The sequence below is a fragment of the Misgurnus anguillicaudatus genome, chromosome 6, assembly GCF_027580225.2.
Source record: "Misgurnus anguillicaudatus chromosome 6, ASM2758022v2, whole genome shotgun sequence".
Taxonomy (NCBI): Eukaryota; Metazoa; Chordata; class Actinopteri; order Cypriniformes; family Cobitidae; genus Misgurnus; species Misgurnus anguillicaudatus.
The window spans coordinates 32961038-33249395 of NC_073342.2; the positions used below are offsets into that span (position 1 = coordinate 32961038).

At 38.5% G+C, this 288358-nt stretch overlaps 12 protein-coding genes, 1 long non-coding RNA gene and 2 other non-coding genes across 38 annotated transcripts; 9 read left to right on the plus strand and 6 right to left on the minus strand.

Moving 5' to 3' along the window:
* Window positions 1-20881: 20881 nt before the first annotated feature.
* Window positions 20882-49293, minus strand: cntn1a (contactin 1a). Of its 3 annotated transcripts, none has more exons than XM_055192144.2 (24): window positions 49139-49293; window positions 36234-36345; window positions 35464-35502; window positions 33540-33666; window positions 33139-33320; window positions 32946-33041; window positions 32622-32825; window positions 32323-32422; window positions 31557-31741; window positions 31242-31366; window positions 29750-29870; window positions 29508-29658; window positions 29294-29421; window positions 28936-29108; window positions 28615-28747; window positions 28266-28427; window positions 25894-26043; window positions 25732-25802; window positions 25378-25612; window positions 25168-25271; window positions 24829-25018; window positions 24253-24371; window positions 22924-23077; window positions 20882-22381 (listed from the first exon to the last, which is right to left on the minus strand). In XM_055192144.2, exons 2-24 carry the CDS (start codon window positions 36286-36288, stop codon window positions 22308-22310), a joined length of 3078 nt encoding a protein of 1025 aa, XP_055048119.2. In that variant the 5' UTR covers window positions 36289-36345; window positions 49139-49293; the 3' UTR covers window positions 20882-22307. The 3 variants fall into 3 exon arrangements, with proteins under 3 accessions (XP_055048119.2, XP_055048117.2, XP_055048118.2); XM_055192142.2 differs by having other exon boundaries at window positions 32622-32828; XM_055192143.2 differs by lacking the exon at window positions 49139-49293 and adding an exon at window positions 37573-37660 and having other exon boundaries at window positions 32622-32828.
* Window positions 49294-52871: 3578 nt separating this feature from the next.
* On the minus strand, window positions 52872-94834 carry nrcamb (neuronal cell adhesion molecule b). 14 transcript variants are annotated; one of them, XM_073869045.1, is made up of 30 exons: window positions 94677-94834; window positions 68384-68547; window positions 67983-68000; window positions 67527-67632; window positions 67223-67416; window positions 66631-66753; window positions 66301-66471; window positions 65934-65990; window positions 63962-64073; window positions 63702-63886; window positions 63419-63550; window positions 63127-63270; window positions 62902-63013; window positions 62650-62816; window positions 61391-61538; window positions 61016-61140; window positions 60615-60644; window positions 60116-60217; window positions 59721-59918; window positions 59568-59638; window positions 58931-59156; window positions 58727-58842; window positions 58253-58457; window positions 57945-58070; window positions 57677-57850; window positions 56592-56714; window positions 56165-56320; window positions 55572-55703; window positions 55372-55450; window positions 52872-54159 (listed from the first exon to the last, which is right to left on the minus strand). In XM_073869045.1, exons 2-30 carry the CDS (start codon window positions 68469-68471, stop codon window positions 53946-53948), a joined length of 3834 nt encoding a protein of 1277 aa, XP_073725146.1. In that variant the 5' UTR covers window positions 68472-68547; window positions 94677-94834; the 3' UTR covers window positions 52872-53945. The 14 variants fall into 14 exon arrangements, with proteins under 14 accessions (XP_073725146.1, XP_073725147.1, XP_073725149.1 ...); XM_073869046.1 differs by having other exon boundaries at window positions 94681-94830; XM_073869048.1 differs by lacking the exon at window positions 94677-94834 and adding an exon at window positions 94488-94604.
* A 1359-nt stretch (window positions 94835-96193) lies between these two features.
* Window positions 96194-106550, minus strand: LOC129433201 (calcium-independent phospholipase A2-gamma). The gene is made up of 10 exons (XM_055191717.2): window positions 106395-106550; window positions 104793-105918; window positions 102917-103066; window positions 102688-102839; window positions 102508-102602; window positions 102245-102416; window positions 102114-102171; window positions 101817-102011; window positions 98690-98885; window positions 96194-98435 (listed from the first exon to the last, which is right to left on the minus strand). Exons 2-10 carry the CDS (start codon window positions 105858-105860, stop codon window positions 98170-98172), a joined length of 2352 nt encoding a protein of 783 aa, XP_055047692.2. The 5' UTR covers window positions 105861-105918; window positions 106395-106550; the 3' UTR covers window positions 96194-98169.
* Window positions 106551-108937: 2387 nt separating this feature from the next.
* LOC129434287 (disintegrin and metalloproteinase domain-containing protein 10) lies at window positions 108938-123290 on the plus strand. Its single transcript, XM_055193209.2, has 16 exons — window positions 108938-109096; window positions 113795-113945; window positions 114733-114851; window positions 115104-115262; window positions 115623-115723; window positions 116151-116303; window positions 116378-116470; window positions 116680-116863; window positions 117405-117568; window positions 117810-117993; window positions 118581-118731; window positions 118804-118987; window positions 119079-119187; window positions 119747-119967; window positions 120056-120182; window positions 120461-123290. The coding sequence occupies exons 1-16, from the start codon at window positions 109027-109029 to the stop codon at window positions 120649-120651; spliced, it is 2361 nt and encodes a 786-aa protein (XP_055049184.1). The 5' UTR covers window positions 108938-109026; the 3' UTR covers window positions 120652-123290.
* A 46-nt stretch (window positions 123291-123336) lies between these two features.
* Window positions 123337-130025, minus strand: lipcb (lipase, hepatic b). The gene is made up of 9 exons (XM_055193210.2): window positions 129801-130025; window positions 129346-129545; window positions 127892-128071; window positions 127673-127787; window positions 127203-127436; window positions 126138-126383; window positions 125605-125719; window positions 124021-124239; window positions 123337-123507 (listed from the first exon to the last, which is right to left on the minus strand). The coding sequence occupies exons 1-9, from the start codon at window positions 129877-129879 to the stop codon at window positions 123363-123365; spliced, it is 1533 nt and encodes a 510-aa protein (XP_055049185.2). The 5' UTR covers window positions 129880-130025; the 3' UTR covers window positions 123337-123362.
* Window positions 130026-134906: 4881 nt separating this feature from the next.
* On the minus strand, window positions 134907-138281 carry aqp9a (aquaporin 9a). The gene is made up of 5 exons (XM_055193239.2): window positions 137961-138281; window positions 137732-137858; window positions 136251-136388; window positions 136009-136127; window positions 134907-135566 (listed from the first exon to the last, which is right to left on the minus strand). The coding sequence occupies exons 1-5, from the start codon at window positions 138039-138041 to the stop codon at window positions 135306-135308; spliced, it is 726 nt and encodes a 241-aa protein (XP_055049214.2). The 5' UTR covers window positions 138042-138281; the 3' UTR covers window positions 134907-135305.
* A 359-nt stretch (window positions 138282-138640) lies between these two features.
* Window positions 138641-147289, minus strand: LOC129434289 (cingulin-like protein 1). The gene is made up of 18 exons (XM_055193211.2): window positions 146420-147289; window positions 145828-145922; window positions 145359-145452; window positions 145147-145257; window positions 144947-145065; window positions 144587-144722; window positions 144242-144454; window positions 143406-143612; window positions 141501-141605; window positions 141250-141402; window positions 140899-141069; window positions 140496-140639; window positions 140141-140230; window positions 139726-139809; window positions 139390-139514; window positions 139188-139296; window positions 138916-139079; window positions 138641-138716 (listed from the first exon to the last, which is right to left on the minus strand). The coding sequence occupies exons 1-18, from the start codon at window positions 147203-147205 to the stop codon at window positions 138641-138643; spliced, it is 2982 nt and encodes a 993-aa protein (XP_055049186.2). The 5' UTR covers window positions 147206-147289.
* Window positions 147290-149528: 2239 nt separating this feature from the next.
* Window positions 149529-150524, plus strand: LOC129434307 (uncharacterized). The gene is made up of 3 exons (XR_008640701.2): window positions 149529-149710; window positions 149854-149955; window positions 150088-150524. It is a non-coding gene; the product is annotated as an uncharacterized lncRNA (long non-coding RNA).
* Window positions 150525-156141: 5617 nt separating this feature from the next.
* pclaf (PCNA clamp associated factor) lies at window positions 156142-157725 on the plus strand. The gene is made up of 4 exons (XM_055193238.2): window positions 156142-156344; window positions 157040-157126; window positions 157242-157422; window positions 157555-157725. Exons 1-4 carry the CDS (start codon window positions 156299-156301, stop codon window positions 157595-157597), a joined length of 357 nt encoding a protein of 118 aa, XP_055049213.1. The 5' UTR covers window positions 156142-156298; the 3' UTR covers window positions 157598-157725.
* Window positions 157726-158955: 1230 nt separating this feature from the next.
* On the plus strand, window positions 158956-164142 carry LOC129434297 (small ribosomal subunit protein eS17). The gene is made up of 5 exons (XM_055193237.2): window positions 158956-159099; window positions 159646-159797; window positions 159994-160099; window positions 163608-163673; window positions 164020-164142. The coding sequence occupies exons 1-5, from the start codon at window positions 158971-158973 to the stop codon at window positions 164095-164097; spliced, it is 531 nt and encodes a 176-aa protein (XP_055049212.2). The 5' UTR covers window positions 158956-158970; the 3' UTR covers window positions 164098-164142.
* LOC129434670 (small nucleolar RNA SNORA71) lies at window positions 163114-163241 on the plus strand. Its single transcript, XR_008640941.1, has one exon. It is a non-coding gene; the product is annotated as a small nucleolar RNA SNORA71 (small nucleolar RNA).
* Window positions 163707-163834, plus strand: LOC129434669 (small nucleolar RNA SNORA71). Its single transcript, XR_008640940.1, has one exon. It is a non-coding gene; the product is annotated as a small nucleolar RNA SNORA71 (small nucleolar RNA).
* A 10138-nt stretch (window positions 164143-174280) lies between the features above and the next one.
* On the plus strand, window positions 174281-187730 carry srpk2 (SRSF protein kinase 2). 7 transcript variants are annotated; one of them, XM_073869059.1, is made up of 16 exons: window positions 174281-174926; window positions 179753-179889; window positions 180185-180293; window positions 180685-180772; window positions 180875-180962; window positions 181044-181150; window positions 181482-181647; window positions 181853-181900; window positions 182269-182294; window positions 182671-182935; window positions 183173-183976; window positions 184069-184169; window positions 184255-184362; window positions 184603-184672; window positions 185140-185232; window positions 186479-187730. In XM_073869059.1, exons 1-16 carry the CDS (start codon window positions 174871-174873, stop codon window positions 186661-186663), a joined length of 2451 nt encoding a protein of 816 aa, XP_073725160.1. In that variant the 5' UTR covers window positions 174281-174870; the 3' UTR covers window positions 186664-187730. The 7 variants fall into 7 exon arrangements, with proteins under 7 accessions (XP_073725160.1, XP_073725161.1, XP_073725163.1 ...); XM_073869060.1 differs by lacking the exon at window positions 185140-185232 and adding an exon at window positions 185512-185604; XM_073869061.1 differs by having other exon boundaries at window positions 174287-174908.
* A 2567-nt stretch (window positions 187731-190297) lies between these two features.
* On the plus strand, window positions 190298-201286 carry pus7 (pseudouridine synthase 7). 2 transcript variants are annotated; one of them, XM_055193228.2, is made up of 18 exons: window positions 190298-190435; window positions 190538-190608; window positions 190721-191044; window positions 191131-191215; window positions 191566-191679; window positions 195232-195376; window positions 197506-197523; window positions 197904-198015; window positions 198517-198594; window positions 198684-198812; window positions 199128-199253; window positions 199344-199405; window positions 199668-199828; window positions 199940-200066; window positions 200165-200266; window positions 200347-200476; window positions 200608-200699; window positions 200852-201286. In XM_055193228.2, exons 3-18 carry the CDS (start codon window positions 190731-190733, stop codon window positions 200986-200988), a joined length of 1932 nt encoding a protein of 643 aa, XP_055049203.1. In that variant the 5' UTR covers window positions 190298-190435; window positions 190538-190608; window positions 190721-190730; the 3' UTR covers window positions 200989-201286. The 2 variants fall into 2 exon arrangements, with proteins under 2 accessions (XP_055049203.1, XP_073725167.1); XM_073869066.1 differs by lacking the exons at window positions 190298-190435; window positions 190538-190608; window positions 197506-197523 and having other exon boundaries at window positions 190731-191044.
* Window positions 201287-202548: 1262 nt separating this feature from the next.
* LOC129434292 (von Willebrand factor A domain-containing protein 5A) lies at window positions 202549-221104 on the plus strand. Of its 2 annotated transcripts, none has more exons than XM_055193224.2 (20): window positions 202549-202739; window positions 202957-203020; window positions 204658-204860; window positions 205212-205434; window positions 206334-206500; window positions 206677-206791; window positions 207624-207799; window positions 207891-207979; window positions 208075-208219; window positions 208344-208423; window positions 208805-208919; window positions 209806-209964; window positions 210718-210821; window positions 212314-212531; window positions 215364-215504; window positions 215594-215632; window positions 215714-215770; window positions 215890-216029; window positions 216133-216256; window positions 220823-221104. In XM_055193224.2, the coding sequence occupies exons 2-20, from the start codon at window positions 202978-202980 to the stop codon at window positions 220900-220902; spliced, it is 2418 nt and encodes an 805-aa protein (XP_055049199.2). In that variant the 5' UTR covers window positions 202549-202739; window positions 202957-202977; the 3' UTR covers window positions 220903-221104. The 2 variants fall into 2 exon arrangements, with proteins under 2 accessions (XP_055049199.2, XP_055049200.2); XM_055193225.2 differs by having other exon boundaries at window positions 215893-216029.
* The last annotated feature ends 67254 nt before the right edge of the window (window positions 221105-288358 follow it).

The following is a 288358-nucleotide window of genomic DNA, read 5'->3' on the forward strand; positions in this document are numbered from 1 at the left end:
AATTAAAAGGGTAATGGAAACACAGCGACTAAGAACTAAAAACAAATATGAGTAGTGTTTGTTAAGTCAATCATTTATTTCTGTAGTGTTTGTGCTACACATATAAATGATCTTCACATAATCTGATTTCACTCTCTGATCTAGTTTATCTTAACCTGTTAATAATTATAATTACATCTATTTATCCAGATAGACATCTTTTAGTTCTTCAAGACGCCAGATGTGCTTATAACACAGATGACATGGTCAGATGACAAATACTGCAGGAGTCATTCAGCTTTCTGGAGTCTTTTAGCTCCGCGGTGTTGAACACGACAGATGGGTGTCCGTCCAGATCACCTGAAGCTCATATGTGCTTCATACACCAGCAGATGTCCACGCTCCGTCGGTCGACGACATCCATAACCAAACCGACTCTATGAGTTTAATTGTGTTTGTGGGGTCATGCAGCGGTTGCCAGCATCATTTCTCACTCCACGTCCAGACTCCCACACTTCAATCCCAGACTCCATTGCACCTGTCAATCACTGAATTCAGCTTCATCTACAGCACAAGAGGAAAAAAACTAAAACTAATGACAGTTTTTATAATGATATCATGAAAGACAAACAACTTGACATCCTGGACATCCGGGTCATCTCACACACATCTCTCCTAAAACTCACATTATCCTATAATCACACTCATGGTGGTAATGCGGCACGAGTTACACTGTGTGTATGCATTCTTTTCAAATAGTTCAAAGGACCGAACTCAATTATTCCTTACACATTTGACATTTCAGGTGTGTTTTTTACAACAACAAAAAAATCAACACCCGTGGAACATTTCTCAACCAATCAGAATAAAGCATTCAACAGATCCGTGGTATAACGCAGAATAATGTTAGTCTTGGGTTTTGGATTGTTAACAATAACTTTTATCAAGTCAACATTATATTTTATTCTTTATAATCTATTACTGATAATAATGCAGTTATGATCAAGTCACCATGGATGTTAGTGTCTGGAGTATTGTACAGAAGGTTTGTTAATGCTTTTTATTTGTAGGAGTGTTTCAGAAACCTCTTTGATATTTAAGTGGAAGTAAGTGTTGGGTACCAGTCTCAAGGTCGGGAAGAAAAGAAACAAATACATCACAAATGGCACATGCAACATTAATGAAGAGCACACAGCACACCAGCGAGATTTTACTCTAAAACACCTCAATCCTGTGTTAGATCTGAGAGAGAGACCTTCACATTCAACACAGCGTGTCTTATGGCCTGTAGGTAATTTGCCTTTAATTGCAAAGTTTACCTCATTAAACATCTTAAGTCGTGTCACAAAGCAATACATCACTATTGGATTTACATCAATCTCTTACTACAACCTTTCCAGGAGTTTATTGCTGGTCAATGGATTGTTTGTGGTCAGTTAATTCCATCTGAAACATTGGACAAAAGAAACAGCCTTTAAATGTCAGACCATCTTCAATGAAGATGATTTACTGAGCAAATGACTGAAGAATAAACTCTGTATGGAGAACCTTACATTGATCAGTCAATGAGAACACCCCAATGAAATACATCACACGCACACACACACACACACACGCACACATACACAAGCACACGTGCACGCACACACAGAGATGAGAATTATAGTTTATAACTACAGTGCTTATGTATTTAAAGACTCTGTGTTGTGTGTTTTAGATCATCAAGAGTTGAAGATCCACAACCACCACGATTATCAAGAGTAAAACATGAATTTATCAGTTCAGTCTGCAAAATATCATATATCCAGTGTGCAATGCAGTGTAAAGCACAACGCAAGTGTTTTTGTTATCATTTTCACGTCCAGCGTCACGTTGTTTAAATAGCAAGTGTATTTGTGCACCCCTGGTCATGTTGGTCTGAAAACGAGATGTGTTCAGGCGCATTAGTTGACGTGTTGCTATGAGGCAACTAAAATAAACTACGCCATTGATCAACTAAAACCTGCACTAAAGTCTAAAGTCAATGGTGCAATATTGTTTTTGTTATTTAAAGAGCGTATTAGTAATATGTGCCTATAAACAAGATGACAACACATGTTTGCTTATTAAACACACATGGATGTGCAGAAGCACATAAAAGTTTTAAGGATTAAAGTGTATAAGATTATTATTGAGTCTTAATGAGGACAGATTACAGGACGTTAGAATGTGTAAAGACCTGCTTCACCTGTAGCCTGGTAAGTAAATAAATGTTGTGCTTTAAACAAATGCAAATATTGATTCATTGAAAATTAAATGCTACCCCACAGATTTATTGTGACTTTGTACCCGTGAATAAGATGAGATGAGAACTGCTTATAAGTAAAGCCTGCTAATTTTACTTCCATGACTAAAAGAACCAAAGGTTTTAATAAAATAAAAAAAAATCAATATAAATAAAAACACATCAATTTTAAACTAGTGGTCTTCTTCATCCACTTAGTTTTTCAGTTTACAAATCTTGCCATTTAGATATTGGCAAGGAGAGTCTCATTGGTTTATTGTGTTACAACTAAAACACACCCATAACTCATTATGAGAATAGGAACAACCATTTTAGGCTGTGCGCCTGGTGCATAAACCAGTTTTCCTGTGGTTAGTTAGGAAAAGTAGATTGGAACATGCATTTTTAAACAGTGTGCTTTAGACAATGCGGTTATATAATTAAAATAGGACCCCAAGAGATTCTCTAAAGTTAAAATGACTTTAATACAACTAATCACCCCAATACTATAAACTAACAAATCAAATCCATATAGTCAGAAAACTGAACTTGAGAGTATCAGACAGCACATCTGATTCATTTAAATAACAATTACAGGAAAATATCTTCTTATTCTTTAAGTTCATTAAATAAAGCAAAAAATAAATCATGTGACAGTGTCACTGCTACATGACTGGAAAGTGAAGACAAATATCAAATCCCACTGCTGATCCTGGGTCACTACATGAGGGTCAAAGGTCAAACTCTTAATAGGCAACAATGGATTTTTAAAACAGATTCACTGATAACAAAGGCACAAAAAGGTGAAGTGTTATTATAATGTTATAATCACTGTACATTTAATGAGAGAGTTCTTATATTATTCTTATCAAACTTTTAATGATTTTTAAAAGCTTACTTTTTGGGGTGAGACTTGACCTGAACATATTTTTCTAAGACTCACTCTCATCTCAACACATTTAGATACTGAAAGATTCACTGACCCGCTGCTACATTAACTAGTATTAAACCTCAGTCATCTTCACGTGTGTTTGTCATTCAGATCAATGACAGGTTGTTTAATAGCCATGTCAACTACTAGTCTATGAAACATTATAATCTGACCCATGACCACCAGCAATGATCTTCTGATAGAAATCTGACTGACTGCAGCATTAGACAACCTTACATTTACTGAAACCTGTGTGAGAAACAGAGACAAATTCATATAACATTATCTGATGATCATCTTCACATGACTCTTTTATTTCTGTTGCTCAATTGGTATAGTACTGCGCTAGCAACACAGAGACAACATATAGTCAACATATATACATTGATATAAATGTACAGATTAAATGCATTGTAAGTGGATTCACTTTGAATAAAAGTGTCCATCAAATGCATAAATGTAAATGTTAAAAACATGTCAAAGATACGTTTTTTGGCCACTGTGATTCGCACATTGTTGGATTGGTTAATATTCTTTCTAAATCTTTTCTAGAACAACTGGTTTATTAAATAATAAACATACAATGATTTAATTAATATGAATATATATATCTAGGGGGAACAATTTATTCAGTTTCAACAGCACAGAATGATAAATACATACACTGAACATCTGACATCTTATATTTTTGAATCATAAGGTGTATCATTTTCTCCATTATTTGTGTTGTCTAAAGATGAAAAGACTTTATTCATTATTCTTTTACATTTGGAGTGATTGATAAACATCTGCTGTAAACAAATACAACATTACAAGGGCTGCATATCATCCAAACAAAATAAAGTGTGTGTGTCGTCCATTCACAGGCTGATATACAGACAGACAGCTGAAGCTTTATTAGTTTATCAGTGAAATGAAGGGTTTAGGGAGGGTGAATACAGCGAGATGAGGGCTGTTAAACAGTCATTTATCACAATGAAGGATGTATTCCTGGACTCTTCTGAATGCACACTCGGTGATTTTGATTCTCTCTGGGTGTGACGTCTCTCTCGAAGCGTAAACTATGCAAATGAGAGCCGTTAGCCGGATTAACCATGACATGAAAACCTGCTATACATGGACAAAGGGGTGAGATATTTGCACTTGGCTAATTTGTGAAATGCACATTGAGAAAAGAACTGAAAATGAATCCGTCATCCATCACGGAGCAAACAGCCTTCAGCGGCTCACAGGACATTTCTAAATCCAGATCAGCTGTGAGTCCAAACAATCTGTCAGAGAAATCATGTGTACTAATAAAACACACAGATCATCAGACTTCTTTAGATTGTAAAAGAATAAAATGTTTAGTTTTGTGGATTTACATGCTAACTTGCAGTTATCTACATTTCAATTAAGATGGTAAGACTAAACATCTCTCAGCTTACTGAACTCTACATTCACACTTAATATTCAAGGAAAAAAGGATGACAGGCTGTTGAGTTAAAGATTTTTTTTTAAAATACACACTTAAGGTGTGCCGGAGTGCCGTTACAATGCAGGTGTGCATTATTTTCAAATAATTCAAAGGACCAGAGTCAATTATTCCTCTTATACCACACTTACCACAAACATTACTCTGGTGGTTATTTTTAAGACATTTGACAGATCAGGGGTGCGTTTATCATAACAAATGTTGCACAGGTGCATTATTTTAACACATTGATCGATCAATCAATCTACTATTTATCTACCTAGGAAATTTACATATTTAAAAATAAACCAATTAATATTAAAGACCAAACTAAATGAAAAACCCAGAAAAAATGTAAATCTCCTAAGCTATGAATGATCAGTCGCTAAACAATAAACTTTGAATAATGTTTTAAAATATGTAACAAGCTTTCACTGAAGTCACATCAATGACTAAATCCTGAAATATTGCTGGAACAAATAAACAGACCTGATGAAGAACAGAAGTGAATCATTTACTGAAGTCTTAAATATTCATTCAGTCCATGAGCTCTTTATATTATAACAAGATCCAGACACAAAGACACAGATCAGTAAATGAAGACTAATGTTCCTCATCATTCAGACAGAAGATCACAGCTCTCAGTATTCTGTTAAACAAACATTTAATGTTTCTGTAGCTCATTGTGTTTGCAGTACTGAGGGTTTGAGTCGCTGAAAACACAAACTGATATAATAATGCACATACTAAGATCTTCAAGCATCACATTTATCTGCTGATGTAATAATAACATTCATCACAGAAGCTGCTGTCACATGACTCAACACAACCTCAGAGATGTGATGGTGCACACTTAGTAAATGTGAAACAATGTCATGTCTGCAACGCTGCTTTTAACTCCCATATTTAATAAAAGGAACCATTTTGACCCTGCTGGATCTTCTTTAGTGAACACATTTGATGAAGGGATATATAGTCCTTACAATCAACTGACCCATCCTGGGATTTCAATTAGCTTGATTGGGTCTAAACAAGCCTAATAACCCCACCCATTACTCATCAGATCTATATACAAGCCAACCCCAAGGGGATCATTAACCCACATATGCATAAAAACTAAAGAAATAATCAGCATAGAAACAGACCATTTCCTACAAAATATATATAAATATACATCCATGCATACATATCCATACTCTCTATAAGAATGGCTTTATTTCAAATTCTTCATTAAGGCCAATGAGTGGGGTTATTAGGCTTGTTTAGACCCAATCAAGTTAATTGAAAACACAGAGTGGGTCAGTTGATTGGAAGGACTATATATCCCTTCAACAAATGTGTTCACCATTTGCCTAAATAAGACCAAGCAGGGTTAAAATGTTGCCTTTTATTAAATATAAGAGTTAAAAGCATTAATAGCATAGGATGTTACGTTTTTCACTTGTTCTGCACCTGCCAGAATGTGCACACATTTATTTAATAAATTTTGTACACTTGGCATATAAATAAATAATGACTACATAAGTTCCAGGGTGGCACTGGCCCACTCAGATTGACAGCTGACCCATCCAGTTAGAAAAGACAGAAAATATTCTTGTGGAAAAACAGAAGAAATCACGCAAAAATGATGATAATATCTTTAATAATCATCACTCAAATACACATCACTCAGAAATAAATTACTATTAATATAGAAAGTTTATTATTGGCATGTGTTTTCAAACCTTGCAAATGTTAACATTCAAGCTATATTAAACTATTTAAGTGCAAAAAAAGTTGTAAAAGTGAGCTGTTTTCTGTGCGCACACAAATACTAAAAAGTACACAAACACACTCATTAGCGCCTGCACGGAGACACACATTTCAACAAGCACACAAACACAGAATCTCTGAGCTTGACAGGACACATACATGCAAAATTATCTGTAAATACCACAGTCTTGGCAAACATTCCCATAAAAACAGTCAGTCATGTCTTAAAGTGAAAGAAAACAGTTCAGAAAGAAATCAGATGTGTGTCAGTATATGGTTCTGTACTTATCCGGTCTTAAAGTGACAGTACACTCAATAAATCTGCTTATATTTTTGTAATTGTTAATCAAACAACAGAAGACAAAATCACTTCTGTAGCTTTAAAAAGATGAATTATATTTCATTTATACAATGAAGAAACCATTGTTATTATTTATTTGATTCTATCTGTACCTAAATAATACTGTTAGACTTTACTTTATTTGATCTTTTTTATTTTCATATGCTTATAATTTCTAGATTTTTCTTATTTCCTGTTTTTGCTGATCTGAAAATGATCTAAAAAACATCATGTAATCCGTTTAACCTCTACTATGTTGTAAAATATATCATTTGAGAGTAGGCATTGAGATCCAAACTATTTCACCAAGAGCCACTCAATTTAACTCTTTCCCGGCCATTGACAATTTTTCTTGTCAATTAAGAGAAAACATTTGCATAAAATCGTGTTCCTGATAAATGTTTATTTTAATCTGCAATACCACGATTATCCACTAGAATTACCCAATTTATGAAAAAACTGAAGCAACAAATGATTTACTCATTTCAAACTCTGTGTATGTTTTGATAATTGTTCTGAATCTGATCTCTAAAATAATTCCTTCACAAAAATGCTATTATTTCAGCTTTTTGCAAAACAATTTGTATTTTTAAAGAAAAATACCCATATTTAAGAGTTTATAAGCAGAGAAAAATAATATAGATAGGATAAAACGTTTTTGTCCTGTTTTATTTGTTTGTTAATTGTTTGTTTGAAAGCAGACAGTTTGTTCTTTATTTTTATATATTTGTATGTTTATATATTTTTAGAAGAACAATTTCACTGGAAGGCATTTTGTGAAACTTTTGTGAAAATCACAAAAAATGCTGGCAGGCAACTTTTTAAAAAATGGCTGACGGGGAATGAGTTAAAATGTCTGCCATTGCCACTGATACACACTACTGAACTACTTTAACCCTGTTAACCAATAACCCCTGAAGCAAAGCCAATGACTAGTGAACAATAAATCATTACATGAGCCAAACAGATTATCAGATTAGTTATCACCTAACCCTATACACATTAAATATTCACTAACAGGTTATGATTTAATGTTCAGGTGAATTCTGTATCTGTATTCTGTAATTAATTTTGTGTGAGATTAAAACAGATTTGAATGTTTAAAGATGTCAGTGTCTGTGTCTCTGCTCAGTCTGATATAATGACACTGAAGAAAATATTAATAACTTCATCTCTTCAATGTTAAGATCAATACTTAATCCATTCTGCATTTCTGGACAAGAAGCCAAACTGTTGGGTTATCAACAAGAAACAAGGCCAGAATCATTTATCAGTCCAGCAGCACATCAACTCATTTTCTCTCTCTCTCTCCCTCTCTCGGGTGAGTGACATTAGTCTGATGGACTGATAAGAGTGCAGGTTTAAAGCACACAACAGAGGTCAGGCAGACTTCAGGCTGTTTTATTGGTTAATGAATCAATATGAGTTTCATTGAAGAGAAAGCCACACACGAGGTGAAGCAGGTGGATATCTGTCATTCCCAACCACCCATCAACACAGCAAGGTCGACACTGATATCCGTACCAGAGATTCGGCGGTGAAGCGTCGAGCTGACAGCCATGTGTTACTCTATAATTCACCAACACAAAAGATACAACAATAGCACTGATTTACAACACAACTCCAGACAACACACAACTTCAGCTCTGTTTCTATTTGAAAACAATCAGGTGAAGATTAACTTCAATAAACCATAAAGATGACAAAACACATTATTAAACTAAATGAACAGCAAAAGTTTTACCCTTTAAAAAGATTAAAGAAACATCTGTCATGAAGATTCACAGGTGTATATATCACATGCAGCAGACTTTTATTCTCAGGGTTTGAGGTTTATTCACATCACATAAGCTACAGTAACACACGACACATCATTAATGTCAAATGAGATTACATTGAAGAGGGATTATGGTGTTTAGTATCTAATAACTCATTAGGAATTGCGGAGGTGTTTTAAATGCTGATGTAGTCGTCACATCCTCTCATTAACTTCAATTAACTGAAGAATATGAGATTCTCACTGATGCCATCAACAGCGTCTCCTGTCCGCACACAATCTTATCTCATAATGATACGCAATTACGTGTCTGTCAGAGAAGTGAACGACAGCAATATCCTTCATTTCCTCATTCAACAGGAAAATGAGATCTCATACGTCAGACACAGATTTATTCATTGCTCAATGAAAACAAATGTCAGTCAGACGGCCCAGCCGGGTCTAATAAACAAAGAAATATTGTAATGGTAAGACAGTAAATCAACCACACATTTCATGATCTACAAACAATTCTAGATGAGCATTACACACAAGATCAGATGTACAACAAAACAATCAGTAAATCTTCATCAACAAAATGTCAAGATTCACGAAACCTTTAGAGGAAAATAAGAAAGCATATTATCACGTGAGCATTTTAAACCTGTGCTTTTATCTCATCTGAATTTATCCACCACAGAATTATTACACAGAAATCTCAGATTATACTTCAAAGTCAAATTATATCCATTTAGAAATAAGAGTAAACATTTACCACAGCGTGAGGTGAAGGGTACGCTCTGTTTTACTGCCTTCAGAGTGAGATGCTCTTACAGAGATAAACCTTACAGATAAAGATATAGATACACAAACAGTGAGGAAAATAAGTATTTTAACACCCTGCTACTTTGCAAGTTCTCCCACTTAGAAATCATGGAGGGGTCTGAAATTGTCATCGTATGTGCATGTCCACTGTGAGAGACATAATCTTAAAAAAATCCAGAAATCACATTGTATGATTTTTTATAAACTATTTATTTGTATAATAAAGCTGCAAATAAGTATTTGAACACCTGTCTATCAGCTAGAATTCTGACCCTCAAAGACCTGTTAGTCTGCCTTTAAAATGTCCACCTCCACTCCATTTTATTATCCTAAATTAGATGGACCTGTTTGAGGTTGTTAGCTGCATAAAGACACCTGTCCACCCCACACAATTAGTAAGAATCCAACTACTAACATGGCCAAGACCAAAGAGCTGTCCAAAAACACTAGAAACAAAATTGTACACCTCCACAAGGCTGAAAAGGGCTACGGGGAAATTGCCAAGCAGCTTCGTGAAAAAAGGTCCACTGTTGAAGCAATCATTAGAAAATGGAAGAAGCTTAACTCCCTCGGACTGGGGCTCCATGCAAGATCTCACCTCGTGGGGTCTCAATGATCCTAAGAAAGGTCAGAATTCAGCCCAGAACTACACGGGAGGAGCTGGGACCACTGTTTCCAAGCTTACTGTTGGTAATACAAGACGTCATGGTTTGAAATCATGCATGGCACAGAAGGTTCCCCTGCTTAAACCAGCATATGTCCAGGCCCGTCTTAAGTTTGCCAATGACCATGTGGATGATCCAGAGAAAGTCATGTGGCTTTGTAAGAAGCATATCAAGGTTCTGGCGTGGCCTTGCCAGTCTCGAGAATTTTTGGAGGGAAACATTTTTTTGTGGTGTGTGCAAACCTGGTGAAAAACTACAGGAAACGTTTGACTTCTGTAATTGCAAACAAAGGCTACTGTACCAAATATTAACATTGGCTTTCTCAGGTGTTCAAATACTTATTAGCAGCAGTATCATACAAATAAATAGTTAAAAAATCATACATTGTGATTTCTGGTATGTAAATGTAACAAAAACAAATATTTTCTTTTATTAAAAAAATGTTTGAACACAAACAGAAATGTTGACATTTGTTCAATTTGGTGAAGATTTGACACCACAGAAATCCAAAGTTGATCAAACATAAACCCATTGCACTTGACTCTCGAATAGTTTGGGTCAGTTTCTACACACGACACAAGGAAATAACATTGAGATCATCCTATCTGACCTTCAGTCTATCTACATTACACTTCAACTCAACGCTGGAGATTTATCTCTGGAAACAGAAGAATAAACCTCATCACTTATGAATATGGTCTGATATATTTTACACTGAGGATTTAAGATTTCATATTTCCCACTGTGACCAAAACAAGAAGCAGAAATTGAAAACTAGATTTATACATGAGAGTGGTTGCCAGGGTGCGACTGTATGGTTGCTAGGGTGTTTTGGGGGGCAGCAAGCATAGATATGAAAATACAATTATTTGAAGGGCAGTGACACAAACACACAACACAACCCAACACAACCTGTGTGCTCCATGAACACAGAAAGAGTCTGAGATCCTTCACTAATGATGCCGCTGAGCTGTGAGGTCAAAGACAGCAGAGAGAGAAAAACATCATTTCATGCTTTCAAGAGACCCCGAAAAACAACACACAGGAGAAACATCTGATGAAATCTGATCTTCACCAACACAGACGTGACATTCTTTGAACTTTTAAAGGTCAAACCTGGCAAAACTTCATCCACAAGAGATTCGGCGTTCAGTCCCGTCTGGATCTTCAGTCTCTGTAATAACCACAAACAGCAGGAGTCTCTGTGTGTCATCTATAACTATGATGAAGAGATCCTGACATTTACAGACACTAACACTTATTTCCCCAAAGACAACAGCAACAAAAATAAAACCGGAATCTGTGTGACCCTTCACCCCCCCCCCCCCACACACACACACACACAAACACAAACATGAACACAACCAATACTAATATTGACTCTTCATTATAAACACACATGAACACATTCTTCTGTATCACAACATTCTGATGTGACATCATTTATACAATATCACAGATTTAATACTTTTATTAAACACACACTGTACTCTAGATAGAAATATCATACTGACCTCAGGCTGTACTGTATGATCTCATCTAATACAAAACACCGTCAAGTAAATATTCAGGATTGATTGATGATAATATCTGAGGATTATAAAACCTTATACCACGGGTCTGTTAAATGCTTTATTCTGATTGGTTGAGAAATGTTGCATGTGTGTTGATTATTTTTGTGTAAACAGCACATCTAACCTGTAAAATGTCTTAAAAATAGACACCATAGCAACATTTGTGGTAACCGTGGTATAAAAGGAATAATTGACTCCGGTCCTTTGAATTATTTGAAAATAATGCACACACGCAGTTTAACAGCGCTTCGTGTCGTGCCGCATTAACCACCTTTGCTGTTCATTACTTTCAAATAATTCAACGACCCGTCGTCAATTATTCCTTACGTAACAGAGTCTAAAGTGAGAGTCAATGTGAGACGTCTTGTCATACTGAAGTGTTTCTGATATTAAACGGCACTGAGACCTAGACTCACATAGACAGACTTTCATACTGAAGCTCTGGGAATCAAGGACACTTTGAATGGTCAAGGACTACCCAATGATTGACAGATAAAGCAACCAATCGAGTGTCATGTTTAAAGCAACACTATGTAGTTTCCATGTGAAAATGACTTACAGCTCCCCCATGTGGTTGAAAAGCGCAACAGTTCCTGCTATCAGACACTCTTCTGCAGGCAGGGGAAGGGGCGGGGCTGTGTGCTCTACCCTCCACCGCCACTTTCAGAGTGTGCTTGTAACAGCTAGGAGGCTGCTCAGGTTGCAGCAAAAGTACAATTTGTCCAGTTAAAAGTTGTTCTATCACTAAAATAATTTTAGAGACATTATTTAAAGGTAAAAAAACTACATAGTGTTGCTTTAATGTCTAGACTGGTGTGTAACCAGTAAATCATTCATGATTGACTCTCTAAAGTTTATAACAACAATAGCAAACATGTTAAAATATCTCTTTTAGATTCTTCAAGCAAAACTCTTCTTTTAAAGGCTTTATGCTGTAAACCTCACATACTTTAAAAAAAACAGTGTTTATTCAATCTTGATGACCAAACTGTCACTGCTGTAAACATGATAGCTTTCTTTTTCGATCAGATGGCTTTGTGTTGCTTACAGGTTAAAGATCATGACACGCATCTACCAGTAATCCTGTATAAATCAACCAATCAGAGGACGACTTTCAATCTGCTGAAGTGTTTCCAGTTAAGTGTGTCGTACGGTCTGTGAAGTCTGAGACTGAACTGAGATGTCTTGTGTTTCTCGAGTGTTTCTTATTTTAACTGTACATCAAACAGAAGCTGAGATCTCATCAGGACACTGATTGAACGAGACCTCTTCACATCTGATTCAAGTCAAATCTCTCAGTCTGAGATCAAACATCACATACAGCGCATCTGAAATCAGACATACAACATTTAACAAGAGCCAATAAAGTCAACATGAAATCTAAACTGACTTACAGAATCACCTGATCCTGATCTTATTGTGCACCTTTTAAAATTCATCTTCAGCTGTTGTGTTTAAACAGCACATTTATATCAAATACAGTGAGGTGTCAGTGTCTGATCTCATGTCATATAATAAGTGATCAGACACATTAGATCTGACATAACATTATAACCTGGCTTCATTTCACACTGCTTGCGTTTGGCACCACAATGCAGGATTAACCCCACAAAATCAGGACTGGCAGGGTTTCATAACTCTGGCTTAATTACAGGGATAACTACACTTTAAAAGTGTGAAATGAAAATGGTTTTTACATCTTTTTGTAGCAAATTCCCAACTCTACAAGATCAAGTACTTTTTTGTTTGTTAACATATGTTTACTATGTGTTTCTTGGCCTTATTTCTGCAAATTTTCATTTTATTTTTTCACTAACCACGCGTACTAAACATAATTTCCTTAAAAATACAAACATGTACACACATTACTCACATATTATTTTAGCACAGTGATATGTGCAGCCCAGTCTCGCGAAGTTTCGTTATATGGTCACGTGTTTTTTTTGTTCTTTTTTCGTGCTATTGTCGCGAAATTTCGTGTTTTTTCGTGGTCGTGTGGCGAGTTCCTGTTTTCGTGTGGTTGTCACGTGTTGGTTGCTCGACTGTTTTGTCCTATTTTCTTACCATTGTCGCTTCGGTTTAGGGTTAGATTTACATAAAATGACATCCCTAACCAAACCCAACTCTAACCCTATTGCCAGGCGACATATAAAAAAATAAATCAGGAAAAATAGTATAGATCAATATATTAAGTGACATTCTAATGCAAGCACCAAATCTAACCCTAAACCGAAGCGACAATGGTTTAAAAATAGGAAAAAACAGTCGAGCAACCAACACGTGACAACCACACGAAAACAGGAATTCGTTATACGACTACGAAAAAACACGAAATTTCGTGATAATAGCACGAAAAAAGAATAAAAAAAATACGTGACTATATCACGAAACTTTGTGAGACTGGGTAGCAGCAGCCGTGATATTAGCCATTAATATGTTTAAAGCAACTGACCATAAGAGAGACGTTTGATGTAACTTTGTACAAATCACTTCAATGTTTATTGATTTCCCTTTGGATTAAAACATCATCAATTACATTGAGATTCACACACACAGATCTTCTCAATGAGATAATACTGTATAAGATACAGAAAGTATTTAAATCTAGTAATCATTTAGCAGAAATTTTGTTTTATAATTTTTTTTATTATTACAGCTAACAGCTTGTTTATTTTTTTAACAGCTTTGCTGAACTTGTAATAATACACGGAAAGTAATTCAATTGTCCAAACTTCACCCTGTGCGACATTGATCTTCACATTTTGACATCTCCACCACCTGATCTTTTCACTGTCAGGTTTTTTTTTATATAAATATTAATGTATGAAGATTTGCTGTGTTATATCACAATCTTTTATGATAAGTGGATCTCATATTGTTAAAACATCTCATTATAATGCTGCTGATGGTGTTGTAGTTTTATTTAACTAGAGAGGCAGGTTTGTAATGACCTACAGACTGAACTGATCTCAGATCAGATGGCAGGACAACAGAAGATGAACCTAAGGGAGTAATAAGTGCAGATCTTCTATAGGCTCGTTCTGTATCTTAATAAAAGCCTAAGCGAGCACAACGTCTTCATAAAAACGCCTCAATGTCTCAACGGTTTAATTTTCATTGCTCTGGTAAATGTTAGCGCGGGGACTTTAGCTATGACTCTATCAAACACACACACACACAAGCGTGTAAAATGCACTATAAACTCTTACTTTGACCATGAAATCATGTCGTAATGGCCGTGTATTTCATCTGATACAGAGGAGGTTTACAGCACACCTTAAATGTAATGACTGAGCTTTAAATAACAGCTTTATATGAGAGAGACAAACAAAATCAGCAGTGACTTTATGACTATAAAACTAGCTTGGACCAGCATGTAAACCAGAAAACTCAACAACAACTAAACTAACTAATGAAGTATGGTGGACCCATATGGGTCTGATATAACACAAATGTAATTACAGTAAATAAAGATTTATTGTGTGATATATTTATGAATATTTAAATGAGTGCATAATGTATGGGAGCTCAAAGATGATTTGTGTTTGTTTGTTTGTTTGTTTGTTTGTTTGTTTGTAAGATGATATGAAATGTTTGTGTTTATATCACTGACACGTCACTATGACTGTTGTGTCTAACATTAAAAAGTGAATGATGGTCATTTTACTGTCTGACAAATGCTGGCTTTATTGTCTTATCTCAATGTATTTTTATGAGGCTAATTTAAGAAACAGAAAGATTGATGAAATCATTAAAAAACTAAATCCTAATATGAAAGCAAAGAAGTGTTTGTGCTGAAAACTTCCATCATCTTCAGCCCCACCCTTGTGTTTTATCATCGGTCATATTGCAGATGTTAAAGCACTGAGTGCAGCGCTCTTTAAATGACCGTAAAGCTGCATCTCCGATCTCGCATGCACATAAAAATGCAGCCAAGCGCAACCCTGTGAGTAAATCATAAGAGCTATCAATAAATAATTACCTTTAAATGTCTCTTAATGACCAAACTTTGCTGACACGACTGTAGATGATGGGTTCAGCGCTGGACGGGTCGTAAAGTAAAGCCATGGAGCGTCTGCCTAATGACACCTCGACTTAAACATAAAAGCATTTCTCAACAAAAACACAATAACAGCAGAAGAGAAACATCACTGACTCACTGATACAATCCTACACAAAACCTGACATTAAAACACACACACAATAAAACACAGATGATTTAAAAGACCAAACTGTGAATCCAGACCGCACTAAACTCAAACCACACAAATGACACACTTATATTTTATTAAGACATGAATTATTTATCAGAGACTCAGATTGTCAGTGTGTGACACAGTAATAAACACAATTAAACACAACACACACACACACACAATAATATACATCTAGAGAAGAAACTTGTTGTCATGTGTAAAACACTTTATGAAACTCAAAACTATCAGTAAATAAAAGTATTTATTTACTCATTGTTTTTTGTTTGTTTCTTATTGTTATAATCTGAGCTCACACTGATGATTTTTTGTGAAGATCTGAGCTGTCGTCCAATCACACGCCAGTGATGCTCACATAATGATGTATGCATAGAGAGACATCAGTCATCTAGTTACAGTCAATTTAAACTCCAATCTGAATTAAATGCATTGATGTAATGATTCAACTTCCACAACTTACAGCAGAAAGAGTTTTTCAAGATTTCAGGTTTTTAGGTTTTGAAGTATATTAAGCAGGAGAGAGAGAGAGAAACTTGTTGACATTTTAACACGCTTTATTGAACCATCTGAAAAACACTGCATTATATATCAGAACAAATCACATTTCAATATATACATAAATATAAAGAAAAAATATAAGACAGAGAGAGAGAGAGAGAGAGAGAGAGTATTGTCATGAGTGTCACACACTTTACTATCATCATCATCATCACTCCAGAGATCTGACCGATGATGTGCCAATCAATACTGACATCTGCTCACAGGATCATTTAATGACCAATCAGAGACTAACGTCATGATGATGATGATGAAATATTTACATTATTCATAAGATCTGTGATACACTACACACTGACAATCACTGAAATGTTTTTATGTGTATGTATTTGTGTTTATTGTTTTTTATTATGTCATGTTTGTGTATTATGTACTATGTATTGTGCACCCCCCCCCCCCATTCCATCTCAAGGGTTTAATACTTAAGCAAAGAAAGAAAGAAAGAAAAATGAGCTTTTTACTATTTCTACTACACTTGATCTGTGTAGTAACTGACTCTTGTAGTGATACTTTTTTTTTACTCTTGCAGTGATACATTTTAATCTTTTCTGACAGTAAAAACTCACTACCCTGAGACAACACCACAAACACAATCACAATCCTCACAACACAATAATCACCACAACAACATAATCCTCACAATCTGCACAACATAATAATCACATTAAGAGCACAACTTTGTCAATTGTAGTCTCAGACATGAATGACAGGACACTGAGATCAGACTCATAACTGAGATGATTTGTTTATTGTCTTTATTCTTAAGTCTGTCTAATATTAAATGTGTGTTGTGAAATATACTTGAACTTTTATTTGAGTGTTTTGTGCTGAAACTGTGTGGTTTTATTCAGTGATGATATCAGTGCAGAGGAAACACAAAGATGAACACTGACATCTGCTGGTCTGATAGAAACACTGCAGACATCACATATGTTCTTATATCATTATTATTATTGATGATAAACTACAGTACATTACACAGATCATCATCATGTGTACATTAAACACTTTACTACATAACAGTTCATTTATTAAAGCTTTAGACAGAATGAAGAACCAGCTGTACTGTAGGATCACATCAGCATGATTTTAAACACACAAAATTAATGTTCAAGACATGCTGATGTGATATATAAACGTTTAATAAAGACAGAATGGGATGAATCAGAAGTAAAAGTTGTTGACTGACTATATGGCCTGTGTGAGATTTGAGATGAGCTAATAAAACACAACAGACACACAGCGACATCTACTGGAGAACCTTCATCATATCAAACAACAATAATATAATTTGTGTTTCCTTCACCAAGATCTCATATTGTCATATCTGTATTTTGAATGAATCTCAATCATTTTTAATCAAACGTTTTTTTGCTGTAAAGGCACACATGGCTCATTCACAAGCACAGGCTGTCTACAGTAAATGCACGAGCTGCTTCAGTAAACCATGAAGAACATCTTAATAATATAGGCTATAGGTTTTAGATGATTTTTATGGATAGACTAAAGTGTGATTCAGCTTGACTACATTGATCATTTCCATAAGACGCTCGGGGAAGAAGAGAATAGACACAAAACCCTGCTGAAGAAACAGCATACCAGCAAGACCAGCTTATGAACACCAGCTAAACCAGTACCAAAACATGCATGGGAATTATGCTTTTTTTTCAGCAGGAAAGTTGTAGATTACTAATATATTACAATCTTCTGCTAAAGACAATACATTTATCACTCATTAGTTAAGCCAAGAAGTTGGATACAAGTTGATAGGCTTTATGTGCACATTTATGTGTTTGTGTGGATTTATGAGAGTGTGAAGTTGGATGTATGTGTGCAAGAAAGAAAATAACTTTTGGCAATAGCAAACCAGGTCTCTCACCTGACCTGACTGACAAAAAGATATCTTGTGATTGTTTTGTAACCCATAACCTTTGAGAGAATATATTCGGATGCAGAAAAACGAGAATGAAAATTTGGTCAAGGAACAAAAGAATGTTGACATTTTCTCTAAGCAGAAAGAGTGAATAGTTTGAATAGTTTGAATAGTTTGAATAGTTTGAATAGTTTGAATAGTTTGAATAGTTTGAATGGTTTGTGGAAAAATAAGACTAATAACCAAGAACACTACAATGTATATTTTTAAAGTTTTATTTAATTCAAATGTTGTTTTAGCATGTTTTATGTCATCACTTTTCTTTGGGGGGCCACATGTCGAAAAAGTTTAAGAACTGCTGCAGTATATTGATGACATTTATATCTTGAATGTACTGTAAGTTGATTTAAATTAAACAAATCCATACATGTAATTGTAGTAACTTGCTTTAGAAATGTTGAATGTTGTTTACAATAAAAGAAATACAAATTATAAAGTTATGCTATAAGTAGTCGAGATGTGACTAGTAAACATTTTAGACAAGGCAAGTATATTTAAACAGCACATTTCATACACAACACATACTTTACTATTATTGTGAATAATTGATCAAGTTTGCCTTTTATACAGGAATATAAATCACATCTCATCTTACAGCTGTTTGAATGTTTTTCTAATATAACATGACGTCCCAGCACTACAGATCACTGTTGGGGAAAGTTACTTTTAAAAGTAATGCATTACACTATTAAGTTACTCACAAAAATTGCGTTACTTAGTTACTTTTCATGGAAAGTAATGCTTATGTTACTTTTTAGGCAAGGCAAGTTTATTTGTATGGCACATTTCATACACAGAGGTCATTCAAAGTGCTTTACATAGAAATGAGAAAACAATATATAAAAGAGAAAAAAGAAAATGTAAAAATAAAAGATACACGAAAAAATCACAATAAAAAGTAAGATACATGAGAATTTAAAATAACAATTAAAGAAAATAAATGTGATTTTAATAAAAACACTTTAAAATGTTAAAAAGAAGTAAAAGTGACTTGAGTTAAAAGTGCAGTCAGTGTGAAGCAGCACAGTGCTCATTCAGTAAATGCAAAGTTAAACAGATGTGTTTTTAATCTAGATTTAAAAGTGTTTACTGTTGAAGCACATCTGATCTCTTCTGGAAGCTGATTCCAGCTAGAGGTGGCATAATAACTAAATGCTGACGCACCTTGTTTTGAGTGAACCCTTGGTATTTCTAACTGACCGGATCCTAATGATCTGAGTAATCTTTTAGGTTTATATACAGTTAGCATATCTGTCATGTATTTGGGTCCTAAGCCATGAAGTGATTTATAAACGAGTAACAATACTTTAAAATCTATTCTAAATGTAACAGGTAGCCAGTGTAAGGACCTGAGGACTGGAGTAATGTGCTCAGATTTTTTGGTTCTGGTCAGAATTCTGGCAGCAGAGTTTTGTATGAGCTGCAGCTGTCTAATGGTCTTTTTGGGGATCCCCGTAAGAAGTCCATTGCAGTAATCCACCCTGCTGGTGATGAAAGCATGAACAAGTTTTTCTAAGTCCTGTCTTGAGACAAAACATCTAATTCGGGCAATATTTCTGAGATGGTAGTAAGCTGATTTGCTTATTGCTTTCACATGACTACTGAAATTAAGGTCAGACTCTAAAATTACACCAAGATTTCTGACTTTATTTTGTGTCTTTAGACCCCTAGAGTCAAGGTATGTGTTAACTTTGAGAGTTTCATCTTTATTTCCAAATACAATGACTTCAGTTTTGTCTTTGTTTAACTGGAGGAAGTTTTGACGCATCCAACAGTTAATTTCATCAATGCATTTACATAGAGAGTCAATGGGGCTGTAGTCATTGGGTGACAGGGCTAAGTATATCTGGGTGTCATCTGCATAGCTGTGGTAAGCAATTTGGTTCTTTTTCATTATTTGACCAAGTGGTTAGACAAATTAAACAGAAGCGGTGCAAGAATTGAACCCTGTGGGACTCCACATGTCATGGATGTCCACTCAGATTTATGGTTACCTATGTTCACATACGGTAGTAACCTCTTCCTTGTAGGTATGATTTAAACCATTTGAGGACCATCCCAGAGAGCCCTACCCAGTTTTCCAGTCTATGTAAGAGTATGGTGTGATTTACTGTGTCAAAGGCAGCACTAAGATCTAGTAGCACCAGCACTGAATCAGAGTTTAAGCGAATATCATTTATTATCTTTATGAGCACTGTCTCTGTGCTGTGATGCTGACAGAAACCAGATTGAAAATTGTCCAGATAGCCATTTGAGTTTAAGAATTTGTTCAGCTGCCTATAATTGAAGATTTGAGATTGGTCTGTAGTTGCGAAGTATGGTTTTGTCTAGGTTTAGTTAGGTTATGTGTTACTTTACTCGTTACTTAAGAAAAGTAATATTATTACATAATGCATGTTACTTGTAATGCGTTTCCCCCAACAGATGTTGTGTTAAAATCATCAGATCACTGTCTATTACTGTCTATAAGCTCTTATTTGTTTATCATGTCTATTCATCTTCATAAAAATTGAGTCAAATCTAGACAGAAAAAGACACAAAACAGAGATGTGAATAGTGTTTGGTTGAATAATGTTCAGGCAGGTTAATGTTTGTGCATCACATATTGAGGTAAGAATAAAAGACACAGACGATGTGCTGGTTTGGTCTTTATCATCTTTAATGAAATGAAGCAGATCCTCACTGACAGTGAGAAACCCATCAGCTTACAGACTAACACACAGTCAATGAGTATGAAGATCAGACCGTTCATTACCCATCATGCATCTGATCTCTGAATAACTGCAGCCGCTAAAGCATTCATGCATTAAAACTCTCACGCAGATCAGGAGCAAAAGCACTTTGTGGTGTAAATGTTGAAGAAACGACCGACGCTGACACACGACTTCATCTTAAAACACAAAATACTGAAGTTTAGATCCAGATGAAATGAGTTTACTGATCTGGTACATTATGAGATTAAAACAGGACGACTAAATGATTCAATCACAGCATAAACCAAAATATATATATATGGCTGTCAATAAACTATTATCTGTTAAAAGCAAATCAAATAAGCTCACTGTACAGAACATACAGTTTTCTCATAACAGACAGTCCAGTATAAAAACACACAGAGAAAGAGAGGAACAGATTGATGATTATTCTGTAAATGTTATTGGCTGTTAAAATTCACTTCTGCATCAACGCTGAAATAGACACGAGTTAAAATATTCACATTCATCACAAATCATCTGCAACGAGAGGATTTAAAGATACACGCAAAACAACAGCACTTTAGATTTGTGCTCGCAACCAACCAATAAAACTGATCCAGAATCAGAGCTCTTCAGTGACGTCTTTCTCTTCCTCAGAAGCTCAATGATCAAAACAACTTGTTTCTTTTTATAATATTTTAGCAAACATCACAAACACAATAAAAATATCACTGAAAATCTGAAAGATGTCATGCACCTGATACACTCTCTCTCCTCACACAGATAAACTCTCTCTCAATGTCTCTCTATCATTCACTCACTCACTCACTCGCACACTCACTCACTCACTCACTCACTTTCTCTCTCTCTCTCAATGATCTCTATGTTAGATAAGCTACAATGAAAAACAAGATTTTCTGTTAAATGAAAAGATCAATAGCTTATAAATTATTGCATATATATATATGTGTGTGTGTGTATTATATAATCCTCTATTATGATGAACATGCTGTGTTTGTTGTTCAGAGTTTAAATCAGATTGATCATATTCAATAACAGCTGTGCTTCAGTACTGAAAACAAGAATTAAGATAAAGTAACTGATATTCAAACAACATCAAGACAAACATCAGACGCATCCGATCTATCACCAAAACACACACAAGTCACAGAGTTCACTTCCTGTGTCACAAAGTCCTCGACCAATCGGTGCTCACGCTTTAACACAAGCAGACCGTGAGATGTTATAAGGCATATTGAAGAGTTCAGAGACATTAAATCTGTCCTTGATGTCCCGGCTGAACATTTGTGGGTTTGTGTGAGATTCATCTTGTAAGAGTTCAGATTCACCGCCGGTGAAGATTTACATTCAGAGGAATAAACTCAAGAGTGTCATGAAGATCAGAGAGATACTGAGAGATTGAGCCTTCACAAGTCCTCCACCTGCACACAGATCAGTGATTAAACACACAAACACTATTTAACACTTCAAGATGATCAAACCCGACACACATCTGACTGAAAAGCATCTGTTCACTGGCATACATTTACATAAAACCTTGCTGCTCTCGGTTCAGCTTTAGGGTTTAATTTGACTGCTGTGTGAAACTCATTTCTGAACTTCATAGTGTGTTAAAAAAATCCTTCATTGAATCCAAAACAATATCTGTCATTTCTTCTGTGACCTGCTCTGATAGACTCAGTTTGTCACACAGGTGGCACTTTCATATAATAACTTTGATCTGGACATAATGTTTATTAATATTACTTTAACTATGATGACAGGCTTTACCAAGTGACAACATGTTAATAAGTGTTTGTTTTGCATGATTATATGGTTGTTTGTTTTCATTTATTTGTTTGTCAAATCATTCAGAATAAACCTGTCATAATGTTTCTGTGTTGTGATATTTTAGATGATTTTGTGATTTATTTCCTGATGTGTGTGCGTGACGGATGAATATTAAAGACAGGTGAGTGTTTACCTGAGACGCGCACTTGTGCGACCGCTCCGTCTCCTCCCTCGCTGTGAGCTCTCACCTCCACCAGATATTCACCTTTCTTCATGGGCAGATCTATGGAGTGTTTACCTGTTGTGTACAGATCACCGTTCACTTGATCTTCTGGTCTGTACAACACCTGAGAGAAGACATTAACACACAAGACATGAGAACACAATGCTGAAAATAAAATCAACTACTTTCATTCAATACGTGACAGGAATGAATACACAGACAGATTATTGCACTGCAAAAAAATGACTTTCTCACTTAGTCTTGTTGTCAGTGTAAATATCTCAAATTCTTAAATCAAGATGTCAGATTTTTTTGCTTGTTTAATGCACAAGTTTACTTAAATTTGATATTTTGGTATAAAAACTAGACTTATTTTCTTGGGTCGTTTTGCTCATCAAGAAAAAGCATCTTAATTTAAGAATTTTTAGATATTTTTACTGAATATGTTTTTTCTTAAAATTTTTTGCAGTGTTTGTTATAGTTATGTTGATAATAATAAATCATTGGGTCAGCAAAGTTAAAGTACAGGTCATCTGTCTGGGTTCACAGTCATGGTAAATAAAAACTTTTACTTCAACCACATCAATGAGTTTCCTGAATATTCCCGAAGAAATCACTGGTTGACACGTCTATTATAGATGTTTAAACAATCATCATGTAGGTAAAACATCTCATCAACATCACATATTTGTAAATGATGCACATATGACACACATGCCTGTAGATTCTCAGAATGACCAGCAGAGGGAGACACGCGCACGCACGCAAAACACACACAACTGTTTTGCATTGTTGGTTATTATTTTAGTGTGTTCTATTGTATGTTCTTTCTGTATGTTGTAGCGCTTTGAGTTTAAGAAAAGCGCGTTAGAAATAAAATGTATTATCATTATTATTATTATTATTATTAACACACATGCCCAACAACATTCAGTAACTTTGACATTAAAGGCGGGGTGCTCAATGTTTGATAGCCAATGTTGATATTTGAAATCACCTAAACAAACACGCCGCTACCCCAATAGAATCTGGACCTTCTTTTAAAAGACCCGCCGCACACATACGCAACCCGGCAAGGATGTCGGTTAGTAGACACGCCCCTTACTGCCGATTGGCTACAAGTGTGTTTTGGTAGTCGGCCCGTCTCCTTTTCCAAAGCGTTTTTCAAACATTGTGCACTCCGCCTTTAACAGAGTGATGAGAGAGCTGAGACACAGAAACTTTGAATGTGACGAAGGTGAAAATGTGATGTGCATGAGATAAATGTACTGTGTGATCTGATGAGATTGTTGTTCTGACCTTATAACCCTCCACCGTAGATTCATTGGCCAGCGGCTGCACCTGCTCCCAGGCGATGTTAAACATCTTACCGGTGGAATGAAACTTTGGACCGATTATTTTCGGCGGCCGACTGGGAGCTGAAAAACAAGTGTGACTTTATTGCCAGTGATGTAAGGACTGAAGTCTCTGTAAGTGAGACCCTCTGATTTCAAAACAGACAAAAAAACAAAACGGGACAAAAACTTTTCATCGTATCTTCATTTGCTCTCTTTTCATCACCTCTCCAATATGGCTAGGTTTCTCTAAAAATACAAAATGTTGAGAAAAAAAGCTAAGATAACTGCATTTTTGTAAAGGACTTTTGTTAGAGATTAGATTCAGAACAATAATCAAAACATACACAGAGTTTTTAATTAATTAAATTCGTTTTTGCATCAGTTTTTTATAAATTGGTTATTTACCATCTAGTGGATAATAGCGGAAATACAGATTACTGTAAAAACTCGTCAGGAAAGCGTTGTTGGCAGGGAAACTCGTCAATGGCGTTAAAGGAGTTAAATAAAGACATCCAGAAGTGCTATGTGTCCAACTCACGTGCTTTCTTTGTATGGATCTCGTATCGGGCACTGGAAGGTCCGTAACCCGCGCCATTGTACGCTCGCACCTCGATGAGGTAATGAGAATTGGGTTTCAGGTGGTCCAGTCTGGTGTGGTTCTCTTGACTGGAAACCAGCACACGCTGGGCAGACGCCTCGTTCTCTACAGTCTGTCTCCAGTACCGAACCTGACCGACAGACAGATGTTTAAAAACTACATGAGGGAAATGAATGACATTACTGCTCTATGAATAACTGCGCTACTGAGAAATCAGTTAATGTAGTAGAAGACTAGTTTATGATCATCACAGCTCCAGTAGTGTTGAGTATCAGTAACCTGGTATCGTTCTACTGTCTGTAATTGCACAGGCATCCAGCAGACGATGGCTTCAGTGGCCGACAGCGCTCTCGCCTCAACGATAGTAGGAGCTTCTGAGGGAACTGAATACAGAAACACATCATGAATGAAGAACAGAACCAGCGGTAAACTCATAACCTCTGAATAAACTCCTTCAACATACAGAAAGGTTAGTATACAGATACTGACCATCCTGAGCGGAGTAAATAAAGGAGCTGACGCTGTACGGTCCTTCACCCTGACTGTTAAACGCCTTCATCTTCACTTCAAACTTGGTGGATGGTTGAATATCTGAGTCTTTGTGAATGTATTTGTGAGCTTGAGGATCTGAGACGGTGACTTTCAGCCATTCGCGCTTGTCGTGTGGTCTAAAGGCGATGATGTAACCAAAGTTACTGCCGTAGTGATACTGCAACTGCACAGGCTAAAGACAAACCCATATCAAACACATTTAAAACACATTTAAAACATGTGTTTGATTAGCAAAGCTTCACTAATGTAACTAAGTTACTAGAAGAAGTATGATCTTGTCTGAGAAAATACCGTCCACGTGATGGTGAGTTCTCTGCTGGCTCCTCCTCCACCTCCAACATCTGATGGTGCAACCACAGGTTCTACAGAGAGAAAGAAAGAGAGAGTACACGATAACACTGAAACTATATGACAAAAGAAATGAGTAATGAACCACTACAAAATCAGACTGACTGGCTTCCTTTGTGGTGATTTTAGGTGAGGGGTCACTAGGCGTTCCTGTACCCAATGTGTTGATGGCAATGACCCTGAATTCATAATCTGTCCATGGTGTCAGATTTACCACTGTGACACTTTCTGCATTACCTTCCACAGTCACTGGAGCTGAAAAACAAAGAAAAACACAACAGCTGTCAGTCAATTCTCAACTTGAGATTTTTCTTCTGAGTTCGCATAATCACTATTGTGACATAATCACAGGCAAATCACTTAGATGACATATTCGCAGGTCATCCACTCACAAGCACATCACTACAGTGTCAATCACAGGTGATCTACTCACAGGCACATTACAACTGTGTCAATCACAGGCAATCTACTCACAGCCAGATCACCATGGTGACACAATTTACAGGTGATCTACTCACAGACACATTACTACTGTGTTAATCACAGGTGATCTACTCACAGGCACATTACAACTGTGTCAATCACAGGCAATCTACTCACAGCCAGATCACCATGGTGACATAATCACAGGTGATCTACTCACAGGCACATTACTACAGTGTCAATCACAGGCGATCTACTCACGCCCAGATCACCATGGTGACATAATCACAGGTGATCCACTCACAAGCACATCACTACAGTGTCAATCACAGGTGATCTACTCACAGGCACATTACAACTGTGTCAATCACAGGCAATCTACTCACAGCCAGATCACCATGGTGACACAATTTACAGGTGATCTACTCACAGACACATTACTACTGTGTTAATCACAGGCAATCTACTCACAGGCACATTACAACTGTGTCAATCACAGGCAATCTACTCACAGACAGATCACCTTGGTGACATAATCACAGGTGATCTACTCACAGGCACATTACAACTGTGTCAATCACAGGCAATCTACTCACAGCCAGATCACCATGGTGACATAATCACAGGTGATCTACTCACAGACACATCACTACTGTGTCAATCACAGGCGATCTACTCACAGGCACATTACAACTGTGTCAATCACAGCCGATCTACTCACAGCCAGATCACCATGGTGACACAATTTACAGGTGATCTACTCACAGACACATTACAACTGTGTCAATCACAGGCAATCTACTCACAGCCAGATCACCATGGTGACATAATCACAGGTGATCTACTCACAGCCAGATCGCCATGGTGACATAATCACAGGTGATCTACTCACAGGCACATTACTACAGTGTCAATCACAGGCAATCTACTCACAGCCAGATCACCATGGTGACATAATCACAGGTGATCTACTCACAGACACATCACTACTGTGTCAATCACAGGCGATCTACTCACAGGCACATTACAACTGTGTCAATCACAGGTGATCTACTCACAGCCAGATCGCCATGGTGACATAATCACAGGTGATCTACTCACAGACACATTACTACTGTGTCAATCACAGGTGATCTACTCCTAGCCAGATCACCATGGTGACATAATCACAGGTGATCTACTCACAGACAGATCACCTTGGTGACATAATCACAGGTGATCTACTCACAGACAGATCACCATGGTGACAAAATCACAGGCAAATCACTACACTGATATAATCACAGGTGATCTACTCACAGGCACATTACAACTGTGTCAATCACAGGCAATCTACTCACAGGCACATTACTACTGTGTCAATCACAGGTGATCTACTCACAGGCACATTACTACTGTGTCAATCACAGGCGATCTACTCACAGCCAGATCACCATGGTGACATAATCACACATGATCTACTCACAGGCAGATCACCACGGTTACATAATCACAGGTGATCTACTCACAGACAGATCACCTTGGTGACATAATCACAGGTGATCTCCCTACTGAAAAATCCAGCTAAGACCAGCATAAGCTGGTGAGCTGGTTTTAACTGGTCTCCAGCTTGGTTTTAGCTGGTTTTGCTGGTGTAGGAAGCTGTTTTTGCTGGTGTAGCAAGCTGGTCTAGCTGTGTTTTGGTCACTTTTTAGGCTGGTCTAGCTGGACTTAGCTGGTCATGCTGGAAGACCGGCTGGCCCACCAGCATGACCAGCTTTTTCATGCTCGGAGGACCAGCTTAGACCAGCTACTGCCACCTTATACCAGCTAAAACCAGCAACCAGCTTATGCTATCATAGGTGATCTACTCACAGCCAGATCACCATGGTGACATAATCACAGGTGATCTACTCACAAGCACATTACTACAGTGACAATCACAGGTGATCTACTCACAGAAAGATCAGTATGGTAATGTTATCCCAGGTGGATTACTATCATGAAATAATCACAGGTGATCTACTTAAAGACTTGGATTGTTACAGTGGCATAATCACAGGTGATCTACTTACAGGTAGAGGCCTCTTTCCAGTCCTGCTGTGCTTTATTGTCTCTTAACTGAATGATGTATTTGGAGATGGGACTCAGATTATCTGTCCCATGACTCCAGGTCACCCTCACGCTGCTGTTTGTCACCTCATCCACACGCACACCACCAGGAGGACCTGGAGGACCTAACAGAAATGAAAGAAAAACACAGATAAGATCTTTCTCTGTTTCAATAGAGATCTTAATATCGTCTGTGCTCAGAATTGCCCAATGCATCAGTACTGATTAACATAAACAATACTTTATTCAGTAGTAACATATGACACTCCCCCAACCCCCAAGAGAAAGTAATGTTTGTCATTCGTGTTTTACCTCGAACCTTCAGCTCTGCAGAAGTACTGATGTTGTCTACAGGTGTTTGAGCTGTACAGGTGTAACGTCCAGCGTGTCTCAGCTGTGTCTTTCTGATCAACAGTTCAGAGCTGGACGTCCCTGCGTCACCGATCTGATTCAAATTCACATGAATCATTGTTATTTATACATAATACTGAAGCTGTTAAAAGTTTACTGTTAAAATCTTTTGTCTCAAGCTCACACCATTGGTTGAATATCATTACAGAGCCTCAGTACTCTTCATCAAGAATCATTGTAATGTTATTCTACAGTAGATAAGAAGAATACAGATTATCGCACCATTTTGTGATGATAATGATCTCTGTCCTGGTCAAAGTCGATCACGTGATCATTGTGAGACCAGATAAAGGCGATGTCAAGGGTCAGGTCATGGGACGCATTGCACTCCATCCTGGTGCTCTCTCCCACGCTGACATTAGCATCAGTTAGAGCAAGAGTGATTTTAGTGGCGTCTGACCGAGAGAGAGAGAGAGAGAGAGAGAGAGAGAGATTACTTTATCAGTCCATCAACATCAGTCTGATCTTAGCTTTAAAAGTGAATCTGACAATCTTTCTTAACATAGTAAACAGACGCTAACAGGCTAAAAAACTGTCTCTGGTCAAATACCTGCTCTGAGATCAGTTTTTATTCTAGTACCTGTGACGGATAGAGATCCCGTGCTGTTGCTTTGACCTCTGTCGTTCACTGCGAAACACGTATATCTGCCCTCGTCTGATTTACTGATGTTTACAATCTCTAAACTTCCATCCTGCCAAATGAAAATCCTGCAATTATAAAAGACTTTTATTTTGTAACAGGAAGTAAACTGATGAAACTGATGGACAGATGAGCGGCTGATGTGACCTCTGACCTGCTGGAGTTGTGTAGGAGTTCGGTTTCTTTACTCCAGGAGATCTTCGGCCGTGGTGCCGCTCTCGGTTTACACTCGATCACCACGCGCCCGTTTTTAGCCGCTAAGATTTTAATCTTCACAGGGTTCTGCTCGAACGATGGACCGCCAGCTTGAAACAGATCAGAAGATGTCAATCTAGAACAATTAGATTAAGATCTGACACACTTTTATATTAAATGACCAATCAGAGCTGAGCTCACCGAAGACCTTGAGTTCAGCGTTGGCGTAGATTGTGCCGTGACGGTTCTCTGCGATACACTGATACATCCCTGAATCATTAAACTTTAGATCGATGAAATGTAACTCATGATTCCTGAGTAACTGATGAGAACAATGAGACACAATAATAATCCATAAAATATCATCCACTATACATTCATACTGTATTATTACAGTCTGTCAATCAGAAAGAATTTATTGAACTGAAAAATAAATGCAAATATTATCAATAACAACAAAAAATAAAATAAACTGCACAGCAAAAAAAATGATTTTTAAGAAAAAAATTATTTGTATTTTTCTTAAATTAAGATGCTCTTCTTGATGTGAAAAACGACTCCAAAAAATAAGTCTAGATTTTAGACCAAAAATATAATTTTGTGCACAAAACAAGCAAAAAAACAAGCAAAAAATGTGCCAATGGTGTAAGCAAATTTTTCTTGAATTTTTCTTGAATTTAGTGTTTAAGAAAAATGTGCACTTTTTTTTGCTTACCCCATTGGCAGATTTTTTTTGTATGCCTAATGGTGGGTTCACACCAGTTGCGAATGAAGCATTAAATGTGAGTGATTTACACGTTGAGTCAATTCAAAGACGTGATAGACATCCTGCCGCACGATTCGCACAAATAAGGTAGCGCAAATGAAGCAATTTGCGAAAATTGAGCAAATTGAGCGTTTGACGCCCGTAACGCGTGAGTTAAAAAATCGGAACTTTGGTGGATATTTGTGTTAGCCAATCAGGAGCTTGCTTTAGTAGTGAAGTGATAAGAACTTAGCGAGCCGAGGCAGAAATACAAAACAGCAACGAGGACAAAATGATCACAACACATCTTCATAGTTTTATAGAAACAGAAATGAAAAGGATCTTGAATGAGTGAGGAGGTCAGACAATCTGAGAAATTGTAAAAAATGCTCTTTACTCAATTTGAGCTAAATATATAAGTTTTATACTTCACATCTGAATTTCACACGCAATAAAGTGAGTTAAATCAAAATGTTCAAGCATCCAACTAAGCACGAATAGCGTGATTTATTCCCTTCATTCACGTTTGGTGTGAACACATGGTAAGTGATTTTATGTTGTCAACACTTCTTGGTATCGAGCTGTGATGTTTTGCTCTTGAACTGACTTTAGGTCCAGGTGTTTTCTTTTTTATAAAGAAATATTATAATAGTCTTTAATAACCCTTGAGTATTGTTTCTGTTACGTATCAGTAGTTTATGTATTGGATCAGAAGCGGCTTGTGTTATATAACTGAAATGAGTCCAGATCACAGCTCAATATCCACTCTCATTTATTGACCTGATCTGAGAGTTTAGTGTTGAGTAAAGCAGAATTATTTATTACTCTTGAGGAAAAACTCAAAACCTGATTTCCCACAGGAAGACCGCAGGCTCCATTCGTCTCTGGACCGGTTCAGAAATGACTAACAGAAGCCGTATGGTTTTAATATAGACGTGATGGCCGTACCTTCTGTCCGTTCTTCAGAAAGTGCACGTGAGGTTTGGGTTTGCCTTTGGCCACGCACGACATGATGTAGTTCCCTCCGATATCTCTCTCTGAACTTTCAATCTTCTCAACCCACTCAGGAGCCCCTGACAAACACAATAATCACGTTAACTAGTTATTCTAACTAGTACTGCTGCTCAAACATAAACATTAATGTGAGTCAGTGTGTGCCGACACAGAGAAAACTCTCTTAGATATTTCTGATATAAAACAGACAGACATGAACTCCTGAGCTAAAAGCTAAAGTGCCCTTCATCTGATAATAATACGACTCACCCTCAACAAACAGATGTGTTTTGTGCCAATCTTTGCCTTTAGAGTTCTCTGCTTCACATTCATACAAGCCCTCGTCTTCATACTGAAGGTCATAGAGATGAAGAAGACTACCAGCCATACTGACGTCATGACGGCGAAGAGGAAGATCACCGTCCACCTTCTTCCAGTGGATCTGAGGGATGGGACTGAACGCACAAACACGCTTATACTGAGTTCAGGGTTTAGTCTTCGGGGTTAGGGTTGATATTTTGTTTAACAATTTTTATTGATTTTTCATTAAACCATGTAACATTTTTACAACACATTTTGGACCAGATGTATACAGGCAAATTATGACTGTGTTATACAAATAATGATATCGATGAAGATACCCCCCATCCAACCCATTATCCCAGATTATCCCTTTAAGTCCAGATCTGTCCAGGAATGATTGTCCATTGATGTGCTAATCCAACTAAAGATTGTTAGCGCATATATAAGACAGAATAAGGTTTAAAATACAAATACAGTAAAGGAATAAGAAAAAATTAAATAAATAAATAAAATAATAGTAATAATAAGGAGATATTTAGATTAGTCCCGTCAAATACGTAAAAAAAAAGGGAAAGGGGGGTAGTGCCGATTTACTCAAAGGGTTGATATTTTAACATCACGTCTGTGGTGTGTATCTATCTACTGTACTTTTATAATCATCATAAGAGCAATAACAGACAGAAACCATCGATTGATAACCACAAAATCCATTACCAAAACTTTCTGAACTTACTTTCCCAACGCAAAACACTCCAGCGTGACGTTCTGCCCCATAAGTGCATATGTGTCTGGAGATTTCACTTTAATATCAGCTGGATATTTCCTCAGCGAACCTGACAAAGAGCAAACATGACATGAAAAGATCTCTCTATCTGCTACCTGATGATGTTGCATCTCACCACAGATGTTAATATGCGTATGAGTATGATGTAGTAAAGCCTCACATCAGCAGAAATCTTAATGCCTGAGCATCACTATCTGATCTTTGAGAACAACACACCGATGGACGGGTGGTCATGTGATGTGACTCACGTTCGGGGATGGGCACCAGAGGGATGAATTTGCTGAAAACGCTCTTCGCGATGGACGGGCTGGACACAAAGCAGGAGTAATTCCCACTGTCTGCCGATCGCACTGTGGAGATGTAGAGATTCCCGGTGCTCTGAGACACAAAGCGACGTTTATCCAGAGGAATGAAGTCTGGAAACTCATTCAGCATCCAGCGGTACGACAGATCTTCTGTAGTGAACAGAGAATTCACTTTCATCACCTTATTACTACAATCCATATCGATTTAGTAATATTCACAATCTGATATCATGTCTGGTAAGGTCAAGATCAGGTGTTTAAGGTCACCTGGGAAGTGTGGGGGCGGAGCACACAGTAGCACCGCCCCCTGCCCCTCCTTCACAAAGACCGCCCCTCGTTCATCTGTGGAAAACATGTCCAAGTCTAAAAACAAACAGAGAAATAAAACATTTCTTTATAAACATGGTTACCGTTGCTTTTTATAGCCTCACTGCACATTTTTATATATAAACCGACTCACATCCAAACTGGATAAAAGCCGTGCGACTGACCACCGTCCCAAACTCATTGGTTGCCACACATGAATAATTCCCAGTATCCCTGCTCCTATCTGGGAATCTGATGATGAGATCTCCTCCTGTCAGACTGTAATGATCATCTATTCCCTCCATAATATCAACATCTGTGTTGTTTAATCTCCATCTGTAAACACAACAAACTAATAATTGACTTCCATTGTGATAATTAATAATTTGGATGTATTTAGCTGCTTTTAAATTCATGCTTAAATCCGACTGTCAATGGTTCAATAAGTTGTGGATTTGGGTTTTGTGATTTTCCGTTTGTGATTGTTTTAAAATAATGCTCACTAGTGAGGGATTATGAAGAAGTGCTCACTAGTAAGGGCTCTGTATGGGTTACCTGTATGACGCAGGTGGGTGAGCTCGCGCTCGGCACGTCAGGATAATTTTGTCCTCTGGAGATTCTTCAGGGTAAATGGTGTCGACGGGCTGCTCTTCAAACACAGGTCCATATCCGGACGAATCATCTGAGACACGAATGAGACCACAGTGAGAATAGAGTCAGTAAGAGACGTCTCGTATCTCACAATCACACAATTCTAATGACATGAAACACAATCAATCAGACATGCACAGAGATGAACGTTTCTAATGGAAGATTATGAAGATAAATGTTTGTCTATAATGTGCACAGATTAATCATTCAGAGACAACTAATATTTAATGTTAACAGTGAAACATGATGGTCAATCTGTTCAGGTCATTTCCAGTAAGCACCACGTAGGGTTCTGTAGGAATTACAGCTTCCATTAGTGAGACATGATGAGATATCAGTAACCATCCCACCACTATACACAATGATGAATAACTCATGAACATAAGCATTTCATCTCACCTTCAGACACTTTCATTCATAAAGACTATGGGCCAGATCAAAAAATCTTGTACCACACGCTCTCTGATCTCTGCGATGCCTCCTCATATCAGCAACAATTGCAGCCATTTCAAGCGCAAAGTCATTTAAGAAATTATTTTTTTCAGTGTTAAATAATGGTGCAAATACAGTAATATCACACATGCCGTAAATTAGTAAATCGTGTTGTGTGAATCTTTTAAATTATATCCTCCTATAAGTTTGCATCTGAAAGGGAAACTCCTAAAAATATATTTGTGCTGCCCACTGCTGTGACGACATACAAAAAGTGAGAGCGAGCATCATTAGACTGCAGTGTTTCCCATACATTCATTTATTTCTCAGTTCAATCGATGGAAGAGCTCTGCAAAGTTGCAAAAATGTAGTGGATATGTGAAAGAAAAAAACACTGGACTGGTGTTTCTGATTCTCATCATGTGGACGTTTCTCAACACTTAAAGGGGTTTTGGGAACTTAAAACAAAGCACAGATGACAACAGGTTTGCTTGAGACAGCGCACCCACGAAAGTAAAATTAATCTTGCTTTTAGCAATGCGGCTGGTAGTGAGGATTCTCTCAGACCAATCAGTGATCTTCAGTGTTTTTTACCTCATGTTTTAGTATCAGCTCAGCTCACTTGAAACCTCAACCGAGGTGGTACTAAAAAAGTATTGGGTACTACATTAATGTACCCAGTGGAAAAGCCCCCAAAACTAAGCTGACCTGACCCGTGGGGTAATATGCAATGGAAAAGCGCCAAAAGACTCTCCTCCTGGTTTCCCTGGATCCCTGAACATCTCATCATTATACTGTACAGTGTTAGGAGTTATTATGAGTTTAGTTTAAACCTTCATCAGTACTGAAGACACTACAGTGATGTATCAGTAAGGATAGATGAGTTCTCTAGGTTTAGTAAATTGGATGTAGTCGCGACATCAAAGCCCCTTCAGGAAACACTAAATACATTTGTCTGCCAGAGACCACGCAGCGGGATCTCAAGGCTTTGATGGTAAACGGGTGGGGGATCCAAAGCTGAAAATGGAGCCCGCATAGATGTGAGACGAGAGCAAATCACTAGGGAAACGTGATGCTATCCCTTTAATCTTCTGATCCCCAAAAACGCTCTCCTTCCATCCCTCACTAAACACACAGACCTCCCCGAAACAGAGCTGAACTAAAACCTCCCATACAACTCAGTTTAATGTTAGTCAGATATTACCAACACAAAATAATCTTATGCTTCATTAGATACAGTACAGTTTCTTGCTGTAGTAAAAAGTATTCATCTGAATCTAATGATGGACAGGAACATTCTGATAGTCAACATGATCTAACAGAAATATGTAAGGATATTACAGTAACTAACCATCTCGAACCTTAACAAAAACTAAATGTAGATGTCAAAACTCACCAGCAAAAGCTCCTGGAGATTCACACCGGACGATCCAGACTGAAAGAGAAAAACATCAGCACAGATCTTCATCACCAGTAGAGACTTTCAACTGGTTAAACTGGTTTAATGATTCAGTAGTGGGACTGTGAGTTATTAAGATGAAGATTTTTACATCACTGGACTTCGTCAAAACTGGAGATCAGGTGAATCTTTGACTAATATTTGATGAACCAACCCATTCTCATGAAATGCATATTTAACATGCAGTGTGAAAAGTCCTGCAATACTGTGCATATGATACACCAGTCTTCCCATTCACCTAGTACACTCTTTTATGCATTGGTTTCTCAATTTATTAATGTTGTGTAAACTATAGTCGCTTGGAGTTGGGGTTAGATGTTGGGTTAGGATGTCAATTTAGGTAACATGAAGTTGTTTTAACCCAAAACCCAAACTACAATGGTAAAAAAACATGAGAAAACAATAAATAAAAAGACACAAAACGGTAAAAAATTTACTTGTATTCCTATCTTCCTACACACAACACAAACACAACGCACACAAACACACACAACACACACATAATAGCTAAAAATATTTCAAACTAACTTCTATTTAACCAATCACATCTTGTTATATCTTTATTTCTTGTTTATCATTCAAAACTCTTGTGTAACCGTTCCTTCAAGACATTAAGACATGTTTAAGAGACGGACAGACAGACAGACGGACGGACGGACGGACGGACGGACGGACGGACAGACAGACAGACAGGTGTATATACTTACAGTTGTATGTGAGAGTGAGTGAGACGGTGATCAGGAGGTTAGAGATTCGTCTCATGGCTCTGAGCTGGAGGATCTACAGCAGATCTTCATTTATGAGGAGATGTTTGATTCCCTGAACAACACAAACACACGCACACACGCACGCACGCACACACACACGCACACAAACACACACATCATGAAGACAAAACACATTCATGTGTGTATAACAGCACAGATCAAATACTGCACACATCTGTCTAAACACTTCAGTACAAGGTCCACCAGATTCATTTCAATCTTCAGGTCATATGTGTCCGTGAAAAACTGAATTTTTGAGTATAGAGAGATATGATATAAAGCTATTAAACACAAAATCACTCTCATCATCATCATCTTCATCATATAAACTGCTTTAATGTGTCACAGACGCTCTCTGACAGGTTTCTGTCATCTCATTATGGGCACAAATAGTCGCCTGGAGCTCAAACTCACAGTGACCCTCGACCCTTACACACAACACAACACACAAACCTCACTGAATAAACAGCACTGATAACTCAATGATTAAAAGTGGTTTGCACATTAATATTAACTTTAATCTGTCAGTACTCTTATATAAACATGTAGATAAATATATTAAGTTACATCAGATGTGCTTCTGGAGTCAAGTGTAATGTGTGTTGATGTGTGAGCCCAGACTAATGATCTGATGCTATGATGATACAATGAGAAGAACAAACACAAATTATTCATCAGACGCCAAATTGATTCACTAATAAATATTTAATCATCAGAAAGAGTTTTAACTTGATTTCATACACAGACAGATCATCTCTACTGTGTGTTTGTCCAGCTGTTGTGGTATTGTGAAGATATTCTTATTTATTAGCACCAAATCCACCGCAGAGCATTATGTGATTATAAACACACAACTCCTGGGTGTTATTAAGACACACAGCTTCTGTCTACAAACAAACAAACACAATACACGCACACACACAGAACATGTATAAGAATATTTTCTTCTGTATTTGTAATAATGACATCATCTACAATACATGACATGTGATTGTTTCCAGAAGCTACTGAGGTCATGTGATCATTACATCAGTTAATAAGATACTGCACTAAAGAGTGCCCTTAATAGACAACATACTGCAGTGACACCTCATGACCTCTTTACTAATCATTTTCTGTATTAATAACTTTAACTATTTTAATAATAACACGATTCATACCTATTACACATCTGAACATAAATATAACAACACTAAGAACAGAATAAAAAACCGCAAATGGGGTTAAAAGAAGATTAGGAAGTTTACAAAAGTGAAAAGAGTAAAAACCCTTGACTGACCTTCTGCAGAATTGCATGCTGACTCAGCAGGTTAGTGCTGAATAACTAACCAATTACAGCTGAGATAATAACAACAAGCATCACAGGTCTATAGGAAACAACACATGAATGAGAAATGCTTACATTACATTTACTTGATTCATGTGTGAGAACTTATTCCTCATATAACAAAAGCACAAATAAATCACAACTGACCTCATCCATCCATCCATTCATTCATTCATTCATTTATTTATATATTCAGATGATGAATTGAATTGTAAAATAACCCACACTTGGGTGTGACCTCTGTATTTAACCCATTCAATAAGTAGTGAACACACACACACACACACACACACACACACACACACACACACACACACACACACACACACACACACACACACACACACACACAGAAGAGCTTTACTTCTCTAACCTTTCAGTCAAAGTCACAATGACACTACAGACATTAAACCATCAAGCAGATCATTCAGAAGATTAAACCCCTGAAACACTTCAGACTGATGATGATGATGATGATGAAGATTCTGTCTTCTGAACTGTAAAGATAACACAAGTCCCTGAATGATAAGATGCTCTTTATGTTCATCATATTAATATAGTGAAGTCTTTATACAGTGTGATAATGATGATCATTACCATATGTAAAGAATGATGATGATCTGAACTGTCCTAAATCTACAGTCTCCAAATGAATGAGCGGTGTGGACCGAAGCGATATCTGAGTCATGGAGAGATCAGATTAATTCCCAGGACGGTATGACAGACACGCTAATGCAGGCTATCTATTGAAGAAGCAATCCTGCTGGGAACGCCGGGATAGACGCGTATCAGAGGATTAAAATCTCCCAAACTCAATGGCCGTCTTCTGTCCTCCTCCAGCACTCACATTAATGAGATCAACATCATCACTCATCCACAGATCACGTCAGAGGACATTCATCTCACTCTTCTTCACTTAAAAACATCTCGTCTCAATGACAGATGAAACCGTATGAACATTTCACATCACGGTTATCAATATTATCATGGCTTTGTAAACAATTTCTTGAAATGTAAAAAAGTACAGATTGAATTTAAAATTGATTTACATGTAAGTGCACTTTTGTTTGCATAAAACGTCAAAGAAATAACATTAATCATGACACATTTGGGGATAAATGTTCATCTATAAAACACAAGTGACTAAATCAGATTTTCATATAAACACAAATCATGGAGTCATCTGTCTGTGTATGTTGTGAGAAATCAGGTGAACTTTATGACCCAGGAGAAAAACTGCACGACACCGGAGCTCACAGAAGAAACAAACAGAGCTTTAAACTCATCACATCAAATCATTTCATGGAAAATTAAGAGAAAAGATGAATCTGAAGAAACATGTGTCAGTACTACTAGATCTCACTTAATGTGAAGATTTTTAGGGTTTAAATTCAGTCAGTGAATGAAGCACTGGCATCACAAACACATGAGAGCAGATGTGAATGAATGTGTTTGTCTCATGTCATTGCTATTGGTTGATGCTGGACGGGGATTTGAGAGCCGTGACACTGGCAGTAATTAAAAAATGATGCAGTTATACACTAACTGTTAATAAAACACAACACCTAATCACAAACCAAGCAATAAAGAAAAAGATGATTCAAATATTTTAATTCTCAATGTATGTGTCAATTTCTCATATCTGAGTTTAAAGCGAAGCTGATTTCTGCTTGACTAACCTCATCTTTAAGACAAATTAAACCAAACAAAAACCTCTGTGTCACACACACACACACACACCACATGTTGTGCTCTACTTCTTTCTTTAATGGAGTGGTTAGTTTGAGTCTTTTGTGTTGTCATATTTAGATTCAGGTCACAGATCTCCAGTCGCTGTGCAAACTCCTACACACAAACAATGACTTGAATTCACAGCTGTCATGTCTGAATAAAGACAAGCAGTGTTTTACAATCATTTCAGAAGTGTTAAGAGCTGTTGTAGACATCACGAGTCTCTGTCCTTTATTAGATCATACATCAGGACAATAACTTTATATTCTAATATTGAGATCTGACGTTTTTCCATCTACCCGTATCTGTATTTTTAATTTCAACACTTCAACATAAAGGTCATAAATGTAGCGTACGTTATCGGTTTAATTATACTTGTTCATCTAACTAAAAAACTAAATACTGAAATGAATTTAGTGAAATATCTGTGGGACAGTCAAGACTTAAAGATTCATCATTTATTCACTTGTGCACTTATCTAATCTGAAATACATTAAAAACAGTGTAATCTTCTAGAATCACACTGTTGACTTCATGTGAAACTCTGATCCTCAGAAAACAGTAAGATACTGTATAAGAGCGGTGTGTGAATCATATACAGTACATTATTGTGTACAGACAAAAAACTACATTTAAATCCTGCTGGAGCCCTAAAACACCAGCGTGATAACATTATGAAATGGTTGCTAGGGTGTTGGGTGTAGTTGCTAGGGCATCCCTACTGTAAGTTCATCCACAAATCTGTCTGATATGATTTATAGATACGACTCGGTCTGATATTAGATGCTTTATCAGACGAACACATGTATATCTGACAGTGATTCGCAGATGCAGCAAACTCATGCCAACACATCTGTCACCAGCACGTATCCCACAATGCACTGCTTGTGTCTTCATCTTAGTGCTGATTGTAAAGTGTGTATTGAGTGTCTGTCCCGTCACCCTCTTCAGCAAACCCTTACAGACAAATCACAGATATATACTGTCTGTCTGAAACTAAACCCTTTAACAATGAGGCGTTTCTCATCGGCTGGTAACTGTCACGACCTTCTCAAACACAAACAGAGGATCTGACTGTCATCTTGTACTGTACTGTAAGGTCAGATAAATATTTGTTGAATAGTGTACTTATAAAAACTATTTATGTGCAGATCGCTGACATTAATGTAGATGTGTCCTCATCAGAGAGGATGAAATGAATCTGTGTCTGTATGTTCATCCATCTGTCATCTGATCTTACAGGACGCTCACACCAGATGTGGACCAGAACCTCTCAGAGGTGTAACAGCATGGAAAAAACATAAACACATAAACACTAAAGTCTGTGAAATAATGTGATTTCAGCTCAACATAAGAGAAAATCTATATGAGAGCAGACTGCAGAAAAACAGGCGGCCATTAGTCGGTGATGTGTTTAACCTGTTGGATTTGTTATGATGTGACACTCAGATGCATTCTGGGTAATTAACTGTTTATTAAATCTGTTTTACTGATAACTTTGTCTAGCACGTTACGAATAATCTTAAGTAAGACCTTAACTACAGGTATAGTTTTAGCGACTTTCTTAATAAATACTTTCTTGCGTACGCCGTTACCTGGTACTGTCCATGCCAATGGTGCTGAATTGGTTGAAATTGATCGCTTGATAATCAATTGTTCACTCTATGTAATGGGTACTTCACTGCGTTATGAGATAGCGCCGTTCTTTATAAAAGAAGCATTTGAGAAATAGTTCATTTTAAATTTATTAGGACTATACTGTAAAAATATTTCAAAAACTAAATCCAACCTTGGAAATTTTATTTTATATCAAACCCATGCAAAACCTGCAACTTCATGTCCAAACGTATCATGCATAACCTGCACCAAATCATCCGCTCATTGAAAGGATGATTTATATCAGGGGTTCACAATAAGTGCATCACGCAGGGAAATAAGTCGAGCAAGTCACCTGGTTTCTACATACTGGCTACATGTAATGTGTTTACTTGTTTTTATGCTTTATTTGAACCAATTATTATTGCATCATTTTTATTATGTCATTTTAAAGGTTATTGCTCACTTCGGTTTATTTTATTATCAAAAAATATAAAATTACTTCATTATCAATTGGCAAAATAATAGGGACAGTTAGTTATTTCTTCAAAAGAAAATCTCATCTCGTTCTCGTAAACCAAATCTTGTGTTTCGTCTTGTCTCGTCACACCCCTACAATGTACACAAGCTTTTATCACAGTGATGGTCCGTGGTGAGGGATAAAGTATAGCTCCTGACCAACCTTCCCAACTTATGACATACAGATGGTATACTTAACTAAGAAGGTTTCGGGAAACAATTATTAATGATAAGGTACAACTTAAGAACAACGTAGAGCTAAGGTTTCAGGAAATGAGGCCCAGATCTTTTTGTTTAACATCATTGAATAAACAACAGCTACAGCTTTAGTTAAATAACACAAGATTCTCACACAGAAAGAGAAAATAAACATGGGAAAACCTGTCCAGATCCCTGTGTTTATGCTCTTTTAAATGAACACACACAAAAGTAATCATAGATAATAAGATCAGTAAAACTTTTTCTGATAATAATCTTGTAGAAATGCAGTCAGGTTAATGGATGAAGCGGAAGATCTTTAACTGATGGGAACTGAATTCTTCCTCAAGCGATCCGGTGACCTTGCTGATATCTCAGACATTTAGACATTAAAGTTAAACAGGACTCTTGATAAGACCAATGAGAGCAGAAGATAACACAATCATTTAGAAACTGACCTCAGAACAGCATTTAAAAACACATCTCCTCTCGCAGACGCCAGCAACACAGACAAGCCAACAAAAAACATAGCAGACAAATAAAAGCCAACAGCTTCAGCTTTAAATCCTGCCAACACAAAGATCACACAACACACAGACACATCACCTACACAAAAACTATAACTGATTTCTATACAGAATAAATAAAACTCACATCAGAAAAGCTTTCAAATCTATTATAACAAACATCAACAAGGATCCATAATACAAGTAGCCTATATATTACTCAATGACAGCATGTTAACAACAGATGAGATGAGATGACTCTGTACAGAAAGACACGGATTGATCAGTATTGATTTTTTAAATGCAGAGGAAGAAGTTTAGTGTCTCTTCTGTTAAGTGCAGAGCCACAATCATTAACATTCAGTCACATCTCCTGAAGAGACTTTAGATAACAAACATACATCTATATAGCTCCTACTCTTTTAATACAGTAAAAATACCACAATATAGTAAAGAGAAAACCTCCAGCATCATGATCCTGATGGTTCAGCAACAAAATCATTCTGTTTCATTCAGAAACCCTTCATCATATAAAAGTAAAACTACTTTAAACTCCACAAGACTACAATCTTACTTCAGTGTCTAAAAGATAAACAAAATAAAACATTAAAAATTTGATTTCTGCAAAACTTTTGCTCTTGTTTTAATCTCAGTAAGTTTCTGTATGTGGTTTGGTTTCTGTGTAGGTTAAGAGGAGTTTGATGTGATGTTGTGTTGTTGTGTTATGTGTGTGTTCGGCGGTGATCATCAGTGATTCTGAACCGATCCAGAGACGAACAACAACCTGTTTCTTCACCCAACACGAATACTAATGTTCTTACATCAATGTCCTCTTCAAAAGCTGCTTGACCCGGCCAAAAACACAGAGACCTGCCCGGCCCGCTGACAGAAACACACACACACACACTAAACACACACATGCACTACAATACACACACACCCGCACTACAATACCCACACCAATATACAATATATGCTTTTGATAATCCATAAAATTTGTTTACAAGTGAAAGATACTTCATCTCATTTACTGGCATCTCACCTGTTCAAAAGTGTGTGTGTGTGTGTGTGTGTGTGTGTGTGTGTGTGTGTGTGTGTGTGTGTGTGTGTGTTTGTAGATGTATTAGCACAATGTTTCCTGTTCTTTCATCAGTAATGGAATTGTGTACTTGAATGCATTTGCACTCAGCGCTGGAGCCAATGGTGTGGTGGAGCATCGATCTGAAAACTATTTAGCCACCCGAGGCCAAATAACGGCCCTAAATCTCCAATGAGGTCTTGGTAAGAGCACAACACTGTTTATGCTTCACGTCATACTCAGAGACCTTCAGAAATCACTCTTGACTTATTACCATCTTTACCACATTTATACCTTTTACTGTGATTCATTATTCTGATCCAGACACGACAGAAGCACAGCTGACCAATCAAATGATGATCTAATATCATTATAAACAATAATCTCACTAAATAAACAAGTTATATTAACATTACATGACATTAGTTAACATGAACAATATCATCTAAAGCATTTATGAATCTTCAGAAGAGTTTCTGTCATCATTTACTCGTCCTCCTCATGTTGTTCTTAACACAATCATAATAAGCACACATAGTACTCATAGACTTTCATAGTAGGAGAAACAAATACAATCAACTGTGCATTTATCATCGTTTATCAAAAGATCTTTATTTGTGTTCAAGAGAATAAAGAAACTCATACAGGTTTAAGAACATGAGGGTGAAGAAATGATGACATTTTTCATTATTGTAGGCTACATCAAGGCTTTAAACTTTAGTTCCTTTCACGTCGTTTTAATCATTGAATTCAATCGTGTTTACTTTCATTCAATAACACACATGTTCTTCTGTAACATTTACATGTGCGTTAAACACCGCAAAACAAATTTTTGAGTTTCCTGAACCTATGGACACATATTTGCATTGGAATAATCCTACATTTTAAAATATCAAAATAGGCCAACAAATTCTGTTTAAAATATATTTTAAAACCTTGTTAAATGATTTTAGAGTAGTAGGTCTTCTCTATTGGCCATCCACACACAGTTCATTCTTGTTCATTTCTGTGTGCATCATTGTTTCATGCATGCACGTGTTATTTTTACGTTTCCATTCTGAATAAACAAACAGCACAGTTTACATGCTTCTTCATTGTTGCATTAGTTCATTAAGATAATTCTGAACAGATTTCTGAAGTTCAAACAACTCTAAATTGTAGTTGAAAACATCACGGCGCATTATTAAAACATTGCCGGGTTTAATTTGGGCTCGGGCTCATAATTACAGTTAATGTGTCGTAGAGGGGCAGACTCTGACAGAACGTGCACGTGCTTCTGTACGGACTTGGGTTTTTTGGGCCCAATCTAAGCTCTAATACAGATGATGACGTGGAAACGGTTGGCGCTACCTGTAATATTGCCACAAGGAAACGTGCGTACATTAAGTCGGAACGTGACGTGGAGGTAAGTACTTCTTTTCCACATCAAAGACAAGTTTTATAAATCTGAGCGTTTGCGTGGATTTGAGCGTACGCACTGTCTAAGATCAAATCTGTGCATTAAAACCCTTTATAAACAGGTATGTCTGCGAGCTGTCATTGTGCTAATATAATGCACAGCGCGGCTGACTACGGCAGCTGGTTTAGTCCAAAAATGTGCAGTACTTTTGCAGTAAGGTCTGTTCAATCTCAAATTGCATTCTCACCACAAAGGAACCGCTCCAGAGTTCATTTGAAAGTTTCAGCCTGCTTGTTTGGTCCACTTTTGGTGCGCACCCACCCGAGTTCAACTGCTGCAATCTGCCCAAATGAAGCGCACCTAATGAGCTATCAAACTCTAGTATGATTCCACCAAACTAAATAAGGCAGGTGTGAAAGCACCCTTAGACTCGTTTATACCCCCTACACACTACTGTGACTGTAGTGAGAGAGTAGATCACAGAAGATCTCCTGACAAATCACTGACTTCAGGTCAGTTTATTCAGACACACGTCAGACTAATGTTTATAAGAGTTTAAAACATGATGATGTGTTTGAATGATCAATCACTGCTGTTCCTTTATCAGAAGAAATCTGATCATCATCATCATCATGTTAGGAATAATTGATGATGAGCTGTTTAATTATTAGAAATTAATTAAGGTGGTAATACACAACGCAAAGCAGTTATTACCAAATAATTAAAGGGACCGGAGTCAATTATTCCTCTTATACCACGTTTAGCACAAACATTACTCTGGTGCTTATTTTTAAGACATTTGACAAGTGTGCGGTTATCGAAAAATAATGCATACTCAACCAATCAGAATACAGCATTCAACAGACCCGTGGTATAGCCTAACTATAAATAATAAAAACATCATATTACTGTTACAGTATCTCTCCTAAAGTACACTTCTATCTGATAATGAATTGAAAGTGATAGATCAGACTGTATTCAGTGTTACTGTACATCACACACACACACACACACACACACACACACACACACACACACACACACACACACACACACACACACACAGAGAGGTGTAAGACAGATCAAATCTTTTATAATTGACTTCTAAATGAGTCTCACACGTCTCCCTTCAGGCTTTCATTATATTACACACAGAGACTATAAATATCACTGAGAAATTAACCTAGAAATCATCCGATCTGTGTCAGGACTGCAGTCTCATTCAACCTCACCTAAACTTATCATCTTCTCTGTGTGTGTGTGTGTGTGTGCGTGTGTGTGCGTGTGTGAGTCGCCTGCTGCTCCTGAAATGCCAGAGCTGTCAATCAAACACAAGTATCTGTATTATAATGTGATTTATTTTGTCCTGTGATTGTCCAGCAGCACGCTGAGAGTCTCAATGAGAGTTCACACAATAAAACCTAAAATTACTGAAGCTCATTTCTCAACCAGCAACCAGTCCTTCACAGCAACACAAACTCAAGCAATCATGTGAACCCATGTTCAATAAACCTGTTTAATACAGTCTTTACTTTTACAAATCTAAGTCTTATTCTACATAAAAACACATTTCAGTTTTGTGAAGTTATCTGACTTGGGTTAGACAATAATTGAACTGTGTTTAAATACTGAAATCTCACGACATTAAAATGACAATCCAGACCTGAGGTTTAAAATCATGTTTCAGCCTTAAAATCAATCATATCTGATGTTTGTTTATCTGTAATCTTCAGGTAAATATTATCTGCGACACTAAAACCTCATTCACACAGCACTTTCATCCCAAAACATTTCTGTAAAATTGACAGAGAGCCTTGAACACAAACATGTCCTGTAAATGTTCTGGGATCGCTTTCGTAAAGAGGACCTACAGTAATAACATTGCCATAACATTCACAGAAAGCATTCTGTGTGAACAAGAGACAGAAACAATGCTGTAAGGGGTTTGCCATAGTTAGGACGCACGTGTCATCGCAATAAGAAGTTATGGTCCAGCTCTTTGACACAAACACAGATCAACATTCATCATGAGAAATGTTGGTAAACTGGACAGAAGCAGAGATCAGGGAGCTCATCACTAGATCTAGTTCTAAACTTAAGTTCAGGAAGAGCCTCCATGCCTGTCAATCATTATAAGAGCATATATACAGTCTCCAGGTCTCCACATCCAGCTGCATCCCTCCTCCTCCCCATCTCCACCTTCACTGCTCTCTTTCTTTCTCTGTGTAGTTCTGATTCGTGGAGGTGTTGAACTAACTTGAGGTTTGAGTCTTGGCCTCATGTTCCTCCTCTCTCTGAAGGTTCAGAGCTCCCTTTGACGACAACAAGCCAAGTTAATTTACCATTAATCATTAAGACTAAAAGCACAAGGTGAACTAGTGAACCGCACTGAAGCTGAGATCATTCACCAGCATCATGACAGAACATCACATCACGCAATGCGAGAGAGAGAAATCACGTATAATAAGCAAACTTCAAACGCAGTGGATAAAACCAACCTGCAGGTGCAGGACTTTAAATACGTCACGTGTCTTTACGAGATCTTTACGGTATGTGTGTGAATGCACGCAGATTCTAGAAAATCATTGGCAATGTGAATGAACCAAAATGCTCCTTCACCTTTTCATTTGTAGTTTGTTCTTACAATTACAAGGAGATTTTGGCTTTCTGATCTTAAGGACCTGGACAGATATATCCCGACAACATCTCATAAAGGTATGGAGGTACCAAGTTGTGTAGTGCTTTAAAAACCAGCAACCATAATCTTGTAAGTTACTCTATACTGGACTGGCAGCCAATTTAAGGACCTCAATAAAGGTGTGACTTGATCAAATCCTCTGACCATAACTATTTTGTATGTTTTACACGCGTGCCAACGCTTTGTTATCAATTCCAATGTAGAATGAATTACAATAGTCAATTCTTGAGAAAACGACAGCGGAGATTGCTTTCTCAAAATCTCAAAGAGATAAATTGGTTTCATTTTCGCTAAAAGGCGTAAACAGAAAAATCTGTATTTAACCACACATCTATTCATACTGTCAACTTTAACTCTTCTGTCAATAAAACAATTTTAAATGATTTAAAGATACACAGAAGTCCCAGCAGATGCCTCCAGAGATTCATATGTGTCTGATGACTGATAGAGATTTCATTAGTAAGCACGTAACCCTAAACACCCAGAAGATGAAGATGATCTACACATGACTGCTGATGATTCTGCTGTGATCTTTAATAATGATGTGCAGTCATCATCATCATCATCATCATCAGTCATGTCTGACTGTATCTGCCCCGGGCCAGCTGGGTAAAAGGGTATAACCCACATTCTACACAGAGGTATAGACGGGGGGGGGGGGGGGTAAATGACAGTCTGAGAGGAGTTTTAAGTATCACATCCAGACACTGGACACATCACAAGCACAAGTCCTGTTCATGCCGTGATTGGACAGAACATCAAGATCCCTCAAGTGGAAAAATAAGGCCAGACAACCACACAGCGTCCATTCATCTGTTTAATGAAATATAACCAACCAACTACTACTGGATCAACATCTTACAGTCCTGTAAAACCAACATAACCCAAAACAATTATATCCAAAACCATATAATCTGATTGGCTGAATCTCTCTTTCACTTCAGAAAAATTGTAGACACAAATTTCTATAAGAAATCATCTTCTGTATGAAATTCAATAAACTGAGAGCGTTTTAAAATTACATTAATCCAAAATACGAGAAACATCTCATCCTCATCACATACCTGTATATCAGGAAACACCTCATAAACATCACATCTACATGCATACATACAATCATCACATATATCACATCTACATACAGGAATCACCTCATACATACATACATGCATAAATATAGACGGGAAACACCTCATCACATCTACATGCATACATACAATCATCACATATATCACATCTACATACAGGAATCACCTCATACATACATACATGCATAAATATAGACGGGAAACACCTCATCACATCTACATGCATACATACAATCATCACATATATCACATCTACATACAGGAATCACCTCATACATACATATAGACGGGAAACACCTCATCACATCTATTACATCACAGAATCCGATCACAACACTTAAATCCCGTTCAGTGATGTCTGATTCTGTATATAAATCTGATCTAAAGATCCGCCCTTCAAACATTCATCGTTCTCTGATCATCATCACCATCATCACTGTAGATCTGATATTAATATTTCTGTAACGCGCACAGGTGCGTGCAAGAAAAACATCGCGCGTGCGTCTAAATGACACGCAGCGCGATCAGAGAGGCGTCTGACATCACACACATACATCAGAATGAAATCAATCAATCTGATTCTTATTGAAATGAGCAGAAAAACATCAGAGGCGCGCACTCGTCTGCATTGCGGTACGCGCGCGTGTCATTCTCATCCTTGCAGAACGCGCGTGTATTCACACAACATCACACGCAAACACTTACCTGCAGACGCGACTACCAGCGCGTTAACCTTCAGCAGACGCTCCCTCATCCGCAGCGCGTCGCGAGCGAACTGAGCAACAGCGCGGCTCTCGAGGGCAGCGGGACGCTTTTCACTGGAGCGCAGGTGATTGGACGCGACGCGGCAGCAGAGACGCACTGATTGGCTGACCGATCTGTCAGTCACACGCACTGGCTGTCATGCTGATACATGAATATAATGTAACTGTGTGTGTGTGCGTCTTTATCATTACTGCAGATTAAGACAGACAGCATCAGGTCAAAGGTCAGAGTCAAATAAGAGCAAGTCATTATTATCTATTAGAATCTCCAGATTCATCTACACAAACACCAGACGTAGACCAACACATGAGCTGAATCTGTTATCAGGGAAAGATCTCAGATTTTTTATTTCTTTCATTATAAAAAAATAAAAACATTGATCATAATCAGAATAAATATAAGATGTTAGTGAATCACACACAGATCCTTCATGAAGAGCATGAGCATCAGTCAGAATGACTCTTTGAATCTTTTTATTCTGATGATGATGCTTCTGTAAGGATGGATGGGTTTACATGAGCACTACAATATTTCTCATAAACTATTTATCCAAAGCGCTGACACACAGACTAATACCTGCCGTCTCCACATTAACATCACTTATATTTCTGTCCCAAAAGACAGTTTGTTGTAGCATAAGCAGAGATTTTAAAGCACACGTTCAGCTAAACACACAGATTTATTGCTATCAGGACAAACTTGAGTAATAATGTGTAGTCAGTGTTTGTGTTATGATTTCAGTTTTAGGGTCCCCTGAGTTTAAACGACCCCTCATTCACCAGATCCTCTGATCCTTCAGGGATGTCATGTTTAAACTTTAATCTTATTCACTGTGATGGGAGATCACTCGTGTCAGATCAGTGTAACAAACTAAAACCAGACAGACTTTAACATAAGATCAGACTTTATCTTCATCACAAACACAAACACAAGCTTTTCTGTTTCACTATATCAGCATTACATTCCAAAATATATTCATCTTACATTACATACATTATTGTGTTTTACATGAACTCTTCTTTATTTTACACAACAACTAAATGAATGAATGAATGATGATGATGATGTCTAACACAATGTGATGCTGGTGTGAGGTTCAGTGAACTAACAGGACAGCAGATGAATCACAGCATGAAACAGAAGGAGATGAGCAACATAACACACTGATTTTATTCTCTACACACAAACACACACACACACACACACACACACAATCTCTTGAGTCCTTGAAGGGGCAGAAAGGGGATGAGGGGGGCAACTGAGCAGTGGGGGGTGGGGCTGTCACTTGGGAGGAGGAGGGGCAGATGATGTTGTCATGGCAACAATCAACAGAGCTATAATGTGATTCTGACTGTGTTCATTCATTACAGACAAACATTCACAAAAGCCTCTGAAGGCTCTGATTGGACGACACTGAGAGGTCACTTCTGATTTGATGTTGCTAAGATTCAGAGAGAGAGCAGAAACAGTGATGGAAGATTTATTCAGCGCTGGTTAAACTCAACCATTGATGACGTTGACTAATGAAAATGTGTGTTTATAGTTTTTTTTTTTCAGTTGCTAATAAGAATTGTTTAATACTGAACACACAAAACTCTTCACACAGTCTGCATTACCAGATTTAATCAGTTCTTCATATAGACTCTAACACTGTTTCATTTTATTCAAAGCATTTGTAACAGGAATGATTTAGAAATTAATCACAATTTCATTTTCTTTATATGAATATAGTTCTTGGAAATGACAGCCAAAAGGTGAAAAAGAGGGAAAAATGATAATGATAATAAAAAAGAATAAATAAAATCCATTCTCCACATTACTGTAAGAACATGTAGTTGATGGTAAATCTCTCTCTCTCTCTCTCTCTCTCTCTCTCTTGCATTTGGCTTCAAATTCTCATCAGCATCACATCTGATGTCGTCTCTGTCAATACATCTTCTCTGAATCGCTCTTCTTTCATCCATATTTGCTATCAAATTCAGTTTCAAACTATCTTTTACTAAATCATGTTAATGAGACTAAAGGCAGAACACCTGGGGGAATTTCAGCTAAAATGAAGCAAGCTTGTAATCATTATTGTTTTAATTTTCAGCTATAAAATTGAGAATATTTTAAAATAATTATTGCATAAATGCTTGGAATTTGCTCTGATTCTGTTTTGAATGTGTTTTTAATCATTGTGAATTGAAGTGTGTTAGCATTAGAAAAATCTGCTGAAAATACATACTGTGGTTGCATGTTGTAAACAAATGGGAAAAGAGTTCCTGAATTTTTAAAAGTGTGGTCACTGAATGCATTTTATCTGAAATCAATGAAAAATGCAATACTTCAGTAATAGTAATAGTCAGTTTTAAATATTACTGTAAGCAGCACTTGTATTTTGTAAAAAGTCAGCCATACATCTGCAAATTTTGCCAATTGTTTCGTCTCTGGTGTCCTTTTCTTCCTCATAATCTTCATCTGCCTCTCCGATTGTTTCCAATCCACACAATTGGTAAAAAAAACATTAGAAAAAAGTGGGTACAATTTTTAATTGTTGTGTTTGCTTGATGACAACTGTGTGCAGGGGCGTTGCATAAGATTTCGGGCCCTATGCATAGGCAGTCCTGATGGGCCCCCATGCCCCACCCCCATAATATATTCCAGACTTTCAAGGGCCCTCTCTTACTTTGGGGCCCTGGTAATCAGTGCTGGTTTTACCCCCAGTCCGACTGTGTGCGTTGCAGTGTAAAATGTGTGTTTTTAAGTTTGTTTAGAGTTTTGCAAAAAGAGTTCATGATTTGACAAACGAGTTTAGGCCACTATGAATTTGGTTCAGAGATTGGCGTTAGATTAAATTTGACAACACACCACTAGATGGAGACAGAGGAAAGAAATTCATGAAACAACATCACAGTCAAATAAAACTTCAGCATCTAATGAATGAATGAAATATCAGCAGATGCACGAGTCTCTCAACTACTGACACACACATAAATAAACTGACTAGACTCAATACTCACTCAAAAAACAAAAAGGGCCTTTCCCTTTACTGACCTTAGGTCAATATAACTAAATAAAACCTTTATGAATGAATAAGGTGCAGCTGTTTTATTGTAATTGTTTTGTGTAATAGCATATCAATAAGTCACATAACATAAGTGATATATTCACATATTAAGAGTGACTTATCTGTGTATTTTTTAAAAATCCATGTGCCCTCATAATCTTTTATCAAAAACGCAAATCTCCCCCCCCCCCTCCTCGAAATGATCTCTCTTTACTTCCATTTCATGGCGACTTAAATTTGACACTTTGTAGGCATGAGTAAAAATGTGGCGTTTTTGCGTGTGTCCTTTAAAATGTAAATGAGCTGACTTGGGAGCGGCATTATTATAATAAGATCCCCTTCTGACATCACAAGGGGAGACAAATTTCAATGACTTATTTTTTCACATGCTTGCATAAAATGGTTTAACAAAACTAAGTTTATATCTATTTCTAGGTTGATAGAAGCACTGGAGACCCAATTATAGCACTTATCATGAAAATCTGACTTCATGTTTATGTCTTTAACACACAGCCTCTGTCATAGATCTATTAGAAGAAACCTCATGAAGGACTCATTGTTTTGACATTCAGAAGTCTATACATAACACAGATTGTTAAAAAGAGAAGAGAGCAAACATGAATGTATATAATAATGACATTTATTGATTGATGATTATATTTAGATTGGCTGAAATATAACCTCCAACTCTCCAGTAAAGCCACTTTAATACAATGAAAAATGTAGTTAGTCAATCCAGTTCAGCAGTTAATAAGAGTTTAAAATCCCTTTACAATAATCATTTATACTCATTATAGTCTGTGTGTTTCATAATGTAATTATTATAAATATCAGAGATATACAGTCTTCTTATAACATAGCATATTATCCTGCAGACTCAATGTCATATCAATAAAACATCTCAGTGTGTATATATGAAAATAAAACGACTGTCAGAATAATACAGCAAAATCAAAGTGAGCAAACACAATCACAGGTTTACTTTCAATGACACAAACAGCCTAAAGCCAAACAAACTCTTATTTTATTTACAAAGATAACAAAATCTTTATACAAAAACCTTACATTTAAAAATCAAACTTGATGCAAGTTATGAAAAAAATCATAATCTCTCTCTCTCACACACACACAAATGCATTAAAAAGTTTGGATTGACATGACAATTACAATTCTGATCTTTCACGTTTTGAAGTTCCTCACAGACACAGCAGAGGTCATAGTTTGGGTTGCTATGGAAACTGTTGACGTTCACATGCAGGTCAGATGATGATGATGATGATGATGCTGTGTGAAGTTCATGCATGTGAGGAAGAATCTAAAGGTGACAGGGCATTAAAACCTGTCCACATTTATCTAAAGTCACTGCAGTCAGAGTCTTGTGAATAAACTTTATAATACTAGCTCTTATAATCACACCATAAAAAAATGCAAAAGTGTCCTGAAAGTTCCCATAGAGCCGTTTGTCCGTACAGTAAAACCCAGATAATACTAGAAAATCATTTCTGAAGAGCGTCTCTGTCATCTTATTTCTCTCTGCAATAATAGATTCACGTCTTCATGCACGGATATATAAGTTAGTGTTTGCTGAAACTGATTTTAGCTGTGTCATGGTTTGGCTTATATGAAAGTCATCCGCAAGTCGAGTCCATTTATTTGACGGTTCATATATATCTATATAACATAACAGAGTCCAGACGCTCACACAAATGAGTTCATGGCATTAACAGGAGACGGCGGCTCTGAGCTCTCATGTGTACCTCGCTCAGATCTCCCGCTATACTGTCCAATAAATGAGCCGTCCTCATTGAACTGCGTGTCTCCTGAGTCAACTAAACTCTCATCGCTTTCATCTCGCTTTACCGTGCCGGTGGAGGGCGTTCGGCTTCCTTTTAAGGGTTTATGGTCCTCATCACTGGGAGAAAAATCACATGCAGGACATGAAGTTATGATGGACATTAAACTCATTTCATAACAACAGATGAGAATAACATGCACGGCTCCACGTAAAGAGCGTGATGAAATAAAACAATGCTGTGATTTCATAAAAGTAGTGACCATACCAACAGAAAAGAAAAGCATTGAGGAAATGAACTTCAAATAAAGTGTGAAGTGTGAAGATGAAACTCTTGTTGTGATGCAATGCTGTCATTGATGATGGATAAACCAGTATGAGGTTTTTAATGGTTAAAATAAATCCACTAATATGTTTGCAAATCTTCTATTATTACTGTTACTGTTTGAAAACATTTACTGATATGTCCTGATATGTATGATGATAGATGAAAGTGTTTGATTCAGACTTTCACATGCGACGTCCCGCTTACCGAACCGCACAGCCGAGTGACACAAACATCACCAGACAAAAACAAACAGCAGAGATCAAACTGAGAAACTATATTTGAGGATCATCAGTGTTAAATCCGTTCTGAGTGACACTCGTGAAAGTGTTTAAGAGAGAAATCATTTAGCACTGCAGGCTTTTACATTATAATCTAGTTTAGTGAATGAAGTGATGCATATATCAGTGAAGAACATACAGATCTTATTCATCAACATCATTAAGAGCTTATTTATATGACAACAGTACAAAGATAAAAATCTCTATTGTGCATTCATGTATAAAGTATAATGTAAAAATCTGTTTAATAACCTGGGGAAAGATATAAAAGTCTCTTCAAGATTACTGTACAGACGTAAAGTGCATTAATGTCCGGTGTTGTGCGTGCAGAATATAAGCAGCGCAAAACAGGAAGAAAAGATTTCAATACAAAAGCATCAGAATTCAGCAGCATCGCAAAATCTGTCAGAATAATTGATGATGGGCCATTAAATTATTTAAAAATAATGCACACCTGAGACGATCGTGTGGCATGATGTGAAGCAGAGTAACATTGCAGGTGTGCATTATTTTCTAATAATTGAATGGCCTGTCGTGAGTTATTCATTGCTCTGCTGGTTATTTTAAAACATTTGACGGATCAGGTGTGCGTCTGTATCAAACCATCAGCAGCAGCAACACATGAAGAAGAGAGTAAAGTCCACAGCAGCAAGTTTAGGTTTGGGTTGATTGATCCTGAGGACACTGTGTGCTGGGGTCAGAGGTCAAGGGTCAATGTTCTCTCACCTGTACTCGCCAAACGTTAAATCATCTTCCTTCATGGGCTGAATCTCAGGATCTCCATGAGCGTCTTCTTTCTCTTTCACTGAAATGAACAAACATCAGACATCACCTCATTCACAACACTAAACACTGAGTGTCGATTTATATGATTTTCTTGTTTGAGTTTTATGGGAAGATGAGGAAGAGTTGAAATCGTCTCTCACCTGGATATTTGCCGCCTTTGTTTCTCTTGATGAAGCAGACGATGAGGAGAATGAGAATCAGTAAAGCGATAGCAGACATCAGACCGATGAACCAACCCTGAGTGGCGATGTCCACCTGAGGACTCACCATCGCTGAGGACCAGAAAGACAAAAAACAGTGAGAGACAACAAAGATCTAATATAAGATGATGAGTCGAGGATGAAGGGAGAGAAAACGACTCTTAATGAATCATTCAGTCTTTGTTTCTGACATAACATGCTGTAACATCACACATAACATATTCAGATAACAGAATATCACGAGCTCATTCACGACTCAGTGATCATGTGAAACTTCACAGCAGCTGGAAATCGTGTAGTTTTCTCTCATGACTTGATTATAATAAACCACACAACATCTAAACAACACGAAAGACGAAGCCAAACTCATCTCATACAGGCTGTAGGATTCAGTCATGCTGTAAAACCAAACAATAATAATATCAAAGAAATTCATGCAAGACATGCGAATGCTTCTGACATCAACATGGATGAGATCAACATCACAACAGTCACAAATCCCACAAGACCTTGAGGCTGATGTGATGCCTCACCTGGGACCTTAACCAACATCTCTTCAGAATGATGAAGCGTTTGATTGTCATGACCTCTGGCAACCATTCGTACTTTGTAGGTCAAACCTTCTTTCAAACCCTTAAGAACATGAAAGTGAGATCCATTGACTTTCTCTTTCTGCCAGTCGTCTTCACCTGAAGGGGTTTCCATCAGTAGAGGAAAGAGTTGAACATCCGGCAGCGTGTGGAGATCAACTACAGAACGTCATGCGTGTGTTTAAGTTAGATGATAAACCCTAAACAACAGCTCCTGACTGAATCTACTCACACATGTCTATATGATCTCTATCTCTATGATGACTTTATATCAGGCCTGTAGTTGTTCAATACTGTCTGTCCTTTATTCTGAGTTTAAATGTGTGTCTCTTTCAATAACATACTGTAACAAACATGCAGAAAGTCTTACTGTTGTCTACAATATATTCAACATAAAGATGATTTTCTGCGCCCCAGTATTCCCAACTGATTAAAGTTCCATCCTCGCACGGAGATGAGCTCATATTCCCAAACGCAGGACCGTCAGGCAGTGCTGAGCACATACAGGAGAAAGAGAGAAAGCCAGATCACCTCTGACCTCAGAAAAGACAACCTTAATCAAGTACAACTATACTTATATAACTATAAACTTCAATGTTTAAAATGCATTGACACTTAATAGGACAAAACGGGTCAAAGGTCATGCACGCGTTTACATTTAATCTGTTGGACCCTGAGAACACAATGAAGGTTTAAACACATGTGAAGACATAACATGAGCGATCAGATGAACACAGTTAACTCTTTCCCTGCCAATGATGAGTTTTTACAGCAATCTATATTTCTGCTATTATCCACTAGGTGTCGCTCTTACACAACTCATAAAACACCAAAGCATTCACTGATCCAAAAACAGTAAAAACTCTCTGTTTGTTTGATCCTCGTTCTGAATCTGATCTCTAACAAAACCCCTTCACATAAATGCAATTATCTCAGCTTTTTGCTCAAAATTGTGTCTTTTTGAAGAATAAAAGAAAACATAAAAAGGTGATAAAATTTTTTTTTTTAAAAGCAGAGGGTCTGTTCTTTCATTTAATATATTTGATATGTTTATATATTTATATATGGTTGGCAATGCTGGCAGGGAAAGAGCTAAAGTGTCTCTACAGCATCTCTAGACTTGTGTTGGAGAACTCGGAGGGAAAACTGTGATGAAGATCCTGAAATAATACACACATATACACAAATGCATGCAGGAGACAGCAGGTCAGAGCAGATGAAAACCAAAAATATATTCCTGAAAATTAACATTAAATGAAACCGATCACATCCAAAAGCACACATGGTCTGTTTTGTCACAGCTTCTAGAGATGAACGTCAACCTGTAATAAACATCTGATTAATCACAACAACTGAGTCATACAACAACACAAACAAGAGTAAAACAAAAGAGTAGCAGACATTCATTTGAGTAAGACACTTGTGTTCCCTTATCATTAGTAAACAAACACAAACCTTTCTGAATGATGGTGAGCGCCTCCTCTGTGAGGGCCGGACCGAAGCCTTTCTGGGTTTTGGCACTGATGTAAAACTTGTATCGTGTGCTGTGTTTGAGGTTATGTAGTGTTACGCTGCTGTGATTGGACGAGAGCTCCAGCTCCTCTAACACACCCACATCAGCACTGCTGTTCACTGTAATATGGGCGGAGTCACGTTACATTAACCAATCATATCAGCAGAATCACACTGTGTATGTGTATGTGAGTTGTTGAAAGGCTCGGTCTCACTGTCTGATATTTGAGCGAGTATCCAGTGAGACGTCCGTTCGTGTGGTGCGGTGGACCCCACTCCAACGTCAAAGAGTCAAAATCTGAACCCACGACCCGGAAGAACGACGGAAAACCAGGAACTTGAGCAGAAACACACAAGGACTCAATCAATAATCAACTGTAAATCACATCTCTCTTTAGATCAGGATTTATTTTTTACTAATATTAATGACCGTGTGTTGTGTCACAGTGTTATTATCAGGATGTGATGTTAGTGAAAGAATAAAATCCATCCCATGTGTCTAAAGATCAGAAGACTAACCTCCCTCAGGGGTTTCAAAGTGATGGGCTGAGCTGACAGGACCTTCTCCTTTCCCATTAAACGCCGTCACATAAAGACTGTAGGCGCTGTACGGATGCAGGTTAGGTAGTTTTCCTCTGGTTTTGTTTGGATTGAAGATCTCAGTCATCTGGTCACAATGATGGGAGTGGTGTCTTTGTGGACTCCTCTCACACCGATAATGAATCTAAAGACATCCCATAACAATTACATTACAAACACCCGCATATCATATATCCCAGCATGCACCTGGGTGAATATAATGTGTCAGTTTTTCATTTACTCCAGTACAGCATCTATGTCTATAATCATGGGAGAACTAGTTAAGTCTACACACAAGTTGGGGCAGGATCTTCACTTCACGTAACCTTCGACTGTAAATCCACAAAATATTTATAAATAACAAACACTGTTTATTTTTGGCTAGCTCAGGTGTTACAGTCATGATATATGTACCTTGTAGCCCCGAAGTCGACCTCGCACAGATTTGGGGGGGACCGGCGTCCATTGGACCTCTGCCAGCGTGCTGTTCAACACCTGAACCTGGACATTATCTGGTGCGGCTGAAGGAACTGTGCAAATGTATTCCAGAAATCAGCTAAACATCAGTCAATCATTTCTAAAGCTTTAAAACACATAAAACAGTCATGAGTCACTTACAGTCCTCGCCTGAATATCCAATAATCACTGCAGGTTTGGGTCCGTCACCGTAATCGTTCACTGCTTGAACCATCACCTCGTAGGGAACAAAAGTGGGCGTCCCCGACACCAAAAATTTTGCAACGTTGGCAACAGTGACCGATGTCCATTCTGTCTCCACGTCCTGCTGACGCCACATGACTTTATACTGAAGTCCAGGACCGTTCGACTGCAGATGTGTCAGGGGCTGAGAAACACATCCAGTATGATTTCAACATTAATTAAACATCTGATCAGGGTTATTAATCACGTTACAGCACTGATGGCCGATGACTTCTCTTCAGAGGGGCGCAAATTCAACATGTGTGTCATGTGTCGCTCTTCATGTCAAAATATGTGTTCGGTGCATCATGTCAACCTATGTGCATTATGTGTCATGTCAAAATGCGTGCCAAAGAAAAAAAATCACCGGCCACCACTGCTTTACAATCACAGTCAATAAATGCTGTTTTCTTTAGTGTTTGTTCCTGTTAGCTAATGCATTAACTAATGTTAACAACCTTACTGTAAAGCGTTACCAAATAAACTGTAGAGTCACTCTAGTAAAACACTAACATGTTGTCCAGTGTATTGAAATAAAATAAAGTCTCTGTCTTACCTTCCATGATATGAGCAGATTGTTGTGTTCTGTGCCCATGGCTTTCACATCAGCGGGGTTCTCATCAGGAGCTAACAAACAAGAGAGAGATCGAGTGAATTAAACCCCATTAAACACCAGAGACTCAATGTGTGTTTGTGTGCTGGTCTGAACCTGCAGGACTGGTTTTGTACTGGCGAGAGGAGACGCTGGGCCGACTGAAACCCACATCATTGAGTGCCAATACTCTGAAACTATAGTGGATATACGGAGAGAGTTTCAGATGAGCGGTGGTCTTCGTTCCAGGAACCTCTGTGAGATTGTGCCAAACTCCACCCTGATGAAGACCATCTTCATACTGAATCAGAAACTCTTAAAGACACAAACAGACACAGTTGATTGATTCATGAAGATCAACTGAAACAAAGCAACACCAAACTGTTATCTATAATGAACTGTAAAGCTACGATGGATCAAATGATTGTCTGTATATTATCTGCATGTTTTATTTAACCTGTACACTGCAGTATACCGACTGATAAACCCGACATGAGAGAGGGTTGACGTACTCTTGATGGGACTGCTGTGTTCATCTCCGGGTGTCCAGGTCAGCTGAACGCTCCTGGCGTCATGATCAGTCAGTTCAAGATCTGTGGGTGCGTCCGGCTTCTCTGAGGAGTCAGAAACGATCGTTCAATCTCATACCACCAATAAAAGATCAAGACATGCTGCGTGCATTATACTGAGAAAAAGATATGATTCATCTGCTGAACTCAAATAGATTCACATGATGATTCATGCACTTCAAATGAGACGACATCCCACGACAAAATAACACATCTGAGCATTCCTGAGAACAACCACACATATGAGACTGAAAGAAAAACACATTCCTGCATATCCAACATCAATCTTTATCTGTAAATAAATAAATAAACAAAATTCTCATAAAAAAGATTAAAAACTGCGTCGGTCCAATAAAAATCATAAATGTTGCAGCATGCTTGACTCGGGCGATTATAAAGACCAGGGCATTATGGGATGTACAGTAATGGGTTTTGTGTTTACCGTAGATCACAGAAGGAGTGGGTGTGGCCTCTGAGTGGGCGGAGTCAGAGGGAGTGAGGAGGAAGTGTTAGTTTACAGATGACACTTACAGTTACTCACTCGTCATGATTTCTAACCTTATGTAGATAGTGACAACAAATGAATTTCTTTTCTGTGCATTTATTAACTCCCTGAAGTCGACACAATATTGTTTTTCAAGCATCAAATATTTCTGTCCTGATGTAAACTATAATGCTGCATGATGAAATCATCACAATCACAGCCAATCAGAACACATTTAATACAGGTGTGTGTGTGTGAAGCAGTATTCTGGACCAATGAGATTTGACTGTTAGCAGGGCTATCCATGTGAAAAATAAAACTCAAGGTGTTGTTTAGCTGATAATCTGTCAAACACTCACCAACTACAGTAAGGAAAGCGCTGGCTGAGTCCTCGTCTAGTGTGGTGTTTATGATACACGTGTACAAACCAGCATCATCCTCCGTCACGTCTGTGATGGTCAGACGGTCTGAATCCACCCTGAATCTGATATCAGACACACAAAACTCCTCTAAACATCACAACACATTATATCACTGATGATGTCCACTGAGAATAAATGTTGGTTCATTTAATGTTAAACAATCTGTAAATCTATTATTTCCTTTATCATATATTCAAGTGTAATTATTGTGTATCATTGTGTTAACCTCTGTCCCTGTTATATGTAAAGTGAGGGAACATCACTGCACAACATTATATATTACCATTAAAAGATGTTGATCCATCATCTCACCTGTCATCATCAGGAAGCTCTCCGTTGTCCTTCATCCAGATGGTAACGGGTACGAGAGACGGATCGTGCTTCACTTTACACTCAAACACAACATTTCTGTTCCTCTGGATCACTCTGTACTCGGGCGGTCTTAAGATTCGTGTGGGCTCTGATTGATGACAACAGACAAAACTTTAGAGAATGAAACATTTATCAATGTATGACAGGCATATAATTATCCATAAGAACTTCATCTGGGGAATTATAGAAATGTTTCAAATTGGAAATTTAACAGGAATTTATTGGAATTATTTGAATATTTCTATAAACTCATATACAAACATTAATAAACATTTTGTTTAGTCATAAGCAGACATGCAGACAAGGTCATAAAATTTTAAAGAATCCTGATACTTCCTGAAAATGTATGATGCTAGTTGTCATGTAGCTCAATCTGTGATGCTCTTTCTTCTACATTCTGCTTGACAGTTTTCTGTTATTACTATTATTTACCGTTTTAATGTAAAGAAGTCTCTTATGCTCATAAAACCTGCATTTATTTCAGTAAAAATACTTCAGAAATGAGGAATGTGTCAAATCTTGATGAAAATATGCTGCAAGATTTTTTAACTAGTTTTAAGTTCTCTGTTTTAAGCTTTTTTTCAAACTTCCAGTTTATTCCCAATTACTCCCATTAATTCCCATATATTCCCATATATTACCATTAATTCCCATACATTCCCATTAATTCCCATACATTCCCGTTAATTCAATTCCCATACATTCCTGTTAATTCCCATATATTCCTGTTAATCTCTATATATTTCCATTAATTCTCATGAAAATTCTTGGAATTTTGCAACCCTAATCAGTATTAAGACAAAGTAATTCATTAAAGTACAAATATTCATAATGTCATATAAGCTTGTCATGAAGGTGTTGTTGGACGTTCACACATTCATGCCAGTAAAAGGCAGAAAAAGAGTCTGTTTTTAGTGCAAAAGAGTTAAGTGGTGGTAATGGTAATGAGTGTCTCCTGTTAATGGTCTTAATACAGGATGTTGTGCTTCTTACAGACACACTTAACTGCAGGAGACTTCCTTTAAAACATGAAAAACATGCAAGCTAAGAGCTAAAGCCTTTTAACCTGATGCATGATGGGATATTTACAGACACATATCCAATGCTTTCTGAAATACTGTCAACACAGCAGCAGCAGCACATAATCTTCCTGAAACATCTACAGTCATTAATAATGTTAGAGGAACATAACCTCTCACCTTTGACCTCCAGGTACACATGATTCTCAGAGATGCCCAGTGAGTTGCGGGCGACGCAGGTGTATTTACCACTGTTCTGTGTCTGAGACGCGTGGATCTCCAGCGTACCGTTCAGGTGAAACACATACGGGTCTCCTTCTAAAGTGCTGGAGCGGCTCTCTTTAAACCTGACACACACATCAAACACTTATTCTCATTATATGTGTTCACACACACACACACACACACACACACACACACACACAGTCTCACCATGTGATGGTTGGTATGGGGGAACCGAAGCTGACACACTCCAGCAGTGCAGGTCTGTTCATAATGACCTGATACACTTTATTAGGAGGGGTCAGAACTCTGGGGGGCTCGGCTGAAACACAAACACACTGACGTCAATCATAAGAAATAAAATCATGTCATCTGACGGTTTCTTTAATTCTTGTGTTGAATGAGTCAGAAGTGATTCAGAGATGTTTTGCTTACCCAGTACATTAATGAAAGCGTTGGCCAGTAAATATCCATAATCATTAGAAGCATTACACTGATAAACTGCACTGGAATCAGTCTGAACCTCTGAAAACATGATGGTGTCATCTTCCACCATCCTGCTGAGATCTTGAGGAGCATCTATCATGAGAAACAACAATCCACCAAACAAGTAGTTATCATCTAGTAGTTGTGCTGTATGTAGTTTAGTAAAGTAAAGACACAACTAATGGATTTGTCCTAGAATGAAGCAGATTGATTAAATTTAACTGTGATATTTTATTCTCACTCTCTATTGGGACTCCATTCATAGACCAGCTGATGGTGGGTTTTGGGTGACCTCCCGCCCGGCAGGTAATCACACCACTATCCTGTGGAGCCAGAACCAGATTCCTGGGAGCACTGATCCAGTACGGAGCAGCTGGGATCAAAACAAGATCACATATAAATAATCATTATAATACTCAGAGATCTGTGATCCCATCACTGCTTATTTCATCATCAGGATATTTCATTTACACAGAGGAAATAAACACTGTATCAAACAGATCAGACTGTAAGATGTTGTTCACCTTTAACGGTGACTCTGATGTTGTGATGTACGGTGCCGTGACGATTTCTGGCCGTACAGCGATATTCCCCAGCATCCGCTTCTGAAACGTCTTTTATCCTCAGAGTCTTATGGAAGTTCAGGAAAGACGAGCGGACGTTGGAAATCTCACCGCTGAGTTTATTCCACGAGATCTCAGGAGTGGGGCTGAATAAGAGACACATATGAGACATCAATCACACAACACATAAACATCATTCATGATGTGATGATGACACTCACAGGCCGTCTGCGATACACTCCATCTCTAACGTCTGTCCTCTCAGAACCAGTTTAGTGCTGTCAGAGTCGGTCGGAACCATGAATGTGGGCGCTCTCTCCTCATCCGGTTTATCTGAAATGAAAAGCTTCGTATGAGATCCTGCTTGTCTTTAATCAATCACACAGACACACACACACACACACTCATGCTGGTTAAATACACAACTAAACAAATATCTTTTATGTTATTTTCAAGTAAACCAATCAGTGTTCAGAACAACCTCAATTCAGTATGAGAGAGAGGTCGATGTCATTTAACAACAGACAATACGTTTACATATTCTGTATCTGGTCAATCATTTACATCCAAAACATCCAAGAAATGAAAGATGAAGTAAGACCAAATGATGAAGAGATGAACTGAGATGAGTTTAGGCAGAAAGAGATGAAAACAGATGATGAAGATCTTCCCTGTCAATGTTATTACAGTTTTCTACAGACGCCAGGACACATTTCTCAATACCTAGGTCACTTCCGCAAAACCCCTCACACAGTGAACAGAACAGAAGTCTTGTGAACTAAACTGAGGATCAATTATCATTGCTTTGGCACAAAATGCATTCAATGACTACATCTCTCAAATTTCATGAATTCTTTTCTCACTGCCAAAACTCTTTATACATACAGGACAATTTGCACATGCTTACATACTGTTTTCAAAACTGTTAAACACGTGTTCAAAACAATAACATAATGCACAACTGAATAAGACAGCAATTTGCTACATTTCTTCAGTAATATTTTAATGAAATATATTTTAAATCCTAAAAATAAATGCTATAAAAACAATTGGACAATTGGACCAGCCACAGGTGTCCACAGCCGAGTAGATTAGCATTACTATTGTATCTGTATCAGTGGATGATGTGTATACAAATTATGGTATTTTGGAATTACGTAATGTAAAAAAGTAAAAATAAATAAACAACATAAAATATTGAAGAATTCTGCATCATGTTTGATTCATTCCAGTAACATATATTGCAGTGAATTATAAACAGAGAAAACATTATATAATGCTACATGTTGTTAGTGTTTTTTAGGTCATTGTTTTGTGGGTGACAAAGTGTGTTTGTCGGCTGTCAACCTTTGCTAGTGTTCTGGAAGAATGAGTTAATTTGAGACCTGAATAAAGTGTTTCAGTCGTTGAAGTGCATTTTGAATGTGAAATGAACTGCGTTGCCAAGCTGAAAGTTTGTAAGGAGAACTGTGTGAAGAGATTTGCAAAAGTGACCCAAATACCGAGAAACGCGTCCCAGCGTCTGTAAAAAACTGTTTGACTTTATAACACAACATTGAATGTCTAATTGTGTTTATGATTATTATTAAAAAGACATCAACATTTATTAAATCATGAAGTAAATCCAGCAGTAGATCTTGTTTGAGTAAACTGAGGATCACTATAATACACATCAGCTGGTAAACACATTACACATGTGTATACATTTACCAGATGCTGCTATCGTAAGTGACTTATTGTGCATTACAAGCTATACATTTTTCATCAGTATGTGTGTTGTTCTCTAGGGAAGAAATTAATGACATTTGTGTCGCTAACAGAAACACTAAACAGCTCATCATACCTGTGACTATATTGTGTAAGATTATATTGACCACAGCTATTTACAAAATATAGTTTATAAATCTATACTCAATCATTTTCAGCTTTAAAATTTTATTCTTGACAGAAATCTAAATAATTTCACCTGACGACAAATCTATGACAGAAGAAACAGAGATTTAATGTTCCCAAAAGTCAATAAAAACAGTTTAAAGAAAGAAGAAACTCAGATATCGTTATGCGTCCATTATTTATGTGTGTGTAGAGTAACAGAAGAGGTAAAGTTAAGGGTAAAGTTAACTGGGTGTTGGTTAAACGGGTTGGTTTAATAAGAGATGCGAGGATCAGTCACTAGGGGGCGACATCACTCACCACCAAACAAATCAGTTTCATTGAAAAAAGCATCCATTGTGTCATTGATTGAATCCACTGAAACACAACAAAACACCAAATCAAATACAAATCAAATACAAATCAAATGTAAAATAACAGCTGACTGAGGAAATGAATGTGATTGGCTAAAGAGGAAAGGCGTCTGAGAATACAGACAATTTCACACAACTGCAGGCATTTCTGAGAAGATGATGTGCGAATGAAGAGCTTTCATTGTCTGTTCAGACATTAAAATGATGAATGGACATAGGAATCATCTTTACACAATAGCGTTCATTCAGTTAGAGATCTGTCATATGTCATATAAGTGCAGGACGTCCCACAGATGTGCGTCAGAGATACTCACTGTTCAACACACGGACGCTGATGGGCTGCTTCTGCTGGATGGTCTGCGTGTGTGGGAATCGAGCGTAACAGATGTAGTCGTTTCGGGAATCTTCTCTCTGGACGTTAGAGAAGTACAGATCGCCATTGAGACCCTGAGAAACTCTCCGACTCTGAGGAAGACGCTGAAAATCTACAGAGACAGAGATGGACGTCTTTCATTTACAAACTCATTGTGTCCTACTTACAATACAACACAATACAATCAACGAATGTCAAAATACACACTTTATAGTGGAGCTGGGTCATGTTGGTCCAGTTGTGTGTGCGTGTGTGTGTGTGTGTCTCTTACTGTTGTCCATCCAGAATATAATGGGTGGGGGGAGTCCAGCGGGTGGACGGCACTGAAGAATTAATGATTGTCCTTCCTGCGCCATGATTGGATGAATTTTCTCTTTAGACCACAGCGGTGATCCTACAGGAAACAACACAGCATCATTACAGTTAATCACATCTGCTGAGACGACACAACCATTAAAACTTAGTTAACCGTCTACTTAGACAAGGTTTTTGAGCATCAGAGGTGTAGAAATGTTTCATTGACACCAGTGAGTCTCAATAACTCTGTGATGATCAGGTGTTATTTCTGTAACCGTGTAATCATTATAAACAGACAGAGGCGTTAATGCAGGAAAATAAAGTGGAGAATGAAATCTACGACACCGAGTGATTCTGAGGGTCGGTCTGCTGAAGGGTCCGATGAGCCGTCGCATGCATTACAAACAAAATACCATTTACCTTTCATTATTAGATCCATGATCATGCTGAATGTGTCTTATTAACATAAAAACAATCATAGTTATAATGGTGAAATATAAACTATCACACATGTGATGTGATGGTTTTGGGAATCTGATGGGATGACGTGTTAGATGCTCACGTACTGGACTGACGGATGATAATGTTGTTGGAGACGGCGGTGCCGAGCTCATTGCGGGCGGTACACTGATAAACTCCCTCGTACGCATCGGCTTTCTCTCCGCTGATGTCAATCACCAGCGTTCCTGAATGAGGCTTCATTGTGACCTTGGGGTCTTTATCGATGTCGAAATGCGTCCCGTTTCGAGTCCATGAGAATCTGTGAATGAAATAAATAATTCAGTCTGTATCAAAACCTCATCTCATTATGAGATCTTTAAAACAATAAAGATGTGTTTGTGTGTTTTATGAGGATCTACTCGGTCTCACCTGGGGTGAGGTTTGCCTTTAGCCTCACAGTGGATGACGACGTTGTCCCGCGGGTCAATGATGAAATCTTTTGGAGATTGATGAATGATGGTGGGAGGCTGCGGTACTGCGGGTCACATGACACAGTTTAATTACACTGACATCAATCAGAGAGAACATACCTGCAGAAATGAACCTACGGTACAACATCACAGGGGCATCTCTGCATGCACATTAATACTGCTTAACATCTGAGGATCCCATGCAACAAATGTGCTTCTTTTAAAATCTCTGGATATAATTGATATCACACAGTGCTGTGTTTAAATTACACAACATAACATAAAATAAACAAAACAAAAACTCTGTATAAACATCATGCAAATGCAAGCACTGCAGAAGAGCGATGATAAAGGAACAGCAAAACATAAATCACAGCAAACCTCATAAATCACTACAATTACAGCAGAAACTTACATTCTTCCAGAAGTTTAGCTTTAATTCCCATCAGAATAAAGACACAGACATACGCAAGAGAATAACATTATTATATTACATCAGACCTGAGATCTGTGCTTCTCTTTATTAAAATCACAACACAGATCATCATTCATAATCAATCTAACATAAGAGCATCTATCTACTGTACTGTATATACTTCTGCCTAGTGCCTACACTTTTGTGTAACTAGAGTTTAATCATTTATTCAGCAAAAACTTAAGTGAATGTTATAAATATGAGGAATAAGTCAGTGTTACATGAGAAGTTTATATTGAGTAATTCACATAATAAACAGAGATGTTTTGTCGTTATTTATCTGTAGATCAAATACAGTGAAATGAATAAAATGAGTAAAAGAGTGATTTAAAGAGACATACGATCGAGTGGGACTTCCAGTGCTGTGATTATGGGACCCAAGAACATCAACAGCAACGTGAAACGGCCATCACACGGCCTGTCCATCATGGGTGTGGGGCCAATAAGCCGCCTCGCCTCGAGTTAAGTCTCGCCTTAAACAATCTTCACAAAAACACACCCAACCCTGAGAGAAAGAGAAAATCTGTGTTAATGACTCATTTTTTTTTTATTTAATGATATTGATTGACTGTAGTAAATGATCCCTGTCTAACATCATGAACAATTCGACACATTTTAAACATTAATCACCCAATTTACAAACCACCACAAAGACTTTAATCACATTTAATCAAAGGACAAACTACCATAGATACTGAGAGAAAACTCAAATCTGTCTGTGATCTACATCAAGTCCTGCCATGAGACAACAACAACAACAGGACTCTGTTCTTTATTATTTGTCCTCTTATTTTACAGTTTAATATGTGTGTATATGACAATAAAGCTCAAACTGAGAGACTTTTATTATGTAGCAGAGCTCAGAGATCACATGTATTAAAGCAAAGAGAAGAGAATGATACAGTGACTGTTTCTCAATGTCAAGGAAGAATCCTTAGAAGCCAAAATTTCGAAGATGCTACATCATCATCATCCGTCAAAGGACTGTCCCAATGTTGAAGATCAAAGACCAAGAACTGAGTCCTTCGTTCATAAAATATCCCATATACAGGAAAGGATGCATATATGTATCCTTTGCGCTCTTCGCGCTCTCAAATCACCCACAATCCTATGCACACAGCGCCGAAAGCACACCTTTTTATTGACGTAATGACGTGCACTTGCTAGCCTGTTCCATTTACATGTTCTCCGAATGCTAAAAAGGAGTCTCGCCTAGCCTATAAAGGAAGTGACTTGAAAAGACCAGTCCTTTATCCTTGACATTGAGAAACAGCCAGCGACTCAAGGCCCTCAATATCAGGAAGCATTATGATGATGATGATGATGATGATGATCTGGTTAATTAAACTGCACTATAATCTCATTTGAATTCAAATGCATTCAGACTCTATACGCCATCAGCTTATTACATCTCACAGCATGCGGATGATCTGTTCTCACTCATCTATGGCCTAAAAACTTCAGAAATCACATTTATTATAAGAGGGAGATCTGACACAGAATAATAATTCATATTTATGGCTCTATATCATACACCCAGAGCAATGTGGCACAAGTGTTTTTGCTAGTTTCAGCCTGACCCAGTTATCACTTTCACGTCCAGCGTCAGGTTGTTTAAATAGCAAATGCATTTGTGCCCATTTGTGGACCCGTGTGTTGGTCTGAAAACAAGGTGTTCAGACGCATTCTTGGCGCGTTGCTATTTTTAGGCAACTAAATGAGACTACGCCATGTGTGATATAGTTTTTGTTATTTAAAGTGGACGTTAGTAAACGGGACAACACTGTGCATTTGCTTATTAAACACACATGGATGCGCAGCAGCACAAAAACATATTTAAATATGAAAAATGAAAGGATTAAAATGTAAAAGATTATTATAGAGTCTCTTTGACATAAATGAGGACAGATTACAGGACTTAAAAGTAAGATGTTTTTTCTTTTAAAAAGTGCTAATATTGCATTTATTAATGCTACCACACAGATTTATTGTATGTGATGACTTTGTACCTGTGGATATGGTGGGATGAGAAACATTTCTAAGTAATAATTATCAAAACACAGCGCTCTTAAAGGCGGAGTGCACAATGTTTGAAAGCCAATGTTGATATTTGAGATCACCTAAACAAACGCGCCGCTACCTCAATACAATCTGGACCTTCTTTTAAAAGACCCGCCCCACACATACGCAACCCGGCAAGGATGTCGATTAGTAGACACGCCCCTTACTGCTGATTGGCTACAAGTGTGTTTTGGTAGTCGGCCCGTCTCTTTTTCCAAAGCGTTTTTCAAACATTGTGCACTCCGCCTTTAAAGGTGCCTTAGCGTTGCGAGACATTTGTAAATTCTTTATCTCCTGTTTGTTACAAATAAAGTAGAGTGACAAAGTTTTTGTAATTTATTGTATTAATCTTGTAAAATACTTTTTCAGATTACAGTGATCAAAAACAATTAAAACAATGATCAAAAACAATTTTCAGCACATAAAACCCTGTTGATTTTACTACATGAAAACATTTTTTAAAGAGAATCCGCCAGGGCGCGAGCACAACTAGCTTTTAAAGGGGATGAGAGATGAGACTCTCATTGCACATTACGCTCAAAACACACCCATTAATCATTATGAGAACCCTTTTAGACAGTGTGCCATGCACATAGACCATTTTTCCTGTTGTTAAACTAGCAAAAGTGGATTGGGACACACCCTAATTGAACTTGCACCGTGCACTTTAGACCATGCGCTTACTTAGATGGTTAAAATAAGGCCTTTAATGTTATACTGCGTACAGTATGTGTCCATTAATGCAAAGATCAAAATATCTCACAGATTCAGTCTTTCACCTGAAAGCTCATGAAAACACATCACACACATTTCATGGTAAAGATCTTTAAAGCTACTCTTTATTTTTCATCTATTCACTCACAGACGCTGTATCTCGAGGGCTCTTCTGCTTCTCTTTGTTTTTATAGATAATGGAAAGCAAATGTTTACTCGACGTGTATTTGAATGATTCAGTCCAGACTCAATCCATTAACAATCTCCTCTTATCTCACATGTATAATAACACACAACATCCACATAGATTCCAGCTTTCAAGACTCCTATCCACTGAAATGCTAATGTCTGGAACGTCTTAAAGAGAGACGGCTTGTTAATATGCAGGACAAACTCAACACATCGCTACATCACAACTTAATGACGTCACTTTAACACTGAAACTACATAATCTATAAACACAAATACTTTAAATCTAAATAGATTAGATGTCATTCAGTTTTTTGCTTTCTGTGCACTATCCAAGTAAAAACCAGAACAAAGTATTAGTAGTAGTAGTAGAAGGGTGTGTGTGTGTGTGTGTGTGTGTGTGTGTGTGTGTGTGTGTGTGTCTTTCATATGCTGATGATGCTGATGATGATGGGGGGGCTTCATCTGCATATGTACATAACCAGAGCCAAACTCAGCAATGCTGTTATTGTTTTGTGAGCTATAGAGAAGTGTGAACCCAAATATTCAAATCCACTTTTAATCTATGAGTCCGTTTGTCACACATTTCTCCATCACGCTGCTGTATCCATGGCAATGAACCTCTTTCACAAATCTATTTCCTTCATTGTGTTGACCTTTTCAATAAGCAAAAAAAAAAAAAACAGACCAAACCACACGTATCCGTCTTCATTTAACCTCCATCATCAGCTAACAGTTAGTATTTACATGCTTATTTCCTCATTTCAGAGTTTTTAATTAAATATTTGCATAAAAGTTTAGTACTAATTGAATCAGCAGAAACTATTAAATATTAACTACAAATATGAACTGATTGATAACCCCAAAAAATGGAAATGAGTCATAGACATGATGTCCTGTGGTAACACGCTTACATGTACTTCTGTTTCTCAAAACATGATTGTATTCATTTAGAAATATTATAAACACAGATTTCATGACTATATTAACTCATTCCCTGCCAGGCTTTTTAAAAATGTTGCCCACCAGCATTTTTTGTGATTTTCACAAAAGTTTCACAAAATGCCTTCCTCTTATTCTATAAATATATAAACATATAAAATGAAAGAACAGACCATCTGCTTTCAAACAAATAAACAAAATGGGACAAAAACATTTAATCCTATGATCATTTGTTCTCTTTTTATCATCTCTCAAATATGGGTAGGGTTCTTCAAAAAATACAAAATTTCAACAAAAAGTTGAAATAATTGCATTTTTGTAAAGGACTTTTGTTCAGATTCAGAGCGATGATCAAAACATATATGGAGTTTTAAATTAACTAAATTAGTTTTTGCTTCAGTTTTTTATAAACTGGGTAAGATAATAAATTAGATAACTGTAAAAACTCTCCAGGAAAGCGTCATTGGCAGTGAAATGTTTTGCTCTTAATTGATGAGATAACTCATCAATGGTGGGGAAAAGTTAACTGAGACACAACATGAAAAAGTGTACCTTAAAATTAGATTTAATTGAAACTATTGAGGACAAAAGCAGTTAAGAAATCTAAAAGATCACAGCTGAAGCGATCTACACATTCACTTATTTATGCTCAGATAATAAAGTGAAAAACTCAAGACATAAACAACACAAACACAGATGATTGTGTGAGTGACTGAAACAGGACATCATGACAAATACACAAAACTAATTCACAATGACATCAGGGTTTTTAAATGGATGACTCGTGAACAATGTAGTAAAGTTAACATCTATTAAAGGCCAAGTATTGTCATGTTAATGTTCGACTAATGTGAAGTCTTCTGAAATCTGTGACCCCCGCTCTGTCAGTCTTTTAGAAACATCTATGATCAATAGTCTCTCTCTCTCTCTCTCTCTCTCTCTCTCTCTCTCTCTCTCTCTCTCTCTCTCTAATGTGCTGACAGTCCAGCTCTGTTATTGTTCAGCAAACGTTTGTCTGTTCAGCATCAGCACATTTACACCACAACACATTATCATTCTTTACATGGTTTAAAGTGAAATAAAACACATTTATAATATTAAAATTAAGTTAGGGTGTGTTGTTTTATTGTAGCTACTGTGTCTAGTGTACAGTAATCTCATTTTAATTTGCCTTAAATAACAAAAAGCATCTGAACTTGTGTTAAATAAACTGTGCATAATATTCAGAAACATAGTGACACATTAACTGTAATCTGGCACACTATCTAGTATAGATAGTATATAAACTGGGATGCAGTCGTACATTAAGTCTCATAGACAGAAACATTGGTTAGGAAATCTTTACAAATCCACACTTAAATGTTAATTTGACTCACCTATATTAAACTGAGTCTAATGGGTGATCACCAGGCCATTACGATGAATTTTCTTAAGTAACACCTAACATTTAATATCTGGGGTTTGTTTAAATCCTTCTTAAGCAGCAGTAACAGTGATTTTTGCCTTAACAAACAACCCAAACTATATCACACCCTATCTACTGAATTCATTTACTGAACAAAACCTCCACAGTGAGAACTTAAACTCTCTAAGATCCTGGACTCAATCCAGTTTTCTATCTGATTTGGGTTTGTGTCGGGTCAGAGGAGACAGATGCCCTTTTATTTCAAACACACTGAACTCCACCTGCTCGTCTCAAAGGTTTTTCTGGAGGTGGCCGCTCTCGTCCCACTCACAGACCTGAGAACAGTACATGACTGAGAAATAAAGACTTCCTATTGTAATGCTCTCACACATAACTGTGTAAGGAAAACTCCTTCATAGACTCCACCAGTTTGACGTCTATTGTGCTTATACACAAATCTGACACCTTGCGAACATTTGAAAAAATACAGACAGACAGACAGATTTAAGAGTTTTAAGAGACGATCATCTGAGGAATCATCTGTTGTTAAAACAATGAAAGCTCAAACATTGGAGAGTTTCCAGTTAAAAAGTGAACTTGACAGAGCTCGTGAAAAAATTTTAGACATTTAACTGCAGATATATTTACTTGTTCAATGATATTTTTTCATATATTCAAGCTATTCATATAATGACAGATCCGCTCTGATGCAATAATCACAGACATCAGATTCATCCACAGAGTAGTCCAGCGAAACACAAAATGCATACAGAAAATTACTCTAGAAATAATTGCAGTTTTATAGTCTAAACAGAGACGGCGATAGAGAGGCAAAAGTTACACATTGCAGCTTTAATATGAATGTCAGAAATAGATTTATGAGATTATTGAGGTTATGAATTGTATTTGACGCCACATAAATACACAATAGAGAGAATGATAGAGAGAGAGAGATGAGTGATGCAGAATATTTAAGAAAGAGGAGATGGTGACATTTTCTGCCCTCTTTTCACCTCATTCATATGCTGCAGGTGAATAGACATCATTTCCCCTTCAGCGCCTTCAAAAGACCTACGACCCTCCAATCTCAGAGCCGCAGTCACAAACAAAACCCCATTGAAAGTGTGAGAAAATCACATCACTCCCTCCCTCTCTCTCTCTCTCCCTCTCTCTCTCTCTCTCTCTCTCTCTCTCTCTCTCTCTCTCTCTCTCTCTCTCTCTCAGTAGTAGGACGGCGCACACACACACACACAAGAGATTTAATCTTACATATTATCTCTTAATCAGCCCCAGAAGTTAAAAGGATGAAAATATTTAAAAAGCTTCGAGTCATACTTCTCAAGATGTTAAGATTGTATGACTGTTTAATTCTGTGTATTGACTTTAACTGGTGTGATGAGATTATATATTGACTGGTCTGACTGCTGACCCGTTCTAATATGTGTCCTGTTTACCAGTGACCCATTTAGCTGTCCATTAATTCAGGACACATCACTGACACACCACAGACACTGGACATTTATCAATCTATACGATCTGTATGTGAGAAGAGATCTTGTGTTTAATTTGCTGTCTAATTTGATTGTATTTTGGTTCAGGTTTTAGTTAATGTAAATCCTGAACTAGTACCTGCTGTGAAAATCACTTAATGACTGTAAAACCCTTTTATATTTTAACTGGAGGCATTATTTGTGAGCTCTGTGAATTATAGAGGTTAACAAGAACATGGCTATAGATCAGTGCCACCGCTGTACCAGAATCAGGTCACACAGAATGCATTGCACTAAACCGATGTGTGTCATACTGCAGATATCATTACTATGTCAATCAGGCTTATAGTTTAAAGCTTCATATGAGGGATCTGTGTGAAATATATACAGTTACTTTGCATTTTAAATCCAATATATTCATACCAAATGGTCTAAATAATTGTATTCAAAATCATAGATTAAGTTCAAGTAAAAGTTGCCATTGAGTGCATTGCATTGTGGGATACAGTGTTTCACACTATGTTATTTGATTGTAAACTGTACACTTTATCAAATGCATTCAAAAAGAACTGATGAGCGCAGTATACATGTGCATACAACATGTATGACAATATATCATTGTTAACGCAGTGTTAATAAGTGCTGTGAACATGAGACACACTGTGTTCCTGTGGTCAGTGCTGACCGACCATCTGCCACTCAGCCGACTACTGATCTCAGGCCTGCTGCTAAATCTTATTAGCTCCTCACCTGCAGAGCACACCCTCCCCATTTCTCTACCATATGACTGTGACACGCTTACTTATAGATAGAGACGTTTCAGCAGCACAGAACCAACAGAAGATAAAAACATGTTACTCAAAACATTCTTCAACATTGTTATGTACAAAAAAAGATGAACAGTAAAATGAAAGACACGTATAACTACAGACAGACCAAGGACTATGTGAAGAAAACTGATCAGTTACCTTATACCATACACACAAAGATTTGTACACGCATCTGATCGCTGTAGATCACACCTAAACACGCATCCGATCTCTGTAGATCACTCCTTTACACGCATCCGATCTCTGTAGATCACACATGCACACGCATCCGATCTCTGAAGATCACACCTGCACACGCATCCGATCTCTGAAGATCACACATGCACACGCATCCGATCTCTGAAGATCACACCTGCACACGCATCCGATCTCTGTAGATCACACATGCACACGCATCCGATCTCTGTAGATCACACATGCACACCCATCCGATCTCTGTAGATCACACATGCACACCCATCTGATCTCTGTAGATCACACATGCACACGCATCCGATCTCTGAAGATCACACCTGCACACGCATCCGATCTCTGAAGATCACACATGCACACGCATCCGATCTCTGTAGATCACACCTGCACACGCATCCGATCTCTGTAGATCACACATGCACACGCATCCGATCTCTGAAGATCACACCTGCACACGCATCCGATCTCTGAAGATCACACATGCACACGCATCCGATCTCTGAAGATCACACCTGCACACGCATCCGATCTCTGTAGATCACACATGCACACGCATCCGATCTCTGTAGATCACACATGCACACCCATCCGATCTCTGAAGATCACAGCTGTACACGCATCCGATCTCTGTAGATCACACCTGCACACGCATCCGATCACTGTAGATCACACCTGCACACGCATCCGATCTCTGTAGATCACACATGCACACGCATCCGATCTCTGTAGATCACACCTGCACACGCATCCGATCTCTGTAGATCACACCTGCACACGCATCCGATCTCTGTAGATAACACCTGCACACGCATCCGATCTCTGTAGATCACACCTGCACACGCATCCGATCTCTGTAGATCACACCTGCACACCCATCTGATCTCTGTAGATCACACCTGCACACCCATCTGATCGCTGTAGATCACACCTGCACACGCATCCGATCTCTGTAGATCACACCTGCACACGCATCCGATCTCTGTAGATCACACCTGCACACGCATCCGATCTCTGTAGATCACACATGCACACGCATCCGATCTCTGTAGATCACACCTGCACACGCATCTGATCTCTTTAGATCACACCTGCACACGCATCCGATCTCTGTAGATCACACCTGCACACGCATCCGATCTCTGTAGATCACACCTGCACACGCATCCGATCTCTGTAGATCACACCTGCACACGCATCCGATCTCTGTAGATCACACCTGCACACACATCCGATCTCTGTAGATCACACCTGCACACTCATCCGATCTCTGTAGATCACACATGCACACGCATCCGATCTCTGTAGATCACACATGCACACGCATCCGATCTCTGTAGATCACACCTGCACACGCATCCGATCTCTGTAGATCACACATGCACACGTATCCGATCTCTGTAGATCACACCTGAACACGCATCCGACCTCTGTAGATCACAACTGCACACGCATCCGATCTCTGTAGATCACACCTGCACACGCATCCGATCTCTGTAGATCACACCTGCACACGCATCCGATCTCTGTAGATCACACCTGCACACGTATCCGATCTCTGTAGATCACACCTGAACACGCATCCGACCTCTGTAGATCACACCTGCACACGCATCCGATCTCTGTAGATCACACATGCACACGCATCCGATCTCTGTAGATCACATCTGCACACGCATCCGATCTCTGTAGATCACACATGCACACGCATCTGATCTCTGTAGATCACACCTGCACACGCATCTGATCTCTGTAGATCATACCTGCACACCCATCTGATCTCTGTAGATCACACCTGTACACCCATTTGATCTCTGTAGATCACACCTGTACACCCATTTGATCTCTGTAGATCACAACTGTACACGCATCTGATCTCTGTAGATCACACCTGAACATGCATCCGATCTCTGTAGATCACACCTGCACACGCATCTGATCTCTGTAGATCACACCTGCACACGCATCTGATCTCTGTAGATCACAACTGCACACGCATCCGATCTCTGTAGATCACACCTGCACACGCATCCGATCACTGTAGATCACACCTGCACACGCATCCGATCTCTGTAGATCACACCTGCACATGCATCCGATCTCTGTAGATCACACCTGCACACGCATCCGATCTCTGTAGATCACACCTGCACACGCATCTGATCTCTGTAGATCACACCTGCACACCCATCTGATCTCTGTAGATCACACATGCACACGCATCCGATCTCTGTAGATCACACCTGCACACGCATCCGATCTCTGTAGATCACACCTGCACACGCATCTGATCTCTGTAGATCACACATGCACACGCATCTGATCTCTGTAGATCACACCTGCACACGCATCCGATCTCTGTAGATCACACCTGCACACCCATTTGATCTCTGTAGATCACACCAGCACACGCATCTGATCTCTGTAGATCACACCTGCACACCCATCTGATCTCTGTAGATCACACCTGTACACCCATTTGATCTCTGTAGATCACACCTGTACACCCATTTGATCTCTGTAGATCACAACTGTACACGCATCTGATCTCTGTAGATCACACCTGAACATGCATCCGATCTCTGTAGATCACACCTGCACACGCATCCGATCCCTGTAGATCACACCTGAACACGCATCCGATCTCTGTAGATCACACCTGCACACGCATCTGATCTCTGTAGATCACACCTGCACACGCATCTGATCTCTGTAGATCACACCTGCACACGCATCCGATCTCTGTAGATCACACCTGAACACGCATCCGATCTCTGTAGATCACACCTGCACACCCATCTGATCTCTGTAGATCACACCTGCACACGCATCCGATTCTGTAGATCACACATGCACACGCATCTGATCTCTGTAGATCACACCTGCACACGCATCTGATCTCTGTAGATCACACCTGTACACGCATCTGATCACTGTGGACTAACCCAAAAGTACTTCAGCATGCTGTGCACACACACTTCTCTTATTACCTGTCCATAAACACACACAAAGCCTGAAGAAATATAAATGATCACTTTTTGGCTATAAATGGCAGTGTTTCATACTGTTAGACACACAGAGACTTGCACACATTGGACAGACACTACATCATTGTGTCAGAAGATAACTGGTACTGACCATAATAGTTTGTAATTATGAATACTGACTGTTATGTTGACGAAGAAGTGCAATAAAGACTGACAGGAAACAGGACTCATGACATATGTGGTGATAAAACTATATTCGCCATCATTCTCTGTGGTATTAACTAAAGTATCAGTTACACCCGTCATGTGCATGTCAACTACTAGTTTGGTTGTATTAGAGCCACAAAAGCTTCCTGTCTTTGTTGGCAAGTAAATATGAAATCATCCAATTTGTCTTTCTAATTTTAACCAGAATCACTTGAACAAGCATCATGTTTCAGTCAGAACAACATTATTCCAGTTTAATGACTGCAGGTAAGACCTGAAGACTACATTGATTTCATCTACAAGAAACTGATTATGTTCCTCTACAAGTAATCACAGTGTAACTTCACAGATCTGCTGTCAAATATACTCATGCCAGTCTCATGCCAGCCACAAACAGCCAAACAGTGCAGTGCATTCATAACCCAAATAACAATCTGCTTTCACAACTGTGACAAAGATGAGATGGCCAGATGTTTGAAATCTTTCAAATGTCTCAGACATTACAGCTATTTTTCCAAAGTGAAAAAACATTTGATACTGAGAAGATCTGATCTGATCTACTCCTGATCTTCTATCTGTCTGTCTATAGAACCTGAAAGCAGATGAAACACACAATGAGACACAAAGTTTCTCTCCCCTCAGATCTTTGTGTAATAACATCAACAGTCACAGACAAAATGATTCAGACATGTGACTTTTATGAAGACAGGTGCTCATTCATCTCGCTCTCATTTACACATTCATATCATTATATATACATGTGTGTGTTTGACAGCACCTGCCAACAGACACTTCACATTAATTCACCTCTCACATGCAAATCTTAAAACAGCACAAACATGAAAGATGAAAGAATTTTACCTGCAGCAACAGCAGAAACTCATACAATTCAACAAATATCCAACACAAATGAAACCATCAGATCCACCAGCATCACTTACTGCCTGAATGACACACTGGAGTGAGAGCTGTACCCCTAACACTGAGAGAGAGAGAGAGAGAGACCACCCCTCACACACACAAACTCTCTCTCTCTCTCTCTCTCTCTCTCTCTCTCTCTCTCAGCAGGATTAAATCAATCTTTTGTCTTTGCCTCAATAGAGGTTAAACATTTCCTTCTCTCATGGGCACACCAACATAATCCTGAAAGTTTACCACAACTTAAAGGACAGTTTGTTTACTTTTGTGCGTGTGTGTGCTACTTGTTATTCATTACTGATGTTCTGCCGATTCAATGTTGTTAAAAGTCACAAACAAAATGCATAAAATAATAAACTTTACGGTAATAACACTGAGCACTTTACGATTCTTCAGGAGTTCCACACAGAGAAAGTGTCAGATCAGGAAATGCCTCAGGACAAACATTTCAACTTTAAACCCTTCCCATCAGCCCCACACCAGCAGATGTTACAGGACTAAAGCTCATGTGCTGATGGGAATCTGTATATTGCAGCCATTAAAGAAAGTCTTTTGTGGTCTCTTATACGGTTGCAGTCGTGACAATAGAGGGAAGTTTCCCTTTTGAAAGCGTCTCTATTCTCTCCGCCCGGACCGTAATAATGCCGCTCTCTTACAAAAGACCACGACCCGAAACATAATCCAGTGAAAAGTGTTTGTCCGTCACATTTAACAATGACCAAACCAGCCCACTCTCAAAGCCTGTGTTTCACATTACCACCCTTATATACATCATCACATTAGATTTACAGAAACAAACAACTGTACTGAGATCAGAGGCTTTCCACAGGTAAACAGTCTTGTGTTCATCTAACTCAACATGTGCTAGATTATTACTGTAGGTTTACTTATACTATAAATTGATATAATAAATAGATATATTAAAGAATACTTATAAAACAGCTAAATCATCTTTAATCTAAGTTGACTATGTAAAAGATGTTTAATGTAAAAATGCAAAAGAGTTTTCTGTCACGGTGAATTATAAACAATAGACATGTATGGTATGTATGTCCTCATTTAGGATCGAATCTTTCTAGGAATGTTTTTCAGAGATGGGGCACCATATTGCCCATAATGAATGGAGCTCATCTCTGATTGGCTGTCAAAATGAACAGGATTTTGAATCCGCTCAAGTTTGCCTCAAGTGCTGTACGGAGGGGGACAAAGCTTTCCCTTAAACATAAAGAAGCCCACCGTGGAGCGCTGGTTTCTGTTGTCTGGGTGACACGGTTTACAAATAACACAAACACAGCTAATATCCATTAAAACAACATCATTCATCACTGGACTGTCTGTGTAAAACAGCATCTGTGCGTTCACAATGATCCTCCATCACACTGTGATGTGTTATCATCAGCCTCTCATGAGGAGAACGTAATGTAGGTTAATTTAGGAGGGAATTTGAGACTCAATCAATGTGAAATGATTTCTATTGCGCTGTGTTTCTATACATCTGTGTATCAGGTGGATCCTGAGGTTATAATGAACCGAGACAAATTCTGTATTAAAGCACAAAGTGATCAAATGAAACACAATCCTGTGGGAGATTTAATTCAGCAGCTCAGCACACAAAACCAGGACAATGGTGGCAGTCTTAAGGGATATTTACAAGATTTACTACCCAAATCTCATAGAAAGGACGCTGAGGTCGAACTGCCCCTTTTACATCCAAATACAAGATTTAAAACAACCACACACACAGATAGAGAGAGAAAGAGAGAGAGAGAGACAAGTGCACAAACACAGAGAGCAAAACCTTTCCTAAACAACACACGTGACACAGTAACACAATTTAAAGACACAACATCTGTTTCTTCATACTGACACATGAGCTTACATGGAAACAATATAAGAGCAGGAGTTTGACATTACATCAAGAATTTGCAATAATACCATGAACAGCAGTGTAACAACAAGAGAAATCATGTCAATAATAAGTGCCCCCCAGCACCACACACCTACAACAACTGAAACAATGAAGTATTTAACCATAAACAGAATTAACAAAACACTAAGATAAGCTAAGCTAATGTCAGCAAATACATGCTATGTAAAATCACATAGCAAAGATACCAGACCATTCATGAAACTTAATCAAATTGCAATTGCAAACTCTATAAGCTTTATACAAATAATTGTTGATGTTGTGTCATGGATTCATGAAATATACAAACATCATAAAGGACAGCAAACATCATAAGAGAACTCAATCCCGTCTGTCAAACCCAATCATGAAGCATCTATCAGCACCTCACACCCTGAAGCCCTGACCACACTAATGCATCAATCCCATAATCCTCAGAGACGAACCGATCAGAACAAACAGATCTATAAAATCAGACCAGGACCTGAAGCCCAGATCAACAACAAACAGGTGCTGGAGACCATCAGACTGATCTATATAAAGAGAGAGAGAGAGAGAGAGAGAGCTGTCACTGCAGAATCTTATAATGTGTGTTTAGTGGAGAGACAGGAAAACTTCATGAATCATTCATTTTAATGCTTTTAACAAAAACAATACAGCATTATTGATGAGATGTTTGTCATGATATCTGCATAGTAAAACTATCCTGAAATTACACAGCTATTACATTCATTTTCATCTCAAATGCAGATTGTTGGAAAAAGGAGTAAAGTTGATTATTTGTCGTAAATGGTCTATGATTGATCTTCTTTATATATCTCTCTGTGTGATGTCAATAAAGCGTGTTAGGTCATAGCGGGTCTGGACGGGTGAAATATGTTTAGCCTGTTTCAGATGTAAAAGCTTCATGTTATTGATCAAGCTGTCATTACAGCACATAACATTATGAGTGTGATCATCACTGATATTCAGGTCACACTGCAATATGGGGCTCTATCATACACCCGGCCCAATGTGGCACACAAGTGTTTTTTGCTAGTTTAGCCCAACACAGTTTTTACTTTCACGTTGAACATCATGTTATTAAAAAAAAAAGGAATTTGCGCCCATTTGTGTGCCAATGGGTGAGCTGGTCTGAAAACGAGGCACGTTGTTATTCTGAGGCAACTAAAATAGACTACGCCATTGATAAACTAAAACCTGGTCTAAAGTCAATGGCGCAAGATTTTTTGTTATTTAAAGAGCGTGTTAGTAATATGGGCCTATAAACAGGACAACAGCTTTTTACACACACATGGACACGCAGCAGCACACAAACATTTTTAAATATGAAAATTAAAGGACAAAAATGTAAAAGATTATTATTGCTTCTCTTGGACATAGTTATACCTGGATATAGTTTCATCTGTAGCCTGGTAAGTAAGCTGAATGTTTTACTTTTAAAAAGTGCAAATATTGCATTTATTTAAAAATTATTTTAAAATAACACATTTAGGGTGCGTTCATTCACATGACAACATTTGGGGAGTGACAACCGTATTTACTTACAGGTGTGAGTCTGGAAGTGTCCTGTTCACACAGCAAATTAAAGACACAAATAGAATACTGCCTGTATGAACGAGCAACCGACCTCAAACCTGTATGCTAGTTACACACGGCGCCTGTAACCATAGTGACAGATGTAAATATTAAAAAAAATTATTATTTATGCAATAGGCAAAACTTTATTTATTTAATTAACAAAAACAGCTGGCTGGTGTTACGCTTACCTTTGTGCAGAGAAAAATAAACAAGGGTGGTTCCTTATTAAAGTTTTAATTTCCAAAATGAATGAACATAAAATCAGTTTCAGCAACTGCACGTTTTACCAAAGCAGATATATCCAATACAGAAGTAATCATAATGACATGTGAAGCAAATCGATCCGTTTTTGCAAGAAATTGAACTTTATTTAAAGCATTAACGCAGCCAAATAGGAAGTGCGCTTACGCTCCCGCTCTGTAGGTGGCGCAGAGAGTATGGTTTACCAACCGTAAGCAAAAACAGCCTTTTACCGCCACCTAGAGAGCGCAAGCGTAAAAGCGCACTTTATATGTTTCCAAGGTTCTGTATGAACGCTATTAATGTTGTAAATAACGTTCTATATCCTGGAAAAACCGACCGATTTGCTTCACAAGCAGCAAAAAATGTCACCAGGAGTCATGGGGATTACTTTTGTATTGGATATATCTGCTTTTTGACCTCTCAAAGTGACGCATCTTTTGCCTTGCATTATATGAATCACAAATGGGGTTTTTGTGTGCAAAATATCTTCTTTATTGCTTCACTGAAGATAAAAGTATAAAAGTAAAGTTTGTACCTGTGGATATGCTAACCCCTAATTCATTACATTGCAATATGTTATACTTAAACTTAATAAACAAACAGAGAAATATGTCAAACAGCTGCTGAATCGACGAGCAACACAAATAATTTCTTTTGATAAGTGGATGGGCATTTACTCAACATTAACATCTGCTTAAGTTAAACAAACAGACCCATTCTCTCTAATGAACAAATGACAAATCTAACTCCACAAATAGCCAACATAAGAGTCCAGGACAATGAAATCTCTCATCTCTCATGACCATCATCAGATGTTTGTTCAGATGAACCTGACGCCAGTGAAAAATGTTTGTCTGATCTGAATCTCCTTCACTGATTCACGACCACATAAGTCACATGAGAAATGTCCTCGACAGAGACGGACAAGAGATGCTTTTATTGACCCTCATCTTAAATTAACCAGCTAAACAAACCTCAACCTCACGTGTAGTTAGTAAACCGCCATTAATTGAAGTGGTTTGAATGTTAAATGGTATTGTTAGGAGGGGTCTTGTTAACCTCTCTGTTTGTTTAAGAAGCTCTGTGGTCTGCTGGACGCAGCTGCCATTGTTAAAAGCATCTGATGTTTGTGTCTCGCTGGCTCAAATGAAATGGATGCCGTACAAAACACTGAATCAACATTTTAACACGGATGTGGGTTAGACTGATAACCTAAAAGCCTTCAGAGAGACTAGTTAAAATAAAATGTACTTCCCAGAATAGATAAACGGACATTAACACAGCCACTGAAAAGTTTAAATATCAGCGGTGCAGTAAATTTATTTCTTTGATCTGTCAGAGCTCAAAAGTCTTTTTCAGCCGTCATGTATAACCACCATGTGACAGCCACACCAGAGCATTTTTCATATCCTCTTCATTCTTAATAACCGTCAATCCGACCAATCATCAGGAGCCAAACACAATGCCTGTCAGAGTCGACCAATCATCAATAGACAGGAAGTACAATGACTCCCAATGCCGTCCAATGGAGAGGTGGAAATACTTTTTATCACGCAGCGGCCCACACAGCGACTGGAACGCATAGATGGACTTTCTTTTCTTATGATAAACAGCCTGTAATGTTCCCGGCTTTGTCATGCATTGGTTCAGCGTCTGGTTTATGGCATGGTAAAAATGCTTTGTTCTATTGAAACTTTGACCGTGACACAGAGCGAGAGGTGGTCCGTCGACCCAGACCGGCCCGAAATTCTCTATTACACCCCAGAGTTTGAACAATAGAGGCGACAGAGGTCGAAGCATTGAATGCCACAGTACAGACGTCAACAAAATATTCTTAAAAAAAAGCCATACGAGTAAATGAATGTCATACTGACAGTAACTTCTAGTAAACATTTGACATCACTGTACTGTATTAATGTTCTGCTCACTGTCTCAGTCCACTCATCTACTTCATACTGGAAATGGGATGAAGATCTTAAGCTACTTAAACGTTCCCGTGTAACCTGATTTAGCAAACTACAGAGTTAACAAGCTTATGTTAGCGTACTGAGGTCTTCAGTCAGAGAAATATCAACTATACTCTATGATCACTCAATAGACACCAAATGATTTCTGAGCTTTCAATGTCTGATTTCAAATAAATTATTTAGATTCTACTTTCAGTTCAGTTTTTATTTCAGTTTAATTCAGTAAAACAGCCTCAACTTATTTTATTTCTAATTAGTTACTTCAAGTTTATCATCTACAATTAAAGCCTATATTTTATTTGAGTTGAATTAGCAGACATGTTTCAGTTTGAGTTAAGTTTTGTTTGTATGTGTATATCTACAGTTACAGTACATCATCATAATGATCAGCTCTTTTTAACATTAACATGTCAGGAAGTGATCTGCTGGTGCAAAGATTAGACAGAACCTTTAAATTAAATTCTGTGTCTTACAATGACATCAATATCTGAAGCGTTCACATGAAAACCTTTAAGAAAGGATTTTCCAGTTTACTGAAGCATTTCATCCCAAACATCTCTGACTCATCTCATTCATTCCCTTATCCAGCACTGTTTACTCAGCTGTCTGTCTCTCTCTCTCTCTCTCTCTCTCTCTCTCTCTCTCTCTCTCTCGGTCGATCGACATATTATAAAAATTAATGACATAGTATGATTGGTTTGATGTCTCCATTTTTCCTAAATTATATCTGACTATTAAAGGTTCACTTTAGCCATTTTTTTTCTATGGAAAACAATGTAAAGAATATTCAATAACTGAAGTGATACAGTAATATAACTGAGTAATTATCAAAATACAGCTCAGCCAATCAGAATGTAGTTTGAACTATCTGAGGTCTCTGTGATGTCACAGATCTGTTCTTTGATTGAATTGATTCATTAGATGCTTCAACAGAGCTGATGGTCACACAATTCAAACCGAATGTCACAACAAAACGTGCGGCCCCACGACACAAAGTCACCATGACAACAGACATGTTTCTACAGAGGACCCTTGACACGCTGACATCATCAATGTCAGACCCATATTTCAGTGTCAGGAGAACAAGTGCAGCCCAGCGTGTCTGTGGGAGTCTACGGCGAGCGCTTGGTGACACATGCTGGATTCTCTCTGTTCGTCACTAAACCTTTGCCCACAGTGAAATAAAAAACAGCCATTAAAGCTCACGACAGACTGCCCCCTATTGAGAAAGCTTTAAAAATAACAGACGTGCAGCAAAATAAACGCTTGAATTATGCGCTCATTTATTGCCCTTAAATTCACTGGAGACGTGGAGGTTTAAAGTCAAGCGCTATAAAAATGTACAAAAGATGTAAAACCTGTTAGAGCGAAGATGAAATTCAACCGAAACCTCACAAGAGATCAAAGTTCTCTGTTGCTTTGCTTTATTGTCATGTTAATCTCACTGTTGCTGAAAGGGGGAATTTCTTACTTTTGTTTTTTTGCAAAGGATTCCCCAAGAACGCTAATCACATCTCTTTCTGTTTAAACACAAAATCAAATAAATCCTGCCTGTATCAGTGCATTAGTTTGCACGAATAAAGTGTCAAATAACATAAAAGAACATCTCAGTATAGAGGAAAACATGTGTGAAAGTCCCTGTGATGGGGTTTGAGTCTGGACCCTGTTAAAGTTAGTGGTGAGTATATACATGTACAGTAAATATTATGTATTTATTAGGGATGTAAATCAGACAGTTCATTGCGATACGATACAGTATCGGTCATCCCTGTCAGCGATGCAATATTTTGCCAATGCATCAAACATTTTATCGATGCAATTACGATTCAATTAGATTAATTTATTGAAACTTTAATATTACGAACCTACTTACATTTTTAATATCTCACGAATACAACCAAAATGTATACCATGAACGTTTAATTGAACTCTTTAAAAAGGGCACACTCTCTGTCGCAAATGGGAAATTTACAAAAACTAAATAAAAAATGTCATATAAAATCAAGCTTATGATGGAAACAGTCAACAAAGTCTTCAAAGTTTCAGCCGGTGCTTGCAAAGGTTTTCTACCAATCTGTCCAATCCATTTTCCAAATAATCCTACGATTTGCATCCGATAGCAGTCACAACGTCTTCTGCCTCTTTCGCTGTGTTTTCACTGCTACAACAACTTTGTTGCTACATATTCACTGCTGACACGAATACACGATAATAACCGAAAATGTGTGCTTTTGAGAAAATGTGTAGATGGATGTTACGTCAAGGAATGAGGACGCAGAGAATGTCAAAATAAAAGAATCTCATATCAATATTTAATGTGTGGTATCGATCCATCGTATCGTTAGAAATTTAATCGATGTATTGATCCATATACACCACCCAGTATTTATGTTATAAACCCACATCAGCAGGTTTGGGTTTTGTTCTGCAGCTGATGCTGGTGTCTGTGAAGGTGGATGAAGGTTTAGTAGGTGAAGGTGGATTTATCGCTCTCTCACAGAACCTGATCTGGACTTCACAGTCTGGCTGCAGGCGCACAACATCTAATTGGATTTTTTTCTAGCATGAAGAATCCAATCTCAAACAAAGCTGTTCAATTTCACCAACCCCTGGCTTTAACGAACCCAGATATATTTAACACTCCTCTCCCTCCGTTCCCAAGTGATTAAACGTCCTACTGCCGTGGGATATTTTATATTCTGTTAGACACAACAGCAGTAATCCTAAACTCCTGCAGTTAGGTGCCACAGCGTCTAAATATAACAACAACTAGAAATGAAAATGCCTGAGTCACATCAGTGTGAAATGGGCATGTAGACGATCTGTACTGCCTGAGAACATAGACCCAACGTATTGAACACATGACAGCTTATGTTACAGGTTAACAAAACCAGCATCTCTAGTTACTCTGAAAGGGGTGTGGACAACCTGAACCTTTCACAGGACAGATAAAGGCAAATTGGATCTATAGTATGTGGATCACTCTTCCGGTGGAGCCCTATAGAGATTCCCAGGAGAACAAGATTATAAGAGCCAACCGAGGACAAACACTTTCCCTGTGCTGGAGTCTGAGGGAATCCCTCATCACGGATAACAGGATCTAGTTTAGATTAGCTAAATTAAACTACTCAAACTGTTTAAGATGAGCTGTGTATGTCTCAAACTCTTTGTGCTGTCAGTAACTATTACTGGAGCTCAAATCGTACAGATTTCAGATGATGACACACAGGTCAGATGATGGATCTCATGGTTTCAATCAGGTGCAGTATATAAGGGTCACATTAACACTGCTCAGCTGCTGTGACTGGAAAAACAAATGCATATTTATTTAATGAAAACTGGCACATATTTGAAAGAAAAAAAGAGGTTAGAGGAATCTGATCAGAACACAAACCCAACTTAAACCATTATCATCACAGCATAACGATTGACAAGTTGATGCTAATGGACACAACACTGCTATAAACTGTATATACTGCTCCTTTTCTCTGTACTTGCTGTCAATTATGTCTACTTAGTATGCAAATTGTCCATATGTCTAATGTTAAAGATCATCTCACTCATCTCATACTGTAGATCTCTGGAGATCTTAAACACACACCTGCTGTTCTTCTCATGATTAAATGATTTCTCTTCTTAAACAGATCTGATGAAGTACAAAACAAATCAGGTTACTGTGTTTCTACTGACTGTGTCATGTTTTCTCTAGTTCTGTGAATAATCATTCATCTTAAAGACAAAACATTGGTGTGAAAATAAAACCAAGAATTTATTATTTTAAAAACACTGAAACCTTTTCACACAATCTATCATTTATACTTTTCATGTGTATCTGTCTCGGATCAGCCTGAATCCTAAATGTGTCACAGTTGACAGACTGAATTATGTTCCAGATTAATACCCATTGTCCTCATGGCTCACTCTGATTGGTCGGTTTGAATCCCTTGTGTCATGTGATCTCTCATTCCCTCTCCTCATTATTGTTTTTTATACTGATGTAATGTGCTGATGATTTTAATGGCTTTCTGACCTCAATACCCTATAAAACATTTAAAGCCGAGACAAAGATTAGAGGAGAAAGATTATGATTTTAACAAAACAAAACGCGGTGTATAATTCCCCATCAGCACCTCTGAGAATATCATGTTTGTTTGTGTATTTTAAAGCTTCATATTCCTGTCTGTATCATGAAATCTAGGCATACATGGCCACATTGCAAGCAAAACTGTTGTCAGATCAGTAAAATGTTTCATAAAGATGTCTCAGAGCAGCTGTGAACCCTCCACTAATCTTCTGTCTGTCTCTTTAATGAGGAGGAGAAACTTTAACTAAACTCACTTCTGATGTCATGCTTTCTTATGACAAATCACTTTGATGTTTTTCTTCACTTCTGTAAGATAAAAGCATCTACTTAATGACTAAATGAAAAAAGATGACTACCAAACTACCTCAAACCAACCCCCTGGATTAAAAACTCCTCGCTGTTCAACAATCACCCACCACACACACACACACACATACACACGCACACACTCATATACTTTTCTTTTATATTTATCTGAAGCGTTACATCATGTCAATCTGTCTTTTTACTTACTTATTTCTTGTGATGAATCTTTTGCTTTAGAGGAAAGGGAAAATAATAAAATAAGATGGAGTAATATTTATGTATTTCTAAATTATTGCAATTCTTATTAGTTAAAATTAATGACGTTTTGTGTTGACCCACAAGAAATTACTTTTTGTACAACTTTCACTTTTTGATCGAACTGCCAACACAGACACACCAAACAAAGGTCATGTGGAGTGCAGGGGTGCATGCTGGGAAACCCTGGAGAAAAAATTCCAGATCTTCTTCTTTTGCTCTGTTTAGGATGATGACCCCCCCACCACACACACACCCCTCTTCAAGATAAAGACAAGAACAACGACCCCACAAATAGAGACGCACAAAACACACAGTCTTTGTTCATCACTGCTTGCCTCTTCAGCTTGAACGCTTCACACACACAGACACACAGACACACACACACATATATACAGACACACACAAACACATATATACAAACAACAACTAATTGTCTAAAAAGTGAATTCTTTAATATTAAAATTATATTTTAAACTTGTCTAAATGCTTTATTACACAGTGATGGTGCTTTTATACTGAACTCAATATTTTGTGTTTAATTATTTATGCGTTTATTTGATAAGTATTCATGTAATAATCTTCTCTCAGTAGTATCCTCTACTATATCTGTTAGGTCTAATATAACAAGAGCTGAGAGTACATAACAGCTCATAACCTGACATAAGCAAAGCAATAAACACACAGTCTGATATAATGTAATATAAACAGAGCAAACATACAGCTCATCTGATGTAGTTTCAATAAAGATTTGCTCATATGACATGCAAAAGAGATTCTGAATCAAATGTGAAGACAGAAATAACAGGAAACATTAATCACAATAATCACTATGAGAATCGTGTAGTGTGTTTTATCACAATGTGACAGAGACGCACACACCTGAGAAATGCCATCACATCAATCATAAATTTCAGATCTCATCTACAGTCATTTACTGAAGACAAAAACATTACAGCAAACATCTAACAGCTCATGAAAACAGCAGCAGAAGTACAGCGCCTGTGATCTGTGTGAGAGAGCTTTACCGTATCTGAACATCTGAATATATCTATCTGTCCTACAATCTGATCTTCATTACTCATTTATAAATACAAGAAACAACTCTCATTATCATACTTCAAAAACAACATGACAAAAGCATTAGTGCCAATGATGAACAAAAGAAAACATTAATTTCCCAGAATTCAGTCTGATCATGTTTAAGGTAACGCATGTTTCCTGTGCTGACAGATTATTTGTTGAGGTACAGCAGGTGTTTGCTCTCTGTTGTCTATAGTCCTCACCATCACCTGCCTCATCTGTCTGTTACACAACCTCCACGACTGGAATCAAATATCTTTATCATACAAAAACACAAGTCCCAGCCAGGCACTCAATCAAAAATAACAAAAGTAGAAGGAAACAATAAAAAGCCTTTATTAAGTGTGGCTTACATCATTTAAAATCCAAACGCCAACATGTTTCGACCACCAGCAAGTGGTCTTCTTCAAGGCAAAGCCTATCTTGATCATACATTTATTACTTGAACTATACAGCATTTACTGCTTGATGTAATCTATGTGAATCATTTCCCATCGTTCCTATGATTCAAACGTCGTTTCTCAGCAAATTCATCAAAAATAACATCTATTATAGATGTATTATTATTATTCACTAATATGAATGTGTGTTTGAATACTGAGCTGTTTTGTATTTATGTTATGGTTCCTGACAGCTGGGATCAGGGTCAGTACATTAGCATATTTAAATCTGTTCAAGAGAGGGAAACATGCACTTTAAAAGGATTTCAGAGTGAGATTTAGTGACTAAAGTAGGCCAACAGCAGCGCTTTACATGCGACTCTGAGGAGCACAACACACGTTCAGACGACTCCATTATGACACCATAATGATATAAAGCATGCGTGTGTGTTATTGACGTGTTTATGAGTGACCGGCGGACAGCACGAGCCTCTGAAGACTGAATTTGTTTTGTGGCAGAATACCCAGCATGCCTCAGCAGCCCACAGGGTAAAATAAGTGGCATTCACATTCAGATGCTGGAGTGGGTCCCCCTCCCACAAAACACTTCTTTCCCATGGGCTCAATGCCACCATGACGCCTGAGACATATGCATACCTGGATCAAACACACACACACACACACACTATCTATCACATCAGTCATTAAGATATTTCATATTTCAAACTCAATGCTCAAACATAACCTCACTTATTGTCAGCTCACAATAACACAACAGATTTTAAGCAGAACAACTGAAGAGATTAAAATCACAACAAGCTCAGAGAGTTTAAGTTGTTGTCTTTGGCTGTGGACCGTTGAGGATCTGCTATTGTCCTCTGTGAGTCAGATCCAAATCTACAGACAATAAGAGCGTCTCCATCATTAGCATTCTATTAATTGGGAGACGTGACCCAGTACTGGAATGTATTGTGTGTGTGTGTGTGTGTGTGTGTGTGTGTGTGTGTGTGTGTGTGTGTGCGTGTATATGATAAACCATAAAGCCACACATGGTCTTTTCTAATATTGTGTACTACAGTATATAATTATTATCATAAAATAAACTTTTAATAACAAAACAACAACAAACAGAAATAAAATTATTTTGTCATCAACCTCCTGAAACCTCCTAACACTTTTTTTGTTGGTTGCATCAAAATACTTAATTCTGTGTAACTGGAACCTGTTGAACACAATTACAATTACACCACCTCATGTTCAAAGAAAAATATTTGGTTATTATATTTATTGGTTCTTCCTAACCCCAAATAGCTGGAAGAACTCTAAAGTGTAAGCCAAACCACATTTCTTTAATCTAATATAGAATAACATCATCACCACAACACACCAATTTTCAGTCCACTGGTCGATTTATATCTAATTTATAAATAACCTGAAGCATCACAGCTCAAAAATAAGAAAAAAACCTGGAGCATCAGAATTTTTCCTCACAAAACATCACCTGGAGCGTTACATCCCCAAAAATATTACCTCACAAAACATCACCTGGAGTGGAGTGTCACTTCCCTGAGAATATTACCTCACAAAACATCACCTGGAGCGCCACATCCCTGAGAATATTATCTCACAAAACATCACCTGGAGCGTCACATCCCCAAAAATATTACCTCACAAAACATTAACTGGAGCGTTGCATCTCCAAAAATATTACAACACAAAACATCACCTGGAGCGCCACATCCCCAAAAATATTACCTCACAAAACATCACCTGGAGCGTCACATCCCTGAGAATATTACCTCACAAAACATTAACAGTTACCTGGAGCGTTGCATCCCCAAAATATTACCGCACAAAACATCACCTGGAGCGTCACATCCCCAAAAATATTACCTCACAAAACATCACATGGAGCGTCACATCCCCAAAAATATTACCTCACAAAACATCACCTGGAGCGCCACATCCCCAAAAATATTACCTCACAAAACATTAACAGTTACCTGGAGCGTTGCATCTCCAAAATATTACCTCACAAAACATCACATGGAGCGTCACATCCCCAAAAATATTACCTCACAAAACATCACCTGGAGCGTCACATCCCTCAGAATACAACACAAAACATCACCTGGAGCATCACATCCCCAAAAATATTACCTCACAAAACATTAACTGGAGCGTTGCATCTCCAAAAATATTACAACACAAAACATCACCTGGAGCGCCACATCCCCAAAAATATTACCTCACAAAACATCACCTGGAGCGTCACATCCCTGAGAATATTACCTCACAAAACATTAACAGTTACCTGGAGCGTTGCATCCCCAAAATATTACCGCACAAAACATCACCTGGAGCGTCACATCCCCAAAAATATTACCTCACAAATAATCACCTGGAGCCTCAAATCCCCAAACATATTACCTCACAAAACATCACCTGGAGCTTCACATCCCCAAAAATATTACCTCACAAAACATTAACAGTTACCTGGAGCGTTGCATCTCCAAAATATTACCTCACAAAACATCACCTGGAGCGTCACATCCCCAAAAATATTACCTCACAAAACATCACCTGGAGCGTCACATCCCCAAAAATATTACCTCACAAAACATCACCTGGAGCGTCACATCCCTGAAAACGAGTGAATATTATATTACAAAACATCACCTGTATATGATCAGATTGACGAATATTACCTCATAAAATATCACGTGGAGCATCACATCCCCGATAGACGAGTGCAAATATTTCACCTCACATAAACACGACTCGTGTCACGAGATACAGTACAGTATGTTTAGGGTCCCGAGCGCGTTTCTTCCCATTAAACTTGAGAATGATGACATTGAAACTGTCTGATCATAACAAGCACAAGAGCTACTCACTCACTCAATGCCACAGCTGATTCTGGATCAGATTCTGGTCCGGTCGGTGTGTGTTGTATTCGGTCCGGTTCTCTCACTCTGTATCCGCGCGCGGATCTTCGGTAAATGCATGCAGCTCTCGTGGACGCGCCGACCCAAATGCGCGCAGCCCTCGAGAACGCGCAGGGTTCAGAATCTCACTGCAGCGTGAGCGACGCCTCCGATCATCACTACTGACCCGAGATCAGTTTGTCTGAATAAACACCATCGATTTATATAATAACACATTAAATACTTGATTTAAAATACAAAACATCGATGAAGCGGTTAATGTGATATAAAGATACTGTGAGAATATTACATGAAATTTAAAGAGTGTTTTTATTAGGATAATGATTTGTTTTATCAACTGAACTGAAGCACAATAATGTGAAGAAGAGCTTTATATGATCCTATATTTATGTGTTTAGTGGGAAGACACCAAACTCCAGAGGATTGTCAATATTTCTGAGGATCCAGTTTGAAATAAACACGTGTTGTGTACATCACTGTAGTAGAGTACTGTATATATAGATATAGATTATCACCTACATTACTGTTATAATTCATCACTAAAGCTGATCAATCTGATATCCAACATGCAGAAGATCAAACAATGCCAGTAAATGAAGCAGAAACATCAGACCTGATCCAGTAATCACACACAGTTTGCTCTTACTGGACTCGTGAGGTTTTTAATTCACTGTAATGCAGTCTTAAACAAAATCTATCATGATGAAATTATATTCACATTTAACTACTCAGTGTTGTGGGCGGTTTATAAGACATTGCTAGACTCTTGGGGTCAGGTCTCTATGATGTTTTCATCTCTAGATTTGACTTGGGTCTGAATCTGATACAGTATCTGATGAGAGATGAGAGATGTAAGAAGTGAAATCCTTTGACTTCACCACCTAGAAGTCAACAGCGACACCCTGATGATCACTCAACAACATCTCATCATGACGATAAGAAACATAAGCTTTCCTCTTAATCTTCTAACATTGATGTGAAATACTCCAATACCAATAGACAAAAACATAAAGGGGTGGTTTCCCGGACAGGGATTATCTTAAACCAGGACTAGACCTTAGTTTAATTAGGAAATATAACTAGTTTTAACAAACATGCCTTACTAAAAACATTACTTGTGTGCATTTTGAGGCAAAACAAAGGGCACTGATGTATTTTAAGATATGTCAGTCCAAGTAGTTTTCAGTTTGGACAGCTCTTACATTTATTTTAGTCTAGGACTAGTCTAATACCTGTACGGGAAACCGCCCATAAAGTAATAAAAGGTAAATCTTTATTCATTTGTCAGAAAAAACCCAACTGATCTTTAGAAGTCTTGTACTGGAAAACAACTTCATAGATCGAAACTGATTCAGTAAATCCAACAAGAACCTCATTCACATTCAAACTGATACACACACACACGCGCACGCACGCACCCACACACACAAAGAGCAGGAGAATAACATCACAACACACATGTGAAATAAATCTGAACTTCATTATGTTTATATATCAGTACAGATAAAATAACATCTGAATACGAGTGAATGATGTCATAAACAATACTGTAAATATTTGTGTCAAACAATCAAGTGCTTTTAATTTAACAAAATGTCATAATAATTTTATTAGCATAAATTCCTTCATTAATAAACTATTTGCTTTAAACTACAAACCATGAGGAAAACTTTGAGCTGTCAATCTTTCATTAAGAGCTGTGAAACTCTTCATAAGATATTCAAATACTGTGTGTGATCATACAGACGAACCACACCAAAGATACTTTCATTACATCTGGATTGGATGTCATTTTAAAGTCCCTGTAAGGTCAAATATTAAATGTTTTCTGCGTTTGTCACAACATTATTAAAAAATGCATTATTAAGCACCCAGCCAAATTAAAAATCACCACAAATAAGTGATCAAAATCTTGGAAAAACTGTCAGTATTCCCTGCTCTCAAACATTGGGGGCGTGTCCACTGTCAGCATGAAACCACACCCACTCGCTGAAAAGCTGCCATCTATCTTAACTTTCAGATACAACCTGATGGATGATCATGATTGGTGGGGGCCATGCGCGGGGGCTCCATTGTGTCATTGAGTCACTGTTTTAGCTCCACTCAAATAATCCTGAACACAGAAATAATAGTTTTGCATAGTTTACAGTCTTTGTGTGGTGTTTCAGCAGTACATGTCGAACATTTATAATGTGTGCAGAAACATTTTTCAAGATTGACTTTACAGGGACTTTAATAATGTGTACTGTACCTAAAAACTAAATCTAAACTACTCATCATGTCCACACACTGAAACGCATGTTATAATAAAAACTCTGACTACGATAAAACTACTGACAGCACCATCAAGTTAAATCTAATGTAATGAAACAAACAGCCACATTTAAAGGACTCTAATGATTCACAGGTCAAAGGTTATTCACAGACAGACTGTATGAATCAGTGTACTGTGATGTCATGAAGTGCTTACATATGTGTCTGTGTGTTTTGTCTTTAAAATGAAGTCTATGGCATCTGAGTCCTGTCAAAATAAAGCTTTTAAACAACAGCCTGTCTCATAATCAAACTTAAATACGACGAGTCATATAAATGATCAAATATGAACAAACACAACGTGTACATCTGGCCCGTGTTATTCGCTCTGGATCACACAAACACCTGTTACTGTATAATGTCACAGGTGCTGAGAGGTGATTGATTGGTCACAAAACTTCTCATATATTGAGGTAAAAGTCATATGAATGGTCAAGAGCTCTGTGATCACGCCGTTATTGGCTCAGTAAGTATTTCAGTATGTTAAAATATTAGTGTTATCATTTGTGTTTAAATTAATTAGCATTAGTATTAAAAACTCAACTTATTATTCGAGCTTATTTTATGTATTTCCAACTATAGAAAACATCACACATTTCATATAAGTCCCAAATGATTTAACACATGCCCATGTTGTCTACATGATATTATGTTTTGACCTGTCTGTTTTTACTTTAAGTTTGAGAAAGTATAAATACTGCTTAATGATAAATTAATAAGGACTGATAATTCATATCAGTTAAAAAATCTATCAGTATAAATCAGCAATATAGACCATTATAGAAGAAAGATATAGTGAAAATGAATGGTGACTGAGTTTGTGTGTAAAACACAAAACATAAGTTTGTGTCAATGACAGATAATTTTTTTAAGGGGGAGGGGGGGTCCCCTTTTACTCTAGTTTTAGTATGTCAACAGGTAATTTACAATGAAAATGATCTAATAAATCCTTTGTGGCCCCCTTGAATTTATTTGAATAACGTGAATCTCTCTTTACTGGAAAGATTCGTCTGAAGTTAAACTCTATTCATTGTAGATATTGAGTCTGTTGGTGATTGTAGATTTTGGCACTGAATGTTTTGTTACCCAGATGACAGAAGGGCATTGAGGAAAGTATTTTTTTTTCATCCTATTGTTTGTACAAACCCTCGTACATGTGTGCTTTGAGTTGAATCCACTCGGTCAGTCTCTGTACAGAGCTCTTGTCTCTCATCAGCTCATTCACAGCTCGTTTGAGTTTCTCATGGTTTCGCTCCAGATATCGTAGCCCTTCAGTTTGCATCTGCTGAAGTTTCTCATGTCTGCTCTCGTCCAGAGGAACCTCCTCGCTCATGTACGGGTTAAACCTAAAGTACGTGTGTGGAGGGAGAAGAGCATCCAGCATTGTGTGAACTTCTGCAAAACACACAGAAAACAAACATTCAAATCTACATTTTTCCATTTTCATGAGCTACTTGTGTTAGTTTGTGACCAATCTTCGTTAGTTTATAGGCTGATTAAATCTACTGCTAACATGCATCATAAGAAATGGCAAGAATATTTGTGATATGACTGTAGGTATGAATGAATGAATATTTCAATAGTTGTGAAACATTGGACAGCATTTGTCTCATACAGTGTAAACACAAGCGTCCGTACGGCGGCCTCACCCTCAGTGTCTGTGGCGCTGCTGATGACGTTTGTAAGTTTAGTTTTGAGACTGGTGTACGTGATGCTGTTCCTGCCAGAGGTCTCGAAGCGTCCAGTTCCTAAAGATACGACACACTGCAGCGGGACACCCGGCCACAGACACTGACACTCATGAATGGCCAGAGCTGTGGGGTTATTGATCAGCAAACCTCCGTCCTACACACACACAAACAATTAAACATCATCATCATCTTCATCATCCTCACAACAGAACAGCCAGAGACACACGCCAGTCCAAACATGTTGACTTTATATCATGATTTTGTTCTTTAAAGCAGCAGATCATTCAAGTCACTGGCTAACCCATAACCCTAATGTCTGTAGCTGATTCCTAATTTGAAGGCTTTGATCTATTAAGGACGCGACCTCAGAAAGCAAGCCCTTAGTCTTTTAACGTCCACGAAGAGAACTGAAATGAGACATAATTTGCGTCACAGCAGAGACTTTTCTGACTTATTAAAATAAATATGGAACCATAAAAATATTTATTTTATTTTAGAAAATATGACATGTTTATGTAGATTAAACTAACCAACAGTATATCAAATTAATCAACCTTAGAAATATACGCAATTCTGAGGTAGCAGCCTTCCAATTGGGACGATCTTACTGACCTGCTGTGACGCAATCTGTCTTTGAATGCAGCGTTTGGAGGTCGCAGCCTTTAAATTGGGACACGGCTTGTTGTGTATCCTGTGACTTATCTGCATTTATTAACCAGAGCCTCAGTAATCTCCCTAGAAAACAACATCTGCGACAGACCAGAAACATCTGACTGTCTAATAATGAAGTAAAGACTCATTTCATATCAATGTTTGCTCAGCGAGGTTGATTAATGCCTCATTATTAAGGTTCTGGAGATATATGGAGATTGACCATGCTTTAGGAGGAAAAAGGGCTCCATACGAGTTACCCTGCAGGACAACGACCCTGTTACCATTAAAAGAAGATAAACTGTGTGAAGGACAGCAGTTTCAGAAACAGAGAGATATATGTTATGTCCTACCCACAAACCACCTTCAAATCATTCATGGCCTAAAAAGAAAATTAAAGCTCATTGCAAAGCAGTTTGTCTTCACCATACAGATCTACAGATTCAACAACAGCCAATCAATGGGTTAGCTGAACAGTTGACCAATCAATGTCCAGGAATCTCACTGGATCACAAGTTAGGGTCATTTACATAAAACAACTGAATGATGGCCAACAGAAGAGAACAGATGTGTGAAGATCTTCAGGTGAGTTCTGTAAAAGAGGTTCATCTGAATGACTCCGTGTCCTCTCAATAATTCATTCCTATCAATAACTACATGAAACACTAAGACGAGAAACTCAGAAAGAGAAAGAGAGAAAAGCACAAGATTTAAGAAACTCTGTGACTACTGGATGAGATTTCAAATATGATTCATCACTAGAATATCAAAAACAGCAATACTTCAGTAAAATATCTATACTGTTTATATATGAAAATGACCCTGTGATCCCTCAATACTAACTTTAATATCACAACAAAAACTAAATGTCACTCCTTTATTCAATACTTCATGACAACATAAACCTCACACACAAGATTAATGTCTTTATCTTTTCTCTAAAGCAAGGTTAGCGAGGAGATCAAGCTAAAGCCTCCAGTGACTGACAGGTCAAAGTTCATTTCCTCTTAAAGGATCTGACCTGCTAATGTCACTCACAAAAACACAACGGGTCAAAAGTCAGAGAGGTTCAGTCCAGATATTTCCTCTACAGAAAGATCAGATCAGATCATAGACGGAGTCATTCTGATCACTGCTCATTCAGTCTTTAAATTCTCTATTTATTTATTTATTTTCTGTTTCTGGTGTTATTGTATAAATCAACCTGAATCATTCACTGGACAGAATCTGACTTGAGTAAACTGGATGAACATTGAACTATCATTCATAAACACTCCTAACCCTAACTGAATCAACCAATGTGTGTTTAGGGTCAGTGACCGCTGAAATAAAAGCATAAAAAAGATGTTTAAATCTGGTAAAGATTCCTGCAGATTAAAACACGATACAGTGATATAGAGAACAATTCTGTGTGACTGACAGACAGACGTGACATTTGATTGGTCAGTGCACGAGGTCACTACAGAACAGTATGTCATTACTCTTGACTGGTTCTCCTCTGTGACCTCTGACCTCTGCTGTAAATGAGGTTCAAGTTGTGGCAATTAAAACCCAAAGGCGGAAGCTCCGTTTGTGTGTGTGTGTGTGTGTGTGTGTGTGAGAGAGAAATAGAGATATGATATTATCTCATGACATGAGTGCAGTGCATAAGAAACACGCTGTTGTTGTTTATATTCTGATCTGACTCAGAGCTGATTATCTTCACTGCAGATGAACATTCACAGAGTTTACAAACCTAAACTACTTTACTTGACTTTATTTATATATATTCAGTCAACAAATCAGCAAATACAAATGAAACACTAATTAAACGCTAAACCTTCACGTGTGTGTGTGTGTGTGTGTTTGTATTGATCTGACAGTGATGTTTACACTGTGTGAATAGCGTGACTGTAAATGTATACGCTCAAGTTTAAAAGGTGTTAAATCTGATTGGATGAGACGGGTTTGATGTAAGTGTAAAACAATCAATAATGGCACACCTGTGACTGTGTTTCTTATATTTATAAGAGATTACTGATGCTCATAGGCAATATTAAAGTTTGGGGTGATCCAGGAAACAACACTTCTGCATGACAATATCACTTGTTAGGCTGCACACTACACAGTTATCATGGTGAATGATCTTTTACATCACTCATTGAGACTCTCTGAAGTCAAGTGTTCATCTGTCTGCAAGAAGATCAGAAGCAAATTTAGCACTGACCACACAACAGCTTCATTGTGTCATATAACGCCACTGTGGGTGTCTGAGGAAAATCACAGGATAGGAACCTTGTGACACTTACCCATAATGCCTAGAGCCTATTGAACACTCAAGACCGCTACACATGTGTGTAACAGATAAGACTCGTGTGCACATCAGTGTGAGCCGTATGGAGACAGGAATACAATCAGCCTAAAACTACTTGTCTCAAACTACGCTCGGTCTGACCTGATGTAGGTCGTTTCCCAGCGCAAACTCTTGGAAATAGCCCGGAGCGGCAGATGACGCTCGGATCGCCTCCCACATCTTGTGCTTGCAGCCGCCACGGTAATGCGAGCGCACCCCGGGCGGCAGGATGTAGTTCCTGAAGACGTAGGCCTTTACTGGTGGCCCTTTGTTTCCCACGGTGCTCACCGCCGCCACCTGGTGGATAACAACATCCACAGCAACAACAAAGTCAAGTCTACTACTCTCACGAGCTCACAAGCTCACAAACACATATGAAAGTAAATTAAATTCACCCACTTTTGGGCAGTCGGGGTTACGTGATGATTCAATGAGGAGATCTGAGCCCATTTTCTCCCTGTGGAAGGTATTGAAAGATGAAATGAGGATTTTCTTTTCCTATTGTTGGAGACAAGCGTTCAGTGACTCACTTGAGAACTTTTTCCCAGATCTCGCTGTCGTAGAAGGCGTGACTCCAACCCATCTTCACCGTTCCTACAATCACGTTCTGTTTGAAGACATCAGAGCTTAACTTCCTGTAGAGATCCTCACACTCCTTCACAGGCATCTGAAAGACTCCCAGCATGAAGCCCAATATAGCACCTGACACACACACACATCTCTTATTCACACCTATATAACGGCACAGGCATAGAGAAGCTGCTATAGCTGTATTAGTAGAGATGACTCTTACCGGTACTAACACCACAGATGTAGTCAAACAGTTGGTATATGGGTCGTCCTGATAGCTCCTCAAGTCTGTTTAGAGCCTGAAGAGCCATCAGACCCCTGAGGAAACACAAACAATGAATGCAAAGATGAAACCACAAAGAGGTTTGTGAAAGACACACAGGTCTAAGAGCAGTTGGGTCACCTGGTTCCTCCTCCATCAATGGACAAGATGCGGATGCCTTTCTTCTTCACCGGCTCGATGTAGCCCACCAGAGCCAAAGCCTCCCTCACAGCGGCCTTCAGGGACACATCGCTCGCCTGACGCAAGCGGAGCAGACACGGTATGACCTTCTCCTGAGACCGAGAGAGATTTAACATGTTAGAAAAATGACCTGAATGATGGCTGCTGTTAAAATCACCAAAGCACTCGCCTTGACGGCTACAGATCGTGTTTCTGGAAACTTCAGCAGATGAAGACTAAGTTCCTCAACCCTACTGATGTAGAGTCGCACGTCTGATGCCCGGTGAAGAGCCTGGACCAGAGCCCGAGTTCGATTATCCACACTTACCCGAGCAATGATCTGAACAAGAAACATAACATCTGCATTATTAGTCTAAACTTGACAAATACAAATATCAAGAATAAATTCATCTGGAAACCAAAGCTTGCATGAACATTCATCTCACTGACAGGTCCAGACAGGCCTCACATGCTACGAGCATCTGTGTGAGTTTATTTTTAAAAACAGTTCCCAGAAAAGGCCTGAACACAAGATCTCATCATACAGTGCATCACATTACATGTACATACAGTCAGTAAGCATGTGTAATCTACAGCAGGGTTAGACAACTGGCGGCCTGCCGATCATCTTAGTCTGATTTAAAATCAGCGCTTTAAAGCCACCTTTCCACTGACTGTACACAACAAAGGACAGCCAATAAACCACAAAGAGACTGCGTGGGGTGCCAACCATCTGTGACTGCGTAATTTTCAGATCCAATTTGAGCTTTGTATGCTTGTATGACTACTAAACCATGTGGCATGCTGACATCACGCAGAAGTGATGTATTTCCATGTGTTCCAATCAAAACAATGTGTATGTGAGGTGAAAATTATTCATTATCAATCTTTTTTGGTTTAACTTTATTAGTAACACGTGGCATATATGCATAGATGTTTATTTACTCATTTATTTATTCCACTATATATTTCTATATTAAATGCTCTTGCACTCGAATGAGCTTCTCTAGCATTTTGACACAGATTTGTGATTAAACTGAAATTTCATTACGAATACCACTAGGGGGCGACTTAGACAGTCGTGTCCGAATGCCGTGTACAGTGGAAAGGTGGATTTAGCCTTTATATCTTTAAAATATTATAAACATGAAGTGCAATTTAAGTCATTAGGAGAAGACTGGCTATATGTTGTGATTACATGCATATGAAATGTAACAATTTATGAAAGTTAAAAAGTTATAAACAAAATAAATTTATAAGCTCTGCATTACAGTTAGTGCTATACATTATTGATATTGATTATTTACACTTGCACTTGTTCATAGTTGAACTAGTAACATTTGGCTCTTGCAATGCTAAACTGCAATTGTTTTTAAAATATTAAAAAAGAAAATATGAGTTTTCAGTCATTCAAATAAAAGGCAAAATACTAGATATAAGATATGTGCATCTTTTTTGTTTTTTAATATATGACCTAAGTAAAAAAACAACATAAGTTAGCCTATAACCTATAACAATATATATAATAGGTAAAAGTAAAAAAAAAGAAGGTAAAAATAGGGGTAAAAGTTTAGCCCGAATCATATTTATTTTACATTTTTGAAATCTGGTCCTCATGGAAAAGTAGTTAAAGACCCCTGAGCTACTATACAGTAAACATGTGAATTTAAAACAGTAAAACTATATTGAGGGTTATGCTGATGAGGTCATTGAGTCTCTGTTGTTACTGTGGACTAACAGACAGCCAATCAGAAAAGACATTTCATTACCAGTTAAAGAGATAGTTCACCCAAAAATTCTGTCATCATTTACTCCTCCACTCATGTTGTTCTGATGGTAAGCAGCACACAGTCGACTCTACCCATAGTAGGAAACACAAATACTATGGAAGTCAATGTGTCACATCAAACGTGTTGTGTTGCAAATGCTTACCATCATTTATCAAAATATCTTCTTTTGTGTTCAACAGAATAAGAAACTTAACATGAGGGTGAAGAAATAATGAGAAGATTTTATTTTTGTGTGAGCTATCTCTCTCTTGTCCTGCTTTAGGAGTCTCCAGGTACCTTCTCTCTCTGGAGCAGCAGACGTTTGGCTCTCTCATCTGGGTCTCGCTGATCTTTACTCGCTGATGTTTCCTTCGGTTTACTGCTGCTGTTTTCAGCAGAAGAGCATTCGTTTGCATTCACTTTAGCTTCATTTCTGAACCTGGGAACCAGCGGGGTGATGTAGTTTCCCACAAACGTTTGGATGCTCGGCGTCGAGTGGGTAAAGTAATTCCCGAGCCCTTTACTGACAGTGAAAGCTGAATTTGGGGTTGAGGGTTCGTTCTTTGATAGCTGTCGCTCTTTAAGAGGACTTTGATCGTTTTCATGTTGTCGTGTCAGATCGGCGTGCACAGATTTCTTCTCTTCTGTTTTAATAAAGCTGCCAAAGTAAGAGTTGATATGATGAGACAGGTAACTGTAGGTCTCGCCCAGGTCAATGCTGAGGGAGCCTGGGTGAAAAAGGGGTGTGGTCTGTTGAGTTGTGACAGAGTTTGTAGGCGGAGCTGCAGTTTTATCCTGAGGTTTCGTGGTCTGTGAGGTCACGCTTACATTATTGGTGCTGTGACAGGCGGCTGTCACTTCAAGCTTTTTCCTTATCAGAGTTTCAGTTGTTGTGGCAGTGGGCGAAGTCGAGGGTAAATTAGGAGGTGGAGTTAAGGTTGACAATCTCTCCTGCTCTTTACCTGACAGCGTTTCTGGATTTTCTTCCTGAGTCTCGGCCTCTTGATTGCTGCTCGGTTTGAGTCGGGCGATTCGAGACCGAATGTCCAGTTGGGTCCCGCTCACCGCTTTCGAGACTAAATCTAAAGTGCTCCGCAGACGCGACATGCCATATCTCAGGTCTGTTGACCCACGGTACACCGTTGTGCTGAAGTTGGAGATGTTGGTGTAGGGCTCGACCCGAAACCTACAGAAGCAGAACCTCCGGCCTGGCGTGAGTCTCTCTGTGCAGGACGACGATGTTTTGATGTACAGACGACATAACGGCTTCCTCAGCGGGTAAACAGAGAGAGAGACTGATGCCCGTCGTCCAGGTCTGTGCCACACATGCAGCATACAGCAGTCCAGCAGACAGACGAGAGTCATCACATCAGCGTCTCGAGATCAGACCAAAACCTTCTCATCTTCACTCACAGTCTGATACCTGTCAACACAATCTGTGTCTTTAACAAGCTTCCCCATTATAAACACTACCAATGCTTTCAGAATCTGTCATTTAGTTTATATACGATGTAAATAAATACAATTTTTAAAATTAAGCTATTTATATCTGTCATCAAAAACTATGGTAAAATATTTCAGTGTAAACTAAGGTTACTACAGTAAATGTTTAGACTGTAACATTCAAAATATGCTTACAATGCAAAAGTATTTCCGATGTTTTGATTGAATGGTATTTATGTCGTAAAATAGCAAAGGTTAATTGTAATTTAACATTTATATTAACATAAACAATAACAATATAATGTTTACATTATGAAAAAGTTTAACACACATATAAAGATAAAATATGAGTTTCATATAAATACGACATAGAATGTAGGACAAAAGTTATCGGGTCACACAGATATAACTGAACAAAAGCATTATTATTACATAATTATTACAATATACACATACCTGCTGGTTAAAGACTGTGATGTTTGACTGTGGGCTAAACTGGTAAAGATAGTAAAGATATCTGAGTTGTTTAACTCGCGTTAGCTTGTTTACGGGTCAACGCGATAGACTGATCAACATACAGCGCGCGACCTCTTCCGCACTCAGTCACGTGTCCTTCACTGAAGCATTTGATTGGCTGCATGATTGAATGATTATTTTTAGTAGAACCATAGATGTGCTTATGAAGTGCAGAAAATGTGAAGAACAGATCGAAAACATAATAGAAGAGTTGAGAAAACTTGGGTTGTCAGTGACAGAAATAAAGAACAATGTGGAAAAAGTGTTTGGAATATGAGGAGAAAATATGATGAACAGTACACGAAACAATCCGGAAGATGGAGATGTTGCAACGCTTTTGGATGCAAGCTGCCGCACTACACCGTTAAACCTCAAGAAAAAAGACTGAAATAATATCGTGTATATTATCTAGGTTACAAACAGCAAAACACGTTTCGTTCCTCTTTGCATGATACAGAAGAATATTATCAACCGTTTCGACACTGTTCGCGCGACGAAATCAATTCCACAATCCACCACGAGAGCGCGCTCAGGTTTGCGCAAAAACACCGCAGTAAAGCAACAAAAAGTGTGGCATTTAACGCACACCCTTCTCTTAATAATGAGTAGTTTTAACATTCTGTATTTATTCGGTCACACATGGTGGGTAGTTTACATTTGAAATAAAGGGATAGTTTATCCAAAAATTTAAATTCTCTCATCATTTAATCACTCTCATGTTGTTACAAACCTTTATAGACTAAATGTCTTTGTTTTGATGGACACAAAGGAAGAGTAGGCTACTATAGAAGTGAATGGGGCTCATGAACGGGTTGATTTCAAACATGTGTTCATCACAATAAAGTCCCTATAGAAAGTCACATATAGAAACATATAGGGGCAGTTTCATCTCAGCTCATATGGCAAAAATATATATTTTCAAATATAAAAAATATATGTACTGAAATATATTTTTAAATATGTTTACAAAAATTTATTTTTCACCAATATATTTATAATAATGATAAAATAATAATGTATATATAATTCCTATATAAAATATAATTCTTTAAAAATAATTACATTTTGAAGAATTTATATTCACATCACATTGGAAGAAACCCTTGGTATGTTACAAACATAACAGAATTGAAAAGATTAAAATGAAATATATTTTCAACTGCAATCTTATACATTTTATACTTATACTTTATAGATTGTATACTAAATTCATTCAAATACAAAAACCATTTTATTTAAGCTTTACTTTATACAAAATGTATTTAGCATATATGTAAAACATATTTTTGGTCAAAGACATTTATTAACCCTAACATTAATGTTTGAGCTGCCTTATCTTTAAAACACATTGTACTGATGTGTTGTATATCTATTGTTTTGTCTCAAGATTCACACCAATACTGTTTTTTGTAAGGTTTGTTTGTAAAACCATTTCAATATCCTAATATAACTAAAGCCTATAGTCCTGGATTAATCTAAGGCTAGCCATAGTGAATAACAGGCTATAGAGTCACACAACATCATTAATGTCATGTCTGTTTAATCAAACTCTTGCCTGTTAAAGTTTACACATGTGATTGACATCAGCAGTCAGTTCTCTGAACAATGCAACCCAACCCGTTGCTATATCCTACAATCTTTAGGTTATCCTCAACTCTTCTCTTTATCTCCCTCCAACAGACTGAGGTGTCCAAAACTCATCTTTCTACTATACCACCGGTCCATGAGCTCTCATCTCTTACAATCTATCCCTCCAACACTGTTCTGACTCAACTAACACATTATAGACACATAATAAACATATCCACCATCAGTACAGGAACCGTTCTCATCTCATCTGATCAGGTTAAAACAATTCTACTACAGACTGGACTACAACTACTGGATAGTCAATGATCTGTTTTTAGTAAAGGACATAGAGTCTGCAGAGACTGTCCTCCTGTCTGCTGTGGAAAACCTCAAGAAAGAGGCAACTCCATATCATCTATCCTCATTCTTCTCAACCTCTCTGCTGTATTTAACACAATAGCCATCACACTCCTCTTTAGCCTGAACATCACTGGATCTAGACTCAGCTGGTTTAACCCTTACGAAAATTAAGCACACATTTAAAAAAAAGCAGAAACGTTTTTAAGAGGTATTGTCATGATATGAGCAGGTCCATTTTATTTAATATTTTAAGAGTTTATACTATAAATACTACAAAACTGTCAGAACTTAAAATTAAATTTTCAACAGACTTACATTGGAAATTTAGGTTTAAAATAAACTAAAATGTAAATTTTAAGTCATAATTCAGTGCTTAGATTGACTGTAAAAGAGGTTTAATCTTAATGTTTCTCTTATATTATTAGTTTATAACTGTGCATAAGCTTGACACATCTATTAATAATGCTTTATTAAAATGTCATCACTTTTTATTTTATAAACTCGTTTTTGTGATTGTGGCTTTGCAGTATCAGTGGGGGAGGGGGTCTGAGATGTGCGTCTGACGTCAGCACGCAAAGACCCAAACCCGAGACTGAAGCTGTAAACAATAAAACCCAGCCCGTCCGTCATCCATGCACTAAACATGCATCTGTCCGCGGTGTCGGTGCTGTTATCGGTGCTGTTGTGCCTCTTGTGTGGCGGATCCGCGCGAGGTGAGTGCGTCTTTAATCCCGCGTCGCGTTTTATGCGCTGACGCTGAGATAAGGCTCGCGCGAGCATCTCTGCTAACGCTAAAGCCGCTACCTTCACGCGTCTGTTATTGTGACAAAACCCGTCGATCGGCCGGTGTACCGTTAATATTCACGACGGTGTCGATCAAAGATGAATTTTAAGAGATGAAATTTGTTAAATGCAAACGGGGATGCGCGCGTCCGGTGCTCGGTTCCGATATTTAAAAGATTCAAGGATAACTGGCTAACACATCCAGCTTAAAATGGATGAATGAGACACCATGATTTACAATCATCACACGACATTATTTATCCTCATAAACAACATCATACAACATCATTAACCATCATCACACAATCTCATAAGTACACAGCATCGCATACCATTATTACACAACATCATGATCACAAAACATCATCATAAGCACACATCATCCTGTACCATCATCACACAACATCATCATAAGGACACATCATCCTATAGCCTACCATAATCACACAACATCATCATGATCACACAACATCATTTACCATCTCGTGTTCATTTGGAGACAACAAATCTGTATTTGCAGTCCAGGTTTCCATCATGTTTTATATGAGGACAGCAGAAAAGATGATTTAAAGTGTGCTCATCACATCTGACTCTGTTTGTGTAATCCAGGAGCATCAAAGTTTGATTTCAATCTTTGTCATGATCTTACTCAGTCAATATTAAAGATATCACGATTATATTTTCACAAGATGTTCTTGACTTGATGTAGGAGGAGTTGCAGACAAAAACTGGGTGCTTTTTATTCTTTTAAAAGAAGAATGATGATGATGATATTATTAAATGTCATGGGTAGATATTTACTGACCAATCCAGTGGTTTTCAAACTTTTCCATGACATTTCAATTTAGAATTTGAATTAAAAATGTATTTGAATGAAAAAGTTAGTGCTGTTGGGTAGTAGTGTTATTTCCTGAGGTTTAATTACACTAACTTTATGATAAATTAATGTATTTTATAAAATGTCATAAATCTGAAGCCCCCTGGCATTGGACCTGTTCATTATTTTGCAGATAAGGTCAAAACAACAAATGTCATCTAATATTTCGAGCCAAATTAAAGAGTCGTATTAAAAAGATGACTGCATCATTGTTTTATTTTTACACAGAGATAACAAGGTGTGTTAACCATATTAAGCTGGCTGTGTAGTCATTGACATTTTCTACCCAAATGCTATTCATTTTACCTTGACTCTTCAAACATTCGTGCTATCAAAACATTTGAGTGGCTACAAATTTAACCTTTTTTTCACCATTTATAATTTATTATTAAAGTCATTTCTTGCTTTCCGTCTGCCAATTGCTGGTGTTTTGGTGAAGAGCAGATGTGGTGGATTTGAACCGTGAGTTTTGAAGCGTGTTAGATTAGACGGCACCAGATTTGATTGAATGGAGTACAAAAAGCCTCCTAAATGAAAACTGTGTACATCAGTAACACTAAAATGACTTGTATGTGTGTACTACTGCAGTATATATTTTAAGTCTAAAGTGTTAGATTTTGTTTTGTGATCACTAGTTTTCAATATTTCTAAATAATAACAGTAACATTTATTTTTGTATGTTCTTGTTGTTGTCTATATAAAGTCTATTTTATAACTCATAACACATAGTTATGATCAGTAATTGTCATTTATTGAAACGAAGCCATTAGTTTTCTGGACAACAATGATACCTTGAACTTGATGCTAGCACATTGTGTTAGAATTTGACAGAATGTGTAAAAACAACCTTCTTTTAAATTACAACCATTAATAAATGCTACAGTAATTGAATTCTACAGAAGCCGAGAGAGGACATGCACTATTATTATTTTTGCTTGCTTGTTTTCTCGTGATCACGACTTAATTTCTCGTTATCTCGAGATAACGAAAGATGTTTTCTTGTGATCACGACTTAATTTTCTCATGATCTCGAGAAAACGATCTTGTTATCCTGCCATGATAATCCAAATGTCATAATGTAATTTCCTTATTCTATTTTGAAGTGGACTGCTAATGTATATGAGTTGGGGTCTTCGCCGTTACCACACTAATGTGTAGATAGACTTAATATATAAATAAAGTTGAACTTTCATGTTCGTGAATTTAAGGACCATCTCTAAAGTAATACTGTACACGTTTCTATCGTCAATAGTATTTAACAGTTTATTTAAATTAATATCAACAATCTAAAAAGTGTGCATTAGCTGACAACCACATAAACACGTTGGTTTTGTGACTGTTTGTTGACTTTCAGTCATTCCATTTAAATGCTGTTAAAAGTAGAAACGTGTATTGAGTAACTTAAAGACGGTCCCTAAATTCACTACTGTAAAATTGTAAATATTGACAAATCTATTTCAGCTTGAGCGATCTCTGATCCAAGTAAAATCTCATTTGTTCATCCATGCTAATTTAGCAAAATATGCCTTTGCTGTTTACAAACAAAACAACACGTTCTATCGAGTACACGTAAGCTTTAATCACATCTCAAGAATACACCTTTTGTTATGTCGAGATCACGGGAAAACAACTTTTGTTTTCTCAAGATCACGAGAAATTAAGTCGTGATCACGAGAAAACAAGCAAGCACAAATAATAATAGTGTATGGCCTCTCTCGGCTTCCGTAGAATTCAGGTTTATTTTGATTAAAATAGATTACAATCTGCACACTAAGACACATTGAGATTCACCTTCTTTTCATTTTTAAACAGTCAGTGTTTGCTATAATGTACAAGGATTCTAGATCAACCAATCTCTGTGTAAAAGTAAAACAATAATGCTGTCATCTCATCTTTATAAAGTCATTTATCACCCTCCAAACTTTAAGTGGATTTTCTTATTTTCACCTCGTCTACAAAATAGTGGATTACTCAGTAAATATTTGTCCATTTAATATTTAACCTAACCCTAACCCTACATTTAAGTATTTCTTTCTCCAGATAAAGAATAATTCAAGGTGGCGTAGAATGTAAAACTGTATTTATGTAGGCGTAGATGAATAATAAGAGTTGTGTACATGGTAATGACATATCATGAGTCTCAAACATGATTTGTTTCCTTCTTATGTAAATCTCATGCATGCAAAAGACACTGAAAAACAGACCAATCTCAACATAACACCAACCGTGACGTTACAGTCCAGATGAACACCCTCAATATTAAATTAACTACAATGTTGTTACAATGCTAAAAACTAGGGATGCTCCGATCAATGCCACTAAAAATACGTGGCCGATCACTATTCTGAATCGGACAGCAGATCTTATTACAGCTATTTCATGTAATACGGCTTTTGATCAGTAAGTCCTTATCGATCTGAAATCACTGTTAGTTTGAGTCGTTTATAACATGCATTTGAAAAAGCAACACTCGTCAGACATAATTATTAAACATATTCTTTATTATCATGACAATACCTGAAAAGGTTTGAAGAACAGCAATATAAATATATCCTTAAGACATTTCCTGGAGCTGCATGTCATCATAGCTGCGTGTGTATTGTTCTTCGTCTACAGCGCATTTTGAGTTTCTGCACGAGAGCGCCCCCTGGCTTTTGGATGTAGCGGCATTTCACCGTAATTCATTGAGAAGCATAGCGAGCATTATCGGCCGATCGATCGGAGCATCCCTACTAAAAACAAAGTTGTGACTGCTGCTTTAGCGCTGTATGCTAGTTAATGCTATATGCTAGTTAGCGCTATATGCTAGCGTTTAGGCTGATGTTCTACTATTGATGTTACAGTTACGTTTTGCAGGTCCATACTGAAAAAACACCACTCAGAAACGTCCATTAACAATCTCCAAACAATTGATTATTCCTCACAATCTGATACAGACTCAAACATAAGATCTGTTTATACACACACACAGAGCTACTGAAGGAGAAACAGCCAATCAGAGCAGAGATCAACATTATTATTCATGACCCTTTCAAATATTGTAATAATCGACCATTTCATTATAAAGGCAAATCCTAGGGTTATAAATGGACATGTAAAACTGACTCTGGATCACTTAATAAAGTCACAAACCTTCTGTGCAGATATCAGAGAATAATTTAACAGATTATTACAATGCATTCTTTGGCACCTTTAAAATTTGCAGCCTTAAGCCTCACGTTGACCTGTTGTAAATTAAATGTTATCAACTTTTCTATATTATATTTACATATATACCTATGATATTGTGTTTTTTAATATATCGCAGCAGCAGTTCACTGTGTTGTACGTGTATTGTCTTGTAAAAATGTATTACACAAATTTTTGTAATGACTTTAGAAAGATGAGCAGATCAGTTTCATCCCTGATATTCACACATCATTTGTTTCTGTTGTCAGCCCGTAGTTTTTTAATAGTTTTTTGCCTCAGAATATAAGATGCAGTATATTTAATTGTGTGTTCATACATCAGTTAGTTATGTCGTGTTAATCTGATTGGACAGCTATGTTAATATTTTGTTTAATGTTTCTTTGTTACGCTGTTTTAATGATGGAGCAAAAATCCACCAACCATAATCTGTGTTAAATTTCTGAAATCTTGATATTCTGTTATACAACAGTTTTGGTTAATAAAAGCACAGAATACAGTAATATTTCTGATATTTACATCAGTGATGATGTGTCAAACACAGTGATGTTTGTGTCATAAACAGGTTATTACAGCAACCCCTTAAACAAGTACATTCGGCACTATGAGGGTCTATCGTACGACACTGATGAAGTTCATGAAGCTCACCAGAGAGCCAAACGAGCTCTGAGCCATCACGAGAGCTTCTTACATCTGCAGTTTCACTCTCACGGCAGGTAAATAAACATCTCTACTCAAGATCTGTGTTTTCATCATGATCTTCAGTTTCTGACTGTAGAAATGTCTTGATCAAGGTTTACGAATGACTTTGGCTGTAGGGTTTGATGAAAGTTAATGCAATGAGGAAACATTTTGTGCTGTCCAAAATCTAACAAATCGACATTGAGGAAATTGAGTTGAATGTAACTTTAGATGAATGTGGAGTTAAGTGAGGGGATTTCCTTTAAAAGCATTGCAACATCTTTACTGTCACCCTTAACCTTAAAATCTCTGTCAAAACACGCCAATGGAGAAGCCATTTCTTAAACTAAGAACTTTATACTAAGAACGTAAGGGAATACTTTAGCATTTAAGGGTCATTCTTTTTTTGACACCCTTATGGTTCCTTAAGTGAACCCTTATGTTTTTTTCTTGCAGCCCATGTTTCATTACCCTAACGTCATATCTATGGGATTTCTTAGCTTAAGAGCTTTCATGCAACCTGGCACAGATTTACTAACAGCTCTTGCCAGTGCAAATGCATCTTTTGCTGTTACAAATCTAAAGTAAACGTGGCGACATTGATCCAATGTAAAATAATGTTGCTGATCTTATTTTTTTTAATTTAGATTTCATTAGATTTGTCTAGGTCACTGTTTAATCCTGTATGAAGTTTGTGCTTTGCAGAGGTTAAGTTCTTCTTGTTCAGTATTGTATCTGGTTGTTTTTTGATGTGAATAAAATGAGAGTAAAATGTAAGTTTTATGGCTTGTCTGACCTTCTGTTTGTATTTCCACCTCACAGACATTTTAACCTGCGGATGAAGAGAGACACCAGGATGTTTTCTGAGGACTTTAAGTTGGAGATGTCTGGACAGGAGATGGATTATGACACCTCTCATATCTACACCGGTGAAATCTATGGTGAGAGTCCATTCAGAGCAAATTAACACAACTTCATTCAGCAGATTTCATAATGTGGGGCTTGATTTCATCCAAAAATAATACTATCTGTCAGCATTAAACACTTTTGTATTTCAGATAAGATTACAAAAACAAACAGTCTGTTTAGAGAAGTTTCATGTCATCGGCTGTGCTCTTTCTGTCAAGATTGTCCTTCTTCTCGTGTGATATTATAGAGGAACTGATCTGAGATCAGGTTCTGTTGTTCTGCAGGTGAACAGGGCACTCTGAGCCACGGCTCTGTCGTAGACGGGAGGTTCGATGGCTTCGTTCAGACCCATCGTGGGACGTATTACATTGAACCAGCTGAACGATACCTGGAGGACAAAAACGTTCCCTTCCATTCGGTCATCTACCACGAGGACGACATTCGTGAGTGGATTTATGTCATAGAAACTCAATCTGGTTTAACGTCACATCATTGAAGTGTATTTTAAATAAACATTGTCCTACAGTTAGGGGGTTAGGTTTGCTTGTTTCAGTCAGGTCTGGGAATGAGGGTCTGAATTTTTTATCCATGTAATCGCCTCCAAACTCTATGCAAATGTATACATAATTTTAAATCTATAAAACATGTCCCTGACTAGAGTCGCACTGTGAATCTCAGTCATTTCCACCACTATTTCAAGCCAAACGGTTTCTTTTAGCTCAGTAACTATTCAATATTCAGAGAAATAAAACCTTAACCTTATTTTAACCTCAAGATCTGATTTTTCTCTCGTTTTGATGAAGATTATCCTCATAAATACGGTCCAGAAGGTGGCTGTGCGGATTCATCCGTGTTCGATCGAATGAAGAAATATCAGACGTCTGCCGTGGATGAACCAGCGAAGGTCAGACATTCAACAGATTCTGCTGCGTGTGTCAACATCCATTCAGAAGCTTTGAAAGGAAAAAATCTCTGTTTCTACATCTAAAAGACTCAATAAATGAAGCGTTTATTATTTGTGAGGATCAACATAAGGATCTGTTTTACTCTTTATTCACTGCTGATCTTTACTCCGTGTTTGGCCACCGGCCTGAACGTCACGGCTATGATGGCATTTGTCTTAAAATCAGCTGAATGGTGATGAAGAAAAAAACACTTCCCGCTCTCTCTTTTTGCTGACATGTTGCAGGTCGTATATGCACTTGTACACTGTTGGTGTTTCATGTAAACTCAGCAGAGCCGTGGAGACGGACCGTGAGCGGGTGGTGTTGGCCACGTGGCCGCTCTGTCTCATACCAGTTTGTGTCTAAATGCTTTTTGTTCTGTTGTAGGAGGTGAACGTGAAGAAAACGTCAGTAAATGATCCTGTTGTGCTGAGGAGGAAGAGGATGACTCAGGTGGAGAAGAACACATGTCAGCTCTTCATCCAGACAGATCATCTGTTCTTCAAATACTATAAGACCCGAGAGGCCGTCATTGCTCAGGTATGTACGCTCGTGTCATCTGGTGAAATAAGAGTCATTGTTTGTTATATTTATCATCTTCTGCATCTGCTCAGATCTCCAGTCATGTGAAGGCCATCGATGCCATCTACCAGGGCACAGATTTCATGGGCATCCGCAACATCAGCTTCATGGTCAAGAGAATACGGGTAATCTCACTCCTTATACACGTGTATGTCTATAGAAACATGATATAATATAGATGAAACAATATATTGTATAACAAACAAGTCGAGCAGATGGTGCTGCTCCTAACATCTCTCATAAAGCATCTAAACACACTGTCTTGGAGAAATCGGTTTCACTGTTATTGCAGTTTTGGTTTCATTCTAACTAAAAGTGTTCTGGGTCGTCTCAGATAAACACAACCAATGACGAGCGAGAACGTTCAAACCCGTTTCGCTTCGCCAATATCGGTGTGGAGAAGTTTCTGGAGCTGAACTCAGAACAGAATCACGATGATTACTGCCTGGCCTACGTCTTCACGGACAGAGACTTTGATGATGGCGTGTTGGGTCTGGCCTGGGTCGGGGCACCAGCGGGTACGCCGGAGATTTCATATTTCTGCATGATAAAGATTTTTGGAACACTTTACAATAAGGTTCATTAGTTAACATTAGTTAACTACATTAGTTAACATGAACTAATAATGAACTGCACTTATACAGCATTTATTAATCTTTGTTAATGTTAACTTGAAAAATTACTAATACTTAATTAAAATCTTGTTAACATTAGTTAATGCACTGTGAACTAACATGAACAATTAAAGCTTTATTTCTATTAACTAACATTAAACAAGATGAATAAGTACTGTAACAAATGTATTCCTCATGGTTTGTTTATGTTAGTTAATACATTAACCACTGTTAACTAATGAATCTTATTGCAAAGTGTTACCAAGATTTTCATTCAGATGATTTAATATCTGTGATCTATGTGTGTAATGAAAGAGAGGTTCTGATTGGTTACTGATTCTGCTTTGTGTTTAATGAATGAGAGATTCTGATTGGTTACTGATTGGTCTGTGTGTTTAATGAATGAGAGATTCTGATTGGTTACTGATTGGTCTGTGTGTTTTAGGCAGTTCTGGTGGAATCTGTGAGAAGAGTAAATTATATTCTGATGGTAAGAAGAAGTCTTTAAATACTGGAATCATCACGGTACAGAACTACGCCTCTCACGTGCCTCCTAAAGTCTCTCATATAACATTCGCTCATGAGGTCGGACACAACTTTGGGTCGCCGGTGAGTTTGAGTGCTTCTGTACTGCCAGACAGATATTTAGATTGACATATTTGACCTATTTTATCTTTCTTACATTTGATCTAAAAGTTTAAAATAGAACCGTGTCCAAAGTTTTTCCCATAACTAATTTGCTTTGAGTAAAGGCATTTAACTGGTAGTTTGTTTGTGTGTGCAGTTTACATTTATAATGTGAGAAATATAAAGTTTTGATGTTTTTGGGGATCTTGTTTTGACCCGTCAGCATGACTCCGGGTCAGAGTGCACTCCGGGCGAGTCAAAAAGCCAGGACAAGAAAGAAAGAGGAAATTACATCATGTATGCCAGAGCGACGTCAGGAGACAAGCTGAATAACAACAAGTTCTCGGTGTGCAGCATCAAAAACATCAGCCAGGTGTTGGAGAAGAAGCGAGGAAGCTGTTTTGTGGGTGAGTAATAGAAAGATCTCGCTCATGCACAGACTTTCATTCTGTTTCTGATGAATACAGTCACACATTTAGTTCCTCAAAACAACTTTAGATGTCTAACAGAACCAATCTAAGGCTGCGTCCAAATACCCACACTTGCTGTCTTTGCACTTGACTACTTGCATGACGTTTATCCTGTATTTGGCCCAAGTGTTCTAGTGGGTGTGAAGATTTTAAATAAAATAACACATAAACACTCTGAAATGAACATTCACTTTTTCACCAAATTTCTTTTTTTGTAGATTATTTCCTTACTTATCTGAAACTTTTATAAGCAGAATTCTTTGCATCTGTAAAAAAAACCCTCTTCTTTTGTGCATGCATCTTTATTTAAGTTTGTTTATTCAGTAATCCCTGAATAAATAACACTATTAATGTTGTTTCTAATGATGTGATGAAAGCAGTTGAAGTTGGGGGTTAGATTTACATCCTGAACATGATGCTATATGCTTAGCCTTGTAACCGCTCAGAAGCAGTATTCGAGAGAGTGTAATGTGAGAAATATAAAGTTCACTGACAACATTGTGTGCTTGCGTGTGATTGGACAGAATCTGGGCAGCCGATCTGTGGAAACGGTCTGGTCGAGCCCGGTGAGGAATGCGACTGCGGCTACAGCGACCAATGCAAAGACGATTGCTGCTACGACGCCAATCAGCCAGACAACAAGAAATGCAAACTGAAACCCAACCGAGTGTGCAGGTAAGATTCGGCTTCGCTCACACCTGTCGAAACACAGGAGCCAGATATTAACAGACATCTGAATGTGTCCAGCCCCAGTCAGGGTCCCTGCTGCACACCCCAATGTTCCTACAAGAGCCGCAATGAGAAGTGTCGAGAGGAATCCGAGTGCGCTCATCAGGGAATGTGTAACGGAGCGTCGGCCCAATGTCCCACCTCAGAGCCCAAAGCCAACTTCACCGCCTGTCACGGAGACACACAAGTCTGTCTGAACGGGGTGAGTGAACGAGCGAACGATCACATCGCCCCGAGAACCAAACGGATGACCTCATGTGCTTTATGAATGTGTATGTGTGTGTGTGTTTCAGGGCTGTTCAGGCTCGATCTGTGAGAAGTACGGTCTGGAGGTCTGCACCTGCGCCAGTGTGGACGGCAAAGATGAAACCGAACTCTGTCACGTTTGCTGCATGGAGAAAAGTACGAAACTCTGCGTTATGTTTCTAATATTCATATTTGTTCTCATGAAAATGTGCATTTTTAACCCATTAACCGCATCATGTTAATGTTATTCTGAGTGAAATGAGAGAAGAGAAGCATTCTGGAATGATTTCCTGGCAGGGTTCCCACAGGTCATGGAATTTCTGGAATATCATGTGATTTTAAAAGGTCTTTTCCAGAAATTAAAAATCAGGGATTTTTTTGTCCATGTCATGAACTATCAGGGATTTTTGTTTGTTACTTTAAATTTTAGTTTCCATTCATCAAAATGTAATTCGCTTGTTTACTTGCATAAGGAATGCCATTTCCGGGTCCAAGCCTCCGCTGATTACGATTCAAATAGCTGTTTATTGGCACTGTTTATTCATTTCACACATTTAAGCTACTTCTTTTTTTAAACTCATGATGTACACTTCATTATCAGACTCACAGCATCCCTGCTTATAGATCCACCTGTTTTATTATAGCGTCTGAAATAAAATGACCAAAATCTCACGATAGCAACAGTCACGACCTGAAATGATTTGTGTGTCCGCAGTGAGCCCGAGCACATGCAGCAGTACCGGCTCCGAGCGTCTGGCCCGTTTCTTTAATAAGAAAGTGACGACCCTGCAGGCCGGTTCGCCCTGCAACGACTTCAAAGGTTACTGCGACGTGTTTATGAAGTGTCGTCTGGTGGACGCCGACGGTCCTCTGGCACGACTCAAGAAAGCCATCTTTAACCCGGAGCTCTACGAGAACATCGCCGAGTGGATAGTGGTGAGTGTCTTTGTCTGTGTTTTTTTACATGTTTGTGCTGCTCAGACTGCTTGTGTTTATTCAGCGTGTGGTGTTTATTTCTGGACAGGCTCATTGGTGGGCAGTCTTACTCATGGGCATTGCACTCATCATGCTTATGGCGGGATTCATCAAAATCTGCAGCGTTCACACACCGAGCAGCAACCCTAAACTCCCACCTCCAAAACCACTGCCAGGTAATTTACCTCAGATCTAAAGCCCCTTCAGATACGCTCAGTGAATTAATCATTCAGATTTTACATTTAAATGCAAAATAAAAAAACAGTGCTAACATCATCAGTGTAGTGGAACAGAAGGATGAAGATGTGATGCATGAATTAGTCACAGCGTGATGATGATGATGATGATGATGATGATGATGATGATGATGATGATGATGATGTAACTGTGGTGTTTACAGTATTACTGTTGATTCTGAAAGTCATTTAAATGAAATGCAATCTTTCTCAACAAGGTACCCTGAAGAGACGACGAGCTCAACAGCACGCCAACCAACAGCAGCAACTTCATCAACACCAGAACCAACATCCTCACGCTCACCAGAACCAGCGACAGGCTCCACGTCAAGCCCAGCGCCAACCCCAGCCGCAACGTCACCACCGCCAGCCCCGTGATAACTACCAGATGGGTCAGATGAGACGCTGAGACCCACGAGCGCCCCCACAGTGCCTGACATCCGTGGTACTGCAGTCGCCCGAAGCCTCTGGTCCACAGTCACACTGGAGAAACACATCTGACCTTCTGCAGGGCCAGGACTTTATCTCAACTTTTAGAGAAGAGCGTTCATTTGTTCGTTCCTAATCCTAGACTATAAGGAGGAGGAGGAGATTGTTTTGATTGACATACACACACATATATACAGACAGATCTCTGATGGTTTTAGATGTAGATTCTCTCAGACTGACAGTGGAGCAGTGAGCTTTACTCCAAAGAATCAAAACCGGCTCAGAAACCAGTCCACCCCTTCTGATCTTCACAATAAACATACAAATAATCTTTCTTTTAAAGTCATGCACTAAACTGGAGCGGTTTACATCCATAATGCTTCCACCCTTCAGAGCCCGATCCAGCCGTCTGGAGTTTTCTCTTTGGAGTGAAAAGAAATGAACTTCACCGTTCGCGCACACACTTCCCAGCTCGCTTTGGGAAACACCGAACAAGCTCCGTTAGGTTTTTATTTGGTCTTTTTTCTCTGCAGTACTCGAGTGGGGTATTATTTGTAGATAGAGCCACTTCTGTAGTTTTTCTTCGGTTCTCTTTTCTTTTTCAGACTCTTGCTTTGATACAGAAATATGTTTTTAGCAGCGTCCATCCTCAGAAGGAATGTCAGAGCTTCGGTCAGACGTCGTCGGAAAAGGACTTTTATTTTGTATGACCGGAAACGTCAAGCCTTTCCTTTTTCAGCGCGCAGAAGCCGACGCGTCCGTACGAATTTCGCAGCTGTATAGAGAAACGATACGAGTTGTATTATATGTGAGAACAAATTATTTCTTCTACTGTCGATAAAGAGATTTTACCGTTACAGTTTTGTTGAAAACACTCAGGACGATCGAGGAGAAACGGATCATTCGGAGCTGTCTTTCATCATTCCACGCGACGGATTTTAGCGTTTACATTTTTCATCTCATGTTTTTGTTTGTTGACATGTTTACAATGTTTTGTTGCTGTTCTCGTTGTGTATAGGTACACTGCACCTCCAGATGACATTGTGAAACAAATTGACTGTTTACTGCCTACCTGAATGAAGAATGTGCACGGCACACACACACACACACACACACACACACACACACGTGACACTAATAAATGTATTGGTTTATGAAGGGTACTTGTTTATAGAGCAGAAGATCTCGACTGAAGTCTTAATATCTGTACTGATGATGATTTACCTGAAGGGTTACTGCTCCAGATCTCCTCATCAGTTTAAATCTGAAGGACACACGGACAAAAGCTCTTTTATATTTGCGAGGAGCTAAGGGTGAATTTGTACCCCTGATCTCTGTATTTATTTGAAATGAAAGCATTATTGAAGTGATGATGAGCCGTTAGCATGACAATTTACTTTCCAGTCTCTGCTAGTGTCTTTGAAGGCCCATTTAAAGCATCATGTAACTGAAGTGTCCCTGTAGTAATGATTCCCGCCTGAGAAGTACAGTGACAGTGTTATATAAACACAAAGTTTCCTCATGACCTCAGACTCACTGAGAACCATGAGAGGAGCTCATCCAGAGCAATCGGACCTCAGGGTCGACCAGGAGTTTATCAGCTCGGCTCCTGGACCTCCACAGTCCTGCGACTCTCCAACCTTCATCAGTCTGTGAATCCAGATCTTCTGTGTTTGGAGAGAAAGTCAGGATGGTGGCCCTCCAGGAGAAGGATTGAAAACTTCAGGGTCAGACAACACATTTGACTTTGACCTCAGTGAGTCATAGCATCAATGTTCTCCAGTTTCTGAAATGTTTGAAAAGATTCTTCTCAGTCAGCTGACACGCATTAAACCGTCTGTCTGTCCAGTCATCACGGCCTGCCCGTTTGAGGTGAATAATAACAACGCAGCGTTTGTGATGTTTTCAAACATTCGTCAGATGGAGGAGTAACTTTTAGGAACGTCATCATGGTTACGTGTCGCAGCTCCGACAGACGTTAGTTTTCTGCTCGTCCATCTTCATCTCAAACAGACTGTCCTCTTCTCTTGTAAACTATGTACAGTAACTGGAGATTATCTGTTATATTTGAAGATAAATTTTGATACTTTTTGTTTGCCTCTTAAAAAATAAACAAGTGTGTGAAATCCAGACCGACCACACGGAGAGACGTTCCCTCCGAGATCTAGAAGTGTGCGTCAGGATGAACTTTTGTGCACATGAAGGTTTTTATTTTCTATACTGCCATTTAAGATGAGAAACATCAGGAGAAATGTGAAGTGCTGGTGGTCTGGACTGAATAGAGGAGATTGAATATTTGCCTGTATTTGACTTTTATCTTTTTTTTTCATAGTCTTGGTGAAACATTATAGAGGAACGTGCACTGAAAACGTCTTAATTGAGTCAAAATGTCGTAGGTGAAAATAGGCTGATCACTAAAGTTTAAAACGAATGAAAAACATAAACCGATGATTAATTAATTCTGCTGTCTGTAAATGTTCACTGTGTTTTATACAGTAACTTCAGTTTCGTTCACTTTGAACATTTCTACGTAACATTTTTTCGGAACGTATTGTGCGAAGAGATGTCATTTTTTTGGAGTACTTGAAATGCATTAATAAAAAGACCCGGTTGATTGGCTGGCGTGTGTTTGTGTGTGTGAGGTCATTATGCTCATCTTATCTGATTTATGAAATCTCTACATTTATTACATTATCCAAAGTGACTTAAAATTGAGGAAGTGTTTAACATGTTGTCCGAGTCCCGTTTTCTCTTTAAGACATCACAGCGAGTGAAGTGGTGCTCCTGCGAGGCCTTCATGTGTGCCAATTCACCCGACGGGGCACAAAACCAAACCCTGTGGAGAAATAAAGAAAGAAATGTTTATAATGACAACATTGCTGAATGTTTTGTGCTGAACTGTAATTATTTAGGTTGATCACATGGGGCAGCATTGTTGAGTTTGTCATCTGTTTATCTCACTGAGCAGGTTTTTGCTGAAATACTAAAAATTTATCTAAATGCCAAATATGCCGAAGTTTATAGACCCTTACTTTAAGACATTGTGTCTTATGCACCAAGCATGCGCACACACAAATTTGTTCGTGAAATGTGCATATGGGCGTTTTAATGAACAAATCATGATTCAACAAAAACTTTCACACTGACTACAATTTATTTTAAATGTATGCAAAAACATAACAACTACAGATATATATTATAGGGTTCTTTTTCCTTGTTCATGATTATTGCGGACGTGATAAATGATTTGTTAGTTAAAACGTCCATACGCTTCGTGAATGAGACCCAATGTTATCAAATGTTAATGTATGGAGGTGGTGGTGTTGTTTTAGATTTGATGAATGCTCACTTTTCTTGCTTCTCTCCTGATTTGATGGAAATCCTCCAAACACTGAGTTCATCACGCTGATCGGATCCACTCCAGCTCATGATGTTTCTGACCCGTCTTAGCCAACTGGACCAGACCAGATCGCCCTGCCAAACCAGCCTGACAGACATCAGCTGACCCAGATCGGTGCCTACTGTGGCCAATGATGTGTAGATCTTCTTACCTGAGCTTTCCTGGTGCCTGCACACATGAAGATGTTAAAGATGAAACCTGGTTAAATGGCACAGACATCTTGAGCACTTAACACTATAGTAACACAACATGGACATCATCATTTGTATTAACACAACCTAAAGGATTATTAGGAACACTAATACTGTGTTTGACTCCCTTTCGTCTTCAGAACTGCTTTAATTCTATGTGGCATTGATTCAACAAGGTGCTGAAAGCATTCTTTAGAAATGTTGGCCCATATTGATAAGATGGCATCTTGCAGTTGATGGAGATTTGTGGGATGCACATCCAGGGCACAAAGCTCCCGTTCCACCACATCCCAAAGATGCTCTATTGGGTTGAGATCTGGTGACTGTGGGGCCATTTTAGTACAGTGAACTCATTGTCATGTTCAAGAAACCAATTTGAAATGATTCAAGCTTTGTGACATGATACATTATCCTGCTGAAAGTAGCCATCAGAGGATGAGTACATGGTGTTCATAAAGGAATGAACATGGTCAGAAACAATGTTCAGATAGGCTGTGGCAGTTAAACGATGCACAATTGGCACTAAGGGGCCTAAAGTGTGCCAAGAAAACATCCCCCACACCATTACACCACCAACAGCAGCCTGCACAGTGGTAACAAGGCATGATGGATCCATGTTCTCATTCTGTTTACGCCAAATTCTGACTCTACCATCTGAATGTCTCAACAGAAATCGAGACTCATCAGACCAGGCAACATTTTTCCAGTCTTCGACTGTCCAATTTTGGTGAGCTCATGCAAATTGTAGCCTCTTTTTCCTATTTGTAGTGGAGATGAGTGGTACCCGGTGGGGTCTTCTGCTGTTGTAGCCCATCCGCCTCAAGGTTGTGCGTGTTGTGGCTTCACAAATGCTTTGCTGCATACCTCAGTTGTATGAGTACCATACGAGTGGTTATTTCAGTCAAAGTTGCTCTTCTGTCAGGCCCATTCTCCTCTGACCTCTAGCATCAACAAGGCATTTAGAAATGGTTGTGTGTGAAAATCCCAGTAACTGAGCAGATTGTGAAATACACAGACCGGGCCGTCTGGCACCAAGAACCATGCCATGCTCAAAATCACCTTTCTTTCCTATTCTGACATTCAGTTTGGAGTTTAGGAGATTGTCTTGACCAGGACCACACCCCTAAATGCATTGAAGCAACTGCCATGTGATTGATTGATTTGATAATTGCATTAATGAGAAATTGAACAGGTGTTCCTAATAATCCTTTAGGTGAGTATATATAAGACATGTTTTTATTATTTATTAATTTGACTTGTTAGGTTAAGAGTGTGAGTATTTATAACTAGCGGTGTATCAAAACAATCCCCATATAGATAGATGAGTATAAATGTGACTCACAGGATTATGGGTAATTCTCCGCTCTCTCCTTTGGTTCCATTGATTGAAATGGACACAGACACCTTGTCGGGGTCGATGAGATTCCTGAGCAGAACTCTGATCTGATAGTGAAGCACTGTATGAGGGTAGAAAGAGGGCGATGGTGCTGGTTTAGAGGGTGTGACTCGAGTCCAGCCGTATAATATAAACACAGACATGAAACTCTTTCAGTTTAGGACACCAGCAGTCTCTAGATCAGTGGTCTTCAACATCTGGTTGCCTGCATAGAGTCTTGCCCATGAAAGCACAGTATATTAATAACCTCAATTGAAATATTGCATATTTTTATAATACCTTGGCTTCTTTTACACTTTACACAACGATAAAACATATCAACAAATAAAAGAAAAAGTTTTGAGTAGACTCTATTAAAAAAGTGTCCCTCCAGATGTTTTATCTAATGTTGAAGCCCTTGCTTACAGACAGGTAATGGTTGGAGACCACTGATCTATAGATGACGTGATGATGATGATGATTGATGAAGTTCACTCAACCATTATACGGTGCCTCCGGGCCAGTTTTGAAGAACAGGCCTTTAGCGCTCTTGCCCACCCGTACGCGTCTGATGTCGTAGCCCAGCCTGTTACAACGGTTGTGTTTGCAGTCCAGACACAGACCTTTGTAGAAAGTGCTGTCGTCACGGCAACGGTAGCCTATTATGGGCTGACTGGCGTTAAGCAGAGAGTCAGTAAAGAGTTTGACTGCACGTTCATGGGCACATTTAATGGTCTTGGGTACGCCTGTTTTAAAAACAGAAGAGGGTTAGGAAGAGGGTTTGAATGAACAACCCATCCATGAATAGTGGGTTGTAATTTAACTTATGCTGGGTTGTTTTAACTCATTGTTGGGTCAATTATAAACATGTATAACAGCTGGGCTCATCTCTTTTTAGTATAGTAGCACTAAACGATTATGACTAAAATCATAATTGTTGATTATTCACCTTGATATTGTAGTTGATTATTATTGTCGATTTTTAGATTTTACACTGAAGTTTTAAAATGTTTTATAGTTTTCTGTGAAGTGGCTGCATTGTACATTATAAACATTTTAAACTAAATAATATCATGTAAATCACAAATAATTAATGGAGTTATGTTGTTAGTAAACAATCCAAAATAATGGTTAAAGGACACGTCAACTAATCAATTTTAAAATCTCTGATTCACCCCTGAACTTGATGCCCAAACATACTGGCGAAACGCACAGAAATGAGCGCAAATGTGATTGAGGCTTTTGGTGATTAGGTAATTGTTTCACCTGTAATCGTAATCCTGGTTAGTTTTTGGATTAATTGAGCAGCCCTAGTGTATATTAACATATTTGTAATGCGTTCAAAATCGGACCATTTAAAGCCCAAAATAAAACATTTTAATTGATTACTTTCTGACAATATTTTGTATTGTGTAAAATAAATCTCTAAAAGAATATAGGAAATCAATTTGTAATTATTTCAATAATATATGTTCTCTTCATGCTTTAAAAACAAACCAATCCAGTGATTAAGATATAAAAATATCATTGAAACGGTGCGTACAGTATGTGCTGTTAGGCCTCACCTTGAAATCCATACTGATAAACGTTACTGTAGATGTCGAGCATCTTGCAGCCGGGCTGAAATGAGCCTCCGTTGGGGTAGAAATCCACGTGACCGATGATCTGTTTTATACCGACTCCAGGCATGATGTTACTTTTGGCAAAAGTGTGAATGACATCAACAAACTGAGCATCATCTACTGAGAGTCGGTCGAACGCAGGGACCCCTTCAAAGTGCGGCCCCGCGGGGTCCAGACCTGTCTTACACAAACACAGACATCATTCTTTTATTCTTTCTTACTTTTATTGATGGGTTAGGGTTAGGGTTAGGGTTAGAAACAACCCTGATTTGAAACAATTAAACAATCATGAAAAGCTCTATATAAATAAAATTGAATGATAGCCATGTGCTTCAAGGGTTGGGCTTGTAACCTTAACCTGTGTGCGTATGTGTGTGTGTTAAGTTTGATTGTGTTTGAAATGTTAAACCCACCAGTGATGCGGCCAAGTTTTCTTCTTTTGAAATGACTCCCGGCGAATCCAGCCACGTGCGCTCCCAGACTGTAGCCAATCAGATGGACTTTATCCACGGTGAGCTGTGCGGATTCCTGTCGGGAGACGAAACGACATCAGCACTCGGCCCAATGTATTTCCCAATGGTTTGAACCATCGGCAGCAGCACGTGTATTTTCTGTTTTGGGATTTGATTCACCTCCAGCCACCTGAGGAGCGTGGCCACGTCCTGCCCCACCTGTAGGCTGTTCTTAGCTGCGATTGGATAAGGCTGCAGAGCCAAATTTCTCCAGTCGCTTATAATCACATTGACATAACCAATCCTGATCTTCAAAGCAGAAGCCAAGCTGAAGATCCACTGCTCCATGATCCCATTCATCTACAGAGAAACACAAAGAGTTTGATTTATCAAAGGAAGCTTAATTGTGTGAGTAGTAACTAAAAGTAAATATTTGGGTCATATCATAAATGATGAATTGAGGGATGATATTTCTAGGCAGTGATGTATGTTATATGCTCAAGCAAATATGCTGGTAAGAAAATGTTATGTGTGTTTGATGAAGATAAACATTTCCAATGCATACTGTACTTTTGAATATACTACACCCTTGGCCGTATATGACAGACTACTGGACAGCGTCAACTACAGCAGCGGCGGAGGACATTGTTTGATGCACACAGAGGGATTTGATGGTTTAGTGCCAAAAGAAGTCTGACTTTTGCCTAAAGATGCAATTTCATTTCAAGAAATGTTACTTGTGTACAGTACATGTCATTTATTTTTTTGTATCTTAAAAACACCAAAAAACTATCAATACAATTTTGCTAAAACAGATGAGGCTGTGTTGTTAACTTCAGGTATTTATCCAATCAGAGGCCAACACTGTCAATGTTGTGTATCTTGTGTTTGTTTAACACCCAGTAATTTTCACTTATTGATGCTGTAGCAAAAGTTAAATCACAATAGCCGTTGTGCGTCAGAAAATCAAGTTTCTATAAAGGATTAGTCCTGAGGTTTGTCTGTTTGCTAATAGCTAAAAGTATCCTTATGAGACTCCTTCAGTAGATGCCAGAGTCTTCAGTTCACTATACCATGAGTTTAATCTTCATCTTCAGCTCCTCAAAGGCTTTTCTCCAGTTTAAAATCAGCTTCCTGTTTCTTTCATTTGTTTGTTGATATAATAATTCTGTACAATATCTCCGACTCAAACATCCTGACCGTGACCCAAACCTAGCTGGGAAACACCCTTAACCTCCTGTCCTGTCTACTGATAAACTTCAGCTGGCTGTTTTCTGAGATACCATGTAGATAAATCTTTCAGTGATCTAACTCACGTACAGTACACATGTTTGGCAAACGGCACTACAGAGCTGTTGTAGAGAGTAATTTCTAAAACTCAGATCTCATGTTAGGCCAGGGGTGGCCATTCCTGTGTTAGACATTGATCATTGCTTGCTAGAAATGAAAAGAAATGAGTACCGTAACCATGAAATATTTGACTAAATGGTGTATTAAAAGTCAGGAATTTGTTTGCTTTAGTGAACCTCAGACACACAACTCTATCATAAGCAAAACTCTGGCCTGATGTTATTGTGTGTTTCTCTTTCTTTGGATGTCATATAAACCATCGAGTCTTCTCAGTTTGATCTTACCGTCCATCCGTGGATGATGATCACCAGATCATTGGTTCTGTTGTAACCGCATCTCTCCAGGGTTTCAGACCTGAACGGTACGACAGCGCAGGTTTCCTCGAACACGTTTCCTTCGTGATAGATATGAAAACTGGATTTGATCACCAGCGGTGTCTTGACGGCGTCTGGACTGTCTGGTGTTTCTGTAGCAGCAGCAGCGTCTATAAATACACACAGATGTGTAATTTTCTGAACATGAAACTTCGTCTCCTGTGCCCACTGTGCTGTGAGCTCGACTCTTAACCCTTTTCATGGCAAATGTTTAAAGCGCTTCAATCTGAGAACATGCATTAAAGTCAAGTGAAAAAAGAGCTGATATGCTCTTGTAGTAGATGAAATCAAGTCCCATAATACTTTGAATCATTATATTTATAGACTTAAACGCAAGAACAGCATCTGGTGAAGATTTCTCTTACCTGTTAAGTTTCCCTTCACAGCTGCAGTTAAAGTGTAAATAAGAAAGCAGATTCGAGCAGCTGTCTGGATCCTCATCATGATCTGAGCTTTAGTTGATCTTTCATCCGTCTGCTCTGCGCTCTTGTCTGAGTTCAACTCTACACCCACACACACACATAAAGGGAGGAGTCGTCTGTGTGATTCTCGTAAGAAGTTGTAGTCTGTAGCCCTTGACACACTTTCTACTTGAACACACATGTTTGAATGACCTGTTCCTTAAAACATGATTATGGTATGGGAGCAGCAGTGAGATATGTGACATCTGTCTGAACATTATATTAATATTACCATTACAATTTAGTGACAACAACAGCACACATGGGAACAAGAACATTTACATTAGAGATGAAAACTGCATGATAAATTGTTTTTGCTATTCTGTTGAACCCAAAGACCAAAGTACTGAATGTGCTGTCACTGCTGTCTGCCACAATAAACTTCATCATAAAGATTTTCTACGTACATTTTTCTTACATTCTTTTCTCTGGCTGCAGGCATTTTGGCACAGTTTGGACGGGGACATTTTTATGGGTAATTCAAAAATGAAAGAAACCAGACACTTCACTTACGTTAGTTTCTCTTTCTCCCACAATGTTAAAACTTAAAACATGACAGAACTTGAAAAGATAACCGAGTAATCTACATTCAGTTATTGCCTCTATATTTTTAACTCTAGTCAATAATACAACAGTTGTGTCCAAAGTGCTTCCCATTAGTTCAAACAATCACATAGAATACATATAAAACTACGACAGACAGAAAAACTGAAATTAAAAACAACAACAATCTGATCATGTCATGCAGTATCCCAGCCGGACTTTGGTAAGTCAAGGTCTTAAAGACGGGCAAAGTCTTTACCGAGGGAGTTCGGTTTCAGACTCGTGAGATAGCAAACTATCATCCTTTATTCTCTTCTCTCAGTATAAAGAAGTGTTCACATCTAGATGAAGTCTACACTGACAGCATATAAGAAACATTGATTAGATCACATAAAGCCTTGTAAACAATACTGGACAATACTGCTTGTGCATTTTTTTTGAATTCCTCAAATGACGGTTTTACTACATCACCAATCCAAGAAGTAATCTGTTGCCTATAATCCGTGTGTTTGTTGTAGTTCAAGAAAAGAGATTTACGTTGGAGATGATAACTCGCGTCATTGTTTACTTTGGGGTTTGTACCTTTTGCATATCATAAACAGGAACTAATGCCCACTAACACATCAAAGGAAATGTAAAAATGTGAATTGGACAATAGGTGCTCTTTAAAGGGGACATATCATGAAAATCTGACTTCATGTTTAAATGCTATTATTGGGTCCTCAGTGCTTCTGTCAACCTAGAAAATGTGATAAAGATTAACCCACTAACTTAGTTTTGGAAAATCATTCTCCACAAGCACGTGAAAAAATAGCTCATTGAAATTTGGCTCCTCTTGTGATGTCAGAAAGGGGTCATATTATAATAATACCGCCCCTTAATCTGTACTATCCAACCACGGCACTGCCATTTACTGCAGATATCAACTCATTTACATTTTAAAGGACACACAAAAAACAGCACATTTTTGCTCACACCTACAAAGTGTCAATTTTAACATGTTATAATAAATGATCTGTGGGGTATTTTGAGCTAAAACTTCACATATGAACTCTGGGGACACCAAAGATTTATTTTATGTCTTAAAAAAGTCTTGTGAAATGTCCCCTTTAAATGAATTTTATTTTTTATATGTGTTTATATCAGTCTGATCATCTCCATGCAGCTTCTTAATTCAACAAAACAACTTGGTGTCATTTGTCTATATTGCACATTTAAACGTTTTTTCTTCTGAATGTGATTAATTGTATTGAGTCGAGCGAGAAGCGTGAGGAGCGAGTGAGGAGCGTGATATGTCCTCGTCGTGCCTCATGTTGATGTAGAGCCCTCATCACTCTTACTCCAGCAATATTGCTTTAATGGAAACAAGACCTGGTTTACCTGCTGTTAGGGTTAGGATAAAACCGCTAACTGCTTTGGATAAAAGTGTCTGCCAAATGCATGAATGTCATGTAAATGAAGTGATTATTAGTAGGATTATTTGCTGGATAATGCAGCCGCAGGTTCACAATAAAACAGACAAATAAAGGAAGAATAATAAAGTATAATTGATTGTTATTATGAACATTTACGGTTTGCTGAATTTCTCTTCTATACAGATTTATCCCTTTTGTCGGTAATAAATCACATGCACTTCTCCATTATTTCACTCAGAATGAGTTCAGTACAATAATATCATTCGGCAGAGAAAAGATGCAAATATCAGCGTGTATTTTATTAACTTCTACAGACTTTTACTGTAAACATGAGAGTTAAGAGTATCTTCTGTAAGTTTTTATCAAAGGTTTAACACATGTTGATCATCTAATATTTGTCCTTTAGGCTGCTGTCTTCCTCGTCCTCTTCCTCCTCTTCATCTGGTTCTTCTTGGGGTTTGGAGTGATGCAGCTCGATTAACAGGAAGTAGATTGCGGCTCCGGCCACGCCCCCGACCAGCGGTCCGGCAACTGGAATCCACCACCAGTAATCTGCAGTGCTGCGGTTTATAAAATGGTTAGTTAATCCAGTCCTTGAGTCTGATTGGTCAATAGCTTTGTTTTATTTAGGAAAACTATTCTGTGTATGGATGAATTTTACGTCACAGCATTTGTTCAGGGAGGCTTTTAGTGATTTTACTTCATGAAAGTTCTGTTGATACGTATTTGAAGAGTTTCGTTGCGAAACGAGATAACTCCGTTTTTTTTCCAGAAATCTCATTTTTTTAGTTGTGCATTCCAATTAATATAAATTCAACTGCAGTTGGTTTGTTTTGATTTAAACCTTCATAACTTAAAAAATACAGCTAACTAGCACCATAAAACTAAATAATAACATAATAATAAACATGTTTTGACAAAAATGTAAAAAAATGGATTTATCTCGTTTTGCAACAAAACTCTTCATTTGTTTTTTGTTTTTTTGTTTAAACATTTCTATTGTGTGATATAAAAGCAATAAGGTAGACTTACAGCACAGCCTATTGTACCTTAGTTATAAGCAGTAAGGCCCTGTGTCCACCAGACAGAGTTTATAAATGTGTTAGGGTCAGCTGAAATTGTGATAGCTCGCGGAGATAATAAATAATTCATTAATATCCACAGACATTTATTTAGATGTTTTTAGCAAAATAATGTTTATCTGGTAAATGGAACTTAGGGTAAATCTTGTTAAAAGTTAAAGGGATACTTCACCGATTTAGCATTCAGCTTTGTATCTGTAGAAACCCGGCAGTATTACTGAATGACCATGTTTCCCTCCATCATTTCCCCCTGAGAGGAGAGATATCTGCATTTTGGTTCTGCAAAAAAGTCCTCCGATGATGTAATATGACGATTTTTGCATCATCGGAGGACTTTTTTGCAGAACCAAAATGCAGATATCTCTCCTCTCAGGGGGAAATGATGGAGGGAAACATGGTCATTCAGTAATACTGCCGGGTTTCTACAGATACAAAGCTGAATGCTAAATCGGTGAAGTATCCCTTTAACTACATGCGGTGGCTGTTCTTCAGCCTTCAACACAGTGAGTGAACATGAATGTGATTTTATGATGAACAATAACAGAAAATGAATTTAATTGTTCAAGCGTCCAACTATGCGCTACTAGTGCGTTTTTGCCACCTCTCTTGCGTTTTGTGTGAATCCAGCATTACGCAGTATTAAAATGGCAGCCCAGCGTGCAAATCTCAAAACAGCCACAAGATGGTGGCGTTTAACGGTCAATCCCATAATACAAAACCGATACCTAATGGGAAAATACAGAAATATCGGGAAACAGATAAATCAGTTGATCTCTAGTTTAAATGTTTTTGTAGTTGTTATTTGTAGGTCTGACTGGTTAGCATTCACAGTTCATGCTGCTCTGTGCAGAACGATCATCATACTGTATAACATCACAATACTGCCAGAGCACTGATGCCAACACAGCTATTTTGATGCTAAATTTAGCAACTTTTCAGACTACCATAGCAACTTTGTTTTTCAAGAAGATAGAAGCCCACCATGATAAGAAAAGACTTAGAGCTGCTTATTAATGTTATGAATTTGACTGGCCGTGTTTTAAAGTGCGCTGCTATGATTATGGTGCTCATCCACAACAAAGGTTAAACTTTCTGTCCAGTACATAGCTGAATTAAAGTATAAAATTATATTATAATCTTTATGTTGTGTAGCTTATCTAGGCTATCAGATTAATATCACATGAATGTGTCGTCAAATAGAAAGTGCTCAGTTCAGTTCATTAATCCTTTAGTTTCATCTCACACAGCTATAGAGGTTACAGTTAAAAAACAAACATTTTATTCGTTATTAATCAATTTTCTGTCAACATTCAGGCGTTCCTCAGGGCAGTATTCTTGGACCCTTACTTTTTCTTTTATATATAAATGATCTTCCTCAAGTGTGTAAATATTCAGAATGCCTACTGTATGCTGATGATACTGTGATTTTTTTCCTGACCCAAATCCTGATGTCATAAATTCCAAATTAACATTCGACCTCCAGCGTTTACACGATTGGTTAAACGCGAATCATCTGACCATCAATGTAAAAAAAACCTGAATGTATGTATTTTCACTCACCTAGAAAAAGTCTTTCTTATGCTATTGCTAACCCAATTACTTTTGCAAAGACATGCAGTTGTGTTACCTACAATGTCTTATTGCCTTCCAGTCTGGTCTCTTACCACTAAGGAAATGACTGAAGCATTATATAATTGTGCTTTTAAAATTCACAGTAATCTTCCAAAATGGTCTCACCACTGCATTGCACTGAAACGTTCAAATGCGCTGACTTTTCAGCATTATATAAACTGCTACATTTTATTTTCAAATTCAAAATGCTACTACACCAATATTTGATGCAATTCATCCATCAGACAATACTAGACCATACGTCTCACTAGGTCAGTATCACAGGCACTTACTGTATACCAGTCCCTTCATATAAAAACAATTATGGTCAGAAATCTTTCTTTTATATATACACCAAAATTTGGAATAATATTTCATATAATACAAGAAAGCAACCATGTGTCACATGTTTCAAAAAAGCATACAAACTGTATTTACTGAACAGTTACACTTGTACTTATTGATTGCTTTTAAATTGTCCTAGTTGTCTGTATTGATTGCATTGATGTTTATAGTCCTTGTATTTGTGTAGTTTAAAAGTGTGTTTTTATGTTACGAGTTGTGTTTACTGTTTTATGTTCTGCAGAACAGGAACCTGCTGGAAACCAGTTTTAAACTGAGTCAGACCCGTTTAAATTGTATCTTGGTGTTACTTTTTATTCTTTCCTGTATAATAAATGAAATTGAACATTTAGTTTTGTTAAAGTATGGTGGCCTTGGAAGACGCCCTGAGTTGAAACAATTAAAATATTTGTGATTTATACTGTAGTTTGTGTGCATAAATGCAAAGCCAACTCTTGCCTGAAAACCTCTGTCCCCCAACCCGCCACAGCGGTGAAGAGTCGTGGGCCCAGATCTCGTGCGGGGTTCAGCGGGTAACCACAGTTCAGACCCATAGAGACACTGATGCCCAGAATAATCAGACCAACAGCCAGAGGCTCCACCCCTTTAGGGGCTCCCATATTTCCCCCATCAGTGATCGCTAGAATACAGAGAACCAGCGTTCCCGTGCCAAACACCTGAGACAGAATCACAAGCAATATAAGTCTTTCCAAGAACTGAAAGATGTCTTTTAGAAAACATGACTAGGAATTTTAGGATTGGAGACTAATTTGTGATCCAGTGTGTGTCATATAAAATACAGTGACATGTTTATGGGGGAAAACAAGTTGAAATAGGTCACTCAGTTCAGACTCTAATTGGTGGCTTTCTGGGTAGAAAAATCCAGCAAATCAATGTGCATTAATCCCACAAACAGAATGAAGCCAAACTCTAATCTGGGTTACTGACCAGGCAAAAACTTCATTAAATGATAGCAGCACTATGATGGTGTTTGAAGTCTCACAACACTTAATAAATTTATCAGATTATTGTTCAGTTTCTACTTTGAAAGAGCTTTTACTTCTTCTCCCGCAGTGTATGCTAATATGTTTGTAAAAAACAGACTGATAATCCACCGACCTGATCCACAAAACCTCCCAGTACCGTCAGGTGTCTTCCAGGGTAAGATGCGAATATGTGCCCTGTGGCATTAATTCCCGTCACTGACAGTATTCCATTCGTGAAATCCATAAAAGCATCTAAAGGAAGGAATATTAACCACGTGATTGATTGACAGACACTGGGACACCAGCAGGAACAGGAAAACTTAATTCTTTATTTGATTGATGGACACTGAGAAGCGATATTTGGAGGAAACTCACCATAATAAAGTCCAAAGACTCCAGCAGCACCTACGAACGCTCCCAGCAACTGTGCCAAGACGTAGATGGGTAACTTCCAGATCTTCAGCTTTCCTAAGATCACCATGGCCAGAGACACGGCTGGATTCAGGTGGCCACCTGAGACACAAACGAGAACATTCAAAATCATCACATCAGCGAAGCGTCCATTACTGTAACTTACAAAAGACAATCACGTCATCCAGTCCTACAGAAACATCCGAAATCAGATCTCTCTGATATGTCTCACGCTGTACTCAAGAACATTTCTATCTGTTAACAGACGACATCACCAGCTGGTCTTCACTGATAATAACAAAACAGAAATATCTGCAAATAAATGCACATATAGGTGTAATTGCAAAACACACAAAACAAATTTAATCAATACCATTAAGCCATAACATTGTTTAAAGCCTCATGCAATTACTGATCAAACCAATACAATAATAGCCTCACAAAAGATAAGAAATGGTTACATAATAAAATAATAAATTTTTTAAAGGACCAGCATTGTGAAGGCTTTTCCAGTTTTATAATAGTTTTATCAGTCTGAATGCAGTCAAATGTAAAAATTAAACCACTTTTACCACGGGGCTGTTGAATGCTTTATTCTGATTGGTTGAGAAATGTTCCTCAGGTATGCATTATTTTTCAGATAAATGCACACCTGACCCATTGAAAAGGCCATTGATTTGTTTTTTATAATGCAGACTCGTGCTGTTATCACCTGTGGGTGTGCATTATTTTCTAAAATTACAGCAGCCCTTCGTCAATTATTCTTACTTATAATACCCATTGTTTTAATTTTGGATATGATAATAAATGTGTTCATCCAGTTTTTTTACTGTATAAATCTCATCAGCATCTGGCAGGTCTGTAATGCTCTGTTATTGAAAGAAAATCTATTGACAATAGTGCAAAAAAGCTGAGATGAGAAAATGATGTGACCACACAGACAGTGTTGGTAAAGTAAATCAGGCAGCAAGATCACAAACCTGTCTTTATTGATTGATTAAACAACATCTTAGTAGACTGAGATACAACAGCTCTAACTAACATCCTCACCCCCCCTCCCACACACACAAACACGATGCACACATACACATCAAATCTACATACAGATCAATGGATTTGTCCAAATGTTAATGGCCCTGGGCAACATATGACCTCAGTAAACGGCTTAAAGAGAAAGTTTGTTCAGACCTTATGAATCAAACTCAATCTGGTGTTCAGGAATCCACTGATGAACATTACAGACATTCAAAGAGCAGTAAAGCTTTTCTTCTGTGAAAACTAACATTGTGCTAAACTAGTGCAGACAGATTTATTGATCATTTCTGAGAAATCCAATATAAATCCTCCATTCTGGCTCACACAACGGCGACTGAGGGTTATAATCTAAAGATCTGTGTATTATAAATACATGATTTATGGCTATGAATGCTGAAATTTGTGTTTACCTGACACACCACCAGACACATAAACTCCCATCATGAGTCCGATGCTGAAGCCAATGTGGATGGTCAGAGGCTCGCCGAGAGAGTTTCGGCTTAACACGGTCTGAGCGACGGAGCCACAGCCAAACAACTGACACATAAAAATATCATGACATTTTAGGTGGTGAAGACTTAAACCATTACACAATGACTTAAATATGATGAAATAATAAATAAAGGATGAAATACTCACCACCAGTATGAAGGTCCCCAGAAACTCGGCCAGGAACTCTTTAATGATGTTGTGTTTAATGACACAATGCTGATGCTTCATCTTTCTTTGTGTCTGTGATGTTCACACGCTGTTGTGTTTGACTCTCAGCTACGTTCAATCTCGACACACATCATCGATCCGTCAGGCCCATGTTACGACACGTGACGTCAACTAAACTCGATTCTGCCTCCAGCTCGGTGAGACATACATGATCGAGAATTAATGATAAAGTCTCAAATTTCTACAATAGCTCTCAATTTTTGGAGGTTTTCTAGTGAAGAGTAATCAGCTTATATATACATTTATAAACATTTGTTTTAGTTTACCAATATAGTGACAAAGAAAATCATTTCTTTTTTATAATAAGATAAATATCATTGTACCATATTTATTTTTGAATTTCCAAATGGACTGACATGAATGAAATGATAAAACACACAATAATATCACAAGACATGAATCTCTACAGAGAGATGAGATAACACATACAGTACAGTACACACTGATCTTACTGTAAAATCTGAGAACATTAGATGAGGTCTTTACTGTGGTAAATAATTCAATCTTACCACAATATTAGTGACAATAACTAAAGGTTGAGTTATGAAGCATGATCAGGTCAGGATAGTAAAATAATTATATATTATTTAAAGTGTGTGTCAGTCTGAACTGACGGCTCTCTCATCTTCATCGTCTTCATCAGTAGTCTGAAGTGTGCTTGGTCTCTTATCACGCCTGCAGACAGAGAGAGAGAGAGAGAGAGAGAGAGAGAGAGAGAGAGAGAGAGAGAGAGAGAGAGAGAGGTTCATAAATTCATCACAATCACACATTAGATTTGAGCTGCTGTTGCTGGCTGGTTAATACTGAGGACTAACTGGGTAGTTCTTCTACATGAGTTAGTTGTTTCTGATGTTACGTAAAGGTCTGATCTCACCTGATCTCGATGCGGAGAGCCGACAGTTGAGTCTGTAGCTGGTCATTTAGCTCCTGTTGCTCGTCTACGTCTCTCTGAAGTTTCTTCTTACTGTTCTCTAATCTCTGGATCTCCTCTTCTGCCTCGTCCAGGAGTCTCTTCAGGCTCTTCAGACGCAGCATCAGCTGAAATCACACAGATATTATACAACTCCTGCATTTAATATCAGCTTAAAGTTTCATCTTTGTCTGTCTGAGAGGAGCCCAGCACTATAATGCATCAGTGATCTTCACCTGATCTCTTTGATCCTGCAGAGACAGACGCTCTTCCTCCTGAAGCAACTTCACCTCCTTCATCTTACGTTCTAGTTTACGGTTCTGCTGCTGTAGTTCGCTGTTCTCTCTGAACAACACAGACAGGAAACGCATCATCAAGAACATCCAGCAAACCGAGAAGATTCGGTCACTGTTGGGTTTTTAAAGATTCTTCTCTTACTTCTCTTCTTCCAGAAGTTTCTCTTCCAGCTCGTGGACGTTCAGCTGGAGTTTGATGAGCAGCGCGTCCGCTCCCGTCCTCTGAGACGCTTCCAGCTGTGACACTCGTCCCCGCAGGTCTTTATTCTATAAATCAGATTCATAAAAACTCTAAATTGTAAAAAAAAGACTTAATTATACGTCTTACATTATATTTTGCTTTTTTATATTTTTTTCTATTTTTATTTTATTTTACAGCAGCTGTATCACACAATTCTGCTGATGTGAAGACACCGTAGTGTTTTAAACATTAGGGTTTTTAATAGATATTGTTTTGTGTATAATGTGTAGGACACACCTGTCGCTCTAGACTTATTTTGTCACATTCCAGATCTTGTCGAGCGGATCTCTCCTGCAGAAGATCTGTTCTTGCTTGCTCAATCTGACACACACAGACACACACACAACACACACAAATCAGAACGACAAGAAATAGTTAACCCCGGGTTATTCTAAAACATGAGTTAATGGAATCTTGGGTTAACCTTATACAGTATAGAGTTTAGAGCTATAATAAATATGATTATATGATGAGCTGATCTGAGGTCTCTGTCTCGGACACTAACTCAATATGAGCTCATATGATATTTCTTTATCTTAGAAGCTCACCTGAGAACCTTTCGATTCTAGCCTGAGAACGCAATCATGTGTTAAACACAAACACACATTTGTGTATTGATAAGAGTTGTGTAGTGTATGTTGTGTTGGTCCACCTGCTCTCTTCCTCTCTCCAGTGTCTTCATCAGTACATCTGAGCTTCTGCGTTCCTCCATCAAACACTGCTCCAGATCAAACACCTTTACCTACAGAACGCACACACACACACACACACACACACACACACACACACACACACACACACACACACACACACACACACACACACCATTTCACCAATGTCAAAACTTTATTATCATCAACAATTGAATATGACCAAATATAAGTGTGTGTCTGTCTGTGTGTGTGTGTGTGTGTGTGTGTGTGTGTGTGTGTGTGTGTGTGTGCGTGTGTGCGTGCGTGCGTGCGTGCATGTGTGTGCGCATTGTGTGTGTCTGTCTGTTTGTGTACCTCCATGAGATTTAGTTGTTTTTCTTCATGTGTGTGTTTGTTCTCTTGCAGTTGTTGAATTCTTTTCTGCAGCTCTTCTGTTCTCTTTGTGGCCTCATTCAGATCAAACTCACAGTGAGACAGTTTATCCTCTAACACACACCGCTGTCAACACACACACAACACAGACACACAAATACACACACAGTTAAATGAAAGTGATATCACGCAGCACATGTAATGTAGTCAATCACAATAACATCATCTGAAATGTGAAAAATTTAAATGACAGTGTGTTGAGTTTAGCTGGCGACTAAGATTCACTGAGTTGTTACATGTTTGACATGTTTGTGTAGTTGTGTGTGCGTGTGTGCGTGTGTGTGTGTGTGTGTGTGTGTGCGTGTGTGTGTGTGTGTGTCCACACCTCTCTCTGGTATTCCTGAGCAGCCTGTGTGTGTGTCTGTAGTTGAGTTTGTGTGTTGTGCAGTTGTATGTGTAGAGCATCAAGTTCTCTCCAGTTCTGATCTCTGATTGTGTCCACCTCATCCTGTAAACGCTGCGTCTCTCGCTCAGAACCCAGAACCACTGCACTCATCTACACAGAGAGAGAGAGAGAGAGAGAGAGAGAGAGAGAGAGAGAGAGAGAGAGAGAGAGAGAGAGAGAGAGAGAGAGAGAGAGAGAGAGAGAGAGAGAGAGAGTCAGGAGATATAGTTGAATCTGTAATAGTTGATGATTATATATCATAATATTATATGCTGTACTGTATGTGGTCACCTCCTCCTGCAGGTGCTCAAACACTTGGTTCTGGTTTCTCCTCTCCTCCTCTAAATCACTCTTTCTCTTCTGTAAGTCCTCCATCTGTTTACTCTCCTCCTGAAGTCTCTCATTCAACTCACGATGAGCTCTATTCAGCCGGCTCAACTCACTCTGAGACACAGACAAGATGTAAATCAGCAAATCAAAACATGGACAGACAGACAGACAGACAGACAGACAGACAGACAGACAGACAGACAGACAGACACCTGTGTGTCCTCCAGATGTCTCATGAGAGCTCGGTTTGCTCCACACATATCCTCCTCCTGCTGTTTGACCTCCATCAGCTCAACCTCTAGATTCTGTTTCTCCATCTAACAACACACACACACACACACACACACACACACACACACACACACACACACACACACACACACACACACACACACACACACACAGTAGTGTTCGTTTCATTTAGGAGCAATGCTTGACATAAACAAAACATAAACAAAATATAATCAGTGTATATGAGTATAAAGATGACTGTAAGAAATCTACATAACAGTGGTAAGAAAAAGTATGTGAACCCTTAGGAATGAAGTGTTTTTCTACAGTGATTGGATCCTCATCTAGGTCACAACAATAGTTAAACACAATGTGCAACACACAAATAATTCTAGTTTCTTGTGAAATCACCCATTAAACATTCACAGTGCTGGAGGAAAATGTAAGTGAACCATTGGATTTAATAGCTTGATGAAACTCCTTTGGCAGTAATTACTTCAAGCAAGCACTTTCAGTAGATCTGAATCAGACCTGCACATCGTTCAGAAGGAATTTTTGCCCACTCCCCTTTACAAAACCGTTTCAATTTGTAGGATGTCTGGTGTGAACCCCTCTCTTGAGGTCATTCCACAGGTTAAGGTCTTTGACTCGCCCACTCCAAATGCCACATTTTATTTTTCTTAAGCCAATCTGTGGTGGATTTACTTTAGGATTTACATTAAGGATTCAATGTTTAAGGTCATTGTCCTGCTGCATCAACCAACATCTACTGAGCTTCAACTGGTGGGCGGCCACCCTGACATAATCCTGTAGGATATCTTGTTAAACTTGGGAATTCATTTTCTCCTCGATGATGGCAAGTGGTCCAGGCCCTGATGCAGCAAAGCATGCCCAAATCCTGATATTCCCTCCACTATACTTCACTGTTTTGATGTTGTAAAACGGTGCCCTTTTTGCGCCTTAGTATTCCTCCCGAACAATTAAAGTTTTGTTTCATAAGTCCATCAAATATTTTCCCAGTAGCACTGGGGTTTGCCAAGGTGCTCTTTTGCAAACTTCAGGCTCACGGCAATGTTTTTTGGGAGAGCAGTGGGTTCCTCCATGGTGTTCTGCCTGTTTGAATATTTAAGTATGGTAGACTCATGAACAGAGATGTGTAGCGGCTCCAATGATGTCTTCAAGCCTTTAGCTGTTTCTTGTGGGTTCTTCTTTACTTCACGAAGTATTCTGCGTTGTACCTTAGGAGTCATCTTGGCTGTGCACCCCCTTCTAGGAAGGGAAGCTACAGTACTAAACCGTCTCCATTTATAGACAATTTGTCTAACTGTAGACTGATGGATGTCTAAACATTTTGGGATTTTTTTGTATCCCTTTTCAGCCTCATCTAGTGCAACAACTCTTGATGGGATATCTTTAGAGAGGAATGGTTCATAACAGTTGGTTCATCTTAAGGACAGCAATCTTAAAATGTTTAAGTGTCTTTTTATCATTTAAAGTATAACTAAACCACAACTTTGAACTCATTTTATTTCTGAAACAAATGAGCTTTCATTAAAGTAATTAGTCTATGGGTTCACTTACATTGTCCTCCAGCACTGTGAATGTTTAATGGGTGTTTACAAACATTTGTGAATTATTTGTGTGTTGTTAGCTTAAGCACATTGTGTTTATCTATTGTGGTGACCTAGATGAGGATCAGATCACATTTTATGGCAAATTGCTGTAGGAAACCACTTAATTCCTAAGGGTTTACATATTTTTTCTTGCCACTGTACTTGGATGAATAGTTTAAAACAAAACCAACAAGTTTCTTCCAAGTTTCAAAAGTTCTCTCTCTCTCTCTCTCTCTCTCTCTCTCTCTCTCTCTCTCTCTCTCTCTCTCTCACCGTCAGCTGGTCCACACGTTCTTCAAGCAGGGTCTTCTGGTTTTCTCTCTGCTGTATGATCTTATTGAGGGAGATGATTTGCTCTTCTAATGTTTTGATCTTCTCCTGGAGTTCTGCTTTAGTCCGGCTCAGTTCACAGATGTGGATCTGAGTGGCAGATTTCTCTGCTGCCACCTCCAGAACCTTCTGTCTCAGAACCTCCAAACTCTAACATGAGGAAAACCACCGTTACACAGACAAGAAAGAGTTCACGTAACTGTACGAGACCAAAATATTAGACATTTACAACTTAAAGATCATTTTACATTCAAACATGTCTTTCTTTCATTATTCTTCACGGCATTCCAGCATCTATGGCTATAATCATGGCAAGAACTAGTTAATCCATAAACAGGTTGATCCTAACAAGTTAATCCACAGGTTAGGGGAAGGGCAATTTGGTATCTCCCATTCACCTAACTTGCATGTTTTTGGCCTGTGGGAGGAAACCGGGGTACCTGGAGTAACCCAAGCGGACTTAGGGAGAACATACAAACTCCACACATAAAGGCCACCTGACCTAGCCAGGGCTCGAACCGGAGACAGTGCTCCTGGATCTACAGCTTGGAATCTCAACCGAGGTGGTACCAAAAAAGTATGGGGTACTACGTACTGTACCCAATGGAAAACCCCTCAAAAGTGAGCTGTACTGACCCATACCTTGGGGTACTATGCAATTAAAAAGCACCATATCAATGCTTGTCTTTTTTTTAGAAACTGAACCCATGACCTCTGTGTCGCTGTAAGAGCTGAGCTACGATCGGGAACTGATTGTGTGAAGTTTTCATCTTTCTTGCCTCTTTGGCCTCTTCTGTTGCTTCGAGGAGTTTATGAACCTCCTGCTGGTGCGTCTCCTTCAGTGTTTCTACATCTTTGACGTGGGCCGACTTCTCCTCTTCTAATGCCCCCTGTAGGGCCATGAGCTCTCTCTCTCTGTGGAGTAAAGCATCACCCTGCTCCTCATAAACCTCCTGTAGAGCCTGAAATTCTTCACGTAATTCAGATAAATCCTGACAGACACAAAAACACAAGAAAGTGCCAATATTACACAATTAAAAATGAACGTTTGGAACGACATGAGACATTTCAGTTTATCTGTATGAGCTGCAGCTGATCTGGGGTCAGTGTTGTGTTCATAGTACCTGCAGAAGTCTTTCTCTCTCACCAGCATCTGAGCTCTTGGTGGTGTCTAACTCATCATGAATGTCAGAAAGCTGCTGTTGTAGATCCCTCATATCAGCACGACACTGATCTCTTGCTCTCTTTGCCTGGAGGAGTCTACACACACACACACACACACACACACACACACACAACAAACACACAAAGAGCTCCGTGACTGACAGTTCATTCAGTCATAAGTGACATAAGACTGTAACATAATGCACCCTTTCTATGAAGTAAGAAGTCGCTGATGTAAGTGGAAAGATGTTGAGAAAGGCGATGTGTTGAAGTCGCTGGTTCAGTGATGTGATGTTGAGAGAGGGTTTTGTTGGACTTACTGGTCCAGTGATGACTGTAGGTCTTTCTCCAAGTCTGTAAGTCTGTGGCGAAGTTCAAGCTGCTCCTGTTGGCTCCTCTCGAGCTCCTCCTGCAGTCTCTCTTGTTTCTCTTCACTCTTCTGTAGACACACAAATAACAACATCAGATACAAGTTCAGCTAAACATTGAAGATTTACTCAGTTGGGTTCAACAAAATCACCTTGTTTTCTTGCTGAAGCTGTTGTTTTAAGTAAGAGATCTCATTCTCTAGTGTCGCCCTTCTGTCTTTAAGATCATTCACCTCCGCATGACGATCTGCCAACTGAAACCACTACATTGACATAAAGGTTATAAAAGTACTGTAGTAATAGTTTAAGTACTTTTTGGTCAATGTGATATTATTTTTGAGATTGTCAGCTTTGGTCCTCTCACCTCCTCCAGTGTCTCCAATGTTGTCCTGGATTTCAACATCTTCTGAAATATCACATCCACTTTCTGCCTGATCACATCTTCATCGTCACTGGACCTGAAGGAAACCAACATCTCTGATCATCACATCAGTCTCTCTGGAATGTTTTGATATTGGCTAAATAATGTACGGTGTGATACAGAGCACAAACGCATACAATTCACTCAGATGTTAAAATCTATATCACCCAAATGTTGCTTTATTTTTTAGTGGGATGAATAACAACATCAATTTGGATTTGTCATAAAATGATTTTAGAAATGTAGTGTACGAGAAGTTTTTATTTGATACGTTTTTATACTTGATAGTGAATTAGCAAACGGTTAAAACCATGACATTGTCAGTGCCCGTTTAAAAAATATATTTTTCATGGGTGAAATGGTCAGACATAATGATGAAATCATTTTGATTGGGTTAAAAGGTTATTCTCACCCCTCTTTGAGGTAGTTAAACATCACCAGTTTCGCTGTTTTCTCATCAGGATGATCGGGAAGTTCCTGCTGTCCTTTCAACAGATCAGGAGTGGCCTTATTCAGACAAAACATTCAAATATACCATGAGGAAATTAATAAAAAAAATTATTGCATGAAAATAAAAGTCTTTACATGTATGAGATCAATAGCCCATATGACGTACTGTAATTTATACCACGGCTCTGTTGAATGCTTTATTCTGATTGGTTAAGAAATGTTTTACGTGTATGCATTATTTTTTTGATAACCGCACACCTGACCTGTCAAATTTCTTAAACTAACGACCAGATCAATGTTTGTTGTAACCGTGGTATAAGAGGAATAATTGACGACAGTCTTTTTAATTATTTGAAAATAACGCATTGTGCCACATTCCCTCCTTGGTGTGCATTACTTTCGAACAATTCAACGGTCCGTCAATTATTCCTTACATATGTCGTCAGATGGCACAGGAAGTGAATATGAATGTTGTCTTCCTAAGCTTCTCTTTCAGGGCTTGACAGTCTGCTGACGTTTTCTGTCTCTTTAACCTTTGACCCCTCACTCTTCACCTTGTTATGTTGTCCTGTAGATCCTGCAGATCTGACATCTTTCTGCTGTCTGTCAGAGGTCGACACATTCGTAGAATCAGGAAAATTCTCCACTTCCATTTCAAGCCCTGATATCGCCGCTGCACTTCTCCACCGTCCCTTGTCCTCGAGTCTCGCTCGGCTCCGTTGACCTACTCGACCGACCCGAGCCGATTGTCTGTGGTCTGTACTCGTGCTGTACTGCTCCATGTTTTCTGTAGGATCATCAGCTGAGGCGGGTACAGATAGACTACAGATGATGTGAGATGTTTGACAGGGAGGGTTATCTACTGATAGTTCCCTCTCCTGACTCACTGCTGGCATAGGAATCCTGGCTCGCTTTATCATCACAGGTGAGGCGTTCAACCAGACTTCACCAGACTGAGTTACTGTGTTTCTGTGGTACGGAGGACTCTGTGCTATGTTCAGACTGCTGTTTCTGAGATCGTACGTTTTGAGAATCTCAGGACTTTTCTGGGAGTTTAATAGCTGCATCGACGCATTCCTACGTGTCCTCAAAGATCGAAAGTCTGTCCGAGGTGTTTGGGTACTTGAAGCACTTCCACTCATATATGAGAGCAACCCCTGCTGCTGATGATCCATAAGAAAGACATCAGGATACTCAGGAGAAGTTTTCCCTTGATCGTTGAGGACCACATACGGACGACCGTTGATCCCCTGGACCCGCACTTTGACCCCAAATGATCCTGAATCACAATTCTGAGATTCCTGAGCCGGATTCCTAAAGTCGCTGCTGTATGACTCCATCTGAAAACCATCAATGATCTCACAGTACAAACTCACGGAGACGTTTGTCTGTTGTCTGAGTTAGATTGACATCAGCCTTTAAAACAATAGCATAATAGTTTATAACCGAGCATTAGGAGAAAGAGACAAACACACAGAGGGCATCTGTATTCATTATACTACAGAGTTTGACAAGATAAAGTTAACATTTCAGCTAATCTCAGATTTTGTTAAACATGTATGTTGCTGGAGAATTCTTATTTTGCCTGTGAAATATTTGCTGCATTTTACTCGTCCTTATAACCTTTTCGACCTCTAATAACACATCTAATAACTTTTCTGCCGGATCATCTCATAATAACACACTACTCTTGTTGGGTAATGAACAGCATACGGTCTCTAACTCCACAGCTATTACAGAGAAAAAACTATAAACAATTGATCTTCTTTTAAGCACAGCATTTCATATCTAGTGAGTAAAAGCAATTTATGTAAATGAATGTGATGAAATGGACAGATTATACAGAAAAATATTTGAGTTCTTCTTGTCATGGCCAAATTTATGATCCTACCGTTTCAGCAACTTCAGAAGTGAATCTTTACATCTCCATATGAACTCACTATGAGACGTCTCAGCTGATCAGATCCACACACAGATCACTGTAGTCGTTCCTTGACTCTGATTGGCCATACAACAGAAGAGCCCCTCCCCCTTAAATATCACCACACCCCAACTCTCTAGAGACCCGCCCACACCCTGAAAACACACACATGATCCATATGGAATAAATTAGGAACAGATTTGCCTTAAAATAAAGTCTGGAATATCAGCACACGAGACTTCTGGATTCTTTTCTGTCAATCACGCGAGAAACAACATATTTAATGTTTATGAAAAACATTGTATCTAAGTGTAATGTATTAAAATGTAGTAATTGGTTAGGAAAAGGTTAGGGTAAGGGTTTATTTTACTGTAGAAAATAAACCCATCTGGGTAAATGAGAAAGTATCAATGCTACAGAACTAACTTCTTAAACCCGTTTACTGCTCTGGTGAAACTAAACCAGCTGTGAAAAGAAAAGGAAACATATGTTACTTTATTTGTTGAAACATCACATTACATTATATCGTCTGATCTGAGCTGAGAGAGAGATACTGGTCCAGTTTTCAGCCAAGTAAAGTTGCTTATGAACTGGTTTGTCAGGGTGTTGTGTGTGTGTATATGTACACACCGCTATATAATGTTCTGTAGATATATATACACACACATGAGAAACATCGGCTGATGAAACGGCTATTCAAATAGTCTAAATTGAAACTAAACTTAAACCTAAACAATGTGCACAAGATCTCATGACATGTTTTCAGTGTATTTGAGAGGATGATGTGGACGGACACTTTGGTTTAGACTGCTGCACATTAGTAAACACATTACAGTTTATTGAATCCACTGATGTTTGTTGAGACTGATAAGATTATAATCTGTAAATGTAAACCTAAAAAACTGCAGTGCACAAATAATAATGTGCTTCATGGTGTCCCTTGTGAAAAATTAGCGTACTTAAGTGTATTGAAAGCATACTTTTTGTGTGCTTAAAATAATAAAAGTATACTTATTGAGAAGTGCACTTGCTGATAATATAATATAATATAAATTAAAGACCACTTAAGCATACTTAAATGGAATACACTTTAATGACACTATTTATTAACACACTTAAGTGCACTTTTTACAATTGCACTTTGTAATAATATGTATTTAATTTTAACTTATAGAAAGTACATTTTTATTATAATATTTATAAACACACTTAAGTGCACTTTTAAAAATGCACTTTGTAATAATATCTAATTATTTGAACTTATAGTAAGTACACTTTCATCATAATATTTCACTAACACACTTAAGGACACTTTTTAAAAATGCACTTTGTATAAATATCTAATTAATTTTAACTTATAGTAACTACACTTTCATCATAATATTTATAAACACACTTAAGTGCACTTTTAAAAATGCACTTTTTAATACTGTCTAATTAAGCTTAACTTATAGTTAGTACACTTTCATCACAATATTTCTTAACATACTTAAGTACACTTTTTAAAAATGCACTTTGTCTAATTTAGTTTTACTTAAATGTAACCCTGGTTAAATAATTAAATATTATTATTTTAAAAGTGTGCTTAAATATAATAGAGACTATTCATACATCTACATTTATTTTATAAATGAGGAAATACATGTGAATAAATCAATCTGAATTATAAATCTAAAATGAGTAAACCAATCGGAGTGTTTAATTGTAAGCTCCGCCCCTTTTTTGCTTTCGGATCGCGCGTCTCAGTTCAGAGGAGAGATGCAGAGCGACAGAGACACTCTATCTAACGCGAGAGTGTTTAATTTGATTAAATATGACTCCTAAGTTCATATAAACTGAAGAAATCAGAATTTAACTTGCATATATTCAATGATACAGCGTGATTGTGTGGATTGAGCACTTTTTGAGCTTTCATTTTGACCTGGTGAGTTATAATTACCAATGTTATAATTAGCCATAAAAACGAATGTCAACACTTTAAATGTCATATCATTTTATTTGTTTAATCCATACGAGACAAAATGGTGTTATATTGTGATGTTATATGGGTTGGATTGTTCATTGCAGTGTGATTATGTAAAACCACATGGTGTGTTGTGTTCGCTGACGCCATTTTGGTTGCACGTGCCTGTGAAAGACAAAAAGAGAGAGAAACACGTGAATGGACAGGTATTTGTCTAAATTGTCATTTATTATGACAACTGTATGTATTTTATTTGTTTCCTGTATTATTTACAATTGTTAATCATCATTGATACACAATATTGAATGTTTTTTCCTTTCGTATGAACATTCCTTGAGCTGGATTTTCCTAATTGATGGCGAGCCTCCCATTTCGACCTGATTGGATCACGAATCTAGAGGAAAGGGCAATTTTCTATTTTAACATATTTTTCTTCAGACAAGTAAGAGGATATATTTCAGAAACTGTTTCCTTATTTTGTTTGTTTACTTTATTGAACTGAAACATTTCATAAGCACAATTCTGATAATTTAAGACTGATCAATACTCCAATTGATAAGAACTTTGAACTTGAATACTGATTTCAGTGTATTACATATATAATTTGTACCATCCTTGTACATTGATTGTGACTGTGATTTCTTTGTGATTAAGGAAAAATAAAGAAAAAGAAAGGTTTCTCAATACTCAAAGTAAAATAATTTATTAATCAACTTACCTTCTGTCTCTGCTTGTTGCTCACTATCACTGCTACCTTCTCCTTCCTAACGTGCACCCTTCTGATCTTATTATTATTCCTGGTCCATAAGTGAGTTAATACCCGCTACATAAAGAAAGTACACTTTCATGGCAATATTTCTAAACACATTTAATAAATGATCATTAGACTGATGTGACCTACCAAAGACTTGTTAATTTGAAGTTCATGCAGTTCTTTTTAGTTGTCTGTTAAAATGTTAAAAAATAATAACTTTGAGTTAATTTTTTTCTAAGGGATGTAATTATTCAATATTGATAGTGGTTTGATTCCAATTTAACAATATTAAAAATTTTTTTTTTTGGACATATACAACTCATAATTAATTTATTAAATGTACTTATGCAAAACAAAAATTCTGATTTATAATTTGACTACCAAACTGTTTTATTGTCAGTGTAAGCATTGTGGTTTTTGTTTGTTTGCAATGCATTAAACTGAAATGAATACATATTTAATTAACTAGATTTGTTTTTCAGTATTTTGAGAAGTACATAACCATATTTCACATACAATAGAAGTAGTTAAAGTACATACTGTAGAGAGATGCATTGAAATCACTTCACTGCACTGAAATCACAGTTCAACTGATTGAATTTAATTTTATATATTTGGCAAACTTGTATTTGAAACATTACATTTAATGAGTAATTAAATGTACTGTTAATATACATTAACTTATTTTTAATTTCACATTAATTTCATGTCATTATATTGTGTAGTGCACTTTAAGTATATTGTAAAAACACTAGAAGCAATTATGAAAGTAGATATAAAGTTGTAATAAAGTACCAATTAAATTGTTCCAAAAAATCACTCTTAATGGCAACTTATTACATTTTATTTCAACTTAATATATGATATATTTGAAATTAATTGCATTTAATGTGCATTCAGTGCGCTGAAACCATTGCATTCAATTCACACTTAAGAGTATTGTTAACAGACATTAAATTGCCTTTTAAATCACATTAATTTCATGTCATTATATTGTGTAGTGCACTTTAAGTATATTTTAAAAACACTAGAAGCAATTATGAAAGTGGACATAAAGTTGTAATAAAGTACCAATTAAGTTGTTCCAAAAAATCACTCTTAATGGCAAATTATTACATTTTATTTCAACTTAATAAATGATATATGTGAAATTAATTATACTTAATGTGCATTCAGTGCGCCGAAAAGATGGCATTTAATTCACACTTAAGTGTATATACTTAAAGTGTATTATTTATGTAATAAGTACACTTTATAAAAGTACACTTAAGCACACTTTTTTTTCACAAGGGGTCATATAGATGAACTGTAGTTTTGTCTAAATGGTTCTTTAAAGAACTTTGTTTCATAAAAGGTTCTTCAGATTATAAAATGATAAGAAAGAAACACACATCGTCGTTGTTGCTGTCTGACAATAAATCAGCTGATTCTTCATTTTACGTTTAAGAAAACAACAACACATTACAGCATTAATGATACAATCATAAAAAAAAACAATGTCAGGGATATACAGAGGACAATAATGCAAAAATACAAATTAAAAAACAAGGAATATATATAGTTTTAATTGCTTTAGGATAAATAGAGCTTTAAATAATTTCCAGATATTTGTCTAGATCATCTTTAAATAAAGAAAATCCAGATACATTTTTTCTTATGTATGTGAAATTTAGCTAGCAGAAAATTATTGAATTATATCAAATTTACCCGTATTCTCTTTCAAGCAGTCAAACAATCCTAAGCACTAAATAAACAAAATCTCTCAGGGTACATCAGCAAAATAAATCAATAACATCTTAGTCGGACAAAAACAGCAGTTCACTTCAATGTTTGGATTTTTATTGGAATTCCATTCTAAAGGATGTACATTTTGTATTTCAAATAAAGTAAAATGAATTAATTTGAAATATATCAAACAATGTTGTTCTCTAAGTGTATGGACATTAGGAAAGAATGCTCTTTTTGTAATAGTAGTGAGGAGTCTTTATGTTATGCTTTTCTCCAGCAGGTGGCGCTTCGAAAAGCTTTGTTTCTCCCATCACTTTCTCATTTTGCTCTTGCGACCATTGTGTGTTCTTTTCCTTCTTCTTCTTGGATGTTTATGTCAGTTGTAATTTAACTTCTAGGTGTTTTACAATCATTGTATTTTTTTACTCAATTTTCAGTTTTTCAATTTCAATTTAAAGAACTTTACTGGCATGATAGATTGTGTCACTTACAATATTGTCTTTCTTTCTTTATTTTTATTTCGAACAACAAAAATATATATATATAAAATAAAAATAACAAAAATAAAATAAAATTTGAAAATACAATAATTGAACATACAGTAATTGCATTACCACATAAAAAAAAAACAAAATATTCTTTTACTTCATGTGTTCGAAAAGGAGCGGGATGAAGCAAAAGCTTATTTTTTTCCCACCCCTTAAAGATCCATTCAAAAATCTATTATATTTCAAATATTTTCTATAGTCTATATCTTCCTATTACAATTACCACTAATTCCCCCTATTTTTAAAATATGAACCTAATTTACCTTTTATTCCAAACAACCCTAACACCCTTTAAACTTAATAACCAATCTTTTGACCCGCCCTCACAATCACTACTGTTCATCCTCATAACCTTCTAGTAGCTTGTTTTTATACATCTTTTTAAACTGTTTAAAGTTTCTACAATATTTAAACCCCTGCTCCAAATTATTCCACAACCTTACCCCACATATAGTCATGCACATACTTTTTAGAGTAGTTCTTATGCTGATCTTTTTAAAGTTTAATTCATCTCTCAAATTATACGCCAAAGCATTATACATAAAACAAGAACATACAATAACACAATAGTAACAAATATTTAGGTGCAATTAAGCTAAGGTGCTGGGTGATGGATGAAGTAGGCTACAAGTGCAAATAAATAAAATAGAATCAGAGGATATTTACAATATAAAGTAGACTTTGAAATATAAACATTTAAAGTATACAAATGTACATGTACGGAGGCACATGAGAGGTAGAATAAAAGTACTGTACAAGATTATTTCTGATGGTGTGTAACTGATAAATGAATTTAGCAGCAGCTGATGGGTGTCTGTCTTCCCCCAGTAACATCTTCACATCTTCATTTGATCTGAATCTAAAGAGAAACTCTGCTATGAGCTTTGAGGTTTTGTCAAAGTGTTTTTCTCTAAGCTCTTTATATTTACCACAGTAAAGGAGAAAGTTGGTCTCTGTCTCGATCTCATCACTGTCGCAATGGACACAGATTCGCTCTTCTTTTAGGAGTCATGTTTGTCTGTGTCGGCCTTTCTCTATTGCCAGACTGTGATCACTGAGTCTGTATTTAGTGAGGATTCGTCTCTGCTTTACATCTCTAACAGTGAGAGATATTCTGACAGATTGTATTTTCTGTTTAGTGCCCGATAACTTTCTAGTTTACTTTGGTTTTTACTTTCATTATCCCAATGATCCAAATATAAAGTTTGACTTTTTTTAATGATTTGGTTTATTGTGGTTTGTTTGCGTTCATAGTGCTGGTCTGGAGTCTTAGAGCCAGTTGACAGATGGGACTGGTTTTAGGTCTCTTCTCTTGTGTTTTAAGGGCTTCATACTGAAGTGTGTTCGGGCGACTGGAGTTTAAGTGTGAGCAGAATTTAAGGGAGCATTTTTGGATGTGTATTATTAGGGGATATCTGCCTAATTCGTCCCTGCATGCATTAGTAGGTGTTTTTCTCTGAACTCTTAAAATATTTCTACAGAATTCAGCATGCAGGGATTCCATTGGATGTTTGTCCCATTTGGAGTAATCCGTTAGGCATTGTGGACCCAAAACCTCACAACCATACAGAGCTATGGGCATTATTACACTATCAAATATTTTACACCAAACTGTAGCAGGAATGTCTGTTTGTTTAAATTTGCCTTTGATGGCATAGAATGCTCGTCTAGCTTTCTCTTTAAGTGCATATACCGCGAGACCAAAACCGCTTGATGCGCTAATTTTTAACCCGAGATAGTAGTAATGTAAGGTGTGTTCTAGTGCAGTGTTTCCTAGAGCAAATGTGTATCTGTTATCCTGTAATCTTGCTTTTTCTGGAAAATCATAATTTTAGTTTTTTTTTTTTTTCAGATTGACCGTCAGGGCCCAGTTTTGACAGTATTTTTCCAGCAGGTCCAGGTGTTGCTGTAAACCTTGTGCAGTGTCTGACAATAGCACCAGATCATCTGCATACAGAAAAGCTTTAATCTCTGAGTTGTTTAGGATGAGTCCGGGTGTGCTGGATTGTTCCAGTAACACTGCTAACTTAACTCATTTATATATAAGTTAAATAGAGTTGGACTCAAGATACTCCAGGGCTGCGTCCGAAACCGCATACTGTATAGTAGGTACTGAATTAGATGAAGTACCTACTTACTTAGCGTTAAAACAGTAGGTACTGTATAGTATGAATCCTGGTAGTATGAATGAGATTCGGACGTACTACATCCGCCATGTTGCTACATCACGTGATATACGTCGTCATCACGTCATGTCATTTCAGCGCGAAAACAACCGCATGCCTCGTCTTCTTCGTTGGATAACTCCTCTCCCGGGGCATCATGGGATAGTGAAGCGTCCATCGTATGCACACTGCAAAGTCTAGCCGGAAGTAGTAGGTCATCCGGGTACTTTTCGCATACTGTTTTTCGAATACTATTGCTGAGTCCCAATTCGCATACTATCCGTCCTAAATAGTATTCGAAACTAGAATTAGTACGTCCCAAATCGTAGTATGTTGAAATGAGTATCCCAAAGATACCCGGATGGTCTACTATTTCCGGTTGGAATTCGAAGTGCAGATCGATCCACACTCTAATGGCTAATATTGCCCACAACCCATTGCGTGCGGGAGGGAGGAGCTTAACTACACTGACCCTCTTGCGTATTTGTAGTAATACTGTGGCTGTACAAATGTTAAATTTATTACTCCAACGAAACAAACATGGTTACTACACTTTTACTATAGTAAAAACATGGTTCATTTTCATCTGAGTGTTTTTGAGTCATATACATAAGTATAAAATTAACTATAAAATACGTAAAAAATAGTTATAGTATAAACTTTAAATATTTTGACTTTAAAATAAGTAGTTTTCGTTACACACATTGCACATGAACGTCAGAACCAGCCGCCTCACAAACGACCTGCGTTTGGTATGACACTCTGCTTCACTCCTCAACTTGGTAGAACACATTGTAAAATGTATTGTAAACAAAACCGATGAGAAAAAAAGATGGAAATAGTAAATAAAATAATATTTGACATAAGTTATATTGGTAACAGTCGTGGTGTGCGTAGCTAGGCAACCACGTTTTCGTTCACGTTGCATGACGTCATCGAAGTACGTCCCAGAACGTGCATACTCTTTTGCTACACACTCAAAAGTATGTACATTTTCCTCACAAAAACAGTACATACTTTTAGGTCGTAGTATAAGTAGGCGAATTGGGACTCAGCATCTGTATTCGGACATACTACTCGCCTCGCCTACTGCTTTTCGCGTACTATATAGTAAGTAGTAGGCTGTTTCGGACGCAGCACAGCTGTCCTTTAAAAGGCGGAAAGAGGGAGGGGTGTCTTACAGTCACGAGCCCCACAATCTCGTCCACTCATTGGCTTGTTGACGGCAACGTCACGCGACTATTCTTCTCTTTTAAAAAGCAGGCGGGAAGCAAAGCGGAGCGTTATTTCTTCATTTCAGCGTGCGATCAGACGCGTGTGGTTATAAACGCACAGTCCAGCGGCAGCAGCAGCAATGGTGAGAACTAAAGCTGACGGTGTTCCCGGCACTTACAGAAAAGGTAAGAAAGTAGGAACTAAACAGTTTATTTGAAACGGATCGTCGTGGGTAACGACTTGCATTACAGCTCAATGAAAGCAGCGTATCTTACTTACACACTGTCTTTAAATCTTCATAAAGACTTCAAGATCACGATGATCATTTTGTTTTAACTTTTTGCCTACTTGTGTTTTATTCACGATGTATTTTGTTTGTTTAATGTTAGTTGAATTGTCGAATCTTCACATCTCTAGCGTTAAGATAAGTAACACTCTCCCGCCATTTATGATGCGCTTTAAAAGTAATTTTTCTTTTAAAGAAACGCTTCGTTAATGTCACACATTGCACCCGAGTGAAAGCTTGTTATGAAATGTACGTTATGAATAATAATAATAACACGTAACGTTAAACGGCCTTCGTTTTAACAGTCTTGCACACAGCGCCATTTTTGTTTTCTCAAGATATGCGTAATGTTTCATGGATAAATTGCTGAATGAGTGGTTTTATATTCTCAATGATCTCTTCTGTTGGGAATGCATGAAATTTAAGAGAATTTGCTTATTCCTTTGATGAAGACCTGAATTGGCGCCACTTCGCATTGATCACGTCACGGCACAATGACGCGCCTCTGACGTCAAACAACTTAAACTGTCTTTGTCTTTAACCATAACACTAAATTTATTTGATCTTTGTCAATTTTTTATGTTTTTGTTGAAGCTGTTGCCGCTTCGGCGCCCCGGAAATCACTCGGCGCGTCCGGATCCACGAACTCTCAGAGCAGCAGCGCGCAGACGGGCACGCCTGGCAAGGGAGCGCGCACGCATACAAACTTGTGCTTAGTCGATGTTGAGGCTTCAGTGTGTTGTTGTTACTTTAAAATGATTATGTCATAAAGGGAGATGTTTATTTGTTTGGTCAGGCAAGGGTAAATACGCAGGAGGAAACCCTGTGTGCCCGCGCCCCACCCCTTCCTGGCAGAAGGGTATTGGAGATTTCTTCGGAGGTCCCGGCAGAATACCAGAGAAGGAGAATCTTCATCCAAAGTCTGATGATGATGATGAGGAAGCTGGTGGCAGCGGGGTCACTAAAGCACCTAGGAAGTGAGTACTGAACCTTACTGACCTCACCAGGAGTTGTGAAGGATTTGTAGTCCTTTATCCTGGGTTATTATTTTAAGGTTTTGTTTTGCTCTGGTGGTCTAATGTACATGTAATATTTGTTTTGTGTTTCAGATCCAGGCCGATTATTGATGATGAGGAGGAGGAAGATGAATAATTTCATAATGAATTTCACTTTGTTGATTGACATGATTTTACTGTAAATCTTTTGTAAATACTTTATTTGGATGTGTCCTTTCATTTTGTACAGACATTTAATAAAATGTTTTTTTTTCTGAGAATCTGCTTTCATTGTCCTGGTGGATGATTTGTCAATGAGTTTGTTCACGGTTATAGATGATGTACCCTCTTTTATTAATTTACAACATCACAAGTTTATCAACTTAATATTTTGTTCACCCAAATAGTTGAAGTCCTGTTGTGTACTCGTGTTGTTCTAATCTCATATTAGCGTTTTTCTATTACAAAATATCTTTCTGTCAGCCAGTCTATTGTGTTCAAATTTAAACATCACATAACATCAACAGCCATGTTTAAGATAATCCTTGGATGTCTCGAGATTCAAGTTATTTGTCCTTTTGACACTATAAAACGGATTATTTCTCAGACACATTAGATGGGTTTTGTAAAGATAATAAAGCTTTTGTCTGATTGCTGGAATAACAAACTTGAATCCTTAATTCTGTTTTCTAAAAATGTCCGTGTGTGAATTATTTACTGCTGCTGCAACCAGAAACACTCATGTTTCTGTTATAGCTAAAATATTAGAAATGTGTTATACACTTGTGCTTAAGATAATGTTTTGGCCATCTTGTTTTTAAACTCTTTTTGAACTCTTGACTGCTGCTCATGTGGGCAACATAAGTTTGAGTTTTACTCGTGTCTGTCTTTGTGTAGTTCACAACTGGCAAAGCATAAACCACCTCTCGCAGATCAGTGTGTGTGTATATATATTTATATATGGTGTAGTTTTGAAGAAAATAGAGACACTGAGGTTTGACAAAAGCATTTAAACATTTGTTGATGATCTAAAACAACTTAACAGCATGTTTGCTTTTAGAGTTTCAGAATTTTGATTAGTGTTCTTTGATGAGTTTGTGATTTATTTGTAGGCAGATTTTGTGTTTTTCTGTAGTTTTAAGGTTATATTTTGACTTGCTGAAATCTGCACTGAGAGAAGCTGCACTTTTCAGTCGTTACTGATGACATAAATTATTTCTATGCCAAAATAACTAGAAACCATTACTGGAATTATAATAGATTTAATACAATTAGGTTAAGGTTAGAACCCAACACATTACTAGTAGAGACCATCATAATAAAATTCCCATTATAACCATTAAATCCATTAGAATCTATGTGATGGTTTATTTTTTGAGCAGGGTTAATTTTACAAGCTAAAGTTTATAGCCAAATATTCATCATCGAAATGTCATAAAGCTGATGGTCCCGTTAAAGATAATTTATTCACTCATTAGGAGTTTAGAGAATTTAAATTGCCTATAAAACATAAGGGTGGATAAAGTAAGTATGTGCAGTGTCATTCCGCCACCGTTAGGTGTCAGTGAGCGTGCGCAGTGGCGCCGTGACGTCTCTCTGACACTTCTTCTTCCGGTCTCGCGCTTCCGCCGCTCTCTTCTACTCTCCGGATCCATCATGGTGGGTGTCTGACTATTTCACTCTCATTCAAATCTAATGTAATCCGGCTTATAAACTCAACGATTCATGCAGACGAGCACACGTATGTAATAAACACTTTGCGTCGAGTGTGTGCTTGTGTGTATGACGCGACAGATGAGTGTGTACGAGAGATTAAAGCGCCTGAAACGCGTCCTATCACAACAACACCGATATTGACGCGCGCGTTATGTATTTCTTTAACTTCTAATCAAATAACTTGAGTTACAGCGCAGTTCAGGAGTAACTACACTAGAAACAGCAGCCTTGTGTTAAAGCAGCTCACTGAAGTACACAACACAGTGCGCGTGATTCTCTGATGGGGCTTTACAGTGATTTTACCATAGAGTCAGACTCTTGAGATCCCACAATGCACTAGCACAGACACACTGCGTCCCTTACTAACATCTTATTGTTTAAGACTCTTGTGTAGATGTCATGAGGATGATGATGGTGTTATAGTCTCCTGCTCATAACCCTTCAGTCAGTGTTTCTGATCTCTTGTTCACTGCTGTTATTCATCTTTAGGGACGAGTTCGGACCAAGACGGTAAAGAAAGCCGCACGGGTGATCATTGAGAAGTACTACACCCGCCTGGGCAATGACTTCCACACCAACAAGCGTGTGTGCGAGGAGATTGCCATCATTCCCAGCAAGAAGCTTCGCAACAAGATCGCCGGGTGAGTTTCAAACAGGGACGTAATGGGATGCAGGACACATAGAATCCGTATCTCTTATTCCTCCAGGTAGATCTAGAAATGAAGTCTGACTTTATTACACGTCGAGTGGCAGACACTTATCTCCCGACATGCAGCGTTTTTGTTTAATGTCTCCCTAACCCCTTAGTAAAAAAAGCTGATGTTGATGTGTGTGCAGGTATGTGACCCATCTGATGAAACGCATCCAGAGAGGTCCGGTCAGGGGCATCTCCATCAAACTGCAGGAGGAGGAGAGAGAACGCAGAGATAACTACGTCCCTGAGGTAACTTTCACACGTCTCTCTCTATTCAGTACAGATGTTTAGTTTTTTGTTTGAGGTTTTTGTGAAGGTGATAATTGTTGCTGCTTTGAGAGTTTGTGTTGGACCACTGGAAGGTTTTTGTCTGTCATAAAACTTCTGCTTCAGTGTTTTTTTGATTGGAGAAAGATTAAGTTGACGTTATTGTTTATTCTGGCTGTCACAGAGATTTGTCTTTGACACTGGTGTCGTACATACAAATAAATACATCTACTTTACTTTACATATCAATACAACACATCAACCACAGATGCATCCACATAACAAGAATCAATCATCAGCTGCTCAAACATAGACATAAATTCAATCAAAGCTGTAAAACAGGTAGTTAGAATAAATGTTTCATAGTCTGGATGGGCAGCAGAGATTCTGATATCAGGGACCGTGAAAGACACAAAAACTAAATGTCCTTTAAATCATAGTCAAAGGTTTATTGACAAGGTAAACACTCACGATCAACAAGTCTGATTAATGATATATTATAATGATTCATGGACACACACATATAGCTGGACAGGGAAGTTAAAACTGAAAACGAGGAGGTCTGCTTGGGTCATCATGATCAGTTTACTTTAAAGTTTGGCACGTCCAGAGGAAATGGCACAACTTAATATTTGCAAGCTAAGACAAATGAAAGTTACCATTGCTTTATAATTCATATGAGGATGACATAGAGGAATAGTTTAAGGTTATATGTGTGTGTGGGGGAACAAACTCTAAATTCTAACACGGGTGTGAAATGTGAAGAGGTCCAGTTAAAGAAATTTTCTGAAAGCAAAGGTCCAGAAGGTCATAATGTCTAACTATTTAGTGTGATGTGTATTTAAGTAACCTAGTAGTTGTATCAACATCTGCGTGTTATCAACACCTGACTGTCAAATCAAATTAATTCAGTGCAATTCAAAAACGTATTGTCACGTAACATAAAACTGAACATATATGACTGTAGATATGAATAATGTTCTCTTGTTAACTAAATAAAAGTAGGGCTGCAGGGCTCAAAATTAACTTTTTTATTTGGTAGCACTGGTGCTCCCAACTTTAAAGAGTTAGGAGCACCAGCAAAAATTTAGGCGCATCCATCAAAAAATTTAAAAGCACCACAACTACAATGTAAATGTTAATAGATTTATTTTATTAAAAATAAAACACCACCACCGGGCTTTACACGTCCTATGGCCAGCATTTAAAAGTTGGTCTTCTATTTTATTTATTTATTTATTTTTGCTGCATAAATTCCTAAATTAATACCCAAATGCTGTTGAAATAGTATTGCAGCAATTATAATTTAACAATTACAGGTAACATGATTAAGATTACATAGAAAATCTAGCAAACACGTAAAACACTGATTAATTGTGACATTACAAAAGTGACCCTAATATAGAAGGCTAATATATATTGGTATTGATAACTGCATTACCAGGATGCTTTTACTACTAAATAGGCAATGTTTTAAAAAATACAACAAAAACATACCATCAGCATTGTCGTATTCCACAGCAACATGGACCACAAGGATGTTTGTCGAAAGTCCATTCACCAGCGCATGCGCACATACACCATCAAACACACTTTGACAGACAGCTCGGTGTCTCCATCAATAATAAACACATTTGTCATTACACGTCTTGTATTTTTGGCACTTTCGCATGTTTAAGCAAGGTACGTCTGGCGTTTAAAATGTTTTGATTCCGCAATTAACGCCGTTTTACAGGATTTACAGTAAACACAGTAAGTTACATTTTCATCGCGGAGACACTTGAAATCTTTAAGCCACTCTCTCTGAAAGGTTTAACGTCAACTCGTATTTTCCGGTGGTGGAGTTACATTTGAATCCGGATCGTCGTCAAAAAATACAGTAATAACCTTGGCTGTAATCGGCTCGCTCTCGTCATGCTCGCGACGCGTTCGTCTTTTCACATTTCCGCGCTTCACGGCAACAAGGAATGACTGACGCTCATATTAGCCAATCTGCGGTCTTCATTAAACGCAAGAACTTAATGGTGAAATTTGATTGGTTATGTATCGTTGGAGAGAACACTGATCCTGGGACAGCGCCAGCACGCAGGATCACAATCAACTCGCGTCACAACAAAATGGGCAGTCGCACAAATGCTCCCAAATATATTTAAAGGTCGCACAGATTAAATTTCGGTCGCATATGCGACCAAAATGGTCGCAATTTCGAGCCCTGGGCTGCATTTCAAAATAAGAGAAAATAAATAAAATGTAAAAATTGTTCAAATAATGTACTTAACTTAAAAAACAATAAAAAGAGGAAAAGCTTGAATGTTTTACGCATCTTTCTTAACTTTCTCTGATGCAGTCGTCTGTTTTTCTCCCTTTGTTTTCTATATATCACTATCTTTCTTTTTCTTTCTGTCGTCTTTTCATGTGTAACTTGCATCTCTCTCTCTCTCATCTGTCTGCACCATAAAGTCGTAATGTTTACCGCCTGGAATGCACCGACTTGATTGGCTGATTGGTAATATGTAGGATGGCTTAACTCGCATGCAACTAGTCTGTGTCTGTTCATCATCCGATAAACCACTACCGTAAAACTACAAAAGCTGTGTTAGGAATTAGTTGTACCTGTCAGGTTTTAAATCATAACCTTCTGTTTTGGTTGTAGGTTAGGGTCCGTATAGGACCGCTTTTGGGTTCACCTGTTAGTGACCTATGCTGTTAAAGCCTTAAGAGTTTCAGATAAATATGCTATACCACTAACCCATCTACTGGATTACTTTACAAGATGATGTTTGGTGTGATTAAGGATGATCACTGCTATTGGTGCAAAATATTATATGAATATTTCTTCTCACATAATGATTTTTAAACCGAGTTTTATTTATTAAAATGCACTCAATGATTTAACTATAAACCAGAGTTAGTGTGTGTGTGGTTATATTGTTATCTGTCCTTAATGTTTGCTGTCTCTGTTCGCTGTTGATATTTGTGTGTTTATTTGTTGATGGCCCTGTATCGAAAGTGACTTTGGTGCGACTCATCTCCAGGTCATTGATAGTACAGGAAGAGAAAACTGAAAGTCTTTCCCGTGTTTGCAGGATTCTCTCTTCCTGACAAACCCTGAATCTTTCACACAACATTATTTTGATAAAGATAATAACACGCTTGAAATTCGTAGTACTGGCGTGTGTAAAGATGTTGTTTATTTAAAATAAATTTGCTCAGTTCAGTCTTCAGTGTTAGGATGAACTTAATTAAAATCATCTCTCTTCTGTTAAATCTCACTGCTGTTGATAATCCATATGTTTTTTCTTCTCGAAACACCTTCAGTAGTTTGTCACTAATCTTGGCAATACTCACAAAATCTCTGTGTTATTTTACATTAAAGTATATTGTGTGCACTGATGTTGTGCTTCTGAGATGATGATGAAAATCTCCTCACACAAAGAGCTTAGATGTGTTCGTACATCACAGTTAACCTTCACGTTGATGTTATTTGCAGGTTTCGGCTCTGGACCAGGAGATCATCGAGGTGGACACGGACACCAAGGAGATGCTAAAGCTTTTGGTGAGAATAAAATGAAATAACGTTTCTTTACATCCCTGTATCGAAAGTGACTTTGGTGCGACTCATCTCCAGGTCATTGATAGTACAGGAAGAGAAAGTTGAAAGTCTTTCCCGTGTTTGCTGGATTCTCTCTTCCTGACAAACCCTGAATCTTTCACACATCTTTCACAAAACACACATTATTAGCAATAAGGTCATGAAGAGAAATTATTTTGGTGAGGTTTTTCTTTGCTGCTGTTTCACACATCAACATTCAGGAATGGATGATTCCAAGTGAGATTCTTTTTTTTTTTTTGCATTTCATTGTTAAACATGTTTAAATTCGTATGAATTTTGTCTCCTTCAGGATTTTGGCAACCTGTCCAACCTTCAGGTGACTCAACCTCCTGTCGGCATGAACTTCAAGACCCCACGTGGCGTCTAACCATTTGTAATATATCTCTTAATAAAACTGGGGGAAAAATGAAAAGTTGTCAAGTCTTTATTTCTTAGCAAACTGATTGTGAATGGCTTTGAATTCTAGAATGAGAGCACCTGATTGGTCATCTAATTTGACATATATTATTATGGAGAACAGACAGATGTGATGCATGTTTCAGCAGTCTTTACTGTTCGCGTGTTTTGTGAGCATTTATTCCTTTAAACGCCGTTAATGTGCTGTAGTTTACTTATTTACATTCATTTCTTCTTTGATCACACTTCTGCAGTGTGATCATCCAAAACCTTTTTTTAACAAAACTTGCTGTTATTATAGCAGTTAAAATGTATAAAGTTATAATATAACCTTATAATTGGAAATCTTCCAGAAAATTTGTGCTTGCAAGTTATGAGTCTCTCATCACCACAGAATCGAACAAAACCCTACCTAGAGGAAAATGTTAACATCTTGATCAGCTGTTAAAACATTTTATAGCACGGGTCTGTTGAATGTTTTATTCTGATTGAGAAATGTTTCCCAGGTGTTGATTATTTTTCTGTAAATGCACACCTAACCTGTAAAATGTCTTAACCACCAGAGAAGTGTATAGGCATGTTCGACAGCTGGATGACATCAAAGTACCGCGAGAATGATTCAAAAAATCATACGATGTCAAATTTCTTTTGGCTCTTGCGATACTTTGACGTCATCCGGATGTCGATTCTTGCGACGCCGCATAAAGTCGAACAAGCCTTATTTGTTAACTGTGGTATAAGAGGAATGGTTGACAACGTACCTTTGAATTATTTGAAAATAGTGCACACCTGTGTTGTAATGGGACTCTGTGCATTAGTCCTATCACCTTGGATGTGCATTATTTTCTAATAATTCAAAGGGTCGTCCTCAATTATTCTTTGTTTATGGCACTTCTCGTGCTGTTGTTTCTTCAAACCTATGAGACATGTTGAATAAAAGCATCTGCTTAATGCTTCAATGTAAGTGTACTTCCACCACCTAAAACCTGATGAATCTGTGATGTTGAAATTAAATGATGATTCATTCAAGCTCTCACGCCCTGCTGATGGATAGAAATTAAGCCAAGAGGTTTTTCTTTACTCCTGAATTACAGGACTTGCTCAAATTTAATTTGTTTGCTGTGACACTGCAGTACAATGCTGAGATGGATTTCTCAAGCTCCTGTCACTTGTAATAATATCTTTGGACCTGTAGCTGTGTTTTCCCCCTGAATTAAACCAGAGGGAGTTTATTTCTGTACACATTGACAGTGTTTAGGGTTAGGGGATTAAACAACACATCATCACTTCAGGTTACACAGATAAGATCATTTAACTTCTTTTAGTCCTGTTTAAGATGTTTTGCATTCACTCTTCTCCCTGTGGTGTTATTGTGATAACAGAGGTTTTTTTTTGGTGAGTTCAGTTTAGTGAGCTTACTAGTCTCTAGTCAAGGCTTTTATTCATTTTATTTTTTTGTGAAAGAGATTCTTAAGGGACTTTACAACCCCGAGCAGGCAGCTCATCGCTTGGTAAGAGGAAAAGAGATCTGCAGAGAGATCATGTGCTTGATGACATGCAAAAAATGATGAGTGTAATGTTTTAAGAAATCTTTTGAAGAGTTTCTAACAGTATTTAAAATGTTTTTTCTTTGACTTCTTTTTAAGGCAGAAGTCAGCACACATATCTGCAGGACTTTTAAAATCCTTTTCAGCTTTAAGGGAGGAAAGGCTCTGGTGCTGTGGACTGTGGTATAAAGTCTAAGTTGTAGTGTATATCCCACCTCATCCTCACCACACACATCACCCTTGAGCACTTCGATCGCTTCTTCATGATGGTGGATAACAAAGCCATCTTTGACAGCCAAACCTACACAGTCCCTTCTACACAAACCTGAACATGCTGATTGTGTCCTCCACAGTTTGACAGAGCTCTCGAAGTGGACCTGACTGAGTTTCAGACCAGCCTGGCCACACATATCCTCATATCCATTTCCTACTGATCACCTCTTCTATCATATACTTGTTAATAATGAGTACCATGAGCAGCTCTCCACACCAGAGATCACCAATGCTTTCAGCCAGCAAACCAGATGGTGAAGTGTGACCTGCGTCAGGGGAAATACATGGCCTGTTGTACTGTGTTGTGGATTGTCACATATCCATCTTTGACAATCACATCAATTTCATGTATGCTAAAAGGGCTTTTGTGCACTGGTATGATATGTGGGTGAAAGGATTAATGAAGAAGAGTTCTCGGAGGGGCGAGAGGACATCGCTGTGATGGAATAAGATTATGACGAGGTGGGCTCTGATTCTGCTGAAGATTGTGATGAGGATGAGGAAGAGTAACCTAACCCCAACCATTTCAGGATAATTTTAATTAATTTGTAGTCAAATTGTTATCTTTTAAACGAAAGCAAACAATTATTTGAGCAGTGATTTGTTAATCGAAATATCATACTGCCTATGCTCAAAGATCTTTTATAAAATCTGTTTACATTTTGTCCAAAATAATCATTGGTGACTTTACCCAGCTACTGTGTTTGTACTTGCAAATACTTTTTTATACCTAATGTGACATCTGATGAGTGAACGCACCACGAATTCACTTTACTTTGCTTGCTACCTACAGTAATTAATATTCATAATCCATGTCAACAGTCTACTGCTCCGTTCTTCATTAATATTCATGAGCTCACCTTCGCCATAGTGAGCTGAGATCGTGGGAGGGAGCGCGCGCCAGGACAGAAGATCAAGGATGAACAACATGATGGACTCTAGGAAGGGTGAGAAATATCGATCCCTATCTAGTGCACACTACATTGTTATGCACATTGACTGTGGCCTATATGTGGAAAGATGTGTTGTTTGATTCTGTCACTCGTGTGTGTTTGGCGGGATTCAGTTCGTGTCTCCTGTTCTGAACTGCAGTTTTGGTCATTCAAGTCTGGACGAGGAGACCAAAAGAGAAGAGCAGCGCTCGGGATTACAGGTGAGGAGGTGTGTGTGTGTGTTTGTGTGTGGAATGGGTCTAGGTTCCTGGGATTTTCCATCTATATTTCCTCATCACCTGACTGTGCCTGTGATGAAGCTCTGTAAGTTTGCTCATTTGGCTAATTTAGTTTGATGTTCATTATTTGAGTTCCCCTGTGGTGAAATTCATCATTCAACACCATTGCTGATATTTTCTCCATAGTTTTCTCATTCCCGCGGTTTAAAATCATCTTGGTTTCCTATCCTATGTCATGTACACGTATAACCAACATGTGTCTATTCTGTGAACACAAATGAAGATATTTTGACCAATGTTTGGAATCAATCAGTTCTGGTCTGGAGCACCGTTGTAGGAAATACAACTGGAAGTCAACGGTGCTCCAAAACGCTTTAATTACAAACATTGTTGAAAAGTCTTAATTTGTGTTCAGCTGAACAAATATCTTTATAAGTTTGAAACAACTGGTGGTAAGACGATGACAGATTCTCTTTAGTATAAACACTGGAAGTCAATGAAATCTCTTCACCATGATAGAAAAACAAATGCATGTGAATCAAACTAAAGGCCAAGTTATGGTCAACCGATGATTTCACAACTCTGCACCTTTAATAGAAAATAAAAGTCACTTTGTTGATCTAGGTTATAAGCAGACTAGTTTTAGAAAAGATACTTAAAGCCTCCCTGTACCCAGAAGTTTTATCCGTTGAAACCTCTCTATGAGCATTAGCATGTAAAAGTTTTACCTGTGACAGTAATTTCTTCATGCTTTAAAACAAAGAAGTTGTGAATATGCTAATTAGTCTGCCCCTACACAATTGTACAGCTTGTACCATTTATATCAAAATGCAAATTAGTCCCTGCCTCCACTTATTCGCACCACCTCGGACCATAGATATAAATGTAAATAGATCCTACATTCAGCAGTTTCAGACACATTAGCTGTTTCTCAATGTCAAGGAAGGATCCTCGGAAGCCAGAATTTTGAGAATGCTACGTCATCGACGTCCGTCGAAGGACTGTTCCAATGTCGAGGATCCTCGAAATTTCAGCCAAGGACTGAGTCTTTCGTTCGGGAAATATCCCATATACAGGATAGGATGCATATGTCTATCCTTCGCGCTCTTCACGCACTGAAATCACCCACAATCCTATGGGCGCAGCACCGAAAGCACACCTTTCAATCACGCAATGATGTGCACTTGCTAGCCTGTTCCATTTAACCTGTTCTCCGAATGATTAAGAGGAGCCTCGCCTAGCCTATGAAGGAAGTGACCTGTAAGGACTAGTTCTGCCAAGGAAGTATCCTTGACATTGAGAAACGGCTATTGGGTTTTACACAATAGCCGTTTCTCAGGGTCAAGGAAGGATCCTCGGAAGCCAGAATTTCGAGGATGCTACGTCATCGACATCCATCGAAGGACTGTTCCAATGTTGAGGATCCTCAGAATTGCAACCAAGGACTGAGTCCTTTGTTCAAGAAATATCCCATACAAATGAAAGGATGCATATGTATATCCTTCGCGCTCTAAAATCACCCACAATCCAACAAAAGCTTGTTCCATTTACGTGTTCTTAGAATGCTAAAGAGGAGCCTCGCTTAGCCTCCGAAGGAAGTGACTTGTAAGGACTAGTCCTGCCTAGGAAGAATCCTTGACATTGAGAAACGGCCAGTGTATACGTGAACTGAGTGTTTGCAGCACTAATCTTGAAGCGCTGATCTTAACAGGTTACAGCACTCACACCTGGAAACCGTTGGAATGAGACGGTCTCTAATTTTATGGAGAAAATACTCAGCAATGGTGTTAAATGATGAATTTGCACATGACTTGTTTTAAAACATATTAAAAACACCACATAGACACACAAACAACAACAAAAACCTAATTTTTTCCACAGTTATAATTTTTTCTAAATTTCCCCTACCTGATACCGATTCTGATACCAGGCTAGAAGAAATTACTTCTGATTTGCAGCGTTAGCTATAGACCCCTTCACCGTTCACGTCACAGGCGGTTGCACTGCGCATGTCGGGGTCAGAAAAGTCATTACAGCAGATTGAGTTGCGTATTATTCGGTATCGTCAAAAATGCCTACTTGTGTCGTGGGCTTTGAAAATCGCACCAGGTCTGCTGTTAAATTTTTCGGGATTCCTGCAGAATCTCAAAAACAAAAAAATACAACATCTGTGGCTGCAAGCAATTAAATGTGCAGACTGGGACAATGCAAATATCAAAGAGGCTTGTGTTTGTAGTGCTCACTTCATTTCAGGTAAGTCATCATTTCTCAGCCCTGTTATATTAAACTAGAAAGCATGGATGGTATGAACAGTTTGACCCCATGCTGCGCACGCACCCGATAGTCATTCAATGTTTACAAACCTTGAAGGGGTCTATAGTGGGCATAACTAGGTCTGGTTTAAGAAAATGGTACATGGGCTCAAGTACTTGTCGATGCCATCATTTTTTGAGGTTTTGGCAGGATTTCCGATACTAGTCTCAGAATCGTACCAACCCTAAAGTTCACAAGCTGTCAGTTTATATATTTTTTATAGATTTGAATGACTAACTATCCACACTGTGTTATCACAACTGTTCAGATCCCATTTATGTGTCCAGTAGCACTTCTTTTATTTCCATAATGGCTGCATTGGTCTTTAAAGGCGGAGTCCATGATGTTTGAAAGCCAATGTTGATATTTGAAATCACCTAAACAAACACGCCCCTACCCCAATAGAATCTGGACCTTCTGTTGATAGACCCGCCCCACACATACGCAACCCGGCATTTGATTTGATTTGATTGGCTATAAGTGTGTTTTGGTAGTCGGCCCGTCTCCTTCTCCAACGCGTTTTTCAAACATCGTGGACTCCGCCTTTAATAGCAATGACATTGCGTGGAGGTGTTTAAAGTTAGATGTGCTTGAGTTCAGCAGCGGCGCTGTGCAGACTGATCGGTGCGTGACATTAAAGTACAGCGAGAGTGAAACGCTTTCTAATCACTCTTACTGTACTTTGATGTCATATGACTCTGTGCTGCATGAATTCAAATACTTGGAGTACGTTCAGACTGCAGACAAGATCAGATTTTTTGCATGTGACCCATATGTCTGTTTTTTTGGATGACAATGTGAACGGCACAAAGCACATGGAATCTGATCTTGTCCATTCTGATTTGAGTCACGATCTGCCTGTTTACATTACAGTCACACAGGCACATATCTGATTTTGATCTGATTTATTTCCACATATGAATGAGGCCTGAAACAGATCTTAAAATATCCAAATGTATGCATTTTTCCTGTTTACACTGCCATAGAGTACATCTGATCTCTGTCACATACAAGCAAAAAATCGGAATTGGGTCACATTTCACTGACCGTGTAAACGAGGCCTTTCATACGTCTTTCTAAATCAAACACAGGTCAGATGTTTTGCAATGTGACATCAATCTAAACATTCATGATCAGAATTCATGCGACTTTTATGTCACTCTAGATCACAACTGAAAAAAATATGCACCAACGACATGATTGCAAAACCACTAAAACATTAAATATGAAACTTCTGTTGCACATCCCCTTATACACGAAACACGCAAAGAATAGGTGTGCTTTCCTGCAGACGTCGTCAGGACCGTGATCAGTTCAAACAGGAGTCTGATATATTAGCCACAGAATGTGAACAGCCAAACAAAAAATTAGATCTGCGCAAATAATCTGAATTGAGCATTAATGCTTGCAGTCTGAACGTCGTCTTATATAAATCTAATGAAGCAGCGTCAGGAAAATACGCAGTTTTATTACTTTCTGATGTCTCCACTCGCACAACGTCTGATGTTTTACAAAAACGCGAGATATGTGAAAGTTAAGCCAATCAGTGTTCAGAACAAAACGGCTTATAGAGTTATCTAAATTTCATTTTTAGTGTAAGTTGTATACTTGTACTGCATTGTGTGTGACAAACAAAATCTTGAATCTCTCTTGAATATCATGCATTTGAGACTGGATTTGACTGAAACTAAACCAAGAGTTTGTGTGTTTCTAACAGCTGTGTACTCGGTCTAGATTCCTAAATGTGTTTAGTGGGTCCCTGATTGATCTTCATATGTGTGGAGTGTAAAGAGTATTTGACTTCATGTGTTTCCAACGCATACTGTATCTGTTTCATAGAAGTATAATGAATTCACTGGGAAAAACATACAAAAATACACAAATACAACATGTAGTTTAGATTTTTGGGTGTTTTTCTTTGATGGAGGGACAGACAGATGTTGATCGAGTGGACCTTCAGGCCAGCAGATGGCGCTGAGCTCATGCGCTCATATGTGCTGCTGATTCATTCATTGATTCACATTGAGTCCCTGGCTGTTTCTCAGTGTCAAGAATACTTCCTTGGCAGGACTGGTCCTTGTAAGTCACTTCCTTCAGAGGCGAGGCAAGGATTTTGGTGAACACTTAAATGGAACAGGCTAGCAAGTGCAGGTCATTGCGTCAGTAACAATGTGTGCTTTCGGCACTGCGCGCATAGGATTGTGTGTGATTTGAGAGTGCAAAGGATACACATATGCATCCTTTCCTGTATATGGGAAATTTTGCAAACGAAGGACTCAGTCCTTGACATTGGAACAGTCCTTTGACGGATGATGATGACGTAGCATCCTCGAAATTCTGGCTTCCAAGGATCCTTCCTTGACCCTGAGAAACACACACTGAATTAAATTGAAATTAGAATGAGCATGTCCGAAATCATGTTTAAGCTCCTAAGACCTGGTGTGTCCACATACGTTGACATCACATTTTTTGTTGTTTGCACCATAATACTTAGTTCTGTGTAACTGGAAGCTGTTGTACACAAACATGGACAATATAACTGCTTCAAAATATTTGGTTGTTATATTTATTGGTTCTTCCTAACCCCAAATAGCTGAAAGAAAACTAAAATGCAAGCCAAACAAAAGCCCGGGTCTTATGAGGAGGTTAAATCAGTATCCATAAAGTTCCTGGATAGTCTACTGTTTTAGGTGAAAATTCGAATCCATGGACACTTAAACTGCTGATATTACCCACAACTTACTGTGAGAGGGCGGAGTTTAGTTACACTACACATAATTAACAAATTAAATAATCACTGAATCAATAAATGAAACTACAAAGATGAGGGATCACACAGCATCATCATGTCATGAACTTCTGTTTTACGATATTGTGTCCCAGTGTGTACGGTGTTGTTCAGCACACAAAACACTACATACTATTAGGGCATAGTACAAGTAGATGAATTGGGCCGCAGATATTGTTTATCTTGTGGATTGTTAACATTAATCAATACATGTCATGGCAGAAGAGACTTTAAGGTGAATATAAAGTTGTTTAGGGGGTCAGATAGAGGTCTCCTCACAGCATCACCACACATTAGTCTGAATCCAAATGTTCAATCAGAATTATAGAGACACCTCAGCTTACACACGCAATGATTTCTTTATTATTATAAATATTTTTTTAAAGTGTATTAAATATGTCTTTTTTACTGCAGACTTACCACACTGACTGTGGTGAAAAACTGAAAAAACTGATGAGTGGTCCCCATTTTCCAAATCTGTCAAATATTTGTCATTTGTCAGCAATCAAACTAAATTAACAGTGAGCCAATGAGCCAAATGTAGTGAACACAGCAGAGTTTACTGTACTACAATCTGATCACTGACAAGAGAGATTGATGCATTTACTGATGTTGACTCAGTGCTGCCTTAAAACACAAAGAACCAGCTGACGTACAAACACACACACACACACACACACACACACACACACACACGCACACACACACACACACACACACACACACACACACACACACACACACACACACACACACACACACACACACATACAAACACACACCGTGTGTGTCCAGCTGTTTGTCCACATATTTTCACACATGCTCAGACAGAATTTCCTTCTTGAGTTTAGAGATGCAAAAGACAATATTTAGTTTAGTTCAGTTGTGTGTTTATATCACTGGAGACAGAAACTGATGAGTAAACACTGCAGTTATTTAAAAAACATCATCTGATCTTTAGAGGGAATCAAAATACCTAAAGAAACTGATCTTTAGCAAAGGCGTGCGTGCGTGTGTGTGCACGCTTGTGTCTGTGTGTGTGTGTGTGTGTGTGTGTGTGTGTTTGTCAGTACTTTTCACACTCTTCGTTAGTTAATCACAGATCTGATGGTTGCCATGGTGACAGGCCGGTTTGTTCTAGCTTGTTGAGTTGTACGTCACAGGAAACACAGTGAATCCTTCGACATGTGTGTGTGTGTGTGTGTGTGTGTGTGTGTGTGTGTGTGTGTGTGTGTGTGTGTGTGTGTGTGTGTGTGTGTCTGTAAAAAATATAAAAATGCAGAAAGTTTTTTGTAAGGGTTAGGTTCGGGCAGTGCTTTTCAATCCTGTTCCTGGTGATCAACTGCTCTTCATATTTGGTCTTTCCCCTTATGATAATTAACTGTTTTATTTGTTGTAAAAGTGTATTAAGCATGATTTTTGTTGTATTAATTACTGTTTGCAAACCCATGGTTTCACTAAGGTTTTTGAATACCATGTTTTTTGTTTCAAATGTAGTAAAAACATGGTTAATTTTCATAAGGGTCTTATCAAACACACCTGACTCTGATCATCATTCACTGAGACCTTCCTGAACTAAACTAAATGTGAAGAGCAGTGGATCACCAGGACCCAAAGGGTTAGGGGATAGATTACAATATACTGTGTGTGTGTGTGTGTGTGTGTGTGTGTGTGTGTGTGTGTGTGTGTGTGTGTGTGTGTGTGTAATTAGGTCATGTAAAGATAGCAGCTTCAACAGCCTCAATTCCTACAATATGAGAGCAGAGATGTAGAAGAGAGAAAGACAGATCATCGGTGAGACATCAGACACAGTTAGAGAAAGACAGAGGTTGCCAGAGTAAGACAAATAAAAAGAAAAGCGAGATGCAAATTCCTTGAGAAAGAAAGACCTTCATGGGGTCATTGAATCTGCTGTCTGTGTTTCTCTCTGCTCACAGACAAACCCATCCGCTGTAAAGACAGACAGACAGACAGACAGAAAGACAGACAACAGTAGTGCGTGTTGAAAGGAAACCAGCAGCTTGAGAAACCACGAGAGCAGCTGTAAAATGGGGGGAGAGAGCGAGAGAGAAAGAGAGAGAGAGAGAGAGAGAGAGAGAGCTGTGTTGCCCGGGGATACAGGATGTCGTAACGAGACGAGAAGGAGCGCTGAACACTGCGAGGGGAGCAGAGAGAGATTTAGAGTGAGACGTTTCATGTTTCCAGTCACTGGAGCTCAGTTCCTCCCCCCCGCCCGACCTGAACCGTGGTGTCGCCCGCACAGATCTGTTATTGTGCTGCAGAAGAGAGAGAGAGAGAGAGAGATTGTGTGTGGGAGCTGTGTGCACGTTTTTTCTTCATCATTCAGGAAACAACATCAGCGAGCGACTCTAAAGAGTCTAAACGAAACACAGACAATAATTCAGGCAGATAAAGAGAGAGAGAGAGAGAGAGAGAAAACGACAGATCTCAGAGACGGTCTGTATCTCTCACCTCCGAGCATCTGTGTGTCCTCCATCCTTTCTGCTCCTCTAAGGAAGAGGAGAGCCGAGCCCCCTCCCTCCCCACCCTCCTCTCCTCGGCTGCCAGCACACACAGAAAAACTGAAAATCAAACGCTTTTATTCATTCCTCAGTCTGCTCCGGTCTTCTTTCGGGAGCCAGCGGCTTGCCCATGTCCGTCAACTCGGAAAAATCTTCTTCTCCGGAAAGGTACGGTGTCTTTACACGGTATGACACATCTTAGGTCTTCAGCTACCTGTCTGTCCATCCGTTCCACTGTCGTCCATTTTACCCTCATCCGTTTCTCTTTCCCTCTCTGTCTGTCTCTTTACCTGTATGTATAGTCACTGTTTTACTGTCTCATTGTGTGTTTGTGTTGGCCTGATGGAAAATGGAGAAATGGCTGTAACGTAACTCACACTTACACACGCACACACATGCACACTTTAAGACGTGCACTATTTTCTAAATTTGCATGCATCTTGTAAACACACAATATGAACATAGAGCCCATCTGTCAGATGTAATAATGAATCCTAAACATGATTGATTTTATATTGATTGTGCTGTTTACATTTGTACAACATCCATGCTGTGTATTGTAGCGTACTGTGTATGTAAGGACAGAAGGGATATTTAGGGCATCAGAACCAGAACACATTGTAATGTCCTCACTGAATCATTTCTTAATAGAGACAGATGTGTAAGATTCAGTGAAGGTATTCATGCATCCATCCAAAATCATCTTGAATTCAGCACATACCAACATCAACAACCCTTATATCCAACATTTATGACTTTATTCTCTTACATGTTGCATCAAGCAGTACTGCCCTACAAAGGCAAAAGGCAGAAATGAGATATTTTGGGACATTTAAGACCTCCTTTATCACGTGGATAGGCATTTCGAGTCAAGAAGAATAACTGACACCTAAAAGTCATTTTTTTCTCAGTTCCTCACTCATTTTGGGCCTTTCTAGGGCAGAGAAGATGATCTTTGTAAATTGATGGATTTGGCTTCACGGGTCCTTGTGTGTTAAATATAAACTAAATGCTGTAGATTTACGAGCACACGGCTTGTTTTATGAATGTAAGTGTGTGTTTAGATGGAGCATGATGAAATGAATGTCATGTCAAAATGAAATGTAAACAGAAAGAAGCAGAAAAAACAAAGGACAGATAGAGAAATAAAAAGGAAAAGATGTGGAATCTCATTAAATGTCTGTCTGAAGTCAATCTTCACTACTTATCATGTAGTCCATTGGCATTTCAACAGGTAGAGACGTGTGTCTGTCGTTCAGAGGAATTCAGCTTGATATTTTTATCTGAAGTGAATGAACATGAATCTCCTCTGTCTGTCTCTGATCTAGTGTTTATTGTGATATTACAATTAAAAATGTTGTTAAAAAACATGTTGTTATTGACTTTAAAATGCTAATTAAGTCTAAAATTGTAAAATGGTCTAAAATCGAATTGACCTAAGTTTGGTTAAGTCTGGTTTTCTCATGTGCTGTATAGAGACAGATTCAGATGTAAATACTGTTTGGGTTTTGTGTGTGATGTGAAAGTAAACGTGTGTGTGCATCTATAAACCTTGTAAGTTTGCTGTGTATTATAGTAGAAAACTAGAAATGGACACTTCAGGGGACTTACAATAAAAACTTCTGTGTTCCTGAATTTCCTTCACATGCGTCAAACTTTGTAAACTATCATCATCAGTTTTCTTTATGTCTGTGGTTGTTTGCTTTCAGTTGACAGTCTCTGTCTGGTTATATTTGAAGAGTGTCTAAGTGCTTTGTGTTTTGGTGTAAATGATTATTTCTTATCAGGCTCTTACTGTATGTTTAGGTTCAGTCATTTCACTTTATTAATGGCAATGAAAGGTTATTAGTCAGTAATTGAAATGCCTTATTTTTACAAATGCCATTTCATTGTATTTTAACATATTTATCGTTGTTTCACTGCAAAACCCTCTAAGTGTATGCAAGCTTTTTGTCAGAAAAAAATCCACTTTGGCAAGACATAGCAAACAACTTCAAAATCACCAAAGATGCAACTAGATACACTGTATTATAAGTGAAAGTTTGTCAATTAAGTGTGGACTGCATAATGTGACCTCTGCGTTTAACCCATCTCAGCGAGTGAATAACACATGCACTATACACAAACATTTATGTAGATACATCATAGAAAAAACAGATCTGTCATTTTAAATACAAAAAAACCTTTTGGCTTAAATCATGACAGACAGACAGACAGAGTATTAAATGGAAAATATTGGAAGATTAATTAAATTGACTGATGTCTAATAAAAATCTCTGTGTGTGAATTCTTAAGTAAGTGTGAATTGGTCATGAGATTCCTGCCGCCATTCTCATTCCTTGAGAGAGAGAGAGAGAGAGAGAGAGAGAGAGAGAGAGAGAGAGAGAGAGAGAGAGAGAGATCTTACAGAGGCTGAAGGAAAGCAGACAGGAATTCTTTGTTATTTGGTTATTATGAATATAAATTACTTGCATGCCAGCAGGACTTTTGGTTTATCCCTCAGTGTTTTGAGACTGCGACACCGAGCCAGACGCAGGTATGTGTGTGTGTGTGTCTGTTTGTCTATGTATGTCTGTGATGATGATGATAGGCTACTTAAGATTCAGAAAGCTCTGTTAACTTTTTAGTGTTTGTGCGTTTGTGTGTCAGATTCTTAAATAGCCATACAACTAACCCAAACCCTAACGCTGTTGATCTTTCATGATTGTTTAAGATCTTTCAGGTCATATAGAGACACATTGAGCACGGAAAGCTTTCTTTCATATATTTATGCATTTACAGTAGCAGATGCTTTTATGAGTTTGTATGTTCCCATGAGAGACCGAACTCATGACCACACAGCTCTCTGTAGACGCTTTCAGCTGCAACAACATAAACAAATCGTTTTTGTGGCCCAAGCTTAACTTCCAAACTAAGCAATCAGGCGAAAAAGCCCTTAGTAAGAGAGGTAACCAAGATCCCAATGGTCATTTAAACTGAGCTCCAGAGATCCTATGTAGAGATGGGACAAACCATCACTGCAGCCCTTCATCCATCTGGGCTTCTCCTCTCTTCAGTATAAAACCCATTCCTGCTGATAAAACTAAACAATAGAAACCATCACAGAAATACTTTTGGTTTCCACCTAAATAGGAACCATTAGCTTTTAAAACAACTACAATATTGCTTTGTGATGTTTTTGGACATATTCCAGTAGGATTTAATGGGGCCACCAGTGGAACCCAACAAATACCAATAGAGACCCAAAGAGACCGTTATAGTTTACATTACAACCAATACAATTCACATTAAAACTATTTAATCCAATAGAATATCTGTGATGCTTTCTATTGTTTTAATTTGAGCAGGGATGTAAACCTGCTTGGAGTTTGCCCAAAAGACTCTTTTCAAGCGGTTTTTGGTGTGTTTTCTACTGAGGAGAGATTTTTACATTTTATTCACTTAGCTGACGCTTTTATCCAAAGCGACTTACAATTGCTATATATGTCAGAGGTCACACGCCTCTGGAGCAACCAGGGGTTAAGTGTCTTGCTCAGGGACACAATGGTGTGTCACAGTGGATTCAAACCCAGGTCTCTCACATCAAAGGCATGTGTCTTATCCACTGCGCCATAACCTATGATGAAGTCCAGATACTGAACTTCATGTAGTGTTTAGTTATTTTCCCAAGAGTCATGGGCAGTGAGTTCCATAACCACCCATATAGATGAAAGATAAAATCTCAGTACACAAAAGGTTCATATCCAGATGATTGAAGTGATGAAGAGGGAATATTGGGAGAGTAAATCAGACAGATGAGCCGACCATTGAGTGACTAGTGAGGTAAGCAGAAGAATTATTTAAACAGTAGAAGACACGGCTAACCAGTGGAGCTTAAATAGAATAAAAGTGATATGAGGAGACTGGTTAGTTAACATAAGTTAACATACTCAAACATGATCAGAGCAAGTTTGTTGGTTCTAAACTTTCACAAAACACAAAAACTGCAAAGTCAGATATGATGCATGTAGAGACACAGACTGGTGTGTGTGTGTGCGCGTGTGTGTACGTGTGCATAAAGACTCAGCACACACACAACTGTTAGAATGTAACGCCCAACCTGTGAATATCTTTGAGGGGTGTGAGAGAGAGAGAGTTTGTGTGTGTGTTTGCGTGTTCATGTGTGTGTGTGTGTGTAGCTGGTAAACCAAAATTCCCCACAAATACAGTAATACCAGTGATCGTTTGACCTTTTGGGGACATTTTTTGGTCCCCATGGGGAAACAGCTTGTGAATTAACCTACATGATGTTTATACGTAAAAGTAAAATGCACTCAAGCTATTACAGTGTTATAAATGTGACATTTGCAGTCAAAACTTGAAATGTTAATTTTTAGAGTATGTATTTATTACCAGTATGTTAAACTATGTGTTTATTACCCCTGATGTTAGATTCTATATCAGTCATGTTTTTGGTTTTAGATAAGATAGGCCTATGTGCGTTATAGATGTAACACAAATTTTGGGGAGACAACATACTTTGTAGGAATTCTGTAAATTAAAATGCAGAAACCAGAAGCAATAATACCCAACAAATGCAGAAGGACAGTTGTTCAAACACACATTTCATATTTATTTTATTTGAATTTTTATGTGCTTATTTTTTGAGGAAGAACCGGTCTGATGTGACATTTCTCTGTTATGGGCGTGACAATTCTGAATGTGCACTTCTATTGAAATAATGAAAAAATAAATGCCTTAAAACTTTAATAAAGACTTTGCAATATAATTTAACCACCAAATATTGACATATCAGTATATTATAAAAACTTTTCTTGGAAAGCTGACATTTGCATGGAATTCCTCAGGCAGTTTTCTATGAAGATAAGATTTAGGGTAAAAACAGTGTGTGTGTGTGTGTGTGGGGGGGGGGGGGGGTAAGTGTGTGTAAGTGTTTTGTCAATCCTGAGTATGGTCTTTTATAGTACCACACAGGAAGTATAAATGTGTGTACTTTATTTGTGTTCTGGTAGACCCGACACTCAGAAGGTTCTGTCTGCACCTCCTCCCCCTCCTCCCCCACCCGAGCCTGTTGCCCCTCCAGAGCCTGAGGAGGAGATTCTGGGCTCTGATGATGAGGAGCAGGAAGACCCCGCTGACTACTGCAAAGGTACAACAGATCTCTCATCATTTCTGTTAAATGCTGTATGTGTAGCAGGAGATTGGAGCAGTTTTCATCAGTTGGATTTGTCACATCATGTGTGAGACTGAACTTCACATTGAAGTTTGTTTTGCTTTGGTTGATGCTCTGTGAGTTGATGTGGTGGATCACGAACGTCTGCTAGTGCTGCTGGTGTTAGGGATGGAATCATTAGTGGTTTGGTGTCTCCTTACAGTGTGTGAATGATGATGATTCAGAGAGAAATGTTTGTGAGCTCATGTGAAATGATTGTGCTGTGATGTAGGAGGATACCATCCAGTGAAGATCGGAGATCTTTTCAATGGAAGATACCATGTTATCCGAAAACTAGGATGGGGCCATTTTTCCACCGTCTGGCTGTGTTGGGATATTCAGTAAGTAACCATGACAACAGCATACGAGACGACGGCACATTCGTACACATTCGATACCCGACTCGACACACGCACACCGACTGTCTGTGATATCAGCAGGTGTCAGTGTCATTGTGTTGGGTTAGGTAACAAACTGTACACACTACCATCAGTGATGGATGGACAGAATACGCACAATGTTTGTGTTTGTGTACAGCTTTATCCACAGGCTGTTGTATTATATTTGCCATGTGGTTCAGTACAAAGCCAAAAAGCCCACATGGACACAAAGATACAGTACACACACAAATGACACCTGCTCATCCGAATACTGTCACCCATGTGTTTGTGTGTCTATATGTGATACTCATTGTGTTAGGATGGGTTTGTTAACCTGTGCGTGTGTTAACAGAGGGAAGCGGTTTGTTGCGATGAAGGTTGTTAAGAGTGCTCAGCACTACACAGAGACGGCCCTGGATGAAATAAAACTTCTTAGATGTGTGAGTATCTGAAACATACACACAGAAGAAAACAAGATTGTTTACTGTGTGGGGAGAAATTAAAGAATTAATCGTGAGTTCTGTGCACTCTCTCTCTTTCAGGTACGAGAGACAGATCCTGATGACCCTAATAAAGACATGGTTGTTCAACTAGTAGATGACTTTAAGATCTCAGGGGTGAACGGGATTCATATCCTTACTGTGTTTGTGTGTGTGTGTCTGTGTGTCTGTGTGTGTGTAAGTCAGATGTTTCCTTGACTCTGTCTCTCAGATGTTTGTATGGTGTTTGAGGTTCTTGGTCATCATTTACTAAAGTGGATCATAAAGTCTAATTATCAGGGTTTGCCATTACCCTGTGTCAAAAGTATCATTAGACAGGTAATCTCACAGACACACACGCACACAGACACCCATTTAATAATTTGATTTGAAATGAGCAATACTGATTTAAACAACACAGCATCCAAATATTCACAAAGAGCCTATTATGTTTCTATGGACAATACAAACAATGCAAACAGTCACAACCCCAAAAATAAATGAATAATACATTTAGTACTGCATTTGTGGCCAGTTGTACTAAAGATTAAAATTGATGGGTCTTAAATCAACTTCACATTTTCCAAACTACAGCTGAATAAAGTGAATTGTCTTGATTTCTTTAGCTGTCATGTGATGAATGTGCTGAGTTTTGTCATTGTGATGTCAGGTTTTACAGGGGCTTGATTACCTGCACAGTAAATGTAAGATCATCCACACGGACATCAAACCAGAAAACATCCTGATGTGTGTGGATGATCGCTTCATCCGGAGGATGGCTGTAGAGGCCACCGAGTGGCAGAAATCAGGAGCGCCACCTCCGTCTGGATCTGCTGGTATTTCATCTCATCTTTCTCAAATGCTTTACCACTCGGGTCAAGAGATTTGTTTAAAGATGTTTGCAGAACATTGTTGTCGGATGGCATCGGCCGCCACTCTTTAAAAAACAACTGTGGTATTTTAGCAGAAACTATATGGCTGATCTGAACGTGTGATTCAAATGAATCATCACATCTGTTTGATTCTCTGCTCTCTATGCAGCTGGTCGTGGTCGCTATGGCGATATGGTTGGGATGCTTTTACACGAGTGTACGTCCTGGTACCCATGAATACAACATGATGTTCTTGATGTTCAGGATTATCTTAGTCAGGCTGTTTGTCAGGAACATGTAGCAAAGGTGATCCGTTAACATCGGCCATTGGTTATTGTAGTTAAACCAGAGAAGTCTCAATGGTTAAGGTAGTTAACCTGAACATCCAATCCCTTCATCTGCCTTCTGTCTTTCAGACAATAAATCCTGTTTACTTCTCATCTTAAGCAAGATCAGACACAGTTAGGTCAGATTTATAAAAGAGTCTGATGACAAAAAAACCTAAATGATTTTCATGAAATCTTTACTAGTCTGTCTTGAATAATGAAAGTATGAAACTTTGATTTTGTTTGTCTTTGTTTGCAGTCAGCACAGCTCCTCAACTTAAACAGGTGAGTTAAGCCCACAAACAGACGTCGTTTTTAAGCAAGTGTGTACAGTCGTTTTAACACAACTAAACAAATCAAATCACTAACCCTAACCTCTTTATTACCATATCACCAAAGTAAATAAAAGTCATCACGAGAGCTCCAGACACAATGCAGAATACACTTACTCTACCATTTTACAAGACACATTATACACAGTTTAACAACAAATACTACTAGCATGTATTAAAAGCACAAAACTAAACTGTTATGTGCCAGTACTGGGCAGGTGTAGATACAGTATTTTACAGCAACGACACCTCAACACGATGTAGTGTATCAGATTTCATCTCTTACAGTGTAAAAACCCTAAACCGTCAGTTGTCTGCGTTTCCTTTAGGTGGGAAAGATCTCCAAAAACAAAAAGAAGAAGCTGAAGAAGAAGCAGAAGCGTCAGGCCGAGCTCCTGGAGAGACGCATGCTGGAGATCGAAGCTCTGGAGCGAGAAGCAGAAAAGCAGAAAGCTCCAAACTCCACCCACAGCCCCACCCTAGCACTGGGGGACAGCGAGGATGATGAAGACGATGATGAGGATGCTGATGAGGAAGAGGAAGTCGAGGGAGAGAAAGAGCGACCCGTCAGGCTCACAAACCACACATGTGAGTGTCTGTGTGTACAGGTTTGTCCTCACCAACTAGTAATAATTACATGTAATGAATCAAGTGTTACCAACATTTTTACTCCACGTTTGATCTACAATGCTTAGCTGTTTTCTTCTCCCTTTTCTCCAGACTAGAATTTTCCAATCTTCAATATAATCCAGAGGAGTAAAATAAATCAAATATTTTAATTATGAGCCGGACCTGTAAGTGTTTTTCTGCATCTCTCTTTTTCATGTGCAGATGCAGGTCACCAGGACATTGAGGAGAATGAAGAAGACTGTGACGTCCCCCTCACCAAAGACTCTACAGATGAAGAAGAATCTGTAGTAGAGATACGCACACACGCTCCACCCGACAAACAAGACCTTCCAGAGAAAGAAGAGGCGACGGAAAACCCGAAAGAAAGAGAAGAGCAACATGGAAATGAAGAAACGAAAGTAGAAGAAGAAGGAGAGGAAGAGGAAGAAGAAGAGGAAGAAGAAGAGGAAGAAGAAGAGGAAGAAGCAGCAGCAGATGAACCAGAAACCAAGGTCACACCCTCACAGTGCTCCGAGCCAAAAACACACCAGTGTTCAGAAGAGGAAGAACCAGATGCAGAAAAAGAGACCACAGAGGCAGAAAAGGAAAATGAGCATAAATATGAAGAGGAAGAAGATGATGGGGATGAAGCAGATGACGAAGGTCAGGAGGATTCCAACAAGGATCACAATGAAAACTCAAAAACAAACGGTCACGTGATCACGGGTAGGCAGGAGACGGATCGTCTGTCACCGGCACGGCCGCCTGTTTGTCCGTCGTCACCGTTGCTCTGCCCGTTGGTTGAATCAGAAATCAGCACAACCGACCGTGACGCATCTGACGCCTCGTATGACCTTTTTAACGGTGAAACACCAGGACTCACGAACGGATCCCGGCACCGCGGCACAACGCCTCGCTTCCCTGAGCTGCCACTGGATCCTGAACCGCCCGAAGCCCAGGCGCTCTGCATCAACACTGATCGCAGTCGAACCGTATCGTCATCAAGTACCGGAGAAACACCGAAAGGTCAAACACATTAAACACACCTACTGTTAGTTAACATGTCTGTTTAATGCTTAATAAACACAGTCTCTCTCTCTCTCTATATATATATGCAGCGAGGTTAAGATCGGCCGATCTACTGGTGAATCCTTTAGATCCACAGAACGCAGACATCTTGAGAGTCAAAATTGCTGACCTTGGCAATGCATGCTGGGTGGTAAGGAAATGTCCTATTCCTGAAAACACAGTGTAACATCTTTCGTGAAGAGTGTGTTGATCTGAAGATTGTGATACATTCACAGCACAAACACTTCACAGAAGACATCCAGACGCGCCAGTATCGCTCCATAGAGGTTCTGATTGGAGCAGGATACAGCACACCTGCTGATATATGGAGCACCGCCTGCATGGTATGAAGTCACCCAATGCCAGGAAATCCTTACATTAGTTTGCAGTTAAACGTTTTGTCTTTTGACAGTGTCATACAGTAAACAAACAGGTTGCCAAAGCCTTGGATTCGAATCCCAAGAAATGCACATATTGATGCATAGCTTTGAAATGAAAGCGTCTGCTGAATGCTTGTCATATATTTTGAATCATATGGCAACATTTACGTCTGATCTTCGGTTTTATGTCCATCCTCTATAAAGGCATTCGAGTTGGCTACAGGTGACTACCTGTTTGAACCTCACTCTGGTGAAGACTACTCTCGTGATGAAGGTGAGATTAAACCTTCAATGCACTACGTTCATCTACTGTATAAATGTTTGCAGTAATCCTCAGCTAGTCAACAGTATGCATAGTAATACATAGAATAACTGCAGTGTGACAAACTCTATCCCACAATGCAATGCGCTTTACTTGACCTTGCATTTGCATACTGGTAACTGAATACAGTATAGAGACTGCATCATGTTTTTTTTTTTTTTTTTTAATCTTTATGAGATATTGTTTCATGTAAATGTAGGCTGAATTCTGTATGTAGTGTACTAATGTTAGTTTACTTTAAGAACACTGCTGAATTTGTGTGATTTTCTCCGTCTTTCAGTCACTCATGTTTCATGTGTGATTGTAGCTAAAACTAAACATTAGACGCTTCCTTCTCTTTCTGCTTCCTCCTCTCTTTCCTTCACACTTCCTCTTGCTTTCTCTTTCTTTCTCTCTCTCTCTCTCTCTCTTTGATGTAGATCATATTGCTCACATCATAGAGCTTCTTGGCTGTATTCCTCGACACTTTGCTCTTTCTGGGAAATATTCTCGGGAATTCTTCAATCGGAGAGGTATTTTTAAAGACACGGGGCAGGACGGATGTAAACACTGTGCCACACAGACGGACAGACAGACAGACAAAAACAGACAGTTTTAGGGGGTTGCTTTGATGTGAACCAGACATAGATCTGTAGTCCTGAAAAACCCGTTCTGTCTGTGTTTGACTGGGTGTCACAGTGTCAGCATCCGCCCCCCTACACGTCTGCATGAATAACTGATGTGTGTGTATGTGTGTGTGTATATGTGTATATGTTTGTGTGTGTGTGTGTGTGTGTGTGTGTGGTGATCAGACCACATCGCTCTGATTATGGAGTTACTTGGAAAAATTCCTCACAAGATCATTGCAGCAGGAAAATACAGCCGTGAGTTCTTCTCAAAGAAAGGTACTGTACCTGTACACTGTTACGTCTTATAATCAGACTGTACTTATTATACCTACTCCAATATTCCTGTTTAGTTTTTCGTCTGTTTGATTCTGGATAATGGTTCAGATTTCTCACGGTTCTGTGGTTTGATAAAAGAGTTTGTGACCATCAGGGATCAGGAACGATTTGAAAAACATGTGGAGCAGTCTGCGCTTGAATCGCTCTTATGGTACTTTGATGTCACAAAGACGACACCGATCGATCTGTTCAGCGGCTAATTCATTCGATCACACATGAAGAGCTTGATAAGATTTGTTCAGGTTTTTTTAAAGCAAACCCTCCAGGACATTGGGGGCCAAAGTTGGGAACCTCTGGTTTACTGTGAATTACATAACCATCCAGACCTTTCATAGTTTGTTCACTGACACCTGATGATAATCATAAATTGAATTATGTTTCATATTATTGTGTTTCTTAATGAATTTGTTGTTGTGTTTTAGATTTTGTCATTTATGTGTGGAAGCACTTTTGTACCTCAACTTTAAATAGCTTCGCTGGGATTGATCCAGAAAAAACATTAAAAAATGCATTAGTTGTGAGAAAATGTGTCGGTCTGATTTTAAATGTTTGATTTAAAACAAATGAAATATTGGAATGAAATCTATATTGATCATTTAATTTGCTCTTGCTGCAGAATTACTGTAATTATTTTTCATAAAAGACAGACATGCTTTTCTTGACTTATCATTAGAAGTGCAAAATAAATGTTGTATAGTTAGTTTAACTTTTCCTTCATAGGAATCATTTCAGCATTTTTGGCAAACAGTAATGCTGTAATCTTTGGCCCGTATCGGCTGATCTAGTGTCTCTCTCTCTCTCTCTCTCTATGCAGGTGAGCTGAGGCACATCACCAAACTTAAGCCCTGGACTTTGTTTGACGTGTTGGTGGAGAAATACGGCTGGTCGGCAGAAGAAGCCGGTCACTTCACGCATTTCCTTCTGCCCATGTTGGAGATGGTTCCAGAAAAGCGCGCCTCCGCTTCCGAATGCCTCGGTCATCCCTGGCTCAGCTCGTAGCACTCGTCGTCTGTCTCGGACGCCTCCCTGTGGCTCTGTCCCGTATCACAGAAGGGGAGGGGCTGTTAGAGGGTCACGGGTGGGCTGACGTGACCTTCGCCTGACTTTCTACATTTTCTAGTGCTGTACTACACACATACACTCACACTGGAATAATCTCTCATTTTATACGAAGCTTCATTCACCGTCTTCCTCATTCTACAGAAACGAAGCGCTTTATATGCTGAATACAGGCCTAACGGTTAGACGGTTGGATTTGTAACCTGAAGGTCTCAGGTTCGATTCTCAGTGTCGTCAGGAAATGACTGAGGTGTGTGCCCTTGAACACGTTGTTGTCCCAGTGCTGTGTGTGTGTTTGCAACACAAACTGCTACAGTAGTTGATGTTTGTCCAATTACTTACATCCAGGAAGCCCACCTGGGTCCCTTTAGACGCAGCCCCGCCCCTCAATCTCTCCACCCTCAACAAATTAACAAAGGTGGACTTTAAGAAAGGGTTATCAACAGAGCTGTTTACAAACCTCCACACAAACAACACCTGACTCTGGAAAATATGAATCTAAAAGACTTTGTTTTGAAGCTGCTCCCAGTGGTGACAGACTGATAGACACGTACGTGAAGTTCATCTTCTGGTTTAGGTTGGTCTTTAGCGCCACTGATCTGTCCAATTCAACCTACAAACGTCAACATTCCTGATTGTACAGATGTGAATTTGTCCCGCTTACAGTTATCTGCACTTTTTGGCAGGACGGCCGCTTCTGCTCGCAGGCGTCTCAGTCTGTGGCTTTTGCTTAATGGGGCTCTGATTGTGTTTGTTCAGGGAGAAATTACCAATGTACAGAAATCCAGCAACCTATCCAAAAACTGCTTGAGCTCGAGATGAAAGCGCATCATGGCCTCAGATCTGCATGAAGACGGCAGGTGGACGAAACGCACAACATTATCTGCGGCGGCATCCTCATCGTCATTTCTTTATATAGCGCTTTTCACAGTTTTGCATTGATCATCATCATCACTGTTGGTCCAGTTACCTATTTTCGCAATAATAAATGAAAATAGATGGTGAAATATTTTTTGAATTTAAAAAGAAAACAAAGATTCTCTCAAAGATGTTGTGACAGTGACAGAGTTTTAGTCGTAATAAGGTGATTTAGGTGTTTTGTCTATTTAGAGAGGTTTTCTTTCTTTAGGGATTTTTTAAATTATTATTTACTTCACTTCTCTCCCTTCGTCATATGGATCGAGTTTTGCTCTTCGGTGAGGATACAGTGACAAATTTTCAAACCTTTTTGCAATAATAGTGATTACGGTGATGATTTTTGCACAGAAGGCTCCAGATGTGTCTCATTCAGCGTCAACATGACTGCGTCTCATGTGTTTTCATCAACAGATTGAATAAAATTTTAAATTATGAATCACAGCAGCTCAACGATTCTACTCTTCTTGTTTTGCTTCTTTTGATAATAAAGACCGTTCATACATGTAGGAAAACCTGTAGAAATAAATGAAATATGAAACCATGCATTGACATGCAATCTAAATACATTAGGATTTAATCCTAGTCTGGTTTTTAATGTCGTGTGAATTGAAATAAGACCCACAGTCCTGTACAAAGAAGAGTAAATGATGTCACATCTAAAACAAAAGGGTTTCATTGCTGTTCACAAACTATTACAAACAAACAAAAATCTATATTTGTTTAGGTCAAATTAATTGAAAGCCTTTATTTTCATTGTATAGCTCGCTCTATATAACACGAAATAGACTGAAATAAGGAGTGCTGCTTCTGTCGCTATTAAATATTAATTTATAACTCTTATGCCCTGGGAACATACATGGTAGGTTTATTAATAGTTTGTTAATTTGCAGCAGGTAGCCTACTTTTAACACAGTAAGGCTACTTTTGAACCATTAAGTTAACTTTACCTGTCTAAAACACTTGTGACTACCGCACTAAAGGTAAATAAAACGTTATTCCCTTCATTTTAATCTTGTGACAAACTGAACTAACATAGATTCTATAAGATGTGGTCTCACAGGGTCAACATCAAAAACATAAATGAAAACACACTTACAGTATGTGAATCAGAAGCACCAAAATGTCCTAGTAGAGTTGAATCCTTCAGATTGATGCGTTTTAGGCAGGTCTGGATCAGCGATTTCTTCAGAATTGAGACAAAACTTTGTAACTATGCCGATCTTATACAAACAGCTAAGTAACCGACTATATAAAAAGCAAACATTATGGGGCGGTTTCCCGGACAGGGATTAGACTAGTCCTAGACTAAAACATTTTTAAGAGCTGTCCAAACTGAAAACAACATATCTTAAAATATAACAGGGCCCTTTGTTTTGCCACAAAATGCACACAGGTAATGTTTTTAGTAAGGCATGTTTGTTAAAACTAGTTATATTTCCTAATTAAACTAAGGCCTAGTCCTGGATTAAGCTAATCCCTGTCCGGGAAACCGCCCCAAAATCGTATTGTTTGACTCTCTTAAAACGTAATGTGCTGGGGATCTGTGATTGGATAAAAGTTGTCGTGATCAGCACTACTGCTGCTTGTGGCACCGCAAGGACTGACAGTGGATGACATCAAAGTACCGCGAGAGCATTTCGATAGTGGCTTCTGTAGGATTTCTCAAATCCCTCTCGCGGGATTTTGATGTCATCTTCCGTCGTTGTGGCGCAACATGAAGTCGAAGCCTGTTGTATCAGTCACTGGTTAGATCAAGCGTAGCAGTCAAAATACGGGACCGGGACAAATAAATTAACCCGGGACAGTTGGCAACCCTGCCTCTGACTGGTGTTAAAAAAGAGAAAAGGCATATAACAAAAATGAACAATAAACGACACCACGAGCGTTTTCCATACTGTTATGCTTGACAACCATATCAGCCATTGAACGTTTCTCATCTCAAGCCTCCAGAGGTCGCAGTTCTTATTTCAGAATATTAACAATTATAAAGTTAACTATGCCCAGTTAACTTAAATAAACAAGGCTTGATGACGTATGCAGGATGCGCCCTTCGGATTGAGAAACGGTCATTGACATGCGCCAGGATCAAATGGCTAAAGAAGCACTTCAATTGAATAATATCAATTTAACAGTAAGTTTGAGTAGGGTAGAAGGGAAATCACTTATTAATCAAGCATGTAAAGATATGTGGCAGATATCTTGGGACTCATGTATGAAGGGAAGACATTTTTATAACATACAAGGTAAATTAAAGCAAAGCAATATAAATCATAATATAAGTAGGAGGGAATATATAATATTTACAAGATTAAGAATGGGACATACTCGCCTCAATGCAAATAATTACATCATAGGTAAACACGATACAGGTCTTTGTGATGGGTGGTAGGAAAGGGAGACAGTGGAACATGTTTTAATGACATGTGTGAAATACCAGCAGGAAAGAATATAGTATATTAGAGAAGTTCAAGAAATGGGGATTACAGAATTTACAATGGGCAATATTTTAAATGAAGGGACATATACGGGTAGGCTAATAAGGGCAGTAACGAGGTTTTTAAAAAACATTGCGGTAATTCATAGAATTTAATCTGAGTTATGCAGACTATCCTTGTCACACTCCAGTACAGTAGGTGGCGGTATGCACCTTTTCAGTTGGTTTGCAACCCGCCAGTACACCCACGAAAGAAGAAGAAGAAGACATGCGCCAGTGGGCGGGGCTTTGTGAGTATTCGTTTCCGGGGTCAGTTTAGATTCAGATGTGACGACTCACGTGTGTGATTGTTTGGACGCGGTAAGATCTTTACGTTCAGAATATTCTTGTTCAATCTCTCGTGTTTGCTTTAGAGTCGCAGAGTTCTGTGTGTTCATTTATGTTTTTTGTGTTTATTCACAGCTCGTAAATCAGTGTTCGTTCATCTCTTCTGCAGCTCAGTTAAAGTGTAAAGACATCTGGAAATCACACTGGTAACTTTAAAATCAAGATGTGTTTACAGCGTTAGCCAAGAAGTTTATTTTGAATAGTCCGATTGGTGGAATTAACCCGAGTGGCTGTAAAGACTTTAATTCGTCATTACAGTTCCGATCGGATGGAGGACGCAGAGGTGACAGCAGTCTCACTCCCGGTTCTGGTCGGGGAAAAACGATCCTGTTCAGACGAGGACCCTGAACCCGCATCCAAAAAAGTTCGAGTTGAGGAAGAGGAGAGCAAAGGAAGAGAGGATGAGATTGAGGAGAGCAAAAGTAAGAATGAAGATGAGGAGGAGGAGCAGCTGTGTGATGAGGAAGAGGAGCAGTTGGATAATTTTGCTGACATGATGAAGCATGGCCTCAGTGAGTCAGATGTGGGCATTTACAAGTTCATCAGTGATCATGAAGGATTCTCGGGCATTTTAAAGGAAAGGTGAGTGAGTGTCTGTCTGTTTGTTCCGGGATGATGTGTGTATGGTTGATCATTTGTTAATCGGCTGTAACTTTCTCATACTGTAGATACTCAGACTTTGTGGTCCATGAGATTAATAAAGATGGGAAGATTGTTGCTTTGGATGACCTGTCGGTTCCTGCTGACGTTGAGGTGAAATCTGATTAACTGAGAATTACTTTATCACATTTAGGGGCGGTTTCCCGGACAGGGTTTAGGTTAAGCCAGGACTAGACTGTATTTATTTTAAGTTACATTTAAGCAGTATTTTTTTAATACCTTACAAAAACATTACTGGTTTAAAACCGCAACACTCATATATTTTAAGATAAGGTGAGGCAAGATGGCGAGTCAAACATGCATTTTAGTCTTGGCCTAGACTTAAACCCTGTCTGGGAAACCACCCTTTAGTGTTTATATCTGCATTATATGTACAGTATGAATAATCATCTGAACGAGCAGCTCTTCTATTGTTGTAAAGCAGGATTTTCTCTGTGATGCAGGAAAGCTCCAGCGACCTCAGTAACACCGAGTGTCCGGTTCTGACAGAAGAGCAGAAACTACAGCTGTCTGAACTTCAACTTTTCAAAAACAAAGAGGGAAATGTGTCCATCGAGGCAAGTGAAGCTTCGTCCGCCACCAGCACCATGAAACTTTCTTCTTAAAGTAATAGTTTCCCCTAAAAAATGAAAAATCATAATTTATTAACCAAGATTTTATTTTAACAGGTAAAGGTCCCGTTCTTTCTGTGTTTTTAGAAGCTTTGATTGTTTACATTGTGCAGTATAACATGTGTTCAGATTTTGTGTGTAAAAAAAGCATAATTTTTCCACAGAATTGACTTATCTCTATAGCGCTGTTTTCACTTTCCTTAAAACGGACTGATGTCTTCCTTGTTCTATGAAGTTCCTCCTTCAGAAATACGTAATGAGTTCTGATTGTGTAGTTTGTTTAGTGTGTTGTGATTCGATAGCAGCTTAGCTTACCAGAGCCGTTTGAGCCAAAGCTGGTGACTGACGTATTCCTGTGGGCGGAGTTTAGTCAGAAACTGTTCTAGTGATGTCATTAGAACAGGAAGTAGAGGACTGTAGTCCAAACTGGCTGTTCGCTGTAGGCCTTTAAAGGGGAAGGTTAAAGAAAATATATCGCCTGGCAGTGAACTTTGAGCTTTATCATTTTACAGGTATTATTTATGTTCTTACAGCAACATTACACACGAACTAAAGTTTGAAAAATTGTATCAGGAAGAACGTGACCTTTAAACACACAAGTTATTTAATATTAACATATGACGTCATGCCGTGATCTTGTTATATGAAGAATGCGCATTCATCTGTCATTTATCTAAACATGTTTGACTATTTGAGCTTTTTAAGTGATGCTTTCAAATGTACAGTCATGTCGATAACTTCAAGTCTCATCGGTTCTCGCGTGTCTAGTAGTTAGTTACCTCAGTCACACAGACCTCTGGTCCCAGAAAATTCCCGTAAAATTGCCAGACAAGCGTCTGTGTGAACAAAAACTCGTTCCGTTAATCTTCTGGGATCGTTGCCGGAAAGAGGACCTAGTAAGATAAGCGGGTAACCCTCTGTGTGAACAAGAATGCCGTAAAGGGCGTGTCGAAGTGAGGACGTGCGCGTCATCATCACAACACAAGTTATGGTTCAGCTCCTTACAACGACAGATAACATGCATATAAACATTCACCACGAGAAATGTTGCAAACTAGATTGAATCAGTTATCAGGAAATGATATATGAGACGCATAAACAATGACGCACGTGCTGTAGTGAGGACGTGCGTGTCATGGCAACATGAAGTTGGTTCAACTCTTTAAAATGAGGGATTTACAACATTCACTACGAGAAATGTCAGCATACTAGACTGAAGCAGATATCAGGTAAGTTAGCTCGTTACTTCCTGCGTTGAAACGGAGATCATTCAGCAGCATAAAAGAATATCGCGTCACGTGCACATTTGAGCTATAATAAACGAAAATACCCGCATGTCATTCCAACGAGATATATTGTTCAGCTCCTCAAAATGTGGGTTTTAAATGCATATAAACAATCACGATGAGAAATGTCTGAAAACTGTATTAAAGCAGAAATCAGGGAGCTTGTCAAATATTCATTCTGAAGCTGAGATCATTCACCAGCATAGAACTGTGCATTCACAAGCTACTTTGTAGTCTTATCATAAACAAAAATGCACGCGAGTTGTTTCTGGAGAGAGAAATAATATGCAAACTTCAGATGCTGCGTGGAAGAGAGGGCGGGACTTTCAACATGTCACGTGTCTTTCCGGGACCATCAGATGCCGTGTAATCTTGGCAGTGTGAACGAACAAAAACTCTAACTATTCCGCAAAAATCCAGGTTGCATTTTACGTGTATTTTACGGAATTTCTGTGTGAAAAGGGCTTTAGTAGTCTCATGTGCCGGAACTGTTGCTTTAATGATGCTGTACAAGCTACTGATACAGATCATCTTCTTCTTCTGAAAACATTAAAAGTTTGTCCCCAAAAGACTTTCATGTTGTTTGAGATGTGTATGCTATTTAACACCAAAGAAGATCATTATTATTATTTAGATAAATGATGGTAAGCACACAGTTGACCGTACCCATTGACTTCCATAGTGTTTGTTTATCCTACTATGGAACTCAGTGGGTAACATCATTTATAATACAAAATAATTATCTTCATTTTTGTTCAACAGCATAAAGAAACTCATACAGGTTTGGGTGAAGAATTGATGACAGAATTTTGAACTATCCCTTTAACTTCTTCCACCCTGAAGCTATTTTGGGGATTTTCGCCTGGATTTGGCCTACCCAATTTCAAAAGCTTCCCATACCCACATGCAGAGGTTTACAGACAAATGTTTGTTATCATTTTAAAGGAAACCCTTTGAAATTACATAAAACACTGTTGAAAGTGCTAAACATGGTTGTATGTGATGTCAGTCCTCTAATAAACACAAAAATAAATAGGCGCTTTTTGATGTTTTTTTTCTAAAGTTTTGATTTAAAAGTGTATAACTCTGGCCCTGGGTGCCTCAGCTCCCTGCAGACAGTTTTGTTTGATTCCAGCAATTGCCAGCTTACAGAGGAAAAAAGATTTTTTTCTCTATCATAATCTATGCAAAAGTTATTTTACTCCAACTGATGGGAGGAATAATACGCTTATGGAGTTAAATTTCTGCCAAAAAACATTTGAAGTGCTCCCATAACCACATACAGTGGAATAAATGCAATTGCTTTATATCATTTTAAAGAAAACACTTTGAAGTTACATAAAAAGCTGCTGTTTGTGACAAATAGTGTTATTTATGTTGTTTTTCATATGATGAAACACCAAATTTTCTTTTTTTATGTTGTAAATACTGCCTCTGATAGTGTATAACTCTGGTTCTGGGTGCTCTAGCAGACTGCAGACAGTTCTGGTTGTTACCAGCAGCAGACAGTAAACACCCAAAAAAAGAATGATCTCATTAGCATGTCGCATTCAAAAGTTATTTTCATTTTACTGAAGTGTCCGAAAATACATTTTTCATATAAATATTAATTTTTTGTTTTGGACATATAATAAATAGCAAGGGATTATTCATGCACACAACCTAAGAAAATGCTGTGAATGGACTCATTTTTTAGAGTAGGACCTAAGAGAAAAGATGGTGTATCATTTGTGGCTATATGTGCTATCTGAGGCAGTCCACACTCAATTTTCCCATATGTTTACAAAAGACGATTTTTTACCTTATCATTCATTCAACTATTGTTGGATATGTGTTGATAATAGAACAAAAATAACGCTGTAGCATTATTCCTGAGAATGAGAGCTTTCATTTGATATAAGACTTGCCCATGTTTGTCATACTTGAAAAATATGAAATATGTGAATATTAAATCATATAAAAAATTATGGGGGGGTGATAGTGTAAATTAAGTGTAAATAACTTTCTTACAGTAAAAGATTTCTCAAAGTGATGCATATCTGGAGAAAGTAGAGAGTCTAAGCTTTCAAACAGTATCTCATATGTGTTACTGGGGTCCATGATGGACCATTAAAGATTAAAAGAATATTTTATTTGAGTCAAAATACGAAATTTTGTACCCGGGACTGGGTCCTCAGGGTTTAAGAGGTTAAGAGATTGTTTCATGTTTCAGGTGGTAGAAGACTCAAAGGAGAATCGCACTTTACTGCACAAAGCTGTGAAGACTTTGTTTCCTGGCCTGGAAACCAAAACTGAAGAGAGAGAAGGAAAACGATTCATTGTGGCGTATCACGCTGCCGGGAAGACGGCTCTGTCAGGTACTGAATCATCACGGTCCATTGATCCATCAGTCACACGTCCAGGTTAATCTATCTGTTATTATTAGTTTAGGTTTGGTTAATCTTCATGCGACTGCGTTTAATAGCATGCCATACATTAGCCAGACAGCTTGCATGGTGAAAAAAGGTACTAACATCTTTTAGTAACACATTCTTTATCAAGCTGTTAAACTATAAATAGTCTGGTTGTTATAAATGTGTCTTAAGAGCCCAGCGTTCTGTTAGAGTTAAGTCTAACATTGTCTTTGAAAGTGAAGTGAACGTTTTGCCTCCTAAAACAACTGCAAAAATGTGCCGGATTCATGATCACAGTACCCTAAGGGTCAGAGTCGACGCGTGGCATAGGTAAGATAGGCGGTTGCTTTAGATGCAAAATGACTGAAGGACGCCTCACTAAAGTTTTTTTTTTGTTGTTGAACTTGAAAGTGAACAGTGTATATTGCAAATATTGGCCCCGATCCCTGATTTGATGCATTTGACTTGTGCAGTACTGCACAGACCAATTAATTTTTGACATTGAAGTACCCCCAGAGCAAATGAGTTGTGTTTTTACCCCTTATTTGCACGACGCGTCTATTCTTTGTAGCCGTATGCTCAGTAAACTACCGATGGTCTGCTCAGCCCTGTGTGAAATTGTTGTGAAGGTGCGGGGTCATTAGACATTGCATAGAGTTGGAGAACTAACAAATGAACAACAACATTACAGATAGAAAAATTGATTTTGCTTCCTGTTAAAGTTTGATCAATTGTGCAGAATGACATGTGCAACAAATGCATATAAAGTTAAGTGTATTATTGTGAAGTAGTATTTGTCAGTAATGCAGTTATTATGGTGAAAAAGTAAATGATTGCATTTGTTTATACAAGGTGTGCACCTAAATTTTCTGCTTGCACTCTTAACATTTTCAGCTACAGTGCTTCTAGTACAAACGGTAGCCTGGAGCCCTCTCTGTACCTAAAAAAATGTGTGGACATGCATAAAGAGAGAAAAGTTGCACTTAATCTTTTCCTGGATATTTAGTTTTTATAATTTGTCAGATATCGTTATGTACCATCAAAGGATTGGCAAGCAATACATCGTTTATCGGAGAACCGCGATCCCTGATATATACAAACACACACAAATCAAGGCAAGCCACATTTTTTGTTTTTTGTTTGGTGACATGGTTATGGTTTTTTCTTAAACATATTTTCACTTATAAAGGTTGTTCTCTAGCTGTTATTGAACATTTATTTTATTTATTGTTGAATACTGGCAGTTGCCTTGAAAGGTTTGAATGGTTTTGTTGTAGACGATAACAGTGGTTTATCGTGCTGTTGGGGTGATTTTTGATGATCTTGACTGGCCAAGTATCTGAAACGCTGTAATTGAAATGGATTATAATTCATTTATTGCTGGATTGAGTTTCATATCAATGGCTGTAATTCTGTGTTAGAGATGTTCCCTGTGGCTGAATGATGCCCTGTATCAGTAGATGGCGCTCTAAACTCGCACAGAAACAGAGATGCGTCCAGATCTGTACAATGATCATTTAAGTCTTCTTCAGAATGACCTCTGAACTCTCTTGCATGGACCATTAGCTGTGAAACCAAAGTCAAAACCAAAGTTCAGTTATTTCATTTTTGTCCTTTCAAGTTACAGAAACTCATCACTAGTCAAGATTTAAAATGGTGAATTGACAACCAATTTGAATATACTCATATTTACAGACAATTGTAGCTGCAGAAGGTTTGTGTTGCACGAGTGCATGCGTAAAAGACGTATTTGCACCCAAGACAGCGCGTGCAGAACGATCGATCCGTGACGCTGAAGTCCACAACGCTTTCCCATCTCTCCGCTCTTTAAACGTCAAGAAGTGAAGGCAACTTCTTTCTTCGTGTGATCCGATCTGTTCTCGTTTAGTAAATTTAATGGAACAGCTTAAATTTCTTGCAATGCAAATGTTATCTGTCACAAACTGAGTTCTTTCAAATGAAATGAAGAGGAACAGAGCGGTTCCCAATGCCTTGAGCATGATGTTCTTCTGAGCATGCAAACCCTTCAGCTGTGTTTTATCTCGCTGATGTCTTCTCTTGTTCTTCTAATGCTCCTCTCTTTCTGTGGACAGAGGTCAGAGTCTCAGCAGGTAAGATCTTCCTCACCGCGTGAGTCTTTAAACTTCTGCAGGAGAAACAGCCAGGAAAACTTTCATCTGTAGGCTTGTTGTTGTTGCATGTTCGTTTCTTTCCAATGGATCATTACAGGAGAAGTTGAGAAGGTTCAACTCATTTTGATGCATTTAACAGATGCCTTTATACAAAGTGACTTACAAAAGAGAATAATGCAAACAAAAGTTAAGATGGCAGTGATTTCTGCTTTGTGCGAAGTTGTGATTAGATCACTGCTCGTTCTGTTGTTTGGCACTTATGTTTTAATGGAAAGCTTCACAAGAGATGTTCAGGAGATATTTTGAATGTATGCCTGTTGAATGCTTCATTGTTTTGTCTTTTGTTTGTCCCATTGAAGCCCCTAGAAAGCATTCCTGGCCGAAGAATCGAGGAAGTTTTTGTCATTTCGTTCTCTATAAAGAAAACAAAGACACCATGGATGCCATCAACGTCCTCTCCAAGTTCCTCAGGTTTGCTCAAAATCCCCATGCACTGTTCTCAGATCAGCTCTGCAGCATAGGCAAACAGTCATATATGTTAGATTAGTGTTTGCGTTGTAGATTTCATTCGGTTAAAGTTTGTGTAAATCCACCAAGCCACAGTTTTACGACTATTCTGCCCAATTAATCCTGAAGGCAGAAATGTAGAAAAACTTTTTAACTCCACAATTCAGCAGTTCACACTTCACAGACATTTTGTAACGTGTTTCAGCAACACATTTCTAACTTTTATAATGTGTTTAGAAACAATTCTCTGAAATGACTTTCCACAGACTTTAAGTGATCGTAAGAGAGATTTTTGTCTTCATTTCACCCCAGATGAACAGAGAAAGCGTGTGATCAGGGTGTTAAAGGCTGACTCTAGATCAGCACTCATATTGAACTTGAAACGAATGCAAGTTCCCTTTATTTTTTTCTAAAGAAAGGCAGTTTTGTACAGTAAGGTTTTTTATGTTTGTTTATTTGCTGCAGGGTTCGACCCAACATGTTTTCCTACATGGGCACTAAAGACAAGAGGGCCGTCACCGTTCAAGAGATTGCAGTACTGAAGTGAGTCAACGAAGCCCTGTGCTTAAATCTCTGTTGAATTAACACAAGTAGGAAGATATTTCTGAAAATGACTGAACGCATCTTTACAGAATAAGCGCTGAAAGATTATCTCATCTGAACAAGTGCCTCATGAACTTGAAGCTGGGAAATTTCAGCTATAAGAGTCACCCATTAAAACTGGGAGAGCTGCAGGGGAATCACTTCACCGTCATTCTCAGGTGAGCACTTAGTGTGCACTACATAGTCTACACTTTTCTTGGTTTCACTTGCTGACCGACAATCCATATATGCTGCTGTTATATGGCAGTGAATGTCATACTTTAATTTGCCAAAACACCTTAGGCTGCTTTAGAGCGGCTTCACTTTGTTAACAGAATGAGCTGTTTGTTCAGTTAAGATGGATTAACCAGTTCATCTGGTCTAGGAAAGATGATTCTTTTGTTTAAAGGTATGACAAGTGTTATAGACAGCATGTCCACACACATCTAAAATTCATTTTAAGTGGGTAAATTGTGCCTTTGTTTACTCCACAGGAACATTTCTGGCTCGCAGGAACAGGTGGAGCGTGCCATGACCTCACTTAGGGACAGGGGTTTTATTAACTACTACGGCATGCAGCGTTTTGGGACCACGGCCGTCCCCACTCAACAGGTTGGCAGGTGAGAAGAAAACGGCTGATCCTGGTGGTACGCGTGCATGCGAGTCGCCTATAACGGGAATAACGGTTTAATTTCTACTATAATTTACAGAGCAATATTACAGAACAACTGGAAGGAGGTGATGGATCTCATCTTGAAACCTCGGGCTGGAGGTCAGTTTACAGATAGTTGCTGTTAAGTTGTTTCACATTTACATTTATTCATTTTGCAGATGCTTTTATCCAAAGTGACTTTCAATGCATTCATTCTTTGATCATTGCGTGATTGCTCTGTGAAATCTTCCCACTTTTGTAAGTCGCTTTGGATAAATGCTTGAATGTAAACACGATGTCAATGTAAGTCAAATCCTAATCTGTTCACAACATCATACAGGCGTGCATGTGTGTGGTCTGATGCTTTGCACTTCTTTTCTAGCTGAAAAAAGCTATCTGGTGAAATGTAGAGAAGAGTGGGCACGTTCACAAGACCCAGAAGCAGCTTTGAAGAAACTTCCGGTTAAACGTTGTGTTGAGGGGCAGTTACTGAGGGGTCTGGTGAAGTACGGCATAAAAAACATCATCACAGCATTCGGACTGGTGAGGAGAGATACCGGACGCATGAACCCTAACATTGTTTAATAATCTTCACCTCTCGGTTTCCCTCTCTCATTCACACACTCTCTCTTTGTCTCTCTCTTTCTGTCCCAGATCCCTCGTAACAATCGGTTGATGTACATCCACAGTTATCAGAGTTATGTGTGGAACTTGATGGTCAGCAAACGTGTGGAAGCGTTTGGTCTGAAAGCTGTGGGTGGAGATTTGATACTCAAAGGAGGTAACATAAAAGGTTACTGTACTGATGACTGTGACAAATAGCACCGCGTGTGTGTGTTTGCTGTATATTGTATAGCTGTTTATGAGCTGTGTTTCCAGGCAGTGCTCACGTGCTGTCAGATGATGAAGCAGAGAAACGATCTATTCACGATGTCGTGATGCCACTTCCTGGGTTTGATGTCATTTACCCCACTCACAGCGGTCAGTGACATTCAAACATTTGTCTACTTTTGCATGAAACAGAACGAGTGGAAAATGAAAGTACGATGTGCGTTTGACAGTGGGCCAGTGCTACAAAGAGACGCTGGCGGCCGATAACCTGGACATCCACAACATGAGGCACAAAGTTCGCGATTATTCTCTTGCTGGTGCTTATCGACGAGTCGTCATACGGCCCAGTGATGTCAGCTGGTGAACGAAGCTTTATTTATCACTTCTTATCCAGCATTCTTTAGTGCTCACTCTGTTTATCTTTACTTCATTAGTTGTATTGATTTTTTAAATTTATTTTAACTCACCCACGTGTCTTTATATCTCTAAAGGGAGTTGATTGATTACGATGATCCACGCGTGAGTCTCGTTCACACAGATGTTGAGAAGTTAGAGAACAGACCGGCTCCAGTCTACCTCAAAGGTCTGCGATGGCCACACACCCACACGATTTGTTTTTTAGCTGTTATTGATTTTGTGTAAAATTATGTGTAACGTTCTTCTGTCATCGAGCAGGGTGCTGAATATGAACGCTGCTGCTCATATTTGTGGCTTAAGATTGTTTTGTGTTTACAGAAGGGAAATATCGAGCTCTGAAGATGGAGTTTTCACTGCCATCCTCTACCTATGCCACCATGGCCATCAGAGAAGTCCTGAAGATGGACACCAGCATCAAGAATCAGACGAAACTCAACACCACCTGGTTTAACTGACCAATCAGATGCCAGCTGCCTGGATCACATACATAAGGGCTTGAACATCATGTCGAGCTCATGTAGTATTGACTCTGTCTAACATACAGCTTTAGTTCTTCACAAGCTACTTGGGGTTTTTCTTGTTTTTAAAAACTTGTTTTTTTTATCAGTCAGATTGTTTGCAGCTTGTTTCTTGATTGGTTTTGGAGTCAGACTGTGGACTGAGGCAATGATTTATTACTGTAACCTGTTTGACTTCTGCTCAAAACATTTCACAGTGTAAATATTATATTCTTAATAAACAAGCCACACAGATTTTTTTAGTCTGGATGTGTGATTTACTTCTAAATCAAAGCAAACTCAAGCTTTTCTCAAGAAAACCTACATGACTTTACATTCTTAAGGGCAGTGGTCCATTTACATCATCTATTAAAGTCAACAGTGGTGTTACTCAAGCTCACTGCAGTGATTAGATCAAGTCATTGATTTTATTCATCATGTGGACAAACCACTCTTTTGCTTGTACCTCCATTTTCTCTTAAAAAATGAGATCTTGTTGTTTCAGTTCTTTGAGAGTGTTGTGTATACGGTAACTCTAAATAATGTTTGTTAGGCTTACTTTTTAAACTTTATAGAAATAATAAAAGCCAGACTTCACTCTTTGAACTCTATTTAATCTTAATTTCTTAAAGGGGAAGTTTCTTTCAAGACTTTTTTAAAATGTCAAATAAATATTTGGTGTCCCCAGAGCATGTATGTGAAGTTCTAGTTCAAAATACCATATAGATCATTTATTATAAAGTGATAAAATTGCCACTTTGTAGGTGTGAGCAAAAATGTGCCGTTTTTGAAATGAGGTGACCTCTTAATGTCAGTTACACGCACTAAATGGTAGTGCCGTGGTTGGATAGTGCAGATTAAGGGGCGGGATTATCCCCTTCTGACATCACAAGGTGAGACATTTGGAAGACCTATTTTTTCACATGCTTGCAGAAAATGGTTTATCAAAACTAAGTTACTGAGTTGATCTTTTTCACATTTTCTAGGTTAATAGAAGCACTGGGGACCAAATTATAGCACTTAAACATGGAAAATGTCAGATTTTCATGATATGTCCCCTTTAAGTTTTAACATATGTCTCTATATAGAGGGTATGCATTGACGTCACTTTTCCACGTGACCACGCCGGAACACGCCCTGTTGAGTGGCAAACGTTCAACAAAATAACTGGTTTTAACAGCGGGTGCTGCGAAATTGCCAGTAAAACTGACTATTATCAGCTTAATTTGAATTTAGTTGGACTTGATAGCAGATGTGGACAATACTTATTTACATTAGTTACATTTTCCAAGCATCTGTCGCCGATGTCTCCCTGTACTCAAATGCTGCCGCTCTGTCTTTTGCCACTCAGTGGGCGTAACCGCAGTCTCTCTCGCCGACGGTGACGTCATGTGCAAACCCTTGATTCAATTGGCAGCAATGCGCAGGATGTACATGTATGGACACGTTAGGCTCATGAATATGAATCATGAAGTTTTGTGGTAGGTTAGGACGCGAGCTAATTTATATTCATGAGCCACGCCCTTTCTGGGTTGGTCTGCTCGTGCTCGGTGTTGTGTTATAACTGCAGGATTGTCGTCTTTTCTCTGAATCTTTGTACGGAGTCCTTCAGAAAGCGCAGCGCGTTCACTCGTTTACTGAAGTTGCTGAGGATTTTTCAGACCGGAAGGACTTTTGTGCGAGTTATTTTTATTTTCTTCAAACATCAGGTGATCGTCACAGTGACATCAGCGCTTTTAGTTGTTGTGTTTGTGTTAAACATGTATTCTGCTTTTATATTTCCTCATATTTAAATTTCCAATACGTATTTAAATCAAACAAATAATAGGCAACTGTTTCTCTATGTAGGTTACATGAAATATGATACAGACAGATCAGATGGAATGTAATGTGCAGTGAATGAATGTTTATTTCTTCAAACATCAGATTTAGGATTCAGGATTCAGGATGGAGAACTGCTGTGGTCTCGTGTCTGACAAGAACATGCCCGGTAGAAATTCATAGATTTTCTGAAAATGCTTTCAATCTTGATCACACTGACAAACAAACAAACTCGTTTTTTATTTTTATTTTTTTATTAGAGAACATATGAACATTAATACAGAAAACAGGCATCAAAATAGAAACTTCCAAAGTTGAATAACAAAATAGTAATAAAAATAAAATAGAAGACATTCACAGGACGCCAAATACAGACTCATAGACATTAACAATACATGTACCTTTTACATTTTTAACAAGTTTAAGAGACTTCATTAAAAGAGTGATTTCTTTTAAGAAAACCAGGTGTAAAGGATGAGATTTTAACAATCTACATTTATGAATAAAGAATTTGCCATACAAAATGAAGAAATTTACCAAATTGTAAATGTTTTTATCATCATTCTCAAAGTAACAAATAATATATTTCATATTAAATGTTATGACTGTGTTAGTTTTAGTTGATAGGACAGAAAAACATTCATTCCAAAATGCCTGAACATTTTGGCAATCAAAAAATAAATGACATAAAGACTCCTCAGTATTATTACAAAATGAACATTCGTTCCCAATGTCCATAAATTTAGAAAGTAGTAAATTAGTTGGGTATATTTTGTGTAATATCTTCAAATGAATTTCTCTCACTTTATTTGAAATACAAAATTTATAGGGCAGCAACCATGCTTTACACCAAATTACATCTCTTAGAATGGAATTCCAATAAAATTTTCCTCTTGGAATAACTCTCTTCCTTTCATGAAAAACTTGTCTAATATCTTTATTAGTGCATTTTTTTTCAAAAATATTTTTACCATTTATAAGAAAGTTACAATCTTTATTATCAATCTTATAATAAGTCATATGGCTGCTCATTTAATTAATAAGCCCAGAAGGGATAGCTTTGACTACTGCTGAAAATTCTTTAGGTTTTACAGGAAAACTAAATTTCAACAAAAAAGAATCATAAGAATATATTTTAAACGATGAATCAAATAAATCACTTAAATAGATTAAACCATAATTTAACCATTTCTCCAAGAATATACTTTTACCTTTAATTGTGATTAATTCGTTATTCCAAATTTTCATTTTGTGAGGAGAAAAATTGTGTACAAAGCACAATTTCCAGGCTAAGAGTGCTTGCTCATGAAATTTTGATAATTTTAGGGGTAATTTTGAAGGCAAAAAATTACAAGTCAAAAGAAAGTCAAGACCACCCACAATCTTAAAAACATTATGGGGAACAAACTCGTTTCTTTTAAATGAAAAGAAACTCGATGTTTGTAAGCGTAACTTTACGTCAGATCAATGTCGTGCTGAATCTGATTGAACACTTTTTGTTTTGTTAACACAATCACTCAAAGCAGTGTTGTTAAGTGTCTGACAACTGGAATGTAGAGAGGTCGCAATGTTTTTGTCTTTGGTCTGATGAAATACTCAGAGGGTGGAGACCAGAGATTTATCTTTGGCTTTCGTCAGTACAGACTGAGAAAGAGAGAGAGAGAGAGAGAGAGAGAGAGAGAGAGAGAGAGAGAGAGAGCAATGATTTATTAATTTTTTTAAACTTCATTGTTTACAGATAGTTTATCAATAATGAGATACTGTGTGTGTGCGTGCGTGTGTCCGTCCGTGTGGTGTTTCTCTCAGTTCCTCTGAAGAGCATCTCGGTGGAGTTGAAGGTTCAGGATCACGTTGGTACCATCACGTCCAGTCTGCAGTATGTGAATGAAGAAGAGCGTTCCCTCGAAGCCGTGTTTGTGTTCCCGCTGCCCGCTGATGCCGCTGTCTGTCACTTTAGTGCCAAGATTGGTGATCAGGAGATTGTTGCTGAGGTCCAAGACAAGCAGAAGGCGAGTCCAAAAACTGACAAACACATTACAGCTATATGAGACACAAACACACGCTGCTGGTCTTTAATAAACTGGGCTTCTTTGAACTCATGATTTCTTCTAAATGTCACTTCAGATTACACTAGAAAATATTTCTGTTTTAAGACAAAAAGTTGTAAACAAAATAATTCCTCTTGAAAAATAATCTTTTTTTTTTACAGCCACCCATTATTCTTAGTTTTTTGCCAATGGGAATGATGGTGTCTTATTTGTCTGGCAATAAAGAATAGTGCAAAGGCCTGGTGTAATATAATAATGGTGAGAAGGTAACAGTAGATTTGTTGGATCATGTGATCTTTTGTCATTTTGCAGGCGAGGGATCAATACGATGATGCCGTGAGTTCGGGTCAGCAGGCGTTTCTGTTGGAGGAGAGCGATGAAAGTTCTGATGTGTTCAAACTGACGGTGGGATGTTTGTCACCGGGTCAGACCGCCACCATCACTATTGTGTACGTCACAGAGCTCGTGATTCAGGCCGACCACTCCCTGCGCTTCTGTTTACCAGCTGTACTCAACCCACGATACAAACCAGCAGGTGCAACATTTTAGACAGATTTACTGCTAAACTAACAATGCACAGTATGTACATGTATGAACAGGTTTGTCTCATGAATATTAATCATGAAGTGTTGTGGTAGGGACGCGAGGTAATTTACATTCATGAGCCACGCCCTTCCTAGGTTGGTCTGCTCGTGCTCGGTGTTGTGTTATAACTGCAGTATTGTTTTGATCTTGTCTTCTTTTCTCTGAACATTTCAGACAGATTTTCTGCTGAACTAACTTGTAGCACAGACAACATTTTAAGATGATATCAACTAGTATTTATTTACTATATTTTCTTCAAATGTTGCAATTCATTTTTGTAGGCAAACAAGCATTTATATTTGGAAGCGCAGATACTTTGATTTGCATTCTTTGTTAGACCGAGACTGCAGCATCTGGTGAATGAATTTCTAGTCACATCTGAAGAATTAGAAACTGACACATAGGACTGAGAATACAGACACTGACCAGTCTGAGCAATTAGCAGTTAGGGTTAGGGATAGTAATCACTCTCTCACATTTCAGATTAGGGTTAGACCAATCTACCTTTGTGTAACTGACTTAAAGTTGTGACCAGACTTGACAGGAAAAAAATTAAGAAGAAAGTTGTACTGCAAAGACTAGTCAGTGCAGATTATGCAACAGGCTACAGAACTCAATTTAGTGTTGTTGTATAGTTACAGGTCTGCCAGTTCAATTCAAGCATATTTTATTGGCTAGACAAAGTTACAGTGCGTTGCCAAGACATTAGTAAAAAAAAGAGTGTGTTGTATAGTGATATATAGTTTATAAGAGGGAATCAAACCAACCTAACCTAACCCAAAGTAAACAAACACTAGAATGAATGAACAGACAAGTTACTGTCTGTCTGTCTGTCTGTCTGTCTGTCAGATTTAGTAGCTGGTGGAGCTTCTCAGGTGACGCCAGTTTGTGGAGGGATTCCATACACACTGTCCCTTAATGTTGATGTGATGTCATCAAACCCCATCTCCAAAGTTGAGTCCAGCTGCACTCTGGATCCTCTGGTGTTCCTCAACTCTGATCACACGCAAGCAAAGGTACTGACAGAAAGAGTGTGTGTGCGTCTGCGCGCGTGTGTGCGTCTGCGCGCGTGTGTGCGTCTGCGCGCGTGCGTGCGTGCGTCTGTGCTTGTGTGTGTTTAGAGAGATTACTTTACTGTAAGTCTGTGATCATCAATCAATTCTTGGTGTTTGATGTCTGTTTGTGTGTGCAGGTGAATCTGAGTCCTGGTCACATGTTTGATAAGGATGTTGAGCTGTTTTTATACTATAAAAATACCCATCAGCCCACTGCTGTAGTGGAGGCCGGTGTAACCACAGCCCAATCAGGTACCACATAAAGTTTTAAGATTGACATCTGATTGTTCATGAATTATATTATGCTTTATTTTTATTAAAAGGTGTCAGTGATTTAAGTTTTCACTTTTTTAACTCATTCCCCTCAAGCTTTTTTTAAAGCTGCCAGCCAGCATTTTTTGTGATTTTCACAAAAGTTTCACAAAATGCCTTCCAGGAAAATTTATTCTAAAAAATATAAACATACAAATATAACAAATGAAAGGACAGGCCCTCTGCTTTCAAACAAACAAACAAAACAGGAAAAAAAATTAAAAATGTTTTCCTATCTATATTTTTTCTCTGCTTATAAACTCTTCTTAAAAATAAAGATGAAATAATTGCATTTTTGTGAAGGAATTTCATTACAGATCAGATTCAGAACGATTATCAAAACGTATACATAGTTTAAAATTAGTAAATAACTTTTTGCTTGAGTTTTTTGTTTAAATTGGGTAACCATAAAAACTCATCAGGAACACGTTTTTTCATGCAAATGTTTTCTCTTAATTGACGAGATAACTCGTCAATGGTGGTTAAAGAGTTAACTGAGTAGTCACCGATACACCAAAAGCCGGTTATTAAGAGCTTGTGGTCAAGCGTATTGAAGGCTGAGCTAAGATCCAAAAGAATTAAAAGAGCTAAGATCTAAAAGAGTAAAGACGCCTGATTTAAGCTTGATTTGTCCACTGCATCTATTTTAGGTTTTGTGTTCATACAACCTAATCTGTTTTGAAGGCAACTGGTGTACATGCAATTTTCTAGTAAAAACAACTAATTTGGGTTTAAAGTGTACAAATTAATTTAGTTTCTCTCTGTATTTTAGGTTCTCTAATGAAGGATCCAGTGGTCATGATCAGTTTGTATCCAGAGTTTCCTGCAGAAGTGATGTCATCTCTGTCCTCTCGAGGCGAGTTTGTTTTTGTGGTTGACCGATCAGGCAGTATGGACTGCATGATGCATAACGGGAACGGAGCACAGATGCGCATAGAGAGTGCAAAAGGAAGATCAAGGATTTCAAATAAAGTGCATTTATGTGTAAGTGTATTCTCTGTTAGGACACGTTTACATTTCTATACAAATCTCCTTGTAGGACACTTTACTCTTACTGTTGAAGAGTCTGCCCATGGGATGCTACTTCAATATCTACGGATTTGGCTCTAATTTCGAGTCCTTCTTCCCGTTAGTAACTAAATGTAAAATATTTTTCAGAAGTGATTTAGTCTTGTACTGTGTGACACTCTGGTGTGTGTGTGTGTGATTGTGTGCGTTTGCAGTCAGAGTGTTGTGTACACTGAGGACACCATGGAAGAGGCTCTGAAGAGAGTAAAGGACATAAAAGCAGACATGGGCGGCACAGAAATTTTACAGCCTTTAAAACACATCTACAGTCAGCCATGTTACCCTGATCACCCTAGACAGGTACAGCACATCCAAAAACATATCTACACTTTGACCTCTTACCTGCACAGATGCTTTCAGGAGCGAGTGATTTTCAGAACGTGTCAGGGTTTATAAGGCCCGTTAATCAGACGTTTCTTTGCAGTTATTTATGTTCACTGATGGAGAGGTGTGGAACACTAAGGAGGTGTTGGATCTGGTGAAAAGTCATGCTTTTTCTCACAGGTGGGTGCACATACTGTATGGGTCACAATATTTCAATTTGAGCACTGAAGCTCTGAGTGGTGCAAGCGGATCTTAATGTTATCTTAATATGCCAGCTAGTAAGTTCACATGCCTAACTGCAAACTTTTTGCAAACAAGTGTGTGTGAGACTTTCCATCGTTCTCATGTCATGTATCACGCAGGTCTGTTTGCACAGCTACAACATGTTTTACATTGTACTCAGTGGCTTCTCTGTGCATCTTTAAATAACAGCAAAGCTTTTTGAAGTTTCTCTACAGCAGCATAATCAGATCTATTCTGCATTAACCAAGTACATAAACATCCAAAATCGTCTTGAGAGTTATCATATATGTGTGTGTGTGTGTACTGTTGCGCCTTCAGGTGTTTTTCATTTGGGATCGGTGAGGGTGCGAGTACAGCCCTCATCACAGGAATGGCCAGGGAAGGTTCTGGTCACGCCCAGTTCATCTCAGGTGTTGACCGCATGCAGCCTAAAGTAAGACTACACACAGATTTTACAATAAAAACACATTAAAGAGGTCATGACATGTTTATTTTATTATGTTTAATGAGGTGTTCTTGTATTATTAATGACATTTTGTTTGCCCAAAAACATACTAAATTAAATGAGCTGTATTGAAATATTTACTCTACTAAAAAAAAAAATGCTACAATAGATTTATAGATATTTAGGAAACATGCATTGAAAACAATTCTCTTTTTGAAATCTTACTTGTTAGTTGGGAATATCTGTTTTTGTTTTGATCTGCGTGATCCTGCTAGCCAATAGTGTATTTCAACAGTTGGGTTGCCAATCATCACGGTTACTTAAATGAGACCCTAAATGCCACCTCTGAAATCCACGTGAGCAGGTTTGTAATTTGCGGACGACAAAAAAAAATGCTCAAATGTAAAAATTCCTTGTCAGTTGCGCTCATGCATGTGTTTACCAACCTGAGAGGGGGCGGAGAATAAACCATCACCAATATTTTGAATTTACTTGTAACCAAGTTCAACCACTAGAGGTCAGCCCTTACGTGCTGCTACTTTAAATAATTTATGACCCGTTTCCCCTTTGAAACAGTCTCAATGTACAGATCTATGCATGAGTTTTATACATTAGAGGCACTATACATGACTATTCAGTGTACAATATTCACAGGACAATATTCACAACTCAAGATACGGTATGAGCAGCACTACCCTATGAGCAACACAACACAATGGAACAGAGAACAAATGCTTGCAAAATATTTTTAATAAATGTAAACATTATTGACATTTTCATAAAAAAGGGAAAGCAAGTAGATAGATTCAGAACATGAAGTTCAATTTTTGAGAGTTTAAATGTCTCTTTTTGTTGTTGTTGTTTTCTCTGTCAGGTAATGCAATCTCTCAGATTTGCTCTTCAGCCTGCGGTTGAAAATATCTCTGTGAAATGGGACGTCCCCGAGGGTGTTACTGTTGACATGCTGTCCCCGCCCATCAATGTTCTCTTCCAGGGTCAAAGGGCACTCATTTATGCTCAGCTTAAAGGAGAGGTGAAAGCACTTGTCATGTATTTATTAAAAGGGAAGAGAATTGAAAAGCATTTAATACAGGGACTGCAGCCCACAGCTGGACTGTTAAAGGTTTTTTTTATCATAGTTAAGCTTCTGAAATAGCAGACTTTTTGTGTATTGTACAATTTCAGATAGAGGGCGACTGCATCTCTGTACCTTCTGTTAGTTATTGGTTTATTTAAAGTCATCAGTTACCTCATGAGAGTTACATTTAGTCGTTTAGCAGACGCTTTTATCTAAAGCAACTTACAAATGAGTTAAACAATAGAAGTAATTAAAACAACACAATAGCAGCAGTACATAAGTGCACTAAAACTAGTCTCATCATGCCCAACACTGTATACAAAGCTAAGTTATTTTTAAGGACAGATGAGAAAAAGATAGAAAGAGAAATTAAAGAAATCAGTGAGACAGGCGTTGGTAGTAGAGATTCTTAAAGACAGGTAAAGAATCAGCAGATCTTGTCACAGCAGGCAGATCATTGCACAGATGTGGGACAGATCCAGAGAAGGTACGTGATTTTTTTCTGGGATGGCACCACAAGATGTCTCTCATTGGCAGAGTGCAGGGATCTAGAATTGATAGCACATTGTGTTTCTCAGCAGCATATTGGTTTGTTGTGTCTTCATTAAGATCATTTGGAAAGTGAAATAATCTGGCTCTTAGAAGCAGAACGGTCCTGAAGAGTCTGACATTAAATTTACTGATCCTGAAGTTTTCTTTGTGTTGTAGAGTTCAGGAGGCTCTGCTGGAACTGTGATGGTGAAATACAGTCTGAAAGATCAAGCAGTCACTAACAATCTCACATTCAATCTTAAACCAGCTGAAGACACAGGGTAACATCCACACACCTCTCTGTTTTATGTTTATATACAGTATGGGTTGTATCTTTAGGGTTTATGACCATCAGACAACAGATTATATCCTTTCTGGCTTTAATTATTTGATTTTGTGTTATGACAATAAGTGAATTTGGTGATTTCTTTGATTAACTGGAAAGTGGAAGTTTCAATCAATACAACTGAAACATAAATAGTAATAATGTAATGTATAGAAGAGGGTGCTAAGTTAAGGCAATGTCAGCTGACTCCCAGGGGTTGAAAAAACTCCTAGAAGAATAAACCTCCCGGCGTTTATAGTCCCGAGGAAAAAACACTTGAGAGAGAGAGAGCTAGACATAGCTGATTCTATACAGGACGTACTATATAATGGGTATGATATTATACAATTTTAGGGGAACTAAAACATAAAAATATACAGTACTGTGCAAATGTATAAAAATATAAGCTGAAGTGTCAAGTTTTTAGGGTAAAGTCCCCTTTCACTTGAGCACTAGCAGGCAGCTTCAGGATCTCCTAAATCTAAATTAAATTAAATCCTGACTTCTAACCCTAATCTAATGACTTCAGGACTTTAGTCTCCTCAAAAAAAGCTGAAGATGTGTTTCTGTACATTACACATTACAAGCACTCCATCATAGTTGCATGGAGTTTTGCAAGCCTGTTTATTATTACTACGAAGACTTTAAATACCGTTGTTCTTGTTAGACTTGGACTCGGAACCCCCCCCCCCCAAAAAAAAAATACATGAGAAAAAGTACTATGGTTACTGCTATTACCTGTTACAAAAGATTTGTGAAAAAGAAATACTGAAGAAATACTCTTAAAGCGACGGTTCACCCAACAGGAATGTCTACCTAACTCGTATGAACACAAAATGAGATGTTTATGAATTTATTAGGACTGTCAAATGAAAGTACATTTAAAATCTAATAAATTACATGATGTGCTGATTAATTAATCTAATGAATTGCATTTAAAAAAAAAACATGAATTAAGTAATCAAATATAAAATAATACTACATATGCTGTAAATAAAAGATGTGATTTGATGTTATTAACATGTTTTTTTTATGTTATTTTAAAGACCCACACTTTTTAGGACCAATGATATTGGACCCATCACTTTTTCTCTAATTTAGCGCATATGTCTCTTCACTTGTTAACACGCACAAAGTTCTTAAATGGCTTATGAGCACTGCATTGAGATCTGTTTCGCCTCTCGTGCTTAAATATTTACATTGTCATTACCTGAAAGCATGTGAAATTATCAACTTTTGTGACTATGTAGCACTGACTTGATTGTGTGCGTTAAATACATTATACATTTTTTGGCATTATTTTTCGCCATAACTAATTAGCTAATTAATTTATGAATTCAGTTGGTGAAAGCACCTCAGGACACTCGGGTCTGGTGATCAAGACAATCTGATATGAAAGTACTTTTACATTGCTACCATCTCACCGTGTGACCTCACTTGCGCTACAGGTTGTCCATCCACCGGCTGGCTGCTCGGACTGTGATCCGCTGTCTGGAGCAGGAGGAGAGAGCAGGAGGTGCAGATGTGGAGGAGATTAAGAAAAGAATCGTGGATCTCAGTGTTCAGGCTGGAGTCAGCAGTGTTCATACAGCTTTCATTGGAGTTAATAAAGACAGCAGAGAGACTGTGACAGGACCACTGCTGCAGAGGACTATACCAACACAACGTTAGTGTGTCTCTTTCTGTTTGGTTGTGTCTGTCTGTGTACGCGTGTGTTTCTGTATGCGTTAGTTTCTTTCTGTGCGTGTCTGTAGTGATCTCAAATGCATGTTATAAATGACTCAAACTGTGATTTATTTTTAGATTGATAAGGACTTGATCAATAGCCGTAGTATGTGAAATAGTTAATAGTCATAATATTGCCCTGGCGGTTCAGAATTTATATCAGACAGGTATTATAGTGTGTACTGCGCAATATCGTTACACCCCTACTATCGACCAGTTGCCTTAATCTCTATCGTCACTAAATGTTTTGAGAGACTCATCAATATCAAGCAAACAGATTGACAAAGGATGCAGTCATCACAGCATCAGAGGAACACCCATGTAAGAAGGCTATTTGTGGATTTTAGGTGAGCTTTTAATACAGTTGTTCCCCATATACTGGTTTTAAAGTTAAGCAACCTGGGCACATGAATATTAGATTTTCTCACTCAATAACAAAACCCAATGAAATTGAATGATCTACTCTCATTCTGAACACAAGCGCACCACAAGGTTCTTAGCCGCTCCTCTACTCCTTCACCACCAGTGATTGCTCTTCCATTCATCCCACAAACACAGACAACATCGAGACTACAGGTTCACCATTTCACAGAATGGTGTGCTCTGCTCTTACAACAATTTGGACATAAACATCAAAAAAACAAAAAGGACATTTTTTTTGGACTTTAGGAAATCAAAACGCACCGAGCACTCTGCCCTCTGCATACTTGGAGACGAGGGTAGAAAGCTTAAAATTTTTTGGACTGCACATCTCCGCTGACCTCACATGGTCTACACACGTCTCCCAACAGGTGGGAAAAGCACAACAGAGACTTTACTTCTTCAGGAAGTTAAAACACGCTGCTGACCAACTTCTATTGTTCGCCGTAGAGAGCCTGCTAACCTACTCTAGCTGCACAGGAGGAATGACCTGCAGCATCAAGATTATATTCTTGAAACAATCTGTGTTTCGCAAAAATATCTGTTTTCATCTTAAAAGTGAAGTATGTTGTATTATAATCTACGTGACCCTGCCGTTGCCTTTTCTGATGATGTTTTTGGACGTTCCAAATTAGCGATTATAGTCAGTGAAGTCCAATATAACTGATATCCCATGCTGAGGGAGTAGGGAGGAGTGAACACTTCTTAGGGACAATGTCAATTGTAACGCACCTTGTGTTTGTGTAGGTGTGTGTGTGTGTGTGTGTGTGTGTGCGCGTCTGTTCAGTTGTTTCTTCTTCCTTTATTTCTTTAAGCCATTCCAGCATCTACGGTTATGTTCATGGTGAGAACCAGTTAATCCTTACATAAGTTTTATTCACAGGTTACACAGTTTGGGGAGGGACAATTTGGTATCTCCAATTTGCCTAACTTGCATGTTTTTGGCCTGTGGGAGGAAACCGGAGTACCCCACACTAACACAGGGAGAAAAGGAAAACTGCACATAGAAAGACCACCTGCCCTAGCCGGGGCTCAAACCGTGAACCTTCTTGCTGTGAGGCAACAGCGTCTGTTCAGTTTGATTTAAACTTATTTATATGACATTTTCACAATTGTTTATTGTTACAAATCAGTTTTACATAAAATAGAAACAAATAAAACACAGAACAATCAAGAAAAAATAAAATCATGGCAATTTTTAATACAGTTTAAAACACTGTAAGGGGGGATTCACATTTCGCGCCTTTTGTGTGTGCAAATATGTTATTTTGAATGTAGACACGTGGCAAGCGTGCTCAAATAAAGTGTGACGCGTTCTTTTAGCGAGCTGAAAATACTTCAACTTTCCAGAATGCCATGTCGAAAGCGAGTTGGAAAGTAAGAGAAAGCGATGTTTTTGAGCCCCAAAGAAAGATTTGTTAGCTCAACCTAATAAAGCAAGCTACCCGGTTACCCCAAAAGTGCCAAATAACACAATCACAAAGCAACTAGGCAACAGGACAAGGAATAAATGAAGAATTCAGATGCAAAACTTCTGTCAAAAATGAGATGATTGTAACCAAATGTTCTCGACACGTATACAACTGCATTCGTCATTAAATGACATAATAATAATAACCACCTGAATGAAGCTGAGACAGCAGACTACAGACCCCTTCAAGGTTTGTAAACGTTGAATGACTATCGGGTGCGCGCGCAGCATGGGGTCAAACTGTTCATACCATCCAGGCTTTATATTTAGTATAACAGGGCTGAAAAATGATGACTTGCCTCAACTGAAGTGAGCACTACAAACACAAGCCTCTTTGATATTTGTATTGTTCCAGTCTGCACGTTAATTGCTTGCAGCCGCAGATGTTGTATTTTTTTGTTTTTGAGATTCTGCATGAATAGCGAAAACTTAACGGAAGACCTGGTGTGATTTTCACAGCCCACGACGTAAGTAGGCATTTTTAACGATACCGAGTAATACACAACTCAATCTGCTGTAATGACTTTAATGACCCCGACATGCGCAGTGGGAATCGCCTGTGACGTGAACCGTGAAGGGGTCTATAGAGAAAAGAGACAGACAGACAGACAGACAGACAGACAGACAGACAGACAGAAGAATAACACTGAACACTGTGCCATGTAACAATTACTTGTGTTTAAAGAACACGTTTCCCTGCTTCTGGTCATCCTATTACGTAATGAAACCCTACAATCTCTTAACTGATTTTAATTATAGAACCACAGAACTAATAATATGCAGCGTGTGTGTGTGGGGGGGGTCTCTGTATTTTGTGTATTTTTCTGTGTGAATTTTATAAATTCCCCTTATAAATTGAAAAAATGAAATGCTTTTTTCTAGCTATGTTTGCCATGTGTGCGATGTCTGGCCCTATGATGGGATGTGCGATGTCTGCCCCTATGCCTATGATGAGATGTGGGGTGTCACAGTCAGCCTCTATACCTATGCCACAACGTCTGATGACTGTCCCTATGCGATGTGGTAAAATATAACACACATATAAAAGCATCTGGTCACATTAAAAATGTGTTACATTTACAGTATTTGTTTCCTTCTATTAATTTTTTTAGACGACGCTGTCCCCCAATTGGCACATTTTGGAGCAATGCGTAAGAAACATAATTTAAATTTTATATATATCTTATTCTGGGTCTTTGTGTTATCTGAATGCTATAATCCATGTTTTTTAGCATGTGCCCTGGCATCTAATGATGAAGAGTGTGAATCTGATGAAGCATTAAATGAGGGTAAATGACAAAACCATTGTTCAGTTTTCCTCTGATTTGATGGGGTTGGATTTATATGAGATGTACTTGTAAGAAAGTGTTGTATCCTAGTTTATCTTTTTATTTGTGTGTGTTTTCAGCAGAACCTGAACCCCAGAAGGACTCTTTAATGCAGTTGGTCTCTCTTCAGAAAGCCTCAGGATGCTGGGAGCTCAACACCACATTGGCTCATGTGATCGGGAGCACAGAGGACGAAGTGACCAAACAGAAACCAGCACAGGTAGAAATATGATTACATGCTATATACAAAGTGTTTATGAGGCATTTGATATGATAGAGCAATGATGGTTCACAGTAGCGGTCAATAGTAAATGATGTTTCAGGTGGATCAGAAGGTGTGGGCCACTGTACTCGCTCTGATCTGGTTACACGCCTATAAAAAAGATGATGAGGTTGAGTGGCAGTTTGTGGCCATGAAGGCAGCGTCATGGATCCGCTCTCAGAAAGGTGAGGATCATTCATTTTTTATCTATATATTTTACTAGTCAAGTCAATTTTATTTATACACTGTGTTCCAAATTATTATGCACATGCCATTTATTCATTGTTCATTTTTCAAATACAGTCAGTAAGTAAAAAAGTTAAAAGATACTTTAATACTTTGAAAAATATGCTGTTCCAAATTGTTAACTCTTTCGCCACCAGCATTTTTTAAAACAGTTGCCAGCCAGCGCCAGCATTTTTCATGATTTTCACAAAAGTTTAATGCTTTCCAGAAAATGTTTTTCTTTAAATATATAAACATATCAAATCAAAGACTCTTTTTATCACATCTCGAATGTGTAGGTTTCTTTAAAAACACCAAATTTTGAGCAAAAAGCTGAGATAAAAAAAGCTGCTTTGAAACAATTGACTTTTGTGAAAAGCACTATATAAATAAAATTGAATTGAATTGAAAAATTCCATTTTTATGAAGGACTTTTGATTGAGATCAGATTCAGAACGATGATCAAAACGTACACGGACATACAGCTATTTATGGGTTTTATAAATTGCCTATATCCACCTGGTGGATAATAGCGGATTTCTGGAAATACTCGTCATCGGCAGGGAAAGAGTTAAGCAAGTTGTAGTTCTCATACAATATGCAGGGCCATTATGGGCACATGCCCAGGGGCCCACGTGCAGTTGGGGCCCAAGCGACGGGAGAAAATAATTAAGCACAAATAACCCAATGCTAAAATGGAGCAGACTGTGGGTGGCGAAAGTCGTCATAGTTTAAGTTTAAGTGAGAAAAGCAGCAGCGCACAGTTGATTTATCAGTCCATTTACTTTTCATGATCTATCCTGAATTTGTGAATGTCCTGTAAATGATGCAAATCAGTGCTGCCCTGACAACCTGGTAAAGTAATCATTTGTATAAGAAATTATTTGTACTGCGTATGTGTCAAACGCAGCCATCAGCGCTTGTCCGTGGTTGTGGAGCTTTGGAAGCTGCATGTATACGTGCACGCGTGACAGATGCAGAAAGTTTGTCGTATTCCGATGCCCTCCCTCTTTTGCGTCTGTGTGCAACAGTTTCTCACACATCGCTGGCATACAGGTCGTATTCCAGCTGGGTTTTCTTGACTTGTGGGGAAGTGAGTGGAGAATAAATGACTAAACTACCAATACCTATGCGTCGGGTGGTTCTTCACCTCTACGTCGTGCATTAAAATCCTTTAATGCATGGCCAGCCATGGATTATCCCTTACTTATAAATTTGGTTAAAGTGCATTCTGCATAAAGAGTTAAAACACCATATTTTGCTTAGTTTTCAAAGTATTAAAGTATCTTTTGACATGTATTCATTTCATTTAAATAGAATAACATCCACACTGTCACATAAGTGTTGAGAGTAAAATCAAATGTCTTAACTTACTGACTGTATGGAAAAATAAACAAAAATGGCATGTGCATAATAATTTGGAACACATTGTATAGTGCTTTTCACAATTGTTTAATAGTTTCAAAGCAGCTTTACATGAATAAAAGCATAAGAAAACACAGAAACTTCAGTTGAAAACAAACGTCTGACTGTTCTCTTCTTATTATATTGAGTTTTTGTAGCAAAAGTCTGTGCTATGATTGACCCATTAGTCTTTATATGCCCATAATTGCTTTAAATAGTTTGATTGGCAGTTCCTTAAAAAAGCAGATCGCAAGAGACGATCAGATGAAGCAAAACTACGCACTTTTAAAATAAAGGAGTTGGACTTAAAGTAGACTGAATGCGGTTTGAAATCTTCTTTCGCTGGATTATTAATATTAATGATGATGATTACAGTATGAAGCACAATAATCTACCATAATGATTTTTTTGTGATCTTGCCTTAATGAGTTTTTGTTTTATATCTGAACTGAGGTGGCTTGCAGCAGGCATATCAAATTTTACAAATACAACTCTGCACAGCATAAAATGACTTTTAGTATTTTTGTCTTGTTTTCAGTACAAATAATCTTAAATTAAGATGTATGAGCAAGAAAATAAGTCTAGTTTTTAGACAAAAAAATATGAAATAAGTTCCCTTTTTATCTTAACCTGATAGGAAACACTGTGCCATACACGCCCCCCCCCCCCCAAATTACGATATAAAAACTGTAAACAGGTCACCCCTGAGTGTCAAAGTATATGGGAGCTCTACCACTTTTAATTTGTGTATGTCGTTTAGACAAAAAGCATGTAATTTCAGCTGTTTCATAAGAGCTTAAACACCTTAATTCAAGATTTTTCTAACCCTATTGGCAGATTTGCTTGTTTTAGGCACAAATTCACTTTAGTTTTTTTTTTGTCTAAAAACTAGACCTGTATTTTCTTGCTCATGAAGAAAATGCATCTTAATTTAAGATTTTTTTTAGATAACAAGACAAAAATATTAACTCATTCCCCGCCAGCCTTTTTTGAAAAGCTAACCAGCATTTTTGTTGATTTATAAATTGGGTAAAAATTTAGTGGATACTCACGATATTCAAGATTACCGAAACTCATCAGGAACACTTTTTTCATGCAAATGTTTTCTCTTAATTGACGAGATAAGTCTTTCCCCGCCGTTGACGAGTTAAGTGTGATGCTGCTTTGCCTAACCCTAACCCTGACTTTTTGATTTTAGCTTGTACACGTAGGCTTCCCCCTAGAGTAAGTCCATACATAAACCTTTTCATCTCTGTTTGTCCTGTAACACTGTCTAACCCACCCACCGCTAGCCTAATGTTGTGATTTGTATTGTCACGTCGTGTAGTTAGCAGGGTTGTGAGACACAGGCATCTTTTGATCGTGTGCATACTAGGATCTATATTCTCAGAAGGCGAGTAATTTGCTTGCAGCACCCAAGAAGCTCCGTGGTAAGGAGCAGTAAGTTTGGTCAGAGTTGCACTAATCACTTCGCCCAAGTAGCAGTGCTTCGTCTTCTGAGAGTATGGTTCCCGTTATGTGTGCGGTTGAAGGATGTCTGTGTCTCATATGCCCTTGTTATTTGTACACACTGTGACTATACAAATCACAACATATAAATAGGAAAATGTTGGCCTTATTGGGAGCAGTATGCTAGCTGGAGCCATTTACTTCCAGTCTTTATGCTAAGCTAAGCTAGCAGTGGGTGCATCAGACCATGTTGCGGCATGCACGAAGATGTAAAGGGTATCTATGGACTAGGGCTGGGCGATTAATCGGAAAATAACCGAAACCGAAATTCAGAACCTCTAACCGACATTATTTTATCATGTCGGTTATTTCGGTTTTTAATCCTGTTAATACTTTCCCTTTAAAAACAAACTGCTGCGTGTGATGTTGCGTAACTCCGCCCTGTCAGTGGCACAGTGAAACATGGAGGAGAACTCAAACACTGTTTAACTGAGGATTAACAGGATCATCTAGTGCCCAAAAGAAGCACAGTACTTTTTTTAAGAAGTACTCGCGAATGTTCAGGCACCTGTGACAAAAATACGGAATGCGCGATCGGGTTTTTACCGCACACGCGCTCAGTTTAATCTACCGATGGGTCTCTAACAGCCCGGGTAATGTCATCACATCTCACTCACTCAAAACCGCGAAAAGACGCGCCCGCGTGAGTTTAATTAGACACTTCAGAGATGACGAAGAGAAAGAACGGGAGAACTTCTAGTCTACATTAACACCAAAAGCATTACAGATGAGAATAAAAGGCTTAGACATCAGTGCCCAGTTAAGAAAAAATGGATTGAATACAAGAAACGTGTAAAGGATACAGTCCAAGTATGTATTTTGCCCTACTCATCTCATTACAATATGCTATCTGGATACAACTTATTATGTATGTATCTTATGTCTATAATTAGTCATGGGGGTTGTATGATTCTTTGGTTCATAACTTCCCATTCTGAAAGTTTCATCAATTGTACATAATGACATGCAACATCTGCATAGAGTTAAGTCTATTTAATATTTTTCAGTAATGCAGTTATTTTGGGAAAAATGTGAATAATTGCATTGCAGGCTAATTTAAAGTGTGCCCTAAACTTTCCAACCTTGTCAGTGAACTATGAGGCAAAATCATAATCGTTTATTAATCGTAACCGATGTCAAATGTTAGATTAACCGAGGTTTTGATTTTAGGTCAAATCGCCCAGCCCTACTATGGACTTATCTAACTCTGGGAGGTACGGTGAATAAGATAAAATCCCCAAAAGTTGTTGTGTTCCTTAAAACATAACAACGTAGTTTTTGTGTATGCATTTCTTGACATACCAGAAGATGTGAATTTTCATTGCGTTTTGCTTGTTAGTCCTCTACTGATAAGTGACAGAAGCTATGGTTTAAGAGAAGGAGTGGAATATGTTACTTATGCTGCCTCACAATAAACAAACAGTTGTCAATTCATTATGTTATACTTTGTGTATTTACTTGAATAAATAATGCTACATGTTAAATATATAAAGCTGTAAATAGACACCGTGATCAGTAATGTGTGACGGGTATTGGGCATTACCTCTTACAGCGATCGACTCCTTGATTCATCAGAAATGATGTGTGTGTGTGTGTGTGTGTGTGTGTTTCAGTTGGAGATCTGTCTCAGTGTGTGAGGGCTGGGAATGTCCTGCTGAAATGTCATGTGACGGAAGACACATTGGGAATCTGATTACTCTAAATCCTAAATGTTTTTTGTGCTTTACGTTAGATGACCAAATTACTATCACTGTTTATCAAGAACATTTATTATCTTTTGATAGATTATAGAAAATTATTTAAAATGAAACTTTATTGTATCAGTGCTGATTAAAGTTTTTATCCAGAGAATGTCTTTTGTGATTTATAATTTAATTTAACCTTTGTTTGTTTGATGCAGTGGTGGGTTTTTTTTGGGGGGGGGGGGGTAAGGCAGTGAGGGGCCATTTCTGCTTTTTTGGGGCACACTGCTTAGGCTGGATTTATACTGCAAATCTTGATGTCCAATTCCAATTTGTAGCATGTATATGATTTTTTACGACCCACTTAAATCAAGTTTTAAAAGCAACTTGTTTCTGATCTGCATTTACCGCTAATTGTTTTGTCAAGTATTTAATTGCAGAATATCGACTTGTATGCGATGTTTTACTACTTACACGTCCGTGGGTCATTTACAAGTCACTTCAAGCTTTATTTTTCTGGTCATCATGTATCAACTGGTAAACTAATAAGCTAATAAAACAACTTTAACTCAAATTAACTTTAATGTTTCGATTTCTACAGTCAAAGTAACAATTATAATTTGTTTAGTATATAGATGCACACAGGCACTTTTCTCCATCTGTAAGCTAAATACACTTTTTGAGAGTAAAGTATGTTATTTGTAGGTTGTTAAACGTTCATATGTGTGTTATTTATCAGCACATTGTTTGCGTTATGCCATTTAAAGGTCCCGTTCTTCCTGATCTCCTTTTTTCTAAACTTTTTTTCTAAACTTTACTTGGTGTGTAATGTTGATATAAGATCATAAATAAAACATGCAAAACAATATAGCTTGCTGTCAGGCGATATATTTTCTTTAACATAATACCCCTTTCAAAGCTTACAGTGAACGGCTGGTTTGCACTACAATCCTCTACTTCCCGGTTGAATGACGTCAATAAACTTGATTAAACTCCGTCCACAGGAATATGTCAGTCCCCATCTTTGGCTCAAACAGCTCTGGCTAAGCTGATGTTGAATCACAACACACTAAACAAACTATACAATCACAACACACTAAACAAACTACACAATCAGAACTCGTTATGTATTTCTGACTTCATAGAAAAAGGAAGACAACCGCCTGTTTTAAGGACAGTGAAAACAGCGCTATAGAGATAAGTCAATCGTGTGAAAAATGCAGTGTTTTTTACACATGTTGTACTGCCCACTGGAAATACAATCATAGCTTCAAAAACACAGCAAGAACAGGATCTTTAATAATTAAAGGTTTCTCTAATAATAAGACAGAGATGTGTCTAGTTAGGGACAAAAAATTGCGTTGTCCCTAAAATAAAAATGTTACATAAGTTATGTTGTATTAAAAAACGGGTGGCCACTAATTGGGTAGTATGTCCGATGACCCCTCCCTCCTTTACCCCGTGGCACCAGCTAAAGAATTTCACTTTACAGTTTTTTTTGATTGCTAAACGACAGTGGGCACAACTGGAGTCACATGTGCAAAACTCTAACTACTGTCTGCATAGCAGCAGTTCATGTGGACCAATCTCTAGTTCGTTTTTCATTACTTGAACACAGTTTTCAAAACTCTACACACTTATCCCATGACTTTAACCACAACCTGCACAACACTGTGGATTTACAGCACTTTGTTCAATTTGTAACACACTGCTGTCAAAACTGTGAACCACACTTTCAAAACAGAAAAGATTTCAGCATTGTCAGAGACGTGCCTCAAACTTTCAATTACAAACAATATGATTTATATCGAAGGATATAATATCTTTAGGATGGATCGTGTGGGTAAAGGAGGGTGAGTAATTATATATGCTAAGGAGTCGTTGGAATGCTGTTCAATTGATTCAATAACAATCACACTATGTGCCATCAAATTAAATCTCCCCAATGGCGCTTCTCTGACTGTGGTAGGATGCTACCGCCCACCTTCGGCTGCACTGCCCTACTGTCTGACTTTTTGCATAAACTGCCTAACGAGTATATCGTCCTAGGAGACCTAAACTGGGACTGGCTTTCGACTTCATCATCGTTAAAGGCGGAGTCCATGATGTTTGAAAGCCAATGTTGATATTTAAAATCACCTAAACAAACACGCCCCTACCCCAATAAAATTTAGACCTTCTGTTAATAGACCTGCACCACACATATGCAACCCGGCAAGGATGTCGGTTAGTAGACACGCTCCTTACTGCTGATTGGCTATAAGTGTGTTTTGGTAGTCGGCCTGTCTCCTTTTCCAAAGCGTTTTTCAAACATCGTGGACTCTGCCTTTAAGAGACATATGTGATGCGTTACATTTGACACAATTAGTACACTCACCTACACGCCTAAATCCAAAACGAATGGACAAATCTACATTAATCGATGTCATTCTGACTAATGCTCCACATAAGTACTCGGCTACTGGAGTTTTCTGTAATGATGTCAGTGATCATTGTATGGTTGTCTGTATAAGAAATTGTAATTCGACTAAAACCTAGCCACGGGTTATTTTTAAACGAAATTACAAATGTTTTAATGAACAAGCCTTTCTTCATGAAATCTATCAGAGTGATTTAAACTTAGTTTGTGATATGGATGATGTTGAGTTGGCCTGGAACTATTTTAAAAAGATACTGGAGTTGAGAACCACTGATCTATGGTAAACAGTTACTGACAGAATACACAGATGCCAAGGTTTTAGATAAAGGTTTGGTTATGTGATATTTACGTCCTGTGCGGTCGAATGAGCAGTCCGGTGGCACGTCTGCCACGTTTCAAGGTTTTCCGTGCTGCAAATCGGAAAGAGTCAGGTTTAGTTCAATAGCATTGAACACGAAGTGCTGTAAAATGCTGATCTCCTGAAGCCATTTTACCATTTTTACCTTTTTTTAAAAATTTCACTTTTTTGTACCGATGGGTACCAGGAGACTTCTCCCTGGCCCTGACAAACCACAAAAACAGCCCTCCAGTGCTTCTGACCCTTCTAATGTCTATTTTTGACCCCAATTCCATTGCCTCATGTGTTTTTAATGCACTTTTTAAACTTTTTTTTTACATTTTTCAACACTTTTAATCACTTTTGTACCAGTGGGTTAGAGAAGACCTCTCTCTGTCCCAAACAAACCCCAATGACGTCCCCAAAGTCTATTTGTTACCAACACTCGATTGCCTCATGTGTTTTTTATGCACTTTTTAACGTTTTAACAGCTTTTTTAAAACCTTTTTATCACTTTTAGTGTGTACATGACCTCTCTCTGGCCCATGCAAACCCCAATAACGGTCCCCCAATGCTTCTGACCCACTAATGTCTATTTGAGACATACACTTGATTGTCTTATGTGCTTTTCATGCACTTTTTAACTTTTTTAACACTTTATTACTTTTTTAACACTTTGTAGCACTTTCACTTTGTAGCACTTTTGTCAACACAGTCTCACACCCTATTCGTCACATACTGCCGTTTGGTCATGACCCCCTCACGTCCATAGCGGACGTTGAGGGTACCCCCTATTCGTCGCTTGAAAACGTAGAGGGTCGTCCTATAGATTTGAATGCAAACCCCTCATCTTTGAATTTTGACGAAATGGGTTTATCGGTTTGCCTGCGCAATATGGTTTTAGGCGATTGATTTTATGCTGCAAATGTGCATTTTGCACAAGCGTGCGGCGCATAAACGGTTACAATCATTATTGATGCGGTGACCAAACATTTTCGTGGAGCGGAAACCCTTGTCTAAATCGGTGTATCACGACTTTTCTCTCTCTCTTTTTTATATAGATATATTTGGTATACAATAAAATGACATATTTACAGGGCTGTAACGTTATTTGCTGTGTGTTTAAAACATGCCTTAATTAACGTAGGATATTTTATTATTTTCGATCACGCACAGTTGGTCATTCCCCCTCACGTCTATAAGCTGACGTTGAGGGTACCCCCCAATTCGTCGCTTGACAACGTAGAAGGGTCGTCCGATATTTGAATCCAAATCCCTCTTTGGATTTTGGCGAAATGGGGGGTATTCATGCCTGCGCTGCAAAGTATGTTTTAGGCGATTGATTTTATGGTTCAAATGTGTATTTTGCAGTAGCGTGCGGCTGTTACATTCATTGGTGCGGTGACTACGGTTACGTACCGCGGCAGAATCCCTTGTCTGAAGCGGGATCACGAATTTCTCTCTCTTTAAGTTATATATATATATATATATATATATTGTTCTACATTAAAATGACATGTTTACAGGACTGTATATTTGCTGTATGTTTAATTAAGATAGGACCCAGTCTCAAGGCAGTTCGTGTAATTTAATGGACACGATTTTCCCCTTTTTTCGTGCCAGTCAGAACGACTTTCAATCTAATGTATTTCAATAGGAAGTATTTTTCGTGCCTGCACCACGTTTTTTTGTCCTATTATTTTTTTTCGTGTTTATAAGCACGAATTTAATCTAATGTATTGCAATAGTATATACCAGGGATTGTTTTACTTTATTTGTCATTAATTGATTACACTTTAAGCGCTACTTTACTCAACATTTAATCAGGAGATGTTTATCCTATAATATTGATTTTTCGATCGGTTTCGTGTGTCAAATACAAGAGTAAATACTACAGTACCCATGAGCCTTATCGACATCTACTATGGTGAAGGCACCAGCTAAAACTACATGTGGGCCCGCTGCAGATCACAATATTTTCTCAACACAATGAACACTAACGTGTGCTTGATAATTCAACAATACGATGTTATGGCCATCAATTTTGATTGTTTCTACTTTGATTGTAAAAAAAAAAATAAGTCAGTTTCGGACGCCTGCATTTCCCAGAATCCTCTCTGCCTCCGTTGCTATGGAATCTGAGCCAGTCCTCTTTGCTATTGGGTGATTTCTTCTTCGGTACTCGTAATTGACAGGGATTCTCTCATACGCGAAAATCATTGTCCAGGGCTGCGTTCAGCCCCGACAAAACGTTGCACAACGTTTATTAAACTTAAACGGTGATGCATTGAACACCCTGTTGTGATGACGCAAGAGTTCAACTACGGTAGCTGAGAGGCCATTCTTTGTGTTCTTTTTTAAATGTTTCTGAAGCCTGATGAAATCGTTATAAATGTGTGTTTAATACTGTAAAATACCCTCAATGTTACAGTCACTGACCTTGCCGTCCAGAATGAAAGACAACATTCCAACTTGAACCCATTGAGCGAGCTGTCTCTTTACTATCGCGTGGTTTTATACATCTTGCCGCTGATTGGGCCGACATTTCTGACACACCCACCAAACAAGAGAAAACGCTTCTAAAACCTGTTGCATTCCGTTGCACAACGTTTCAAGGAAACATGTCGTTCAACCCGGAAACCGTAGCAAAACGTTGCGCACCGGTGTGAGATTGAACGTGCCCCAGGTAAGTGATGCTTTCGTTTAAAGTTCACTATTTGTTTAAATGTTATAATTCACACCTTTCTTTTGGCATTACGCTGACATTGCCATACCCGTACGAAAATTAACCATGTTTTTGTGGTAAAAGTGTAGTAACTACGGTTTGTGTATCGATTATTTGCAAAATGGTTTTACTAAACCAAACATGGTTTAACTTTTTTTTTTCAAATTCATGGTTCTTTCTTAACTTGCAACCTATCTCTATATACTGCATCTGTTGTACCTGTCTGTCCAGCTGTGTGTTTGTCTTTCTGTCTTTGTCTGCTTTGCAATGGCCACCAGATATACCCCTCACAAACAGGATCCCCACTACCAAGAGGGGAGGCTCATGGCTCTTGAGCTGAACCATGAACACATTCTAGCTGAAGCCAAGGTTAGAGTTTTTATTTACCTGTTAGTTTATACTTAAACATAATGGATGTGTGACAACTTAAAATAAAAATGATAAATATGGAAAAGAGATGAGTGTTGAAGATTTAATACGGTATATTGTAATAGCAACTTATTTAGCAACTAACATCCTATAATGTTCCGTGGCATGTTTTAATAAGGTAATATATTTTGGAAAAGAGAGGTTTCATCCCCTGAGTTTCAGAGACTTGGAGAATCTATGCCAAGGCTCATTTAGGTGTTTCAATACTTACACTATGCTGTGTTTCCTTTTAGTTGTTGCATGTCTTTCACGTCCTGTACCTTTATTAGTCTTACAAGAAATATTCACTTCAACACACAGAGAGCAGCTGTGGAGACGAAACGTTTATGCCCTAGAAGAGACCCTTCACAGACCTCTAAAAGGATCTTTGTTGGCTGGGGCATGCCGAGTCCTTGGGAGGCAAGGAGGGGTGACGCCAAGCCTCAGCTACAGGGTATATCTGAATTATTTCAGATTTGTAGGAATTGAAATGTAAATGGTGGACCAAATCAAATTACGGAATAACATTGTAATTGTATTTGAGTATTAACAGTTTAAAACATTTAAATATGACAAAACACATAAGAAATAGAGTATAACACTTAAGTATACTATCATGTCAAGTGTGTTGATAGGCAATGAATCACATACTAAATGTGACCAGTAGGGGGAGCTACCGGGTTAGATGACGATGGTGCATGTTGGGGATGGGAGAGAAAAATAAGAGTTAATGGAGAATGTTATGCTGCTGGTTAATGGTTTGTAACTGTTACATTAAAGTTTGAGCACAAGCTCATTGAGGATTAAAAAAAGAGAACAAGTCTCATTTTTAAGAGAAATAACACATGGTACCAGGAGTAAAAAAAAAAAAACGACTTTGTCAAGCCTGAGTTCAGCTTGTAAAGATGGATGTTTTGAAGCCTCCGGAGGGACTGAAATTAGTAGGTAACGTAGATAGCAACTGGCGATCTTTTAAACAACACTTTGAGTTGTATATGTCGGCCGTAGGACTGGACAATAAACCCGATGCCAGGAAAATTGCGTTGCTTCTTACAGTTGCGGGTCCCCAAGCCATTGAAGTATTCAACACGTTCGAGTACGGCGAAAATGAAGACAAAGAGAAGTACGATACCATCCTGGAAAAATTCAGTGCATATTGCTCCCCACAGAAGAACATCGTGTATGAGAGGTATGTGTTCCGGTCACGGATGCAACAGCCCGAAGAAACTTTTGATTGTTATGTGACTGATTTGAAGCTTAAAGCGCAGTCATGTGATTTTGGAGATCTAAAAGATTCCATGATCCGCGATCAAATTGTCTATGGAATTCAGGATAAGAGGATGAGGGAGAGGCTTTTAAGAGATGCTAAACTAACACTGGAAGAAGCAGAGAGACTGTGTCATGCAAGTGAATTAGCACAACAGCACGCAAAGACGTTTAATGAAGCAAATGCCACTGCTGTACATGACAGTGCCAAGGTTGCAGTAGTCAAAAATAAGATAAAAAAGCATGCACCACAAAAGAATTACAGAGAAGATGCAGCAACATACTCCTGCAACCGTTGTGGTAACAGACATGAGCCCCGGCAGTGCCCTGCCTATGGCAAAAGATGCTCAAAGTGCAATGGAAAAAATCATTTTGCAAGAAAGTGCTTAACAAAGGACAAATCAAAGTCAGTGAGAATAGTTGAAGAAACTGATCTAAGTGAGACTTTCTTTGTTGGCATGGTGTCCTGTAACGATATCAAAGAAGATACCACAGAAGAAAATGTTAGCCACTTAGAAAATGATGAAACATGGATTGTGTCATTGCCAATTAATGGCACGTTAGTAGCACTAAGAATTGACACAGGCGCACAAGCAAACTTGATCAGCATGACAGAAATAAAGGCCATGAAAGAAAAGCCTAAAATAATCAAGAAAACAATGCAACTGAAAGACTATAACGGAAAAGACATAGAAAGCAAAGGTCAGTGTAGACTGAAAGTGACAATAAAGGACAGAAGCCACAATGTACTGTTCTCTGTTGTACCTGAGGGCCGGGAATCACTGCTCGGTGGTGTTTCCTCAAAGAAATTGAACCTGGTGAGGAGAGTTTACCACATTAACTGCTCAGAAGCAGTAAGTGTTCAAACAGGCTCAGTTGAATCCATTGTGACTCGTTATCAAGATGTTTTTAAAGGACTGGGATGCCTTCCATGCACATACAAAATCAAACTCAAGGAGGATGCAACTCCTGTAATCCATGCACCAAGGAGAGTTCCAGCTCCACTTCGGGAGCGCCTCAAAAAGGAACTGGAAAGGATGTGTCAGTTAAAAGTCATCGCCAAAGTGGAAGAACCGACTGAGTGGGTAAACTCCATGGTGTGTGTCGACAAAAAGAACGCAAGCAAAGAACTGAGGATATGCATGGACCCAGGGGATTTAAATCAAAACATTAAACGTGAGCACTACCAGATACCAAAAAGGGAAGAAATCGCAAGTGAGATGGCAGGAGCCAAGTACTTCTCAAAGTTAGATGCGGCACAGGGATTCTGGCAAATCAAATTGGACGAGGAAAGCTCAAGATACTGCACATTTAATACGCCTTTTGGGAGGTATAGATTTTTGAGAATGCCATTTGGAATAATCTCAGCATCTGAAATCTATCATCGAGCAATGGACAACATGCTGGAGGGCCTAGAAGGGGTCCGTTGCTATGTAGATGATGTGGTGATCTGGGGCTCCAATCTAATAGAGCACAATGAAAGACTGACAAAAGTGCTTCAAAGGGTGCGTGAAAATAGGCTAACATTAAATCGTGAAAAGTGCCGATTCGGTGTGCAAGAAATAACATTTCTTGGAGACAAACTTTCTTTTCAAGGTGTAAAGCCAGATCAAGAGAAAATAAAAGCCATTTTAGGCATGCCGCGCCCCACAGACAGAAAAGGTGTGCTCAGAATAATGGGAATGATCAATTTTATTGGAAAGTTCATACCCAACCTATCAGTGAAAACATCAGCACTGAGAGAACTTCTCCATGACTCCAAAGAGTTCAAGTGGACATCGAGAAATGAGCGAGAATGGAATGCTCTAAAGGTCACACTGACAAATGCACCTGTGCTTGCGTATTATGATCCCAACAAAAGACTGAAGATTTCCACAGATGCATCGAAGGACGGACTTGGAGCTGTCTTGTTGCAGGCAGAAGGGGACAGCTGGAAGCCAGTTGCTTACGCTTCTAGGTCCATGACTGAGACTGAGACAAGATATGCTCAAATAGAGAAGGAATGTCTTGGATTAGCTTATGGACTACAGAAATTTCATTGTTATGTCTATGGGCTTCCTACATTCACAGTTGAGACAGATCATCGTCCTCTTGTGTCAATTATCAAGAAAAGCCTTAATGAGATGTCACCAAGGATTCAGCGGCTCATCATGAAACTGCAAAGGTATGATTTTGATCTTAAGTACACACCAGGCAAACATTTAGTGCTGGCAGATGCGCTATCCCGAGCGCCAGAGAGGAGTTCTGCATGCTCCACTGAAAAAGAAATTGAGAATTATGTCAACATGGTTGTTGAGTCTCTACCTGTATCTCATGTCAAAGCAAATGAAATTTGTGAAGAAACAGTCAAGGACAAGGAGCTACAAACAGTGATGGAAAACATTCATGGTGGCTGGCCCAAGGGGTCCTGTCCAAAATATTATCACATGAGATTAGAGCTTAGTGTGACAAATGGACTGCTACTGAGAGACTGTAGAATTGTTATTCCACACAGCCTGAGGCCAGAGATACTTCGTAGGTTACACGAAGGACACTTAGGCATTGAAAAATGTAAAAGAAGAGCCAGGACCGCTGTGTACTGGCCCGGAATCAACAAGGATATTGAAAACATGCTAGGAAAATGTGAGACGTGTAACAAGTACCAGAGCAAACAGGCAAGGGAGCCTATGCTGGTCCAAGATCTACCCACTGCTCCTTGGGAGAAAGTTGGTACAGATTTGTTCCACTGTAATGGGAAAGACTATCTGATAGTGATAGATTACTACTCAAATTTTCCCGAAATAGCTCTTCTCACAAGTGCAACCTCAACCAGTGTCATTACACATGTCAAGTCTATTTTTGCCCGACATGGTATACCAAAGACTGTAGTGAGTGACAATGGTCCCTGTTATAGCAGCAAGGAATGGCACCAGTTTGCGAGACAATATGGATTTACCCATATCACTTCAAGTCCACAGCATGCACAGGCAAATGGCAAAGCTGAAAAGGGAGTGCATATCATCAAACAGCTCCTTAAAAAGTCCACAGACAGCAAGTCGGATCCTTATTTAGCTCTACTAAGCTACAGAACAGCCCCGCTTGAATGTGGTTTGTCCCCAGCGGAACTGTTGATGAATCGCAAGTTACGCACAACCCTACCTTGCTACACAGACATCAAAGGAAATGCAGAGATACAGACAAAACTGGAGAATTTGAAATGGAAACAAAAACAGTATTATGACAAGGCAACCAAAACCCTCAGACCACTTGCCAAAGATGATGTTGTGCGTATTCAAGACCAGGATGCGTGGCACCGAAAAGCTACTGTTCTTCAGGAGATTGGACCGAGATCATATGAAGTAAGGACTGAGGAGGGTCATGTGCTCAGAAGGAACCGTCGTCACCTTCTCAGAACCAAAGAGACTTTCAAGGAAACAGAATGTGAAGATGAAGATGGAATTGCTCCTGTGTCACATGCAGAAACAGTGCCAGACCTGAAATCGAATGAATGTGTACATGTGGACACAAGTGATGGTCAGTTAGGGTCACAGGTCTTGAGAAGATCTGAGCGTCAAGTCAAAAGACCAGTCAGACTCGATTTGTAAATTAATGGACTGAATACATAATGTTCTAATTGTGTGTTTAAAAAATATAATACTTTGAAACTGGTTGTTCACAATCCCAGTGTAATATAAATATACATATTGAGGCATGTTCAGTTCAGCTTTAAAGAAAGGGGGATGTGTTGATAGGCAATGAATCACATACTAAATGTGACCAGTAGGGGGAGCTACCGGGTTAGATGACGATGGTGCATGTTGGGGATGGGAGAGAAAAATAAGAGTTAATGGAGAATGTTATGCTGCTGGTTAATGGTTTGTAACTGTTACATTAAAGTTTGAGCACAAGCTCATTGAGGATTAAAAAAAGAGAACAAGTCTCATTTTTAAGAGAAATAACACATCAAGTACTTCGTTATGTCTTTACCAAACCCTTAACAGAAATACATCTGATTTCATAAACAGTTCTGTATATATGTTGAAAAATATCATGTATGTAGTGATAGCCTAACCTGTTCTGTGTACTGTTACAGTCACTTTTACAGGTTGAGTGCTTCCTGTCATCCAGTGTGGAGTTTCCACTTAACTGTACCCTCAGCAAAACTAAATCCTCATGAGGAATTTGGTAAATCGCATTGATTAATTTGAGTTTAATTTTATTTAGTCAATAATATTAAACTTTAATTACTTAAAGTATGCTTGCTAAGAATTAATGCACAGTGCCCTGCTTTATGGTTTAAGATGCATGTTTTTGGGGGGATTTGAGAAACCAGATAAAAACACATTTAAGAGAAAATTAAATCTAGGACCTTCTTGCTGTGAGGTGATAGTGCTAAACATTGAGCCACTATTCAATCCTATACAAAAAACCTAGAATCCAACTAAATCTTGAATAGTCTGGTTTAGTGTATTATTTTTATATGAGTTATTCACCTAGAATAATGTTAATTTATTTTTCTCCCTAGGTGCAGAGAGTGGTTCTGTGGGGACCGTGATGTATTACGTCACAAAAAACAGCCACTCCCCAATAGGGAATGTGTAATTAATAGGTTTTTTGTAGCCATCCGTCCAACCAAATGCATCATTAAAGGGGAAGATGGATATTGCACTCAACACAAGGTATGTTCTCAAAAAAAGCCCTAATTTTGATGTTTTTATGTGTCTGCAGCCAGTAACAGGTAATCTAAACTAGTGGTTTTCTTTCTTTTTGGCAGTCGGCAAGATGACATACCACTGTTGTAAACGCACAAACGTAATAATGCTTTCAGGCAAACCAATCATTTTAATTACCATCAATGGTAAAACCAATTCACAGTTTAGATTTCCATTTTAGATTTGATGTTTTTCACACTATGTTTTGATGTTTTCAATGCTGTGGCATTGTACATTGCAGTAGAGTCAAAGAGCATTGTACTGTATAGCACATTACAATCCAAGTAGGGCATCGTGAGCAAGGCCTGTTGTGGGAGTCTAAACGGGGGTCAACTGCGTGCAATTTATGTTTAGTTATTATTTATTTATTTTGTGATTTTAGATATGTTCATCATTCACCAGTTCTCACTTCCCTGGACTTCAACCTTGCTACACACATGGTATCGTTATTAATCGAAACAAAGACAGATATCTTTATATTTTTGTTCTCTGCAGACAAACAAAAAATGTTAGCTGTTGCAAAGCAATTTGGTGAGTTAGCAAATGATACTACTCGAGGAGTTAGGCAGAAGGAGTGCTATACTTGGATTATAGAAACTTATAAGATGTCTCTTAAACATTCACAATGTGCAGAATGAACTAACTGTTTTAAAATAGTATGTGGTAAATGTTTTTTTTCCAAGGGCTTTTTGAATTGCATCAGCCACTGTATGTCTGTTAAACATGCAAACAGCAAAGGACCCCAGACCTGAAAGACCTTCTGAGGAGTGGATATTGACCAGCTTCAATAAACAACACCACACTTTACACACTGGACCTCCTGATCTCCTTTCAAGAACTCAAGGTCATCTCTCCAAGATTTTCCAGACAAGCCTTCGCAAAGCTGCTGGAGCATCGCACGAAGTGTGGAGGAAGAGTAAGTGTAAATGTTATCATTTTATTCAAAACTCCATAAGCAGACAATATCACAATTACTATTTCATTCTATATATCTTCCAGTTTGGATATATCAACGGCGATGCACTGCAATGCAGCTTCTTGGAGTTTTCATACGCTTAATTTGAATCAGACCAGCTCTGGTGTGGTGCTCTTTCACCTGCCCAGCCTGAACGCTAGAATTGTTGGCTGCTTCAGCAGATCGAAACAGAAAGCTATATCGCTTTTGCCGAAACAGAAGGTGGTCTTTATTCCAGTATTTTTATTGGTTTATTTATTTACTTTAATTGATGGATTTCCTATTTTTCTTTCTTAGCTCTGGTGTTCCTGTTATTTGTTTTCTTTTTTGAGGGGCCTTTTGTGGCTGAAGACAGTGCGGTGTCTAGATTTGTCAACACCATCCAAAAAGCACTGAAAATTGACAAAATAGTTGTTACACAAAAAAATCTTGTTCGGAGTTGATTTCTACTTTTGCCTACCAAGTACTCCTAAATCAAATTAGGAATAAATGCCATATACTGTATTGTATGACACCATCGCTTTAATTTGATTTGTTGTGTTTGTTGTGTGTTTCATAGACTGTGGCTTGCAAATATTGGCCATTCTTGAAGAAAGTTGCTAGTGTCCTTCCTGATCTTCAGGAGCTGACCTCAATGAAACCTTTCCTTAATGTTATGCATGCTTGAGCCACACAAAAAAGTTTGAGGTATGTATAATATTTTTGCTTCATATGTACATGTGTAATGTACATTCATAAGAAATAGAAGTTAATGGCTTGACTACACTATTTAGATTCTTTTTGGCATAACCATTTCTTGTACAGGTTGTAAAAGCCCTTTGAAGACAAATGTGATATTGGGCTATATAAATTAAATTTATTTGAATTGAATTAGTCTTGAATTCTTAAATTAGTCTTCCACCATTTATTCACAGATTAAATGAAGTGGTAGGAACCAGGAAGGAACAGGGACAACCACCGGTGAGTGGAGCAAGTGAACAGCTACCTTTCACGTTGTGCCCGTACAACCAAATATATGTCCAAAGCAGGTGATCAGAGTGTTTGTAATATTTTTGTATACTTTTTTATATTGAGCATCATACCCTCATTATTTTCTTTCAACGGCAGGGGTGGACATGCTTACATTGCATGCAATGGGCTGGAACCATAAAAAAGTACCTCTCTACATCAGGCACTTTCCACAATATATGTGAAAGTAAGTTTTTATTTTTATTTTTTTATAAATGTTTTGTGTGTCTTTTAGTTGTTGTGTGCATTTTGCCTGTTGTTAATTGTACAATGTACAACAATCCTGATTATTGAATAACACTGTTCATCAGACATCCAGCACGAGACTGCAAGGCTAGCAGAACTAAAAACAAAGCTACATCGCACAGATAAAGGAACGTCACAATGGCTTTCTGATGTGAAAGAATGGGTAGCTCGTGGTACTACTATGTGAAATTTTTAGTTTGATATTAAACAAGTGCCAAAGATGGCAGGCTTATCATCTATTTCTTAACCTCCTAAGACCTGGTGTGTCCACATACATGGACATCACATTTTTTGTTGTTTGCATCATAATACTTTATTCTGTGTAACTGGAACCTGGTACACAAACATGAACAATTACACTGCTTCATTTTCAAAAAAAAAAATATTTGGTTAATATATTTATTGATTTTTCCTGACCCCACATAGCTGGAAGAAATCTAAAATGCAAGCCAAACCAAAGCTCGGGTCTTAGAAGGTAAAACAGTTGGTGACATCTCCTGCCACCATAAACAAGCCAACTTCATCTCACCATCAAATGTTATTGCACATTTATGTTGTGTTTATGTTTATTATAGTTTCTTTGCAGGAACCATACATATCAAGTAAAGTTGTTTAAACCATTAAAATGGCTTTTATATACAAATTTATCCTCTGAAATGTTTGTGTGTTGTTTAAACAGTGAATTTGCTTTCATTATCACTTCTACAGAGACATCAGAAACATCTCATGCCAGTCAAGGCACCACACACAGAAAACTTTATCTTAGTGTGATGCTGCGCAAGCAGACTCTCTACTGTCAGAATGGTATAACTATTATAATTTAATAGCTTGATAAATTCTAGCTAATGTATGCATCCTACTTTCCAACAACAATTACATGGAATTAGCATTTAATTCTGAATTCTGTTCTTGAAATGTCTAGTCTGTAGGATTTATGTAGCTGTAACATTTTAGCTTCCTCCCCCAAATGGATCTTTCAGTTACCTCTTTGTCAATCTAAATTGTAATTTTCACATAAAATTCAATTTCTGCTTTCCCTTTTGCTTGTAACATTTTTTCTTGGTGAACAGTTCACAAATCCCTGTAAATGTCTTTCTAGACAGCAGCAAGCTTTGCCACCGCCTTCAAAGGAAGCTGGCAGATGACAAAAGCTCCTTCTTCAGGAGATACAGAACTACAATGATCTTGTACTAGACTCTGCCACAAACATCATTGACCTAGCTGTGGTGGAGCATTCCCTCACTGGAGAGAGCAGTGTGTCTCAGATATGGCCGTGGGACCTTCATGGCAGTGGTATGTCAAGAATTTATTTACAGTTTTGCTTTATAGAGTATTCTGAACAAAAGCATGCAAAATAGTCAGTGTTAAAATATTCATTTAATTTATTGGTGTTTGCTTATTATGTATCAGTTTGTAACAAATATGCATAATGCTATTATGCAATATGGTCTCAAATTAACATATAACTGTTGATTGATTCTTAGCAAACATTTCAGTCAAGAAACGATTGCATGACCAAGTGATGTTGACAATGCGACTGCACGAGGAAAGGGGCATTGTGGTGTTGGAGATGGCTCAACAATACACATGGTTGCAGAGCCTGGCAGTGGCTCTCAAGAACAAGATGGCTGAGGAGGGTAAGTTAAATAAAAATCCTGTCAATTCAAAGTTTGAATAAAGAAGTAACCCTTAGTCTCCGAACTTATATGGAGTAGAACGGTTATTGCTCTGTTTACCATGGTCATTTGGCTTGTACATAATAAAATAGGCATTATTGTTGTTTTCAACAAATACGGCTTTGCTAGACTGTGATTTAGGTAGTACTAGTTAACACAGGACAGAGTTAAATATTTAACACAATGCCAGTTTCTTTAACTCACGAAAGTTTTAAAGGGGTCATATTATGACATGTTTTATTGCGTTAAATAAATGTTTGGTGTCCCCAGAATGCATATGTGAAGTTTTAGCTTAAAATACCCCACAGATAATTTATTATAGCATGTTAATATTGCCACTTTGAAGCACACACTCCAAAATGGCACGTTTTTGCTCGCACTTACAAAGGAAACAGCCAACATCTAAACCTGAGTTAAGAAAATAACACATAACAATATTGTCTTTGCTGGGTTATCTATTAATTTTTCTGATCTTATTAGTAATTACTCAAAATGTGTCACCGCTACTGGTGTATGATCGCCTGACCCTTTTAACTATAGGTAAATCGGACTATAGTTCTTTGATCAACGATTTCGGTGAACAGTCAAAAACCCTACCGCCCTTCTTGGAGTCTATACCAGATTTTTTACAGAGGGGATCCTGTTTATTACCTTGCAAAATTAAAAATCGTCGCAGGGGACGTGGAAAGAGAGGCGGAGTTCGTGTAAGGCTTCGAGTTTACCTGGATTCAGTCTCCATGACCGATCTGGACCATTTGTTGCGATGGCTTCCTGAGGAGTTTGCCGGCTACAGGTGGTGGCGTTCGCTGCCGTGTTGTTATCGGTGGCTGCGGACTATCGTAGATCCGTCCGGGTCTGGGCACTTGTTTTCTCGCTGCCGGGCAGTGCGACTGTCGGAACGTGGCTGTGTGCTCGGGAATCTCCGCCCGCTAAGCCGGGCTTCACAGGACATGGAGCCGTATTCGTTTCGTATGGCATTGGTCAATACCAGATCAGTCACAAACAAGACTTTTATCCTAAAGGACTTTTTTACGACGAACAATTGCGATTTTTTTATGCTGACTGAGACCTGGCTGAAACCAGAAGAAAATGGTGCTTTCACTGAGCTCCTCCCACCCGGCTGCTCGTTTTTTAATACTCCGCGAGTTTCAGGTCGAGGTGGTGGATTGGCTTCTATTTTTAAAGACGATTATAGGTGCAGATTACTATCTGCTCACTGTTACGCCAGTTTTGAGCTCCAACTGTTGGTGGTCGACTTGAACTCACCAGTTTTATTTGCTGTCATTTATCGTCCACCAAAACCCAACCAGGACTTTATCGGTGAGTTCTCTGAGTTTTTAGCTGATGTTATTCCTAAATTTGACAAGCTCTTGATATGTGGGGACTTTAACATAAATGACTGATGCCCTTTAAATAATTTTGACAATGATTTTAAAAATGTGTTAAATTCTTTTGGCCTTAACCAATGTGTAGAAAAGCCAACACACAATCTTGGCCACACTTTGTATCTTATTATTTCTTTTTGTCTTTCAGTTTCAGTCTCATAAATAATTGATTCAGGTTTTTCTGATCACTTCTCCATTAAATTTGAGATTTGTGTTCCACAACCTCCTAATCCTGTACATACAGTTGCTAAGCGTCGCTGTTTTACACCCTCTTCAGTTGGAGAGTTTGCTTCGATGTTTTTGGCCTCTCAGTTTTATGCCAAAAATGGTATGGTTTCTCCATCTTCCTCTAATAACATTCTCTCTGCCTTCTACTCAACAACTGTACCAATTTTAGACACAGTTGCCCCTTATCGATTAAAGTCTATCAAACCTAAACCGGACCCTTGGTTAAATGATAATACAAGAGCCAAGAGGCAACTTTGTAGACAAGCGGAAAGGAGGTGGAAGAAGGATAAACTGCAAGTTTCTTTGGGAATGTTAAGAGATAGTCTTGCAGAATATCAGAGGGCAGTAAAGGTGGCAAAGATGGACTATCTTTCATCTATTATAGTAAGCAGTTGCCATGAACCAAAGGTCCTATTTAACACTATAAGCTCTGCTTTAAATCCACGTATGTTAACTTTGACAGAGGTTTCAACTAATACATGTGAGAGCTTTTTATGTTATTTTATTGATAAAATAGCTTCAGTTAGACAATATGCTGAAGTTGATCTTAATGAGCTTGTACCTGGTGATCCTTTTCACTCAGCTGTTTTTAAGGAATTTAAATCTATCTCTATGCCTGTGCTCTCTCAGGTTGTACACCACATGAAACCTACTACTTGTAGCTTAGACATTGTTCCAGCCTGGATGCTTAAGGAAGTATTTAGCACTCTTGGGCCGAGTTTACTCATGTTTTTTAATTTTTGTCTCAGTTCTGGCTCAGTCCCGGATGCTTTTAAACATGCCGTGGTCAGACCCATGCTTAAAAGACCGAATTTAAATCCAAATGAACTGTCGAATTTTAGACCCGTTTCACATCTGTCTTTTATCTCTAAGGTGTTGGAAAAGCTTGTTTTTAATCAGTTACAGGCTTTTCTACAAGATAACTCTGTATTTGAGAAATTTCAATCAGGTTTTAGATCACGCCATAGCACTGAATCGGCACTGTTGAGGGTTCATAATGACATATCACTATCTGTAGATTCAGGATATCCTACTGTATTGGTGCTCCTTGACTTAACGGCAGCATTTGACACAGTGGACCATTTAACTCTTCTTGCACGTCTAGAGCACTGTGTAGGCATTCAAGGTTCTGCACTTGAATGGTTCAAGTCATATTTAACAAATAGGAGTTTCTCGGTTTCAATAGGAGAGTACTCATCATCGTCTGCCCCCCTCTATTGTGGTGTGCCCCAAGGTTCCATTCTGGGCCCTACTTTATTTTCTTTATATATGTTGCCACTAGGGGCTATAATAAACAAATATAATCTATCTTTTCATTGTTACGCTGATGACTTGCAGATCTATCTTCCACTAAAATCAAATGACAGTGTTGCATTAAATAGCTTGCAAAATTGCATTAAGCACATCAAGCAGTGGCTTTCTTGCAATTTTCTTACTTTAAACGAAGGTAAAACTGAATGCATTGTTTTTAATACAAGTTATATGGCAGTAAATTCAAATCTTAGTTTGGGATCTATGACTCCATACACCAGACAAACTGTCAGAAATTTAGGCGTTATTTTTGATTGTGCCTTAAAATTTGACAAACAAATTAGCAATGTGGTAAAGGTAGGCTTCTTCCAACTTCGTCTGCTGAGCAGAGTTAAGCCTTTTCTTAGCAGGCAGGATTTGGAAAAGGCTTTACATGCCTTTATTAGTTCAAGGCTTGATTATTGCAATGCTCTTTATGTTGGTCTGAGTCAAACATCTCTTTCACGTCTGCAACTAGTACAAAATGCTGCCGCTCGTTTTTTTAACTGACACGCCTAGAAGAGCACACATTACTCCGGTTTTAGCTACTCTCCACTGGCTTCCGGTGCGTTTTAGGATTGATTTTAAGATTTTATTGTTTGTTTTTAAGGCTTTAAATGGGTTAGCCCCTGAGTACTTGTCTGAGTTGTTAACTCTGGGAGGGCAAAATCGGTGTTTGCGGTCTTCTAATCAAGGCATCTTACAGGTCCCTAAATCAAAGTATAAGCAGTGGGGTGATAGGGCTTTCGCTGTTGCTGGCCCTAAGCTTTGGAATAAGCTCCCCCCTGACATGCGTATTATAACCGAGGTTGCCCTTTTTAAGACCAAACTTAAAACGTATTTGTTTAAATTGGCATTTGATACGCAGTAGTGTGTGACTTGATGATGTTTTGTCTTCTTTTATTCTTTTTTGTATGTTGTGATTTTAAATGATGTGTTATTTGTATTCGATGTGAAGCACTTTGGGCACCTTGTGGTTGCTGGAAAGTGCTATAGAAATAAAGTTGATTTGATAACACAGAGATGGTGATAGAGAGAATAAAGTAAAAGATTGCAGATCTTCATCAGTGTTACTTTTTAACACACTTTAATATTGGGACAATATATATATATATAACCCAGCAGTGTTCGTTTAACTAGGGTTCAAGGAAAACGAACACAAAAAGTTTAAAAAAGTTCATTACAGTTAAAATCGGAGCATTAAAAATGAGTTTAAATAATTTAGTTTCACTGACGGAAACGGAAGACTGAAATGTGTGGGTGGACTGTAATTGCATCTCTAACTGTATGTTCACAACGCTGATGGAGACTGCTTAAAAAAACGCTCTGGCTGCCCTGCAAACGACGCTATAGAAAAAGAGTAGCAGACACTCGAATACATTCTCTGGAATCCTTTTCCACCTTCTGATTGGTTGCCGCCGAATGTTTTCTCTGACTGCTGGCCACATTAACGCTCTCATACGCATAGTAAGGAAACTGGCATTATTTACTCTGTCAATTAACTCCAACTCTGAACAACAATTTACTCTGAATATGTTAAATTTACTCTTTAGGTGTTCAATTCAAGTCAGAAATGTTTAACACTGAAATTTTTACTGTCCAATTTTGCTGTGTACTTAAGCACAACTATATTGAAGAAGAAAACGGTTAACCAAAAGGACCTATCAGACATTGGCTGAAACACAAAATGCTTTTTTCTGCTTTTGGTCTTTCTGCATTAAATTACCTCAGTGGGCCATCATGTTGCCTCAGTTTATACAGAATCATCTAGCTGGGTACCATTGCAACAATGCACAGAAAAATGACAGCCATTCTTGTATGTAGATTTGAATGGGTGACATTTTTTTACTCTATTGAAGTTCTTTGGCCTCAAAAAGCAAAATTAATATCAAGTTAGTTTACATTAAAGACAATCTCTTTTGTATTTTAGACAAGGGAAATGAAGGACTTTGCTGTCTCTTAAGAAGAAGATCGTCAGTGGTGTCAGAAGGGTTACAAGTCGTCCTTCAACAATACAAGACTGCATTAGGTCTTGAGGTCTCTGTCCTTCTACATGTTGAAGAAGAAGATCAAAGTGACCTCAGCAGTCCAGATACCAGCGAGGATGAAGAGGAAAACATAATTTAGGTATTTTATTTATTTATTTATTTATTTGTTTGTATGTTTGTTCTCAAAAATTGACCAGAGGCTGTTCCATCAAAGTGGATAAAGGAAAAGATTTTTGATAAGTCTCACAAATTTAAGTGGGAGTTCTGTTCCATTACTGTGGCTTAAGCCTAGTTCAGATCAAAGATTCACAACAAGACCAAGCTGTTTTAAAAGTTACAGGGGGAAGTTTTAGCAACATGAACTGGCTCGTCTCAGCTCTACTCAAGCCAGCTAATGGGGTTGCTGCAACACAGTTTGTCAATTTGCCAGCTGCTGGTTTTAGAAGGTTTCAACACACAGTCAGCTTGTAACAGAGTCAACTGGTCAAGTCACTATTCAACTAAGTCAACTATTGGCTGGTTCAAGTTTTGGACGAAAGAAAGTGGGGAACAATTAGTTTATTTGTTTGAGGAACAGCTGTGTCTGTTTGCCTAAAAACGTAAAATGTACTTAACTCTTTAGGGCACCTTATGTGCCAAGCACACTATATACCTATTCTGGCTCGGTTAAAGTCAACATGGACTTGTAATTGCTATATTACACTGACTTTAACTGTAGGCTCAAGCCATTTCCCTGACAATGTTAATTTAAGCAAGGCTTTTTCAAGTGAGCACAGCTTTCCTTAGCTGCATTGATGGAATATCCCTATTACTGTTACATTAAATCACATTTTTGTGTAATTAATAATGCTTTACACACCTAAAACAGCTGAACTTAACCTTCTTTTCCTACCTCTTGCTTTCCCAGATAGAAACTGCACAAAGGACTGCGTTTAAGGAAATGGACTTGGCATATATCTGTGTAGTGTTAGTATGCTAACTACATTATTATCTGTATGCATCCTATATTGTTAAAATGTTCAACCTGTGTCTAGATTATCAAGCATGTTATTTAGCACGTTGATGCTCCTTAAATATGCACAAACATCTCAATATAGGTGCAAGAATCGTATGATATTATCAGATGTAATAATTGAACTTATGTTATATTTGGATAGTGTATTCATAATTTGTGTATTTAAAGTTGCTAATGGGCATTGTTAGCCACATCACAAACTCAATGTTAAAACACTGCTTATTGTGCCTTATTGTGTTTATGTACTTGCATTGGTGCAGTAATATTGAATGCAGTAAGGTCATTGGTGTGTTTTAGCTTTGAACACATAACACAGAGCTCAACCAATCAGAATAATCATTGATAATGAAGTAAAAGTTTTAAACGGGTAAGTTGATATGAAATATTGTAAGCACATTCATCAGGATGACTTTGCTGACCTTGTGACCTTTATTACCACATTTAGGCCAAAATGTGAAAACTCTACTTGATTGAGTGTATTATAGGATATAACTGTTGTGCACCATTAAAGATAAACATCATAAATTCTTTCTTAAAGATGTATAATTTGTTGGCAATGTATCTGTCACTATTAAACACTATAGTATGCAAAAGAAAAATACACTAGATTTGTATTTTATGATACCGTGACTGAGAGGAGAATGCACCGTGACTGAGAGTATCGCGAGACTGTGGGTGAGATCCAACATGGCAGCGTGCTGAACACAAACACAAACAAACAAACATTGGATTACGACTTCATTTATCAAAACAACTTTCGCTATACTGGATAACCAACCTTGTCAAGACTCGGACAACCTGCTCAACTTCATCGACAGCTATTTCTACAATTTGGACACCATGTCAGAACCAAACAAGAAAATACGAAAACGGGACTCATCAACCGAAACAGACGAGGAAGTCACAGTCGAGGTCAGTGTACTCGCATCCATAAATTCCAAACTTGCCATACTCGAACTTCTGCATACAGACATCCGTGATCTGAAAGCTAGTCTCGAATTTTCTCAATCGCAAATCCAAACTTTAATGCAAGAAAACGCCGAACTAAAAGCAACTGTATCACATCTCACCACTCAAGTCACAAAACTCTCCAACGAAAATCAAATTATCCAAGAAACCATATTGGACATTCAGTGTCGCAGCATGCGCGATAATTTGATATTTTCAGGAATAAACATACCTCCACCAAACACACCCGACGATCCAGAGAAGGCAATAAAACAATTCATGCACGACTCTCTTAAACTGCCTGCAGCAACAGTTGAGGAGATAACGTTTCACCGAGTTCACCGTCTACCGTCCAAAGACCCCAAAAAACCACCTTCAATAATTGCTAAATTTGAACACTACAAACACAAAGAACTCGTTAAAAGCAGAGGAAATCGACTGAAGAACACAACATATGCGATGTACGATCAGTTTCCCAAACAAATTCAAGACCGCAGACGAAAACTATTGCCGATAATGAAACAGTTCCGCGAAGAAGGAAAACGAGCTACATTATCGGTAGACAAACTGTACGTGAACGGGAAACTCTATCGCGATCCAAACATCACTACGTGGCTATAGTCTAACCAAATTATCACTGCTCATCTTCACACTGACTGTTCCATAATGCATTTTACATTACCTTATAGATAAAACCTGTTATAAATCTAATTATCCACGCCAATATTTATCAATGGACTCTTATTATGCACCCTGAGGTCTCCTTTATTTTTTTTTTGTTGTTGTTGCTATTTTTTCTCTCTTCTCTTCTTATTTACTGCTACAATGTTATATCTGCATCAAGCATCATATGCATTGTGTCACTATCTCTATGTATTTTTTGTTTCTTGTTTTGTTACTCTTTACTCGTTCTATTTTCCGCTGACATGGTCAGAATGTATAATTGTGTGTGGCATATGTAAATGTGTCCTGTCTGTCTATGTTCAGTGTAGTGTTTATATATCTATAATGTCCATCTGTGTTTTGCGTTTGTCTAATCCAGCCTGGGAAACCCCCCACCACCTCTATATATCATGGTTACCTACTTTAGGTAAAAATAGCACATTCTACACACTACTTACTTTTAGTCATGCAAACACTTAATCTAATAACATGGAATGTACGTGGCTTTCATACTACCTCTAAGAGAATTAAAGTAATCAACCACCTTGTTAAATTAAAGGCAGATATTTGCTTTTTACAAGAAACTCATTTAACAGATAAGGAACTACAATACATTCATTTCAAACAATTCGATAAAATGTTTTCATCCACATATAACAGTAAACAAAGAGGCGTTTCCATCTTGATAAACAAAAACATCAGCTTCACTCTCAATTCCTCAATCTCAGATCCAGAAGGAAGATTCATTATCATCAATATATCTATTAATCACTTAACTTTTACACTGGCAAACATATACGCTCCAAACACTGATGACCCACTTTTCTTTCATAACATTTTTTCTTTGCTATATAACACGACAAATCTCATAGTAGCTGGAGATTTTAATACTGTTCTCAATCCATCACTTGACCGTACACACAACCACAGCAACGCACGAACCGGTCACTCTACAGAAGTAATTAAACAATACATAATGGACTATGGCCTTAGCGACAGCTGGAGAGCAAGGAACCCACTACTAAGAGAATATTCCCATGTTTCTTCAGCACATCGCTCTTCCTCTAGAATAGATTTCTTTCTTGTTAGCAACTCACTAATTCAACAGATATCAGAAAACACTATTCATTCAATTATTATCAGCGACCACGCCCCTGTATCTCTAACATTAAACATCCCAGTACAGAAGAAAAACTCCACAAGATGGCGCTTCAACACCTCTCTCCTAGAAGACCCCAACTTTAACACCCTTATAAAAAGAGAGTGGGCATCCTTTCTGGAAATCAATGACTCATCAGAAATCTCACCATCAACACTTTGGGAATCAGGCAAAGCAGTCATGAGAGGCATCATTATATCATATTCATCGCACAAGAAAAAACAGCATCAACTATTGGAAAACACCATTGAGCAGAAAATTAAACAGCTAAGTAATCAACAATCTACCACCCCATCTGAAGAAGCACAAACTGAAATAAAGCAACTAAGGACCCAATTGGATAATATCATAAATAAAAAAACTCAGTTCTGTATACAACAACTCAAATATGATAAATTTCACCTTAGCAACAAAGCAGGTAAATATCTGGCAAATATGTTACAATACAAAAAAGACAAGTCACTCATCCCATCCATTCTGGACTCTACTGGTAAAACTACACAGGACCCACAAGAAATTAATAACATCTTTCGCCAGTTCTATAGCTGTTTGTATTCTCCGGACACTCAACCTCTACAGCCTGAAATTGAATCCTTTCTCAACACCCTGGACCTTCCCTCATTAACCACAGAAGAATCAAATTTTTTAGAACAACCCATCACCTCCGAAGAACTCCGCAAAGCATTACAAAGCATGCCAAATAACAAATCACCTGGACCCGATGGACTACCAGCAGAATTCTACAAACACTTTTGGGATATTTTATCACCAACTTTTAATAGATTACTCACCGAAATTCAAACTACATCTACCATTCCCACACATATGAATACAGCACTTATCACTGTCTTCCTGAAACCAAACAAAGACCCAATATATCCCTCTAGCTACCGTCCACTATCTTTAATTAATACTGACCTGAAAATTATTACAAAGACTCTAGCAACAAGGATTGAAACAGTTATGCATTCACTAATTCACCCAGACCAGACAGGCTTCATCAAGAACAGAAATGCAACAGATAATATTCGCAGACTTTTCAATCTTATCAACATTGCACAAAGACAGCCACAGAAAACCATAATTGCATCACTAGACGCAGAAAAAGCATTCGACAAGGTCAATTGGACATTCTTATTCACCACCCTCCGTAAATTTGGTTTTGGAAAGTCATTTATACAATGGATTACTACCCTATACACTTCCCCTAAGGCTACAGTCATCACAAATGGGATCACTTCACCAAGCTTCACCTTGCACCAAGGAACTAGACAAGGATGTCCACTCTCTCCATCTCTTTTTGCCCTATTCATAGAACCACTTGCAGTAGCAATACGCCAAAATAAAAAAATTAAAGGAATCCAAGTCCATAAATCTCAACACAAAATTAGTCTATATGCAGATGATTTATTGTTATACTTACAAACTCCATCCCAATCACTCAGCGAAACATTCAATGTCATTAATAAATTCTCCAAAGTCTCTCATTATACAATCAATTGGAACAAATCAACTATACTTCCGCTATCAGGAGATGGTGTGGACTCAGCAACTCATGATCCTTCCCTCCCCCTCAATATAGGCAACATTAAGTACTTAGGTATCTCAATCTCTCCCAAGATGACAGAATTATACAACCTCAATTATGCACCACTACTCAAGAGAATAGAAGATGATTATAAACGATGGAACAGGCTCCCACTTACACTCATAGGCCGTATCGCAACAGTAAAAATGAAGACTCTCCCACAAATTAATTATCTATTCTCAATGATTCCGACTACTCCAACAGAACATTGGTTCAAAAAACTAGACTCTCTCACCACTCAATTCTATTGGAAAGATAAAAAACCGAGGATAGCACTTACAACACTCCAAAACTCAAAACAGTTAGGCGGACTTGAAGCTCCAAATTTCTTGCACTACTTCCTGGCAAACCAACTACAGTACTTATACAAATGGACTCAACCACATACATACTCCAACGCATGGCTGGATCTTGAGCAACATCTGTGCTCCCCGAACTCAATCGCAGACCTCCCCTTCTTACCACAGTCAATCAAAAAACTAGAGCTTTATAATAACATTACAATATCAACAACTCTGGCAGCGTGGTGGAAAACCAATAAAATTACAAAATCACTATTAGCACCATGTAGATACACCCCAATTTGGCACAACCCTGACTTCCGTCTTCACAATGAACCGATCCACTTTCCTAAATGGCAGCAAAAGGGCATCACCCATCTTCACCACATATTTGAAAACCACAAATTTATGCCATTCACCTCAATTATCCAGAAATTCGAGATCGAGACAGACCAATTTCTCCATTACCAACAGCTTAAATCTTTACTCAAAAGCAAAATAACCTTAACTAATACTTTACAGCCATCTAGAACTAGTGAACAGTTAATGGAAATAGCCAACCACCCAAGAAAACTCATATCTAAACTTTACAGACTCATCACTTCATCTAATCCCACAATTAGCCTGCCTAAGGAAAAATGGAATAATGACCTCACGCTACCTTCAGACCCGGATTTATGGACACAGATCTGTGGAAACATCTTCAACATGACCACCAACACCAATCTACAACTCATACAATATAAAACCATCCACAGAACCCACATCACTCAGAGCAAACTATTTAAAATGAGACTATCTGACACAGATACCTGCTCACAGTGCACCTCTGGCAACACAGACACCTACCTCCATGCCATCTGGTTCTGCCAGCCTGTTCACTCCTTCTGGACTACAGTAACCAACACACTGTCTTCAATTCTGGACTGCAGAGTCCCACTGTCTCCTACACTCTGTCTTCTAGGAGTTATTTCTGATACACCCATCCCTCCCAAATATAAAACCCCAGTCCTTGTCTCTCTAACTGTCGCTAAGAAAATAGTCTTTCAAAACTGGAAATCTAAATCATCTTGTCATATCAATCATTGGACTAACCTAATCACAGAACTCATTTTGACTGAAGAAACCATAGCGCATAAAAATAATAATATATCTGCCTTTAAAGAAACCTGGAAACCGTTCATAGCTTTTCTACAAATTCATCAGTTAATGTGAACCAAGTACATTCCCATCAACCCCCATCCCACCCTTCACTCTAACCACCTCTATATTTATTCCCCAACAACACCTAATAGACACACGCAGTTATACCAATCCTACATGCATAAATCCTCGCCTGTTTGTCTGTATGTTTCTGTAAGTCTGTCTCTGTATGTTTGTCTATCTCTGCCTCTCTCTGCCTGTCTGTCTGTCTGTCTGTCTATCTATGTCTGTTTATGTCTGTCTGTCTGTCTGTAAATGTGTACCTAGCTGGTGTGTACCCCCCAAATTCATATTTTTCGCTCCTCTTGTATCTATATGTATATGACATTCGGAGTTGGTTTCTTTTTTTTCACCTGTGTTTTTTTTTATTTTTTATTAAATCAATATATGTGTTTGTCAAACCTTCATATGAATAAAAATAAAGTTGTCCTCCGAAGTCGGGGGGGTGGTTGTTGGGCAAAAAAAAAAAAAAAAAAAAAAAAAAAAAAAAAAAAAAAAAAAAAAAAAAAAAAAAAAAAAAAAAAAAGATTTGTATTTTATGATTATACTTATATTGTGTATTACTACATTTGATAGATAACTTTATTCCCTGTTCTGCTGGTGGTTTTCAAGTGAACTTCACAGTCTAGTGTTATTAAATTCAGCCTTATGGCTTGATTCACAATAAAAGCAGTGAAAATACATGAAATGCAAATTTGTCAAAGACAAAAAATAAAGTGTTTCTAAACATGAGCATATTATGTTTTTACTTGTTCATACATTGTTAGTTAAAAACAAAATGTGATTATGCATATTTATATGGGGGATCTTGGTTAATTTGACAACAGACTACATTATATAATAAATGCATTACTTTAAAGCAGGGGTGGGCATTCCTGGTCCTGGAGGGCTACTGTCCTGCAAAGTTTAGCGCCAACCTTAATGAAACCTTTAATTGCAGCCTTTGATTAGGGTTTTCAGGTGTGTTTGATTAAGGTTGGAGCTAAACTTTGCAGGACAGTAGCCCTCCAGGACCAGGAATGCCCACCCCTGCTTTAAAGCATTGGTCTCCAACAAGGTTGCCCTGTGAATTGTCTGCCAAAGCACACTCTACTAATAGCCTTAATTTAATTTAATTTATTATACTGGACTATTTATTTATTACATATTTTTATATTAGCTTGGCTTCTTTTATGTATGTTAACATTTTAAACAATTATAAAACATTAACAAGTAAAACAAAATAAAAATCATCAAGTAAAACAAAAAAGTTTTTAGTAGACTTTTTTTTTTTTTTAAAGTGGCCCTGCAGAATTGTTTTATCCATTGTGGTAGCCCTTGCTCACAAAAAGGTTGGAGACCCATGCTTTGAGGCAGGGGTCAACAATCCTGCTCCCGATGGGTCGGTGTCTCTGCAGAGTTTAGCCCCAAACCTAATCAAACTCACCTGAAGGGCTGGAGCTAAACTCTGCAGAGACACCAGCCCTCCAGGAGCAAGATTGGTGACCCTTCCTTTAAGGCATATATTTTACTTATCTTCAAACCGCTTGCTTTTACTTATATTTGATGATGTAATGATTTTGTATTAGTATTTATACATTAACTGCAGGTATTTTGGCATTTTTAGTGAAATGAGTGATGTGGTGGTTAGTGGTTAAACCTTGGAGTGTTCTAGCAGTGGTAGAGCTCAAACTAGATCAGTAGGACCCACAGCTCTGCATATTTTGTATGTTTTCCTTAACTGACACACCCAGAACCCAGATCTGTTCATGGATCTCTCCCTTAATGAGCTGATGATCTAAATCAGATAAGGGAGACATGCAAAATGTGCAGAGCAGTGGATCACCTGGGAACAGTTTCAGATCATCAGCTCATTAAGGGAGAGATCCATAAACAGAAATTGGTTTGTCAGTTAAGGTAGACCTAGAAATTGTGCAGAGCTGTGGGTCCCCTGGGACAAGATTGAAAACCACTGGTTAAAGCAGACAACATAGATCGGGTGTAGGCAAGTTTGGTCCTATAGAGCCGCAGTCCTGCAGAGTTTAGTTCCAACCCTAATCAAACACACCTGAACAAGCTAATCAATGTCTTTAGGATTTAGACATCAGGTTAGATTATCAGTGCTTAGGCTAAAATATGCAGGACTGCGGCTCTCTAGGACCGAACTTGCCCCTGACATAGATCTTGGATGTTATTATCCAAATGAGCTAATATTTCAGGCCATGTCAAACAGTTTCTTTTCAAAGGGTTCTGTGAAGCTATGCATGCAAAGTCATGTCCAAGAAAGTATGAGAATTAAACCTTTGTCACATGACTAAACATATTGAAGAACTCAAACTAATTTGGGCACTATTTCTACATAAAATAACAAAATAAAAATGAAGCTTTGTGTTTATTTGTGTATATAATAGGTCTTCGAAGTGCTCTCTGAAACTAGGCCAGGAACAGCTTGAATCAGTGAAATGAGGAAAAAAAACATTTTATCATAGAGCTATACCAAATGCATCCTTGGAAAGGTCTTGACCTGGGGAGTAACATATGTGAGTGTAAAGATTCTACATGACTCATGCTTTCTAAATTCTGACCCTTGAACCTTAACATTTTACCATTGTTAAAAGCGTATAATCCAGCAACAAGAATGTCTACAGATGTGAGACCAATAGTTATACACAGTTCTGGACCTCACTTATCACATGAGTATAGTCACTACTGGGCACCATCCGAAAGTGCAGTACAAATAGCCCATAAACAATTTTCACCCATTTAACAATTAGACTTTTAAAATCTGACAACACTAATATTTTCCCCACCCCTTAAAACCGCTAGAAGTACCATCAGTTTTATATTACCACCTTCTAATTATGGTGAATATACCAATGTATTTAAAGACTACAATTCCCAGCAGAGACACGCCCTTGAACTTTTTACTAAGCATGCAAATCGGTGTCCATATTTGAAGTTCTTCAGACTTGAATTAGGGTTAGGCTTATAAAATGTATTTATACTATGTGTTTCAATAATCTACTACAGCTAAAACATACATTATACTATATAGCGAGGACGTCAGTTTATTGGTGATATTGTAGAGCGTTCAGCCGTCTTTCATGTGCTTATAAACTACAACATCCAGAGTAACGCGCCATAGAGCTTCGTACAAATCAGCCATAATACTTGTAGTTCTTCCGGTTTTCAGAGCGTGAATATGGTTATAGCCTACAGATTTACTATTTATATATATCAACGATATTTTACTTTAAACAGCCGAAACATAAATTATTTTGTATTTACATGTTCAGGTTGAAAAACACGGCAGTATGTCAGTTCATTCGGGGTAGTTTAGCTAGTAGCCTACTGTAGAACTGAATGCAAGGTCAATGTCGGCGGGTGTTACCCTACAGTCACATTAGCTACAAAAGTGAACGACACCGAGCGACACGCACTCGCTTAAAGGGCGTTCCTTGGGTAGTTTCTCAAAGCGGTATCAAAAGTCACTTTAGAGGTTTTGTTAAGTTACAAGAATGGTGTTTTTGGATTTAAAAGTATTTATTTCTCGATAAAAGTAACAAAATATATGAGATAAAATGCCAAACTTCTCAGATATATACATAATTACGCATTTTCCGCCATCTTGAATTATTTTCTCAGACTCGACCACAGACCTACGTCACGCTGCTCCTTCACTCTGATTGGCAGTCGCTTTGTCGCATCGCTCAGCATTTGCATAAAATAGCCTGCTTGTCTATTTTGGCCCCGCCTTGCTCGCGCAGTGGCGAGCTCGTCGCTTGTCGCTGGCAAACGGCCACTTCCATTGAAAATGAATGGTAGCCTGTCGCTCTGTCTCTTGTAGCTAATGTGACTGGGGGGTTACTGTACACTTCAAATAGCGATCTTATATTAAACAGTACCACAACAATAAATACTTTCAAAAGGTGCAATGTCTACTCTCCAGACAAAGACTTTCAGTTCACAATAGTTGTTAACTAGTGACAAAAACGGTTTAATGCTAGTATATAACAGTGATCCAGATAAGTAGCCTATATTTATAATTAAGTAGGGCTATTATCTCTAATTAGCATTTCAAAACCATCCACTTAAAACAACCTAAGGCAAAGTTATTTCTTTGGTCTACTTTTTCATAACCCTGTCATATTGTGTTTGGAATTAATATGATGTATGGAATCAAAAAGGATTATCTTTTGCAATGTGGTTCTTCACAAAGATACAGGTGACCAAACGCTTATTTATTGCTTAATTATTCAAGCTTAAAGATCAAACAAATGCATTATCAAGATGCACAACAAATTTAAATGATGCAGCCTTTGGCAAATTGACCACATGTAGGTGCAGAGAAATGCATGAAATATAAAGGAATCCTCAATTGGAGTCTAAACACTGGTGGTGGTGGTGATGAAGAGGTGAATAGCAATGCTCAAGCTCCTGATGAACACGCACTGGAAGGATACCTAGGAGCTTAAAGCAATGAGTGTCTGCAGATGGAAATGGGGTGAAAGAGTTGCGTCGTTTACCCTGAAATGACAACTGACTACAGCAGAGAGTAACATAAGATGAGAGTAAGATATGATTGGTTTAGGAAGTAACAACATAGAATAGCATAGTGCAGGACTATTCAAATCTTACCCTGGAGGGCCGGAGCACTACAGATTTTAGCTCCAACCCTGATCAAACACACCTGAGCAAGCTAATCAAGCTCTTTATGATCACTACACAATCACAGGTGGGTATGATTAGGGTTGGAGCTACACTATGCAGTGCCCTGGCCCTCCAGGGTAAGATTTGAATAGCCCTGTCATAGTGCAATGTATAATCATGAAATAAAACACGTTCCTGAAGATCTTTCTGTTTTAGCCCTTTCTTTGAGCATTTTGAGATTAAACTCCATTTGTAGTGGGTAGCACTGGTGCCTCACAGCAAGAAGGTCCCCGGGTTTGAGCCCAGACTAGGTCAGGTGGCCTTTCTGTGTGGAGTTTACATGTTCTCCCTGTGTCAGCATGAATTTACTCCGGTTTCCTCCCAAAGGCCAAAAACATGTTAGTTAGGCAAATTGGAAATGTCAAATTGTCCCTCTCACCATGAAAATAGCCATAGATGCTGGAATGGCGTAAAGAATAATAAAGAAACCCCATGCGTCACATTTCTTGAACATTTCCAACTTTTTACCACTACAGAAGGGAAAATTTGACTTCAAATGCAGCACAGAAAAATTTAATAAATAGTCAGAAACCAAAATGGAATTTTAGTGTAATAAAATTTTTATTTAATTATTTTAATTAATTTGGAGAGAATCCTTTGGCTGCCAGGGATGGGTCCAAATCTCATCACTAAAACAGAAGAGAAAGTGTGGAGCACAAATTATAACATGTCTTTTATAAATATAAGTTTCTTTTTTTGTCATTTGTGAAACAGTTCAGATAAGAAAATTATTGTAGCCAAATAAAAAAACAAACAAAGTTAAAGTGAATAAATAAATAAATAAATAAATAATGCATGCATTAATTGATAAAGCAAGCAAACAGAAGGTTACATACCATACTGGACAGGGCTCCCAGTGCACCAAAATGTCTGCTTTGCCCTATTAAGGAAACAACAAAACAAAAAAGCAAACAGATGAATTTCATTTTTAGCATGATGTTTAGATTATGTTTGGCTATAGGCATTAAGTTTAACTAACACAGTGGGTCAATGTTGATATTTACAGCATCTGATCATGGATTTTTCTGTTCCTTCTTAGCCTGTAATTCAAAAAGACTAAACACAGAAAGTATCTACCTAACAATTACGATATCAATGTTATTTATTACCCACAAGGAAGTATTTGAATCCTATATTAGACTCTGCATATGGTCTACTATGCATTTCTTTTATGACTGTCTAACCTTTGTGACTGTTGTAAGTAGTTAAAGAAATAAACAAGAGAACTATAACAAATAACCAGGGGTAAAAATAGCAATGTTTACTTACACTTACTCCTTTTAAGCTTTTTTCTTATCAGGCATAAGCTTTGGTCCACCTGTAGGATAGAAGATTACAGTCCAGTCATATATCCACTAAGAAAAAACTCATTCATAAAAAATGACAAAATGCTTAGTTGTAATGTGTGCCTGGTACTAAACATTGCCATCAGAAACAAAAAAATTTGGGTGGGTCCAAAATATTTATTGGGGTAGATACCATTTTCTTGTATTCTGGTGCATTTTAATAAATAAAAAATGCTTTTATAACCTAAAAGCTTTGTTTAGCGTGTTGTGTTGTGGAAGTGCATCATGCAAAGTAGTAAAAACAAAATGTTTAATTTATAGGGACTCTAAATTAGACAAGTGAAACGGATTTGAGGAAGCAGCAACTAAAATGTGGAACGCAGTTGAATTTATTAAGGCATTACTCTGGTGCAGTGTTCTTCAACCCTGGTCCTGGAGGACCTCCTTCCAGAATGTTTTAGATGTCTCCTTAATCAACACACCTGTTTTAACTTATCAGCTTGTTAGGGAGACATTCTGGAAGGAGGCTGATGAGTTGGTTCAGGTGTTTTAAATAAGGAGACATCTAAAACTTTCTAGAAGGGGGTCCTCCAGGAGCAGGGTTGAAGAACACTGCTCTAGTGGAATAGACTTGATTGACGGTGCTCTGACAAGTGAAAAGACTAAAGGTACATTCACATAAGCGATTTTGTCGCTGTGTGTCGCTCGTCTCTTCAAGAGGTCGTTTGGGGGTGTTTCTAAATCTGGTTGTCATAAACAAATGAGTAACGTCCACTCCAGTAACTGATAAGAGACGGATGACATGAACTCCACTGCTTCGCTCTCACTGGTAGTTGCTCCAGAAAATCGCTCATCATTTGCACAAAGCTAAGCTGCATTCAGACAAAAAAGTCTCTTGGAGCTAAGCTCTAAACCCCACAGGAAGTCGGCCATTTTGAATTTTCTCTGTCATTTTTTGACATTTCCAAGCGTCGTACTTTAACGAACTCCTCCTAGCAATTTAATCCGATCATTATCATATTTGGTAGTCTCATCGAAAGGCCTTTGCGATGCTAAATTGCGGAGATCTTGACTTTTCGTTGGAGGGTGTGTCCGTGGCGGCCTGACAAAGTTAGGCATTTTCGCCATGAAACAGGAAGTTGTTATAACTAAGGCAAACAATGTCCAATCTGCCCCACGCTTCACATGTTTGATAAGAGTCTTGACCTGAACACATTTTAATGCCAATATTCAACTTCAGTCATAGCGCCACCTAGAGGTAGCAGGAAATGCCATGTTTTAGGCTGGGATTTACTGCTCTTAGAGATTTAATAAAACCATCATCATATTTGATCAGACTGATGTTAAGCCCTTTGCGGTAATAAATTGCGAAGATCTTGACTTTTTGTTGAAGGGCGTCTCCATGGCAGCCTGGCAAAGTGTGATATTTCGCCATGAAAGAGGAACCTGTTGTAATTCAGGCATACATTATCCGATCTGCCCCCGACTTCACAAGTTTGATAAGGGTCCCGGCCTGAACACGTCAATGTAACAATAATCAGGTTCAGTCATAGCGCCACCTGCTGCACACAGGCGGTGTGGCACATCAATTTTCCTTTGAATATCCACCTATATTTACCCACTTTAATTCATACCCCCCTGGTTCACTGCTTTACTAATACCATAGGGTAGCAGTGCACATGCGTGCGAGGGCCCTTCCATCGCTGCTTGCAGCTTTAATTAGGGCCCGAGCACACCAGGGTGTAAGGACCCTATTGTTTTTGCTCCGTTTATTATTATTTTTCTTCTTCTTCTTCTTCTTCTTCTTCTTCTTCTTCTCCGAAATGGATCGCATTTTTGAGGGCCTAAACATACCCGAAAACTCATGAAAATTTGCACACGTGTCAGAAGTGGCGAAAATTTACATGTAGTATAGGTGTCAGAAGCGGGCGTGTAAAAATGGCTCGATAGCGCCACCTGTATAGTTTCAAGAGTACAGCCCCCCCACTACGAAAAACGTACAGATACGAAATTTGGTAGGGTCATCTATGACCCCAAGACCTTCAAAAAAGTCTCTTGGAGCTAAGCTCTAAACCCCACAGGAAGTCGGCCATTTTGAATTTTCTCTGTTATTTTTTGACATTTCCAAGCGTCGTACTTTAACGAACTCCTCATAGAGATTTTATCAGATGGTCATCATATTTGGTCAATCTCATCTAAAGGCCTTTGCGATGTTAAATTGCGGAGCTTTTGACTTTTCGTTGGAGGGTGTGTCCGTGGCGGCCTGACAAATTCAGCGTTTTCGCCATGAAAGAGGAAGTTGTTATAACTAGGGCATACAATGTCCAATCTGCCCCACGCTTCACACGTTTGATAAGAGTCTTGGCCTGAACACATTTCAATGCCAATATTCAGCTTCAGTCATAGCGCCACCTAGAGGTAGCAGGAAATGCCATGTTCTACGCTGTGATTTACTGCTCTTAGAGATTTAATAAAATCATCATCATATTTGGTCAGACAGATTTTAAGCCCTTTGCGATGATAAATTGTGAAGATCTTGACTTTTCGTTGAAGGGGGTGTCCGTGGCAGCCTGGCAAAGTGTGATGTTTCACCATGAAACAGGAAGCTGTTGTAATTCAGGCATACATTGTTTGATCTGCTCCAGACTTCACATGTTTGATAAGGGTCCCGGCCTGAACACGTCAATATAACAATAATCAGGTACAGTCATAGCGCCACCTGCTGCACACAGGCGGTGTGGCACATCAGTTTCCCTTTGAATATCCACCTATATTTACCCAGTTTAATTCATATCCCCCTGGTTCACTGCTTTACTAATGCATAGGGTAGTGGTGCACATGTGTGCGAGGGTCCTACCATCGCTGCTTGCAGCTTTAATTAGGGCCCGAGCACACCGGGGTGTGAGGACCCTATTGTTTTTGCTCGGTTTATTATTATTATTAGGGCCCGAGCACCGAGGAGCAGGCCAGAATGGCCTGCACCGTGGGTGCAAAGCCCTATTGTTTTTGCTCGGTTTATTAGGGCCCGAGCACCGAGGAGCAGGCCAGAATGGCCTGCACCGTGGGTGCAAAGCCCTATTGTTTTTGCTCCGTTTATTATTATTAGGGCCCGAGCACCTAGGAGCAGGCCAGAATGGCCTGCACCGTAGGTGCAAAGCCCTATTGTTTTTGCTCAGATTCTTCTGCTTTTTCTTCTCCGAAATGAATCGCATTTTTGAGGGCCTAAACATGCTCGAAAACTCATGAAACTTTGCACACGCGTCAGAATTGACGAAAATTTACATGTGGTATAGGCGTCAGAAGTAGGTGTGTAGAAATGGCTCGATAGCGCCACCTGCAAAATTTCAACAGAACAACCCTCCCGCTACGAAAAACGTACAGATAGGAAATTTGGTAGGATCGTCTATCACCCCAAGACCTACAAAAAAGTCCCTTTGAACCAGGCTCTAAAACCCACAGGAAGTCGGCCATTTTTAATTTTCGCTGTGATTTCTGTGCAAATTTTGGCATTTCCAGGCTTCGTACTTTAACGAACTCCTCCTAGAGATTTAATCCAATCATCATCATATTTGGTCAGTATCATCTAAAAGCCTTTGCGATGTTAAATTGCGGAGCTTGTGACGTTTCGTTGGAGGGCGTGTCCGTGGCGGCCTGACAAAGTTCAGCGTTTTCGCCATTAAACAGGATGTTGTTCTAACTCCGGCATACAATGTCCAATCTGCCCCACGCTTCACACGTTTGATAAGGGTCTTGGCCTGAACACATTTCCATGCCAAAATTCAGCTTCAGTCATAGCGCCACCTAGAGGTAGCAGGAAATACCATGTTTTACGCCGTGATTTACTGCTCTTAGAGATTTAATCAAATCATCATCATATCTGGTCAGACTGATCTTAAGCCCTTTGCGATGATAATTAGCGAAGATCTTGACTTTTCGTTGAAGGGCGTGTCCGTGGCAGCCTGGCAAAGTGTGATGTTTCGCCATGAAACTGGAAGCTGTTGTAATTCATACATACATTGTTTGATCTGCTCCAGACTTCACACGTTTGATAAGGGTCCCGGCCTGAACACGTCAATATAACAATAATCAGGTACCGTCATAGCACCACCTGCTGCACACAGGTGGTGTGGCACATCAGTTTCCCTTTGAATGTCCACCTATATTTACCCACTTTAATTCATATCCCCCTGGTTCACAGCTTTACTAATGCCATAGGGTAGCGGTGCACATGCGTGCGAGGGCCCTTCCATCGCTGCTTGCAGCTTTAATTAGGGCCCGAGCACCGAGGAGCAGGCCAGAATGGCCTGCACCGAAAGGTGCGAAGCCCTATTGTTTTCCTTAGGATTATTATTAGGGCCCGAGCACCGAGGAGCAGGCCAGAATGGCCTGCACCGTAGGTGCGAAGCCCTATTGTTTTTGCTCGGATTTATTATTTTTTTTTTTTTTTTTTTTTTTTTTTTACGTTTCGGGGCAATTTGGGGGCCTTAACATACTCAAAAACTCTTGAAAATTGGCAGAGATGTCAGAGTCGTCGGCCATTAGGACCCGGCAAAGGCTGGAACTCGGGCGTGGCAAGGGAGCTCTGTAGCGCCCCCTGTAATGCAAAAACAAACATTGGGGCACAGATCGTGCAAAAATGTACGCACATGTACGAGAGTTGGTACGCATATAGATCTCATCGACCCGAACAACTTTCGCCCTCTAACATTTAATCTCCGCCCAACAGGAAGTCAGCTATTTTGGATTGTTTAAAAAATTCATGCGTTGAACTTTTGAATACTCCTCCTAGAGGATGCATGCGATTGACACCAAAAGTGGTGAACATGATGTCGAGACATTGGACTTGCTAAATTGCGAAGGGATTTTTGATATCTCGAACGGTTCTGCCGTGGCGAGCCGACAAAGTTGTGGCGAAATCAGAGAAACAGGAAGTGTCTAATATCTAAGGCAAAAAATGTCTTATTGTAATGACACGCGGGGTGTTTGTTCATCTGAAGATTCCGATTGCATCGATGTGCCTATTGTGACTCCCGGGTATAGCGCCACCAGCAGGCGCCAGGAAGTGTGTCAGTCACAAAGCTGGATTTTTTTGAAAGTTTCATGCAATGTTCTTTTAAATACTCCTTCTAGGATTTTCATGCGATTGACACCAAAAGTGGTCACCATAATGCCGAGACATTGTAGATGATAAATTGCGAAGGGATTTTTGAAATCTCAAACGCTATTCCCATGGCAACGCGTCAAACTTTACTTTCATTTTAAAGGCATATTTAAGCCTTTCAGTTTTATACAGTTAACTTTTAAATACTCCTTCTAGGATTTTCATGCGATTTACACGAGAAGTGGTCAACATGACGCCGAGACATTGTAGATGTTAAATTGCGAAGGGATTTTTGATATCTCAAACGCTGTTCCCATGGCAACCTGTCAAACTTTACTTTCATTTTAAAGGCATATTTAAGCCTTTCAGTTGCATACAGTTAACTTTTAAATACTCCTTCTAGGATTTTCATGCGATTGACATGAGAAGTGGTCAACATGATGCCGAGACATTGTAGATGATAAATTGCGAAGGGATTTTTGATATCTCAAACGCTGTTCCCATGGCAATGCATCAAACTTTACTTTCATTTTTACACATATTTAAGGCTGACAGTTACATGCTGTGAACCTTTAAATACTCCTCGTATGGGATTCATGCGATTGACACCAGAAGTGGTCAACATGATGCCGAGACATTGTAGATGATAAATTGCGAAGGAATTTTAGACATCTCGAACGCTGTTCCCATGGCAACGCGTCAAACTTTACTTTAATTTCAGGCATGTTTAAGGCTCTTGGCGTGCTTAGTTGAACTTTAAATTTGGCACACACATCCAGAGATGTATAAAGTACTAGGGACCCAGACTTGAGTAAAAGTACAAGTGCTCTATCAAAAAAGTGAGCACACCACTTAAGTGGAAGTACTGAAGTATTAAACATGTTTTGTACTTAAGTATTGCAAGTAGTTTATTTTAAAATATACTATTCAAGTACTGAAAGTAAAAGTACAAGTATTGTGTAATGTAGTTATTAAAGAAAACAGTCAAAAGTTTGAATATAATATTGTTTATATTATTTCAAATGTTTAAGCTAAAGGACACTCACAATTGCTTTGGCTGTAGCAGGAGTACAAGGACAGGAATGTTCAGATTAATTTAACTAATATGGCAATAGAACATTCAGAATTAATAAAATATTAGTCGATGTAATGGTAATAGGTAAAGGTAAAAGGTGTTTCAATGTATTTAGGTTTCCTTCTTTCGCGCACACTCGCCCTTTCTCGCAAATTCTCTCTCTCTATCGGTCTCTCTCGTGCACTTTGGTTCTCTCTTCGCTTCACATTTGTCCACAACCGCGGCTCATATTTGTGAGTGAGAGGGAGGGAGGGGTCCGCTCTTCACTATCTCCTATTGGTTTAGACCACAATCTGTGTGTGTTTCTAATGTGTATCACCGCTCCGGCAGTGATAATGTAGGTTTGGAATGATTCGTAACATTTGAGTGTAAAGAGTAACTATGCAGCACATAAAAAATGTATTGGAGTAAAAGTATTAAACTCATCGAAAATATGTACTGAAGTAAAAGTGAAAGTAGGAGAAAAAAATAATACTTCAGTAGAGTACAGATACTGCCTATTAGTACTTAAGTACAGTAGTGAAGTAGTTCTACTTCGTTACTATACATCTCTGCACACATCAGAGTTTTCGGCTATTAAGTGTTGACAAAAAGGTCAGACATAGGCGTGTCTCTTAAGTGGCTCACTAGTGCACCTGTTTGTCTAAAATGTGGGGTTTCTTTTACCTACAGTCCCCAAATGGCTCAGAAACAACATTAAATAGCCCACTGATATTTTACCCACTTGATGCCCTTGCCCACCGTGCATCGTTTTCTCGGACGCACCGTGTAGCGGTAAAAAAACGTGCGAGGGCCCGCCATTGCTGCTTGCAGCTATATTTTTTATTTTTATTTTTTTTATTTTTTTCAACACTTGACCTAATTTGGGTCCCTTAACATACTCGAAAACTCTTGAAATTTGGCACACATGTCAGAGTCCCGTACCACTAGGCTCATGCAAAGGCTGAAACACGGGCGTGGCACAGGGGCTCTGTAGCGCCCCCTGTAATGCAAAAACAAACATTTGTGCACAGATTGGGCAAGCATGTACGCAGATGTACGAAAGTTGGTACGCATATAGATCTCATCGACCCGAACAACTTTCGCCCTCTAACATTTTAGCTCCGCCCAACAGGAAGTCCGCCATTTTGGATTGTTTAAAAAATGCATGCGGTGAACTTTTGAATACTCCTTCTAGAGGATGCATGCGATTGACACCAAAAGTGATGAACATGATGTCAAGACATTGGACTTGCTAAATTGCGAAGGGATTTTTGATATCTCGAACGGTTCTGCCATGGCGAGCCGACAAAGTTGTGGCGAAATCAGAGAAACAGGAAGTGTCTAATATCTAAGGCAAAAAATGTCTTATTGTAATGACACGCGGGGTGTTTGTTCATCTGAAGATTCCGATCGCATCGATGTGCCTATTGTGACTCCCGGGTATAGCGCCACCAGCAGGCGCCAGGAAGTGTGTCAGTCACAAAGCTGGATTTTTTTGAAAGTTCCATGCAATGTTCTTTTAAATACTCCTTCTAGGATTTTCATGCGATTGACACGAGAAGTGGTCAACATGATGCCGAGACATTGTAGATGATAAATTGCGAAGGAATTTTTGACATCTCGAAAGCTGTTCCCATGGCAACGCGTCAAACTTTACTTTAATTTCAGGCATGTTTAAGGCTCTTGGCGTGCTTAGTTGAACTTTAAATTTGGCACACACATCAGAGTTTTCGGCTGTTAAGTGTTGACAAAAAGGTCAGACATAGGCGTGTCTCTTAAGTGGCTCACTAGTGCACCTGTTTGTCTAAAATGTGGGGTTTCTTTTACCTACAGTCCCCAAATGGCTCAGAAACAACATTAAATAGCCCACTGATGTTTTACCCACTTGATGCCCTTGCCCACCGTGCATCGTTTTCTCTGACGCACCGTGTAGCGGTAAAAAAACGTGCGAGGGCCCGCCATTGCTGCTTGCAGCTATATTTTTTCTTCTTCTTCTTCTTCTTCTCCGAAATGGATCGCATTTTTGAGGGCCTAAACATACCCGAAAACTCATGAAAATTTGCACACGCGTCAGAAGTGGCGAAAATTTACATGTAGTATAGGTGTCAGAAGTGGGCGTGTAAAAATGGCTCGATAGCGCCACCTGCAAAATTTCAAAAGAACAGCCCCCCCACTATGAAAAATGTACGGATACGAAATTTGGTAGGGTCATCTATGACCCCAAGACCTTCAAAAAAGTCTCTTGGAGCTAAGCTCTAAACCCCACAGGAAGTCCGCCATTTTGAATTTTCTCTGTCATTTTTTGGCATTTCCAAGCGTCGTACTTTAACGAACTCCTCCTAGAGATTTTATCAGATCGTCATCATATTTGGTCAATCTCATCTAAAGGCCTTTACGATGTTAAATTGCGGAGATCTTGACTTTTCGTTGAAGGGTGTGTCCGTGGCGGCCTGACAAAGTTAAGTGTTTTCGCCATGAAACAGGAAGTTGTTATAACTAAGGCATACAATGTCCAATCTGCCCCACGCTTCACATGTTTGATAAGGGTCTTGACCTGAACACATTTCAATGCCAATATTCAGCTTCAGTCATAGCGCCACCTAGAGGTAGCAGGAAATGCCATGTTTTACGCTGTGATTTACTGCTCTTAGAGATTTAATAAAATCATCATCATATTTGGTGAAAATGATTTTAAGCCCTTTGCGATGATAAATTGCAAAGATCTTAACTTTTCGTTGAAGGGCGTGTCCGTGGCAGCCTGGCAAAGTGTGATGTTTCACCATGAAACAGGAAGCTGTTGTAATTCAGGCATACATTGTTTGATCTGCTCCAGACTTCACACGTTTGATAAGGGTCCCGGCCTGAACACGTCAATATTACAATAATCAGGTACCGTCATAGCGCCACCTGCTGCACACAGGCGGTGTGGCACATCAGTTTCCCTTTGAATATCCACCTGTATTTACCCACTTTAATTCATACCCCCCTGGTTCACTACTTTACTAATGCCATAGGGTGGCGGTGAACATGCGTGCGAGGGCCCTTCCATCGCTGCTTGCAGCTTTAATTAGGGGTCAAGCCACGAAGTGGCGTAGACACCTATTGTTATTGTTAGTTTTCTTATTAGGGGTCAAGCCCCGAAGGGGCGTAGAACCCTATTGTTATTGTTAGTTTTCTTATTAGGGGTCAAGCCCCGAAGGGGCGTAGAACCCTATTGTTATTGTTAGTTTTCTTATTATTAGGGGTCAAGCCACGAAGTGGCGTAGACACCTATTGTTATTGTCAGTTTTCTTATTATTATTATTCATCCTTGTTCTTCCGCCATTGAAGTCAATGGCAGCCCATAGAACCGTACGTAGGAAAGTTATGAAATTTGGTACACATGTAGAGGACAGCCTCAGAAGTTACTGTAGCAACATTGGTGTGTCTGACTCAAACCCTCTAGCGCCACCAACAGTCCAAAAATCCACTTATGTTCATGCTCATATCTTCTGACTTGTGAGTCCTAGAAACTAAATTCTTGTTTCATCTGAATCCTTGGCTCATGATGATTCAATTGCACACATTGATGTCATTTGTGTCATCCACATCTTTCCACCATTTTGAATTTTCCGTAAAACCTACTTTTTCGAACTCCTCCTAGACCGTTTGTCCGATTTGCATGTCCTTTGGTATCTAGCATCTATAGACACCCCTGACAAAAAGTTATCAAAAGCTTTTTGATAGACCAATGCGTTCTCGTATACCGTGACAACATATACGGCGGCGAACACGCCAAAACGGACGTGAGGCCGTATCTTCGCAACACTTTGGTGTATCGACACGAAACTTGGTATATGTCATTACAGTCATGACCTGAGGGTGCCTGCAACGTTTCGTCACAGCGCCACCTAGTGGTCACGAGATTCGAAAAATGCCTATTTTCGCTTATAACTACTTCAAACTTGAGTCTAAAATCATGAAGGTGGTCTTGTTAGATTCCTTGAGGCATGCCGAGTCAAACGATACCAAACGGTTTTCGGTCGACCATTTTGGGTGTCGGCCATTTTGAATTTTCTCATTAAGTTCAGTATTTCACAAACAGAATGGCGTATCGCTACGAAATTTGGCATGGTTCATCAGTGACATGTTCTGAGCGCACCTATAAATATTTAGGACGGTGCCACCTAGTGGTCAGAATATGTAAATAAATTGTTTAAAATCTTTATTTCATTTGATTAAATTGCCACTATGACATAAGACTTCACTCTTTTGATTCCTTGGCTCATGCTGAGTCCGACTGTACCAAGTATGTCTGAGTCAAACCTACTTCCTGTCGGCCATTTTGAATTATATTGAAGACCTACTTTTTCGAACTCCTCCTAGAGCGCTCGTGTGATTGGCTTGAATTTTGGTAGGCATCATCTAGAGACACTCTAGACAAAAAGTTATCAAAAGCTTTTTGGTAGACCTATCCGTTGTCGTATAACGCATCAAAGAATGCGAGGGCGAGCACGCCAAAATGTGTTTGAGCCTGTATCTTCGCAAAACTTTTGCGTATTAATATGAGACTTGGTATATGTCATAACAGTAATGACCTGAGGGTGCATGCACCATTTTGTCACACTGCCCCCTACTGGTCACGAGATATAAAAAATATATATTTTTGCTTATAACTACTGCAAACTTGAATGTAAAATTATGAGACTAGTCTTTTTAGATTTCGTGAGGCATGCCGAGTCAAACGATACCAAATGGTTTTTGGTCGGCCATTTTGTGTGTCGGCCATTTTGAATTTTTTCTTTAAATTGAAGTATTTCAGAAACACAATTGCGTATTGTTATGAAACTTGGTATGGTTCATCAGCAACATGTTCTGGGAGGACTTGTAAACTTTTCGGCGCCCCCTAGTGGTCAAAAGATTTGAAGCTATATCTCTTCATCTCTTTATCGTATTAACACCAAATTTGGTGGGTGTCATCATAATCAAGACCTGAGTCACAATTTATTGTTTGGTCAGTGCCCCCTAGTGGTCAAGTCATATAAGGCTATATCTCCGTATCGCTTTATTGTATTTACACTAAATTTGGTATGTGTCATCACAGTCATGACCTGAGGTACCATTTATTGTTTCGGCACAGCACCACCTAGTGGTCTCAAGATACGAAAAAATTGCTATTTTTTCATAAAACTAATGCAAACTTAGATCTTAAATCATGACAGTCATCACGTATGAATCATTTTTTGCCATGTTTGGCTTGACCCCGGTATCGCTGCTTGCAGCTATATTTATTATTATTATTATTATTATGTTTCCTCTTCCGCCATTGAAGTCAATGGCAGCCCATAGAACCGTACGTAGGAAAGTTATGAAATTTGGCACACATGTAGAGGACAGTCTCAGAAGTTACTATAGCAAATTTGGTGTGTCTGACTCAAACCCTCTAGCGCCACCAACAGTCCAAAAATCCACTTATGTTCATGCTCACAACTTCTGACCCGTGAGTCCTAGAAAATAAATTCTTGTTTCCTCTGAATCCTTGGCTCATGATGATTCAATTGCACATGTTGATGTCATTTGTGTCATGCACATCTTTCCGCCATTTTGAATTTTCCGTAAAACCTACTTTTTCGAACTCCTCCTAGACCGTCCGTCCGATTTGCATGTCCTTTGGTATGTAGCATCTAGAGACACCCCAGACAAAAAGTTATCAAAAGCTTTTTGATAGACCAATGCGTTCTCGTATAAATTGACAACATATATGGCGGCGAGCACGCCAAAACGGACGTGAGGCCGTATCTTCGCAAAACTTTATTGTATCGACACGAAACTTGGTATATGTCATTACAGTCATGACCTGAGGGTGCCTGCAACGTTTCGTCACAGCGCCACCTAGTGGTCACGAGATTCGAAAAATGCCTATTCTCGCTTATAACTACTTCAAACTTGAGCCTAAAATCATGAAGGTGGTCTTGTTAGATTCCTTGAGGCATGCCGAGTCAAACGATACCAAACGGTTTTCGGTCGGCCATTTTGGGTGTCGGCCATTTTGAATTTTCTCATTAAGTTCAGTATTTCACAAACAGAATGGCGTATCGCTACGAAATTTGGCATGGTTCATCAGTGACATGTTCTGAGCGCACTTATAAATCTTTAGGACAGCGCCACCTAGTGGTCAGGATATGTAAATAAATTGTTTAAAATGTTTATATCATTTGATTAAATTGCCACTATGACATAAGACTTCACTCTATTGATTCCTTGGCTCATGCTGAGTCCGACTGTACCAAATATGTCTGAGTCAAACCTACTTCCTGTCGGCCATTTTGAATTATATTGAACACCTACTTTTTCGAACTCCTCCTAGAGCGCTCGTGTGATTGGCTTGATTTTTGGTATGCATCATCTAGAGACACTCTAGACAAAAAGTTATCAAAAGCTTTTCGGTAGACCTATTTGTTGTCGTATAACGCATCAAAGAATGCGAGGGCGAGCACGCCAAAATGTGTTTGAGCCTGTATCTTCGCAAAACTTTTGTGTATTAATATGAGACTTGGTATATGTCATAACAGTGATGACCTGAGGGTGCATGCACCATTTCGTCACACTGCCCCCACTGGTCACGAGATATAAAAAATTTCTATTTTTGCTTATAACTACTGCAAACTTGAATGTAAAATTATGAGAGTGGTCTTGTTAGATTTCGTGAGGCATGCCGAGTCAAACGATACCAAATGGTTTTTGGTCGGCCATTTTGTGTGTCGGCCATTTTGAATTTTTCTTTAAGTTCAAGTATTTCAGAAACGCAATTGCGTATTGTTATGAAACTTGGTATGGTTCATCAGCAACATGTTCTGGGAGGACTTGTAAACTTTCCGGTGCCCCTAGTGGTCAAGAGATTTGAAGCTATATCTCTGCATCTCTTTATCGTATTTACACCAAATTTGGTGGGTGTCATCACAATCAAGACCTGAGTCACAATTTATTTTTTGGTCAGTGCCCCCTAGTGGTCAAGTTATTTAAGGCTATATCTCTGCATCTCTTTATTGTATTTACACCAAATTTGGTGGGTGTCATCACAATCAAGACCTGAGTCACAATTTATTTTTTGGTCAGTGCCCCCTAGTGGTCAAGTCATTTAAGGCTATATCTCCGTATCGCCTTATTGTATTTACACTAAATTTGGTATGTGTCATCACAGTTATGACCTGAGGCACCATCTGTTCTTTTGGCACAGTGCCACCTAGTGGTCTCAAGATAGGAAAAAAATGCTTTTTTTCATAAAACTAATGCAAACTTAGATGTTAAATCATGGCAGTCATCACGTATGAATCATTTTTTGCCATGTTCGGCTTGACCCCGGTATCGCTGCTTGCAGCTATATTTAGGGGTCAAGCCCCGAAGGGGCGTAGAACCCTATTGTTATTGTTAGTTTTCTTATTATTATTTATCTTCCTCGTTCTTCCACCCAAAAGTCAATGGCAGCCCATAGAACCGTACATAGGAAAGTTATGAAATTTGGCACACATGTAGAGGACAGTCTCAGAAGTTACTATAGCAACATTGGTGTGTCTGACTCAAACCCTCTAGCGCCACCAACAGTCCAAAAATCCACTAATGTTCATGCTCATAACTTCTGACTCGTGAGTCCTAGAAACTAAATTCTTGTTTCCTCTGAATCCTTGGCTGATGATGATTCAATTGCACACATTGATGTCATTTGTGTCATGCACATCTTTCCACCATTTTGAATTTTTCGTAAAACCTACTTTTTCGAACTCCTCCTAGACCGTTTGTCCGATTTGCATGTCCTTTGGTATGTAGCATCTAGAGACACCCCAGACAAAAAGTTATCAAAAGCTTTTTAATAGACCAATGCGTTCTCGTATAAATTAACAACATATGTGGGGGCGAGCACGCCAAAACGGACGTGAGGCCGTATCTCCGCAAAACTTTATTGTATCGACACGAAACTTGGTATATGTCATAACAGTCATGACCTGAGGGTGCCTGCAACGTTTCGTCACAGCGCCACCTAGTGGTCACGAGATTCGAAAAATGCCTATGTTCGCTTATAACTACTTCAAACTTGAGTCTAAAATCATGAAGGAGGTCTTGTTAGATTCCTTGAGGCATGCCGAGTCAAACGATACCAAACCGTTTTCGGTCGGCCATTTTGGGTGTCGGCCATTTTGAATTTTTTTATTAAGTTCAGTATTTCACAAACCGAATGGCGTATCGCTACGAAATTTGGCATGGTTCATCGGTGACATGTTCTGAGCGCACCTATAAATCTTTAGGACGGCGCCACCTAGTGGTCAGGATATGTAAATAAATTGTTTAAAATCTTTATATCATTTGATTAAATTGCCACTATGACATAAGACTTCACTCTATTGATTCCTTGGCTCATGCTGAGTCCGACGGTATCAAATATGTCTGAGTCAAACCTACTTCCTGTCGGCCATTTTGAATTATATTGAACATCTACTTTTTCGAACTCCTCCTAGAGCGCTCGTGTGATTGGCTTGATTTTTGGTATGCATCATCTAGAGACACTCTAGACAAAAAGTTATCAAAAGATTTTCGGTAGACCTATCCGTTGTCGTATAACGCATCAAAGAATGCGAGGGCGAGCACGCCAAAATGTGTTTGAGCCTGTATCTTCGCAAAACTTTTGCGTATTAATATGAGACTTGGTATATGTCATAACAGTGATGACCTGAGGGTGCATGCACCATTTCGTCACACTGCCCCCTACTGGTCACGAGATATAAAAAATGTCTATTTTTGCTTATAACTACTGCAAATTTGAATGTAAAATTATGAGACTGGTCTTGTTAGATTTCGTGAGGCATGGCGAGTCAAACGATACCAAATGGTTTTTGGTCGGCCATTTTGTGTGTCGGCCATTTTGAATTTTTTTTTAAGTTCAAGTATTTCAGAAACGCAATTGCGTATTGTTATGAAACTTGGTATGGTTCATCAGCAACATGTTCTGAGAGGACTTGTAAACTTTTCGGCGCCCACTAGTGGTCAAGAGATTTGAAGCTATATCTTTGCATCTCTTTATCGTATTTACACCAAATTTGGTGGGTGTCATCACAATCAAGGCCTGAGTTACAATTTATTGTTTGGTCAGTGCCCCCTAGTGGTCAAGTCATTTAAGGCTATATCTCTGCATCTCTTTATTGTATTAAAACACCAAATTTGGTGGGTGTCATCACAATCAAGACCTGAGTCACAATTTATTATTTGGTCAGTGCCCCCTAGTGGTCAAGTAATTTAAGGCTATATCTCCATATCGCTTTATTGTATTTACACCAAATTTGGTGGGTGTCATCACAATCAAGACCTGAGTCACAATTTATTGTTTGGTCAGTGCCCCCTAGTGGTCAAGTCATTTAAGGCTATATCTCCGTATCGCTTTATTGTATTTACACTAAATTTGGTATGTGTCATCACAGTCATGACCTGAGGCACCATCTATTGTTTCGGCAAAGCGCCACCTAGTGGTCTCAAGATACAAAAAATGCTATTTTTTCATAAAACTAATGCAAACTTAGATCTTAAATCATGACAGTTATCACGTATAAATCATTTTTTGCCATGTTTGGCTTGACCCCGGTATCGCTGCTTGCAGCTATATTTATTATTATTATTCTTCCTCTTCCGCCATTGAAGTCAATGGCAGCCCATAGAACCGTACATAGGAAAGTTATGAAATTTGGCACACATGTAGAGGACAGTCTCAGAAGTTACTATAGCAACTTTGGTGTGTCTGACTCAAACCCTCTAGCGCCACCAACAGTCCAAAAATCCACTTATGTTCATGCTCATAACTTCTGACCCGTGAGTCCTAGAACTAAATTCTTGTTTCCTCTGAATCCTTGGCTCATGATGATTCAATTGCACACATTGATGTCATTTGTGTCATCCACATCTTTCCGCCATTTAGAATTTTCCGTAAAACCTACTTTTTCGAACTCCTCCTAGACCGTTTGTCCGATTTGCATGTCCTTTGATATATAGCATCTAGAGACACCCCAGACAAAAAGTTATCAAAAGCTTTTTGATAGACCAATGCGTTCTCGTATAAATTGACAACATATATGGCGGCGAGCACGCTAAAACGGACGTGAGGCCGTATCTTCGCAAAACTTTATTGTATCGACACGAAACTTGGTATATGTCATTACAGTCATGACCTGAGGGTGCCTGCAACGTTTCGTCACAGCGCCACCTAGTGGTCACGAGATTCGAAAAATGCCTATTCTCGCTTATAACTACTTCAAACTTGAGCCTAAAATCACGAAGGTGGTCTTGTTAGATTCCTTGAGGCATGCCGAGTCAAACTATACCAAACGGTTTTCGGTCGGCCATTTTGGGTGTCGGCCATTTTGAATTTTCTCATTAAGTTCAGTATTTCACAAACAGAATGGCGTATCGCTACGAAATTTGGCATGGTTTATCAGTGACATGTTCTGAGCGCACCTATAAATCTTTAGGACGGCGCCACCTAGTGGTCAGGATATGTAAATAAATTGTTTAAAATCTTTATATCATTTGATTAAATTGCCACTATGACATAAGACTTTACTCTATAGATTCCTTGGCTCATGCTGAGTCCGACTGTACCAAATATGTCTGAGTCAAACCTACTTCCTGTCGGCCATTTTGAATTATATTGAACACCTACTTTTTCGAACTCCTCCTAGAGCGCTCGTGTGATTGGCTTGATTTTTGGTATGCATCATCTAGAGACACTCTAGACAAAAAGTTATCAAAAGCTTTTCGGTAGACCTATCCGTTGTCGTATAACGCATCAAAGAATGCGAGGGCGAGCACGCCAAAATGTGTTTGAGCCTGTATCTTCGCAAAACTTTTGCGTATTAATATGAGACTTTGTATATGTCATACCAGTGATGACCTGAGGGTGCATGCACCATTTCGTCACACTGCCCCCTACTGGTCACGAGATATAAAAAATGTCTACTTTTGCTTATAACTATTGCAAACTTGAATGTAAAATTATGAGACTGGTCTTGTTAGATTTCTTGAGGCATGCTGAGTCAAACGATACCAAATGGTTTTTGGTCGGCCATTTTGTGTGTCGGCCATTTTGAATTTTTTCTTTAAGTTCAAGTATTTCAGAAACGCAATTGCGTATTGTTATGAAACTTGGTATGGTTCATCAGCAACATGTTCAGAGAGGACTTGTAAACTTTTCGGCGCCCCCTAGTGGTCAAGAGATTTGAAGCTATATCTCTGCATCTCTTTATCGTATTTACACCAAATTTGGTGGGTGTCATCACAATCAAGACCTGAGTCATAATTTATTGTTTGGTCAGTGCCCCCTAGTGGTCAAGTCATTTAAGGCTATATCTCCGTATCGCTTTATTGTATTTACACTAAATTTGGTATGTGTCATCACAGTCATGACCTGAGTCACAATTAATTTTTTGGTCAGTGCCACCTAGTGGTCAAGTTATTTAAGGCTATATCTCTGCATCTCTTTATTGTATTTACACCAAATTTGGTATGTGTCATCACAGTCATGACCTGAGACACCATATATTGTTTTGGCACAGCGCCACCTAGTGGTCTCAAGATACAAAAAAAATGCTATTTTTTCATAAAACTAATGCAAACTTAGATTTTAAATCATGACAGTCATCACGTATGAATCATTTTTTGCCATGTTTGGCTTGACCCCGGTATCGCTGCTTGCAGCTATATTTAGGGGTCAAGCCACGAAGTGGCGTAGACACCTATTGTTTCTGTTAGTTTTCTTATTATTATTATTCAGTTTCTTGTTCTTCCGCCATTGAAGTCAATGGCAGCCCATAGAACCGTACGTAGGAAAGTTATGAAATTTGGCACACATGTAGAGGACAGTCTCAGAAGTTACTATAGCAACATTGGTGTGTCTGACTCAAACCCTCTAGCGCCACCAACAGTCCAAAAATCCACTTATGTTCATGCTCATAACTTCTGACCCGTGAGTCCTAGAAACTAAATTCTTGTTTCCTCTGAATCCTTGGCTCATGATGATTCAATTGCACACATTGATGTCATTTGTGTCATGCACATCTTTCCGCCATTTTGAATTTTCCGTAAAACCTACTTTTTCGAACTCCTCCTAGACCGTTCGTCCGATTTGCATGTCCTTTGGTATGTAGCATCTAGAGACACCCCAGACAAAAAGTTATCAAAAGCTTTTTGATAGACCAATGCGTTCTCGTATAAATTGACAACATATATGGCGGCGAGCACGCCAAAACGGACGTGAGGCCGTATCTTCGCAAAACTTTATTGTATCGACACGAAACTTGGTATATGTCATTACAGTCATGACCTGAGGGTGCCTGCAACGTTTCGTCACAGCGCCACCTAGTGGTCACGAGATTCGAAAAATGCCTATTTTTGCTTATAACTACTTCAAACTTGAGTCTAAAATCATGAAGGTGGTCTTGTTAGATTCCTTGAGGCATGCCGAGTCAAACGATACCAAACGGTTTTCGGTCGGCCATTTTGGGTGTCGGCCATTTTGAATTTTCTCATTAAGTTCAGTATTTCACAAACAGAATGGCGTATCGCTACGAAATTTGGCATGGTTCATCAGTGACATGTTCTGAGCGCACCTATAAATCTTTAGGACGGCGCCACCTAGTGGTCAGGATATGTAAATAAATTGTTTAAAATCTTTATATCATTTGATTAAATTGCCACTATGACATAAGACTTCACTCTATTGATTCCTTGGCTCATGCTGAGTCCGACTGTACCAAATATGTCTGAGTCAAACCTACTTCCTGTCGGCCGTTTTGAATTATATTGAACACCTACTTTTTCGAACTCCTCCTAGAGCACTCGTGTGATTGGCTTGATTTTTGGTACGCATCGTCTAGAGACACTCTAGACAAAAAGTTATCAAAAGCTTTTCGGTAGACCTATCCGTTGTCGTATAACGCATCAAAGAATGCGAGGGCGAGCACGCCAAAATGTGTTTGAGCCTGTATCTTCGCAAAACTTTTGCGTATTAATATGAGACTTGGTATATGTCATAACAGTGATGACCTGAGGGTGCATGCACCATTTCGTCACACTGCCCCCTACTGGTCACGAGATATAAAAAATGTCTATTTTTGCTTATAACTACTGCAAACTTGAATGTAAAATTATGAGACTGGTCTTGTTAGATTTCTTGAGGCATGCCGAGTCAAACGATACCAAATGGTTTTTGGTCGGCCATTTTGTGTGTCGGCCATTTTGAATTTTTCTTTAAGTTCAAGTATTTCAGAAACGCAATTGCGTATTGTTATGAAACTTGGTATGGTTCATCAGCAACATGTTCTGGGAGGACTTGTAAACTTTTCGGTGCCCCCTAGTGGTCAAGAGATTTGAAGCTATATCTCTGCATCTCTTTATCGTATTTACACCAAATTTGGTGGGTGTCATCACAATCAAGGCCTGAGTCACAATTTATTGTTTGGTCAGTGCCCCCTAGTGGTCAAGTCATTTAAGGCTATATCTCCGTATCTCTTTATTGTATTTACACTAAATTTGGTATGTGTCATCACAGTCATGACCTGAGGCACCATCTATTCTTTCGGCACAGTGCCACCTAGTGGTCTCAAGATACGAAAAAATTGCTATTTTTTTCATAAAACTAATGCAAACTTAGATCTTAAATCATGACAGTCATCACGTATGAATCATTTTTTGCCATGTTTGGCTTGACCCCGGTATCGCTGCTTGCAGCTATATTTAGGGGTCAAGCCCCGAAGGGGCGTAGAACCCTATTGTTATTGTTAGTTTTCTTATTAGGGGTCAAGCCCCGAAGGGGCGTAGAACCCTATTGTTATTGTTAGTTTTCTTATTAGGGGTCAAGCCACGAAGTGGCGTAGACACCTATTGTATCTGTTAGTTTTCTTATTATTATTCTTCTTCCTTCTTCCTCCATTGAAGTCAATGGCAGCCCATAGAACCGTACGTAGGAAAGTTATGTAATTTGGCACACATGTAGAGGACAGTCTAAGAAGTTACTATAGCAACATTGGTGTGTCTGACTCAAACCCTCTAGCGCCACCAACAGTCCAAAAATCCACTTATGTTCATGCTTATAACTTCTGGCCCGTGAGTCCTAGAAACTAAATTCTTGTTTCCTCTGAATCCTTGGCTCATGATGATTCAATTGCACACATTGATGTCATTTGTGTCATGCACATCTTTCCGCCATTTTGAATTTTTCGTAAAACCTACTTTTTCGAACTCCTCCTAGACCGTTTGTCCGATTTGCATGTCCTTTGGTATGTAGCATCTAGAGACACCCAAGACAAAAAGTTATCAAAAGCTTTTTGATAGACCAATGCGTTCTCATATAAATTGACAACATATATGGCGGCGAGCACGCCAAAACGGACGTGAGGCCGTATCTTCGCAAAACTTTATTGTATCGACACGAAACTTGGTATATGTCATAACAGTCATGACCTGAGGGTGCCTGCAACGTTTCGTCACAGCGCCACCTAGTGGTCACGAGATTCGAAAAATGCCTATTTTCGCTTATAACTACTTCAAACTTGAGTCTAAAATCATGAAGGAGGTCTTGTTAGATTCCTTGAGGCATGCCGAGTCAAACGATACCAAACCGTTTTCGGTCGGACATTTTGGGTGTCGGCCATTTTGAATTTTCTCATTAAGTTCAGTATTTCACAAACCGAATTGCGTATGGCTACGAAATTTGGCATGGTTCATCGGTGACATGTTCTGAGCGCACCTATAAATCTTTAGGACGGCGCCACCTAGTGGTCAGGATATGTAAAGAAATTTTTTAAAATCTTTATAGCATTTGATTAAATTGCCACTATGACATAAGACTTCACTCAATTGATTCCTTGGCTCATGCTGAGTCCGACGGTATAAAATATGTCTGAGTCAAACCTACTTCCTGTCGGCCATTTTGAATTATATTGAACACCTACTTTTTCGAACTCCTCCTAGAGCGCTCGTGTGATTGGCTTGATTTTTGGTATGCATCATCTAGAGACACTCTAGACAAAAAGTTATCAAAAGCTTTTCGGTAGACCTATCCGTTGTCGTATAACGCATCAAAGAATGCGAGGGCGAGCACGCCAAAATGTGTTTGAGCCTGTATCTTCGCAAAACTTTTGCGTATTAATATGAGACTTGGTATATGTCATAACAGTGATGACCTGAGGGTGCATGCACCATTTCGTCACACTGCCCCCTACTGGTCACGAGATATAAAAAATGTCTATTTTTGCTTATAACTACTGCAAATTTGAATGTAAAATTATGAGACTGGTCTTGTTAGATTTCGTGAGGCATGCAGAGTCAAACGATACCACATGGTTTTTGGTCGGCCATTTTGTGTGTCGGCCATTTTGAATTTTTCTTTAAGTTCAAGTATTTCAGAAACGCAACTGTGTATTGTTATGAAACTTGGTATGGTTCATTACCTACATGTTCTGGGAGGACTTGTAAACTTTTCGGTGCCCCCTAGTGGTCAAGAGATTTGAAGCTATATCTCTGCATCTCTTTATCGTATTTACACCAAATTTGGTGGGTGTCATCACAATCAAGACCTGAGTCACAATTTATTTTTTGGTCAGTGCCCCCTAGTGGTCAAGTCATTTAAGGCTATATTTCTGCATCTCTTTATTGTATTTACACCAAATTTGGTGGGTGTCATCACAATCAAGACCTGAGTCACAATTTATTGTTTGGTTAGTGGCCCCTAGTGGTCAAGTCATTTAAGGCTATATCTCTGCATCTCTTTATTGTATTTACACCAAATTTGGTGGGTGTCATCACAATCAAGACCTGAGTCACAATTTATTGTTTGGTTAGTGCCCCCTAGTGGTCAAGTCATTTAAGGCTATATCTCTGTATTGCTTTATCGTATTTACACTAAATTTGGTATGTGTCATCACAGTCATGACCTGAGGCACCATCTATTGTTTCTGCACCGTGCCACCTAGTGGTCTCAAGATACAAAAAATTGCTATTTTTTCATAAAACTAATGCAAACTTAGATCTTAAATCATGACAGTCATCACGTATGAATAATTTTTTGCCATGTTTGGCTTGACCCCGGTATCGCTGCTTGCAGCTATATTTAGGGGTCAAGCCCCGAAGGGGCGTAGAACCCTATTGTTATTGTTAGTTTTCTTATTATTATTATTATTAGGGGTCAAGCCCCGAAGGGGCGTAGAACCCTATTGTTATTGTTAGTTTTCTTATTATTATTGTTATTCTTGTTCCTCGTTCTTCCACCCAAAAGTCAATGGCAGCCCATAGAACCGTACGTAGGAAAGTTATGAAATTTGGCATACATGTAGAGGACAGTCTCAGAAGTTACTATAGCAACTTTGGTGTGTCTGACTCAAACCCTCTAGCGCCACCAACAGTCCAAAAATCCACTTATGTTCATGCTCATAACTTCTGACCCGTGAGTCCTAGAAACTAAATTCTTGTTCCCTCTGAATCCTTTGCTCATGATGATTCAAATGCACACATTGATGTCATTTGTGTCATGCACATCTTTCCGCCATTTTGAATTTTCCGTAAAACCTACTTTTTCGAACTCCTCCTAGAGCGTTTGTCCGATTTGCATGTCCTTTGGTATCTAGCATCTATAGACACCCCTGACAAAAAGTTATCAAAAGCTTTTTGATAGACCAATGCGTTCTCGTATACCGTGACAACATATACGGCGGCGAGCACGCCAAAACGGACGTGAGGCCGTATCTTCGCAACACTTTGGTGTATCGACACGAAACTTGTCATATGTCATTACAGTCATGACCTGAGGGTGCCTGCAACGTTTCGTCACAGCGCCACCTAGTGGTCACGAGATTCGAAAAATGCCTATTTTCGCTTATAACTACTTCAAACTTGAGTCTAAAATCATGAAGGTGGTCTTGTTAGATTCCTTGAGGCATGCCGAGTCAAACGATACCAAACGGTTTTCGGTCGGCCATTTTGGGTGTCGGCCATTTTGAATTTTCTCATTAAGTTCAGTATTTCACAAACAGAATGGCGTATCGCTACGAAATTTGGCATGGTTCATCAGTGACATGTTCTGAGCGCACCTATAAATCTTTAGGACGGCGCCACCTAGTGGTCAGGATATGTAAATAAATTGTTTAAAATCTTTATTTCATTTGATTAAATTGCCACTATGACATAAGACTTCACTCTATTGATTCCTTGGCTCATGCTGAGTCCGACTGTACCAAGTATGTCTGAGTCAAACCTACTTCCTGTCGGCCATTTTGAATTATATTGAAGACCTACTTTTTCGAACTCCTCCTAGAGCGCTTGTTTGATTGGCTTGAATTTTGGTAGGCATCATCTAGAGACACTCTAGACAAAAAGTTATCAAAAGATTTTCGTTAGACCTATCCGTTGTCGTATAACGCATCAAAGAATGCGAGGGCGAGCACGCCAAAATGTGTTTGAGCCTGTATCTTCGCAAAACTTTTGCGTATTAATATGAGACTTGGTATATGTCATAACAGTGATGACCTGAGGGTGCATGCACCATTTCGTCACACTGCCCCCTACTGGTCACGAGATATAAAATATGTCTATTTTTGATTATAACTACTGCAAACTTGAATGTAAAATTATGAGACTAGTATTTTTAGATTTCGTGAGGCATGCCGAGTCAAACGATACCAAATGGTTTTTGGTCGGCCATTTTGTGTGTCGGCCATTTTGAATTTGTTCTTTAAATTGAAGTATTTCAGAAACACAATTGCGTATTGTTATGAAACTTGGTATGGTTCATCAGCAACATGTTCTGGGAGGACTTGTAAACTTTTCGGTGCCCCCTAGTGGTCAAGAGATTTGAAGCTATATCTTTGCATCTCTTTATCGTATTTACACCAAATTTGGTGGGTGTCATCACAATCAAGACCTGAGTCACAATTTATTTTTTGGTCAGTGCCCCCTAGTGGTCAAGTTATTTAAGGCTATATCTCTGCATCTCTTTATTGTATTTACACCAAATTTGGTGGGTGTCATCACAATCAAGACCTGAGTCACAATTTATTTTTTGGTCAGTGCCCCCTAGTGGTCAAGTCATTTAAGGCTATATCTCTGCATCTCTTTATTGTATTTACACCAAATTTGGTGGGTGTCATCACAATCAAGACCTGAGTCACAATTTATTATTTGGTCAGTGCCCCCTAGTGGTCAAGTCATTTAAGGCTATATCTCCGTATCGCTTTATTGTATTTACACCAAATTTGGTGGGTGTCATTACAATCAAGACCTGAGTCACAATTTATTGTTTGGTCAGTGCCCCCTAGTGGTCAAGTCATTTAAGGCTATATCTCCGTATCGCTTTATTGTATTTACACTAAATTTGGTATGTGTCATCACAGTCATGACCTGAGGCACCATCTATTGTTTCGGCAAAGCGCCACCTAGTGGTCTCAAGATACAAAAAATGCTATTTTTTCATAAAACTAATGCAAACTTAGATCTTAAATCATGACAGTTATCACGTATGAATCATTTATTGCCATGTTTGGCTTGACCCCGGTATCGCTGCTTGCAGCTATATTTATTATTATTATTATTATTATTATTATTATTATTATTATGTTTCCTCTTCCGCCATTGAAGTCAATGGCAGCCCATAGAACCGTACGTAGGAAAGTTATGAAATTTGGCACACATGTAAAGGAAAGTCTCAGAAGTTACTATAGCAACATTGGTGTGTCTGACTCAAACCCTCTAGCGCCACCAACAGTCCAAAAATCCACTTATGTTCATGCTCATAACTTCTGACCCGTGAGTCCTAGAAACTAAATTCCTGTTTCTTCTGAATCATTGGCTCATGATGATTCAATTGCACACGTTGATGTCATTTGTGTCATGCAAATCTTTCCGCCATTTTGAATTTTCGGTAAAACCTACTTTTTCGAACTCCTCCTAGAGCGTCCGTCCGATTTGCATGTCCTTTGGTATGTAGCATCTAGAGACACCCCAGACAAAAAGTTATCAAAAGCTTTTTGATAGACCAATGCGTTCTCGTATAAATTGACAACATATATGGCGGCGAGCACGCCAAAACGGACGTGAGGCCATATCTTCGCAAAACTTTATTGTATCGACACGAAACTTGGTATATGTCATTACAGTCATGACCTGAGGGTGCCTGCAACGTTTCGTCACAGCGCCACCTAGTGGTCACGAGATTCGAAAAATGCCTATTTTCGCTTATAACTACTTCAAACTTGAGTCTAAAATCATGAAGGTGGTCTTGTTAGATTCCTTGAGGCATGCCGAGTCAAACGATACCAAACGGTTTTCGGTCGGCCATTTTGGGTGTCGGCCATTTTGAATTTTCTCATTAAGTTCAGTATTTCACAAACAGAATGGCGTATCGCTACGAAATTTGGCATGGTTCATCGGTGACATGTTCTGAGCGCACCTATAAATCTTTAGGACGGCGCCACCTAGTGGTCAGGATATGAAAATAATTTTTTTTAAATCTTTGTCATTTGATTAAATTGCCACTATGACATAAGACTTCACTCTATTGATTCCTTGGCTCATGTTGAGTCCGACTGTACCAAATATGTCTGAGTCAAACATACTTCCTGTCGGCCATTTTGAATTTTCTCATTAAGTTCAGTATTTCACAAACAGAATGACCTATCGCTACGAAATTTGGCATGGTTCATCAGTGACATGTTCTGAGCACACCTATAAATCTTTAGGACGGCGCCACCTAGTGGTCAGAATATGTAAAGAAATTGTTTAAAATCTTTATAGCATTTGATTCATTTGCCACATTGACATAAGACTTCACTCTATTGATTCCTTGGCTCGTGCCGAGTCCAACTGTACCAAATATGTCAGAGTCAAACCTACTTCCTGTCGGCCATTTTGAATTATATTGAACACCTACTTTTTCGAACTCCTCCTAGAGCGCTTGTTTGATAGTCCTGATTTTTGGTACTCATCATCTAGAGACACTCTAGACAAAAAGTTATCAAAAGCTTTTCGGTAGACCTATCCGTTGTCGTATAACCCATCAAAGAATGCGAGGGCGAGCACGCCAAAATGTGTTTGAGCCTGTATCTTCGCAAAACTTTTGCGTATTAATATGAGACTTGGTATATGTCATAACAGTGATGACCTGAGGGTGCATGCACCATTTCGTCACACTGCCCCCTACTGGTCACGAGATATAAAAAATGTCTATTTTTGCTTATAACTACTGCAAACTTGAATGTAAAATTATGAGACTGGTCTTGTTAGATTTCGTGAGGCATGCCGAGTCAAACGATACCAAATGGTTTTTGGTCGGCCATTTTGTGTGTCGGCCATTTTGAATTTTTCTTTAAGTTCAAGTATTTCAGAAACGCAATTGCGTATTGTTATGAAACTTGGTATGGTTCATCAGCAACATGTTCTGAGAGGACTTGTAAACTTTTCTGCGCCCCCTAGTGGTCAAGAGATTTGAAGCTATATCTCTGCATCTCTTTATCGTATTTACACCAAATTTGGTGGGTGTCATCACAATCATGACATGAGTCCCCATCTATTGTTTTGGTCAGTGCCCCCTAGTGGTCAAGTCATTTAAGGCTATATCTCCGTATCACTTTATCGTATTTACACTAAATTTGGTATGTGTCATCACAGTCATGGCCTGAGGCACGATCTATTGTTTCGGCACAGCGCCACCTAGTGGTCTCAAGATACAAAAAAATTGCTATTTTTTTCCTAAAACTAATGCAAACTTAGATCTTAAATCATGACAGTCATCACGTATGAATCAATTTTGCCATGTTTGGCTTGACCCCGGTATCGCTGCTTGCAGCTATATTTAGGGGTCAAGCCCCGAAGGGGCGTAGAACCCTATTGTTATTGTTAGTTTTCTTATTATTATTATTATTATTATTATTATTATTCATCTTCTTGTTCTTCCGCCATTGAAGTCAATGGCAGCCCATAGAACCGTACATAGGAAAGTTATGAAATTTGGCACACATGTAGAGGACAGTCTCAGAAGTTACTATAGCAACATTGGTGTGTCTGACTCAAACCCTCTAGCGCCACCAACAGTCCAAAAATCCACTTATGTTCATGCTCATAACTTCTGACCCGTGAGTCCTAGAAACTAAATTCTTGTTTCCTCTGAATCCTTGGCTCATGATGATTCAATTGCACACATTGATGTCATTTGTGTCATGCACATCTTTCCGCCATTTTGAATTTTCCTTAAAACCTACTTTTTCGAACTCCTCCTAGAGCGATCGTCCGATTTGCATGTCCTTTGGTATGTAGCATCTAGAGACACCCCAGACAAAAAGTTATCAAAAGCTTTTTGATAGACCAATGCGTTCTCGTATAAATTGACAACATATATGGCGGCGAGCACGCCAAAACGGACGTGAGGCTGTATCTTCGCAAAACTTTATTGTATCGACACGAAACTTGGTATATGTCATTACAGTCATGACCTGAGGGTGCCTGCAACGTTTCGTCACAGCGCCACCTAGTGGTCACGAGATTCGAAAAATGCCTATTTTTGCTTATAACTACTTCACACTTGAGTCTAAAATCACGAAAGGGGTCTTGTTAGATTCCTTGAGGCATGCCGAGTCAAACGATACCAAACGGTTTTCGGTCGGCCATTTTGGGTGTCGGCCATTTTGAATTTTCTCATTAAGTTCAGTATTTCACAAACAGAATGGCGTATTGCTACGAAATTTGGCATGGTTCATCAGTGACATGTTCTGAGCGCACCTATAAATCTTTAGGACGGCGCCACCTAGTGGTCAGGATATGTAAATAAATTGTTTAAAATCTTTATATCATTTGATTAAATTGCCACACTGACATAAGAATTTACTCTACTGATTCCTTGGCTCGTGCTGAGTCCGACTGTACCAAATATGTCTGAGTCAAACCTACTTCCTGTCGGCCATTTTGAATTATATTGAACAGCTACTTTTTCGAACTCCTCCTAGAGCGCTCGTGTGATTGGCTTGATTTTTGGTATGCATCATCTAGAGACACTCTAGACAAAAAGTTATCAAAAGCTTTTCAGTAGACCTATCCGTTGTCGTATAACGCATCAAAGAATGCGAGGGCGAGCACGCCAAAATGTGTTTGAGCCTGTATCTTCGCAAAACTTTTGCGTATTGATATGAGACTTGGTATATGTCATAACAGTGATGACCTGAGGGTGCATGCACCATTTCGTCACACTGCCCCCTACTGGTCACGAGATATAAAACATGTCTATTTTTGCTTATAACTACTGCAAACTTGAATGTAAAATTATGAGACTGGTCTTGTTAGATTTCGTGAGGCATGCCGAGTCAAACGATACCAAATGGTTTTTGGTCGGCCATTTTGTGTGTCGGCCATTTTGAATTTTTTCTTTAAGTTCAAGTATTTCAGAAACGCAATTGCGTATTGTTATGAAACTTGGTATGGTTCATCAGCAACATGTTCTGGGAGGACTTGTAAACTTTTCGGCGCCCCCTAGTGGTCAAGAGATTTGAAGCTATATCTCTGCATCTCTTTATCGTATTTACACCAAATTTGGTGGGTGTCATCACAATCAAGACCTGAGTCACAATTTATTGTTTGGTCAGTGCCCCCTAGTGGTCAAGTCATTTAAGGCTATATCTTCGTATCGCTTTATCGTATTTACACTAAATTTGGTATGTGTCATCACAGTCATGACCTGAGGCACCATCTATTGTTTCGGCAAAGCGCCACCTAGTGGTCTCAAGATACGAAAAAATTGCTATTTTTTCCCTAAAACTAATGCAAACTTAGATCTTAAATCATGACAGTCATCACGTATGAATCATTTTTTGCCATGTTTGGCTTGACCCCGGTATCGCTGCTTGCAGCTATATTTATTATTATTATTATTATTATTATTGTTATTCTTGTTCCTCGTTCTTCCACCCAAAAGTCAATGGCAGCCCATAGAACCGTACATAGGAAAGTTATGAAATTTGGCACACATGTAGAGGACAGTCACAGAAGTTACTATAGCAACATTGGTGTGTCTGACTCAAACCCTCTAGCGCCACCAACAGTCCAAAAATCCACTTATGTTCATGCTCACAACTTGTGACCCGTGAGTCCTAGAAAATAAATTCTTGTTTCCTCTGAATCCTTGGCTCATGATGATTCAGTTGCACATGTTGATGTCATTTGTGTCATGCACATCTTTCCGCCATTTTGAATTTTCCGTAAAACCTACTTTTTCGAACTCCTCCTAGACCGTCCGTCCGTTTTGCATGTCCTTTGGTATGTAGCATCTAGAGACACCCCAGACAAAAAGTTATCAAAAGCTTTTTGATAGACCAATGCGTTCTCGTATAAATTCACAACATATATGGCGGCGAGCCCGCCAAAACGGACATGTGGCCGTATCTTCGCAAAACTTTATTGTATCGACACGAAACTTGGTATATGTCATTACAGTCATGACCTGAGGGTGCCTGCAACGTTTCGTCACAGCGCCACCTAGTGGTCACGAGATTCGAAAAATGCTTATTTTCGCTTATAACTACTTCAAACTTGAGTCTAAAATCATGAAGGTGGTCTTGTAAGATTCCTTGAGGCATGCCGAGTCAAACGATACCAAACGGTTTTCGGTCGGCCATTTTGGGTGTCGGCCATTTTGAATTTTCTCATTAAGTTCAGTATTTCACAAACAGAATGGCGTATCGCTACGAAATTTGGCATGGTTCATCAGTGACATGTTCTGAGCTCACCTATAAATCTTTAGGACAGCGCCACCTAGTGGTCAGGATATGTAAATAAATTGTTTAAAATCTTTATATCATTTGATTAAATTGCCACTATGACATAAGACTTCACTCTATTGATTCCTTGGCTCATGCTGAGTCCAACTGTACCAAATATATCTGAGTCAAACCTACTTCCTGTCGGCCATTTTGAATTATATTGAACACCTACTTTTTCGAACTCCTCCTGGAGCGCTCGTCTGATTGGCTTGATTTTTGGTATGCATCTTCTAGAGACACTCTAGACAAAAAGTTATCAAAAGCTTTTCGGTAGACCTATCCGTTGTCGTATAACGCATCAAAGAATGCGAGGGCGAGCACGCCAAAATGTGTTTGAGCCTGTATCTTCGCAAAACTTTTGCGTATTAATATGAGACTTGGTATATGTCATAACAGTGATGACCTGAGGGTGCATGCACCATTTCGTCACACTGCCCCCTACTGGTCATGAGATATTAAACATTTCTAATTTTGCTTATAACTACTGCAAACTTGAATGTAAAATTATGAGACTGGTCTTGTTAGATTTCGTGAGGCATGCCGAGTCAAACGATACCAAATGGTTTTTGGTCGGCCATTTTGTGTGTCGGCCATTTTGAATTTTTTCTTTAAGTTCAAGTATTTCAGAAACGCAATTGCGTATTGTTATGAAACTTGGTATGGTTCATCAGCAACATGTTCCGGGAGGACTTGTAAACTTTTCGGCGCCCCCTAGTGGTCAAGAGATTTGAAGCTATATCTCTGCATCTCTTTATCGCATTTACACCAAATTTGGTGGGTGTCATCACAATCATGACCTGAGTCACCATCTATTGTTTTGGTCAGTGCCCCCTAGTGGTCAAGTCATTTTAGGCTATATCTCCGTATCGCTTTATCGTATTTACACTAAATTTGGTATGTGTCATCACAGTCATGGCCTGAGGCACCATCTCTTGTTTCGGCACAGTGCCTCCTAGTGGTCACAAGATACAAAAAATTGCTATTTTTTCCTAAAACTAATGCAAACTTAGATCTTAAATCATGACAGTCATCACGTATGAATTATTTTTGCCATGTTTGGCTTGACCCCGGTATCGCTGCTTGCAGCTATATTTATGGGTCAATCCACGAAGTGGCGTAGACACCTATTGTTATTGTTAGTTTTCTTATTATTGTTATTCTTGTTACTCTTTCTTCCAACCAAAAGTCAATGTCAGCCCATATAACAGTACTTAGGAAAGTTATGAAATTTGGCACACATTTAGAGGACAGTCTCAGAAGTTACTATAGCAACTTTGTTTTGTCTGACTCATACCCTCTAGCGCCACCAACAGTCCAAAAATCCACTTATGTTCATGCTCATAACTTCTGACCCGTGAGTCCTAGAAACTAAATTCTTGTTTCCTCTGAATCCTTGGCTCATGATGATTCAAATGCACACATTGATGTCATTTGTGTCATGCACATCTTTCCGCCATTTTGAATTTTCCGTAAAACCTACTTTTTCGAACTCCTCCTAGAGCGTTTGTCCGATTTGCATGTCCTTTAGTATCTAGCATCTAGAGACACCCCTGACAAAAAGTTATCAAAAGCTTTTTGATAGACCAATGCGTTCTCGTATACCGTGACAACATATACGGCGGCGAGCACGCCAAAACGGACGTGAGGCCGTATCTTCGCAACACTTTGGTGTATCGACACGAAACTTGGTATATGTCATTACAGTCTTGACCTGAGGGTGCCTGCAACGTTTCGTCACAGCGCCACCTAGTGGTCACGAGATTCAAAAAATGCTTATTTTCGCTTATAACTACTTCAAACTTGAGTCTAAAATCATGAAGTTGGTCTTGTTAGATTCCTTGAGGCATGCCGAGTCAAACGATACCAAACGGTTTTCGGTCGGCCATTTTGGGTGTCGGCCATTTTGAATTTTCTCATTAAGTTCAGTATTTCACAAACAGAATGGCGTATCGCTACGAAATTTGCCATGGTTCATCAGTGACATGTTCTGAGCACACCTATAAATCTTTAGGACGGCGCCACCTAGTGGTCAGGATATGTAAAGAAATTGTTTAAAATCTTTATATAATTTGATTTATTTGCCACACTGACATGAGACTTCACTCTATTGATTTCTTGGCTCGTGCCGAGTCCGACTGCACCAAATATGTCTGAGTCAAACCTACTTCCTGTCGGCCATTTTGAATTATATTGAACACTTACTTTTTCGAACTCCTCCTAGAGCGCTCGTGTGATTGGCTTGATTTTTGGTATGCATCATCTAGAGACACTCTAGACAAAAAGTTATCAAAAGCTTTTTGGTAGACCTATCCGTTGTCGTATAACGCATCAAAGAATGCGAGGGCGAGCACGCCAAAATGTGTTTGAGCCTGTATCTTCGCAAAACTTTTGCGTATTGATATGAGACTTGGTATATGTCATAACAGTGATGACCTGAGGGTGCATGCACCATTTCGTCACACTGCCCCCTACTGGTCACGAGATATAAAAAATGTCTATTTTTGCTTATAACTACTGCAAATTTGAATGTAAAATTATGAGAGTGGTCTTGTTAGATTTCGTGAGGCATGCCGAGTCAAACGATACCAAATGGTTTTTGGTCGGCCATTTTGTGTGTCGGCCATTTTGAATTTTTCTTTAAGTTCAAGTATTTCAGAAACGCAATTGCGTATTGTTATGAAACTTGGTATGGTTCATCAGCAACATGTTCTGGGAGGACTTGTAAACTTTCCGGTGCCCCCTAGTGGTCAAGAGATTTGAAGCTATATCTCTGCATCTCTTTATCGTATTTACACCAAATTTGGTGGGTGTCATCACAATCAAGACCTGAGTCACAATTTATTTTTTGGTCACTGCCCCCTAGTGGTCAAGTTATTTAAGGCTATATCTCTGCATCTCTTTATTGTATTTACACCAAATTTGGTGGGTGTCATCACAATCAAGACCTGAGTCACAATTTATTTTTTGGTCAGTGCCCCCTAGTGGTAAAGTCATTTAAGGCTATATCTCTGCATCTCTTTATTGTATTTACACTAAATTTGGTGGGTGTCATCACAATCAAGACCTGAGTCACAATTAATTTTTTGGTCAGTGCCCCCTAGTGGTCAAGTTATTTAAGGCTATATCTCTGCATCTCTTTATTGTATTTACACCAAATTTGGTGGGTGTCATCACAATCAAGACCTGAGTCACAATTTATTTTTTGGTCAGTGCCCCCTAGTGTTCAAGTCATTTAAGGCTATATCTCCGTATCGCCTTATTGTATTTACACTAAATTTGGTATGTGTCATCACAGTTATGACCTGAGGCACCATCTGTTCTTTTGGCACAGTGCCACCTAGTGGTCTCAAGATAGGAAAAAAATGCTTTTTTTTCATAAAACTAATGCAAACTTAGATGTTAAATCATGGCAGTCATCACGTATGAATCATTTTTTGCCATGTTCGGCTTGACCCCGGTATCGCTGCTTGCAGCTATATTTAGGGGTCAAGCCACGAAGTGGCGTAGACACCTATTGTTTCTGTTAGTTTTCTTATTATTATTTATCTTCCTCGTTCTTCCACCCAAAAGTCAATGGCAGCCCATAGAACCGTACGTAGGAAAGTTATGAAATTTGGCACACATGTAGAGGACAGTCTCAGAAGTTACTATAGCAACAAAGGTGTGTCTGACTCAAACCCTCTAGCGCCACCAACAGTCCAAAAATCCACTAATGTTCATGCTCATAACTTCTGACCCGTGAGTCCTAGAAACTAAATTCTTGTTTCCACTGAATCCTTTGCTCATGATGATTCAATTGCACACATTGATGTCATTTGTGTCATGCAAATCTTTCCGCCATTTTGAATTTTCCGTAAAACCTACTTTTTCGAACTCCTCCTAGAGCGTTCGTCCGATTTGCATGTCCTTTGGTATGTAGCATCTAGAGACACCACAGACAAAAAGTTATCAAAAGCTTTTTGATAGACCAATGCATTCTCGTATAAATTGACAACATATATGGCGGCGAGCACGCCAAAACGGACGTGAGGCCGTATCTTCGCAAAAC

Bases quoted from the DNA above. Each gene is read 5' to 3' on its own strand.
- LOC129433201 (XM_055191717.2), bottom strand. From the start codon at position 105,860: ATGACTCTCGTCTGTCTGCTGGACTGCTGTATGCTGCATGTGTGGCAC. The intron at 102,012-102,113 runs GTGGGTGAATTT...GTTATCCACCAG, and splicing joins GTAACCCCGACTGCCCAAAA to GTGGCGGCGGTGAGCACCGT. The intron at 98,886-101,816 runs GTCAGACCGAGC...GTGTGTGTGTAG, and splicing joins TGGGAAACGACCTACATCAG to GACGGAGGTTTGCTGATCAA.
- LOC129434287 (XM_055193209.2), top strand. From the start codon at position 109,027: ATGCATCTGTCCGCGGTGTCGGTGCTGTTATCGGTGCTGTTGTGCCTC. The intron at 115,263-115,622 runs GTGAGTGGATTT...GTTTTGATGAAG, and splicing joins CTACCACGAGGACGACATTC to ATTATCCTCATAAATACGGT. The intron at 116,471-116,679 runs GTAATCTCACTC...GGGTCGTCTCAG, and splicing joins TCATGGTCAAGAGAATACGG to ATAAACACAACCAATGACGA.
- cntn1a (XM_055192142.2), bottom strand. From the start codon at position 36,288: ATGAGACGAATCTCTAACCTCCTGATCACCGTCTCACTCACTCTCACA. The intron at 33,667-35,463 runs GTGAGTTTTGAC...TTCGTGTCTCAG, and splicing joins ATCTCCAGGAGCTTTTGCTG to ATGATTCGTCCGGATATGGA. The intron at 29,109-29,293 runs GTACTAGAATAA...TCTCTCGGTCAG, and splicing joins GGGATCTCTATCCGTCACAG to ACGCCACTAAAATCACTCTT.
- aqp9a (XM_055193239.2), bottom strand. From the start codon at position 138,041: ATGAAGCATCAGCATTGTGTCATTAAACACAACATCATTAAAGAGTTC. The intron at 136,389-137,731 runs GTAAACACAAAT...TTTGTGTCTCAG, and splicing joins TGTGTCTGGTGGTGTGTCAG to GTGGCCACCTGAATCCAGCC. The intron at 136,128-136,250 runs GTGAGTTTCCTC...TCCTTCCTTTAG, and splicing joins AGTCTTTGGACTTTATTATG to ATGCTTTTATGGATTTCACG.
- nrcamb (XM_073869045.1), bottom strand. From the start codon at position 68,471: ATGATGGACAGGCCGTGTGATGGCCGTTTCACGTTGCTGTTGATGTTC. The intron at 63,271-63,418 runs GTGAGAATAAAA...TTCTCATGATAG, and splicing joins GAATGGAGTCCCAATAGAGA to ATGCTCCTCAAGATCTCAGC. The intron at 61,141-61,390 runs GTGAGATGATGG...GTCTGATATCAG, and splicing joins GAGCTTCCTGATGATGACAG to ATTCAGGGTGGATTCAGACC.
- LOC129434292 (XM_055193224.2), top strand. From the start codon at position 202,978: ATGGAGAACTGCTGTGGTCTCGTGTCTGACAAGAACATGCCCG. The intron at 204,861-205,211 runs GCGAGTCCAAAA...GTCATTTTGCAG, and splicing joins AGGTCCAAGACAAGCAGAAG to GCGAGGGATCAATACGATGA. The intron at 207,980-208,074 runs GTTAGTAACTAA...GTGCGTTTGCAG, and splicing joins AATTTCGAGTCCTTCTTCCC to TCAGAGTGTTGTGTACACTG.
- LOC129434297 (XM_055193237.2), top strand. From the start codon at position 158,971: ATGTGCAGTGTCATTCCGCCACCGTTAGGTGTCAGTGAGCGTGCGCAG. The intron at 159,798-159,993 runs GTGAGTTTCAAA...ATGTGTGTGCAG, and splicing joins CTTCGCAACAAGATCGCCGG to GTATGTGACCCATCTGATGA. The intron at 163,674-164,019 runs GTGAGAATAAAA...TGTCTCCTTCAG, and splicing joins AGGAGATGCTAAAGCTTTTG to GATTTTGGCAACCTGTCCAA.
- srpk2 (XM_073869059.1), top strand. From the start codon at position 174,871: ATGTCCGTCAACTCGGAAAAATCTTCTTCTCCGGAAAGGTACGGTGTC. The intron at 174,927-179,752 runs GTATGACACATC...GTGTTCTGGTAG, and splicing joins AGGTACGGTGTCTTTACACG to ACCCGACACTCAGAAGGTTC. The intron at 184,363-184,602 runs GTATGAAGTCAC...TCCTCTATAAAG, and splicing joins TATGGAGCACCGCCTGCATG to GCATTCGAGTTGGCTACAGG.
- lipcb (XM_055193210.2), bottom strand. From the start codon at position 129,879: ATGATGAGGATCCAGACAGCTGCTCGAATCTGCTTTCTTATTTACACT. The intron at 127,788-127,891 runs GTGAATCAAATC...GTCTCCCGACAG, and splicing joins CGCTCCTCAGGTGGCTGGAG to GAATCCGCACAGCTCACCGT. The intron at 124,240-125,604 runs GTGAGTCACATT...TCATGTGTGCAG, and splicing joins GGAGAATTACCCATAATCCT to GCACCAGGAAAGCTCAGGTA.
- pclaf (XM_055193238.2), top strand. From the start codon at position 156,299: ATGGTGAGAACTAAAGCTGACGGTGTTCCCGGCACTTACAGAAAAG. The intron at 157,127-157,241 runs GCAAGGGAGCGC...TTGTTTGGTCAG, and splicing joins CGCGCAGACGGGCACGCCTG to GCAAGGGTAAATACGCAGGA. The intron at 157,423-157,554 runs GTGAGTACTGAA...TTTGTGTTTCAG, and splicing joins GTCACTAAAGCACCTAGGAA to ATCCAGGCCGATTATTGATG.
- LOC129434289 (XM_055193211.2), bottom strand. From the start codon at position 147,205: ATGGAGTCATACAGCAGCGACTTTAGGAATCCGGCTCAGGAATCTCAG. The intron at 144,723-144,946 runs GTAAGTCCAACA...GTGTGTGTGTAG, and splicing joins CTACAGTCATCACTGGACCA to ACTCCTCCAGGCAAAGAGAG. The intron at 139,810-140,140 runs GTGGACCAACAC...TGTGTGTGTCAG, and splicing joins TGGAGAGAGGAAGAGAGCAG to ATTGAGCAAGCAAGAACAGA.
- pus7 (XM_055193228.2), top strand. From the start codon at position 190,731: ATGGAGGACGCAGAGGTGACAGCAGTCTCACTCCCGGTTCTGGTCGGG. The intron at 199,254-199,343 runs GTGAGAAGAAAA...TATAATTTACAG, and splicing joins CCCACTCAACAGGTTGGCAG to AGCAATATTACAGAACAACT. The intron at 200,267-200,346 runs GTCAGTGACATT...TGCGTTTGACAG, and splicing joins CATTTACCCCACTCACAGCG to TGGGCCAGTGCTACAAAGAG.